We start from the raw sequence: 288,358 nt of genomic DNA on the forward strand, positions 1-288,358 counted from the left end.
TTGGTACATGTGATTATAAGAGTGATGGGTGGGGGTGGAGTAATGTCCATGGCAGAGTCCAGTTCTCAGTCTCACAGGTGCATTGTCCTTTTGCCTGTGGAAGGATGGAGCAGAGGCAGTTCATGGTTGGACAGGGTGGCAATGTGGGACAGTGGGAAGAGTTCAGTGGGTATGTCCTGCTGGCGGGGGTCTTGACATCCTACTCTGTCTTTTTTTTGGATCTCAGGCTCCTCTTACGGGGTGGTTGTTCTTCAGCAGGAGGTGGGGTTCTGGTGGCCTGTCGTGGTGTTGGGGCCTCCTGTCCACTTGCGCCGGCGGAGGTGGTAGGCTGTTCCTGGTCCGGGCTAGTGACAGGGGCCCTGTGTGGTGCCACATGGTCCCGCAACACGTCTTCTATCCTGTTGAGGGCCAGGACGATGGTCCCCATTGCGGTCCCGATGATTCTCAGCTCCTCCCTGAACCCCATGTTGCGTTCCTCCTGCTGTGCCTGGATCTCCGTGAACCTGGCCAGTACCGTCGCCATCGTCTCTTGGGAGTGGTGGTAGGCCCCCATGATGGTGGTGAGGGCCTCTTGGAGAGTGGGTTCCCTGGGCCTCTCCTCCCCCCCCTGTCGCACAGCAGCCCTCCGAGCTGCCCGGTTTCCCCCGGCCTCTGTCTCCTGGACGGTGTGCCCGATCCCACTGCCCCCAGGTCCCTGTTGTTGTTGGGGTGTTGGGTTAGCCTGGGTGCCCTGTAGTGGCAGACACACCGCTGATTGACGTGTCCTAGAGACAGAGGCATGGGCCCGCTGGGTGGGAGCTGTGCTGGTGTTGGCAGAGGGGGTCAGGTCTGGTGTGGCCTGTGGCTGCCTGAGGGAAACCGACTGCCCAGAGGTCCCCGATGGTCCGGGCTGGTCATCAGGTTCAGTGTCGACAGAGCTGCTGTCCTCACTGTGGGCCTGTTCCGGGGGTGGGATGGACATTTCTGGACCCTCCTGGCTGGTGTGTTGGCGTTCGGGTCCTGCATGGGGTAAGAGAGTTTGGTTATTGTTTCTGTGTGTGCAATGGCGTGCGTGTTATGGGTGCCCTCGTCCCCCAGTGCAGGCATTCCCTTGAGGGAGGTGTTGTGAGGGTAGTTAGTGGGGGGGGGGGTAAGTGCAGTGGTCATGCTTGGGTGATGGGTGTCCATGGATTGTGTTGGCATGCAGGAGTTGGTGTTGGGATGGGTGGGTTGTGCTGGTGAGACATTGTCAGGGAGGATGTGTGCTGGGGGTTTGGGGGTGAGGGTGGGGGTGTGGGTTGGCATGCTGGTGGGGTGGGGGGGATATAGTAGTTGAGATTGGACTTACCAGAGTCCATTCCTCCGGCTACTCCTGCGAGGCCCTGAGGATGCAGGATGTTGAAGACCTCTTGCTCCCATGATGTAAATTCGGGAGGGGTGGGTGGGGGTCCGCCGCCAGTCTTCTGGACCGCGATGTTGTGCCTGGAGACCATCGATCGGACCTTCCCCCGTAGGTCGTTCCATCGTTTGCGGATGTCCTCCCTATTCCTGGGATGCTGTAACACCGCGTTGACCCTGTCCACGATCCGCTGCCATAGCTCCGCCTTCCTAGCTATACTGGTGTGCTGCACCTGTGAGCCGAAGAGCTGGGGTTCCACTCTTAGGATTTCCTCCACCATCACCCGGAGTTCTTGGTCCGAAAAGCGTGGGTGCCTTTGGGGTGCCATGGGGTGGTGTGGGTGAGGTGTGGGGTGGTGTATGTGATGATGAGTATGTTGGTGTGTGGTGCTTTGTGCTACTATGTGGTGTGTGTGATGGTGTAGTGTGCCTCAGTGTGTATTGCTATGGATTGTCTGCTGTGTCTCTCTCTCCTTCTCTCAGTAATTGTGGTCGTAGGGGTTTGTGGGTGATGTGGGGGTGTGTTTTATAGTTGATTCATTGTGTGGGAGTGGGTTGTGTATGTGTATCTGGTGTGTGTATTTGTAATTGTCCAATGTGCCTGTGTTTTGGTGCTGTGTGTGTATTTTGACCGCGGCGGTGTGTACCGCCAATGGAATACCGCGTTGGAAAGCCCGCCGCGTTGATTCGTGGGTCGAAATGGCATGGGCGTATTTCTGTTGGCGTGACGGTGGAGGTTTGGTCATCTCCAGTTTATCGCTGCCCGCTGATGTGGCGGCCTGCAGTGGAGGTCGGATTTTTGGAGGTTTGGCCGTTGTGGGTCAGAATGACCGTGGCGGCTTTCCGCGGCCGCGGCGGTGTTATGGCGGTCTTCTGACCGGCGGTAAGCGCCTTTTACCGCCGAGGTCAGAATGACCCCCTTAGTGTCATATGCACAATATCATAAGAAAACACAATACACAGTTATACTAAAAATAAAGGTACTTTATTTTTATGACAATATGCCAAAGTATCTTAGAGTGTACCCTCAGTGAGAGGATAGGAAATATACACAAGATATATATACACAATAGCAAAAATATGCAGTATAGTCTTAGAAAACAGTGCAAACAATGTATAGTTACAATAGGATGCAATGGGGAAACATGGGGATAGGGGCAACACAAACCATATACTCCAAAAGTGGAATGCGAACCACGAATGGACCCCAAACCTATGTGACCTTGTAGAGGGTCGCTGGGACTATTAGAAAATAGTGAGAGTTAGAAAAATAACCCTCCCCAAGACCCTGAAAAGTGAGTGCAAAGTGCACTAAAGTTCCCCTAAGGACAAAGAAGTCGTGTTAGAGGAATAATGCAGGAAAGACACAAACCAACAATGCAACAACTGTGGATTTCCAATCTAGGGTACCTGTGGAACAAGGGGACCAAGTCCAAAAGTCACGAGCAAGTCGGAGATGGGCAGATGCCCAGGAAATGCCAGCTGCGGGTGCAAAGAAGCTTCTACTGGACAGAAGAAGCTGTGGTTTCTGCAGGAACGAAAAGGGCTAGAGACTTCCCCTTTGGTGGACGGATCCCTCTCGCCGTGGAGAGTCGTGCAGAAGTTTTTTCCCACTGAAAGAACGCCAGCAAGCCTTGCTAGCTGCAAATCGTGCGGTTAGCGTTTTTGGACGCTGCTGTGGCCCTGGAGGGACCAGGAGATCGCAAATTAGACCAGGAGAGAGAGGGGACGTCGAGCAAGACAAGGAGCCCTCTCAGCAGCAGGTAGCACCCAGAGAAGTGCCAGAAACAGGCACTACGAGGATGCGTGAAACGGTGCTCACCCGAAGTCGCACAAAGGAGTCCCACGTCGCCGGAGACCAACTTAGAAAGTCGTGCAATGCAGGTTAGAGTGCCGTGGACCCAGGCTTGGCTGTGCACAAAGGATTTCCGCCGGAAGTGCACAGGGGCCGGAGTAGCTGCAAAAGTCGCGGTTCCCAGCAATGCAGCCCAGCGAGGTGAGGCAAGGACTTACCTCCACCAAACTTGGACTGAAGAGTCACTGGACTGTGGGGGTCACTTGGACAGAGTCACTGGATTCGAGGGACCTCGCTCGTCGTGCTGAGAGGAGACCCAAGGGACCGGTAATGCAGCTTTTTGGTGCCTGCGGTTGCAGGGGGAAGATTCCGTCGACCCACGGGAGATTTCTTCTGAGCTTCTGGTGCAGAGAGGAGGCAGACTACCCCCACAGCATGCACAAGCAGGAAAACAGTCGAGAAGGCGGCAGGATCAGCGTTACAGAGTTGCAGTAGTCGTCTTTGCTACTATGTTGCAGGTTTGCAGGCTTCCAGCGCGGTCAGCAGTCGATTCCTTGGCAGAAGGTGAAGAGAGAGATGCAGAGGAACTCGGATGAGCTCTTGCATTCGTTATCTAAAGTTTCCCCAGAGACAGAGACCCTAAATAGCCAGAAAAGAGGGTTTGGCTACCTAGGAGAGAGGATAGGCTACTAACACCTGAAGGAGCCTATCAGAAGGAGTCTCTGACGTCACCTGGTGGCACTGGCCACTCAGAGCAGTCCAGTGTGCCAGCAGCACCTCTGTTTCCAAGATGGCAGAGGTCTGGAGCACACTGGAGGAGCTCTGGACACCTCCCAGGGGAGGTGCAGGTCAGGGGAGTGGTCACTCCCCTTTCCTTTGTCCAGTTTCGCGCCAGAGCAGGGCTAAGGGGTCCCCTAAACCGGTGTAGACTGGCTTATGCAGAATTGGGCACATCTGTGCCCAACAAAGCATTTCCAGAGGCTGGGGGAGGCTACTCCTCCCCTGCCGTCACACCATTTTCCAAAGGGAGAGGGTGTAACACCCTCTCTCAGAGGAAGTCCTTTGTTCTGCCATCCTGGGCCAGGCCTGGCTGGACCCCAGGAGGGCAGATGCCTGTCTGAGGGGTTGGCAGCAGCAGCAGCTGCAGTGAAACCCCAGGAAGGGCAGTTTGGCAGTACCAGGGTCTGTGCTACAGACCACTGGGATCATGGGATTGTGCCAACTATGCCAGGATGGTATAGAGGGGGCAATTCCATGATCATAGACATGTTACATGGCCATATTCGGAGTTACCATTGTGAAGCTACATATAGGTAGTGACCTATATGTAGTGCACGCGTGTAATGGTGTCCCCGCACTCACAAAGTTCAGGGAATTGGCTCTGAACAATGTGGGGGCACCTTGGCTAGTGCCAGGGTGCCCTCACACTAAGTAACTTTGCACCTAACCTTTACCAGGTAAAGGTTAGACATATAGGTGACTTATAAGTTACTTAAGTGCAGTGTAAAATGGCTGTGAAATAACGTGGACGTTATTTCACTCAGGCTGCAGTGGCAGGCCTGTGTAAGGATTGTCAAAGCTCCCTATGGGTGGCAAAAGAAATGCTGCAGCCCATAGGGATCTCCTGGAACCCCAATACCCTGGGTACCTCAGTACCATATACTAGGGAATTATAAGGGTGTTCCAGTAAGCCAATGTAAATTGGTAAAAATGGTCACTAGCCTGTTAGTGACAATTTGGAAAGAAATGAGAGAGCATTACCACTGAGGTTCTGGTTTGCAGAGCCTCAGTGAGACAGTTAGGCACTACACAGGGAACACACACATATAGGCCACACACTTATGAGCACTGGGGTCCTGACTAGCAGGGTCCCAGTGACACATAACAAACATACTGAAAACATAGGGTTTTCACTATGAGCACTGGGCCCTGGCTGGCAGGATCCCAGTGAGACAGTGAAAACACCCTGACATACACTCACAAACAGGCCAAAAGTGGGGGTAAAAAGGCTAGAAAGAGGCTACTTTCTCACACAACCCCCCCCCCCAAACGAAGGACAATAAGGCTAACCTTGGCCAGTTGAGACTTTATTGTCTAAGTGGTGATAAGTAGAGAGTAGCTCTGCAATAGACGGGTTACTCCCTTTATCATCCACTATATGGTTACTTCCCTGTGGGGATGTAAACCACCCTGTTTGAAGTTTTTTAGCTAAGCAACAATGTAAAGATGTATTTTCAGAGTTTCTATCAATAAGTTTTAGTTTAGAGCAGTGGGAATTGTCCACTGAACCTATTTGTAGTGATGGAAATGCCAGACAGGGATGCTGTCTCAGGAAAGCCATAGCTGGGCAAAAACTTTGTCCATATGGCTGGAAGAGAGAACAGGGATGCTGTTTCTCTTGAGTTGGAGCAGGGCAGGGATGCTGTCCTATGAGCTCCACACTAGGGCAGGGATGCTGTCCTAAGTGTTGTGAGGCAGTGCAGGGTTTCTGCACTAAAGTTTCTCTGGGAGGGTTGGAGGGATACTCCATGTTAACTAAAATGGTGCTCTTTTTCTCACCAATGTTAGTTATCCCACAGAGAGGTACTTCTACCTCAGGGACTACAGTTTTGCCAACTGATGATTCCCTTGGAACAGGTGCCACCCCAGGAGAGGTTTCTCCCACCACAGGAATGGTATCCTGAATGGTAGGGTGGTTAGGGGATACTGTGATACCCTTTTTACCTGTTGTTGGAGAGGGATCCTGAGTTTTCAGGCCTTCTCTCCTTTGCTTTTTCATTTCAGTAGAAATGAGAGGGAACAATTCCTCTGGGATGCCCAGCATGGCTGCATGGGCATAAAACTCTACATCAGCCCAACCTGAGGCCTCTAGGTCATTACCTAAGAGACAGTCTACAGGTAAGCTAGGTGATACCACCACCTGCTTAGGGCCAGTAACTCCACCCCAACTAAACTGAATTATAGCTAAGGGAAGAAACTTAGTGGAGTTATGGACATCAATAATCTTATACTGTTGTCCAATGATGTGTTGATCAGGGTGCACTAGGTTTTCAGTCACCAAAGTGATACTGGCACCTGTGTCCCTGTAGGCCAAGGCCTCAACACCATTTATTGAAACTGTCTGCCTGTACTTATCCATTGTAAGGGGACAAGCAGCCAGTGTGGCAAGGCCAATGCCACTAGGTGTGACAGAAACTGTCTTGGGACTGACTACCCCAGTTTCTATGATGGACCCATAAGTGAACCCAACTACACCCTTTGCTTGACTGTTGCCAGCAGTCCCACCACTAGTACCACTACTGCTAGGGGCACTAGAGCTTGATGTATTAGTGGTGGTAGGCTCAGGGGGTTTACCTGGACAGGACTTATCCCCTGGCCTATGGCCTCTGTTTTTACACACAAAGCACCAAGGCTTTTTAATGTGTGTGGGTTGAGAAGAAGAGGAAGAATTTGTTTTATCCCCACCCTCTGAAGAGTGTTTAAGATTTGAAGTGGGATCTTTGGTTTTACCCTTATCCCCATGCTTATCTTGAGATTTTTCACCATCTTTCTTCTTATTGCCATCTTTGTCACCCCCTGTATGAACTTTTCTGTTCACCCTTGTTCTGACCCATTTGTCTGCCTTCTTTCCCAATTCTTGGGGAGAGGTCAGATCAGAGTCTACCAGGTACTGGTGCAACAAATCAGACACACAATTATTAAGAATATGCTCTCTCAGGATCAAGTTATACAGGCTGTCATAATCAGTAACTTTACTGCCATGTAACCACCCCTCCAAGGCCTTCACTGAATGGTCAATGAAATCAACCCAGTCTTGTGAAGACTCCTTTTTGGTCTCTCTGAACTTTATCCTGTATTGTTCAGTGGTTAAGCCATAACCATCCAGGAGTGCATTCTTAAGAACTTGGAAATTATTAGCATCATTTTCTTTCACAGTAAGGAGCCTATCCCTACCTTTTCCACTAAATGATAGCCATAGGATAGCAGCCCACTGCCTTTGAGGGACATCCTGTACAACACAGGCCCTCTCAAGTGCAGCAAACCACTTGTTAATGTCATCCCCCTCCTTATAAGGGGGAACTATCTTGTGCAGATTCCTGGAATCATGCTCTTTTGCAGGATGACTATGGGGAATACTGCTGCTGCCACCATGGGTTTCTAAACCCAGTTTCTGTCTCTCCTTCTCTACTTCTAAAGTCTGTCTATCCAAATCCAGCTGTTGCTTCTTGAGCTTCAGTCTGGTTTGTTCCACTCTCAATCTATTGAGCTCCCTTTCTAACAATCTGTCATCAGGGTGGGTGGGAGGGACATGCCTTGAAACAGAAGTATGGTGAGAATGGACAGAAGGAGACCTGTCCCTTACAGAAGCCACCCTAACAGCTTGGCTAACAGAAACATCACTACCAGTATGGTGAGAATAAATGCTTTTGCTATGATGTGAGACAACACTATTTATATGGTGTGGCTCATCATCATTACCAACTATGCTAGACTGTCTAGTAATGGGCAGGCTAGGAAGTTTCTTTCCTGAATCTTTTCCTGGGGGAGTCCCTGGATCAGATTGAGAACCATTAGCTACTTTTTCAACAGATGGGGCACTTCTAGCCTTATCCTGTTCTCTAAGCATGTTAAGTAACAGTTCCAAGGAAGGATTCTTCCCTACACTCAAACCTCTCTCTATGCAGAGACTCCTTGCTCCTTTCCAGCTAAGGTGATCATATGCAAGTTTGGACAGATCAACATTTTGGCCTGTGCCAGACATTTTTTAGAGAGAGTTAAAGTGATAGTAAAAGATAAAAAGTTTGTCAGAGCTTTTAGAAAGACAGAGAAAAAAAACTTTTTAAACTTTTTAGAACTTTTTAGAAAGTTAGGAGTACTTTTCAGCACTTAGAAAAGAGTGAAAAGAGGAAATGCAAAACTTTTTGGCTATGTGTATATACACTGACCTCGTTTTGTATATTTTTCTCTTATGAAAAGTACAATGACAAGAGTGGTAAGTAGTCTCAAAGCACTTATCCCACCGCTGCACAACCAATGTAGGAGGCTGGACTGGCTTGTAGTGAGTACCAAGGGGTACTTGCACCTTGAACCAGGCCCAGTTATCCCTTATTAGTGTATAGGGTGTCTAGCAGCTTAGGCTGATAGATAATGGTAGCTTAGCAGAGCAGCTTAGGCTGAACTAGGAGACGTGTGAAGCTACTACAGTACCACTTAGTGTCATATGCACAATATCATAAGAAAACACAATACACAGTTATACTAAAAATAAAGGTACTTTATTTTTATGACAATATGCCAAAGTATCATAGAGTGTACCCTCAGTGAGAGGATAGGAAATATACACAAGATATATATACACAATAGCAAAAATATGCAGTATAGTCTTAGAAAACAGTGCAAACAATGTATAGTTACAATAGGATGCAATGGGGAAACATAGGGATAGGGGCAACACAAACCATATACTCCAAAAGTGGAATGCGAACCACGAATGGACCCCAAACCTATGTGACCTTGTAGAGGGTCGCTAGGACTATTAGAAAATAGTGAGAGTTAGAAAAATAACCCTCCCCAAGACCCTGAAAAGTGAGTGCAAAGTGCACTAAAGTTCCCCTAAGGACAAAGAAGTCGTGTTAGAGGAATAATGCAGGAAAGACACAAACCAACAATGCAACAACTGTGGATTTCCAATCTAGGGTACCTGTGGAACAAGGGGACCAAGTCCAAAAGTCACAAGCAAGTCGGAGATGGGCAGATGCCCAGGAAATGCCAGCTGCGGGTGCAAAGAAGCTTCTACTGGACAGAAGAAGCTGCGGTTTCTGCAGGAACGAAAAGGGCTAGAGACTTCCCCTTTAGTGGACGGATCCCACTCGCCGTGGAGAGTCGTGCAGAAGTTTGTTCCCGCTGAAAGAACGCCAACAAGCCTTGCTAGCTGCAAATCGTGCGGTTAGCGTTTTTGGATGCTGCTGTGGCCCTGGAGGGACCAGGAGGTCGCAAATTGGGCCAGGAGAGAGAGGGGACGTCGAGCAAGACAAGGAGCCCTCTCAGCAGCAGGTAGCACCCGGAGAAGTGCCAGAAACAGGCACTACGAGGATGCGTGAAACGGTGCTCACCCGAAGTCGCACAAAGGAGTCCCACGTCGCCGGAGACCAACTTAGAAAGTCGTGCAATGCAGGTTAGAGTGCCGTGGACCCAGGCTTGGCTGTGCACAAAGGATTTCCGCCGGAAGTGCACAGGGGCCGGAGTAGCTGCAAAAGTCGCGGTTCCCAGCAATGCAGCCCAGCGAGGTGAGGCAAGGACTTACCTCCACCAAACTTGGACTGAAGAGTCACTGGACTGTGGGGGTCACTTGGACAGAGTCACTGGATTCGAGGGACCTCGCTCGTCGTGCTGAGAGGAGACCCAAGGGACCGGTAATGCAGCTTTTTGGTGCCTGCGGTTGCAGGGGGAAGATTCCGTCGACCCACGGGAGATTTCTTCTGAGCTTCTGGTGCAGAGAGGAGGCAGACTACCCCCACAGCATGCACAAGCAGGAAAACAGTCGAGAAGGCGGCAGGATCAGCGTTACAGAGTTGCAGTAGTCGTCTTTGCTACTATGTTGCAGGTTTGCAGGCTTCCAGCGCGGTCAGCAGTCGATTCCTTGGCAGAAGGTGAAGAGAGAGATGCAGAGGAACTCGGATGAGCTCTTGCATTCGTTATCTAAAGTTTCCCCAGAGACAGAGACCCTAAATAGCCAGAAAAGAGGGTTTGGCTACCTAGGAGAGAGGATAGGCTACTAACACCTGAAGGAGCCTATCAGAAGGAGTCTCTGACGTCACCTGGTGGCACTGGCCACTCAGAGCAGTCCAGTGTGCCAGCAGCACCTCTGTTTCCAAGATGGCAGAGGTCTGGAGCACACTGGAGGAGCTCTGGACACCTCCCAGGGGAGGTGCAGGTCAGGGGAGTGGTCACTCCCCTTTCCTTTGTCCAGTTTCGCGCCAGAGCAGGGCTAAGGGGTCCCCTGAACCGGTGTAGACTGGCTTATGCAGAATTGGGCACATCTGTGCCCAACAAAGCATTTCCAGAGGCTGGGGGAGGCTACTCCTCCCCTGCCTTCACACCATTTTCCAAAGGGAGAGGGTGTAACACCCTCTCTCAGAGGAAGTCCTTTGTTCTGCCATCCTGGGCCAGGCCTGGCTGGACCCCAGGAGGGCAGATGCCTGTCTGAGGGGTTGGCAGCAGCAGCAGCTGCAGTGAAACCCCAGGAAGGGCAGTTTGGCAGTACCAGGGTCTGTGCTACAGACCACTGGGATCATGGGATTGTGCCAACTATGCCAGGATGGTATAGAGGGGGCAATTCCATGATCATAGACATGTTACATGGCCATATTCGGAGTTACCATTGTGAAGCTACATATAGGTAGTGACCTATATGTAGTGCACGCGTGTAATGGTGTCCCCGCACTCACAAAGTTCAGGGAATTGGCTCTGAACAATGTGGGGGCACCTTGGCTAGTGCCAGGGTGCCCTCACACTAAGTAACTTTGCACCTAACCTTTACCAGGTAAAGGTTAGACATATAGGTGACTTATAAGTTACTTAAGTGCAGTGTAAAATGGCTGTGAAATAACGTGGACGTTATTTCACTCAGGCTGCAGTGGCAGGCCTGTGTAAGGATTGTCAAAGCTCCCTATGGGTGGCAAAAGAAATGCTGCAGCCCATAGGGATCTCCTGGAACCCCAATACCCTGGGTACCTCAGTACCATATACTAGGGAATTATAAGGGTGTTCCAGTAAGCCAATGTAAATTGGTAAAAATGGTCACTAGCCTGTTAGTGACAATTTGGAAAGAAATGAGAGAGCATAACCACTGAGGTTCTGGTTAGCAGAGCCTCAGTGAGACAGTTAGGCACTACACAGGGAACACACACATATAGGCCACAAACTTATGAGCACTGGGGTCCTGACTAGCAGGGTCCCAGTGACACATAACAAACATACTGAAAACATAGGGTTTTCACTATGAGCACTGGGCCCTGGCTGGCAGGATCCCAGTGAGACAGTGAAAACACCCTGACATACACTCACAAACAGGCCAAAAGTGGGGGTAACAAGGCTAGAAAGAGGCTACTTTCTCACAGTGTTGCCCTTGCAGTCCCCTCCCTATGGTATGTTATGTGACTATACAACTTTTAACAATATACAACTGTAATAGGTGAGCGTGTGTACTTGCGGTTGCTGTTGTCAGCAAAGATTCCGTAGTCTTCCTGCGAGCAGGAGCAATGGGATGATGTCCAGTTCTGGTTCCATGGGGGCTCCGGACAAGTGTGGCTTCCTGGAGGTGAGTGTCTCCTTTTATACAGTTCGTTCCTGCCTGGGTTTCTGTGGTGGTCCGACCAAGGGGTGTGCAACCTCTCAACATGTCTCTGCCGGCCTGCTGGTACCTTCATTTGTCCGTGGCGGTCTGACCGCTCTGGTGGTGTCGGCAGTGCTTTGGCTGTATTCCATTAGCATCACCACTAAAGTCATAATTTGGTGGTCTTCTCTGTCAGACTGTTGGCGGTTTGACTGTCAGCACCAACATGGCATTCCTTGGGCCGCCAAACTCGTAATACAGCCCTAAATCTGTGTTCTGGGTTTTATTGGTAAATATAGTGTAGTACAGCGTTTTTTAAAATAATTGTTATAATATTTTTTAAGTACACTGCACTGCACTATATTTACCCTTAAAACCCATTACACGGAGGAAGTGTGGTCTAAGCAATATCTTGCCCTTTCAAAATTATCATTATTAGACCTGGCATCCTTGATGTGGTCTCCCCTCTTTTTTTGCCTCTGCTTCCCATGTTTTGACTGTGTGCTGGACTTTGTTTTTGCTGTTTTTGGTACTCTGGGCACTTTACCACTGCTGACCAGTGCTAAAGTGCAAGTGCTCCCTGTGTAGATTGCAAGTGTAGTTGGCTTTTCCATGATTGGCCTATTTGATTTACTAGTAAGTCCCTTGTAAAGCACACTAGAGGTGCCCAGGGCCTGTAATTACATGCTACTAGTGGGCCTCCAGCACTGGTTGTGCCACCCACAGTGTGGCACAACCAGTGCTGGAGGCCTGTGCAGTGTCTGTGTGTGCAGTTGTAAACTGCCAATTCGACTTGGCAAATGTACCCACTTGCCAGGCCCAACCCCTTCCTTTTTATACATGTAAGGCACCTCCAAGGTAGGCCCTAGGTAGCCCCATGGGAAGGGTGCAGTGTGTCCTAAAGGTAGAAATGTGCTGGCATGTTTTACATGTCCTACCAGTGAAATACTGCCAAATTCTGTTTTCAATGTTGCAAGGCCTATCTCTCTCATAGGTTAACATGGGGGCTGCCTTTAAATAACTTTTAAGTGCAGTTTCCCTTACTAACTAAATAAATAACTTTTGAGTGCATAGATAAGGAGTTTGTTGTCTCTGAACTCACAATTTAAAAATACAACTTTTGGTAAAGTTGTTTTTTAAATTGTCAGTTTGAAAATGCCTCTTTTAGAAAGTAGGCATGTTTTTGCTTAAACCATTCTGTGACTCTGCCTGCTTGTGTATTCCCTGTTTGGGCAGGCTGACACTTGGGCTGTTTGTGAATCTCGACTAGACAGTGACACAAAGGGAGCTGGGGTGTAGCCTGCATATTTTGATGGGCCATCCGGGCTCGAGTGGTCACTTACACCTGAATGGACTGTGCCTGCCCTCACACAATGCAGTCTCCGAACCCTGGTGTGAATCTGGAGCCAGTCCTGGGCAAGGCAGCATCTTGTCAACAACAAAGACTTTCCTTTGAAGTTTGCTTACTTCAAAGGCAGAAAGGGGTATAAGTAGGGAACCCCAAACCCTAGATTTCTAAATTAATTCTGGAACCAAGAGGAACCTCTGCCAAGGAGAAGAGCTGGAGGAGGAGTACTGCCCCTTTGCCTGTGACTGTGCTTTGTTGGGTTAGCCTGCAGTTGTTGCTTCTGCCTGAAAGAAGACAAAGACTGGACTTTGTGGTATATTCCTGCTTGTGAAGTGTCTCCAAGATCTTGGACTCAGCTTGCCTCCTGTTTTGAAGTCTCAGGTCCATCAAAGACTTCCTCTGCTAGCATCTGGACTCCCTGATGAGACTCCTACCCTGCTACGTGGTGCCCTATCCAGTTCCTGAGCCCTTGAAAGGTGAAGCTGGTGCAACAAAGGCTGAAATCCACGCACAGGAGCCGTGCGGACAAACCTTTGACACACCACCTGCAATGCGGCTGTAAAAATGACACGCCGCCCGTCTTGCGTCTGAAATCGGTGTACCACCTGCTTTGAGACTTGGAAATCGACGCATCACCTGCATCACGGCTGGAGAAACAATGCAAACACCCTCTTGCAGCTGCTGAAAATGACGCAAACCCCACGCAGCATGTTTTTCCCTCACTGTGCGGCTGGAGTTCTCAAGCATCATCGTTGGGCATCAACATCAACCTGAATCTGCGTGAACTCAAGGTGCTCCATCCCTAAATCAATGTATCGTTCTCTTGCTGAAGAGAAAAACAACGCTTCGCTGGCTTTTTTAAAGCACGCTCGCCTGTGCGGCTTTATTTTTTACGCAAACCACGTACTTTGTGTAATAACAACATTTCCCTATTTTCTATGGAGTAAGAATCTATTATTTTAAAAATTCATAACTTTACTTGTGTATGTTGGATTTTTGTCGTTTTGGTCTTGTTGGATTTAGATACATATTGTCTATTTTTCCAAACTGGTGTGTTGTCCATTATGTCGTGTGTTTTCACTGTATTACTGTGTGTTTTGTACAAATACTTTATACATTGCCTTTGGGAGAAGCCTGACTGCTTGTGTCAGGCTACCAAGGGGGTGAGCAGGGGTTATCAAAATGTGTATCTCATTTACCCTGACTAGAGTGAGGGTCCCTGCTTGGACAGAGTGCCAACTGACTGCTAAACAAAGACTCCATTTCTAACAACCATGTTCAGTGTGCATTCTGGGTTTTAAGGGAAAATATAATGTAGTACAGTCTCTTTTAAAATGTTTACTTATTTTTTCTTAATGTTTGTAAGTACATGCATATATTTCCCTTTAAACCCAGAACACAGACAAAGCGTAAAATTAAATAAATTTTAAAAATAAGCAAAAATCAGTAATATAGTATCAATTCAATGCAAAAGTATCTTTATTCGCTCCTTAGATACATTTCATAAAAGAGCAAGTTACAGTTCATTATAAGTGCACACAAACTTAATCATAATAACATGAATATTACTAAAGTGAATTAAAAACAACAATTCATCAATTAATATAAATTATTAAAAGGATATCAATCAACCCAAAATGCCAAAACAAAAGACAAAAAAGCATAGCTATGATATTAAATATCAGATACCACATAAGATTAGCTCAAGGTTGGTTCTCGTGTAAAGTGCATTTAGTAAACCATAAACAATGAACAGCTTCCTGAGCTCTTACCCCTTCAATCGATTCCCTATAACGTAGGGACATTTTTAGGAAGCGGCATGCACTGAAGAAAATATCAGGGCTATTTAACAACAGTAAAAATAATAATGCCTCTACTTTTTCCAAATTCCAATGACTAAAATAAATTGAAAGAGCACTATGATCCCCCACATTTCAAGGACAGAACTACTAACGCACCACTGCAGAAGGTTCCTAGAAACAAAGATGTAATCAATAACTGATACTTGCCCCTCCATAGGTTGGTATACTGGAGCTCTCACCCCAGATATGATTGATCACATCTACAAGATCATAGGTGGCAACGTAATTCATCAACTCCTTCTGTGAATGAGCTTAACAATGCAGGCTAAGCCACGCTTGCCGTTTCCCCACATGCCTGGCAATACTTGCCTAAACAAGGAGTCTCCCATTCTCTGCCTTAACCATATGTATACAGTGCTTAATTTGTACTTGTTGTTTCCGGTGCTGAGCACCAGCAGTTATTTTTGAGGACTGGCTCTTATTCTTCAGTCTCAGGCATTTACTCTGAGCAAAAGACACATATGGGAAAGACGGAGGAAGAGAAAACCGAAAAAGCGTCACAATGGACGAAAGCAGAAAGCTGCAAAAGTGATCTGAAAGGGCAGGGAGCAGCTGATAGAGCGGAACGTGGTAACAATTTACCTGCGTTCGGATGCTCTGTAGGTCGATGAATCTTTTGACTATGTGGGAACTCTCTGTACTCTTATATCGATCAGTCGCATCAAATCAATAATCAATAACGAACATAAGCAACACCTTGAACAACATAACACTTAACAATTAATCCAGAATACATTTCGGCGAACCCTGACCTTTCAGCCAGGAATAACCACACCAGTTTATTGCAAAGTTAGTGAATTTATTTCCCTATATTAACAAAGCTAGCACGATATAGATGTGTCTCAACACCAAATGATAAACATAAATGAACATTAATAGCTGTCCATATCGTCGGAACAAGTGTAATCTATGTAGCATTTGAATCACAAGGCATTCGATAGTGGCAATGCAAAGCACTAATACGATAATCTGTAATGGGCTAATTGCGTACATTTAGTCAGCATAACAAGATCTCAAATTGCATCGTGCGACATATGGAATCCTCGTCTAACCTCAAATTAGCATCAGCATGTGGGACTTCATGCAAAAACAATTTAGCAACATTAATTTAGAAAACTCCTAACTAGGGCTCTTATCAAAATCAGCAGTTGGTTACCTAAAAGAAACACAATGCAATTTTACAATTTCCTTTCATAATTACCAATTCCAATCAGCAATCAATGAAGTCTTCGTCTCACAGGTACCGTTTCTCGATCAGCATGGGACGGGACAAAGGGGCAGGGGTGAACGGGGCAAATGCCTCACGGCGGCAAGTTAAGGCTACTACTTCATGCAAAGGGACAAATCAAAGTTAAAGTCTCTAGGGCAAGAATCATTAAAGTCTCTTTCTCTCGACTAGAGAAAGCATCAAAATCTCTCAAAATGGCGTCGCAGCAAAATGGGTCATAGTAGCTATGAAGTCAAAATGGCGGGATGTCCGAAGCTAGAGAGAGCTTCCCTCTCGTGCACCTGGTTTTTATAGACAACAGTTCAAGTCCTGTAGGGTCTCCATTGGTGGGTTCATAGGTTAGCTTCAAATTGACCAATCAAAAACGACAGTTCTCAAGCTTTTACTTAAGCATACATTATCCTTGGAGATGGGTACGCAAGTTGCAACATTGTCTCTCGATTAGCTTACTCTCAGAGCCTCCATTGTCCGCACCTGCAAGCCGACCTTGAATTAAGGAGAAAATATGCCATGCTGGCACCAACTTTAAGATAAGCATGTGAACAGTTTCTGTGGAAAAATACAGCTCCAAGCAAAAATACACGTTTAATAGCACAGTGGAAAAATACGAACATCTAAACCGTGAGACCAGGCAACTAGGCCAAAGCCTCCGCTAAAGTAATGCTAAGCTAAGACATTTCAAATAAGCAAATCGTAGCACACGTTTATGATTACGTCGGATTAGTGCAATTCTAATTCACCACGTTATATAAAGCACGCGTATAAATGATGGCAAACTACTCTGAGGGCACATTTTGTCCCCGTACAATCTTCATTAATTCGGTTAATGTCACACACGATTATGTCAGCACTACGTTTATGCGTTAATAAATCAAAACCTTCATTTTCTGCTTCATCAATCCCTCCTCTGATGACTACTTGTCATCACACAAATTTAGCCCACAAATTTTATCCCATTAAAATTCTGTCAGCTCCCTTTTCCTTTTAGTTCCCCTAGTTTGCGCTTGGTATTCTTCTGCCATTCTTTTCATTATTTTCTCCTCCTTTCTTCTTTTAATTCTTTCCATAATCATTATTATTCCCCTTTTTATTCCCCAAATTCCAAATACACAAATTATTACTATTAATATTCCTTCTATTATTTTCAATAATATTCCATTCCAAATTCCCCCAATCCAATGTCCCACTGAAGCAAGTCCCTTTCCAACCTTTTCCCACACTCCTGGTTCTTTCAGTTCTTTCAAATCTGCACTTTCTTTTGTTAGATTAGCAAGCATAGTTTTAATTTTCACACTATTATCAGGTATATAGGTGCAGCAGTGACGTGCACCAATCATTTTGCAAACGCCTCCATCCTTTGCTAAAAGAATGTCTAAAGCAAGCCTATTTTGAAGAGTCATAGCTCTTTCCGCTGCAAGTTCAGCATCCATCAGGATTATAGCACCTGAAAACTTTGTCAACATGTTATCCACTATAGTAGACAACTTTCTTATTTTGATGGAATTCAACACAACTCCCAATGAAGGAATCATGGCTCCAAATATATCGCCTACCACAGCAGCTGCGGTCTCTCTTTTCTGGATACGATGGGATCCAGGTGTCTTTTCAATCATCGATATGTCATCCAGTTGATAAACCTTTGGAAACACTATACCCAAATAACATCTTCCCCACCATCCCTTTGGAAGACGATAATAGGCATTATGCCCACAAATGTAATACACCCCTGGAATGACAGGGTCAAGTCCGTCCATCATGAATGTCCATTTGGCCTTAAAAATAAACGTATGTTTGCATTCACTCGCTCCTACAAAAATATTGTCATAGTAAGATTCACCTCGATATATACAAAATTTCCCTACGTGCCAAGCATCTAAAGCAATTTTCCCTTGTGTCTTTATAGCAGCAAAGTCATAGTTATCTACTGAAGTCCTCTTATGCAGTTCTTTTTCTAATTTCGCCTTCATTTGAGCCCTTCTATCATCTGTGCGATCTAAAAAGCTTATTTCTACAGCAGAGACGGAGCAAGTAAGGTTCTCCCTATGAGCATGAGCCGTTTCAAAAGGTTGCATTGGCTCGAAAAAATCCCTCATAATTTTGTAATCCCAATATTTTGCAGTCTCGCTTAGCTGCGCTATTATAGGAACATAAGCAAAGGTAACATCATAATTTGAGAAAAAATACTGTATGTTAGCTTGACCATAAAACCTAGACATTACTATACTACATGTAATCCCGTATGTAAGAGGCATGTGGTGATAAGTCACCCCTTCCTTTACTGATGTCGGTATCTGGGTACACACATAACAATCTTTCGCATCCATAGTCTCAACATACTCTGTTAGTAAGCGATAGAAAACGTTATACGAAAGCTCTTTCTTATCATGCAAGAGCCTCTCATCCATTGCTAGTCTTTTCAATGGTGTTAGTTCAGTGACAGTAACAGGAACAATAGTAGAAGCAGCAATAATTTCCTTCTCACCCTTCCCATGCATTCCAAATACAATTGCCATTATTATTAGTACACATGTTAGTACCAAGCGTATACAAACGTATTTACAATACTTCTTTCTATTATTCTGCATAGCGTACCCAGGCATGATCTGTATAGAATCAGAAAGCTAGAAGCACTTATAAATGAAACTACTTAGCAATTCAGTTACAAAGCTTGAACGAGCACAATGTTCACACCGTCTTCTTCAAAAGGCCAGTCACTTATCGGTTAGCAGCATTTGTCTCAATTCGGTTTAGCAATGTCTCAGCTGGTTGTTTGTCTCACGTTAGATTGCAGCAAGCAATGCCATTCACTACCTTTTCAATCAACAGAGTCTATGAAACTTTTCTTTTCTATTGGTATCTCTTCTTCTTCTTCGTTCTCGATACTTAGAGATACAAACTCATCAGTCCAATCATCATTTACCGCATATGCCCATTCAGGACCGGAATACCTCTTGTTTGGTATCCTTTTCCTCTTCAATTTTGCTTCTCTCTTTGATTCTGCTTTGCTGGCACTCTCCTCCTTCGCCAAGTCCTTTTCCGCACGTGACGATTGTTCCACGACAGTCACTTCCTTTCTTTTCTCTTTTACTTTCGGCCTTCCTCCTTCGTTCAAACCTTCTTTACCCTTTTCTTTTATCGGTGAGATACTTAGTCTTCTTTTTGCACCATGTCCGTTTGATGGACCTGCGATCCTTTCTGTAGATGTTTGAGCTCTTTCGTTCTGCTCTTCTTTGTCCCCACCTTCAGGGGAATCAGTCACGTTTTCCTTCTCTTCTTCTGTATCGTCTGTTTCTGGGAAAGCCCCCTTCTGCTCAGGCTCTCCTGCCTTCTCACTCTCTTTGAGCCCTTCGTCACCGTTACTTTCTTCAGGCTCTGTATCACTTTCAGCTGCTTCAGGTTCCTTGTCACCTTCAGCTGCTTCAGGCTCTTTGTCACCTGCAGCTTCGTCGTCGCTGTCTGAACTTTCTCCTTGGTCTTCCCCAAGTGAGTCGGACTCTTCGTTCTCCAATAATATCTCTTTTTCTCCTGCTGTTGCTTGTTCGCTTTCAGTTCGCTTTTGTTCTGTCCCAGCACTTGGTACCGTTTTATCAGGCACTGGTAGTTTCAGCGCTTCAACTTCCTCATCTGTGGGACACAGCACCTTCTTTGTATGACTGGCGTGAATCCAGTTGGGAACCCCAGCGCACTTCACAGCGGTAGTTGTCGTCAGGATCACTTGGAAAGGGCCTTTCCAACGGGGTTCCAGACACGACTTCCTCACGTGCTTCTTTATCACGACCCAGTCACCTGCTTTCAGGGCGTGTCCTGGACCTTGGATCGGTGGCAAGGTGGTCGCTTCCACCTGGTGAGAGAAAGAGCGAACCACGTCAGCCAGACCTTTGCAGTAGTCTAACACCATATCATCTGTAATATTCAAAAGCATGTTTGCGGGAACTGCAGGAAGTCTCATAGCCCTGCCCATGAGAATTTCGTGCGGAGACAATCCAGTTTTTCTATCCGGAGTGTTTCTCATTGACATTAGTACTAAGGGCAATGCGTCAGGCCATTTCAAATTTGTTGATGCACATATTTTTGCCATTCTCGATTTCAGCGTACCATTCATCTGCTCCACCAGTCCTGATGCTTCAGGGCGATAGCTACAGTGCAGCTTTTGCTCAATGTTCAGTGCTTCGCAAAGTAACTTCATCACCTCGTTGTTGAAGTGACTTCCCCTATCTGATTCTAAAGAGATCGGGAATCCGAAACGTGGTATTAACTCCCTCAACAATAGCTTGGCAACTGTAAGGCTGTCGTTTCTACGTGTGGGGTATGCCTCGATCCAGTGACTAAAAATGCACACAATCACCAACACATATCTTAAACCTCCATGTACAGGCATCTCAATGAAGTCCATCTGCATACGGCTAAAAGGACCGCTTGCCCTACCAATGTGACTCGCGTTCACAACTGTTCCCTTCCCTGGGTTCATCTGCTGGCAAGTGACACATCGATGGCAAACTGCTTCTGCAGCTTGACGAAATCGGGGGTTAAACCAATCTGTTTTGAACAATCTTATCATGGCATCTCTCCCTAGGTGAGCTTGCCCATGATAGAACCGCGCAAGCTGTGATAAGAGACTATGGTGGTCATTCTGACCTCGGCGGTAAAAGGCGCCTACCGCCGGTCAGAAATCCTCCATAATCCCGCCGCGGTCGCGGAAACCCGCCACGGTCATTCTGACCCGCAGAAGGCAAACCTCCGAAAATCCGACCGCCACAACAGACCGCCAGACCAGCGGTCGGCGGAAAGGTGGAGGTGACCAAACCTCCACCGCCACGCCAACAGAAATACGCCCATGCCATTACGACCCACGAATCCACGCGGCGGTCATTCAAACGCGGTATTCCATTGGCGGGACACACCGGCGCGGTCAGAATACACACAAACGAACAAAACTCACCCACATTGGACGATTTGAATCCCACACACCTGATACACATACACACACCACTCCCACACACACAATACAATATAAAACACCCACCCACATCACCCACAAACCCCTACGCTTAAAAATTCGTAAAGAAGACAAGAGCGAGACACCAGCATCCAAAACATAACAGCCACAGCCACTCAACACCATCACCCACACACTATCCACACACAAAACAACACACACCACCACACTCAACTCACTTAAATACACATACTCCACCCCACACATCATACACACCACCCCATGGCACCCCAAAGACAACCCCGCTTCACAGACGAAGAACTCAGGGTTATGGTGGAGGAAATCGTTCGGGTAGAGCCCCAGCTGTTCGGCACACAGATACAATACACCAGCATTGCCCGGAGGACGGAGCTATGGCAGAGGATTGTCGACAGGGTGAACGCAGTGGGACAGCACCCCAGAAATCGGGAAGACATCAGGAAGCGATGGAACGACCTACGGGGGAAGGTGCGTTCCATGGTATCCAGGCACAACATCGCCGTGCAGAAGACTGGCGGAGGACCCCCACCTCAACCCCCACAATTCACATCATGGGAGGAGGAAGTCTTGAACATCCTGCATCCTGACGGCCTCGCAGGAGTCGGCGGAGGAATGGATACTGGTAAGTTGAAGCTTCAATACTGCTTCCCCCCCACCTGCATGCCAAATCAGACCCCAACCCTCACCCCCATCCTCGAACCTCACCCCCACCCCCATCCTCACCCCCACCCTCACCCCCACCACCATCCTCACCCCCACCACCATCCTCACCGCCACCACCATCCTCACCCCCACCCCCAGCACACCTATTCCCCACCAATGTCTCACCATCACAACCCACACATCCCAAAACCTAGGCCTGCATGCGTCCACTAAGCATGGACACCCATCACCAAAGCATGCCCAATGCATATACACATCCCCCCCACAAGCCACCCTCACCAAAGCCCCCACACACGAATGCCAGCACTTGGGGACACGGGAACCCACAGATACACCCATATGCCACACATTGAAACTATAACCATACCTCTATACCCCTGCAGGACCCGACCGTCAACACACCGCGGCGGAGGGGCCAGAATTATCCACACCCCCCACCCAAGAGGCCGTCAGCGATGACAGCAGCTCTGTCGATCTGGACACCGATGACCAGCCCGGACCATCGGGGACCTCTGGACAGTCGGTTCCCCTCACACAGGCACAGGCCACTATAGACCCTAACCCCTCTGGGAACACCAGCACAGCTCCCACCCAGCGGGCCCATGCCTCTGTCTCCAGGGCGCGTCAATCTGCGGTGTGTCTACCACTACAGGGCACCCAGGATAACCCACCACCCCAACAACAACAGGGACCTGGGGGCAGTGGTAGTGGGCACACCGGCCAGGGGGCAGAGGCCCAGGGAAACAGGGCAACTCGGCGGGCAGCTGTGCGACAGGGGGGGGAGGAGAGGCCCAGGGAACCCACTCTCCACGAGGTCCTCACCACCATCATGGGAGCATACAACCGCTCCCAGGAGACGATGGCGACGGTACTGGCCCGGTTCCAGGAGATCCAGGTGCTGCAGGAGGAACACTATCGGGGGTACAGGGAGGACATCAGAGCCATCAACACCACCCTGGTTACCATGGTAGGGCTGCTGCAGGACCTCGTAAACAGCAGGGCGGACACTGAACAACACCCAAGGGCCCCTGCCACTAGCCTGGACCAAGAACAGCCATCCACCTCCGCCGGCGCTAGTGGACAGGAGGCCCCCGCACAGCAGCAGCCCACCAGACCCCCACCTCCTGCAGGAGAAGAACCACCCCGCAAGAGGGCCCTGAGATCTCGCAAGACAGAGTAGGATGTCAAGACCCCCGCCAGCAATGGATACCACCTGATGTCATCCCACTGTCCCACATTGTCACCCTGTTCATCCTCGAACTGCCCATGCTCCATCTCTCCACAGGCCTCTGGACAATGCACCTGTGTGACTGTTACTCTGGACTCTGCCATGGACATTCCTTCACCATAGCCCCCACCCACTTGAAACCACCCATCCCATTTTGAGCACTTCAATAAACACCTATTTTGCACCAAAATATCAGGAGTCTGGCTGTGATTTCAATAGATTGTAATTGACATGACAGTGCAAATATGTCCTTGTACATGGTGAAGTCAACAAACAGCTGCCACAAAGCTGTAGTCCATGGGGAAACGAAGCACAGGACTCGTAGTGGGGACCCCAGATCTGAAATAGGGAGGGAAAAGCCAAAACTCAGTCATCATACACTGGGGCAAATAGACAGGCAGCAGAGATGCTGCAGAGTAGTTAACATTTACTAAATTATCTTTGAAATGTTACCTGTGTCCTATTGGAAGTACTGTTCAATGATTCTGTCCCTGTTGTCTGTTTCAGCCCCGTCGTCTTCCTCCTCGTCACTCTCCTCAGGTTCCACCGCTGCCACAACACCACCGTCTCGACCATCCTCCTGCAGGAAAGGCACCTGGCGGCGCAAAGCCAGGTTGTGAAGCATGCAGCAGGCCACGATGATGTGACACACCTTCTTAGGTGAGTACATTAGGGATCCACCGGTCATATGCAGGCAGCGAAACCTGGCCTTTAGGAGGCCAAAGGTGCGTTCGATCACCCTCCTAGTACGCCCATGGGCCTCATTGTACCGTTCCTCTGCCCTGGTCCGGGGATTCCTTACTGGGGTCAGTAGCCACGACAGGTTGGGGTACCCAGAGTCCCCCACTAGCCATACACGGTGTCTCTGTAGCTGTTCCATCACGTAAGGGATGCTGCTATTCCTGAGGATGTAGGCGTCATGCACTGACCCTGGGAATTTGGCATTTACATGCGAGATGTACTGGTCAGCCAAACACACCACCTGGATGTTCATTGAATGGTAACTTTTTCTGTTCCTGTACACCTGCTCCCTGTCTCTTGGGGGAACCAAAGCCACATGGGTCCCATCAATGGCACCAATTACGTTGGGAATATGTCCAAGGGTGTAGAAATCACCCTTCACTGTAGCCAATTCGCCCACCTCAGGGAAAATGATGTAGTTCCTCACGGATTTCATCAGGGCAGACAACACTCTGGATAACACCTTCGAAAACATGGGCTGAGACATCCCGGAAGCAATTCCCACGGTTGTCTGAAATGACCCACTTGCCAAGAAATGTAGTACTGACATGACCTGCACCAGAGGGGGAATCCCTGTGGGTTGGCGGATGGGGGACATCAGGTCGGGCTCCAGCTGGGCACACAGTTCATGGATAGTGGCACGGTTAAGACGGTAGGTCAGGATAATGTGGCGTTCTTCCATTGTCGACAGGTCCACCAGCGGTCGGTACACGGGAGGATTCATCCGTCTCCTCGCCCAACCCAGCGGACGGTGCCTAGGAAGGACAACATGGAGCACACAGTCAGGCAACCCACAGGTACGTACTCACAGCTAGCACAGTATACGATTCTCTATGCAGTGAATGGCGTGTCTGAGTGGCTATGCAAGGCCTAGGCCTGCGTGACGCAGTTGAAATTGAGCCATGTGGGCCCTGGAAATGGCGGCTGCCTGACGTGTGAAGTGTGACAATGGGATGTGAGGTCAATGCGCTCGCGTGGCACACCGCGGCGGGCGGCGGGCGAAGACCGCGGCGCGAAGCCGCATTGGTTAACATTGAAGCCTATGGGTTTCAGGAGCCAATGGCGAAGGGCGCCGGCGGTGGCAGGACGCACCGCCGCGGTACGCACCGCCGCGGACGTGACCGCCATTTTCTATCTACTTATCCACTTGCGACTTGAACTTTCACAGGAGAGGACCTATACTGCAAGTGTTGCTGTGACCTCGGTCTGGAAGGGACAATGGCTGCTGCGACTGGGGAAAGGGCCCCTGCCTTCACTGGAGAGGAGTTGGAGAAACTTGTGGATGGGGTCCTCCCCCAGTATGCGCTACTCTACGGTCCTCCAGACCAACAAGTGAGTTTAATTCAATATGGATTTGGGGCCACTGGCTGGCTTGGGGGCCTGGCGGGGATGGGGGGCATGTTGGGGCTGGCGGGGGGCCTGGCGGGGGGCCTGGCGGGGATGGGGGGCATGTTGGGCCTGGCGGGGGGCCTGGCGGGGATGGGGGGCATGTTGGGCATGGCGGGGGGCCTGGCGGGGGGCCTGGCGGGGATGGGGGGCATGTTGGGGCTGGCGGGGGGCCTGGCGGGGATGGGGGGCATGTTGGGGCTGGCGGGGGGCCTGGCGGGGATGGGGGGCATGTTGGGCATGGCGGGGGGCCTGGCGGGGGGCCTGGCGGGGATGGGGGGCATGTTGGGCATGGCGGGGGGCCTGGCGGGGGGCCTGGCGGGGATGGGGGGCATGTTGGGCCTGGCGGGGGGCCTGGCGGGGATGGGGGGCATGTTGGGCATGGCGGGGGGCCTGGCGGGGGGCCTGGTGGGGATGGGGGGCATGTTGGGGCTGGCGGGGGGCCTGGCGGGGATGGGGGGCATGTTGGGGCTGGTGGGGGGCCTGGCGGGGATGGGGGGCATGTTGGGCATGGCGGGGGGCCTGGCGGGGGGCCTGGCGGGGATGGGGGGCATGTTGGGCATGGCGGGGGGCCTGGCGGGGGGCCTGGCGGGGATGGGGGGCATGTTGGGCATGGCGGGGGGCCTGGCGGGGATGGGGGGCATGTTGGCCATGGCGGGGGGCCTGGCGGGGGGCCTGGCGGGGATGGGGGGCGTTGGGCCACTGGAAAGGAAAATGCTGAGTAACTTGAACGTGGTATTTCTCCCTCCATGTACGTGTCACATAGGTCCGCGCCCATGAGAAGATCGGGATTTGGCGTGCCATCGCCAAGGAAGTCCGGGCCCTGGGGGTCCACCATCGACGGGGCACCCACTGCCGCAAGAGGTGGGAGGACATCCGCCGCGGGACCAAGAAGACCGCCGAGTCTCTGCTGGGGATGGCCTCCCAACGTAGGCGGGGTGCCTGCCGTCAACTGAGCCCCCTGATGTTCCGGATCCTGGCGGTGGCCTACCCTGATTTGGATGGGCGCGTGAGGGCAGCACAGCAGACACAAGGGGGTGAGTACAAGCATTATCTACTCTGTTGTCGCGCAGTGGAGGTGTCTGGGTGGGGGAGGAGGGCTGGGGGTCCCCCTAGGCCAGGGCGATATCTGTAGGCTGGGCACCCCCGTAAGCCCCTGTGTCCCCAGCCACCACCCTCAGTAGTTTGTCAGTACAGCCATCCCTGGGCCGTGTCATCCATGGGTGCAGTTGTCAACTCTAGGCGTGTAGGGCATGTTCCACGGAATGCGTAGCGTACCCCAAGTGCGCAACTTAGTGCAGGGGGCATCTGTGTCTGTCATGTCCGCTAACTGTACCGGAGATCCATGTACTCAATATCCCTTTATTTCTCTCTCCCCCCCCCTTTTTGTTTGTCTTTCTGTGCTTGTGTGCATCAGCATCATCAGGCGGAGGAGAAGTGGCATCGGGGCAGGAGGGAGCTGCATCTCACATGGCCCAGGAGGGCCATGCCACAGAGTCAGACTGGACCAGTGAGACGGAGGGCGAGGGGAGCTCCACGACGGGGACGACTGGAGCCTGCAGCGACACGGACACGTCCTCGGAAGGGGGCTCCCTTGCGGGGGTGGCACCATCCGTGCCCCCCGCCATTACAGGTACAGCCGCCACCCAGCGCACCATCTCCGCCCTCCCAGCAGCCCCTCCGCGTTCGCCCCGTGCCCGCTCTGCCAGGAAGCCGGGCATCTCCTTCGCCCCAGGCACCTCAGGCCCTGCCCCTGTTACCCCCGCTGCCCTCAGTGAGGAGGTCATTGACCTCCTCCGAACGCTCATTGTTGGGCAGACTACCCTTTTGAATGCCATCCAGGCGGTGGAGAGGGAGGTTCATCGCAGCAATGCGTACCTGGAGGGCATTCATTCGGGTCAGGCTGCCCATCAGCGATCGTTCCAGGCTCTGGCCTCAGCACTGACGGCAGCCATTGTCCCTGTCTCCTGCCTGCCTCTACTAACTCCCTCCTCCCAGTCTCCTGTTCCTCTGCCTGTCCCACCCACACCATCAGACCAGCCTGCACACACCTCAACACCCAAGAGAAGCTCATCCAAACATAAGCACCACAGATCACGCAGACATTCACACACGCAACATTCCGATGCAGACATGCCAACAGTCACTACCACCTCTGTGACCCCCACCTCCTCGTCTCCCTCCTCCCTCCCTGTGACGTCTACACTCACACCTCCATTCACCTCACCATCAGCCAGTGTTTCCATCACCAGCACACCCTCCACTCCAGTCCGCACACGTGCAGTCACCACCCCCACTGCCATTTACACGTCCCCTGTGTCCTCTCCCACTGTGTCTGTCACCCCCTCTTCCACACCACACAAACGCAGCCACCCACCCACCCAACAGCCATCCACCTCACAACAGCCTATCCCTCCTGCACCTGCACCCAAAGACAGCAAACGTGACTCACCTACAACCACATCCTCTCCCTCCACTCCCATTCCCACTGTACCTACCACTCTCCATTGTCCCAAGAAGCTCTTCCTCGCCACTACTAACTTCTTTCCTGACCCTGAGCCCCCCCCTCCTTCTCGTCGGGGTAAGAAGAGCACCTCAGCCACCACCAGCCCTGCAGCCCCCTTGACAAGGGTGCAGGGGTATTGGAGCCCGCCAGCCCGCATGTCTGGATCTTCGCCCAGCAGCAAGGGGACAGCCAGCCCACCCCCTGGGAAGAGGAGCAGAAGGCGGAAGGGGCGCCGCAGGAGCCCGCCTTCTACATCCCCCCCGGACACCACCCAGAGACAGTCACCAGCCACAGCTCCAAAGGGAGGAAAGGGCCACAGGCCGACGACTAAGGAGGGCAAGGGCAGCAAGTTGGAGAGGTCAGGCAGCAGGCCTGCTGCCCAGGAGGAGCCCACAACCCCCATAGCCGCTGCCCCGGGAGGAACCGGCACAGCTGCCCCGGGAGAGCCCACCAGCCCCATAGCCGCTGCCCAGGGAGGACCCAGCCCAGCTGGCCAGGAGGGCCCCACCACCCACAGCCCAGGTGGGCAGTGAAGGAGCACCATCCCCGCTGCCCAGGAGGGCACCACCAGGCATTTAGCAGTTGGCCATAGACCGTCCGCCGTCTCAAGAACCGCTGAACTGGGCCCTTCAAGGCAAGAACCGCTGAACTGGGCCCCGCCGTCTCAAGAACCGCTGAACTGGGCCCTTCAAGGCAAGAACCGCTGAACTGGGCCCTTCAAGGCAAGAACCGCTGAACTGGGCCCCGCCGTCTCAAGAACCGCTGAACTGGGCCCTTCAAGGCAAGAACCGCTGAACTGGGCCCTTCAAGGCAAGAACCGCTGAACTGGGCCCTTCAAGGCAAGAACCGCTGAACTGGGCCCCGCCGTCTCAAGAACCGCTGAACTGGGCCCTTCAAGGCAAGAACCGCTGAACTGGGCCCTTCAAGGCAAGAACCGCTGAACTGGGCCCCGCCGTCTCAAGAACCGCTGAACTGGGCCCCGCCGTCTCAAGAACCGCTGAACTGGGCCCTTCAAGGCAAGAACCGCTGAACTGGGCCCTTCAAGGCAAGAACCGCTGAACTGGGCCCTTCAAGGCAAGAACCGCTGAACTGGGCCCGCCGTCTCAAGAACCGCTGAACTGGGCCCCGCCGTCTCAAGAACCGCTGAACTGGGCCCTTCAAGGCAAGAACCGCTGAACTGGGCCCTTCAAGGCAAGAACCGCTGAACTGGGCCCCGCCGTCTCATGAACCGCTGAACTGGGCCCCGCCGTCTCAAGAACCGCTGAACTGGGCCCTTCAAGGCAAGAACCGCTGAACTGGGCCCTTCAAGGCAAGAACCGCTGAACTGGGCCCCGCCGTCTCATGAACCGCTGAACTGGGCCCTTCAGGGCAAGAACCGCTGGCCCTTTGGCAGACGTGGCAGGGCAGGATCTATCTCGGGCAGGGCTGCAGGATGTCCTCTGGCCAACTTGCCTCCTCCAGTGGCAGTGGGGTCTGTTATGGACTGTATGGACTGTGGCTTTGCTCTCCCCAGGATGGCCCAGTGGGCAGGCCACCCACTGTATGGACTGTATGGACTGTGGCTTTGCTCTCCCCAGGATGGCCCAGTGGGCAGGCCACCCACTGTATGGACTGTATGGACTGTGGCTTTGCTCTCCCCAGGATGGCCCAGTGGGCAGGCCACCCACTGTATGGACTGTATGGACTGTGGCTTTGCTCTCCCCAGGATGGCCCAGTGGGCAGGCCACCCACTGTATGGACTGTATGGACTGTGGCTTTGCTCTCCCCAGGATGGCCCAGTGGGCAGGCCACCCACTGTATGGACTGTTTGGACTGTGGCTTTGCTCTCCCCAGGATGGCCCAGTGGGCAGGCCACCCACTGTATGGACTGTTTGGACTGTGGCTTTGCTCTCCCCAGGATGGCCCAGTGGGCAGGCCACCCACTGTATGGACTGTATGGACTGTGGCTTTGCTCTCCCCAGGATGGCCCAGTGGGCAGGCCACCCACTGTATGGACTGTTTGGACTGTGGCTTTGCTCTCCCCAGGATGGCCCAGTGGGCAGGCCACCCACTGTATGGACTGTTTGGACTGTGGCTTTGCTCTCCCCAGGATGGCCCAGTGGGCAGGCCACCCACTGTATGGACTGTATGGACTGTGGCTTTGCTCTCCCCAGGATGGCCCAGTGGTCATGGAGTCCCCTCGTGGATCTGGCGTCGTGTACTCAAGTGGCTGAGGTGCCCCCCCTTCCCTTCCCCCTGAGGTGCCTGTCCTATTTTCTTTCTGATGCCCCTGCAGTGTTCTCTCCGTGGAGTTCTTGTCGTGGGACTGGGCCTTGCCCCTTTGCACAGGACCCCTGTGATCCACGGACAGTGGTTGGACTACATTTAGTAGCTGTATATATTTTGTACATAGTGTATTTATTTATTGGGATTAATGGCGTACATATTTCAATATATCTGCCCGTTTATGATCTCTTCTTTTGGTCTTTGCATTATTTCGGAGGGGGGTGGTTTGTGGGTTGTGACAGTGATCTGTGGGAATGCATTGATGTGTGTGTTGTAGTGGGTGTGGGTGGGTGGGTGTGTGCCGGTAATCTTTTCTCTCCCCTGTGTCGTAGGTGCAGTACTCACCGATGTCTTCCGCGCCGCCGGGCGTGCTCCTGGTATATGAGGAGGAATAGGAGTGCGGGGATGACCTGTAACTCTGGCTCCATACTGCCGGAATCTCGCGTGGAGTGCGTAGAGGTGAGCGTTTTCCCGTTCGTAGTCTGTTTCCGCCGTGTTCTTATCGGCGGTGCTCCCGCCCCGGAAAAGGTGGCAGATTGGTGGGTCGTAATAGGGTGGGCGGTACTTTGTCTGCCGCCGGGCTGTTGGCGGGAACCGCCGCGCTGTTTGTTTGTACCGCTGTGGCGGTCGGAGTGTTAAGTTGGCGGGCTGTGTTGGCGGTTCCCGCCAGGGTCAGAATTGCATATTTTAGACCGCCGGCCTGTTGGCGGCTTGGCCGCCGCTTTATCACCGACCGCCAGGGTCAGAATGAGGGCCTATTTGGCAAAACAAATTTTCCCTCATGTGAAACCCATAGCTCGTCTTGTCTCTTTATACATTATGATTTAATCCAGGAATCTCTTTCATCCTCCCTGACATTATTCTGTAGTGCTTTTAGTTCTTCTATTGTATCTACGACCTTCAAGGCAAATGCTTCAGCTGGTTCGAGTTCTGGTTCACTTATTGTATTCCAATCATCCCTTAACAATATACAGTTCAAGGCACAAAATCTTGCGACTTGATCTGCATAGGCGTTTCCCAGATACACATAGGCCCTCATTCTGATTCTGGCGGGCGGCGGAGGCCGCCCGCCAGAATTCCGCCATCCAAAATACCGCGCCGCGGTCAAAAGACCGCGGCGGGTATTTCAAGTTTTCCCCTGGGCTGGCGGGCGGCCGCCAAAAGACCGCCCGCCAGCCCAGGGGAAAACGACCTTCCCACGAGGATGCCGGCTCGTAATAGAGCCGGCGGAGTGGGAAGGTGCGACGGGTGCATTTGCACCCGTCGCGTATTTCACTGTCTGCCAAGCAGACAGTGAAATACTTGTAGGGGCCCTCTTACGGGGGCCCCTGCAGTGCCCATGCCATTGGCATGGGCACTGCAGGGGCCCCCAGGGGCCCCGAGACTCCCCCTCCCGCCATCCGGTTCCCGGCGGGAGAACCGCCAGGAACTGGATGGCGGGAGGGGGAGTCGGAATCCCCAAGCCGGCGCAGCAAGCTGCGCCGGCTTGGAGGATTCCTGGGGGCAGCGGGAAACCGGCGGGAGACCGCCGGTTTCCCTTTACTGACCGCGGCTAAGCCGCCGCGGTCAGAATGCCCCGCGGGGCACCGCCGGCCTGTCGGCGGTGCCTCCGCGTCCCGCGGCCCTGGCGGTTCTATACCGCCAGGGTCGTAATGAGGGCCATAGTCCTGTCCTTTCGTGTGAGCACTGCACTTTACCACTGCAACTTCAGCTGGCACTTGAATGGCATGTAACAACTCCCTTATTCTCTCCCCATTTTTCACTGGGGATCCTGAAGAAGTCAGGAAACCTCTCTGTGACCACAGTTGTCCAAAGTCATGCACAATCCCAAACCCGTATTGGCTATCAGTGTAAATGGTGACTTTCATCAATGCAGACAGTTGACATGCTCTAGTAAGGGCTACAAGTTCTGCTACTTGTGCAGAATAGACTCCTTGGAGCCATCCCGCTTCCAAGACCCCTGTCACAGTACATACAGCATATCCTGCTTTCAAAATTCCCACCCCATCTCTTAGACATGAACCATCAACAAAAAGAATTTGGTCATTTTCATCAAGTTTTGTATCTTTGATATCCGGTCGGGGTTTTGTGCAAAATTCAGTCACCTGAAGGCAGTCATGCTCGACGTCTTCAGCGTTCTCAATTTCAGCATGTTCTCCAGGAAGCAAGGTAGCTGGGTTCAACGTGGTGCACCTTTTCAGCTGCACATTCGGTGAGCCCAGAATAGTCGTTTCATACCTTGTGAGTCTTGCTCCAGTCATGTGCTGCGTTCGGGAGCGGGTCAAAAGTATCTCAACTGAGTGAGGGACCATGACTGTTACTGGGTGTCCCATCACTATTCCTTCACTCTGAGTGAGGCTGATACCAACTGCTGCTACGGTGCGCAAACACCCTGGGAGTGCTGCTACAACCGGATCCAGAGTAGCTGAAAAATACGCTACTGGTCTGTTTACGCCACCATGGGCTTGAGTCAAGACAGACAAAGAACATGCATCACGTTCATGACAAAACAATGTGAAAGGCTTCGTGTAATCAGGCATACCTAAAGCTGGAGCCCTGCACATGCACTCCTTTAATTCAACAAAAGCATCCATCTCATCCCCTTTTAGTTCGATCTGATCCAGGGCATCCTTCTGGGTCAATTTCAGCAAAGGCTTCGCTAGAGACGAGAAGTTGGGAATCCACTGGCGACAGTATCCCACCATTCCCAAAAACTTCCTCACCTCCTTCCTTGTCTTTGGTGAACTCATTTGAAGTACACTGGTAATTCTTTCCTTCATTATTTTCCGTGACCCTTTCTCTATCTGGTGACCCAAGTATTTCACTTTCTTCTGACAGAACTGCAGTTTGGAAGGAGACACCTTGTGTCCATTCCCTCCCAAATGGTTCAACAGAGCAATGGTATCAGCTGTGCAGCCACTTTCTGTTTTTGATGCAACCAGTAAGTCATCAATGTACTGTACTAGGGTTGACTCGAATGGCAATTCTAACTCTTCCAAGTCTTTCTTTAGGACTTGATTGAATATCGACGGTGACTCAGAGAACCCTTGAGGAATTCGACACCAACTGTATACTCTGTCTAGGAATTTGAAACAAAAGAGGAATTGGCTGTCCTCATGAAGAGGCACAGAAAAGAATGCTTGTGACAATTCGATGACTGAGAACCACTCAGCTTCGCAAGGGATCTGAAACATTATCACAGCCGGATTCGGTACGACAGGGCAGCACTTGATTATGATGTCATTTATTTTTCTCAAATCTTGTACAAGTCGGACTTTCCCACTTGGCTTCATTAGTCCCATTATCGGTGAATTACATGGGCTGCTCAATACTTCTTTCAGTACTCCCTGCTTCACGAATTCGTCGATAAGTTGGGCAACTTTCATGAGGGTATCTTGTGGCATGTGGTATTGTGGGGTCTGGGGAAATCTTGCATTGGGCTTTACCATCACTTTTACTGGTTCTACTCCTTTCATCAATCCCACCTCTTTACCTGTCATGTCCCACACTTCCTTTCCGACTGTTTCCCGTAATTCTGCTGGGATATCTTCTTCAGTTATCATTGGTAAAAGACAAATCAGAGGATACTCTTCGTCAACTGTTTCTATCTCATCACCCTCTACACTGTCCTCTTCTTCCCCATCACTGCTCGTCTGTATTGTTATTCCCTCGTTCGAGCACATTTTCGAACAACCCAATTTGCACAATAGGTCTCTTCCTAACAGTGCTATCGGGCTTGAGTCACATACTACAAACTGATGTACCCCTTGATAGTTACCGATGTTGACTGGTATCGGATCTGTTATGGGGTTCGTCAGATGTCTGTTTGCTACCCCCACCACTTGAACTGTCCTCCCTGAGAGTGGCAAATTTGGTACTTCACTGCTCTTAACAGTTGAACGTGTGGCCCCCGTGTCAACCAAGAATGAGACGCGATGACCCATTACTCTTCCCTCTACGTACGGACCCCTTTGATCAACTTCTAGAGATGCCGCAAGCACACAATCTCCTTCCTCTTCTGAGCTTTCACTCTCCCATACATTGTTTATTCCACTCTCACTGTGTAATGGGAACTGTTGTACTGTGCCGTTTGTGCTCATTACCTGACCCGTTACCTGTGGAGGAACCATCATTTGCTGCTGACTCATTGGTGCCAAAGGTATTTGCATTTGCTGATTAGGTACCATAGGTAACTGCTGTTGCATCGGCTGCATTTGCGTCATCTGCACACGGGGCATCTGCATCTGCTGCGGCTGCATAGGTTGTAATCCCTGCAATTGATTTATAGTCTGAAAGTTTGGGTTTGAACCTCTCATTTTCGGTCCTCTCATTGTCTGAAATGCATTGACATCATTGTTTTGCTGACCAACACCTACACCTGCACCTACACCTTCCTGCACCACCATTGGGCACTCGCGTTTCCAATGACCTACGTTTCCGCACGCGTGACACGGCATCACTTTCTTCATTGCCTGCACACCTGTCACAACAGTGTTCAAATCCGGACCATTATTCACAAAACCTCCTCTGCCTCTGCCTCTGCCTCTGCCCTGTGGCTGAAACGCCATGTTTCCTTGCAACTGCGGCTGCTGTTGCTGAAACACCATGCCTCCCTGCAACTGCGGCTGCTGTTGCGGTACCTGCTGTTGGAACCCTTGCATCCCTGGCAACCCTTGCAGTCCTTGCAGACCTTGTAAGCCTGTCTGAGCCGCCTTAAGCTGCATCATCATCACCTTCTCTTTCAGCTTTTTCTGTTTCACCTCAATTTCGTCGCTACAGTATTTCGCATAAGTCAAGACTTCATCAATCGGTTTCGACTGCCAGCAGATCAAATGTGATTTTATCATCTGACTTATCTCTGGTCTCAGCCCTTCCACAAATCTGAACACAAAATGAAGCATATCTTTCGCCTCTATTGCTTCGGTGCCACTGTAATTCTTGAACGCCTTCAACAACCTCTCATAGTAACTATGAATCGATTCTTTAGCCTCTTGGGCAGTTCGATCAATTTTCTGCCAATCCACATTTTTCGCGGCAACCTTCGTCTTCAAATGCTCAATCACCTTATAGTACAGACACATCACCATAGGTGATGGTGCACCCGTCTCTCTGTCTCTCTCTGGTTCACTTGTCGGCCAACCTACAGCTCTTTTGCAATCCTCCCACAAATCTGCCGGAACCACAATCTCGAATAGAGTGTTCAGGTCTTCCCAGAGACATTTTGCAAGCTTTACAAACCTATCAGTCTGTTGATACCATTCGATCGGCTTCTCCCTCAGTTTGGGAAAATCATTCGTAAAAGACTGAATATCGCTCCTGTGCCATGGTACATGTACTAATTTTCCCCCTGCTGTCTCCCTCATGGGTAACATGGTTACGGTCTCGCTGCTCTGCGGTCTTTTCTCATTATGCTCTGTAACACTGTCCCTCCTCTTATCCTTCCTCTTTACCCATCTGCTTTCCCACTTGTCTAAACACCTCCACACTTGGGCGCTCTGCAACAATTCTCTAAGGTGTGCCTTCATGCCTGCTGATCTCATGTGTTCAAAATCTGTGGTCCCAAAATCCAGCCTATAGCTCCTGCTCAAGTGTTTCGTCTTGCCTATGTCAATCCCGTTCCTGTCTGCTACTTCCTGCAAACTTCTATGTACCTTGTTTACTTCTTTTGTGATCTTTGGACATAGATACCTCAACTCCTCTTCCGTGTAGGATTCTAACCTATTCACACCCATATTCCCTTCCACCAATTCTTGTGCTTCCATGTTCAGCCTCATCCTGCTCAAGTATTCGTCTCCTTTCCCACTGTCTGAACTTTGTGTGGAATTTAAACTGTTCAACCATTGTGTCAGCTGTTGCGCATTTACCCCCATCAGTGTAGCATTCACATCGACTGCCATGGATGGTTGCGGCAACTTTTCAGTGTGCGATGTTAATGGTATTATCAATGGGGGGCTCGACCTCACCAGTGTTGATTGAGCGCATACGGGACTAAACTCCATCAAGGACCCAGACCCAGTTGGCTGAGCCACTATCGGGGTTATCCCTGGAGTATTTTCTATGCACCTTCTTTCTGTCCCATTCTGCAGCATTGGTCCCTGACTGCTCATACCTAAGTTAGGCTGACTATACAAAGGTACCACTGGACCTACAGTAATGGGTAGTGATATCGCATCTGGATTTTGTCCATTTCCCATATTCTGAGGCATGTTCATCCCCATATTATGGGCCATCATTGCCGGCATGCCCATCTGACTCCCCATCATTTGAGCATGAACATTTCCTCCCTGCATCTGCTTTTGAGGCATCATAAACTGAGTTGATTCAGCTTGTGCCATTGTTGGATTGTAACCATTCTGTACGCCCCTTACGGTTGGATCTAGAATCATTCCTCCACTATTATCACTGTTGTAGTACCCTGGCATCTGCGGCTGATAATTTTCTGCTGGTTTCAACACGGGCACATCTGGATACATTCTCCTGACCTGCGGTATCTGTGGGGTGAGCAGTAAGCTCGGGTCCTTAGATCCCGATGGTGCTCCTGGATTCTGCGTTTCACTGTTCTGTACCGATGCCGGAGGGGCAGGACTGGTACTTGGACCTTGTCCATTCTCTGCATAAGGTGGTGGACGGTCGTTCAACAACTCCATTATCAATTCCTCATCCTCTAACTCCTCTTCTTTTCTCAACTTTTCCTCGTCCTCTCTGTCCTTGGAACACTTCCTGTCTGTCTTACAGGTAGCTTTCTTACCTGTCTCCTCTTCATCCTTAGTAATTGCGGGGAACAATTTTATTCCCTGCAATACATCTGACCTCCACACCTTCTGCGCATTATCCCACCTAGCATCCGCTAGTGTCTTTTCTACCTTCCTCATCCTTGTTTCAAACTTGTTTTTCTGTTGCTGCCTAGCCATGAGTTCCCATATTGCTAGGGCCTCAAACTGTGCTTGCCTTGGAGGTACTTTCATGTCATACATCGTAAATCTCAAATTCTCTAGGACCCTTATATTGAATGTCCCATGTATCGGGAATGCTACGCTCCCATGTTTCTCCGTCCACTTGTGCCATTGCTTTAGCCAAAGACACGGAGCTACCCCTTTTTCCTCCATTACAATGTAAGCTGGTGTACCCTCGGGCGGCGTCTCCTCTCCTACGCTCGCTTTAACGTATGACTCTCCTTTCATCGCGCTCCTGAATGCTTTAAGGAATTTCATTTTCTCGTCTTTTAATTCACAAAGTTTATAATCAATAGGTCACTTTTATTCCACAAAATTTGTAATCAATAGGTGACTTTAATTCCCGGAATACTCTTCACCTGCCTTTCCCCTTCCAATCGAGTCCCACGGACTGCGTCCAATCCGTGCGCGACCCTTCTCTCCAACCAACCTATCCCAGCGCGGCTCTTAGTGACGTCACACTCACACACACTGCGGCTGACAAAGCCTCGCGGCTAGTCCTCCTTCACTCAGCTCCTCTCGTAACAACTTTTTGCATGTATCGCGAGCTACCAAAAAACCCAAAACAGATCTGTCGGTTTACTACAGGAAGGGTAACATAATCGCTTCAGGACCTTAGGGACCTTTCACTAACCTCGGCCACTATTCGATCTCTTTCACCAGCCTCGGCCGCTATTCCGTCTTTCTCAGTCCCCACATTCGCAAGCAAATCTGACCCGCAGACCTACTCTCAACTTGTCAATGATCTGTTCTAGTGCACTTAGAATCTCGTCAAAGCCCGAAGTCGAAGTTCCTATCACTCCCTAACACACGTACCCACTCGTTGACCACGCCCGATCAACCTACTAAACCGCCCAGACCACAACATGGATCAACATACTCCGGAGTCTCTTGACCTCGCAGGGCCCGTCTCAACAACAACAACCACGTGGACCTTTTTATGCACAAAGCGCCAGACGCACATGAAGTTCGACGACTTCCCTACTCTCACACTCGGAGCCGCACCTCCGCTATCCTTAAAAGAAAAACCCTCGCAACCTTTTCACACACTCTGCGGCAATAAGCTGTGCAAGCGCAAAACCCTAACTTCACTCATACCATCACTAGTACCGCCAACGCTGTTTCCACATCTCCTTTCTCTCCATTCGCAAGCTCCGAGATCCCGGGAAAGTCGCGGTGGACCTAGCCCATCATTATCTTGTCAATTATTTTCATCCAAGAAAAATCTAATTCAACTTCTCGAATGAGGCCTCAAAAATGCGTAACCGTTAATTCAACACCATGTACTCTACTGATACAGGGTCCCAAAAGACAAAACCGTCCTCTGCTACCATCTACTGATAGAGCGGAACGTGGTAACAATTTACCTGCGTTCGGATGCTCTGTAGGTCGATGAATCTTTTGACTATGTGGGAACTCTCTGTACTCTTATATCGATCAGTCGCATCAAATCAATAATCAATAACGAACATAAGCAACACCTTGAACAACATAACACTTAACAATTAATCCAGAATACATTTCGGCGAACCCTGACCTTTCAGCCAGGAATAACCACACCAGTTTATTGCAAAGTTAGTGAATTTATTTCCCTATATTAACAAAGCTAGCACGATATAGATGTGTCTCAACACCAAATGATAAACATAAATGAACATTAATAGCTGTCCATATCGTCGGAACAAGTGTAATCTATGTAGCATTTGAATCACAAGGCATTCGATAGTGGCAATGCAAAGCACTAATACGATAATCTGTAATGGGCTAATTGCGTACATTTAGTCAGCATAACAAGATATCAAATTGCATCGTGCGACATATGGAATCCTCGTCTAACCTCAAATTAGCATCAGCATGTGGGACTTCATGCAAAAACAATTTAGCAACATTAATTTAGAAAACTCCTAACTAGGGCTCTTATCAAAATCAGCAGTTGGTTACCTAAAAGAAACACAATGCAATTTTACAATTTCCTTTCATAATTACCAATTCCAATCAGCAATCAATGAAGTCTTCGTCTCACAGGTACCGTTTCTCGATCAGCATGGGACGGGACAAAGGGGCAGGGGTGAACGGGGCAATTGCCTCACGGCGGCAAGTTAAGGCTACTACTTCATGCAAAGGGACAAATCAAAGTTAAAGTCTCTAGGGCAAGAATCATTAAAGTCTCTTTCTCTCGACTAGAGAAAGCATCAAAATCTCTCAAAATGGCGTCGTAGCAAAATGGGTCATAGTAGCTACGAAGTCAAAATGGCGGGATGTCCGAAGCTAGAGAGAGCTTCCCTCTCGTGCACCTGGTTTTTATAGACAACAGTTCAAGTCCTGTAGGGTCTCCATTGGTGGGTTCATAGGTTAGCTTCAAATTGACCAATCAAAAACGACAGTTCTCAAGCTTTTACTTAAGCATACATTATCCTTGGAGATGGGTAGGCAAGTTGCAACATTGTCTCTCGATTAGCTTACTCTCAGAGCCTCCATTGTCCGCACCTGCAAGCCGACCTTGAATTAAGGAGAAAATATGCCATGCTGGCACCAACTGTAAGATAAGCATGTGAACAGTTTCTGTGGAAAAATACAGCTCCAAGCAAAAATACACGTTTAATAGCACAGTGGAAAAATACGAACATCTAAACCGTGAGACCAGGCAACTAGGCCAAAGCCTCCGCTAAAGTAATGCTAAGCTAAGACATTTCAAATAAGCAAATCGTAGCACACGTTTATGATTACGTCGGATTAGTGCAATTCTAATTCACCACGTTATATAAAGCACGCGTATAAATGATGGCAAACTACTCTGAGGGCACATTTTGTCCCCGTACAATCTTCATTAATTCGGTTAATGTCACACACGATTATGTCAGCACTACGTTTATGCGTTAATAAATCAAAACCTTCATTTTCTGCTTCATCACAGCTTTGAATGGATTGAAGAGGCCAGAGATGGCTTCAGGATTACGCTGACTCAGTATTCCCACATTTAATTGCAGCAGCCGCGTGTTTAGGAGGAGGGCTTTGGGCAGCAGAACGTTTTTATTTACAAACTAAGCACTGCGTATATAGCATTTCCATGCATATGAGTGTTTCAGGCAGAGAACAGTGTGCGGTCTAGCTGTCCAGATGGGAGGAGAATAACAGAAGAGGAAGAATTTGGAGAGGTAAGTGTGGCAGGGGCCTGGTTTTGGGGGGGGGGTAGCTTTTAGGTGTGGAGGTGATTTTTTAGTGCTCAGGGCAGGTGAGGGGGTCGGAGTAGTTTTTTTTAAAGAGGGATACATATTTTTAGGGCTCAGATAGTGGGACTCATGGTAGTTTTGAGGGCTGGGTTTTAGGGCTCGGGGTGGCGGGAAAGGGACAGCATTTAGTAATGGATATCAGTTTTAGGGATTAGGATGGGGGCTGGGATCGGGTCGTTTTTATGAAGGGGTAGAGTTTTAGGCCTCAGTGCAAGGGGAGGGGAAGAGGTAGCTTTAATGGCAGGGCAGGTCGGTTGTAGGGCACAGGGCAGGAGGTTGGGATAGTTTCAAGGGCAGGGCGGGGTCAGTTTTAGGGCTCAGGGTGGAGGGGTCAGGGTAGTTTTATGGGCAGGATGGAGTCAGTTTAAGGGCTCAGGGTGTGGGGATGGGGCAGTTTTAAGGGCTGGGTGGGGTGGATTGTAGGATTGGTGTTTCGGGTGCTAGGGGAAGGATGGGGGACAGTGGGGTGTAATTTACCAAGCATATTCTTTTACCAAACATGCTTTTGCAACAAAATTCTTTGTAAAGACATTTGCGGTTCAAGCATGCATGGTTGTGTCATACAACCGCTCCCTCCCCCCGACATCCAGTAGGACAGTTTCCTCTACAGAGTCCACTACCCCTAAAACTGCAGGTGGGAGCCCTGGTTTAGCATTAAAACTGCTGCACGACAAGAACCGGCATAGGGATGAGGCACAGGACCCCAGTGGTTTCAGACTCGTAATAAAGCAGAACAACTCCTCAAAAAGAGGTCAAAAAGAGCTAACAAAATCATTCTTATAAAAATGTATCAGATGGGAACAGAAAGAACTACTGTTGTCTGGAAAGCAGAGTTAGTTGTGTTAAAAACAGACATCTGCGCTAGGACTGAGTTTAACACATACAACGAGCCCACCCCTTGCTCTTCCCTGAGAACAGGCTATAGCTGGACAAGAGTAACAGGCAAAACCCCTGCATGTGAGCAGTGTAATAGTCCATGTTTCCTGCAAAATGACAAAATCAAGTTTGTCAATGAAAGCCAGCCAATTCAAATGTACCATTTTGTCTTTTAAACCTGCCACATTTCTGCTAAGAATTGAGGAAGAATGACCAGGCATAGCCAGCCCTACATCATGTCTATTTACCAAAGCTGCCACCCCATTTTCAGTTAGTGGAGTGCCCTGGGGGATAGGGCAGTCAGTCCACTTGTGACAATACTTCATATAGGTTCCCAACAGGTATGTTAAAACAAACATTAGACAGACACTTGGGCTCCACTGAAACTGGAACGCGCAGTGGCTAGACAAATCCCAATGAGACTTCATTCAGGCCATCACTTCTACCCAGAGGCTGTAAAAATTAGGGGTGTACTGAAGCAGAGTGTGGTTTTAAGAAAAGACAAAGGGGGTCCGGGAATATAGGGTTCATTTGACCAGTGCTACTTGTGTTCCAGCCCAATGCAGTCCATACCACTACAGTATATTTCCCCTTAAATATAAAGTAGTAATGTTTTTAATATTTGTTACATATTTAATGTGTTTTTACATTTGTTGAGTAGCATGGTAAAGTCTTAGTAGTTCTGCAGCACTCTGTGAACTTAAAAAAAATTAATGAACATGTAAAAATTTAAAAAACATATTGTAGACTATGCCCCTCATTACAAGCCTGGCGGTAAAGGCCGCCGACCGCCGTGCTGACGGCTGCCAACATACCGTGCCCATGGTTGTATTCCGCTACAGGTATTATTATTCACACTGAGAAATCCACCACTATACAGACACCCACACAAGTCCGCCAGACCAAAGGTCAGTGATAAACTGGTGGTACCAAAACCCACACCGTTACGCCAACCAGAATACGCCCACCGTATCAGGACCCACGAATCACCTCAGCGGTCTTTCAACCGCGGTAAACCATTGGTGGTACACACCGCCGCGCTCAAAATACACACACACTAACAAAACTCCACCACATTGGACAGTTCAAACTACACACACCTGACACAGATACACACACCACGCCCACACAACCAATCCATTATAAAACACACACCCACAATACCCACAACCCTTTACGACTCAAACATTTTGGAAAGTGAGAGAGAGAGAAGCCAGGAGTACCCACTCAATCAGACCCACAAAACACACCCACACACCATCCATGTCCCTCACACCACACACCCCAACACAGCAACACACACACCTGCCCACATATCACTCACACCACATCAATGGCATCCCAAAGAAACCCCAGGTTTTCAGAGGAGAAGCTGAGGGTCATTGTGGGGGAAATCTTCTGGGTAGGGCCACGGCTATTCGGATCACAGGTGCAGCAGGCGTCCATTGCTATGAAGATGGAGCTATGGCAGGGAATCGTGGACAGGGTCAACGCCGTGGGACAGCACCCCAGAACAGGGGATGACATCAGGAAGAGGTGGAATGACCTACGGGGGAAGGTGTGTTCCGTGGTTCAAGACACCAGGTAGCAGTACAGAGGACTGGCGGTGGACCCCCACCTCCTCCCCCACAACTAACAACATGGGAGGAGCAAGTCTTGGCGATCATGCATCCTGAGGGCCTCGCAGGAGTAGCAGGAGGACTGGACTCTGGTAAGTCAAATCTTTACTACTATATCCCCCACCCTCCCTGCATGCCATCACAAACAACAACCCCTACCCTCACCCCATCACTCCACCACCTCACATATACCCCACCATCACAACCCACCCATCACAATACCAAGCCCTGCATGCAACACCAATGCATGGACACGCATTACAGACCTGTATGGACACCCATCACCACATCATCCACACTAGTGACAGTCACTTAGCCAAGCCAAGCACAACTCACACAAGCCAAAGCTGCCTTGGGAATAACAACCATAGTGGGGAACATACCCATGCACAAGATGGCACACCCAGAAAAAATAACACTGCATTTGCATCCCCACAGGACCCCTACTCTACGTCACCGGAGAGGAGTTGCCACCAACATCCAGCCCCCCCAGAAGAGGCCCACAGTGATGATAGCAGCTCTGCACGCCTGGATCAGGATGACCAACCTGGCCCATCAGGGACCTCCGGACAGTCAGTTACCCTGCCACAGTCCCAACCCACCACAGAGCCTTCCCCTCAAGAAACACCAGCACAGCACCCACCCAGTGGGCCCATGCCACTGTCCCCAGGACACGTCAATCAGCAGTGTGTCCACCACTACAGAGACCCCAGGCAACCCCACAACCCCAGGACGATCAGGGACCTGGGGTTTGTGGCAGTGGGCACACGGTTCAGGGGACAGAGGCACAGGACAACAGGGAAGCTGGGAGGACTGCTGCACGACAGGGGGAGGACAGGCCCAGGGAACCAACTCTCCAGGAGGCACTCACCAACATCCTGGGAGCATACCACCATTCCCAGGAGACCATGGGCCAGATACTGTACAAGATGCAGGAGACCCAGCGGCTGCAGGACCTGGGGATCAGGGATGACATAAAAAACATCTACACCATCCTGGTCACCATTGCAGTGGTGCTGGCTGACATTGGCAACACCATGAGGGAGGCAGTGGCACACCAATGGGCCCCTGACACTAGCCACACCGAAGAACAGCCCTCTACCTCCACCGGTGCTAGTGGACGGGAGGCCCCGCCACAGGACCAACAGGCCACCAGCACCTCACCCCCTGCAGAAGGCAAACTACCCCGCAACAGGTCCCTGTGATCCAGGCAGAAGCCAGAGAACATTGCCAAGACCCCCGCCAGGAAATAAGACTCTCGATTGTCACCCTTCTGTCCCACTCTGCAACTCTGTCCACCTTGAACTGACATTGCTCCACTTCTTATGCCCCCTTGGACAATGCACCTGTGATATCAGGAGACTGGACTCTACCCTGGACTTTCCTCCACCATCACCCCAGCCCATTGCACATTCCCCTCTACTTATGAGCACTTAAATAAACACTCTTGGAACAAATACAAATCTGGAGTCTGGAAAATGATTCAAATATGTATTAGTACAACATTATCAAAACATAGCAAGTCATATGTACAGTTACATTTTCATTGGAATGACCTTTAGTGGGCAGCAGTAAACACACCAAGAGCCAGAGTGGGCCACAGAAATCTGAAAATAGAGATGCCAAAGGGTACAGTGAGTGGCCATAGACATAGGGAAATTAGGCTGCCATGTACAATGTCCAACAGAAAACTGAAATGTAAAGTGAAGTTACAGTGTCTTACCTGTGTGTCACTGGAAGTACTGCTGTATTATAGTACTTCTGTTGTCCACATCTTCTTCCTCTGCCTCCTCTTCCTCACTTTCCACAAGCATCACCGCTGCCACAAGACCATCTCCAGGCTCGTCCCCCAGCAGAAAAGGCACCTGGCGTCTCAAGGCCAGGTTGTGCAACATGCAACATGCAACATGCAACATGCAACGATAATCTTCCACACCTTCTTGGGTGAGTAGTACAGGGATCCACCTGTCAGATGGAGGCACCTGAACCTGGCCTTCAGGAGGCTGAAGGTTCTTTCACTTATCTGCCTTGTTTGCCCATGTGCCTCATTGTAACATTCCTCTGCTCTTGTCCTGGCATTCCTCACTGGGGTCAGTAGCCATGAGAGGTTGGGGTAACCAGAGTCACCTGAAAATATCAAGGGACAACTGTTAGACACACACTCACCCTTAGGGACAACCCCATACCCAGACACCTACTTATACTGGGTGGTAACCTTGGGCTCACCTATTAGCCACACCGGTGCCTCTGGAGTTGGCCCATCACATAAGGGATGCTGCTATTCCTCAAGATAAAGGCGTGCTGCACAGAGCCAGGATACTTGGCATTCACATGGGAGATGTACTGGTCCGCCAAACACACATCTGCACATTCATAGAGTGATAGATTTTTCTATTCCTGAAAACTTGTTCATTTCTCAGGGGTGGTCAAATGCCACATGTGTACCATCAATGGCACCAATGATGTTGGGGATATATCCCAGGGCATAAAAGTCAGCTTTCACTGTGGCCAAATCCTCCACCTGGGGGACTATGATGAAGCTGCGCATGTGTTTCAGCAGGGCTGACAACACTAGTCAGCATGTTGGAGAACATTGGCTGAGACATCTGTGATGCCATGGCCACTGTAGTTTGGAAGGAACCACTTGACAGGAAATGGAGCACTGACAGAACCTGCACTAAAGGGGGGATACCTGTGGGCCGGCGGATAGCTGACATCAGGTCTGGCTCCAATTGGGCACACAGTTTTTGGATTGTGGCCCGATCAGGTCTGTACGTTATGATAATGTATCTGTCCTTCATTGTCGCAAGGTCCACCAGGGGTCTGTACACCGGAGGATGTCACCATCTCATATTCATCCTCAGCGGTTGAAGCCTATGGAAGAAAACGGTGATCAGTGGGTCATATTCACACATCTAAAGCACTAATGATGCATTTTTTTCCTTTTCAGAACCAGTATGTGAATCCGCAAATCAGTTGATGTGCCAATGTCTTCTGTGACGCAGTTAGGTGCCATGCCTTGTGCCTCCCTGAAATGGCAGCTGCCTGACCTGTGAGGAAGGACAAGTGGAAATTAGGTAATTCCGCTGGCGTTGTGCGCTGTTGCGGTAGGCGGTCGAAAACCGCCACGCAGCTTCGCATTGGTTATCATTGGGCCCTATGGGTTCCAGGAGCCAATGGTGATGTACGCCGGCGGTGACAGTATGCACCGCCGCGGACGTGACCACCATTTTCTATCTGCTCACTCACTTGATACCTGACCTTCAACAGGAGAGGACCTACACTGAAAGTGCTGCTGTGACCTGTGTCTGGAAACGACAATGGCTCATGTGTCTGGTGAAAGAGCCCCTGCCTTCACTGTGGAGGAGAAACTGGTGGATGGGGTCCTACCCCAGTACACGTTCCTCTATGGTCCTCCAGACAAACAGGTGAGTACACTGTGAGCATGATGCATGGGCCATGAATGTAGGGATTGCTGTGTGTGTAAGCCACATGTAGGGGGGGCAGAGGATTCCTGGCCAAAGTGCTGCATGTATGGTGGTCAATGTATGTGCATCAGGGGATGGGAGGGATCTGGTGGGCCATGAATGTGATGGTCTGGACGGTTGACTAATTCCCTTTTCTGCTGCCTTTCCCATGCAAGTCAGCACCCACCAGAAAAAGGGTATTTGGCGTGCCATCGCCAAGGATGTGTGGACCCTGGGGGTCTTTGACAGGCGGAGCACCCACTGCCGCAAATGGTGGGAGGACCTGCGCCACTCGGCAAAGAAGACGGCGGAGGCCCAGATGGGGCTGGCCTCCCGAGGAAGGGGTGCCCGTCGCACCATGACCCCCCTGATGTTCCGCATCCTGGCGGTGGCCTATCCGGAGCTGGATGGGCGCTTGAAGGCATCACAGCAGCCACAAGGGGGTGAGCACAGATTCTGAATCCTGACTTTGCGCGCATTAAGGGTTACCTGGGTAGGGAATGTTGCTGTGGGTGCCCCTAGGCCAGGGCGAAGAAGGCAGGGTAGGTCCCTTGTTGGGAAGGCTCTGGAGCACTCCTACCCCAATGGTGTTAGTGGGCATCTACTACTGGGCAGGGTCCTGTGGGTTTCAGGTGTGCAGCCGATTGGTGATAGGCATTGTACCCCATGGGCTGGTGACTATCTTAGGGCTGCTCCCTGTTTGTTGTGTACGCCAACGGTGGTGGTGTTGCTGGCATTGACCAAGTGTATTTCCAGTCTCCCCCCCTTTTTTGTTTTGTCACCCTGTCCTTGTGTGCATTAGCATCATCTGGCGGAGGAGCAGAGGCACCAGCGATGGAGAGAGCTGCATCCCACATGGGCCTGGAAGCCGAATCCACCAACGGCGAGGGCACCAGTGGGACGGAGGGCGAGGGGAGCACCATGACAGGGACAGGAGGGGATACCACAGACAGCAACTCCTCCTCCGGTGGATGCTCCCTGGTGGAGGTGGACACCTCTGTGCCCACCCCAACAACAGGTACAGCCGCCAGCACCGCCCTCCCAGCGGCCCCTCAGCGTGTTTCCCGTGCCCGCTCACCCAGGAGGGTGGGCATCTCCTTCACCCCAGGCACCTTAGGCCCTGCCTCAGTCAGCCCTGCTGCCCTGAGTGAGGAGGCTATTGACTTCCTGAGATCACTAACTGTTGGGCAGTCAACCATTATGAGTGCCATCCAGGGTGTCGAGAGGCATTTGCAACAAACAAATGCATTCCTGGAGGGCATTCACTCTGGCCTCCTCCCTGATGGCAGCCCTTGTCCCTTGTCCCCAACAGAGAGCATTCCAAGCTCTGCCAACTCACTGATGTCAGCCATTGTCCCTGTCTCTAGCCTCCCCCTCCAACATCCTCTACCCAGTCCTAATCCCCTCAACCCCAGCCTATCCAAAGCACACCTTCAGACCAGCATTCACCCAAATCACCACACAAAAGTGGCTCAGGCAAACACAAGCACCACACTTCATCTCACAGGCACTCACACAAGCACCATCCCATGCAGACACACCAACATCCACTGCCTCCACTGTGTCCCCCTCCTCCTCGTCATCCACCTCCCTCCCAGTAATGCCCCACTCACACCTGCATGCACTGCATCCTCATCCACTACCTCCATCACCAGCACGCCCCTCACAACACACCCCTCACTGGCAGTCACCACCCCCACATCCATGCACACATCCCCTTTGTCCTCTCCCAGTGTGTCTGTGACCCCTCCTCCCAAAGTACCCAAACGCAAGCACCCACCCAACAGCCATCCATCTCACAACAGCATCCAGCCTATGCACCGGCACCCAAACACAGCAGACAGACACCTCCTACAACCACTCCCTCTTTCTCCACTCCCAAACCCTCTTCCCGCCCCAGTGCCTCTAAGAAGCTTTTCCTGGCAAACATTGACCTCTTCCCTACCCCTACCCCCCATCCGTCCCCTCGGGCCAGGGTGTCCAGAACCCAGCCCAGCACCTCAGCCATCAAGTCGACGTCCGCTGTGGTTCCTGCAGCTAACAGAGGCTCAAAGTGGGCACCCATCAGCCCAGCCAGTGTGCCACCAACACCTGCCAAGGACCAAACCATTCCGCCACCTGCCAAGGTGAAGAGGGGGACAGCATGCAGCAAGGGGAAGGAGCACCAACCACCCAGCAAGGCCACCTCAAAGACTCCAGCTGCCAGACCCAAGGTGACACCACCATCTGTCAAGGTGAGGGAGGGGCAGAAAACACCAAGCAAGGCACTTCAGCCATCGGAGGCTGCTGGTGAAGTCCTGGTGGCTACCAGCACAACCACTAGCACTGCCACCTGCACCGCGGCCACCACAGTCCAGCAGCCCAGCCGCTAGCATCGCCACAAGCACCGCCACCTGCACCGCCGCCAGCACCACTACTGTCAGCAGCAACAGTCCAAGTGAGCAGCCGTCCGAGGCTGCAGGAGAAGGGCTGGGGCCTCCACCCACCACTGGCAGCACTGGCACCAGCACTACTGCCAGCACCGCCACCTGCACCGCAGCTAGTAACGCTGCAGGCACCGCCGCAAGCACCGCCACCTGAACTGCCACCTGCACCGCTACCAGCAGCAGCAGCCCCAGTGAGCAGCCATCCGAGACTGCAGGAGAAGGGCTGGAGCCTCCCACCACCACTGGCAGCATCCCCACCAGTACCGGCACTACAACCAGTTTGCAGCCTAGCCACCACAGGATGGAGTCTAGCTCTGCCTCCATGGATTATCATGAAACCTGGTCCCTGCACATCTCGTGCCTCAGACACCCAGGTGAGGGACTGTGAACTGCCACACCCCCAAGTGTTGCATCACTGGACACAAGGCCCCCTCCAGAACCAGTGGAGAAAGGCATCCACTCACCCAATCCTTGGCAGGATAAAGCACACTGGGCACCAAGCCCCCTCCAGAACCAGTGGAGAAAAGCATCCACTCACCCAATCCTTGGCAGGATGAAGCACACTGGGCACCAAGCCCCCTCCAGAACCAGTGGAGAAAGGCATCCACTCACCCAATCCTTGGCAGGATGAAACACACTGGGCACAAAGCCCACTCCAGAACCAGTGGGGAAAGGAACCCACTAGAGGGACTGTGGCTTTGCACTCCTCAGGACCAAGGAGTGGGCAAACAACCCACTTAAGAGACTGTGGCCTTGCACTCCCCAAGACCAAGCAGTGGGCATGGAGCCCCCTCCAGGAGCAGTGGTGTTATTGCCTCTTCCAGCTGAGGTGCCCCCCCCGCCTCATCCCCCTGAGGTGCCTGTGTGTTTTCGACCTGATGCCCCTGCAGTGTTCTCTCCGTATTGAGGTAAGTGTGGGCTTGGCTCATGATTTTTGGCCCAGTGGCCCACGGACATTTTGAATGGACAATGTACCACCTATACATATTGTATATTTTTGTAAATACTGTTTTTCTATTTATTATGTATATCTGCCTATTTCTAAAATATCACTGACTTAACTCTATTCCTTTTGTCCTTGCGTTCTCCCAGGGGGTTACGGGGTGTAAATGTAATGTTGATGAATGTGTTTGTGTGTATGGTGTTGTGGGTGAGGGTGGGGGGAGGGGTGTTGCGTGTTGCGTGTGTGTGTCACTCTCTTTTTCCTTTCCCCCCTCCCCTGTGTAATAGATGCAGTACTCACCGTGGTCGCCGCCACCTTTCGTATTCCTGGTAGATGAGGAGGTAGACCAGAATGGGCAGGACCTGCAGCTCAGGCTCCATGGCGTCCTGGTTCTTCGTTTGTGTCGAGTGGTTTCCCTTCCAAGTCCTGTGTCCGCTGTGCTTTTGATGCCGTTGGTACCGCCCCGGGAAAGCTGGCAGATTGGCGGGTTGTGATGGAGTAGGCGGTACATTGTCTTCTGCCTGTCTGTTGGCGGTTACCACTGCGTGTTTGTTGCTACCTCCTGTGCGGTAGGAGTGTTAAAGTATCTGTCTATGTTGGCGGTGTCCGCTGTGGTCGTGATCCCAATTTTTTTACCACCGGCCTGTTGGCGGTATTACCGCCGCTTTAACACTGACCGCCAGGGTTGTAATGAGGGCCTATATTTTTAAAGTATAGGCCCTCATTATAACCCTGGTGGTCGGTGATAAAGCGATGGTAAAAAAATTGGGATCACGACCACGGTGGAAACCGCCAACACAGACAGCCACTTTAATACTCCGACCGCCACGGCAGTAGCAACAAACACTGCAGCAGTAACTGCCAACAGACAGGTGGAAGACAGTGTACCTCCCACAGTAATATGAGAGGCCAATCCGCCAGCTTTTCCGGGGAGGTACCAACGCCATCAAAAGCACGGCGGAAATAGTACACAGAAGGGAAACAACTCAACTCTGGACAATCAGGGAAGAACCACGACGCCACGGAGCCTGAGCTGCACATTTTTCCAATGCTGGTTTACCTCCTCAGACACCAGGAACACGAACGGTGGCGAAGACGACCAGGGTGAATACTTCACCTAGCACACAAGGGAGGGGGGGAGAAACAGAGAGTGACACACCCAACACCCGCACACCCACCCCCAACCCCAACACCATACACACAACCAGATGCAACAACATTACATATACACCCCGTAACCCTCTGGAAGAACACAAGGACAAAAGGAATTGATTAAATTGAGTGTAATAGTACAATATTAGATAAATATGTCCTTTAAGCAATAAACAGTATGTACAATATATACAAATGGAGGGACAATGCCCACTCCAAAATGTCCGTGGCCCACAGGGCATTAACACATAGGCCAAGGCCACAATTGACTCCTCTCTCAATATGGAGAGAACACTGCAGGGGCATCAGGTCAAAAACACACAGGGGGACGGGGAGTGGGGCTTTAGAAATGGGGTCTTTGGTTGACAGTCAGGTTACCCCCTGTTCAAGCAAGGACCCTCACTCTAGTCGGGGTAAAAGAGAATCACCCTCAGCTAACCCCTGCTTACCCCCTTGGTAGCTTGGAAGAGCAGTAGGCTTAACTTCAGAGAGCTAGGTGTAAAGTATTTGTACCAACACACACGGTAACAATGAAAACACTACAAAACGACACAACACAGGTTTAGAAAAACAGGAAATATTTAGCTAAAGAAAACAAGACCAAAATGACAAAAATCCACAATACACAAGTCCAGTTATCAATAAAAATGCAAAAAGAGTCTTTAAGTAGTTTTAAACACACACTAACACTGTTAGCGTGAAAATGTACCTTGGGTGCGTAAAAAAAAAACCAGCGCAGGCGAGTGTGCATCAAAAAGGGCTTGCGATGTGGCGATTCCACTCACGAGCGGGACCTTGTGTCGTTTCTCCGTTCGTCGGTTTGGGCTCATCCTTTCTTCTATATGCAGGAAAGCGATGCGACAATTCGGTCAGCACTCTCGGGTCCGGGCAGGCCGTGCGTTGTTTTTACACACCCAGCGGGGCTTGAGTCGGAAATCCAGCTGCACGATGATCCGAAAACCATGCAGCGCGGGTTGCGATCTTCCAGCCTCCGTCAGCGATGCTGCGCGTTGTGTCTCCTGCTCCGTGCATCGATTCTTCCGTGGCTTTTCCGGCGAGCGTCAATTCTTAGCCGCGGAGATGGCGCTGCGTTGTTTCTTCCACCGCAGATCATAATTGCGTTGATCTTTTCCCCGCATGGCAGTCTGTGCATGGATTTCCTTTTCTTTAGGCTGCCAGCTTCTCCTTTCAGGGTCCCAGGAACTGGATGGGCACCACAGGGCGGATTAGGAGTCTCTTCAGAGACTCCAGGTGCTGGCAGAGAGAAGTCTTTGCTGTCCCTGAGACTTCAAACAACAGGAGGCAAGCTCTAAAACAAGCCCCTGGAGAGCTCTTCTGAAGATGGAAGGCACACAAAGTACAGTCTTTGCCCTCTTACTCTGGCAGAAGCAGCAACTGCAGGATAGCTCCACAACGCACAGTCACAGGCAGGGCAGCTCTTCTTCCTCAGCTCTTCACCTCTTCTCCAGGCAGAGGTTCCTCTTGTTTCCAGAGGTTTTTCTAAAGTCTGTGGTTTTGTGTGCCCTTCTTATACCCAATTTATCCTTTGAAGTAGGCCTACTTCAAAGTAAAGTATCTTTTGAATGTGAAATCCTGCCTTGCCCGGGCCAGGCCCCAGACACTCACTAGGGGGTTGGAGACTGCATTGTGTGAGGACCTGCACAGCCCTTTCAGGTGTAAGTGACCAGTCCTCCCCTCCCTCCTAGCAGAGATGGCTCATCAGAATATGCAGGCTATACCCCAGCTCCCTTTGTGTCACTGTCTAGTGCGAGGTGCAACCAGCCCAACTGTCAAAGTGACCCAGACAGGGAATCCACAAACAGGCAGAGTCACAGAAATGGTATAAGCAAAAAAATTTCTAAAAGTGGCATTTCCAAAACACACAATCTCAAAATCAAATTTACTGAAAGATTTATTTTGAAATTGTGAGCTCAGAGACCCCAAACTCCACATGTCCATCCGCTCCCAAAGGGAATCTACACTTTAATCAGATTTAAAGGTAGCACCCATGTTAACCTATGAGAGGGGCATGCCTTGCAACTGTGAAAAACAAATTGAGCAATATTTCACTGTCAGGACATATAAAACACATTACTATATGTCCTACCTTAACCATACATTGCACCCTGCCCTTAGGGCTACCTAGGACCTACCTTAGGGATGTTTGACATGCAAGAAAAGGGAAGGTTTAGGCCTGGCAAGTGAGTACACTTGCCAAGTCGAATTTACAGTTATAACTGCACACACAAACACTGCAGTGGCAGGTCTGAGACATGATTACAGAGCTACCAATGTGGGTGGCGCAAACAGTGCCGCAGGCCCACTAGTAGCATTTGATTTACAGGCCCTGGCACCTCTAGTACGCTTTACTAGGGACTTACTAGTAAATCAAATATGCCAATCATGGATAAACCAATTACATACAATTTCCACAGAGAGCATATGCACTTGAGCACTGGTTAGCAGTGGTAAAGTGCTCAGAGTTCAAAAGCCAACAGCAACAGGTCAGAAAAAATAGGAGGCAGGAGGCAAAAAGATTGTGGATGATCCTGCCAAAGCAAAAAAGTCCAACACGGGGCATCTGAGCCGGAAGATGGTACAACGCCACTGCTCCTGGAGGGGAATACATGCCCACTGCTTGGTCCTGGGGAGTGCAAAGCCACCTGTCTCTCAAGTGGGTGGTTTGCCCACTGCTTGGTCCTGGGGAGTGTAAAGCCACAGTCTCTCAAGTGGGTGGTTTGCCTGCTGCTTGGTCCTGGGGAGTGCAAAGCCACAGTCTCCCAAGTGTGTGGTTTGCCCACTGCTTGGTCCTGGGGAGTGAAAGGCCACAGTCTCTCAAGTGGGTAGTTTGCCCACTGCTTGGTCCTGGAGAGTGCAATGCCACAGCTCCCTAGTGGATGCCTTCTTCCACTGGTTCTGGAGTGGGCTCTGTGTCCAGTGTGCTTCATCCTGGCCAGGAGGGGGTGAGTGGATGCCTTCTTATACTGGTTCTGGAGGGGGCTTTGCACCCAGTGTGCTTCATCCTGGCAAGGAGGGTGTGAGTGGATGCCTTCTTCCACTGGTTCTGGATGGGGCTTTGTGCTCAGTGTGCTTCATCCTGGCAAGGAGGGTGTGAGTGGATGCCTTCTTCCACTGGTGTTCTGGAGGGGGATTTGTGCCCAGTGTGCTTCATCTTGGATGGTGCAAGGTCACAGTCTCTCACCTGGGTGTCACACCTACAGGTGTTTTACAGGGACCAGGACGCACTGCAGCCCATTTAGTCATGACTACACACTGTTTGCCGGCGGTGACGGCTGCTCAAGGTATGGCAGTTGCGGTGCAGGTGGTGATACTGCCAGTGGTGGGTGGAGGCTCCAGCCATTCTCTTGCAGCCTCGGACGGCTGCCCACTGGGGCTGCTGCTGCCGGCAGTGGTGCTGCTGGCTGTGCAGGTGGCGGTGCTGGCTGAGGTGCAGGTGGCGGTGCTGGCCGCGTGCAGTTGGTGGTGCTGTCAGTGGTGGGGGGAGGCTCCAGCCCTTCTCCTGCAGCCTCGGACGTCAGCCCACTGGGGCTGTTGCTGCTGGCAGTGGTGCTGCTGGCGGTGCAGGTGGCGTTGCTGGCTGCGATGCAGGTGGTGGTGCTGTCAGTGGTGGGGGGAGGCTCCAGCCCTTCCCCTGTAGCCTCGGACAGCTGCCCACTGGGACTGCTACTGCTGGCAGTGGTGGTGCAGGGGGCGGTGCTGGCTGCGGCGCAGGTGGCGGTGCTGTCAGTGGTGGGGGGAGGCTCCAGCCCTTCCCCTGCAGCCTCGGATGGCTGAAGTGCCATGGCTGGAGTTGTTTGCCCCTTCCTGCCCTTGGCAGATGGAGGTGCCTCCTTGCTTTTGCCAGCTGGTATTCCCTTCTTGCCCTTGCTGGCTGGTGGTGCCTCCTTCCCCTTGCTGGCTGGTGTCCCCTTCTTGCCCTTGCTAGGTGGCGGCCCCTTCTTGCCCTTGGAAGGTGGTGCAGGCACACTGGCTGTGCTGACAGGTGCCTCCTTGGAGCATCTCACACCTGCAGTAGCTGCAGAAACTACAGTGTCCATGGAATGGGTGGCTGAGGTGCTGGGCTGGGTTCTAGCCACCCTGGCCCGAGGTGAAGGACGGGGGGAGTGGTAGGGAATAGGTCAAGGGTGGCGGGGAAAAGCTTCTAAGAGACACTGGGGCAGGAAGAAGGTTAAGGTTTGGGAGTGGAGGAAGAGGGAGTGGTTGTAGGAGGTGTCTGTCTGCTGTCTGCAGTTGCATGGCCTGGATGCTGTTGTGAGGTGGATGGCTGTTGGGTGTCTGAGTGCTTGTGTTTGTATACTTTGGGATGAAGGGTCACAGACACAGTGGGAGAGGACACAGGGGATGTGTGCATGGATGTGGGGGTGGTGACTGCGAGTGAGGGGCGTGTAGTGATAGGTGTGCTGGTGATGGAGGTAGTGGATGAGGATGTAGTGCATGCAGGTGTGAGTGGAGACGCTACTGGGAGGGAGGTGGACGAGGAGGTGGACACAATGGGGTCAGTAGATGTTCGTGTGTCTGCATCTGGATGGTGCTTGTGTGAGTGCCTGTGGGATGAAGTGTGGTGCTAGTGTTTGCCTGAGCCACTTCTGTGTGTTGATTTGGGTGAATGCAGGTCTGAAGGTGTGCTTGGGATAGGCTGGGGTTGAGGGGATTGGGGCTGGCTAGAGGAAGTTGGAGGGGGAAGGCTGGAGACAGGGACAATGGCTGACATCAGTGAGTTGGCAGAGCTTGGAATGCTCTCTGTTGGGCCGCCACGCCAGAGTGAATGTCCTCCAGGTATGAATTTGTTTGTTTCACATGGCCTGCTAGACCCTGGATGCCATTCAGTATGGTTGACTGCCCAACAGAGAGGCATCTCTGGGTCAATAGCCTCCTCACTGAGGGCAGCAGGGCTGACTGGGGCAGGGCCTGAGGTGCCTGGGGCAAAGGCGATTCCCACCCTCCTGGGTGAGCGGGCATGGGAAACACGCTGAGGGACTGCTGGGAGGGTGGTGCTGGTACGGGTGGCAGCTGTACCTGTAGTAGGGGTGGCCACAGAGGTGTCCGCATCCACCAGGGAGCTTCCATTGGAGGAGGAGTTGCTGTTGGTACTGTCCCCTCCTGTCTCCGTCGTGGTGCTCCGCTCACCCTCTGTCCCACTGGTGCCTTCACCGTCGGTGGTCTTGAAACCAGGCCTATGCGGGATGCAGCTCCCTCCGTCGCCAGTGCCTCTGCTCCTCCGCCAGATGATGCTGATGCACACAAGGACAGGGTGACAAAACAAAAAAGTGGGGGGGGGAGAGACAGAGGATACACTTGGGCAATGCCAGCAACAACACTACCGTTGGCGTACACAACTCACAGGAAACAGCCCAATGCATAGGCCATGCACTACGAGTTACAATGCCAGTCACCCGGCCATGGTTTACAATGCCTAATGCCATTAGCTGCACACCTGAAACCCACAGGACCCTGCCAAGTAGTAGATGCCTTATAGCTCAAATTAAGAATGGAGCACACCTAAACAAGTGAAAGGGATTACAATTTCTAGTACAATACATGGAATCCATAATACTGTTGAGAAATTTGATAAATAGTCGTACTGTGATTTAAGAGAAAAATAGACCTACGCTGTAAGACAATGGTGTATGATGTATCCGAGACTGTACTGTTACAATACTTTTAATACCAAGCATATCTATAAAATGTGCATGTGTACAACAAAAGATTTGTGAAAGACCAACAAGAAATATTTATAATAAAGCCAAGTCAAGAATAAGCAAGAACACCACACATTTGTCCCAAGACCTATGACTTAGTCACAGCCTCGTATTTTGTGTTTTGGCAATGTCCAAGCCTCATGTTGCAATAAGTTCATCAGTAGCCGAGTAATATCCAATTCATTGGTTTGTTGCACTGAAAGTTCTTGTCATCCAATGTGGAAGATCAACATGTAATTTAATAATCCATTTCAGACCGATGTAGAAAATAAATTTGTAGATCAACAATCCAATTCAGCCATAATCCAATTCAGCCGACACGTGTTTCGTCCCAAGCGGGACTTTATCAAGGCTGATAAAACAAATCATATCATTTCTTAATATCACTTGTTTTTCCATAAATACTTTGACCAATCTACCATCTTGCACCAAAAAGTGAATTTTAAAATCCAATGTGATACCACACACCAACTACGTGTGAACACATCTAAGCACCTAAAAGTGTGATAAGAAAAGGACCTCTACATCAAAACACCAGTCAACATGCCAACACAATTCTATGTATTCAAAATAGTATCAGACTTACACAATATATCTAAAAAAGTAGCTTTTGTATTAATTGAAATGCCAGAAAGAAAACAATAATTATCAGGTAGAAAGAGGGAAGAAAGAAGTGCATGCTATGTTCATGCAAGTTAATGTTAGTTGTTGCACCAAGTAAATCAGCAACACGATATCCTGTCACCATATGTTTAAGTGAAAGGAAATATCTATTCTGACCATGAGTAAGTGGCTCTAATAAAGAGCTGAGTAGTGTAAAATGAAAATTTAGATGTTTATATCCTGTACCTTATTTTTCTGTATTCTTTGTAAATAGAATGTCCTGTTTCAGATTGGGTGAATCAATTTAGATGCAACAGCACTGTAGAGCTACAAAAGGACAAGGTCAGTAAACCATGTCAAATGAAGATAGCAACAAAGGTGTCCCGAAGTCAGTAAGCCCAAGAGTATCACTAACCTGTAGTTGTTTATACAATAAAATCCAAATGTACAGTTCACAGGTATGGGTGATTTATGCACTGCGTAACCTGTAATAAGTTGTACAAACAGAAAACTTAACGGATGTTCATCACGCAAAGTCTTGTAGCAAGTAATGGAAAAGAACCAGAAAACGCTACTGCCAAAGTAATACTCAGCATCCAAACAATTTAAGATTGTTAAGTACATGTGTATGCTAATTGCTATACAGTGCATACACGCAATAAGTCCTCACACACAGAACCCTTAATGCCGTCTCCTACCTAGTTTGTAGTCCGTTCGGACTGTGTCGAAAGTCCTTCCGTGTATGTAACGCGAACCGGAATGTCTCCTGACTGCGTCTTTAGTAGTAGTTAGAAACTGAAATAGGACTACCCGCGGCCGCCATCTTAGAGTGTGCAACGAGTATTTCGTTAGCACACACGGCCCATTACAGGGAAATGCAAATGTCTAGTATCGACCTAAAGGTTACGGGGACTCCAAAAGGCAATATTAGATTATTATGCGACTACGAGGATTTTGACGCACTTGTCACATTATGTCTCTCAATGTAGATAATGGCTATTTGCAGTGCTGTTAGTCTATATTGTGAAGTGAATTAGAAGTATCAATGGTTAGTGGAGATTATAGAGTGTCATGCAAACCATATTTTAACCATATTAGGATACATCTTGGTTTTTCACAGTTCATATGCATAACGGAGTAAGAGTCACGACATATGTAGTTAGAAAACATGAGAGGCATACATAAGTACATGTTATTAATCTGGCCATGTAGCTTCATAGGAAATGGTACATTTCATGATCCACGTTCATACCTAATAGTATGCTCTTTAGCCTGATTATCCATCTAACTTCATTTTTTCTGAGTTCTAACTCCCGATTGCCTCCTCTGGGATGTGCTCGTGTTTGACTAATACCCATGTACTTAAAAACAGGAGTCTCCATAAGGGAGTGTTCCTTAGTCACATGGCGTACTATTGGAGAGGCTGTATCATTATTCCTCAAAGCCCGTACATGTTCCTGAATCCTCTCCTTGAGAGGTCGAATAGTACTCCCTACATATATCTTCATGCATTCACATACCAAGACATACACAACATATCTTGTATTGCAATTTATAAAATCTTGGATCTTGTATGATTTACTACCGTTGAAATTAAAGGTATGTGTCTTGTGTAGAGCAAGGTGACATATGTTACATCTGCTACAATTGAAAAAACCTTTAGGTTTTCCAGGTAGCCAAGTTGATGATTTCTCCTTAAAAGGTGGTAGAAAGCTCTTACATATCAGATCCCTGATTGTGATGCCTTTTTTGTGAATCATGTGGGGCTTCCTAGATAGAATATGTTTTAAGGTGTTATCGGTGTGAAGAACATTCCAGTGTTTAAGCAGGATTCTATATATATCCTGGCTATTTTGGCTGAACGAGGTACAGAACGATGTTGTCTTTTCTGATTTAACATCCTTTATTTTCCTATTTCTCAACAGCACTGATCTAGGTAGCTTGTTGAGTTTGGTTCTTGCACTATTCAAAGTAGTATTGGAATAGCCTCTCTGGGTAAATCTGGTGACTAATCTGTTTAGTTCTAATTCACAGAGTCTGTCATTGCTGCAATTTCTCTTCACCCGAACCATTTCTCCAAAAGGAATAGCTTTGATCTGTGTAGTAGGATGGGCACTCCTGGCATGTAGCAATGCATTGCAGGCAGTCGATTTGCGATGTAAATTAGTATGTACACAGTTGTTCTCTATAAATATTTCTAAGTCAAGAAAGTTGATTCGATCTCTGCTGTATTCATATGTCATGTTGATGTTAAAATCATTGTTGTTGATATACAGAACAAATTCGACCAACTGTGACTCATCACCTGTCCAGATCATGAGTACATCATCAATGTACCTTCCCCAGAAAAATATGTGTTCAGTTAGATTGGGAGGGCCATTCAACCACAGATGTGTTTTCTCAAACAGTCCCATGTACAAATTTGCATAAGATGGTGAGAAGCGTGAGCCCATCGCCACACCTTGTGCTTGTTTGTACCATTTTCCTTCATGAATGAAGACGTTGTTATCAAGTATAAACCGAATCATTTCCACTAACATGTTGGTGTGTTCCAATAAGAGTAGTAGATGCCCACTAACATAATTGGGGTTGGAGTTCATCTGAGCTTGCCCATCATGGAACCTACCCTGCCATGTTCTCCCTGGCGCAGGGGCACCCACAGCCCACATCCCCCACCCAGGTAACACCTTAACGCACACAAAGTCATGATTCTGAATCTGTATTTACCCCCTTGTGGCTGCTGTGATGCCTTCAAGCGCCCATTCAACTCCAGATAGGCCACTGCCAGGATGCGGAACATCAGGGGGGGTCAGGGTGCGATGGGCACCCCTTTCTTGTTGGGAGTCCAGCCCCAGCTGGGACTCCGCCATCTTTCTTGCCCAGTGGCGCATGTCCTCCCACCATTGGCGGCAGTGGGCGCACTGCCTGTCAAAGTCCCCCAGGGTCCGCACCTCCTCGGCGATGGAACACCAAATACCCTTTTCTGATGGGCGCTGACCTGCAGAAAAACATACAGCAGAAAAGGTATAATTCATACTGTCCGGACTGTCATACTCATGGCCCAACATATCCCTCCCATCCCCTTACGCACATACATTGACCACCATACATGCAGAACTCTGCCCAGGACCCCTCAGCCCCCCCTACACGAGGCTTACACACACAGTACATTTATGCCCCACGCGTCATGCTCACAGTGTACTCACCTGTTGGTCTGGAGGACCATAAAGTAAACGGTACTGGGGTAGGACCCCATCCACCAGTCTCTCCAACTCCTCCGAAGTGAAGGCAGGGGCCCTTTCCCCAGACACTTGAGCCATGGTCGCTTCCAAACACAGGTCACAACAGCACTTGCAGTGTAGGTCCTCTCCTGTTGAAGGTCAGGTAGCAATGAGTGAACAGATAGAAAATGGCGATCACGTCTGCGGCGGTGCATACCGTCACCGCCGGCGTACATCACCATTGGCTCCTGGAACCCGTAGGCCCCAATGATGACCAATGCAGTGTTGCATGGCGGTCATTGACCGCCGGCCGCAACGGCGCACAACGCCAGCGGAATTACCTCATTTCCACTTGTCCCTCCTCACAGGTCAGGAGGGTGCCATTTCAGTGGGGCACAACCCATGGCACCTAACTGTGTCACAGCAGACACATGCACATCAACTGACTTACAAGTTCACATACTGTTTCTGTAAAACACAAATAGCACATTAATCTGAGTATATGTTTGAATATGACCTTCTGTTCACTGTTATTTACCCTAGAGTTCAACCGCTGAGGGTGAATAGGAGATGGAGACATTCCCCCGTGTACAGACCCCTGGTGGACCTGGCCACAATGCAGGACAGGCACATTATCCTAACCTACAGACTTGATAGGGACACAGTCCAAGAGCTGTGTCCCCAATTGGAGCCAGACCTGATTTCAGCTATCCGCCACCCCACAGGTATCCCCCCTCTAGTGCAGGTCCTGTCAGTGCTCCATTTCTTGGCAAGTGGTTCCTTCCAAGCGACAGTGGCCATGGCATCAGGGATGTCACAGCCTATGTTCTCAAACGTGCTGACTGGAGTGTTGAAACACATGCGCATCTACATCGTATTCCCCAAGGTGGATGATTTGGCCACAGTGAAGGCTGACTTCTATGCAATGGGACATATCCACAACATCATTGGTGCCACTGATGGTACACATATTGCCTTTGTCCGACCCTGGAGAAATGAACAGGTGTTCAGAAATCGAAAGAGCTTTCACTCTCTGAATGTGCAGATGGTGTGCCTGGCGGACCAGTACATCTCCCATGTCGATGCAAAGTATCCTGGCTCTGTGCATGATGCCTTAATCTTGAGGAATAGCAGCATCCCATATGTGATGTCTCAACTCCAGAGGCACAGGGTGTGGCTAATAGGTGAGCCCATGGTCCCTACCCAGTTGATGTAGGTATATCGGTGTGGGGTTGGCCCTAAGGGTGAGTGTGTGGCTAACAGGTATCCCTCGATATTTACAGGTGACTCTGGTTACCCCAACCTCTCATGGTTACTGACCCCAGTGAGGAATGCCAGGACAAGGGCAGAGGAACGTTACAACGAAGCACATGGGTGAATAAGGGGGATCATTGAGTGCACCTTTGGCCTCCTGAAGGCCAGATTCCGGTGCCTCCATCTGACAGGTGGATCCCTGTACTACTCACCCAAGAAGGTCTGCCAGATCATCGTTGCATATTGCATGTTGCACAACCTGGCTTTGAGACACCAGATGCCTTTTCTTCAGGAGGATGAGCCTGGAAATAGCTGTGTGGCAGCGATGGAGCTTGTGGACAGTGACGAAGAGGAGGCAGAGGAAGAGAAAGAGGATGTGGACAACAGAACTACTATAATTCAACAGTACTTCCAGTGACCCACAGGTAAGACACTGTAACTTCACCTTCCATTGCAGTTTTGTGTTGGACATTATACATGGCAGCCTGATTTTCCTATTTCTATGGCCACTTACTGTACCCTTTGGCATCTCTATTTTCAGATATCTGTGCCCCACTCTGGCTCCTAGTGTGTTTACTGCTGTCCACTACAGGTCATACCTATGTAAATATAACTGTACATTTGAATTGCAATGTTTAACTGATACATATTTAATCAATTGACAGACTCCATACTTGTATTAGTTCCAAGGGTATTTATTTCTGTGATAATAAGTGTAGGGGGTATTGCAATGGGCTGGGTTGAAGGTGGAGGAATGTCCAGTATAGAGTCCAGTCTATCGGTATCACAGATGCATTGTCCAAGGAGGCATAGGGAGTGGGGCAATGGCAGTTGAAGGTGGACAGGGTGACAGAGCGGGACACAAGGGTGACATTCAGGGGAGTCTTTTTTCCTGGCGGGGTCTTGGCAATGTTCTCTGGCTTCTGCCTGGATCTCAGGGACCTTTTGCATGGTGGTTCTCCTTCTGCAGGGGGAGGGGTGCTGGTGGCCTGTTTTTCCTGTGGCAGGGCCTCCTGTCCACTAGCGTCTGCGGAGGACAGGGCTGTTCTTCTGTGTGGCTAGTGTCAGGGGCCCGTTGGTGTGCCACTGCCTCCCTCATAGTGTTGGCCATGCCTGCCAGCACGCCTGCAATGGTGACCAGGGTGGTGTGGATGTCTCTCAGGTCCTCCCTGATCCCCAGGTCCTGTCCCTCCTGCAGCCGCTGGGTCTCCTGCAGCTTGGCCAGTATCTGGCCCATCATCTCCTGGGAATGGTGGTATGCTCCCAGGATGTTGGTGAGTGCCTTGTGGAAAGTCGGTTCCCTTGGCCTGTCCTCTACCTGTTGCACAGCAGTCCTCCCAGCTTCCCTGTTGTCCTGTGTCTCTGTCACCTGAACTGTGTGCCCACTCACCCCAGGTCCCTGACCGTCCTGTGTTTGTGGGGTTGCCTGGGGTCCCGGTAGTGGTGGACACACTGATCATTGACATGTCCTGGGCACAGAGGTATGAGCCCGCTGGGTGGGTGCTGTGCTGGTGTTTCCTGAGGGGGAGGCTCTGTGGTGGTTTGGGACTGGTGGTGGCTGGGTCACCGACTGCCCGGAGGTCCCTGATGGGCCAGGTTGGTCATCCTGATCCAGGTGTGCAGAGCTGCTGTCATCTGTGTGGGCCTCTTCTGTGGGGTATTGGATGTTGCTGGCACCTCCTCTCCGGTGACGTTATGTGGGGGTCCCGTAGGGATGTAAATCAGCATGTGACATCTGGTGCATCGGTATGTTCCCCTCTATGGTTGTTATTACCAAGGCAGCTTTGGCTTGTGTGAGTTGTGATTTGGTTGGCTAAGTGATTGTCACTAGTGTGCATGCTGTGGTGATGGGTGTCCATGCAGGTCTGTGATGGGGGTCCATGCATTGGTGTAGCATGCAGGGCTTGGTATTGGATGAGTGGCTTGTGATGGTGGGGTGTATGTGAGGTGGTGGAGTGATGGGGGTGAGGGTAGGGGTAGGAGTTTGTGATGGCATGCAGGGAGGGGGGTATAAAGTAGTAAAGAATTGACTTACCAGAGTCCAGTCCTCCTGCTACTCCTGCCAGGCCCTCAGGATGCATGATCACCAAGACTTGCTCCTCCCATGTTGTTAATTGTGAGGGAGGAGGTGGGGGTACACCGCCATTCCTCTGTACAGCTATCTGGTGTCTTGCAACCACAGTACACACCTTCCATCGTAGGTCGTTCCACATCTTCCTAATGTCATCCCTTGTTCTGGGGTGCTGTCCCACGGCGTTGACCCTGTCCACGAATCTCTGCCATAGCTCCATCTTCCTAGCAATGGACGTCTGCTGCACCTGTGATCCGAATAGCTGTGGCTCTACCCAGATGATTTCCTCCACCATGATCTTTAGCTCCTCCTCTGAGAACCTGGGGTGTCTTTGTGGTGCCATGGGTGTAGTGTGAGTGGTGTGTGTGAGGGGGTATGTGGGGTGACGTGTTGGGGATTGTGCTGTGAGGTGCCTGGATGGTGTATGGGTGATAGTGTTTTGTGGCTCTGATTCAGTGGGTGCTCCTGGCTTGTCTCTCTCTCTCTCGGTTGTCATTTTTTTTTGTCATAAAGGGTTGTGGGTGTGTTGGTGTGGTGTGTGTATGCGTGTCAGTTGTGTGTAGTTTGAATTGTCCAATGTGGTATTGTTTTGTTACTGTGTGTGTATTTTGAGCGCGGCGGTCTGTACCGCCAATGTTTTACTGCGGTTGAATGTCAGCCGCAGTGATTCGTGGGTCATGATGCTATGGGCTTATTTCTGTTGGCGTAATGGTGTGGGTTTTGGTACCGCCATTTTATCACTGACCTTTGGGCTGGCGGACTTGGGTGTGTGTCTGTATAGTGGCAGATTTCTAAGTGTGGGTCATAATGCGCGTAGCGGTGTACTGCCGCGGTTGCGGTATGTTGGAGGCAGTCAGCTTGGCGGTAAGCGGCACATACTGCCAATGTCATAATGAGGGCCATAGTGCAGTACAGTGTTTTTTTCATTTATTTACATATTTATTTTCTTACGTTTTTTGGAGTACCACAGTATTTCCTAGGCAGTACTGCAGTACTCTGTAAAGATTTTTTTTATATTTAGAAAAATATAAATAATTTTTACTACCTATTACCACTCTAGTAAAGTGGTAATAGGAGGAAAAAATATAAATCCTACTACTTATTTATATATAAGGCCTAGCCTAGAACACAGCCTTTGAGCCTCATTACGAGTCTGGCAGTCAGAACACCCGACCACCAGACTCGCAGTGAGGATACCACTGCGGTTGTGACCATCTCCCCCCACAGCCCGATTATGAGTTTTCCACTGGGCTGGCTGGCAGAAACCTCCGGTCAGCCCAGTGGATAACATGCAGCAGCACTGGACTTGCCTTCACATGGAGCCAAATCCAATGCCATCACACAGGGGGGCTGACCAGCACCCTCAGACAGTGCACATTCCAACTATGCTGGGCAAGGGAACCCCTGTACTGCCCATGAGATGGTTTTGAGCAGTACAGGGGCTCCCCTCTGGCCTCCACACTGGCTTTCCGCCAGCCTTTTCACAGCAGTCAGACCGCAATGAAAAGGCTGGTGGAAAGTGGGCTTGCAATCAGCCAGGCGGTGCTGACTTCAGCGCCTCCTTGGCTGATTACAATCCCGACCGCCATCCCCCGTGAGGATCTTGGATCCTGGCAGAGACGGCCATTGTTTGGGGGGTCCACCCGCCAACCTTGTAATGTGGCGGTCAGACCGCCACAGCTAGTCTGGTGGTCTTGTGACTACCAGACTCATAATTATGCCTTAAATTTGGTAAAAACAACATGACCGCCTTTTACTTTTGTAAAGGCAGCCATTAGCCAATCTTATGCTGCCTTGTTGTCTGCGTGCACCATGATGTACTGTGAAATTACAGCAGTATGACGTGGCCCAATACATCACTAAGCTTTGGAGCATTATAAGTCCAAAACTATTGAATGGATTTTCATGAAACAGCAAAAAGGATCTATATCATACCATAATCTATATTCCTGATGAAATTCACTGATCCGTTTTGCCACTATGTGTGTCTAAAGTGTCTATGGAAAATACATTAGTTAAAAAACTCATTTTGGGATACCCTTGACTAATAACCACAAAACCTTGCATCACCCGCCAATGTACAAAAATAAATATGTCTTCAAAGTTGCGTGGAGATTCGTCCAAGAGGGGCAAAGTTGTTAGCAACCAAAAATCCAAGAAATTCCTATCTCTGGAATCCTAACTATAACTACAGAGTGGCTGATTCAACTCTGTCATATACAGAAGTTGATATATATTCAATGAACAAACAAGATGTTTAGGATATATTATAGTTAAGAAAACTTTATTTCTCCTTTATATACAAACTCGACTTTAACTTCACAAACATAAGAAATTCTAAAGTTATTGTTATAACTTAAATTTATAATTTATGCACCACTTTCAAATTACTATGTTGTGCACCTCCAGACCTACTGTTGTCAGTTCAGTTGCCACACTACGTTAACTGTAAGTCACCATGCACTGTGTTCCCACAAATGATGTTATTTGACATGTCATAAGTGTTGTTATGAAAGGTATGTTTTTTTTTTTTTTAACAGATTTTATTGGTATTTGGTTCAAAGACATTCAATTTCTACAATTGGCACAGTATCTATACTCATATAACTTTTGTCACAGGACATAGGGCCTCATTATGACCCTGTCGGCCGGCGGTAAGCTGGCGGTAACACCGACAACAGTCTGGCGGTCTTCCGCCAGCTATTATGACCATGGCGCAATAGCCACAGCCATACCGCCGGCCCCTCCACTATACCGCCAGGCTTTTGCCTGGCGGTCATAATCCCCAGGGGAGCGGTGCGAGCACCGCTGCCCTGGGGATTATGAGTCCCCGACCGCCAGTCTGGCCATGGCAGTTAAAACCACCATGGAAAGGCTGGCGGTAAGGGGGACTTGGGGCGTACTTGGCATGAGCAGTGCAAGGGCCCCCAGGCATAGCCCCATCGTGCATTTTACTGCTACTGCACCCGCTGCACATCAGCATTGCCGCCGGCTCTATTTCGAGTCGGCAGCAATGTTGATGTGACTTTTCCGCTGGGACTTTTCCGGTGGGGCCCCAGGGTGAAGCAATCGTACAGGTACCCTATGTGCTCTCTTGAAAGCCAAGATTCGCGATAGGCCCTCTGGTGCAACCTCAGTGCTTATCCAGTTCTCTAGGTATACAGTCAAGTCTTTAAGTTAAACTTTCTCAGGCAGGCCCACTATGCGGATATTGTTTCTTCTTGATCTGTTTTTGGCATTCTCTGAACAGCCAATAGGGTTCCTACTTGCTTCACTAGGGTGGACACACGGTCTCCCGTCGCTGATACTGCCGGTTTGAGCTCCTCCATGTTTCGTTCTGTCGTTGCAACTCTTTCTGCCAGTCGTCTTTGGTCCTCTCGCAGTAAGCGCAAGTCCATAGCCAGTGTATCTATTTTAGACTCCAGAATTTCCCTGGAAGTTGTGATGGCTTGTAGTATGTCCCCCAAAGAGGGGTCCCCCGCCAGGGTGTCAAGAGATGCCGACTGCGCAGCGCTTGTATGTGATGAGGTAGGGTAGTCAGGTTGCCCGCTGGCGTCCCCAGCCATGTCCTTTTTCCTATTGGTTTTACCCATTTTTTGGCGAATCGCTGCTGTTTCTCCGCAGTGCTGGTTTATTATGAGCCTGAGTCCAGCATGCAAGGCCTGTCCGCCTCTCCCCAGGCCCAGCCGGTTCCTCCCCGCAATGCCTCTGCCGCAGCCGTCGTTGGCAGGAGAGGGTTCCCTCAGAACGTGCCATTCTCTGCGCTCTCACCTCTCTCGGGTGTGGAGGGCAGGGCCAGCAATTCCTTCGCAGCGGCCCGCTGCTGTCCTTGTGCAGTTGGGCTGCGCTCTGTTGATGTGGGGGAGGGGTGCCACCTGCCTCACTCCACCGTTGTCTCCTCGAGGCAGGGGCCGCAGGCCTGGGAGCCCCGATCTATGGGATCCCCTCTTCAATCCTGGTTCAGGGCCGTTACTGGGGCTGGAGGGAGGCGGGGCCAGCAACAAAGTCCTCCTGGGCCTGGTGCACACGCTAGGCCGCGGGGTCACCCCTGCAGACTCTATCCGCTTGCCTCGCCGGAGTCTCTCTCTCGTCTGCCGGTCTCAGCGGCCCACAGGGACCGCACGCGCTCCTCGCCCGGCCGCTCCCGTTTCGCCCGGCCGCTCCCGTCTCGCGCGCCATTTTGCGAGCAAGCGGCCCTGTTTGCTTTTTCTCTGTGGGCTGTCTCTGGGCCCCGCCGCCACTGCCTTGTGTTATTTTTCTAGGGGCCTACCCCCTCCTGGACCTTGGGGGGGTTATGGCCACCCAGACTCCGGGGCTGTGTCAGCAGGATTGATGCAGACGGGGGGGTCCTGGGCCTGAGCTCCTCATTTTCGCTGATCACTCCATGGTCTCCATGCCTCGCCCCCTCCAGCTATATGAAAGGTATGATTTCACATGGTATAAGTCGTGTGATATGGAAGGGTATAACAAGACCTGCCCAAAGAACAGGTACTGTGGCTAATCCTCATAGTACATAGTCAAATGCTGTTCATGGTAGGGGTTTGGGCACCCACTGCATCAGACCCAGCAGCCAAATGCCTTCGTGTAGGCCGTAGGACATGTACAGTGGGTTATGGTCTACAATTGAAGGTTGGGTGCATGGCCAACCCACTGCTGCACATGACTCATGGCTGAAAGCTGTGCACGGTGGAGGTTAGGCACAAATCCTGATGAGTGACCAGGTCAGGCAGTCAACCTCCTGTGAATGGCCAAAGGACCTGCACAGCAAGTGGTTTGGTGTCAGTACAGAGCTAGATGCAGATTCTGGCCTGCAGCGAAGTCATGTGGTCAAAACCCACCTGAGAAAGGCCATGCAATGCAGGGCATTTTGGGGCTTTGGGGTGCTGGATGCGTGCAGGGGGATTCGCAAAGGCTCTGGAGTTGGGCCGTCCAACCTCCAGTCTTTAAATTAGGCTGTAAATCTCTCACCAGCAATGATCTTTCCTCACTTATGTCTCAAAGCAACAATAATTCAAACATGCAAGCCACTTGTTTTCTGCTATGCCACAGAAAAAAACAATCTATCAAGAGTGCTAATCCACACTTGAATTCTTATTAATCAAAAATCTATCCAGAATCTAGGGGTTTATTTATTTCTTGGTGGACAACCCACTGTTCTGCCATGGGGAAGGAATATATTACTCCATCCCCACAGAGGAGAGACTTAATTCATAAATGACTGCCTAGCAGGTGCTCATTTATAAAAACATTGCCAGGAACCTCCCTCCCAGCAGTTCCTGGAAATGCATATTACTCTGTCCTACGGGGCTGTGTTAGCAGGATGCAGCCCTGCAGCACAGAGTATTTGTTTTACTTATGAAAAGAAAATATAATATAAAATATAATGCTCCCCGAACTGGGGGAAGCATTGTGATGGTTTTACCTGGAAGTAAGAAACAGTAAAAAACAAACATATATCTGCCCATCTAAATTGGGCAGGTGGACATGTAGCTACTGCGGAGACAGAGTAGTCTCGGCCATGTCCAAACTGAAGGTCTGTCCGCATTTAAATTGGGCAGCCAGACCTTCATGTTGGTGGTATGCAACAGAGTTTGGATGGTGCAATATGCAATGGTTCTGTGTATATGGAGTATACATACCCTCAATAAATCACTCCCTTAATCTTACCTTCACCCAGGTGCTGTGGTTCCAATTCAGATTTGAATGCTCATTTGATGTTGTTCTAAATATACACAATGCAAAAGGAAGGCAGGTTACTTTGGTAAGACAAAACACATCTCCACTCCAAAGGCCACAATTGCTCCTTGTCTTCTGCTTCATTGGTGTCTTCGAGGGTTTTTAAAATCCTAGTGTACATCACTGCTAGTCTTCCTTGTACCAACACTGAAAACGTGTCCACTTCGCACCAGATGTGTGAAGTGGTTTCATTGCCTTTAGTAGATTATGCTCCAAAAATAGAAATGTAAATAATAATAATGAAAAAATTAATTATTAGTAAGGATGGATGGTAGTCCTCCTCAGGTAATACTAGCACTATCATTGTTAGGTCCAGTAAAGGTTTCTGCAATATCACACTTAAACTCAAACGCAAACTCCAAAGAATCCAGAATGCAGCTGCAAGCCTCGTCCTTGGCCTCCCCCGCCACAAACGAATCTCACCACACCTCAAATCCCTTCACTGGCTCCGCATAGACAAGAGAATCACATTCAAGATCCTCATCCACGCACACAAATCCCTCCACAACACCGGCCCGACGTACCTCAATGAAAGGGTAAACTTCCACACTCCCACACGGAACCTCCGATCAGCCGACCTCGCCCTAGCCACAGTGCCCCGCATCCAGCACACCACCACAGGAGGCAGGTCTTTCTCCTACCTCGCCCCCAAAACATGGAACTCCCTCCCCACCGACCTTCGCAAAACCAAAGACCTACTGGTCTTCGGAAAGAACCTCAAGACTTGGCTGTTCGACCAGTGACCCTCCCTAGCCCCCTTCCCTCAGTTTCCCCCCCCCCCCTGCACCTTGAGACCCTTACAGGTGAGTAGCACGCTCTACAAATTTCTTTGATTGATTGATTGATTGATTGAAACCTGAGTTCAACCCCTACAAGCTATAGCACAGAGCTGACAGGCTTAAGTTAGGAAAATGCATAAACGATTTGGATGTTCCAAAATAGTTAAAAAGTAAAAAAAAAAACACAATAAATATCCCACTTTAGTAAATAAAAATAGAGAATATTTGAATGAACAAATTGAGTTACAAATGACAAAAAACAAAATAGTGGCAACTTGAGATAAAAAATAAATGAATTAAGTGTTGGTCCCAAAAAGTGCAAAGCCGAGGTCAACTGATCATGCTAGACTGGGATAAAGTCAAAGTTAAGGGTGACCACAATAAAGCAGAGGTCAGATACGAGGCCCAGACAGGTCCAAGTAGAAGAGTTACCTTCGGACTTAGAAAGTTCTTGAAGAAACAATGGTCATCGATGAGTTGTAAAAGGGGCAAGCTGGATCCAAGGCAGGGATCATCGATGACAGGTTGCTGAAGAGGGGGTCCTGGTTTGGTCAGTGATGAAGGCAGGAAAGGTCTGAGTGGGCAAAGACCGAAGTCTGTGCCCAGGAAGATCTCAACATTGATGAACTGTGGCTCAACAATGCTCTTGGTGAAGCCCTCCATGTTCGGACTAAGAATCTTTTGTGGAAGTCAGATTGCCTTCAGCTGAACAAACCAGCAGGGTGAGTTCTATCGGTGATTCGTCATTGATGACTTTGGCTCGATGGCACTCCTGGTCTCCCACCGGTTCTTCAGATAAAAATTAGGCAAAAAGTAGCAGACAATAAGGCCTAACCATATTAGATATGAACCTAAATATTTGCTTCATGGTGGGCATTAATATCAACAGTTGGAAGTTTGAAGCAGCCACAGGCCCCCTTCTGCTACTGAACAACCGTATAAATTGAAGACTTGCAGAGAAGCATTACACAATACCGCAAATGGAGGGCTTGCTGGAACAGTTACTATCAGCCCATGTCCCCATCTGATGGATAGTAACAGAGCATTTGAACTTAAACCTGGCTAATCAGGGAGTAAAGGCTAGATCCTTGAACAAAGCAGATGCCAAATTGAGAATCCTGCATCAAGTCTTGCCCTTTACAGACCTACCAAAACCAGACCATTCATTCCTTAGTTTTCTAGAGGGCATAGGCCTCTGTGTTCTCAATAGCGACCAAACCCTTGATGCACCAATGGCATGCACTCATAATGCAAGCAAAAGCCTTGATTACACTTTTGCACTCATAATGCACTCATAATGCAAGCAAGAGCCTTGATAACACTTTTGCAGCCCTGGCCTTGTTTGACAAGATTAGCTCCTTTGAAATAATCCCCAGATGCAAAAGTGAATATCATCTGCAAAAAGAGTACTTCAAAACCAGTAGAGCTCTCACAAGCCCATACTACACTTCAGCTTGAAAGCCTATACGCACTTAAGACGGTGTGTGCTATGGAACTATACATTGCTGGTTCGATATAAGGAATGGCTCACCACAGGCACCATGCTTTGGATGGAGGGAAACCCCACCAAATCTGGGAAATGATCTAAGCAGAGCTCAAATAATAATTCAGAGTCCAAACACCCTCTCAATACTTCATAAAAGCCTCAAATTAAGAATTGGTATACAAAAACATTGAGAAATGGGAAGGACATTTTGGACACGTAAGTCAAGGCCTTTAATTGCTTAAAAGACCTAATAGTAAAAGTAAAGAAAATGTGATTTGGATACAACTCCACAAGGCATGCACTAGCAAACACCACTGTGTCTTTTGAAGCGTGATCAAGTGATACCAAAATTCACCTCAAGAATTGAAGGAAACTTTTGGAGCTATGGTCATGGATATCGTGCATCCAATCCTTGTACTGTAGGGACACACGTGACTCTCAGTTAACTCCTCCTTATTCATCCTGGTCACCCTTGGAGTACCAGGAAAAAGCCATAGCGTACTGTATGTGCAAAAGCAGGGGTGATGTTGTTGCCCCTAGCCGAAATGGCCAGACAACATCTACTTTTAAACAAAACACAACCCACGGGACAGCAGCATTTTTTTAAACTGTTTTATCATTGCTTGATAACATATTCAGTTCCTGCTCCCTGGTGTTACTCTGTGCTGCACCCAATTTATAAAAAGGGTTTTTATGCAAACATGGAGAGCTACTGAATGACTAATTGCTGGACGCACAGACTAAGGCAGTCATTTCCGGCATGGCGGTCCAGACCGCCATATAATAAATGTGGCAGCACCGCCACTTTTTAAACTCCGCCACCACCAGGCTTCTGCCACCAGGCAGCCTGGCGGTGGCGGAGTATCAAATCCGACAGGGCAGCGCTGCAAGCAGCACAGCCCGCTGGATAATGAGGCAGGTACTACCAGCCTTTTCCTTGCGGTTTACACTGCCAGGAAAAGCCTTGTGGAATGGGTGACTCATGCCCCCTGGGGGCTCCTCCATGCACAGCCCCGTTGCGCATTTCACTGCCCGATTTACGGGCAGTGAAATGCGTGACGGGTGATGCTGCACCCGCCGCACTGCTACATTGCTGCCGGCTCCATTTGGAGCAAACACTATTTCCGCCCGCTAGCCCAGCTGAATGTTCTTTATGTGGCCGGCGGGGGATTCTGCACGCTGGCGGTCTTCTGTTGACCTTCAGCGTCGAACTCGGCGGCTTTTCCCACCGAGTTCGTAATGAGGACCTAAATATTTTGCACGGTCCCTCCTGGAAGATTTAGAATTGTGGGCAGCCAAAAAGCTAATTCAGTTTAATCAGACTGTGTGACTGTGTAACCATGGTGTGACACAGGAGACAATCTGGTAGAACTTCAAATGAAAGTAAGAAGATTAATCAGCAAAAAGCCAGTTGCTCTGCACTTGTTTTCTCGATTTCTCAAAGGCTTTGGACCATGCGGATAGGATCTTACTTTGTAAAAATCTCCAATTGTGCAATTCAGCTCATGTACACAAACACATGAGTTCAAATCAAGCTTGGGGAAAATTAGCTGTTGTCTTCCAAAATGTAAAGAAACTGAGAACTGAAGTAAGAATGTATCCTAGCCCCCTTATTTTTAACTTTTCTTGGCAGAACTTACAACTTGACTAAACTAAGCAGATTCACATTCCCCAGAATTAGCTCAACAAGCGATTATAACCTTGCAATATGCAATGTAGTGCTACAGAACCAAACTGGTATTGGTCTGCAGAGGTTACTTGACATCCTTGGAAGATACTGTAAGGAAAATGAAATTTCCATCAATCTGGAAGACAAATACTCTCATTTTCAAAAAGCACCTTATCAAAAGGGCTCACAGCCCTTGTGCGGTGCCATTGTTAACCCCTCGGGTGCCTTGGACATAACGGTTACGTCCTGCACCCAGCCCTCAGGGGGAAGCGCTAGCACTCCCCCCGAAGGCATCCCTCCCACCCACACCCCCAGGGCAGGGCTGAAGGGAAATCACTTCCCCTGCTACTCCCGCCCCCCACCCCAATCTAATGACGTCAGTAAGCGATTGCGCGCTGACATCTTTAGAGGCCGCCCAATGCGCTGGAAGCCATTTGATTCCAGCGCATCGAGGGAGGAAGAGGTGAGTTTGTCTTCCGGCCAGGGGAAGGGGGGGATTGCTTCAAAAGAGGCATCGGCGGAAAGAAAAGGGTTTTCCTCAGGGGAAAGGAAAGGGTTTTCCTTTCTCTCAATGCCTCTTTTAGCATTCCTGCTGCCCGATCGTGATGCAATCAGGCAGCAGGAATGCCCACTAGGCACCCGGGATTTTGTTTGTGTGCGTATGTGCTTTTTGTGTGGGGCGGCCCCTTGTGCAAGGGCTGCTTTTATGCCATTTCTGCCCCTCCCCGTGGGGGCAGATCGGCTCATAATTTTTAAGGCAGTCTTTCCCCTGGCCACAACGGCGCCAGGGACGTTATGCATTTTTTTTGTGGGTGGCGGCCCCTTGGGCAAGGGTCGTCCCCCCAAGGGGAAAAAACACTGTTGGACAGTTCTGCCCCCTTGGGGGCAGATCAGCCTATTTTTTTTTAGGCCCATCTGCCCCCAAGGGTGACAGATTCCACTAGGCACCAGGGATTATCTTTGTGTGTGTATGTGTGTGTGTATTTTTTGTGTGGGGGGCGGCACCTTGGGCAAGAGTTGCCTCCCTAAAGGGGTCATAGTGTTTTAAGCCCTTTCTGCTCCCCTTGGGGACATATTGGCTCATTATTATTAAGCCGATCTGCCCCTGGGTGGGGCAGAAGCCACAATGACACCATGGATGTTTTGCGCTTTGTTTTTTTCAATAGGGGGTGGCCCCTTGGGCAGGGGTTGCCCCCCAAAGGGGGAAAAGCACTGTTGGGCACTTCTGCCCCCAGAGACCACTAAACACCAGGGAACATTTCTAAATGTTTGGTGGCGGGGTGTGGTTTTGGCAGTGGTTGACCTGCAGTTTGCATATTTGCATGTTTTAGGTAAGTAAATTTACTCCAAAGGAGTATTGTTGCCATGCATGAATGCCATTTTGTAGGTGGTGTACTAAATGCAGGATTGTGTGTGAAATTGTCCTTAGATTTGTGCACAATGATATTTGTGTTATCTTATGTCTAATTTGCTTTTCTTTTTTCTTTTTAGTGGGATATCATTGTTGATTGCTGTGTAGTTGCTGGTGAGTCTAGCTTTTTCAGGCAAGTCAGTGGTATAGTTTTTGAGTACATAACTCTTTGTGATAAAGACACATTTTATTACTTATTTTAGACAGTGGTGGGTATTGTTGTCACATTTGTCAAGTTACACTTCTTAGAAAGGATCATGGCTAGCCGCAGAGTTACTGCTCAGCAGGTTGTTGGCATGCTTTTTGAGTCATCATCTGCCCACGATTATGAGACGAACTCTGCATCTGAGGCAGAAGAGGAAGAGAGAGAGATTCTGGCAGTGAGTTTTCTGTCCAGGAGGAGTCTTCTGATGAGGAAGCCACTCTCAGTGCAGATAAGGGCCTGTTTAGAGGAGGACACTGATATGCCAATGGTTCATCAGCCAGTGGCTGAAAGGCTTCCCATTGGAAGACCTGACACCTGGGTTGCCCCAGACATTGAGCAGCCACAGTTGCCTGCCTTTACTTGTCTACCAGGGTGTAGAGTAAATATGGAAATCTTTTTGCCTGTCAATTTCTTTGAGTTGTTTATGGACGATGTATTTTTGGAAGAGATTGTTGAGCCGACTAATTTGTATGCGGAGCAGTATTTGAGGGACAATGCTGCCAGACTTAGACCTCAGTCTAGAGCTACCCATTGGATTCCCACAAATTTGGAAGAGATGAAAAAGTTCTTGGGTATGACTTTTTTGATGGGGTTGATAAGGAGGCCGTCACTGGCTTCTTATTGGTCTACTAGTCCCTTGATGGCAATGGCTATATTTCCTGCAACCATGATTCATAATCGGTATTTGCTTCTTCTTTGGATGCTGCATTTTGTTGACAATGCTTTAGCCTTGCCACGAGATCACCCTGATTGTGACCATCTTTTTAAGATTAGGCTTGTCCTTGATCATTTTGTAGATCGTTTTTCAGAGGTCTATGTTCCAGGCAAGGAAATAAGTGTGGACGAGTCTTTGGTCCTGTTCAAGGGTCGTTTGGTTTTTAGGCAGTACATTCCAAGCAAGAGGACACGGTATGGAATTAAATTGTGTACGCTGTCTGAAAGTAGTACAGGATATGTTTATAATTTCCGGGTGTACATTGGTAGGGATTCCAGTATTAACCCCCCTGGTTGTCTGCCCACTTTTGGAGTTAGTGAGAAATTTGTGTGGGAACTTGGTCGACAACAGTTTAACAAAGGTCACCATTTGTATGTAGCTAACTTCTACACTGGAGTTCAGTTGTTCAAGGAGTTGTTCAGAGTGGACACTGTTGCTTGTGGCACAATCCGCTCTAACTGGAAAGGCTATCCAATGGAGCTTGTCTATGAAAAACTTGAGAGGGGACAGTGCAGTGCCTTGCGGAATGATTAGCTGCTGGTGCTGAAATTTGTAGACAGGAGGGATGTGTACATGCTAACTACCATCCATGATGAGAGTACTTCACCTGTGACTTTTTGGGGTCAAGTTGCTGCAGTGCGCAAACCTGTGTGCATTTTAGATTACAATAAGCACATGGGTGGTGTTGATAGAGTAGATCAGAGGTTGGGACCCTACACTGTTGTTCGTAAGTCTTACGTGTTGTATAAAAAGTTGGCTATTCATTTGTTTAATCTAGCAGCTTTTAATGCTTTTATTGTGTTTAAGGATTGTTCTCCTGAGTCAAGGATGACATTTGGTAAATTTCAGGAGTCAGTGATAGAGAGCCTTGTTATGGTGGATCATGCAAGAGTTCCTAGAGTAGCAGTTGTGGAGCATGTGGCTAGATTGAAAGATCGCCACTTCCCTGATCATATTCCTCCCACTCCCAAAAAAAAGACTGTGCCGAAGAGGTATCCAGAGGGAAAGCCGGATGTACTACTCGGACTGTCCTTCAAAGCCTGGGCTGTGTGTGGTAGGCTATTTCAGGAGTTACCAAACACAGAAGAATTACTGGGAACTAAGGTGAGCTTAAACTGACGTTTTATATTTTCATATGTTCAGTTTCACTGTTGGCATTACTGTCATGTATTCAGTTAGAGCTTTTGTGTTTGTAGTTTTGTACTTATTTATAATTAGTGGTTTGTTGTTTAAAAACAAAAAATAGTGATGGCGGTGTAAATGGAGTGGCACTTGGCTGCGGTGTGTATGGAGTGGTGCTTGGCTGATGGTGTGTGTGGAGTGGCGCTTGGCTGGTGGTGCGCGTGGAGTGGTGCTTGTCTGGCGGTCTGCGTTTAGTAGTGCTTGTCTGGCGGTGTGTGGGGTTGTGCTTGGCTGGCAGTGTGCATGGGGTGGTGCTTGGCTGGTGGTGTGTGTGCGGTGCTGCTTGGCTGGCAGTGTGCATGGAGTGGCGCTTGGCTGGCGGTGCCAGACTAACGGCAGACCACACACTCCCATCAGCTGGTGTGATTGCTGTATCAGGCATGTGGGCGTATAAAAGTGATGGGCCCCTGAGTAGCGCTATCTGTGTTTGGGGGGGCCTAAGTTTTTGGTCCTGGGTGCAGCCTTCATCTAGGGAAACCTACAAAACCCAGCCATTTTTAAAAACTAGACACCCTAAGGGGTCCAGGGAGGTGTGGCTTGCGTGGATCCCCCAACATTTTCTTACCCAGACTCCTCTGCAAACCTCAAAATTTGCTCAAAAAACAATTTTCCTCACTTTTCTTTGTAGGATAACCGCTCAGGCACAAATTTCCTACCACCCAGCATTCCCCTCAGTCTCCCAAGTAAAATGATACCTCACTTGTGTGGGTCCCCAAAGCAGAGTCAACCTAAAGATGTATCAAAGAAAAATATGTGCTGATCAACTCACTGTGCTATCCCCTCAATCTCTACAGGTTTTTGGCCGTTTTCTGTTGCAGGCACCTGTGCCACCCACACAAGTGAGGTATCATTTTTATCAGGAGACTTGGGGTAATGCTGGGTAGGAGGAAATTTGTGGCTCCTATCATATTCCAGAACTTTCTGTCACCGAAATGTGAGGAAAAAGTGTTTTTTTGCCAAATGTTGAGGTTTGCAAAGGATTCTGGGTAACCACACCGCCAGACCAATTAGGTGTTTCCCGCTAGGCTGACGGGCAGAGGCTGAGGTTTTTGCTCATCAGCTTAGTGGAAAAGAGGCAGCAGCATTGTATCCGGCTCAAAATCAAGCCCGCTGCAATGCTGTTGCCTGCAGGGTGCACCAGCACCCTCGCAACAGCAGACAGTGAACATTGCAAGGGTGCTGGACAGGTGGGCCCCTGCCCCCCTGTGGCCTCCTACACCTGTTCTCCGCCAGCATTTTCATGGCAGTTTCACCACGAAAAGGCTGGCGGAGAACAAAGTCATAATCCGCAGGGCAGTGCTGCATGCAGCGTTGCCCTGGCGGATTATGACCTCCACCTGCCGTCAACCCGTCTCAATCACTGATTCTGCCAGAGATGGCGGAACTCTGGGAGTCTAACTGCCAAGGTCTTAATGTGACATCGAACTGCCACAGCAGCGGCGGTCCTGACGACCATGAGGCCCAAAGTGTGTATTGGCCATGACCTGTGAAATATACTTCCAGGACAAGGCAAACTCCATTATTCCCTATATGTAAAGTTTTAGCTGAGCTTTTGAAACTTTGTTTATGTTATGCAGTGTGTCACATTGTGGAACTCGACTACAAAATGTTATTGCCGGCTTCAGAATGCTAAGGGGCAGACCTCCACAGTTTTGGAAAGCATGAAATTAATTAATAACAAGGTGGCTATGGGCAATGTTAGTCTTACCCCCAACTTTGTGCCTGCCTCCCTTAATTTTCTGACCTCATTATTGCTTACTTTAGGACTATGCCACTGCCAACCAGTGCTAAAGTGCTAGTGCTAGTTCTCTCTCCCTTAAAACATCATAACATTGGCTCATACTCAAGCAGCACATTTAATTTTCCCTAGTAAAGTGTGCTACATGTGCCAAGGGCCTGTAAATTAAATGCCACTTGTGGGCCTGCAGCACTGATTGTGCCACCCACTTACGTAGCCCCTTAACCATGTCTCATGCTTTCCATTGCAGAGTCTGTCTGTGTGTGGTTTAAACTGTCATTTCGACCTCGCAAGTAAAATTTCTTACCAGGCCTAAACCTTCCTATTTCATACATATAACCCACCTCTAAGGTAGGCCCTCTGTGGCCCACAGGGCAGGGTGCCATACATTTAAAAGGCAGGACATGTACTTTTTACGTTTATATGCCCTGATAGTGAAAAACTCCCAAATTTGTTTCTTCGCTACTGCAAGACCTATCTCTCCTATAGGATAACATTGGGATTACCTTATTACATCTCATGAGTGTAATTCCCAATCTGGAAGAGATAGGTTTGTCAAGTTTGGTGTCTTCGAACTCACAATTTAAAATAACAACTTATGGTGAAGTCGGATTTTAAATTGCAGTTCTGAAAATGCTATATTTAGAAAGTTGGTATTTTTTTACTTTTAGCCATTTGGTACTTACTGCCTGTCCCCAAGACATGCCTAAGGTGGGGTGACAGCTGGGCGTGCCCATTCCCTATAGCCAGCCACACACTGATAAGCCATCAACATCCTGATGAGTCATCTTAGGCAGGATGGGTGGGAGGGGATGACACTTACACCTGAACGGGCAGTATCCTGCCATACACAAAGAGCTGCATACCTCTCTGTAATAAATCTGGAGCCAGGGCAGGAAAGGAGAGCCTCAGTGCACTTCAAAGACCCATCTATGAAATCTTCCCACTTCAAAGGCACACCTTTGTATAAGTACCGGACCTCTGACACCACCAATTCAGTACAATTCAGGACATGTGGATAATCTGACAGGAAGAAAGACTGCTGTGTTGCTACCAGGACTGCCACTCTGCTGAGCTGCTACTCTGCTGGACTTCTGTTTTGCTGAGATGACCTGCCGCCTGAGGCCCTTTTGACAGGGAGTGAGAGAGACTGGACCTCCATTCCACAACCAAAGTGCCACAAAGGGCTTGTTGCCTCGCCTCCTGCTCTGAAGTCTCAGGGACATCAAAGACTTCCCTTCCATCCACAAACAGCACCTGGACTTTACTTGCTGTAAGTCTGGCTCTGCCAAGCCCAGGGCCATTGGAAGTGAGTATAAAGTGCTGCATCTGGCAGCATCTGCGCATCGCCATCCCTGCACCGCTCAGAACTGACGCATCGTCAGCTGCTAGATCAAAATGAACACATCACTGCCGCAGGACTGGCTCACCACACTCAAAACCACTACATCTCCCCGGAACCACTGCTTCAGAACCAACGCATTGCCGCCACTCTATGGAGAAGATCGATGCATCGTCCCTCCAGCGTGGACTGACCAGGTGCATCGCATTTGGAACCGTTACACCTGGAACTGGCGCATCTCACTCGGACCAGATGCATTGCCATCAGTGCGTGGAGAATTCTGAGGCAACACCCCAAATGAATGAGGATTAATGATGCATCTCATGTTGCGACAAGGATTAAGGTACTGTTGCTTAGTAGGACCTGCATAGGTTAACATTAACAACTCATATCTCGACTTTGTGCTATTGGATTTTTGCTGCTTTGGTCTTGTTTTGTTCTTTAAATTAAGATCTATATTTTAACCTAGTGTGGAATCTTTTTGTGTGGTGTTTTCATGGTTTTACCCTTTCAAGTGTTGCACCAATACTTTACGCATTGCCTCCTAGGTTAAGCCTAATTGCTCTGTGCCATGCTATCAGAGGGTGGGGACAGGTTATCTTTTAGTGTGTATCTGACTTACCCTGACTAGGATTGTGGTTCCTGCTTGAAAAGGGTACATACCTCTGCCAACCAGAAACTCAATTTCTTACTAGAAATATGTGTGCTTATCAGTGATCTTATGGTAGCTAGACTAGGGTTTCCGAGATGAGGTAAAACAATATTATGGCCCAAAGATCACAGAATACCGATACATAAGCCTTAAGGGCAGACATTCCTTATTGTTGCAAGTTAGTGTCCAAGTAAATGAGGGGTATTGTGTAGAATGATCTGCAAAACTAATAATGTGACATTGGCAGAGGCGATTCCTGTTTAAGTTTACAAGGGAGACAACAAATATAGTTGGCTAACTGTCAAGGAAGGGAATCAGTCGGAGTAAGAGACAGTGAAGTGGGAGTCAGAGCTTTGTTAGAGAAGGAGCATCAGGAGTTAGTCTGCTGAGGTGAGGTGCAGGAGGATTCTGCGAAATGTAGATGCGACTGCAAATTCAAAAGTGGTAGCTGAGAAGCAGAGTAAACAAATCTCTAACTTTACTCAGAAACACTAAGTAGAAAAAAGTTATATCATACTTATTTGTTTCATTTAGAAATATTGCTTGTAATGTAGGTAGGGAGTGTTCGTTTGACAGAATCCCAAATTTACCTTCTGAGAATAGAATAAAAAAAAAAGAGTACACACACATAACGAAAGACAATGGGCTATATTTACAACCTGAATCTTGTAGTACATTAAGTAATACTACAATAGCATTACTTAAGTGCCACAAGATGCTATTCCCAAACCTACAAATATAAATCCCCACCTCGACTTCTCCTGTCGTTTCTAGGGGTGGAACCTCATACATGCACATTTACTACTTATAAGTAAGTGTGGGAGAGACAGGGAGACTGGCTGGAAAAAGGGACGTACTTACTACTCCATGAAAGGGGTTCAGGGAGGACTAAAAACTGGTTTAAAGAAGACTGGGGAGAGGTTTAGAGGGGACGTGCACCCATCCACAAAAGGGTAAGTCATTGTTATTCACAAGCTAACCTTCTAAATTGAGCACATTAAAAAATGGGACCCACAACAGTAGTAAAATAATCCAGCTCAGAGCTGGAATAGGCACAGCACAACAAATGACAACCGCCAATACTGCACCACCCTCCCTTTGAAAATAATGGTGGTATGGACTTACAATGAAGCCCCTTTGAGAATATTGTCAAACTAAATTAAATGCTTAAAAATATAAATACATAATTAATGGTAACAAATACTGATTATGTATTTTAACATTTTTTGTCTTGAATTTATAAATTATTGTGACATTAGTTTTATCGAAATATAATTAAAAAACTAATTATATAAATCACTTTTAATAATTATTAATGCATAATGAGATATGTTTTACGTTAGATGTGAAATTCTTTTTAATGTAAAAAATGTTTTTATTTTTTTTTATTTAATATGTTTAAATAAATTAAATACAATTCGAAATTAGGTTAATTATGATGTATCATGTTTATATTTTGTTCTACATTCAAACAAAATGTATACAATTAAGTTACATTAATATTTTAAATACAATATGTTTACTTCTTTTTTCTTAGTTAAATAAGTTTTGTTTACTTTTCTGTAAACTTTACCACAGGATGACTTCACAGATGAGGTGACTTACACTTATGATTCGATTTATTTGTGTAATTTACTCTTACTCTTTTGAGCACATTTACTACTTTTGGCTATGCACAAAATCCAAGTGTAAAGTTACTGAAACTATGTAACTGACGTCTCCAACACTTCAAAGTGGGGCTGGAGTCTAACTTGCAAGTGAAAGTTACTGCTTAAAACAGTAATAAGTCTAGCACCACAACTCTGACAGAAAATAGTGGAGGTAAAAACTAAAAATAAAACTGCACAGCAAATAATACTAAATAACATTTCATTTTTTAAAAGCTTTAAAATATAAACTGATGTAATTTAATGTTGAAAATAATTGATAAAAGTGCGGCATATTTTTTATGCGATTCAGAAATAATGTAGTAACTTTTTGGATCTAAACATTAATGTAAGAATACATGTTAATAAAATACCGTTTAATTACTTTTAATGAATTATGTACTTCATTTTTAGGGGCAAGCTCAAAGTTCTCCGGCCCCTGCTGTAATCTCTGTTTGGGCTTCTAACCATGCCCATGTCATGTCAATCACTTTCATTGGTTCGTGGGCTTGCCTTTTAAAATCCGCCTGCTCTTGTTAGTGAAAGGCAGGCATACGTCATGCCTTTTCAGGTGTTTAACTCTCCTCGAGCGCACCGACCAACTACTCAATACATGCGAGGCTCGATGTTTTCGTTTGGTTTCTGGACTACTTTTTCTCTATATTTCGCAGCGCAATCTCGCTGGGCAGTAGTTGAGCGTTTTGCATGACATTGATCCTGTTACATTGGTAATTGCACTTTTGCAGGTTACGTAGATAATTGCACTTTTGCCGGTTATATGGGTAATTGCACTTTTGCCGATAGGTTTCACTGCAGGCAAACTTTTTTTTCCCTTTGTGTGTTTGCTGATGGCGGCCGTCAGCTGACTTATGTGATACTTTTACTTTTCAGTTTATATGGCAAGAAAACTCCGCTTAGTTACGTGAAACTGTTTTACTTTTAATTTTCAATTTATGTGGAAAAAAAAGTCTGGTTAGGAGTTTACAATGCTAACAGCTCTAACTGGAGCAAAAGCGAGACCCATTGCATTGAAAATGCTTGTTAATAATTACCAATGCATTATCAAAAAAGTAAATTATTTTACTTTAGGTGGCAATTTTGTTTTTAATTTACATTTCTGAAAAATAATTGTAATTTCATTCACTATATTTACATTCATTACAATAGTTCTGTAAATTTTGGTAATTTGGTTACAAACGCAAACTAAATATATAAATATGTCAATATTTATTACAAAAATATTCACATAAAAAAATTCTGAGTAAATAATCTTTTTAAATTGTCTCTATACTTTAACATGTGGAGGTCTCCAGCCTTAGAATTACTCTCCGATATTGACTCTGTCAGGCACTCCACAACTCTTAGTCTAGATTTGTTGATGTAGAAATAGCACATACATGCTCTCACACATATTTGGTAACACACATTATTTTTACAGGTAACACATCAAATAAAGGTAGGACACCACTTGGTGGCAATGGGAAATTACTGTTATAGGACCGAAAAAATATTTCTATTTTGAATGCAGTTCTTAAAATCCCGAATTTAGTCTTCGCCACCAGAGCCCTTCCGGTATGGAAAGTTACTGTCAGACCAGTTTCAAAACTTTGTTTTAGAAGTCCTGCAGTCTGTCACCGTAATTCTTGCAATTAACAACACCCCTTCTTAGAACTGGATTTGATGACATCATTGCATTGTGTTTTGTGTTCTTTCCCTAGGGCAATTTAGTTCTCCTTGCATAATTGGGAAATAACCAAACAGGAAATATGTTGGCTATATAACCCTCAGCACCTAACCACTAGCACAGAATCTTTCAGAAGGTACAAGTCATCTCTCCACAAACTCGCCCATCAGAAGGTGAGTAATAATGTTTGTGAAAAGTTGTTTGTGAAATACTGATGAGTATTTTTTTTGAGGAGTAAGCATGTACTGAATATATGGCGGAAATTATGCGTAATGCTTCTAAGCACTAAGCGTATTTTAGAAAATGGATGGCCCCAAATAATGTTCAAATTTAAAAAGAAGCAATATCATATTCCTTTATTTTTTAATAAAGTTACATTTAGTAAGGTTAATTTTGGGTTCACTAATTTCTTTGCTTCATTCCCCATGTTTGCGACAGACGATATTCGGTACCTTTAATTATTTTTCATTTGAAGCTATACTTAACAATTTCATAATTAAATACATCAGCAACACGAATATGGACATGTTCCAGAAGGATCCACTCTCTATGACTCAAAAACATAAATCAGCCCTTATTTATGAATGCAAGAACGTAGAAGCTTTACATAAATGCATGGATGTGATGCTTAATTGATATAATCATTAATTCACTTTCACCTGGGAGAAGCTAGAAATCTCCCTTGAATTACAGTCGAAATACTTTTTTAGGAAACTCCACTCCTGTATTCTGATTGATATATGTTTGAAGTATCTTCTATTCGAAACACATACAATGTTAGGTCAAAAGTACCACATTTGCCATGGGCAAGAGCACTTGTTCAAAGAATCATCTATTTGCAAGCTTCAGAAAGCCTCTTTCACCGCTAAAGAAAGCAGTTTCAACACTACAGAGAAGCGTGGGATTACATGAGCACTACCAAGTGTAAATATAAAACTAAGCCTGGGTGGAATTTTTAATTCCGCCAGCGGAATCAGAGGAATTTGGTGATTCCGCATTGCCTTTGTGATGCAGAATTACTGATAAATTCCGCCTTTCCTCCGGCAGACTTAATCAGCACTAGTTGGTTTCTAAACAGGGCCAGAAGGGGGGGAAAGTCCCTCTATGTTTTAAAACCACTGCAGATTAAACTGCAGTGCCTAGAATGTGGAATCAAAAGAGATATACTGCTGAACTGTGATAGACACTTTGGTGTTACATAAGCAACCTTGCAGTTCCAGTAACACTGAATGCAAGCGGAGATCCTGTGCTGGTTCACTCACTGAAGGGAAGTCCCTCCTTTACATGATAGCAATCCTCATGCAAATGAAAAAACATGCACTTCTTCAGGACAATACCACACCATATGACATGACTCCAGTAAAGAGAAAATAGTTTGGGTTGTGTATAGTTTGTCACACTACCGATGACTTTGGGGTCAAATTGAAGACTGCACCTTCCAACACTGTGCCCCAAGGATACACTGGCTCTGATGCATGGAGTTCTGTTCGCAATCCAGAAGGTACAAATTGCACACCAATTTGTTTGCAAACAAGGCTTTGTTTTGTGATTCTACTGATGTAGCAATCAGTAGCACTGAACAATCTAAATTGATAGGACGTCGAAAAAACCTCCAGCCTTTTGAATATTAATAAGAAAAGATTCCCCTCTCTTCTCTGTCTGGAAACAATGTTTTTAAACATTATTTTTGGTTATAAAAGTAGATGCTCCTTTCAAGAAAACAGTTATTCCAGACAGGAAAGTCGTCTGGTGAAGCGTGCAGTGGCCCCATTCACCACTGTCTCCCCCCCCTGAGCCCAAACATGATTTCCAAATGAGAAGTTGTCACACAGGGACAGCCTTCCCTTTAGAACAACTTCTCATTGTACATCAGTTACCACCCCAACTTGGAGACTGGTAAGATCAATTGTTTGCGATCTCAATTGTGCTCATCAACCACTGTTGCATACTGTTGTTACTCACAAATGAGAGGGAGATGCCTCTTTGATGTCAGCTCCTATTTCAGATTCAAAAGTCGTTTGATTTGGAAAACCTTTTCCAACTCACAAAATATATGTTACAAAAAAGGTATTTTGTAGTTTCAAGACCTGTGACATTGACTATCACAGGTTTTCTAGCTACAAAATAAGCTTTTTACATCTGACCCTTGTACAAGTCAGACTGAAAGCCTCCATCACAGATATAAACTCTTGTACCTGTATATATAGTACCCTCATCTGCACTGGCAATATTCCAGTTATTCAAGAGGCAAGAAGGTCCTGACTAGTTTCAGTGAGGTCAAGGATTGACACTCAGGGCCTTAAGACCGTCAGCCATGCTGTGGCGGTCCGACCGCCACATTAAGACCCTGGCGGTCAGACTGCCAGGGTTCCGCCATCTCCGCCAGGATCGGTGATCCCGACAGGTTGATGGCAGGTGGAGGTCATAATCCGCCAGGGCAGTGAAGCATGCAGCGCTGCCGTGTGGATTACGACCTCATTCTCTGCCAGCGTTTTCATGGTGGTTTCACTGCCATGAAAAGGCTGGCGGAGAACAGTGCAGGGGTCCACGGGGGGCCCATGCACTTGGCTTGGGCACTTGGCAACTGCCCATACACTTGGCATGGGCAGTCCAGAGGTCCACCTGCTCAGCACCCTCGCAATGTTCATTGTCTCCTGTGCAGACAGTGAACATTGCAAGGGTGCTGCTGCACCCTGCAGGCGACAGCATTGCCGCCGGCTCGATTTTGAGCTGAAGACAATGTGCTGCGTGTTTCCCGCTAGCCTGATGGGTGTAAACTGAGGTTTGCGCCTGTCAGCCTATCGGGAAACACCGAGTAGGTCCGGCACGGTGGTCGCCACTATGGTGGGGGCCACCCAGTTGGGAGTTTGGCGGACCGGCTTTCCTGTGCGCCAAATTCAAAAGGAGGCCATCAATCTTCCATGACTCTATACAAAGCCAGAATGCATTGGAAACTCTCCATCCCACTGTCAGAGGGTGGCATGGGAGGCCACCGTACCCTATTGGCATTCTCAGAAGCAGCATGCTCACTTAAACAGCATGCATATGTGAGCCACAACTAGGGTATCTTTTATGACATAAGGTGGATGGTAAGGAATTTGCACCTTGTGGAGGTCTATGGCATTGTTAGCTATTCTATTTCCAATAATGATGGAAGCATGCACAATAATGACCCAACAGAACAAACATTAAAAATGTAACCTTGATGATATTCAAATAATGAAGAAACTGTAACTTTCCCTTTCAGGAATGGATACGCTGCTGCTAATGGTGATTCTGACATTGGGACTGCATTACTCTGCTGTGAGGGTAAGACACTTAAATAATATTTAAGTTACAACAAGAGGAAAGTAAGCATTTCGGAACACATCTTTCACATTGGCGACTGTCACCAATTAAAAGTGGTGGAGTGGGGGAGGGGCCAGGGGAGTAAAAATAAAAGAAAATCTTACATGCCACTCCGGTCCTTGTGCTGGCTGCCTCAATGCTTCTCGTCCTCCTCGCAATCACTGGGCACAAAGCACAGGCTCCCAATCCAGATGCTGGTCTCATGCTATACCAAGTATGAGCGCGGCACCAGGATTGGCCTGAGCCTGCTGTTCTGATGGTCACTCAGACACAGGGCGCCTGTGCAATTTCTTCACCTTACTGTGCATTACAACTGGGTTGAAGAAATGTAAGTGCGCAGTTCGGTTTTGCCATCCTAAGACGGCCGGCAAAAACCGACATGCGCATCTTACAGTGCCCACCACTCCTCCTCCCTATGGCCTGGCCCAACCCTGTCCTAGATTCCATGGCTGTCAGAGAGACAGTGACAAATAAAATTATAACAAAATTGTTTTCTTATCATTTTATTTGTCACTGCCTGACTGTGAGCGGGGGGGTGAGGCTCCTTCGCTATTACCGAGAAGGCGCCCCTAATCTTTCATTGATCTAATCACAAAGCTACAACTATGCAGAGTCATGTGCAATTTAGGAATATGTAAATAATGGCTATTTCGGGGATGACCCCATAAAACAATAAAGCATATATACAATAGTAAATAACTTGCAATCAAAATACACCACAAAAATAAATGCAAGGAACAGAAATACAGAGCTTAATTATCACACAATTATAAAATACATATTGTCATGACCCCTGACTCATCACTACTTTCATCATTGATTTTCTTTCACAGGCACCATGGAGAGAAGAGTAAACGGGCCATACCAAACACAATTGGGCCACTCGTACAGATATGAGTAGCAGTAAAGCAACTCTAGGGCTAGCAAATGGCTTACAGCATCAAACCACTTTTTCCCTTTGCTCCATGTAGGCAGGACAGAAAAAAGAAAGTGAGGTTCTGTTTCCCTTTCTAGAAGACACAAGGAGGATAAGTCAGTAGATGATCGACAGCTGGAAGTTGTCAATTTACTAGTAAAACCCTTCACTGGTAGGTTTACCTCCCTAGTTCTTGTAAACAGTTTTTAGCGGCAAAATGGGTAACGTTGTATATAAAAGGCTCACATTATGGTTTGCTTTTAAATTCAAGAAAGCGGTCAAAAGAACTTCCTGACTTGGATGAGCGGCACCAGCACTCCTTCACTTAAAACCAATAACTTCCTTTGAGATATTTCTCTAGTTCCTTCGTGATTTATCTCGGACTAACCCGCATCTTCTTCAACCCCAAACTAAATAATACACTTTTCACACTTTGGAACGATGGGCTAACCCAAGCAGCAAGAGAGCATGGCATAGTCAGTCCTGCTCCCGTGATCAGTTATGTTGAAAGTATGTGCCCCTTCATATCTAATCTCTTCCGCCAATTGCATGCTGTAAGGCCCTGAGCTGAGCTTGCATTGCTGTGGTGTACCAGATTTTACTTGATGGTAGTTCCAGCATGGGTATACCCCACCTCCCATCTTCCAGCTCCGGTAAAGATTATGAGGCTTCAACTGATTGACAGGTTGTGTTAAAATCCCATCCTATTGTTATAGGGCATTGATAAGTATTAGTTTCTAGGCAGGTCTCCAACTTCTGCAATGTTTCTCACTCTCGTTGTTTCTGGGTGCTTCAATTGAAAATATTGTACAACCTCATTATATGCCATTTAGGGGCAATTAGTGTTAGGCCTACAAAATATATTTAGTTAGTTGGCAGCTGCCTGATTTTGAAGGGCAATTAAATACTGACCCAAATCACTGACAACTTGGAGAGGCAGCCCACTCCTTTGCGAATAGCCTCAATATTAAAATTTATATAGCCTGATCTATGAGTTGGTAAGTTCAACCATGTGTCTTAAAAACAAACATATGACAAATTGGTCAACAAAAATACCACGGTCTGGATCAGGAAGTTTAGTGTTCATACCAGTGACATTCTAAGACAGGATGTTCATACTGGGCCAACTCTACATTTTCAGTGAGCGGAACCATCATTGTATAAGGAATATCAAAGCAGTTTCACCCAAAAATACTACCTGACGATAGTGCCGAGTAACCTTCTCTATTGCTAATGTCAGGTATGATGTTAGGAAAGGGTCTTGCCACTAGTCTAGAAGCCCCATTTTATCATCCTGAGTCTGTGAGGTTTTGGAAACCTCTTGTCAATCTATTTGATTAGTACCTCGATCAGAGTCACTGCCAGAATCTTCCTGATGAGAATCACTGCCTTTCTCGTGAGATTTTTGTGCTATTAGAAATTATGGGCCTAATTCAGACTTTGGCGGGCGGCCGAGGCCGCCCGCCAAAGTCCCGCTGACAAATGACCGTCCCGCGGTCAAAAGACCGCGGCGGCCATTCTTACATTTCCGCTGGGCCGGCGGGTGCTCTCCAAAAGAGCGCCCGCCGGCCCAGCGGAAATGCCCCTGCAACGAGGATTCCGGCTCCGAATGGAGCCGGCGGAGTTGCAGGGGTGCGACGGGTGCAGTGGCACCCGTCGTGATTTTCACTGTCTGCTCAGCAGACAGTGAAAATCATGGTGGGGCCCTGTTAGGGGGCCCCTGCACTGCCCATGCCTGTGGCATGGGCAGTGCAGGGGCCCCCAGGGGCCCCACGACACCCGTTACCGCCAGCCTATTCCTGGTGGTGAAAACCGCCAGAAACAGGCTGGCGGTAAGGGGGTCGGAATCCCCATGGCGTCGCTGCAAGCAGCGCCGCCATGGAGGATTCCCTGGGCCAGGGGAAAACCGGCGGGAAACCGCCGGTTCCCCTTTTCTGACCGCGGCGTTACCGCCGCGGTCAGAATGGCCCAGGAAGCACCGCCAGCCTGTTGGCGGTGCTTCCTCTGCCCTCTGCCCTGGCGGTGTTACACCGCCAGGGTTAGAATGAGGGCCTATGTGTTATACATATATTGCATGGAAGTACTAGGTTTGGGCAACATGTGGAGATCTAAGGCCAGAAGTGCAATTTAATATAATCAAAGTCATGTGAAATAGGCAAGTAACACCTAGACGTTACAATGTCAAAAAAAATTATGGAATATCAGTGGCAGGAGTTCCTAATCCAAAACATCACCTTGTTAGTCAATAAATCAGTGTTTTTTCTTGTCAGATGAGAACTTTTAGACACTTTCATCATGTGCAGAACCCTGTCTTTTGATGAGGGGGATCCTTGATGTAATGATGATAGGGCCATTTCAAACGGACTGCTCAAGGCAAATTCTGCTGCGGTCTTCCTGGTTGTGATTATTTATTTGATGAAACTTTGGGCGGGTGGTAATCAACCAAGTTTCTAGCCAAATATCAGAGATCTTTAAGTTCTGTGAAGAATCAACACATCCACAAGAACACCACATACTTCACTGGTCAGTTCTGAAATATGGTACTCACTGTCTAGACAAAGTCTACAAAAGTCAGGCTAGTACCTTCAACAAATCAGAGCTATCTCAAATGGACCAGTTATTCCACCATCCATTAGTGAAATCATCTTAACGCTCACTATGCTGATTAGGGATTAAGGGCCATATGTACGAACACTTTTTCCCATAGACACATAATGGGTAAAAACCTTTGCTACATCTGGCCCTAAGTCCTCAACGTGACAGGGAAACTGAAAGCTTTGTACTTTACATCTGAATCGTGTTCTACATCCTCACTCAAGAATCATCTGCAGACACTCTGTGAAAACACTGCAATTATCACAAACTGACATCCCCTTTCTCAAAAAGTCTGTTCAATATATACATCCTGGTAAGGGATGGCCTAAGTTGATCATCTATTATCTTTAGCCCTGTAAAGTGGCCTCTGGTCTAAACCACAGATACAAATAGATAAACAATTGTGCAATAAATCCAAACGATTTGTGTGTGTGGTTCAGCTACAGGAGATAGTAAAGTTCCACCTAGGCATCACAATCATCTTTGAGTTCAGAAACGTAGCCCAGTCTGTCCATTCTACATGTGACCCCACATATCATAGCTAACAACATCATTCGGCATTAGATACTTGAAATAAGGCTGAAGTAGGCACTGGTGATGTGTTTAGAAGAACCTTGAAGGCTCTCTTGTGACATTTTTGTACTGCAAAGTAAGATGAGCTTTTTTTCATGTGTACGTTGTCGCTTTCCAAAGGGTGCAATGCCTGTAAGTCTCAGATACCCTCGAATATGCAGTTTCCCACTACCTTCAAGTGGGCTCTGTGTGTACCCACTGCACCCTTTCAGAATGCAATGATGTTTTGGGCCTCTTTGTTTCTGCCTTTTTGTTGTCTTGTTTTAATAGGCATTCTTCGAACCTCCTTAAAAATCTGCTCCACTTGGGAGTTGCGCACACAGACACAGTGGCATGCTTGTGTCAGTGCCTACTTGTGTTCTGCACACTTAGACCTCTGTGATTGGTTACAGTCGGCATATACATAAAGAGTATTCTAGCTGATCCTGGAAACTTTCAAGACATACCAGATTCATTTCCTGGAACTATATTATATTTAATACTATAACTGGGCTTCTTTTTGAGGATCCGGGCCATTAGGGTTTGTTTACTGCAGGTCTGACCTCTTCAGTTCCTTGAACCCTAACCACTAACCCTGTGAAGTCTTCGGTAGCAGCCTGAAGGGACATCTTGGAGTATCCTGTAAGAAGTACTATCTTCATTTCTGCAGCTTTAATATCCTGACCTCTTTATATGAAACCTGTTTCAGATACAACCTTCCTCTACCTGAATATTGTACGCCCATCTCGTTTTCTAGCATCCCTGAACGTACCTTACCCGGGCTGCTCAATCATCTTACCGCTGCCATTTTATAAATTCGTTTCTCAGGGTTGATGTGGTGGCTGGCATTTCTTGCATTACAACTGACTGTGGACAAACCATAGACCTCTTCTTCACAGACACAATCAACACTCAGCAACGTGTGTCCATTTGGAAAACAAGCCTGAAATAAATCAACAGAAACATTTTATTGTATAGGCAGATGGATGGGCAAACAGTATTAATGACACCAAATTAAATAGATGGGAAAAGAAACCATGTTGAGAAGACTATTGGAAAGACTTCGATGAACCAATTAATACTCCCTCTATACCTAGCAATCTAACCCAATGAAACCAGCCCACACCTCTCCTTCCTCATGTTAAACCATAGAATCTGTTTACAGCAACCATACACTAAAGTGATAACACCAAGACCACGTTAAAACACTCATGCTACTGGTGACTGCACAATTAAGATAGGCTTCACAGTTGCACTTGTACTACTTAATGCACCAAGTCACCTTTCACTTTTAAAAGGGCCCACAAAACATAGCCAGATATCGAAATAAATAAAAAGGTACCAACATAAATAAATCCATAGGCATCGTTCACATGAGGGAGTATGTCACATTATAAATCAGCATGCAAACCACCTCTGTGTTATGTAGAAGCTCAGAACTTGCAAAAAAGTAAGGGATTGCACTGACAGAGTGGACACCCCTAAGCCCACCATTGTCTTGTTTTCATTGGGCCAGATTTTGAGCCTGATGTCTTCCACTGCGTTAAAGGGGCCAACCGGTGGGGGATGTCACAATACATCTATAAAGCTCAAGCCAGCATCCTCAAACAAAGAGACTCTTTGGAATGCCTATTGCTGGTGATTGTCAGAGATGTAGGACTAGGTAAAGAGAACTGTATTTTTTCTGTACACCTTATGTGGTTGATGTAACCTCACCTTAGAGCACTACACTATATGTATAATGTTCTGACTGCGCTTGATGAAATATTGACACTTATTTTGCTTTTCAGAGCCTGGATTCTAGACTGGTAACTGATAATGCTGACGTTCAAAAGTTGATTTGCGACACACACAATAAATTTAGGCGAATCGTCGACCCACCTGCTAGCGACATGCAAAAAATGGTGAGATACATTTTACATTTGTTTTATGATTTCTAAAATTAGGGATGCAATTTTAATTTCATGAATGTAACGGAAAATATATTTGCCTTTAGTATTCCTAACCTTATGTCAAAGACAATTCAGAATGGCTCCATTGCACATTTCTCTAGGAGTCAGTTGTATCTATGTTGTGTGTGGTAGACGTGCATGCCTATTCATCTCCTGTGCTAGGTATACAAAACCTGTTCCTAGGTATCCCACATCCTGCAAAAGATCGTTTTAGAGGTGGGTAATGGAAAATCGTTTGATTTGGTGGAAGTGCTAAATTCTCTGCCTGAAGAATCTCCTCTAGTGAGAAATCCACAACGATACGTTAAATATGAAAAGCCTTTCTCCTATCATATTCTCCACCAGATGACACTCTTCCCTTACCACCGAATCAAACTCAGGCTCTTCTTATCTAACTAAAGTGATTCCCGCAAATTTCACTCATTTTGGTAGATGAGGCACACTTCAGCTGCCCCTCTGGTGATACGCCCAATTCCTGTCATCAAATGGCCCGAAACACTTGCTTTACTTACTCTTGCAGTGTGGCCCTTAAAAAACATACATTGAAGGGCCTCAGTTTATCTCTGGACAGCAATCTCTTTCAGTCTGCATCTTTTTGAAGCTTTCCCATGAAGAAAGTCATTACTAGGCAGCTTTCATTGTTTCTGTATACATCAACCCTTGAGATGAGGACAGAAAATGCAGAGCCCAATGAATGGCTAGTGAAATTAGAGTAATTTCTCTACTTTTTTGAGCTGAGCAAAATGGTAGTAAATTGCAGGACAGAGACATATGCTCCATCGCTGTCACTCTAAGGACCACTCGTCTGATTTCACAGGACGAAGGAAGTGGAGATCTTCTTCTGCCACTTCTCTTTGAGGTTAACACTCAGTATCAGAGGAGATGACCAATACTGGTGACTAGCCGTGGGTGAAAATGTTGGTTGGGGAGAGAGAGAAAGAGAAGGGGGGCGGGTGTGCTTCTGATATACTTTGGCGCTCCTGTGAAAAGGTGGGCAGGGAGGTGTTCATCTTTCTGAACATGATCCCTGAAGTTCTAGTGGTAAGGCACACTTCTTCGGTCTCGATAAGTACTCTGCAACAAAAACACAATCTTTTCAGACAACCACGCATGGATGCTTTACAATCAGCCTGAGCTGTGAGTCATTAATGAAACATACTGTAAGAAACTGGGTTATTAGTTGAAAAGGGTGGAACCCCACTGTTGGACCTGACAGTCTTAGGGCAGTCTTCCCCCCAAGTGTTTGCCTACCACCTCCACTTTTCCGACCTTGTTTCTGCTTGCTTTAGGACTCTGTGCACTTTACCACTGCTAACCAATGCTAAAGTGCTTGTGCTCTCTCCCCTAACCATGGTAATTTTGGCATATCCACAATTGGCATATTTAGTTTACTTATAAGTTCCTAGTACAGTGCTTTACATATGCACAGGGCCTGTAAATTAAATGCTACTTGTGGACCTGCAGCACTGATGGTGTCGCCCACTTAAGTAGCCCCATAACCATGACTCAGACCTGTCATTACAGAGCTTGTAAGTACAGTTTAAACCACCATATCGACCTGGCAAAAACACTGTTGCTAGGCCCAAACCTTCCCTTTTTATGCATGTCACCCCTAAGGTAGGCCTTAGACAACCCAGAGGACAGGGTGCAATGTATTGAAAAGGCAGGGCACATCGTTTTAAATTTAACATGTCCTGGTGGTGAAAAAATCCCAAAGTTATTTTTCACTACAGCAAGGCCTATCTCTCCTATAGGATAACATTGGGATTACATTATTACATCCTATAAGTATAATTCACCAGCTGGAAGAGATACGTTTTTCAAGTTTGGTGTCTCTGGAATCACAATCTACTTATGGTGAAGTCAGATTTGTAATTGTAATTAAGAAAATGGCACTTTTAGAAAGTTGGCATTGTCTTACTTTAGCCATTAAGTGTCTGTCTCTGATCACTTGTCTGGGGTGGGTGACAGCTGGACTTTGTGTATTCCCTCTAAACAGTCACACACAATGGGAGCTTAGATGTGACTCGATGGGGCATCACGTTAGGATGGGAAGGAGGAGCTGGAACCAGCCTCACGTACACCTCAATAGGCTGTGTCCTATACCCACACAAAGGGCTGCATATCCCCCGGAAGTGAGTATGGAACCAGGGCAGGAATGGCAGAACCACCGTGCACTTCAAAGGCTTTCCTTGAAGTCAACCACACTTCAAAGGCCGAAATGGGTATAAGTACTGGTCCTCTGACACCACCACTTCATCACACTTCTGGACCTGTGAATACTTTGCCAGGAAGATGGACTGCTGTACTGCTGAAGGACTTCCACTCTGCTGCTGCTTTGCTGGACTCCTACTATGCTGTGCTGCCCTGCTGCCTGTCGGACCCCTGCCTGAGTGAGAAGGACTAGACCTGTACCACTTGAAACCAGAGCGACTCAAGGGGCTAGCTGGCTGGCCTCCTGATCTGAAGTCTCGAGGACATAAAAGACTTCCAACCACCCTGCTTCTGCACCTGAACTCTGCCATCTGAGAGTCTACCCTGCCAAGTTGTAGCACCCCTGTCCTAGACCCTTGAAAGTGGACATAAGTTGCTTTCTCAGTGGAACTGATGCATCCTCTGCTAAGCGACACATCCTGAGCACAGCTGAAGCATCACCTCAGCTGAGCGGTGCATCTTTGAGCAGAACCAACGCATCACCATTGTTTCGTGGATTGGACTCACTGCAACAAACTCACATTGCCACTACATCCTGCATTCGTAACCACCACTTCACAGTGCTTTTCTTGGTGCAACCTCCTTGCATCTCCTGTCGATAGCAGCCTCCACAATGACGCCGAAACCCCCCAACACAGCTTCATGTTCATCAGAGCCTTGGTTCAACGGGTCTAACTGGGTCTCTGCATCTGGCCTGTTCTCCATAGAGGACGGCCTGAGCTTTTGACTTTGTCCTGGTCTGGGACGACCAGATATCCCCAATAGTGCTGCTTGGCTTTATTTTTACATAAAACTCTGAAATTCAGTATCTCCATTTCTACTTATTGGATTTTTGTAGTTTTGGCCTTGTTTTATTTATTACATTCAGATCTATTTTACTAACCAGGTGTGGGATCTTTTGTGTAGTATTCTCACTGTTTTACTGGTTGAAGTGTTGCACAAATACTTTACACCTGACTGCTCTGTGCCAAGCCACCACAGGGTGAGTACAGGTAATTGTAGATTTTGCTTGTGCCTTACTATGACTAGGATTGTGTTTGCTGCTTGACCAGGGCTTACACCTGAATCAACCAACAACTTAATAACTAACACCTGGCAAAAAGGTTTATTTTGCCAGGTTAAAATGGCAGTTTTTTTAGGCGTGTCCAAGATGGCGGAGCGCTAGGATGGATCCGTTAGCGCTCCGCCGCCTCAACCCACAGAAGTGCCTTGCGTCCCACCTGGGGGAGGCCTGGAGGCTCCCCCTGAGTCGCAGAGCACCCTCGAGGGATTATCTCCGCTCGGCAGCGGCTTGGAGCGGGGTTTTGCGGCTTGCGGGGGAGTGCAGAGCTCGGCTCTGGAGCTGGGGCGTGGTCGCGGTGCGGCCTGAGCGGCAGCCTGGGCCGCGAGACGGGCTCTCCCCCGGCAGCCCTCTGGAGTTTGGCGCCGGGAGAGCAGGGGGCCCAGGGGCTCTCCTTGGGCCCCTGAATGGCTGGATTGCGCCACTGGCATTGGCCCCCAGACGCCTTGGCGGCCTGGAGGAGAGGGGCGCCCCAACCTGTGCCTCTGGCCTGAGGGACCCGAGCCGGTGTTCTTTGCTGTGGAGTAGCTGATTGTGGCCTAGCAGAGCGCGGGGCCCCCAATGGAGGCTGGGGGCCGGTTGCTGGCCCTATATTACTGTATGCTATCAGTTGACTCTTAAACAAGTGCGGGTCCGCACCCACGGTGGAAGCGGCATCAGTGGCGGATTTCCGTGAGTGGTGGCTCCTAGCTGCTGGACCCAGGTGCGGTCCCTGACGGGGAGGCAGTTGCTGAGCGGCATCGGACGGAGACTCTGGTGGCCCTGTGGGACTGAGCTGGCGAGTCTTGACCAGGTCTGTGCGATATGGCGATGGCAAAATCAAAACGAGAGCGCTCAGTGAGGGACATGCTTGCGGGAACACGCCTGACATCGGGGACTGCGTTGGAGGATGTGCCTGGGACAAGGGCCCTGGAGAGCCGGGCGGAGATGGACTCAGAGGAGAGCTCTCCTGTAATGAAGGGCTTTTTGACCTCCTTGTTTGACTCGCTCCGGGGCGATATTCAAGAGCTGCATAGGGACATCTCACAGGAGGTGAGGGAGCTGCGAGGAGAGGTTTCCTCCTTGGGTGAACGTGTATCGCAGCTAGAAGATAGTGCGATCCCTCGTGGGGAAGAGGTGGCAGGACTGCAGCAGGAGGTAGTCCGCCTCCGTGAGCAGCAGGACCTCCTGCAGATGGCGGTTGAGGATTTGGAAAACCGCTCGATGCGACAAAATATTTGTATTAGAGGGGCCCCGGTTGGCGCAGAAAAGGAGGACATTGGAGGCTACGTGGTGGACTTGTTCCGCTCCTTGCTGGGCCCGGAAGAGACACAGGAGGTGGTCCTGGATTGGGTCCATCGGGTTGGGTGTGCTGGGGGCCCTGGAGACCGCCCCCCAGACGTCCTAGCTTGTCTCCATAACCTTGTTCTTAAAGAAAAGATTCTACAGCGGGCCCGCAATCTTCAGCACGTAGCCTTTCGAGGGCATGATCTACAGCTATTCCACGATCTATCTGTGCGGACCCTGCAGAGGCGGAGAGAATTCAGACAGATCACGGATTATTTGAGAGCACATAATGTCTTGTATTCCTGAGGTCATCTGTTCCGCTTGGTCTTCCACTGGGAGGAGCAGCTTCGGCAGGTGAAATCCGTCCTGGAGGCCAGCCGTGTCCTGGGCCTGGAGGATATAGGCAGAGAGGCTTGCGAGGGGGCGGCCCTATCGTCAGGGGTCCTCCTCGTTGGTGGAGAAAAGAGAAGAGAAGGAAGCTGCAGCGCCCGATGGCCTCGGAGCTGAGATCGGAGAGAGAATCCGCTTTGGACAATGTGGCCGCCAGAACTTCAGCTTAGGATGATGCTCGGGGGTGCCCGGGTTTGCTTTTGGCCACGCTGCTAACAGCATGCTGATCGTCGAAGAGGGTCAGGGCGGCGGGGGTGATGGACCTGGTTCCTTGGCATGGTTGGATATATTGCAACATGGAGACTTTACCTCACGAAGTTCGATGACCGAGGACTACTGTGTTCTAGGCACCTGTTGTGCTTGTTAGTTGTTTGTTGTTGGGTTTCCCTGCAATATTGGCTCTCTGTAGAGGCACTCCTGGACCTGGGTGTTTTAAGTGGTCCAGATCTCTATGCTGGGGAAGGTCCCCTAGTGTGATTCTGCTCTTTTGCTTGCTCCCCTCCACATAGGTTATGACCATTAAATGTATAAGCTTAAATGTTAGGGGGCTCAATAACCCCACTAAGAGGCTAGCCAGCCTGTCTGCCTTAGAGAGATCCGGGATTCATATATGTGTCCTGCAGGAGACGCATCTACGACAGGCTTTGACTCCGCTGCTCCAATCCCCGGATGGAGCCGTACTACTGGGGGGCGACTTTAATCTGGTGATGGACGGGGATCTGGACCGTTCGGGCCATCGGTATGGGCAGACGGGGTCTTTGTCGGATGCTGGTCAGCAGTGGCTGAGCGAGTGTGTCCTGGTGGATGTGTGGAGGAGTGCGTACCCCTTGTTGAGGGACTATTCCTTTTACTCATCAGCAACTAAAACATATGCTAGGTTGGACCTTTTTCTGGCAACTCAGGAGCTTCTCCCCGGGTTAGAAACTCAGCAATTGAGCCACGCGCCCTGTCGGATCATGCCCCAGTTTCAGTTGAGATTCACATGGATATGGAACGGTTGGGTACACCGGGGTGGCGATTCAGGGACTCGATGCTCCAGAACGGTGCAACATTAGAGGCGATCCGAAGGGCAATAACTGATTACCTTAGGTTTAATAATGATGGGACCATGAGCATTGCAACATTGTGGGAGGCACTGAAGGCGGTCTTGAGGGGCGAGGTGATGTCGCTTTCTTCTAGGGACAATAAGGCAAGGAGACGACTCAGGGAGAATCTAGAGCAGCGAGTGAGGGTATTGAAGCGTTCACATAAGCATACTGGTGCTCCTAGAATATGGCGAGAGCTCGAGAAAATGAGGAAGCAGCTGAGGAGGTTGGACTGGGACAGGGCAGAGTATGCAGTAGTCTGCCTTAAACAAAAGTATCATTTAGGAAGTAACAAGGAAGTAACAAGTGCGGGAGGCTACTGGCGCATAGGTTGAGAGCTCAGCGGGCAGCGTCAATGAAAAAAATGGTCCGCTCCCCCTTGGGAGCAGAAGCGCATACGAACGACCAAATAGCAGAGGCTTTTGCGGAATTTTATCGAGGCCTAGATAGGGCTGAGGAGCCTGGCGCCTCAACTCCAGAATCCTTCTTAGAGGGTATAGCCATTACTCCCTTGACTGTAAAAGAGGCAACCTCGTTAGACCAACCTATAAGGGCAGAGGAGGTTATATCTGCAATTGCAAGGCGGCAGACTGGAAAGTCCCCTGGCCCGCTGGTTTTTCTGCACTTTTTTATAAAACCTTCTGTGTGGAACTTGTACCCGTCCTATTACGACTCTTTAATTCCTTTCGTCAAACGGGCACCCTCACGCCTAGCATATTGGATGCCACTATCGTGGTTATCCCGAAACCGGGGAAGGACCCCGAGGAGTGCGCCTCGGACAGGCCGATCTCCCTCCTGAATATTGATGCCAAACTATTTACTGGCATCTTGGCACACCGTCTCAATTATTATATGCCGGGGCTGTCGGATCCTGACCAGGCGGGGTTTATACTGCACAGGCAGTGTAGCGACAATACCAAGAGACTGCTCCATCTATTGGATAAAACAGAACGCTCTCGTAGGGAAGTGCTCTTCCTGTCTATCGATGCTGAAAAGGCGTTCAATAGGGTTTACTGGCCGTACCTGTTCAAAGTGCTTGAGCGCTTCGGACTGGGTCCGGGCTTTATGGCATGGATTCGCTGCATTTATCAGGTGCCCCGGGCGGCGGTGCGAGTTAATTGGACGCTCTCTTTACCCTTTGCGGTCCAGAGGGGGACTAGGCAGGGCTGTCCGCTCTCGACCCTCTTGTTCGCGCTCTTTATGGAGCTTATGGCGCAGAGGCTCCGGGACGACCCTCAGATTATGGGTGTGAGGTTTGGGGGGGACGAGCATCTAATAGCGTTATACGTGGACGATGCCATCCTTACCCTGGCAGAGCCTATGACCTCATTGCCAGCGCTAATGGATGTCTTAGAGGAATTTGGGTGGGTCTCGGGGTTCCGAATGAACATGTTAAAATCGCAGGCTATGGGCAAGTTTATCAGTGCTGAGCATGAACGGGAACTGAGGGCCCGATTCCATTTCATATGGTCTTCCACGGAGCGTCCGTACCTGGGGATAGAGCTAGGCTCCAAAGCTGCCCGCACGGCGTCGTTGAACTACGCGAAACTGACCCGGGAGGTGCAGCGCGACTTAGAGACATGGGGGAGGCTTAAATTGTCCTGGCTGGGCAGGGTGTCGGCAGTTAAGATGACCATCTTACCACATATATTGTATTTGTTTCAAGCGCTTCCGCTGAAGCCTCCATCGCGAACGATAGCGACCCTCCAAACGGCGGTTCTAAGATTCATATGGGAAGGGAAGGCGGTGCGATTACCGCGACAGGTGCTGTATCATCCTAAGCGGCAGGGTGGGTTGGCGGTCCCTTGCCTCCTTCGGTACTTCCAAGCTTCACAAATGTGTTTCCTCCTGGAATGGAGCCGTCCGTCTTCTCAGAAGCATTGGTGTTTCATGGATCAGGCAGTGGCTGGCTCTCACATATGGAAGGAACCCTGGCTTAGGCGTCGCCACAGGGCGCGGGGGTTGTTACATATCCCCGGTCACGGAGGTTTCGATGAGGGTATGGGACCGGGTGGCTGGCAGACGGGGCTTGACGACCTTCCCGTCCCCAATGACTCCCTTGGGTGCGAATCCTGATTTTGGTCCGGGACTACAGCCTGAAGCTTTGCATCGATGGTATGAGGGAGGCTGAAAAAGGGTGGGATACTTATTCGACGAGCAGGGGGTTATCCCCTTTGACCAGCTTAAGGAGACATATGGTCTAACCAAGGCGGATAGGATGATGTACTATCAAATTCGACATTGGGCCCTGCTCCCAGCCAATAGAGCATTCATTGACAGGCCGTTAACACCGTTTGAAAAATGGATTCTCCCGAAAAAGGGCGATAAGCGAGTGATTTCTGAACTCTATGCCCTCTTGCGAGGGGAGGCCCGCTTGCCCAAGACTAAGGGTCAATTGAGATGGGAGAAGGAGCTGGGGAGAGAGTTATCGGATGATGAGTGGAAGAGTGTTTTTTATAGAGCGCACCACACAGCTTATAACGCAGTAGGTACAGAGACAGCCTATAAAGTGGCCACCTCCTGGTATTACACCCCAACAAGGATCCATGCTTGGGATCACGCTAAATCTAGTCTTTGTTGGAGGGGGTGCGGGGGGAGGGTCGCTTGTGCATTTATTATGGCACTGTCCCAAACTACACCGGTACTGGACGTATATATTGGACACTGACATGACTGGACTGTTGACATGGCTTTTGACACTCAGATCCCCAGATTCCCTGCATACATCTTGCTGGGCCTTCCCAACCCTCTCACTTTTCCCCTGAGATCATGGAAGGGACGGCAAATGGCTTTAGCTTTAAATGCCGCAATACAATTGTTGCTATCCGTGTGGGGGTCTGAACAGATTCCGACAACGATTTCATAGCTACACAAGTTCTGGTTCATCCTCGCTATGGAAAAGCTCACACTGGCTTCGCAGCATCGGAGCGGGGACTTTAAAGAACTCTGGCAACCATACTTGCGTATGCTATCCGGGGAGTTTTCTGAATTGACATGCCCAACCTATTTGAGGGTTCTGAATTTGACTTGATTGCAGAGAGCGAACTTTTTAGGGGAGGTTCACATAGGACCAGGACAATATTGTAAAGGACCCTGAGATTGTTTGATTTTTGCACTAATAGCCAGTCGTGGGGAAAAATAGTTGTATGTTGTATTTAATATTTATAAATAGTTTTTTTTTTCTTATTGTTTCGCATGAAGTAAGCGAACTATGAGCCTATTGGCACACTGAGATGTGGTTTATATGCAATGTTTTATAATTGAAAATCAATAAACAGATTTGATCCATAAAATGGCAGTTTTAAACTGCACTCCAGGCTGCAGTGACATGGAAAAGTGTGAGTGCATAGTTTTACAAATTTAAATCCACGTTTTGAGAATACCAAACATTGGATTTTCAGTTCTAAATCCTGCTATTTCTGTTTCTGAGTTAAATTTAGGTGTGCAAATGGCTTTGTAAATTACCCCCACTGTTTGCATAGTCCAAATGTGAGAAAACCAGTCCTGTCAGCAAGACAAGAACTCCTTGGATGAGAAATGAGAAGTAGCAGGTGGAAAGCATCATTGAGGTTTTTGAGTCTACTGCTTTATGATAGGCTAACTTTGGCACAATGGGCAATAAAATAGCAGTCTCTGGAGCAGCAGAGTCTTTTCCTTGCATGCTTTGATAAGATTTAACGAACACTTCGGAACTTCATGAAGGAACACAGCATACATTTTCAGTCTTGACTACATTACACAGAAGACGTGGCACAGAAAAATGTAAGAATACAACAGGAACTCTTGCATGTGAAAATCGAGACCTTCTCAAAACTTTGTGAATGAAAAACAAGTATTGGCAAACCAATAGGTCTGACTAGCATTTTCAGGTGCAATCCAGACTTGTTGACTTGCCAATGCCTGTTAGAAATGCATTTGCTTTGCCAAATTAGCAAAGAAAGCATCTACTGTGAAGGTATTACATTTTAATTTCCAATCTTTATCTCAATAAACAACCGTGTTGCCACAACTTTATGTAAGATTATGGTGCTTTTGCAGTATCTGTGCTGCTGGCCATTTAAATGCACTCATTACAAAACACTCACTAATTACCTACTCACAGCAGCACATCCAAGCCCTTCATGCTAAATTGCCAATGCTCAACATTTATGCATTCACTCATTCTCTCACAAACTCACCCAGTACGATCGCTCACAGCAACGCACTCTTGCACACACTGAATGTTTCACTATGCACCCACTCACAGCGGCTCACCCAAGAACCTTATCATGCAGTCACTCACATGAACACACATGCATTTACTCACTGTCCACACACTCATACCAGCTCACACACGAGCTTCACTCATTCACTCACATCACTACACTTGTCGGAAATGGCCTTTCTGCAGGGTCACCCCCAAACTTTCTGCCTTCCTCCTTCTCTTTTTCTGACCTCATTTTTGCTGGCTTTAGGACTCTTCACACTTTACCACTGCTAATCAGTGTTAAAGTGCATATGCTCTCTCCTTAAAACATGGTGACATTGGCTCGTACCCAATTGGCTTATTTAATTTACTTGTAAGTCCCTAGTCAAGTGCACTACATGTGCCCAGGGCCTGTAAATTAAATGCTACTAGTGGAATGCAGCATTGGTTGTGCCACCCACATCAGGAGCCCCCTAACCATGCCTCAGGCCTGCCTCTGCAGTGCCTGTGTGTGTAGTTCCACTGCCACTTAGACTTGGCATTTAAAAGTACTTGCCAAGCCTTAAACTCCCCTTTTTCTACATATAAGTCACCCCTAAGGTAGGCCCTAGGTAGCCCATAAGGCAGGGTGCTATGTAGGTAAAAGGCAGGATATGAACATGTGTGCTCTATATGTTGTGGTAGTGTAAAACTCCTAACTTCATTTACACTGCTGTGAGGCCTGCTCCTTTTATAGGATAGCATTAGGGCTACCCTCATACACTGTTTGAGTGGTAGATCCTGACGTGAAAGGAGTAGCCAGGTCATATTTAGTATGGCCAGAATGGTGATACAAAATCCCGCTTAATGGTGAAGTTGGATTTTATATTACTATTTTAGAAATGCTACTTTTAGAAAGTGAGCATTTCTCTACACTTAAATCCTTCTGTGCCTTACAATCCACGTCTGGCTAGGTTTAGTTGACAGCTCCCTTGTGCATTCACTCAGGCAACCCCAAACACAGGATGCTCAGTCACACTTGCACACATCTGTATATTGAATCGGTCTTCCTGGGCTGGGAGGGTGGAGGGCCAAACATTCACATGTCAAAGGACAGTAGCCTGCCCTCACACAAAGGACTGCCACACTCCCTACTGGAACCCTGGCAGACAGGATGGAACTGAAAGGGGACCTTGTGCACTTCTAAGCCACTCGTTGAAGTCTCCCCCACTTCAAAGGCACATTTGCTTATTTAAGCAGGGTCTCTGACCCTACCAACTTAGACACTTCTGGACAAGATATCACTGGAGAAGAAACCCTGAACAAGAACCTGCAACCTGCCAAGAAGAACTGCCTGGCTGCCCAAAGGACTCACCTGACTGCTTTTCTGAGAAGGACTGCTGCCTTGCTGTTGCCCTACTGCCTTGCTGCTCTCTGGCTGTGCTGAGAAGTGCTCTCCAAGGGCTTGGATAGAGCTTGCCTCGTGTTTCCTGAAGTTTCAGAACCAAAAAGACTTCATTCCTGCAAGAGAACTCCCTGTGAGGTGAAAATTGACACACAGCCTCCAGGAAACGACGCACAGCCTGCATCGCGGTGAGAAAATCACTGCACGTTGAACCGGAACAGTGCAGCCCGACTTCGCAAGGAGATAATCGATGCAGCGCTAGTGTAGCGACCTGAAACTTCCATTGTATCGATGCAGCCCGGCTTCCTGAGAAGAATCTCACGCAACGCCCAGCCGATCGATGTAGCCCCTGCAACTTCATCCTGCAAGTGCTAGATTTCAATGCATCGTCCCCGGGGTGTCCGAAAATCCCGCAACCTGAAGAGGATCCCAGTCTACGCGCCGGAAATAGACGCAAAGCCTGCTCTGCGTGAAAACTCAACGATGCATCGTCTGTGTGAGCCGGAAAAATCAACGCACACCTCCACGTTTTCCACGCATCTGCTGCTCTGCGGTCCCTTGTGGAGAATTTGAACACAAACCAGATACTTTGTGCTTGCAAGAGACACTTGTTGCTTTTTAAGAGACTAAAGACACATTCCATAATTTTTACAGTGATATTTCCACATATACTTATTGCAACTTAATCGTTTTGACCTGCATCTTATCAGATAAATGTTATATATTTCTCTAAACATTGCCTGGTGTATTTTTGTGGAGTTCTACTGTGTTATTGCATGATTTATTGCACAGATACTTTACACATTGCCTTCTAAGTTAAGCCTGACTGCTCAGTGCCAAGCTACCAGAGGGTGGGCACAGAATAATTTGGATTGTGTGTTATTTACCCTGACTAGGGTGAGGGTCCTTGCTTGGACCGCGGGTAACCTGACTGCCAACCAAAGACCCCATTTCTAACAACACTCATGCACACAGCTGCCAGGTTTTCAATGTGCTGATGCGTGGTATTTCCATGTTTGCAGAGTGGCTAGGTTTAACGTTTCTTTGCTTTCTAAGTGACTTCGTAAGTGATACCTTATTCTAGTAATAATCGTCCACAGTGTAGCCTCTTTGTCAACACAACTCCTGTAAGCTTTCTTTTCCAGGTGGATGCTGAGTTCCCTTGCTCCAGCCTCCTTTAACACTTTCCTCCCATCAGAACCACCCTAGGTTTCTATCAAGCTCTACTTCCTTAATTGAGGTGCAGCTGTCACCATCTTATAAAAAGCGGCCATTTTTTTTACTTGTGGGCAACTAGCGGTGCCATATTAGGGCAGTGTGTGCTCTAGTTGTTTCCAGGCCACATGAATAAACTGAGGCATTGTTGTGAATAAATCTTACAACAATTTGTAGTAAATCACTTTCTTGCCTGGAGCCTGTGGGAAACGCGACTTGAGCAACTGCTTCCCCGTTCATTTTCTGCCCCGCGTTCCACACCGCGCATAGCAACGGTGGAACGCGTTCAATTATAAACACAACATATCCCAACCAATCCAACATACAAAAAGAAAACATCTTGCAATAACTTATTTCACTACTTAACTAACTCAAGAAAACCTTCTCCCCAAACACAAAATCCTTAAGCCAACCATGTGGTTTCCTCACTTTTCCTCCTTCCAAAACTTCACCAACAGCACCATCAACCTCCTCAATCCTTGCACGACACTCAACATCCTCGTTCACTTCAGCACTATTTTAATTTCCACCAATCTCCTTAAATAGCCCTTCATTACTTAATGTATCACCTTCTTCCCCTTCCAACCATCTAAAATCTGACATAGAGGGTTTATGCCTCCTAGCTTCCCTGCACACCTTGGCCACACGTTTAAGATTCCATACTTTTCCATTGCTCCTCTGGCTCATAAAATTGACCATGTCCTTTTATAACCTTACCCGGTTTCTTAACACAAACCCAATTACCAATCGTAATGTCAACTGGTTTAGTCCCATGCTGCTCATCATAACGTTTTTTCATAACAGCATGTTTTTCCTTCATTCTATTCTGAACTGATTCTAATGACCATTGCACAACATTACGTTGATGCAACCAATTTAGACTGTGCTTGGTCCTAGGTTCTCGCCCTCTCATTATCACACAAGGCTACAATTCTGTTACCTCATTCTTCATCACTCTGTATGCCCATACTGCCTTGTGTAACTGTACTTCCCAATTCATACCACTAGCAAAGGCAGATTGGACAACTCCCTTAATCACCCTGTTGAATCTTTTGACCATGTCATTGCAACTAGGATTGTAAAGAGAAGTAGTTTTATGTTGCACACCAATTCTTTTGAAGTATTCTTTCGATGCTTTGGACAAGAATTGAACACCATTGTCACTTACCACCACCTTAAGTAAACCTTCATACAAAAAAACCTTATTTAAAAATTTGAAAACACATTTCTTGTCTACGTTCTCTACAATTTCTAAAACAGGCCATCTTGAAAACAAATCCATCAAAACTATTACATATTTTTGTTCATCACCAAACGGTCCAGCAAAGTCAATTGCCACACATTCCCATGGTTGCTTCGGCAAAAAATGTTCAATCATTGGCGGTCTAAATGTTTGTAACGTCTTGTTGGCATTTGAACACTTGGGACAATTCCTCACTAACCTTTCGACCTCAACATCCACATTTGGCCACCAAAATAAACTCCTTACCACACCCTTTGTTTTTACAATGGCAAAATGTCCTTCGTGACATCGATCCACAATTACTTCCCTCAAACTCTTGGGAGGAACAGTCCTCTCACCCCTCATAATTGTACCATTCTCCATAGACAACTGCGATCTCACTTCCCAAAAAAGGCCCAACCTCTTCCTGCAATTTGCTTTTATCAGGCCATTATCCTTGCAAGAAATTTCTAACATCGATCAGTACTGAATCCTTATCGTATTCAGACATCCGTTCTTCTCTGCACACATCATGACTACCATCTGCATCTACAAAGGCTACTTGAAAATTATGCCAACATTCATCCACACACTCTTCCAATTTAGTAGGCATTCTAGATAGAAAGTCCGCTCCTAGATTTTCCTTGGCAGGTAAATATAACAGTTTATATATGTAATCCTGAATCCTTATTGACAATCTGGCAATCCTTGCTGAAGCATTCACAGTTCCTTCCATTGTCAACAATTTCACCAATGGCTTGTGATCACAGAAAATTGTCACTCTGAAATGATCCAGAGCCCACGCACATGCCAATGCTTCCCTCTCAATTGTGGTATACTTTTCCTCAGTTGGTGATAAAGCTCTAGAAGCAAAATAAATTATAAATTATTTTCCATTCTTATTCTTCTGGCTTAACACTGCACCCAACCCTTTACCACTGGCATCCGTTGTGATACAGTTATCCAAATTAGGATCAAAACATTGCAAGCTTTGAACTTTATCAATTTCTGAAGTGATGCGGTTGAATTCTTCCTGGCATTACTTAGACCATTCAAACTTAACTTTGTTTTTCAACAGCTGTCTCATATGAAAACTTTTGTCAGCAAATCGTGGAATAAATTTAGCACAGTATTCAGCTAATCCTAAAAAAGATCTGACATCATCTTTAGAACTTGGAGGCAGAGCATCTTTGATAGCATTCACAAGAGACTCTTTTGGTCTGACACCTTGGGCTCCTATGTCATGACCCAAATAAGTGATGCTGTTCCGTGCAAATTTGCATTTTGAGAATTCCACTGTTAAACCACTTTTCTCCAATATGTTTATCACCTCCTTCAATCTTGAATCATGTTCTATTTTGTTCTTCCCATAAATTAGAATGTCATCCTGGAAAACTTACCACCAGTTTTATTTCCAAATAACTGAAACATAAGTCTTTGGAACACTGCGGCAGCAGATGCTAACCCAAATGGCATCCTGCTAATTTGGAAACACCCAAAAGGTGTAATTAACGCTATGTACTTTTTGGAGTCAGAAGTCAGGGAAATCTGATGATACGCAGCAGATAAATCTATGGTGGAGAATATTTTTGCATCCTTTGGAGAGAGAACCATTTCATTAATCCTAGGTAAGGGAAAACGATCAATAACAATATTATTGTTCAAATGGCGCAAGTCCACACATAGACAAAACTTTCCATTACTTCGTCTGGCAACAACTAATGGGAAATCCATTCCGACGCTTCAATTGGTTGTATTACTCCTAACGCCACCAATTTTTCCATCTCGTTTTGATACTTCATCTCTAATTATGATAGGAACGTTCCCAACCTTGTGTACCTTCGGAACCGCATTAGCTTTCAACATTATACGGTGTTCAAAACCCTCTAAATTACCCAAGGTCATGTCAAACACAGAAGGAAATTTACATAACATTTCCTTTGCAAAGCCCAGTTCTTCATCCACCACTTTCACTTGTTCTTCACTGTTTGGATCAAGAACCATGTGCAATTTACCTTGATCAATCCAGCCAAGAACTGGTGGTCCTTTCTTACTTATGTACAACTTAGCTCGAGTAGATCTATTTTTAAATCTAAAGGTTATCCATCTATAACCTAACATATCGATTTTTTCTCCAATATACCCTTGCAGTTGTATATCAGATTCACATAACTCCTCACCAATTTTCCATACAAATTGATCTTTCCATACCTCTTCATTCACAATGGTATATGGTGAACCAGATTCAGCAAACATTTTGATTATGACTCTACCAATGCTTAGTTGACACTCCAGCATATTTGTTTTTTTTTGGCTCCCCATTGACATTCAGAATCAAATTCGTTGAAGAGTCTATAACACTCTCCTCCTCTTTATCTTCCCGCTCAGAATGTTCCAAAACAAACTTCACATTACTATATATTTTCCAGTAAACCTTTGCAAAATGACCAATTAAACCACAATTTCCACATTTTTTGGGGATGGCTGGACAAGTCTTCCTATACGCTAGGTGATCCTTACTACCACACCTGTAACATCTATTTTTTTCTTTAGGAAAAGATTTTGCTTGGGCATTGAAAGACTTACTTGCAGGTTTGGAGTTCATTTTACAAACTACCTCAGTCTCTTTATCCTTTGACAGTAACTCTTTGGCACATCTACCTGACATCTCTGCTTTATGCACAATATTTATAACATCCACAAGTGATGAATAACCAATCACCCATAAACGTTCTTGAATACTCTGATTATGAACATGCATAACTAATTGGTCCCTAATTAACTTGGTTTCAAACTTGCAATCAATTGCTTATTTTTTAAGTTCAGCTACATAACTATCCACCGATTCATTCTCATGTTGTTTACGTTGAAAAAATGTATACGTAGCAATGCCCATACAAACTTCCGGTGCAAAATAAGTGTCAAGATCTTTCAATGCCGCCTCAAAAACATTCTGATCCCCTACTACTGGAGCCTTTAACATTTGGTTATACACTCTTAACCCATAAGGACCTAAAGAATGTAGTAAAATACTTTTCTTTTGCTCTGTTGACATGTTGCCAGAATCATGCACTGCAGCAATGTAATTTATAAAGTACTCCTTCCATTCTATCCACTTAATAGTTGGTTCAGTACCTGTTGCATGTGGTGGAGAAATGCTGAAATTCTGTGTTGCCATTACTAGATAACTACTCCAAACTTATATTGAAAAAAAAAATGCCAATGCTCAAAGGGACACAATAGTTATGAAGAGTAAACACCCACACAAATGAGTGCAACTAATTATCCATGGTTTCTATTGCCTTTTAAAGAGGAATATCTCAAAACACAAAGATGGCTGTCAAATACAGGTTACGTTGGTCCCAATGGCAATGTGGGTTTGTGGCATAACGTGAGTTAACCAGAAACGTTTGTTTCTCAAGGAAGTTGGAGTATTTAAATCCATTGCGCGTGGACCCCGCAACAGTAAGGACACTTCCTCTCCTTTTCCCTTGCCTTACTGTTATCCTTGATTGCCGATGAAGCACTCCGTTTTCCTGCCAATCCAACAGCCGTCGAACGGAACAGGCAGTAATTGTGTGCCACCACATCTCTGAAACACACACACAGCACGCGTAGTTTCTTGGCTCCAGTAACTTGTCGCCAAATTCTTGTGAATAAATCTTACAACAATTTGTAGTAAATCACTTTATTGCCTGGAGCCTGCGGGAAACGAGACTTGACCAACTGCTTCCTTGTTAATTTTCCGCCCTGCGTTCCACACTGCGCATAGCAACGGTGGAACGTGTTCAATTATAAACACAACAGGCATGTTGCGCAGACACCCTGCTGGTGCACCCCAGGCACACCCAAGGCAAGCCAGTCTCCACCGGTCAGCATACTGGAAGTGGCAAGCCATGCTGCCCGTGGTGTACTAGAACGTAATCCACCTAAATGCTATAGCAGAGACCTTTTCTAGAGTCTCACCTCCGCGAATAAAAATCTGATGTTCAACTGACTCTATTCCCACATTATAGTAATTATTCTTGCCCCAGTGTGACTTCCAGTTAATCTCTTCACCACTGAACTGTTCCCCCATTAAGATAAACAAGAAAGGCAAGGTTCACTTTTCTGCAGACCTGATTAATGTCCACTCGTTACAGAAATATGTAGTAAACAGTTTTGACCTTTTGAGTGAGGATACTCTGGATCCATTATGTTCTACAGAGACTTGGCTCTCCTACACCTCCAAGCCGTCCATTGCTATAGCCATTCCTAATGACTTTAAAATATATAAGAAAGATAGCCACACCAATAAGAAAGGAGGGCTGTCCTTAAGGATGACTTATCCTTGATTGCCGATGAACATCTGTCATGTTGTGACTTCTGACCAACAGCACTCCGTTTTCCTGCCAATCCAACAGCCGTCGAATGGAGCAGGCAGTAATTGTGTGCCACCACATCTCTGACACACACACAGCACGTGTAGTTTCTTGGCTCCAGGCACTCATCGCCAAATTGTTGTGAATAACTCTTACAGCAATTTGTAGTAAATCACTTTATTGCCTGGAGCCTGCGGTAAACATGAGTTCACCAACTGCTTCCCTGTTAATTTTCCACCCTGCGTTCCACACCACGCATAGCAACGGTGGAACACGTTCAATTATAAACACAACAGGCATGCTGCGCAGACGCCCCGCTGGTGCACCACAGGCACACCAAAGGTAAGCCAGTCTCCACCGGTCAGCATACTGGAAGTGGCAAGCCATGCTGCCCGTGGTGTACTACAACATAATCCACCTAAATGCTATAGCAGAGACCTTTTCTAGAGTCTCACCTCCGCGAATAAAAATCTGATGTTCAACTGACTCTATTCCCACATTATAGTAATTATTCTTGCCCCAGTGTTACTTCCAGTTAATCTCTTCACCACTGAACTTTTCCCCCATTAAGATAAACAAGAAAGGCAAGGTTCACTTAACTGCAGACCTGATAAATGTCCACTCGTTGCAGAAATATGGAGTAAACATTTTTGACCTTTTGAGTGAGGATACTCCGGATCCATTATTTTCTACAGACACTTGGCTCTCCTACACCTCCAAGCCCTCCATTGCTATTCCTAATGGCTTTAAAATATATAAGAAAGATAGCCACACCAGTAAGCAAGGAGGGCTGTCCTTAAGGATGACTTAGACTGCCAGACTTTTGTGATCGAGGGCGTGGTAGGTGCAGAAGAAATGGGCTTTTGCGTCACTCTGTCGCATCAGCAATTTGTGGCTGGAGGGTTAATTTACAGACCACCAGGGCCAGTCAGTCCATTTCTGAAATCCTTAGGCAATGCGGTGGCACATTTAGCACTGAAATACATGCATTTTGTACTCTTGGGGACCTTAATCTTCACATGGATAAGGTGGGTGACAGTGAGGAAACGGAATTAAGAGAAACTATGGCATCTTTAGATCTTATTCGACATATATTTAATCCAATTCACCAAGCTGGTCATGTGTTGAACCAGGTGTTTTCTAAAAATGTACAATTGTGGTTGTACCTTTCGGAAGCGAATCCATGTTGGATGTTATGGTCCTATGATACTCACTGACGAACAGGGCCTGTTGTTGTTAAGGTCATAACCCTGGCTAACCATGTTTACTGTTTTTCTATTCATATGCTCACAATGCAGCATGATGCAAGGCTTGCCAAAAAACAGCATTGTGGTGTACCTTTGCTCGCTAGGGAAAGCAATGTATATTAAGACATCTACATTTCCTGTGTACGTGTTGTTTATCAAAGTGGAAAATCCCAAAGCCTCCATCACCACCACATAGTGCCTGTGGGCCTCTATATTGTAATCAATGTATCTGTTTGCTCATTGGATTGTATATTCAGCTGTTATGAAGCTATTACTTGAATTTAGCTGTATTGTTGGAGAAATTGGTCAGGTTGCGAATGATAATTGGACAATTTATGAAACGCCTAGTAACACCTTTATGGTTTTCATACATAAAAGATTGTGTTGCAGTTCTGCAATTTGGACTCTTGAAATGGACTCTACCAGTCATAGTCTCTGTGTCATGTTAAAATACATTTTTCTTTTTACCTTTCCTGATGCGGTCCTGTCTTTGACTTTCCCTGAATTTTGAAGCTTCTACAACAACTTACTTTGATTCAATTTTCCATGGCAGAGCCTAAAAAAACACACCCTCTGTCAGCAAGATCTCCATGCATATCGAGAGCATTCCACAAAAGTCAGCCTGCGGAATATGTATGCTTCCTGGAAGGTACTACACCTTCTATTTCAGATCAGGTCGAGATTGATGTTATGCTGCTCGGTAACTGAATTAGAGACTCTACTGATAAACTGGTGCTGCTTTTTCTATGATGATTGAGTAGAATTAATCCCTCCAGTCCTTTGTTTTCTGATAGCCTTAAGGTAGAGAATAAAAGGTGTAAAGCCTGTAGAGCCAGTAGAGGAAAGAATATGATGTTAATGATAAGGCAATTTACAAGTCGGCTCTTAAAAATTATCATGTTGAAATTAAAACTGCTAAGCAATAGTACTTAGAGGCTAAGATTTCAAGAGAAGGAAACATAGGCAGAGACATTTTTACAATGTTTAAAAATGTCATGTCTCTGGCAGCTTATGCTAGGTCACACCATCCCTTAGTTGACTAGTGTCAACCTACTTCCATACTAAGATATTGACATTCAAGCCAGTCTCTGTCCTCCGGCTCTCAGCCTGATGAAGATATACTGAACATTATGTGGGCCAGTACGGTCTCCTCAACCAATGTGACTCTCTCCAACTTTGACCCTATTTCGCTGGAGAGATAATAGCCTTAAGTAACCTCAAATTAGGCTCTTCATCTGACCCGTGCCCACCTAACTTGTTAGTTTCAGGGGCCTTCATAATTAACCCTCTGGCGAACAAGGTGCTTAGTACATCTCTAATGACAGGTACAGTACCAAGCCCTTGGAAACAAGCCAGAATATTGCCTCTGTTTAAGAAACAATCTGCGACCCTGGCACACAGTCTAATTACAGGCCTATTTCAATATACTATCCAAAATATTGGGGAAGCACAAGAATCAGAAGCTCTTTTTATATTTGGAATCCAATAACCCGCTCCATCTTAGCCAGTCCGGCTTTAGACCCCTCTTCAGTACTGAGACAGTGCTTATGGAGGTAGCTGAATTCATCAAAGGCATTTTAGATGCTGGGGGAAGAGCTGTGCTGATCATGTTAGACCTATCAGCAGCCTTTGATACGGTCCTCCACTTCTGGAGCGCCCTCAGTCCATTGGTATAATGAGTCAAGCTTTGGATTTGCTTGCCTCCTTTTTAAAAGGCAGAAGTCAACCAGTTTGGTTCACGCCCAGCATTATTTAATACATTTCTCACTCCTCTTGTTCAGATAGCAGAAGCGCTGGGGGGCAAAAGTGTATCCTACACTGACAATACTCAGCTGTTCTTCTCACGTGGCAAGGGGGAAGAAATTTCATGGATGTTGAATAAAACCTGCCGGACTGCAGACTTCCATTGGATGGCCGCACACCAGCTCTAGTGCAATGCTGATAAAACAGAAATTCTTTTTTTTGGCAATACTTCTTCAGAAACCTGGTACTGAAACAAAGATGCTCTCCTTCACGCTCTTAGGGAGTTATTGTCAAGAACCTAGGTAACGAATCAGATGATAGTCTGTCCTTTAAGCCACAAATCAAGTCAGTGGTAGGTACTTGCTTTGGTATACTGCGCTCCCTAAAACTTTACTACACTACCCATCTTTAACTGCAAAAAAAACAGTTATTCAGGCCCTGATAACCTGGAGGTTGGACAACATTATTACGTTCTATTTTTATCTCCCGGAACAACTGCTGGATAGGCTACAGGTGGTCCAAAATGCAGCAGCTCATATTCTTCTGAATCAGACAGTTAGAGAACATATCTCCTTTCAGCTGCACACTCTTCACTGGTTCCCTATCTGGAAAAGAATCATGTTCATGGCACTAGTGCTAGTTGACGCGCCTCTTTACCAGATCGGTGCAATCTACCTCCGAACAAGGTTAGGTTTCTATGCTCCATCAAGAAACCTGAGGTCTCCCCACAGTCTGAAGTTACTGTTCAGGGATCTATGAAACAAGGTAGAGTGTCTGCCACGCTCCCTCCACACCCAAGTAAGTTCTTGTCGGACCAATGTGCCTTGTAAGGCTGATCCACTTTTGTTCTTTCAGCCTATTTGGTTTATTGGCTCTGCTCTTCAATGCAGTTGGTTGAGGGCCCCTAAAAAGTATTAAGGTAGGGCCCATAGCCAAGACACAGTGTTAAGAAGGGGGGGTAGCCAATAATCAGTGTCAAGGGAGGGCCCATAACCAATTTTACCTACACCCTTACCCAGTCTATTTTTCACTGTTAACACACACAAACATGGCAGCAACCTGAGCTCTGGCAAATACCAGGTCAGGAGGAGAAAAGATCTCCGTGAAAGACACCCATTTTTTGGGAGCCCGCTAGATATTCTAGCATCCATCCAGCAAGGAGCTAGCTCACTGATAAAGCATGCCACCTAGGTAGATGAGGGCTATTGCAATCTTTACATAGGATTCTCCATTGTAAAATCATAATATAAAAACCTAATCAACCATCATGCAATACACAGAGTGGCTTTAAGCATTCCTTGTGTGGTCAGTACCTTCATGAATGGCTTCTGAATATCATCTGAGCAAAATATAAACTCAGAACACCATAGAAAGTGACTTAAACATCATATCCCAAAGTACATGACAACATTTCTCTAAAAATACATGACAGTAAAACTCCTTAATTCAAATTAATAAAAATGAAGCAAAAGAAAAGGTGAGTTCCTTTCCATCAGTACCTTTTGGGATAACACAGCTACCAATCCCTTCCTACTTGCATCAGTAGTTGTTAAAATTGACTTGCAGTGGGATACACGCCTTGTTGCACTGGTTCATTTTTTTTCATCTGCAACACCGGTCTTAACTCAAATATTCTTGGAAACGTTTCTTATGAACTTGGAGTAAAATTCAGTTAAACCAGAAAAGGATTTTTATATTATCCTCGCATGTAGGTTAAGGTGCATTGCTTCGACCAACTCTTTCTTAGGCAAAATTCTTGAGCCATTGACTTCATATCTTGCCACTGACTTCATGTTCTAAATAACCAACAGTTTTTACCATAGGTTTTCACCTTGCTGAATTCTACAGTCATAGTCTTGCTTTCCAACACAACTTTAATCATTCTCTCATCATGTTCAGCTCTCTAATTTCCCATGATCACTATATCAGACTGAAAATATAGGATGCCTTTACATTTCCAAAAATGTTGATACAGTAGGCTAACGCAAAAATCATGTGGATAAACTGGAAAGACCCAAAAACAATAATGAAAGCTGTTAATTTCTTACTGTCTTGTTGGAAAAGTTCCTGGTGATAAGCAGAGTCTACATTGATCAAGAAGAACCATTCCACCCCTGTAGTCATGGCCAAAAGTTAACTAATCTTAGGCAAGGGAAGTTTATCCACCTGAATATTTCTGTTCAGGTTTTTGAGATACACACACCCTGATCACTAGCCCATCAAGCCATGGGCAAGTGAGAGATCCATTTGGCAGCCTCCACTGCTTCAATAATACCTTGTTTCTTTTCTGCAGCTTGTCCAGTTCACCTTCTACTTGGTTTCTAATACCCAGTGGAAATTTACCCCTTTTTTAAGACACTGGACCAACACCCTCCTTAAGTATAATTTTATGGGAAACTCCCTCCAAACATCACATTTCACCATGAAGTATATGAGGAAATTCCTTTGAAATGCTTCTTTCAAGGTACAAATTTTGCCAGAGCTCAAAACATCCTCAGTACTATTGGGGTCTAGTGTGATACATAAAATATATTGATCAAGCCCTTCTAAGACTGAAGGTTCTTTCTCTACAACACATAGCTCATCAATGCCCTCTCTATTAGTGGTTTGCCTGAGTCAACCCTCACTCCACAGGGCCATTGGAGGAGTTTAATCACAGCGAAGGCAGAGTCTCTGCCATGATTAAACTTTAGGCCCGCTTGCTTTTAACTGTGGCTGGTGGACCACAATCTTGGTGGTATGCATACTCTGCCACTTTTACCTCAGATTATACATAAGGCCAAGGTATGAATTGGACCCTCATTCTTTTTATGAAACTCAAAGTTCTGCAGCTGTATCTAACAAAGTTGCCTTGAGATCATATATCATTGCTGTGGGGTCCCACTGATGCTCTGGAAATCTTGGAAGTCCAAACATTTTCTAAGTACAAACATTTCAGGGTTTCTGGAGCAGCTCTTATGGGTCAATTCTCAAGCTTTTGTGACCCTATGGACAGCCCCTAATTGTCGGGAATCACTCCATGTAAGGCCCAGTTGTTAGGGGTCAACTGGTCACTCAAGTAAAAAGAGACTTGCAGCTTGTGTCCCTTGGCCACAGAGGAGATTATGGGTGAACAGAACCCCTGCTTAGTCTTTTCATAATCATACTAACCGAGGTCTGACCCAAATAAAACGCATAAAATACCTATTCCATACTCCATACATAGGGATGAGAAATGTTTTGCCGTTTATATATGGACCGTCACCCATTTGCTAACCATGTGGCATGCTTCATCATCAGGTCTGCACCTGGTATGGTGCTAAACACTGGGCGGGCTCAACCCTACTCTTAGAGGGAGTATTTTGGATGAAAACTACTGAGCCACAACAGGTTTTTTCTGTCTGTACTCTTGTGATATGTTTCATCAGTAGTTGCCCCTGTTCACGTAAGATCCTCAGGTATAAAAAAGTGAGGCTGTAGTTGCAGCAAAGGGCAACGTTTTCATAGCCCGAGGAGAACTGTGAAAAAACTGTTCAATAAAGCCAGACTGACACCAGTCAGACTTAGTCATTTATTCAAACATCTGTCTGCAAAAGCACTTTACAGTTTTAGGCTCTCAACCTAATGAGAGATGATCAAATAAGCGCTCAGTGCTTCACAGAGAAGAAATCTCTTACCAACACTGGATTGCAAACACACATACTGCATCCTTAGAAAGTAATGTCCTGCAGTTATTACAGACAGCAGAACCACAATGCTGGCATCAATGAATTCATTTTTTATAGATAATCTCATTAACATAGATCCTAAATACAGTTAAGCATTGGAACGTAATGTAACTTATGGGTATTAGTGGTAAGTATCAGTGTCAGCCGGCAGCTTTAGGAGGGAGGGGGTGGGTGGGAATCACACACATACACACACACACACTCATTCTTTAACAGAGACACGCACGCACATCCATTAATAACACTCATAACATTCAAACATGCATGCAGGCACCAAACATTCCTTTTAAAAGTTCACACTCACTCATTCTTTCACACACACACACATATGCATGCACATCCATTAACAACACTCATACCATTCAAACATGCACCCACGCACCAAACATTCATTTTAAAAGATCACACACACTCATTCTTTCACACACACATGCATGCACATCCATTAAGAACACTCATAACATTCAAACGTGCATGCACCAAACATTCTTTTAAAACATCACACACACACACACACTTACCTTCAGCCTCGAGGTCCAAGGAGGGTTGGGACTGCTGCCTTCCCTCATTGGCTGGTCAGCCAATGAGGGAAGGCAGCTGTCCCAGCCTTGTCACAGAGTGGGATGGGGTCAGTGAGACTTCTGACCCCACCCCACTATGTGACGAGGTGTCACTGATTGACAACCTGAAGGGCCCAGATCGAAGTCAATGGGTGACGCTTTCCTCGTCACCCAGGGGAGGGCCCATGGGAGCTGTGACCTCCTCAGCCCAGCAAAGTTCAGCTCAGGCAGCCACTAATCTGCGCAAATCGCATATGTCTCACTCCTGGCTGTCTGAGCTGAAAATGAAGAGTGTCTGTCAGGCTGACCTTTGTTCAGCCTGACAGACACTCTTCATGAGGAGCAAAAGGTGGGGGGGCGTGGCCCCTCCGCCCTAAAGGACGGGCCGCGCCTGGTAAGTATTTTCAGCCCGATTCACAAAAGTAGACTTAGATGTTTGGTCTAAACTTCGACCAAACGTCTAAGTTTACGACTTTAGGTATTCACAAAGGGCATTTGCAAGTTCTATCTTTAGTTCTGTACTAGGAGTGGATCTTACCTTTCTGAATTGGGCACTTTGTTTATAAGACATCATATGCAGAGACATAAGTAAATATTAGCCAGAGGAGCACGGTTAGACTATACGCTACTGTTAATATTGGAATATATGTTTCTCACCGTACATCCAAAAGAATGGACTTAGATTTGAAACAAATGTAGATATTACTCCCCATATTTCTGGAATGAAAGGTTATGTCTTGAAACCAGACCCTTCTCCAATGTATTGGAAAGGACAGGCACTGTACTTTGCACCAGCCAATATATGGGGCCAGGTGCTCATATTGGGGTATGGTAAATCAAAATTCTATGCAACATGCTCTGCAAACCCAGCTAATTCTACAAAGCATTATGAAGTATTATTTGAATATTAATTAGGCCAAAATGTTGCCACTACTCCTGCAGAGTACATAGGGGGGCATTATAAATAATGGAAGCCCCCTTTTAACGCCTGTTCTGAGCAGGCAGTAAAAGTGCCGTAAAATATGGAGCAAGGAACTCTCACAGATTTCCTTGCACCATTTTTTTAGCCCCCCTAATGGGTGAATGCCCCCTTCCCATACATTATGCCTGGCACAGGCGTAATGTAGCACAAAGGTTTACAGAGTGGCGCAATGCATGCATTGTGCCACTCTGTAAATACTGTGCAGGGATTTCGGCCTTTTTGGGCCACATTAGTGTCAAAAGTAATGACACTAATGTGGCGCAAGGTGGCACTAGTGGGCTATAAACATGCCCCATAGACTGTGACAGCTGTATATATTAATAATACAGCTCACTTATAGCACATAGTCCACTCCTATCCTTTTAGCCTCAGGATATTGCATGATGTGAAATTAGACCTTACAACTGTCCTAATGCCATTAGTGATTGACTCTTCCAGTGCAAGCTTTTTCTTTAGCATTCTGGTTGTTTTAGCCCTAAATTTAGTTTCAAATAAATTCTGTACAAATACAAGAATCTGAAGAAACAACCTGGACTGGAATAGCTACAGATCACGTCGGAATCCGGAGGATCCGTGTCACAAGATTACTGTAAATTCAGTTCGCCCCTATTCTGAACAAGCAGGGCCGGTATCAGCTAGAGGCAGGAGCCAAAGTTTGAAAGACTGCGGGAAGGAGATGTGCTCTAATTCAGGGACTAGTTTACAGGAGGCAGATTACATGGATCTGCTCTGCCCAAGGGGCCAGCATGTGGAGTTAGATGTGAAGGCATCTGCCTTCATTCAGGGGTCAACCTGCAGGATGCAAATGCGCAGGGGCCTGCCTTCATTCAGGGGTCAACCTGCATGAGGCATATGCGCAGGGACCTGCCTTCATTCAGGGGTCAGCCACAGCAGGAGGCAGATGAGCAGGGACCTGCCTTCACTCAGGGGGCAGCCTGCAGGAGGCAGATGCGCACGGACATGCCTTCATTCAGGGGTCAGCCTGCAGGAGGCAGTTGTGCAGGGACCTGTCATCATTCAGGGGTCAGCGTGCAGAAGGTAGATGTGCAGGGACCTACTCCAATGGAGGGGCCAGCATGCGGGAGACAGACATGTAGGGACCTGCCTTCACACAGGGGCGAGCCTGCAAAAGGGAGATGTGCAGCTCACAGGCAGGGGTGTGGTCAATTTGTAACAGCCAGGTGCAATGGTAGTGTATCTCATGCGTGTTCCAACCACAACCAAGAGACAGATACACAGGGCCCTACCCTCTAGCATTTTTCAGGAGATGCTATCAAGCAGAAACATCCTACAGGCAGATATGCAGTAGATGGTTCACAGCGAGGGCCAACTCGAAGGCAGGGGTGCACGGATCTCTATTCCTGATGCACATGCTTAAAGAAGGCTTGGGTTGGCCTCAAGTCCTCTTTACCACGAGAGAAAAAGAAAGGTCTATGCCAGTTAGCTACCAAGTCAAGTTTCATAATTTGATATACCATCAACAGGTCGTAGGTTCCTATGAAAAGGCACATTGAGTTCTTGAGATTCTAATTTCACTTTTGTCTAATTTTAATGTCCTTTGTATAGTACAAAGCCTACTATTAGTAGCTCTATGGCTTCTGTTAGATCACTGTGCTTAAGGTTTCCATCATGCCGCATGTAAAGTAAATTTACCTAAAAAACACATATGATGAATTAAGGTGTTCATACCTGGCATAAACATGGAAAGGAAGTTGGCAACTCAGCCCCAGCCTCAACTCAGCCCCTTATTTGGGTGGCTAGGGGGTGGATGATGTAGACTTAGTTTACGTACTGATTGAGCCTCTGTAACTTCTTGTGAACCATAGGAAATGTTACTGTTGCCTCCCAACCTTCTGTCACCCAAAGTGTATCTCCTGATTTATTCCTAAAGAAGTGTTTCTCCAGAAGTGGAAAGGCCAGTTTGCTGTTGCCCAGAAGCTCACTTACTGTAGCAATTTTTTACTCTCTGAATCTCCGTCTTTGAAATTCACTCCTGGACTAGGGTGTTGCTCTCTATCCCATGTAGATGTAACCAGTAGTAGTGTGAATGCAGAGAACACTAGATGGCTGCGTAAGCTCAGTGGTGAGACACTGGTGTGCTGTTTCCCATATGAGATGTTTCCTGGTGTCCCTGTACACAAAGAACATAAACACATCATTATAATTCCTTACCTTTGAAATCTACAGTCCAGGAATTCTATCTTTCCACTCAAACAAGAACATATGCCGGCTTATCGACTGGCAAGATCATTTGAGGCATGGTGCCCATGAGGGTGTGTCTTAAACTCCGCACAAGGAGAAAACAATTGGGGGTCCCTATCAAAGACATAAGACCACCTTAGACTTTTCAGAATAGTGTATATTATCCAACACACACATGCACTATTAGAGGAAAGCAGCCATACTGGTCCTTAGCAGCCTTCCATGAGTGCATCTACATAGGTGACACACAGGCTATGTTTCCCTTTCTTACTTTTTTTGTTTTTGTTCCGCAATTCTTTATTGAAAATTGTAAACAAGAAAACAGAGATTTGCATGACATTTGACATTGCACAAAAGCATAATAAAGGAGCACAACAAAGGAGCAGAAGAACAATCCTCCCCCAAGAGCAATATGCCCAGATCGTGAACAGCAGTCTGAACCTCAGCAAGAATCTGCAGTGTCATAATGTCATAAGAACTGAGCGGTATAAGCAAACATATATGGGAGCATGGGTATGGTCCCCAGCTTTGTCATCTGTAGGGAAATCCAGGTAACAGTAGGTGACAATGCCAACCATAGGTGGTGGCACAGAGTTGGGCTCAATGCCAAAACTCATAGGGACAGTATGCCCAAGGGATCGCCTGTTTGCTCACCGGACGGGAGAGATGGTGGGCATCAATAACAGTTCCAGGTCCCAGTGCACATGTGTAACGCAGTGAGGAGCAGCAGTACAATGAAGGGAGGGTGGAGGTGTCAGAGGAGTAATATTAAACACTGGGGACTGATATACTATGGTAGAGAAAGAGGGGATGGTCATGCATGCAGGAGGGATAGGAAGAAATAGAGAGAAGGGGGAGAGCGTAAGTAGGAAAGGCAAGGAGAGGTACAGAGAGAAGGGGTGGGGAGAAAGAGAGTGGGAGGGAGAAGAAGAGAAAGGGAGGTAGGACAGAAGATCCAGAAACAAGGAGGAATAGAGAGAAATAGGATGTGGATGAGAAGGCGAGAGAGAGAGAAGCAGGAAGAGAGAGAAAGAAAGGGAGAGCAAGTGAGTACGACCGGCAGAAGAAGGGAGTAAGGGAGAGGCAAGGTGGAGAGGGGAAGGGGGGGAGGAGGACATAGAAGAAGGAGTGGGAGGTTTAATTATTTGCTAGTCGGAGAAAGGGGGCCCATGTTTGCAGGAATATCTCGTTCTTGTCCTGTAGGATGTAAATGATACGTTCATGGGCAGCTGTTTGGAACATTGCCGACAGCCATTCATCGTGGGAGGGGGGCATTGCTGCATGCCAGTGTCAAAGAATACAAAGTTTAGCCACAGTCAGCGCTCTATGCAAGAGGCGGAGTTGTATACGGAACATGCCTTGGATATCCCTAGTGTTGTGCAAAAGAAGCAGAGTTTTTGGTAAAGACAGAGGCAAGTGTAGGATCTCTCTCTATGTGACCCCAACTGCCTCCCAATATGGTTGTATATTCGGATTGTCACATAATATATGTAGTAAATCACAAAGCAGGAGGGGGCATCGCCAGCAAGTCACGTGGGGCAATAGTCCAGCTGCTCTAAGCTTCTGGGGCGTCCAGTACCAGTTGTGTATAGTCTTGAAAAGGCAAAATGTCATTCTTGCCTCTCGAGCCTCCCGCTCCCGTGCCTCCAATAGGTCAATCCATTCTTCCATATCGTAATCTACCTGCAATTGGGTTTGCCATCGGGCCCTAAGGGAGGTGAGAAGGGGCAGAGAGAATATATGTTGATTTTAGGAGATTTTGTAGCCCTGACGTCACTCCCCAAGAGGAACCCCAGATTCCTAAATACTCAAGCACCGGTAAATGTTGTAGGGTCCACGGGCGGGTCCCCAATCGGCTCCGGAGACAGTGTGAGAGTTGTCGGTATTGCGAAGAGCATTGGTCAGGGAGCCCAAATTCAGCTTGCAATGCCAGGAACAATTTCAGCATCCCATTATCTAAGAGTTGATCAATGGATAGGATGCCCTTAGTCCGCCAGACCTCCCAGTCAACCACTTTCCCCCCATTAAGAAACAGGCATTGCCCCAGAGCGGCGCATGCGTGTGAATCTGCAGATCCACTCCCAGAAGGAAGTGAGCCCGAAGCCAAGAGTCCAGCAAGGTCTGTATAACTGGATGAGCAGGGTGTGGCTGGGGAGCTCTAGAACCACGAAGCAGATCCAGTCCCGGTGGCATAATCAAGAGTACTTGTTCTGCCTTGCCCACAGGGGTGGGTCTGATACATCCGGAAGCATGAAGGCCAACTGCGAAAGGTGTAGTGCCAGCACATAGTGTTCTACGGAAGGTAATCCCAGTACCCTCCATTCCCACCGCTCAATGAGTTTATCTTTGGAAAGCCGTGGTCTGAGAGATCCCCACACAAATTTACGTACGCAGGCATCAACCTTTCTGAGCATTGACAGAGGTACTAATAGTGGTAACATCCCTAGCACATAAGTGTACCGTGGCAGTGTGACCATGCATACAGCTTGTACTCTCCCCTATAGGGAGAGCCCCAATTGAGACCATTTGTCAAAATCACGCTTGGTATGGTCTAGCAGAGGTTCCAAATTATCCTATACCATGTGGGCTAGGCCCCTATTGATGAGGATCCCCAGATATTTAAGGTGTGATTGTTTTTAGGAAACACGGAGGGTCATGAGAGCTGCTCTTGTGGTTACTGGGGATAGGGGTAGAGCTTCACTCTTGTCCCAGTTTATTTTATATCCTGATAGTGCTTCAAATTCTGCCAGGATATCTTGCAGTGCTGGGAGGGAATGTGAGAGATCCGTAAGTGTGAGCAATATGTCATCGGCATACAAGTAAATCGTGGAGTGGCCTCCTGGGGTAGGGATGCCAGCTATGATGGGTGACCATTGGATAGTAGCTGTTGGGGGCTCAACTGCCAATAGGAATAGCAGCGGCAACAGCGGGCAACCCTGCTGGGTTCCCCATTTGATGGAAAACATGTCAGAGAGGAATCCCTCACAAATGACCTGTGCCGTGGGTGGGGTGTAGAGCCATCAGACTTTGGCAATGAACCCATCGCCCAGACCAAAGCGTTTCAGAGTCTCAAAAAGATACCAACATTCGATCCGGTCAAAGGCCTTCTTAGCGTCAAGCGAGAGAGCCACAGTCTCCTCTCTGGAGTTTCTGGTGGCCCCGAGTGCATGTGCTAGGGTGCGAATGTGGTTCCTGGAGGAGCGTCCGGGTACAAAACCCACCTGGGTGTGATGGATAAGAGACGGAATTACTTTTTTGAGGCGAGATGCCAGGATGCTAGCCAGTATCTTAACATCCCTGTTAAGGAGGGAAATGGGACGATAGCTGTCACATAGTGAGGGGTCCTTCCCTGGTTTCGGGAGGACCACTATGGACGCCCTGTTAGAGATAGGATGTAAAGATCCTGTATTTTCCACATCCCGGAAGGCTTCATAGAGGGAGTCCACCATATCTGCTCCAGTCCATTTGTAATATTCTGCTGGGAACTGGTCCTCACCCGGGGTTTGTGGTAGGGTAGGGTGGATATAGCATGTAGAATCTCCTCTTTGCTGATCTTGCCTCCTAGTAGCCCTCGGCCCTCCTCAGCAAAACTGGGAATCCGGGTATCCTAAAAAAATGCAGCCAGTCTGTCATGATCCTCTCCTGTTTTGGGGGTATAGAGAGCCCGATAAAAACATCTGAATGTATCAGCTATATCCTGTGGATGGGTGAAGAGCGTCCCGTCAACATCCCGAATGGCAGGGATGTCGAGCACTGCATCCCGCTGATGGAGCTGGTCCATTAGTAACTGGCCTGCCTTTTCGCCCTGCTCATAGCGTCTGCACTTCATCCTTTTCAGGGCGTACTCTACATGGGATGTATATAAAGCATTGAGCTCCATCTTTGTTTTCTCAAGACGGCAGCGCATGGCGGGGGAGGGAGTCACCGTATAGTCGCAGGTATATGTTGCTATTAGTCCTTCTAGTTCTCGTTGGCGAGAGCGTCTCTGGACATTAGCAAGGGCTGTGTCTCTCATAAGTTGTCCTCTGATTGTTGCTTTTGCCGCTGCCCAGAAGACTTGAGGAGAAGAGATAGAACCTTTATTGTCAGTTATATAGGCAGAGACGTGGACACATAGTTGATCTTTGCCTTGCAGCGTATTATAGCGTGATGTCGTTAGACACAATGGTTTACTACTGGAAGAAGCCAGGCCCAAGTCTAGCACCAAACTAACGGAGGCATGGTCGGATATCGCTGCTTTCAGTATCCGGATGTCACTGACCATGGGGACCAGTGTATGAGAGACGAGAAAGTAGTCCAATCGGGACTGTGTCCCGTGAACTGGCGATATAAAAGTGTACTCCCGATCAAACGGATGCATAAGGCACCAATAATCTACTAGTCCGTGGCCCGATATTAGGTTTCCCCACAGTGCTATATCTGTGTTGTTGCCAATGTCCAAGCTGCCTGTTCTATTGAGGATCGGGTCTCTGGCCAGGTTCCAATCTCCACCCAAGAGGAATTGGGAGGCTCTGATCTCTGTCAAAAGGTGGTTTAAGCGTAAAAAGAAGGAATGTTTGGAGCCCGTAGGGGTGTACACGGACCCAATGCAAAGTGTGCAACCTCCAAGTTTGAGTTTGATAAGAATATATCGACCATCCGGGCCTGACCATGATTGGAGCATCTTAAACTGTAAGGAACGGCGAAGAAGAATTGCGACCCCATATTTTCGTAAAGAGCCAGAGCCTCCTGATATGGACGGCAGGCTACCGCTATAAAGCACTGTGCCCAACCAGTCGCAGCGCAGTTTTTCGGATTCCAAGGACGATAGATGTGTTTCTTGCAAGAGGGCAATATCTGTGTGTTTGGATCGTAAATAGGAGAGGACCTTCTTTCTTTTGATATAATGCATGAGACCATGAACATTCCATGATACTGTCGTCAATGGCAGAATGGCCCCCATGGCAGGGACCATCATAAGGGTCTGCGAGAGTAAAAAAGGGTACTTCTGGGTCTAGAAAACACGGGAGGATGACTTGGACTTCCTATGCTGGAGTAAGTGGTAAAGAGAAAAACAGACTGGGTGGTGAGGAAAGGCAGGGAAAGGATCTGCGGTCGTACTCAAAAGAGAGAAACCAGTCACGGAGGAGAAAAAGGAGAAGGAAGAGAGAGGAAAAAGAAGAGAAGTGGAGATAGTGAAAAGAAAGGGACAGAGATGAGAGATGAGAGAGGGAGAATAGATATAAGGGTCACAGAGAGTGAGGGAGAAATAATCTAAGTGCGCTATGTGGGTAAGGGCAGCACCCTGTGTGGGCCAAACTCGGTTAAACCGCAGGTCTAAGCCTGTGAGACCTGTGACTGGGCGAGCATAAGGGGGGCAGGCAAGGAGCTGACGGGAAGAAAAGAGAACCAGAATGTAGGGGAAGCCGGGAGTCAGGGAGGGGGGAGAAATGGGAGAAGTGAAGGACCGAGCAATATGAACTTCTTGACCATTGTGGCGATATGGGCCGTGCTCCCTCGCTGCCAGTAGTAATTGGTAGACCTGTTTGTGTCATAGGAAGCACGCTATGATGAGACAGGGTCTCTCGGCATTGTTCTTGTGGAGGGGGCCTATCCTGTGGGTTTGCTGAAACTCCAGTGTAGGAGAAAAAGTAAGGCCCATGAGGGTAGGAAGGAAGTCCTTAAGGAAAGCCCTCAGATCCGCACCCTCTTCTTTCTCTGGCAGGCCAAAAAAGCAGACATTGTACCTTCTATTCCTGTCCTCCAGATCTGTGAGTTTTTGTCTAAGGAATTGTAGTTCTGAGTCCCCATCCGGCAGGATTACCAACTCACTTTCGATGGTTGTCAGGCGATGATCCAAGTCGGTGCTGGAAGCCGGCTATATCTGTACGGATCAATTTAGAGTCTGCAAAGAGATCCGTAATCTTGACGTCCCTGTCTTCCAGGCGATGGCCTACTGCAGAGATTTCCTGCAAAATGCGCTCCATGGCAGGGTCCGAACGTGAATCTACTAGGGTGTCTGCCGGGCTGGGGTCAGGCGTAGCGGCAGTTGAAGACATTAGCTGTGAGTGTGAGACAGCTTCCGAAAAGAGTAGCTGTTGTGTATGTGTATGTTTACCGGATGATTTCCCAGAGGTCATATCTGCGGGGGGCATCAAAAGTCCCAGGGGACCAGAAGAGCCTAGAGTCAGAGGCCCAGCATCAAAGTATCAGCAACGTCAGTGGGAGCCCGGGCTCAAAGGATCCCAGCTATTTTGGATCTGTAGTGGGTAGCCGCGTCGTCAAGCGGTTCTTGTCCCGCCGTGAAGAGTGAGTGTAGTAGGGCTCACCAGTACTGAAGATCATGTAAATAATGATGGTCGCGGTAGCATCAGGCATGGATCTGGGAGACTAGGCCATTAGGCCTTAGGCCAATGGTAGAAAGGTGCCAGAGAAGAACAGTTGTCTCTGAAGTCCTTGGCTACTATTAGAGGCCAGTTCCATCTCTTGAAGATGGAAGAGAGAAGCGGAGTACAAGGGAGTAGTACCCTAATGCACTGCCATTTAGAGGTGGTTAGGCCAGAATTCTGTCAGGGCTGGTAGGAGAAGAGAAAGTTTTGTGCTCATGGTACGGAGGGAGAAGAAATATCCCATGTGAAATGCGTCCCTGGTAGCCAAGGACTAGGTGGCGCCACATCGAGGCGGTCAGTGCAGCGTCTTGTAGAAGTGTTGCAGTCTGCTGGGGAGGAGGAGAAGATACTAGCATGCCCCAGAATGTTGACTAGGCCCACTGGTCGGCAATCTCCTCTAGGATGCCCACTCCAGGCAGAGGTGGCGGCTTGTGGGTGAAGACGTGAGGGAGGCGTGGATATGAGTCAACAAGCCGGCTCTAGTGCTGTCCACACCTCCTCCAGTCCAGCAGACCCCTTTAGGTGGGAATTAAATGGAATAATAAGAAAGAGGGGGAGCAAAATGTGTGGGCTGTACTGGTTTATAGCAATGCGTCAAGCATACAAGGCACCCCTCTGGCAATGTGTTCACTGGTGCCTGTAGTCGCTGTCCAGAAAGCTGTGTCTGTCTGGCAGGTGCATGGGGCCACAGAGAATCCCAGAAGTCTGGGTGCCTTAAGGATGTTAGGGATACTGGAATGCGGTCCCTTAGCTGCTCCCAAAGTGCTGGCTGCTGGCTCTCCTGGCACTGCACAAAGCGCGGCGATCGCGCGTAAGGCCTCTCTCCAGCAGGCCTCTAGTGTTGGGTGCTGTGGTTGTCCCAAATTGAAAATTGAGCCCACGGGTGCCTGCGCTGGTGAGGCCGCGGGCTACTCTGCGATGCTGCAGAGCTGTGGATGTGACTGAGTCCCTCGGTCCCCTCTGAGGATGATCTCCATTGCCTGGGGGGAGAGAGGGTGTGAGGCTCCCTCAGTGGCCCACCAGTCCTACCCCCAGGCACTCACCAGGCCGCTGGAGCTCGATGAGTCAGCGGCAAACGTCCTTGATAGCAGGCCACGCCCCCCACGAAATTGAGCCTTCTGCTATTCACGTCTGGTAGGCCGTGGGCCGCGCCGTCTCGCTACGGAGATATCAGGCTATGAGAGGCCCCCGGTCCCAGCCTCCAGTAAGTTCTGTCATTCGGGGGGGAAAGAAGGAAGGATGAGAGGTTCCCCCTGTGGCCCGTCAGCCCTGCCACTGCCCCCAAACTCTCACCAAGCTATGGAGCTCGGGAGTCAGGCAGCCATATCCACTCGTAGCCAGACCACGCCCCTTCATTTCCTACTTTTGATCACAAGAGTCCCTGATGTGACTCATCACCTTGTAACAGTGGAATCACATGAGGATTCTCCTGGCTGAAGAAGCATAAAGATCAGTGTTGTGTAGATCACTACAGGGTCGATGGATCATTGTGAGAATGCCCTGTCCACTCTTAGAACTTACTAGAGTAAGACACAATTAATGGACTGCCATGACGCCCTCTTTGGAACCATTACCACTCTGCCTCTATTTGTATGGTGCATTACTAAATGCAGACAGAGGTCGGGGACTGTCTAGGGGCCGACACACACTGACAGCGTTGGTGGTTTCGATAGTAAACTATGTATGTTGCTGTCTTACTTTTCCATTCTGGCATGTGATCCAGGTTTGTCTGTGCCATCAAAACTTCTGTAGATCAGCTCACTCCATATAGCCATCTTGCAATAGCTCATTATGGGCCTTGTGTTTTACTAGGATCACCCCAGCCCTGGAGGGTTCCCAGGATAAAATACACCAGGCTGACTAAAAAAGCAGCAACTTCCCAGGAAGGTTCCTATCTATCAGGCACACTGTAACAGATTTACACGCACATTTCTCAGCCTACCTGGAAAATCACACGCCGCTTCGTTCACCTCAAGTCTCTGTTGTAAGAAGTGATAAGTTGATCAAAATTCTTCATCTTGGTTTATATGTTTTGATCTGTAGATTAAAATGGTCCTTCTGTCGTGTCTTGCGGGTTGCTTCTTAGCCTGAGTTTACACATTTTAGTGATGCTCACTGGTACAGAACCTACTACCTAAATCATCAGAAAATCATGGCGAAACAGACCACAAGAGCGCAACAGACCACAAAGGCTACAAAGATGCTGTCACATCACACCACCAGCTCATCAGATCGATTAGGAAATCGGCCATTCAGGAGACTCAACGCGCACAACGTCAAGGAGCTTTTCACAATAGTCAAAGAATTCACAAAACCTGACACGGACACCACAGACATCCCTCCCTCCCGAAACCTTTGTGACTGTCTTGCCACCTTCTTCCACCAGAAAATTCAGGAAATCTACTAAGGATTAGCAAGTAAAGTACTGCCCCCCCCCACCCAACAGCACCACCACAGATGCTTATCACCAACCGATTGTGGAACACTGGACCCTCCTCAACCTGTAGGACACTTTCAAGCTCGTGAATACCACCCAATCTGGGGCACCCTCAGACCCATGCCCCTACCACATCTTTAATCAAGCCAGTGCCATCATCGCTTTCGAGCTATGCCGCAACATCAACAGCTCCATCAAAACCACCACTTTCCCGGATGCCTGGAAACACACAGAGATAAAGCCCCTCCTTAAGAAACCTTCCGCAGACCCAACGGAGCTAAAAAACTACAGACCTATCTTACTGCTCCCTTTTCCAACCAAGGTAACCGAAAAAGCGTTCAACGCACAGCTCACCGAGTTAATCGGAGCCAACTGCATTCTTGACCCCTCCCAATCCGGATTCAGGAGCAACCACAGCACCAAAATCGTACTCCTAGCAGCCACAGATGACATCTGCACCCTACTGGACTGCGGTGAAACAGCTACCCTCATCGTCTTTGACCTCTCCGCCGCCTTTGACACCGTCTCCCACACCACCCTGTGCACCAGACTACACAACGCCGGCATCCCCGGCATAGCCCTGGAATGAATTAGCTTCTTCTTCACAGACCAGACCCAGAGAGTCAGGCTACCACCTTTCACTTTGAAGCAGATGGAAACCAGATGCGGAGTTCCCCTGGGCGCCTCACTCAGCCCATCCTCTTCAACATCTACATGACCCCACTCGCTAAGATCGACAGACACCACAGGCTCAACATCATCTCATGACGACACACAACTCATTCTCTCCCTCACCATCGAACCATCAACAGCCAAAAAGCATTTTCACAACAGGATGAAGGCAGTCGCTGACTGCATGAGGGACAGCTGCCTCAAACTCAACTCGGACAAGACAGAGATCCTCATCCTGGGGCCCACCACCTCTGTCTGTGACAACTACTTGTGGCCCAGTAGCCTCGGAACTGCCCCACCTCCGACCGACCACGCCCATAACCTCTGCATCATTCTCGACACATCACTATCCATGGCCCATCAAGTCAACGCTGTCTCGTCATCATGCTTCCACACCCTTTGCCTGCTCTGGAAGATCTTCAAGTGGATCCCCATCGACACAAGGAGAACAGTCACCCAGGCACTCGTCAGCAGTAAACTCGACTACGGCAACGCACTCAATGCTTGAATTAACAAAAAACTCCAAAGAATACAGAACAATGTGGCCACACTGATCTTGGACACCCCTGCCACAGCCACATCTCCAACCACCTGAGAGACCTCCACTGGCTCCCCATTAACTAATACATCACCTTCAAACTCCTGACCCACGCATAGAAGGCCCTCCACAATGTCCGACCTGCCTACCTCAACCACCACCTCTCCTTCTACACCACCTCCAGGCAACTCTGCTCAGCACAACTGGCCCTCGCTACCATCCCCAGGATCTGGAAGAACACGGCTGGAGGAAGATTCTTCTCCTACCTTGCCCTGCAGACCTGGAACATGATGTTGCTCTACCTCAGGCAGTCCCCATCGCTGGCTCAGTTCAGGAAGGACCTCAAGACCTGGCTCTTCAACTGACCCGCATCTCCCAGCTTGCGCCTTGAGACCCCATGGGTGATAAGCCATGCTTTATAAATGTTGAATGATTGATTGATGGCAATTTATGCCTAGGTTACACGATTACAATCTATTCTAACCCTGATCAACTTAAGGGACAGAGCTAATTTGTGCTGAGTACTGCTAATTACCAGTGAACACTTACTGTTCCTTTTCTTTAAAGTATACCAATCCAGGTTTAAATGACTTTACAGGTGTATTATAAACATATTATTAAATGAATGCAGATGGACCAGTTGTCAGTGCTTAATATGAGCTGGTGGTTGCAAGTGGCACCCACCAGCATTCATTTTTGGGGACTAACACTTACATTTCTCCATCAGACTGTGACCCAGTGCAAGAAAAAAGAAAAATATAAGAGGAGAAAAAAGAAGGAAGAAAAAGACGGAAAGAAAAGTGACAAACAGTTAAAGCAGGAACCTTTGAGAGTGAAATAAAGAGGCAGGGAGTGATTGGTGGTGGACTAAAGAGGCATGAAGTGAAATCAAGACTACGCAGCCTTGATATCTGGCACACCCACATGCAATAGTGCCGGCCAAAGGCTTTTCAGCAAAGTTTTAGGCCCCAGCAGTTATCCTTTTGCAAATTAGGCACTGCAAGTAGTGTACACTAGTGCACGATGCATTTGTTCTTTGTATATTGCTTACATTTACAGCACAAATGTAAATGATGGACTCCAACAAGCAGTGCTTTATTTGTAAATAAAAACTTGCCGGACCCAAAGCCCCCCTCTTAAACACACCGCTGCTGCAATTAAATTTCGGAACACGGAATACTGAGGCGGCGTAATCCTGAAGCCATCTCGGGCCTCTTCAATCCATATAAAGCCACTCCCTGCACTTCAGCTCACTCTTGCAGCTTTCTGCTTCCTCCCTTTCTGACGCTTTTTCGTTTTCCCCTTCCCCCCATCTTTCCAATAGGTGCCTTTTGCTCGCAGCAAAGGTTTGAGGCAGAAGAATAAGCCCCGGCCCTCAAAAATAAGCACCGGAAACAACAAGCACAAATTAAGCACTGCCAACAAGAGGATTCAGGAATTAATCAATGAACATTCCTAGTGTTTTTATCTAATTGCGGGTAGATATGTGTTTGTTCTCAAGGTTACTAGATTGCTGGAGGACCAATGTTTGTTAATTTCATAACAGGCACACTGTATTCCTCTCTGGTAATTAGCAGGCAGCCAGAATGATATCCTAAAGTGTCATTCTGTATTCAATTGAATGGTAATTGTATATAAGGACGATGGCACAATGCTGTGCTATGCTTCTTCCTCTCGTTTGCGTGCTTGCTTAACTCAGTTTGGAGCCAGTGTGTTGATTTTACCCAAACATGATTATGTACTTTCAATTGCATTGTTTCTGAAATCAACTTACTCCTTTGCCAGTCAGGAATTAAAATAACATCTACTCCTATCTGTGTTGCAAAATATAGATGGTCACAGAATCAAACGTATTATTCTAGTGACTAATAGTGGGGTCCTACTAATTGAATTTATAAAAGCATTTTTAAGTTTAAAATGCACATTAGGTGATGTTAAGATTAACGGCACCTTTTACCCTATTATTTAGAGTTCTCCGATCGCCTAGGAAGTACACAATTTGGCGCCAGAAATGCTAGTTTCAAAATTTTATGTTGACTGCGTTTTGAATAGACATTTCATAATTTACCACTGAAGTAAAGTGTTTTTCTAAATACATATATGCAATGCCAGTATGTTATGATTAAAGTATATTCTGCATTGTCATAACATTATCCAAAATTGTAATTCTTCTTTCATGACGATCTTATTTTGGCAGTCATATTCTAGTCCCTTTTCTGTGTCTGCGATCTGTCCCAGAACTGGGCCTTGGAAATCTCCTCACCTTGGCTGTATGGTGTGATTGACATGAGGTGTGCCAGAATTCAGTCGTAAAAATGTGCACTGTGGATAAAGCAAAATGGGGCAGAATAAAGATCCCTGTATCATATCTCCACTTCTTTGGTTACATAGAACCAGCTTTCAAAATCCATCACTACCATTGTAATCTAGATTTGAGATTTACAACTAATCCTTTACATGTTAATCATTTATAAAATATGTGGCATTTACTTTCAATGCTCCTACTGGAAATATCTAATTTTACAGGCAAGTGACAAAATATTGTTTTATCTTCTTCTGCAGGTGTGGAGCACGGAAGCCGCAGCGACTGCTAAAAAAGTTGCTGCAAAATGCATTTACCAGCACAGTTCTGTACAAGAGAGGACAATTAGCAGTAAGTCTAAAAATTATAACATCATATACAGCATATTCCCATTTATTGTATTTAACATTTTAACAGACCTCTGCAAACCAGAGTAGCTGCTTCGAAGTGCTTTGCAAAAATACTGTCATAATGTTTTAGAATATGGCTGCAGAGGAGGCAAGGCGTCACCCCCTACACCTCCCCTCCCCCTGCCAGTAGCAGCAGCTGCAAAACCGTTCTACGTTTATTATGGTTTTGTTGTAAAAGGGGCGGGACCATGGGGCCTGACAGGGACCTAGAGGGAGTGCTCAGGACTCCCCTCAGTGTGCATGTATGTTTGGCTGGCCATCTCGGGCCGGCCAACCACATGAGCACTATTCTCTAACTCGGCACTTGGTTGCCGGGTTGTAAACAGCAGGCAGAGACTTCCACTCTGCCTCTGAGCGCCCAGCCAGGGCGCTCCATCCAATCCTAATGCTGCTTTCATGGTGCTGGCAGCATAAAGCACCGTTAGGATTGGCCGCAGGACAAGCTGGAAGCCTGTGCCTGCAAGTACTGGCAGCCAGAGCAGCGGCTCAGTACAGTGTGGCACGGCAATAAATGTAAGTTTAAAAAAATTATTATATTTGTTTTTTCGCTTCCCCCTAACCCCCACCACGCGCCCCCGTCCCATTTCCCTCCCGCAAGCCGCAACTAGAGAAGGGGAAAAAGGGAAAACATATTGTTAAACATGTTCCCATGGAGTGCTGTTACATTTTAGAGAATTCTCAAGTGTTAGGCCTTGGCTGTAGACCAGGGGTGGCTCCTCCGCTCTGGCGGAGGAGCGTCGTCCTCCCTACCCCCATAAGCAGCAGCAGCTGCAAAACTTTTACAACAAAACCACAATAAACAACATTTATTATGGTTTTGTTGTAAAAGGGCCAGGGCCATGGGGCGTGACAGGGACCTAGGGGGAGTGCACAGCACTCCCCTCAGTGCGCATGTATGTTTGACTGGCCGTCTCGGGCAGGCCAAATACACATGCGCACTAGGCTCTGTCCAACCCGGCACTGTGAGCCTGTGCCTGTAAGCACTGGCAGCCAGAGGAGCAGATCGGAACTGCACGGTAAGAAAGGTACTTTTTAAAGAATTATTATGTTTTTTGTTTTTGTTTCCCCACTCACCTGCCATGCTCTGTGCCGCCCTGCCCTGCCCCTATTCCCTCCAGCGAACCGCAACTGCTGTAGACATATTTCCTTCGCATTGGGTGGGGTGACTTAATGTGCGTGGTTCCAGCGGTTAGACTGGTATTTTGTGATTATTGAAATCGTGCAACTATTTAGGGGAATGTTTCCTAGATCACGTAGTGGGCCTGAAATCTTTTTTGCTTGAAATAGGACACCGATTAATTTTTCTCTTTTTTTTAACAAGACATTTTAATTGCCCCTAAACTTGTCAATATCTGGCAGGGATTTTAGAGACATATCTCATTTCCTATGAGTAGATTCCAGGAGTCAGAACATATTTCTCACTGAGCGCATGAGTAAACTGTTCTCTTGGAAATTTATGACTAATTTGCTTCTAAGGTCCTTAATGCAAGTTGGGTGGAATCGGGTGGGTAATTTATCACATCTGATAAATCCCATTAGCCCCCAAAGAAGTACACCTCGTCATAGTACTAATTTGTGAAGCCATCCTGTCTCAAGACAGAATCGCTTCACCAAGTTGTCTTTTTTATATGTGTAACCCTCCGCTCAATTCCTAATTCCTGTTTCTGTCGCAAGTATGGACTCTTTGCTTCATCACTGGAAAGAACATAACGACACAAGAAGGAGAAGGGGGACTTGGGGACAGCCGACCCCCGGGGCAGATTGGAAGAGTGGTGCAGGCTATGAGCTGCCATTTTTTACTTGGCTATTTTTGCAGGCCAAGATAGCACAAACTATAAATAGTGTCCCATTGGGCTCCCTGTCACCATTTTGTGTTCAGTTAACATGGTAACTGGTGACAAGGAGCACTTGGGTGTTTTTTTTTCTTGGTGTGAAGTCTGCAGTATTTGGCACATTAGTGTTACTTACATTATTGTGGTTTTGATTTGAGAATGATGGCTGCAGAGGACGTGAAGGTAGCCGAAGCAATGAAGCTTGTATAGGAAGCCAGGTGTCTTGACCTTGTGGCCCGTGGTGAGGCTGCAGTAAGAGTGGCCTGCCTGGTTTGTTAGGTGTCAGTGCGCTTGGCCACCATGGTGGTCACCTGCTCGCCACCACGCAAGTGGCATTGTCATTGGCAATATGATGGGCTGCTCCGTGTGAAGGAGAGAGGCCCATCGGGGACTAGGCAGCAGAGGAGCGACCTCTGTAGGAGGGGGCTGGGCGGATCTGACAGAGCATACTCTGATGGTGGTGGGGGAAAGGTGGGGGAGGGGCGTGGCGGGGAGGCAGGTGAGGCAGCTGTAGCCGGTTTTGGTGCCAGCAGTTCAGCTATGCTTCCTGTTCAGGTGCTTCAGATAGGGAGGGATGCTATTTTGGCGTCTGACTTGTGTTGTGAGCTGTACAAACTCTTTCAACTCGCTGGCGTGCCAGCGCTCATGGTAGCACTTGTGTGCACATAAGAAAGGCACGTGCGTAGTTTATCACCCATTTTTATCATCTCGGGAGATGGTTATTAGTTGCTGGGCAACCTATTTAAATAAGGGTCACTGCCTCTAGTGCAGCTTCAGTCATACAATGGAGCCTGTGGTGAGCACTTTGGCATCTGGTCCGTAGGCAAAGGAGAAGGTTCTGACGGTGTCGAGGTCAGACCTTCAATCAATGATTGATGATGCTGTGGCTTTCCCGTTCTCTCAGCCTTTCGCCAAAAAACAGAAAACAATAGCTAACGATTTGAAGGACCCAGAGAGTGGTTCTAAGGGCAGATATACTTGAGGAGTGAATTTTAAGTAGTTGTTGAAGCACGTTAAGGAAATGTTGGGATTCCAGCCCAAAGAGGTGCCACAGGAGGAATTTCCCTCTCAGTATACAACTCCTCCTTCTGATGATCTGCCCATACATGAAGTGATTGAGTCAATGTAGTGATTGAGTCAATGTTCTCCAAAGAATGGAAAGAGATAGATAAATCAAACTTTCCATGTTTCTTTTTCAAATGTTATCCTCTGGAGGCATATGAAGAAAAGTACCCACATGTTCTCAAACTAAATACCATTTTAGCCAGTATGACATCTGCTACATCTCTGGCGTCGGAAGAGAATTCTTTGTCCTACTGAATAGATAGGACGATTGAGGGTTCTTTGAAACGTTCATATGCAGCAGCAACGTTTGCAATTCATGCAGCAGCATATATAGGTTATTCCTCTCAGACTCTTTTGAAAGACTTTCAGCTCTTCTTTGATTGCCTTCAAGGGCAGAAAGACTCCCACCAAGATTTTAGCAAATATGGAACTGCTGGCTCAGTTTCTTTCGAACATTTCATTTGAGTTCCTTAGGTCTTCTACTTCAGCGGGGGCATTCTATTGCTGCTCGGTCTCTGTTGTGGTTCAAGGTGTGGACGTTGGAACAGGTTCAAAAGTCTCAAGTTCTACAAATTCCCTACATAGGACATAAACTCTTTTTCGTCACAATTGAATGTGCTGGTAAAGAAGGCTGTTGAGAGAAAAAGTTGCTTCAGCCTTTCAAACCTTTTAAGAATAAGGGTTCATTTGTGAACAAGATTTTTCAATAGGCATTCCACAATTAACAGCTATTTTGACGCTGGGCTTGCGATTAAGGAGCCATGGAAGCGGGAAAAGCACAACCACAGAAGCCTAAGGGACATTATCAGCCTCAACCAAAACAATGACAATTACTCACAGATGGTGGGAGGAAGAATATGCCTCTTTCAGATTGTTGGCAGTGAATTTGTGTCACACAAATGGGTGCTGACTGTGTTGGATCATGGTTACTAGTTAGAACTCCAGTCTCTTCCACCTGATCCTTTCTGTGCACAAACCCCAAAGCCCAAGAATCCAGTTAAAAGACAAGGTGTGCTTCAAGGGGTCCAGTCTCTCTGGCAGAAGGGAGCAACATTATATAATGATTTTATTGTTTGCTCTTTCTGGTGCCAAAGGTGGATATAAGTGTCCGTCTGGTATTCTATTTGAAATTCCTCAACAAATATATGAAACAGATAACGTACAAGATGGTTACTTTACAGACGATCATTCCTCTGGTTTCTGCAGGGGACCTCATCATTACATAGGAATTCCTATGTTTCAGTTCACATTCACTCACAGAGGTTCCTTCGCTTCATTTCAAGATCATTTCCAGTTCAAGGTGTTGCCTTTTGGCATCTCCGCAAGCATTCACAAAAGCACTTGCACCAGTGGTTGCGCATTTGTGTTTGCTTGGGGTACAAGTCTTTCCCTACTTGGATCATTGACTAATTGTGGCATCCTCCCTTTCCAAGGCAGGAGAAGATGTGTACCAAGTGTGCAACCTTCTCAAATCTCTAGGATTTCTCCTGAATGAAGACAAGTCACAACTGCTTTCTACCCATCAGAAAAGAACAACTGGAGCTCTCTTTGATACAGTGAAGGTGAGAGTTTTTCTGTCAGATGACTGAACGTTGACTTTTCAATAAATCTTTAGTCTCATTTGACTCAAGCTCATCAATCGTTAAGGTTTAAGGGACTGACTGTCAGGGAGACCAGATCCTCTGGGCCTGCGCATGTTCCCAACATGTCCACCACTAGACAGCTCCAAAACTCCAATAGATATACTTGAGAGAGTCCAAGTGGGGGAAAAGGGGATTAGGTAGGGAACAGCTGGGAAGGAGACCTGTAGGAAGCAAGAGGTTAAACAACACAATGTCAAGATGTGATCACATTGATTTCAATAGATTATGGTTCCAAGAATTCTTATACTGTAATCATGGATAACTTAGGACATGACTATAACTAGGCCTCAAGAAATCTAGGTACCTGGAAAAATCAAGAATGGGTTAATTCTGTTTCATTTGAGCTTTTCAGGAAATATCGTATACTGTCTTGAATACAAGAACCTTCTTCAAAATAGTTTCAGGATAAACATTGCATTTTTACAGGAGGACAAAGGCTATCTGAACATTGCATGAAAAAACAACAGGAAATGTACTAGGAGCTTAATTAGCACAAAGAATGCCGCACTTTAAATTAAGCGTTTCGAGAAAACCAAAAGCTCAGGATAAATGTGTGCACCTCAACAAACACTGCACACCAAAGTATTCAATGCCATGAAAAGATGGCACGCACAGCCAATCTGAAAATCAAGAGTTCACTGCCAGAAAAGAATCGCGCACCTAGCTGATGATTCGAAGTTTCACAATGCTAATGTCATGAAATGATCGCGCACACTGCCAATCTGATGGTCAAGAGTTTTTATGTCAGGAAATGAATCATGCACCTTTCTGATTCGAAATACACAATGCAAATATCATGAAATGATCGCGCACACTGTTGCCGATCTGAATGTCAAAATTAAATGGCAGGAAACGAATCGCGCACCTTGCCGATTCGAAATACACAATGCAAATATCATGAAATTATCACGCACACTGTTGCCGATCTGAATGTCAAAGTTAAATGTCAGGAAATGAATCGTGCACCTTGCTGATTCGAAATACACAATGCAAATATCATGAAATGATTGCACGCACCTTGCTGATTCAAACAAGAATATATTAATGTCATGAAAACACAATCATGTACACAAGGAGTTTCACAACTAGGCCCAAAAACTCGAATGTCTTTGAAAACGGGGTTCAGGGGCCCAGCCTGACCTCCGCCTCACAGCCCTGCTAAAGGATCGTCAATATAATGAGGGCAGGCCTGGAAATATCATTGTAGTCCTCTGGGACCAGAGCTCAGGAAGTTGCTGCTGCTCTGCACCGGGACCTCTGAATAGTGAGCACGTGGAGCTGGGCTGACTCCCTTATATAGAGTCAAGCCCAGCCCACAAAACACACCCAGTCATAGGGCAGGGAAAGCTTCTAGAAGATCCTAGAAAGGGACCACACCCTGACACACTCGGTAAGCCTGCAGCAATACCTTGCAAATGAACAGTTATTACAAACATCATTAATAGTGGTTTTCAAGGTTAAACTCTGCACTGCAAAAGGTGAACAAACTGCATATAAACATAATGCATGAATTATGCCTTTGCATAAAGACTGGGTTTTTGCATTTTTGTCGCCCGTAGAGCTCGCACTGTCCTGATTTTGACAGTGATGTTGGCTTGTACAAGTGCCATGGACCGTCTCCATCCAAATCCGCTGGTGCAACATGTTCTAGCTCATTGGTCCTTGGCCTCTTTGAATTACAGTCTTCTCATCCCCAGTTAATTCTGATGATGGATGATGGATGCAAGTGACTGGGGTTAGAGTGCAACCTTAGGGGAGTGAAAATGCTCAGCACAAGTGGTCTCTGTCAGAGGCTTGCAAATTCTTTCAATTTGGGAGAGATAGCAGTAATAGGGACGGCTCTTCCCAGCTTTGGTACCATGGTGATGGGTCATGTAGTTCTTGTAAGCATGGACAATCAGGTGATGAAGTCTTACAGAAACTGACAAGGCTGACAAGATTATTTTCTGAGCAGAAGTCCACTTGATACCATTCGGAGCAATGTATATTTCAGGCATGGTCAATCTGCAGGCAGACAGCATGAGCAGGAACATGCCCTTGTCAGTGGATTTCCATCTCAGTTAGCAGGCATTTGAGAGTGAGGAAGAAGTAATGGCGAGTTTCCTCTCTAGATCTTTCTGCATTCCCATTGAATGCCCTACTGCCAGGGTTTTGCAAAGAGAAGGAGTGTGCACGAGTATGTGGGGTGAATGCCTTAGCAGTTCCATGGCCTGAGGGTGTACTGTATGCCTTTCCTTCAATTTCCCTCCTTCCAAACGTGCTTCAAAGGATTTGGAGAGAGGAGGTAACAGAGATTCTGGTGGCACTTTTTTGTCAAAGGAGGCCATGTTTTCCATTGTTGACTTTTCTAGCAGCTAAACATCTCCTTCAGTTACCCTTCTCCCCCAGCCCTCTGCAGTTCCCAGAATTCTTTCTCAAACAGATCACCCAGTTGTGACTGACAGCTTGGAAATTGAAAGGGTGGGTTGAAACAGCTAGGATGTTCACAAGGGGCTTCCTGTGATATTCAATTGGTAAAAAAGGATTCTACAATTAAAGCCTATTCTAAAAATTGGAGAAATATTTGTGTGTGGTGTTCAAAGAACTCCTGTGATCCAGTCTCTGGTGACCTATTTCACATTTTTGATTTTTTGAGGGAGGGCTTCTCTAAAGGGTCAGCACCTCTACTTTAGGTTCCCAGTGGGCAGTCATTAGATCATGTAGGGAGCCTAGGGGTGATATCTCTCCTATACCTCCTTAAGCAAAAAGCTACTGAAGAGTTTTGGGATAAAGAAGTTGCTGGCCTCTTGTTTGAATCCCTACTGGGGCTTATCAGTGGTTCTGGAGGGCTTGCAGAAAAGGCCGTTTGAAACTTTGGCTCAGGTGAGCTTAGCCTGGCTTTCCTCTAAAGTGGTATTTCTGGTTGCCTTAGGAGAATTGTCTTCTTTGATTGTTACCTATCTGAAGTCTTTTCTGGATAGGGTTGTCATGAGGAGAGAGTTTCACTCTAAAGTTCAATCCACTTTTTATTACTGTCAGCAGATAATTCTCCCAGGTTTCCTGGCTTCGGCTAACATGTCATCCTCCCTGGATGTCCAGAGAGCTCTTTTGGTGCACTTGGTGTGGAAAAAACCTTTTCAGGTCTCCGAATCTGTACTTGTTTCTCATGGGGCGGCCTGTAGAGGTAAAAAGGTATCGAACGCTACTATCAGTAGATGGGTCAGTCAGGCAATTGCTCAGATCTATTCTTCTATGGAGTGGAATTTGCTTGGGTTTGTAATTGCAAGGTCTACCAGAGTAGTGGCTGCTTCTTGGACTGAGCAGGTGAGTTTTTCCTACAGGAGATCTGCAGAGCAGCTACATGGGCCAGTTCCTGTCACATTCCAAGTTGCATTTGCTCTCACGAAATTTAGACGATTTTGGTAAATCAGTATTGAAAAGAGCAATGAAGTAATTCTTGAAAAATATATTTCTGGTTGAGAAGCATATATATGCGTCTGTGTCATAGTTTCCTGCACATGAGTTCACCCTCTCATGCTAGAACTATGACGAGGAGGATTTCCGTGGGGGTAATGAACTCGTTGTTTGCAGCGAGATATTTATCAAGTGTGGTAAAATCCTGCTATTCCTAGTCTGAACTTGAAAATGAGGCCTCATGTACAGAAAGGGTATTTAACACTTTGATTCCTGCATATTTTGCCTTTTTAAGGGCCTGATTTATTTTGATCGCTTGAGGGGTCGACATTTAGGGCCTGATTCTAACTTTGGAGGACGGTGTTAAACCGTCCCAAAAGTGGCGGATATACCACCTACCGTATTACGAGTTCCATAGGATATAATGGACTCGTAATACGGTAGGTGGTATATCCGCCACTTTTGGGACGGTTTAACACCGTCCTCCAAAGTTAGAATCAGGCCCTTAGCCTCAACTTCTAATAAGGGCATCATGTTAGAGAAAGATGCACCTTCAGGAAAAGCTTTAAGAATCCAGAACAGAAGTCTCCATGCGAGGGGATGAAATGACTTTAAAATCCTCGCCTGTCCTGTGTACCTGACTAAATACAGAGGGACATTGTTATTATGCTGCTATGCACTCTCGACCTATGCCAGGCCTTGAAAGCATTCTTTTTCTTTCTATGGACGTTTTTTGTATTTAATTTGCGTGATCGTCACAGTAGTCACTGGCCCTCATTCTGACCTTGGCGGTCTTTTCGCAAGACCGCTGAAGACCGCCGACCGCGGCGGTGTGCCGCTGTGCGCATTCTGACCGCTGGGAGCGTTCCGCCGGAAAAACGCCAGCAGCCACACTGGCGGTCGGCGGGAAAGTGGAGACTGGTCAACCTCCACCGCCACGCCAGCAGAACACCGCCCACAGAATTACGACCCACATTTCTGTGTGGCGGTCTTCTGTTGGCGGTCTTCTGTTGGCGGTCACGTCCCTATGGCTCCCGTCGCCTCCCGGAGGACCAACGCACAAGGTAAGTTGATCGTCCGTGAGGGGAGGGGGTGGGGGGGTGTTGTGTGATGTGTGCGTGCATGGGGTGTGCGTGTGAGTGTGTAGAGGGGGTGTGTGAGTGCGTGTATGCGGGCGGGGGGTGCTGCTGTGTCTATGGGTAATGTGTGCTGTTCGGCAGGTGCGCATGTCGGCATGTATGTGTGCGGGTATGTGTCCCCGTTGTGTATGTGTGTGTAGGGGGTGTGTATATGTGCATGTTGGGGGTGTGTGCATGTCGGGGTACATGTATGTGCATGTCGGGGTGGGGGTGGGGAGGGGGTTCGTACCACCTCTGGGGGGTGGCAGGGGGGTGGAGGGTGTGGGGGGAGGACTCGGTGGGTAGTGGGGGGTGGGGGAGACCCCTATCAGTGCCAGGGAAGGAATTCCCTGGCCCCGATAGTGCTTACCGCCATGGTTCGCACGGCGGTTCCCGCCCGCAAGAAACCGCGGCGGTAGGCAGGGTCATAATACCCTTGGCGGTCTTGGGACGACCGCCGGGCCGGAGTGCGCAAACTCCAGCCCCGCGGTCATGACCGCCGTGGCGGTCGGAGTGGAGAAGTAGCGGTCGGTCGCGGCGGGGACCGCCGCGGTCAGAATGCCATTTTTAATACCGCCGGTCTGTTCGCGGTCCGACCGCCGTCTCTCCGCCGACCGCCAGGGTCAGAATGAGGGCCACTGTCTTGAGATAACTGACTCATTGTTCGAACAGGCACATATGGGAAGATGAACCGGGCGAAATCTATTTATTGTTTCATTAAGGAAGATTTGTCTTCCCTGATATAAACACAATTTGGGAAGCTGTAGAGTGTAAACTGATAAATATGCGTTTGCAGCATTTTCAAATCGCACATATCTTAAGTATTTAATAACCAGAGAAAACAAAATAGTCATTGCTTATAGCTAAGTACTTACCACTGTTTCTTGAAGTACAAACCAGGACCACACCAAGAGTGAACACTAAGGCAATTAATGGTTTGGGGACGACAGTGCTTATTTAAATGTCATTACTAATTAACTTTGTATTCGTGTATAATTTATACATACAAATACTTTCTGCAGAGAACAAATACATCTTTTTGAAAGTCTTCATAAAATACCTCACAATAAAAAAAAATTAAAATTGGAGCCAAAGTGCTTTCATGCAGGGGGATGCAAAACTGATTTATTGAAAAGAGAAGTTGTTAAGGATGGGATGCTGTAGTTTTAAGGTGTATGTTTCCTTTGCTGTAATCACACAAACACACACACACACACATACACTCACACACACACAGATAACACCCACAAATTGCTTCCATACCAACACTTGTACCATCAGAAAACGCTGCACATATGGGCACATGCATATGCAGGTGGATATTGGCTGGAATGATGACTGTTTGGTTGATTATGAGGTCGAATAGATAGTTGGATGGCTGTGGGAGTATGAATGATGTCTGGATGAGTAGATGGATGGATGTGGTTGCATTGCTGAATGGATGCATGAGCAGATGGTTGTATTAGTGCCTGTGTGTTAGTGTACGTGCCTGGATGATGGTGGACGATAAACGCATAGAGGTACAATGTCTTATAAGTTTACAACGGATAACCATTACAGTACTGTTCAAATATGTAGGCATCATTTGTAAAGTAAAACTGCATCTTTTTGCACCAAATGTACCCAACCACCTAAAGAAAGTGATTTTCCAGTTTCTGCCATCCAGAGCTCCATGATCTTATTTTTACCTTGAGAGCAACCATCTTCTTGTTTGGGCTTTCTCTCATCTCACAGCACAACGACAGCACTGATAACAGTAATGGATGATCGTAGAATGCTGATGGACAATAGGAATTTGCCCGCCTTTGTTTTCATTAACCTGTCCGTAACATTCCACACAGTTTTACATACCCTCTTGATCCAGAGACTCTTTCAGCTTATAGTTTGTACAAATGCCTTAGACAGATTAGATACCTTCTCTTTCACAAAGCGGAATTGTTTTTCATACCCCCTTCCAAATCTAGCATGCTTCCTGTGACCTGTGGAGTCCCCCAGGATCATCCTTGAGCCCTACACTTTTAAAAGTATATGTTGGAATTTGCCCTTTTGCAGGGTCATCCCCAATCTTTTTGCCTCCTTCCTCCTATTTTTTCTGACCTGTTTTTGTTGGCTGTGGCACTCTGAGCACTTTACCACTTCTAACGAGTGCTAAAGTGCATATGCTCTCTGTGTAAATTGTATTGTTGATTGGTTTATCCATGATTAGCATATTTGATTTTCTAGTAAGTCCCTAGGAAAGTGCACTACTGGTGCCCAGGGCCTGTAAATCAAATGCTACTAGTGGGCCTGCAGCACTGGTTGTGCCACCGACATTAGTAGCCCTGTTATCATGTCTCAGACCTGCCACTGCAGTGTCTGTGTGTGCAGTTTTCAACTGCCAGTTCGACTTGGCAAGTATAACCACTTGCCAGGCCTAAACCTTCACCTTTCTCACATGTAAGACACCCCTAAGGTAGGCCCTAGGTAGCCCCATGGGCAGGGTGCAGTGTATGTTTAAGGTAAGACGTTTACTAATGTGTTTTATATGTCCTAACAGTGAAATACTGCTAAATTCGTTTTTCACTGTTGCAAGGCCTATACCTCTCATAGGTTAAAATGGGGGCTGCCTGTAAATATGATTAAAGTGTAGTTTCCCTTTGGGAGCGGATAGTCATTTTGAGTTTGGGGTCTCTGAGCTCACAATTAAAAAATACATATTTTAGTAAAGTTGATTTTAAGATTGTGTGTTTGAAAATGCCACTTTTAGAAAGTGAGCATTTTCTTGCTCCTGGCCCTCACACAATGCAGTCTCCAACCCCCTGGTGTGTGTCTGGGGCCTGGCCTGGGCAAGGGAGGATTTTACAAACAAGAGAGACTTTCCTTTGAAGTAACCTACTTCAAAGGGCAAAATGGGTATAAGAAGGGCATCCAAAACCACAGACTTTAGAACACTTCTGGAAACCGAGAGGAACCTCTGCCTGGAGAAGAGCTGAAGAGCTGAGGAAGAAGAGCTGCCCTGCCTGTGACTGTGCTTTGTGGAGCTATCCTGCAGTTGCTGCTTTTGCCTGTGCTAGAGGACAAAGACTGGACTTTGTATTGCCTTCCTTCTTGTGAAGAACTCTCCAAGGGCTTGATTTAGAGCTTGCCTCCTGTTGTTTGAAGTCTCAGGGACAGCAAAAACTTCTCTCTACCAGCACCTGGAGCCTCTGCTGAGACTCCTACTCTGCCAAATGATGCCCATCCAGTTCCTGGGACCCTGAAAGGAGAAGCTGGCAGCCCAAGAGTGAGAAATCCAAGCACCGACCGCTGGGCGGTGAAAAGATCGACGCAACTCCGATCTGCGGCTGAAAAATCGACACGCCGCCGGCTTTGCAGCTGAAAATTGACGTTCGCATGCAACGCGACCGGAAGATCAATGCCCGCTGCTGGAGAAACGACGCACAGCATCGCTGATGAAGGCTGCTGAGATTGCAACCCATGCAGAATGGTTTTCGGATCATCGTGTGCAGGATTTCTGATGCAAACATCGCTGGGCGTACAAAAATTATGCAATGCCTGCCCGGACCCGAGAGTGCAGTTCGAATCGATGCATCACTCTCCTGCGTAGAGAAGAAACGACGCACGCTGACTTGACTGAAGGAGAAACAACGCAAGGTCTCGCTCGTGAGTGATATTGACGCATCGCAAGCCCTTTTTGACGCACACTCACCCGTGCAGGGTTATTTTTGACGCACCCAGGTACATTTTCACGCTAACAGAGTTAGCGTTGTGTTTAAAACTACATGAAGACTCTTTTTGGTTTTTAATTGATAACTTGACTTGTGTATTGTGGATTATTGTCGTTTTGGTCTTGTTTTGTTTCGATAAATATTCTCTATTTTTCTAAATCTGTGTTGTGTCATTTTGTAGTGTTTTCATTAAGTTACTGTGTGTGTTGGTACAAATACTTTACACCTAGCACTCTGAAGTTAAACCTACTGCTTGTGCCAAGCTACTAAGGGGGTGAGTGGGCGTTAGCTGAGGGTGATTCTCTTTTACCCTGACTAGAGTGAGGGTCCTTGCTTGGACAGGGGGTAACCTAACTGCCAACCAAAGACCCAATTTCTAACAGTATACATCTCACCTTTTGTGTCTGTGGTCTGAAGTTTCAGCTTTAATCTTGTTTCTTATGCTAACAACATGAAGATCATCATATCTATATCTAACAACTTGGATCACATACACAAATGTTCTGTTCTTGAGTGAATGACATTGCCCACTGGATGAGTGGCACATGTTTCAAGTCCAATAGTAAGAAGACTGAGGTACCACTCTTCAATAAACAGGCATTTGCCTTGTGTGGCTGATGAAATCTATTGCCTCTCAGCAATTTCTTTGCAAACCACTTTCTAGGAAACACCACCTAAAAAAAATCACTACTTAAGCCTTTTGTGTAACTACAAATGTTATCTCCACCTATGTAGTCACAATGTTATTTATCAGTATTGCATATCTCATATGTTCTGGCAACACATTACAGGTCAACAGGAAACCCACCCCTACTTTCTCTCTTATCCTTTCATGACAGCTGACAACTGAGGAGTATTAGTCATTAAGTGCTAATCGCTTGCATTGAATGTCACACGTCCTCATGACATGTATATCATGATGCATACCTGGCTATCAAAGCCCTTGGAGTTGTTGTTAAGATGCCCCTTATGTGCTTTCCTTACAATTACTTCTCTAAATACACCAGGTGAAAAAACCTTGTTTCCTCTACAATTCCACTTTAACTGAGTCCTGTTCTCCTCTGACAGTTCCTGCGCAACTTTCCGATAACCTGGCAGTATTTGATAGAAATTTCCTCCCGCTGCCAACTACTGAGCACCATGCTTCTGACTTAATTTAACTCCTCATCTTTGCTCACAACCTCACACCAGTCTTCCAATTTCTTGCATAAACAAAAGTGATGTTTATCTTTACAATTAGGCATTCCAAATCTTCCTTTCTCCTCCGCTTCCTTCTGCACCACTGACCAGCATCCTGCATTGACATTTCTCCCATGGAATATACCCATCTTGGAAATGGTATTTCAACATTTTTCATGCCATTTGGGACAATCATGCTGTGGACTTGTATGTATGTATATGGAATTGCTATAGCGCAAACCTAGCCAAAAGGTAGCGGAGTGCCCTACATGGACAAATCAATCTATCAATTAATCCAAGGATTTGTACAGTGCTTCTAATCACCTCGAGGGTATTGAGGAGATTGACAAAGAGAAGCATAAAGTCAATATGTAATAGGAAAGAAAGATGGGTTTTGAATGGCCAATGCATTGCAATGCAGTGTTTTTCAAAGAGGTGAGTCTACATCTCTTTCCTAAATGGGAGCAGTTTTTAAGAGGCCCTGATAAGGGGTAGGCAACATTTTTAATTCCGCCAGCAGAACTGGAGGAATTTAGTAATACCAAATTACTTTTGTAATGCAGATTTACTAATAAATTACGCTGCTCCGCTCTGCCGGCAGACTTCATCAGCACTGGACTAGTACTTACTTATTGCATGCCTAGGTCATGAGACCAATAGTAGATATTTTCATATCAAAGAAACAAGAAACCATTCAACCCATTACACTTTAGCTGCCAGTCACCCAATCAGGCAACTTATAGATATGTTTTTGGAGGCACCTCCTATTTTTTTTATCTGTATCCAATTTCTGACAACATGCAATGCTTTCAGCCAATCCAAGACTGCGCTGTTCTCCTGGAGGGGACAAACAAACTCCAGAGACTGTGCCTAGAAGCGTCATTCGTGCTTGCGTGTGCATCTGAATGAGGTTCGCCGTGGCCTGGTGGGCGATAGGCTTGTGGAGGGAAAGACGCATGAGTAGGGCAGTCATCACCCCGCTTTGAGCTTCTTGATGCTCACGGAGTCATGGTCAGTGTTTCCCCAGTTTCTGCTACTATGGTCAGGTTGCCTGATAAGCAAAGCAGCGCTGGGATTTTCCTTCCTTCATCTGCTGGAGTGACCTTGTGTGCCATTGCACACTGTATTCTTTTGTTTTTCAGTTTTCAATAAGGTGTGAAGCCAGAAAACAGTAACAGTGCCATTTCTGTTCTTAGGTAGCTAGACGAAGAGCATATGACAAGATGGGGATACAGAGGTTGGTGGTTATGCTGTGCCAATAGCATTGTTTTGCTTTATTTGAGAGTTTTGTTGCTGAAGGTTGTTGCTAGAGCATGTGTGCTGCAATACGTTAAAGTACATGGAAACGTCCCTAAGATTATGGAGTTGTGAGAGCGACATTGCATTACCACTCTGAACATGCTTGTACATTGAGGTTCACTGATGGCACTAGCGGGGTAGGACTTGCACCACTTTTTAAATATCCCCCTGGTGAGGCATGTATGCAAAATCTTGATGGCACCTACTCTTGCAACAAGGGCAGCTCCTCCACGGCATGCACAAATTAATTACAAACGTGAGTGAAACTCCATGGAATCTCGCTGAGTTTTTATGTAACTCTGCAGAATTCCGCAGAGAAAAACTCCACAGGTTCAGCCCACCCCTAGTCGTGATGATTACTGGGATGTTCCAGATCCTGGATGTACTGATGGAAAAGACCTGCTGTTTTGTTTTTTCTTTCTTAAGCCTCTTAATCTGCAGTCTGATAGTGCCCTGGCAGTGAGAGTGTGAGAACCACCAGAGATGGTGAGCTTGTCTGCAAGATAAGCAGGGTTGCTGGTCATTATAGCTTTGTAAACTATGCAGCTGGTTTTGAAGATCGTGCTGACCAGCAGGGGAAATCAATGGAATTTTATCAGTATGGGAGCGATCGTATTTCTTCAGGCCCTGAATGAGACTTGCTGTAGCATTAAGGATGTTCCTAATCGGTGTCAGTATGGAGTCTGCGAGGCTATTGGGTAGAGTATTATCACTATCCAGATGCAAGAGTACGAGGGATTGGACAGCAGTTACTTTCAGGAAGAAACAGTTTGACTTTAGAAGAGAGAGACATTCTCAGGTCACGTTTCTTTGCTAACTGTGATTATGGGTTCTCACTCTAAGTAACTTTCCCTACAAATGCACCTGAAACAACACAAGTGGGTCAACATCTCATTTACAATTACATATTACATGGTCTCTATTTCCCTTATTGTCCTAGATGCAAAACCAGTGGTCTGGCCCATCTGTGCATCTCTCACTGTTAACAGGGCACCTAACCAATGTGTGCTTGTGTTCAGTGTAGCACATAGGTTTATATACAAACAGGGGCACAAACACTTCAGATATCCTTAACTTGTCTTGAAACAGCGTTTCATAATACACAATCTATTTACTAGCATTCTCCTTGACTATGGACATTTGAATTTTCCTTCCCAGAGTTAAACTGATCTTGCCTGGTGTCTGAAACTTTGTTGTCTTCAATACGTTTTCCATTAAGACCTAGAATACTTTAAAAATATGATATTAAATCAATTCTGCTCCATTTGTTCGCAACCGCAATACGAAGCATGAGCAACTGTAGGAAAGTGACTTCTTTCTAGCATGGTTACCCCCACTTTTGGCCTGTTTGACAGTGTCTTCTAGTATCCTGCTAATATGGACCCCAGTAGATATGCTCTCTCCCTTAAATTATGGTTACTGCATACTGGTAATCCAGTATTCCAGCCAAAATTGGCATACTGGTGCTAACGCGTCAGAACCTTGATAATTTATCTTACAATGAGACACGTTTTAGGCCAATGAATCTTTTGACCACGTTTGGGGACTTCCCAGAATGAGATATCTGTTTAGCATTGCAATCAATAGATCAATAACCTCATCAATATTCACAATAACTAATCAATCAAACTAATCAATAACATTTAATAAGAATAAACACACCCTGACCCTTCTGCCATGAATAACCACACAAATCTAGTAAGATTTAGGATATTTATTCCCTATTAGTTACACTCTAGTATCATATTTAGTAGTCGCAATATCAATAAGCACATCAATACCACTATAACTTGGCAACTCGAGTAAGACTTTATCAAAGCATAGGTCATGAACATTAGAACAAAACACAACGTTAACATGAGTCAACTTTAGCAGAGTATCATTAGTACATTACTCAACAAAGCAAGAATTCAGTAATTTGTCTATTTGCATCCGATCTTAGTGAACTCCTTAACTAACCTCAAATTAGCATCAGCATGTTGGGCTTCATGCAAAACAATTTGGCAACACGAATTTGGAAAACATCTAACTATGGTCTCTATCAAAAGAGCAGTTGGTACCTAGAAAGAAAGGGCAAACAGACAATTACAATTTATCATCAGATAGTTACCCATCCGAATGAGTCAGCATGCAGGACCAGTCTTCCTCCTCAGGACATCAGTCGATTCGCTATCAGCCAGGATAGAACAGGTAAGCCTCAGTAGGGCATAGTAAGAAAAGGCTCTTCCCTCATAAGGAGGAGAAGTGCATAACGGACAAGGAATAAACTGAGGATGGTTTAAGGTATAAGACAAAGGGGGTCATTCTGACTCCCGCCGGCCGCGGTAACCGCAGGGCCGGCGGGAGCCGCCGAATGACCGCACCGTGGTCAAATGACCACGGCGGCCTTTCTGGCTTTCCCGCCAGAAGGCCGCCCGCCAGCCCAGCGGGAAAGCGCCTTCAACGAGGAAGCCGGCTCCGAATGGAGCCGGCAGGGTTGAAGGCGTGCGACGGGTGCAGTGGCACCCGTTGCGATTTTCAGTGTCTGCTTGGCAGACACTGATAATCTTTGTGGGGCCCTGTTAGGGGGGCCCTGCAGTGCCCATCCCAGGGGCCCCACGACACCCGTTACCGCCAGCCTCTTCCTGGCGGTGAACACCGCCAGGAACAGGCTGGCGGTAAGGGGGTCGGAATCCCCATGGCGGCGCTGCCTGCAGCGCCGCCATGGAGGATTCTGCAGGCCAGGGGAAAACCGGCGGGAAACCGCCGGTTTACCTTTTCTGACCGCGGCTTTACCGCCGCTGTCAGAATTGGCCTGGATGCACCGCCAGCCTGTTGGCGGTGCATCCGCGGTCCCCGGCCCTGGCGGTCCATGACCGCCAGGGTCGGAATGACCCCCAAAGTCTCTCAGAATGGCAGAAGGAGGTTGAAGAATGGCAGAATGGGTCGATTATGGCAGATTTCTCCTTGGGTCACGCCGTTATATCAAAGTTGTCGAACAAGCCTCTAATTTCTCATTGGGCAATATTTGGTGCATCGTTATCTCTGCCCAATAATCCGTCACACACATTACTAGAATTTTCACCTAACACATTTCTCATGCAGTTGATTGGCTTCTGTGATTGACATCTTCAACGGGTGGAATGTCAGGTGGGAAAAGTTACACTTGTCGCTCCAGTCAGTAGTTCCATTGTCTTCTCCTAGTCCAGGCGACCTTGCACCTGTTGCAATTTACACTGTTGCATTCGGCAAGAATGTCTCCTTGAGCAAGTCGGGTCCCATGAGAAAGAATTTACTACGGCTACACACATATCTCTAGCTTATGGAAAAGTACAACTTCGTGGCCTTCAGGAAAACAGCACATTGTTCGTTCGAAAACACAGTTAATATGAGACCAGGCAGCTAGGCCCAGACCCTTTCTAACTAAGGCCTAGTGATTAATTCAGCAAACCCTAATACATAATCCTTAATGCTAACACAAAGTCATACATTAGTACATTGTTAATTCATTATTAGTAAGTTTCATTAGTCATCGTATATATTGGTGGCCACTCCCTGTGGGCACATTTCAAAAGCGTACATTAATTTTCTTCCAGGTTAACATATCTTCTATGCGGCTTCATTTCACAGTATATTGCAAGCTTTTCCTGTTAATATTAATTCTAAAAGTCACACTCCAACAATCCCTCCTCTGATGATTCTTGTCATAACACAAACCTTTCCTTTACAATTTACATCTTAGAATTCTCTCATCTCAATTTTTTCCCTCAATTTTGCCCCTTCTAATTTTGCTCTGAACATTTTCTCCCTTTTCTTTTCTTCCCTCCTCTTATTAATATTCGCCATTTTCAATTTATTTTTTTTACAAATTTTGCATGACAGCCAAAATCTAAATACGCAAGCTAAAACAGTCAATATTCCCTGTATTATTTTTCCCAGTATCCCATGCCACATATTACTAAACCAGCTTCCCACTTTAGCAAGTCCCTTTCCAACCTTTTCCCAAACTCCAGGTTCTTTCAGTTCCTTCAAATCTGTACTATCTCTTGTTAGGTTAGTAAGCATACTTCAAATCTCACTATCATCAGGTATATAGGCACAACAATGTAGCTCATTAAGCATTTTACAAACTCTGCCATTTTTCGCTAAAAGAATGTCTAAAGCAAGCCTGTTTTGAAGAGTCATAGCCCTCTCCGCAGCAAGTTCAGTATCCATCAGTATAGCCCCTGTGTCAGCATGTTATCCACAATAGTAGACAACTTTCAAATCTTTATGGAATTCAAAATAACTCTCATTCAAGGAATTATCGCCCCAAATATGTCTCCTACTACACCAGCAGCAGTCTCTCTCCTTTGTCTAGTACGATGTAATTCAGACAATTTCGGAAACTTTTTCAAGTCCACTAATTGATATATCTTTGGGAAAACTATCACCAAATAACATGTCCCATACCATCCCTTTGGAAGACGGTAATAGGCATTAAGTCCACGTATGTAATAGATCCCAGTGATCGCTGGATCCGGTCCATTTAACATGAACGTCCATTTACTCTGAAACAAAAACACATGCTTACACTGACTCGTTCCCACAAATACATTATCATAATATGACTTTGGTTGCGTTATGCAAAGCTTGCCTACGTGTAGTGCATCTAAAGCTAATTTCCCCTGTTCCCTAACTGCACTATAACTCTCACCACTAATAAAAGCTCGATGCTGCAATCCTTTCTCCAATTTTCCCTTCAATGCCCTCCTTCTGTCTTCCGTGTGATCTAGAAAGCTTTTCTCTACAGATGTAAGCAAACATGTCAAATTATTGCGGTGTGCATAAGATGTACTAATTGTTAATGTCGCTTCAAAGAACGTCTTAACTAATTTCATGTTATAGTATTTAGCTACACTATTCAAATCCTCTATGATAGGCACATAAGAAAACACAAGATCATTATTCGAATAAAAGTATTGAATCTCTTCCTGGTTATAGAATCGTGTTAGTAACAAACTACAGCTTATACCATATGTTAGAGGCAAACTATGGTAGGTAACTCCCTCTTGCACTGAAACAGAAATCTGTGTACACACATAACAATCTTTCGCATCCATAGTGTCAACATATTCACTCAGCAAGCGATAGAAAACATTAGCTGATAGTTCCCCTTTCACGTTAGTTCCCTCATGCAAATATCTTGTGTCCTGCTTGAACCTCTCCCAAGCTGTTAGTGTAGCAGCGGTCTCAGGAACTGTAGCATTGTTAGTTTCACTCTTATCCACCAATGGCATTCCCACAATCAGAACTATGATGAATATCACACACACAACACCCAAACCAACACCCAAACATTTACAATGCCTACTTCCCCTATTATCATCTCTAGTGTTAGCCATCATCTGTAAAGAATCAGAAAATGAACTATTATTAGTTCAAACAACAACCAACAGAGGATGGTTAAAGCTTTTTTTTTCTTTTCAGCAAGTTAAAGCAAGTGAAAGTCTTTCTTCAGCAATTATTCACAGCTTTCACGTTCACTCCCAGGATCCTTGACGATTCCGATTAGCAGCTTGTTAAAATCAGTTCTCAAAAGTCAATTCAGGTTAACAGTGTCACATCCGGTAATTTATCAGTCTCTTTTCTCAGTTTTATTTAACTCAAATTTTCACAGTAACACAGTCCCTTGCTATGGCCAGACTCAGGTGCCAAAGTACTGACCTCTGACTTCTCGATCAAAACAGAGCGCCAAGAACTTTTGCTGCCACTCAGCTGATGGTGCATATGCCTATTCAGGACCTGCGTAGCTTCTGTTTGCTACCCTCTTTCTTTTCAACTTGCGGTCACCTTGCAACTCTCCTTCCCTCAGATCTTCTCTTCTTGTTGTATCTACCTCCTCCTCTTTTGCATCTTTGACAACCACTTTTTCCTTAGTCACTTGCAATTCTGGCCACTTATCTCCTTTCAGTGTCTCTCTGGTCTTTGATCTTCCTTGTGGCAGCTCGTCGCCCTCCTCTGACTCTATGGTGTTTTCTCTTGATGGACCTGCAATTTGCTCAGGAGGAGTCTGGACACTCTGATTCTCTTCCGCCTCAACTCCTTCGCCTTCTGGGTCTGTCAGGGGCTCAAATTCTTGTCTGTATCCCTCCGCTTCTGGGAGAACCTCCTTCTGACTCCGTCCTCCTGGCGCCTCAGTTGAGATAGGCTCACCGTCACCCCTCTGGGTCTCTTCTCCTTCGTCTCTTATTGGAGTGACTAAGCCGTCCTCAACGAGCTCTCCTTCTGTCTCAGTTCCCCTTCGATCACTCTCCGGCCCTGAGACTTCCTTTTCTGTTGCTGTTACTCTCAACAATTCAATTTTCTCATCAGTTGGACACGTCACCTTTTTCGTGTGACTGGCATGGATCCAGTTTGGAATTCCCGCACACTTCACAGCAGTAGTGGTCGTTAGTATTACTTGATATGGCCCCTTCCAACGTGGACCCAACTACCACTTCCTCACGTGTTTCTTGATGACAACCCAGTCACCAGCTTTCAGGTTGTGTCATTTATCGGTGTCAGTGTGGTAGCTTCCACCTGGTGAGAGAAAGAGCGGACCACGTCAGCCAGACCCTTGCAGTAGTCCAACACCATATCATCCGTGATATTCACAAGAGCATTTACAGGCACTGCGGGCAGTCTCATAGCTCGGCCCATGAGAATTTCATGAGGAGCCAGTCCTGATTTCTTGTTAGGCGTATTTCGCATTGACATTAGCACCAAAGGCAATGCATCAGGCCATTTCAAATTTGTAGCTGCACCCATTTTTGCCATTCTCAACTTCAAGGTATTATTCATCTGCTCCACTAGTCCTGATGCTTCAGGGCGGTAACTACAATGGAACTTCTGCTCAATATTTAATGCTGCACACAATAGCTTAACCACCTCGTTGTTGAAGTGACTTCCCCTATCTGATTCTAAAGAGATCGGAAACCCGACATGTGGTATCAATTCCCTAAGCAGCAGCTTCGCTACTGTGAGACTGTCATTTCTGCGTGTAGGGTAAGCTTCAATCCAGTGACTAAAGATAAACACAATCACCAACATGTATCTCAGACCTCCACGCACAGGCATTTCGATAAAATCCAATTGCATTCAGCTAAATGGACCTCCTGCTCTCCCAATGTGGCTCAAATTCACCACTGTCCCTTTCCCGGCATTCATCTGCTGACAGATGATGCACCTGTGACAGATCACTTCTGCAGCTTGTCTGAATTTTGGGTTAAGCCAATCAATTTTGAACAACCTGATCATGGCATCTCTCCCAATATGTGCTTGCCCATGGTAAAACCTTGCAAACTGTGAGAGAAGACTATCCGGCAAAACCATTTTCCCTTCATCTGAAACCCACAAATCATCTGGTCCTTGTACACATTGCATCCTAATCCAAGAACGTTTCTCATCTCTGCTGGCACGTCCCTGCAACAATTTCTATTCCTCCAACGTGTCAACCACCCTTAATGCTTAACCTGTGCATGTCTCATTTTATTTTTCAGGTAACAATTCCCACTGATCTTTGAACGATATACAGTTCAATGCACAAAACCTTGCGATTTGATCTGCATATCCATTTCCCATGGAGATAAAGGCGGTCATTCTGACCGCGGCGGGCGGTGGTCGCTGCCCGCCAATCGGTTCCCGCCGAATGACCGCTCCGCGGTCAAAAGACCGCGGCAGCCATTCCGGCTTTCCCGCTGGGCCGGCGGGCGACCGCCAGAAGACCGCCCGCCGGCCCAGCGGGAAAGCCCCTTTAACAATGAAGCCGGCTCCGAATGGAGCCGGCGGAGTTGAAGGGGTGCGTCGGGTGCAGTGGCACCCGTCGCGATTTTCAGTGTCTGCCTTGCAGACACTGAAAATCTTTATGGGGCCCTGCTAGGGGGCCCCTGCACTTCCCATGCCAGTGGCATGGGCAGTGCAGGGGCCCCCAGGGGCCCCACGACACCCGTTCCCGCCATCCTGTTCCTGGTGGTAATTACTGCCAGGAACAGGCTGGCGGGAAGGGGGTCGGAATCCCCATGGCGGCGCTGCAAGCAGCGCCGCCATGGCGGATTCCCTGGGCCAGGGGTAAACCGGCGGGAAACCGCCGGTTGCCCTTTTCTGACCGCTGCTTTACCGCCGCGGTCAGAATGGCCCTGGAAGCACCGCCAGCCTGTTGGCGGTGCTTCCGCAGTCTCCGGGTCGGAATGACCCCCAAAGTGTTGTGATTTCAAATGAGCGCTGCATTTTAACACGGCAATTTCATGAGGTAACTGAATCGCGTGCAACAACTCCTTAATTCTTTCACTATTTTTCACTGGAGAACCAGAAAAGGTCAGGAAACCCCTCTGTGACCATAGTTGGCCAAAATCATGAACAATTCCAAATCCGTATCGGCTATCAGTATAGATGGTTACTCGCAATTCAGCAGCAGCATGGCAAGCTCTGGTAAGAGCAACCAATTCTGCCACTTGAGCAGAATACACTCTCTCAAGCCAAGATGCTTCCAGGATACCAGTGATCGTACACACAGCGTATCCGGCTCTCAGCACTCCTACTGAGTCTCTCAAACATGAACCATCAACAAAGATAATTTTGTCATTTTCTTCCAATTGGGTATCTTTAATATCAGGCCTCGGTTTGGTGCACATTTCTGTTACCTCAAGACAATCATGTTCTACATCATCAGCATCCTCAACTTCTGTATTTTCATTTGGAAGCAAAGTTGCCGGGTTTAGCACTGTACATCTTTTCAACGTTACATTTGGTGACCCCAATATGATTGTTTCATATTTCGTCAGTCTTGCATTTATCATGTGCTGCGTTTTGGTACGGGTTAACAAGATCTCAACTGAGTGTGGGACCACAACTGTTAAAGGATGTCCCATCACTATGCCTTCACATTTTGCGAGGCTTTGACCAACTGCTGCTACTGCACGCAGACAACCTGGTAAGGCTGCTGCAACTGGGTCCAAAGTAGCTGAAAAATATGCTACTGGTGTGTTTACACCTCCATGGACCTGTGTCAGGACAGAAAAAGAACAAGAATCACGTTCATGACAAAACAGGACGAAAGGCTTCGCGTAATTAGGTATACCTAAAGCTGGAGCCCTGCACATACACTCTCTCAACTCGATAAACGATTTCATTTCTTTCTCTGTCAGCGTTAGGACATCTGGCCCATCCTTAACCGTCAGTCTCATCAATGGCTTGGAGATGACTGAGAAATTTGGGATCCACTGGCGACAGTAGCCCACCATTCCTAGAAACATTCTAACGTCTCTCCGCGTCGTTGGTGGATTCATCTGCAATACGGCGGTCACTCTTTCCCTGGATAACTTCCTCGACCCTTTCTCAATTACATGACCTAAGTAGTTCACCTCTTTCTGACAATACTGCAGCTTTATGGGGGACACTTTATGCCTGTTCTTTCCCAAGTGGTTCAGTAGTGCAATGGAATTGTACTTGCAGTCATCTCTCGTTTTGGATGCAATCAACAAATCATCAATGTACTGCACTAGAGTTGATTGAAAAGACAATTCCAATGACTCCTTCTTCAGTATCTGATTGAAGATGGAAGGTGATTCCGAAAACCCTTGAGAAATTCGACACCAACTGTAGACCTTGTCCAAGAATTTGAAACTAAAAAGAAATTGGCTGTCCTCATGAAGAGGCACAAAAAAGAACGCTTGGGACAAATCAACTACTGTGAACCACTCTGCATCGCATAGAACCTGGAACATAATCACAGCTGGATTTGGCACTACTGGGCAACATTTCACCACTATGTCATTAATGTTTCTCAAGTCTTGGACAATTCGAACTTTCCCACAAGGCTTTCTCAGTCCCATTATAGGTGAATTACATGGACTGCTCATCACTTCTTTCAAAACTCCTTGCTTCACAAAGTCCGCAATTATTTGTGTTACCTGTCTAAGGCCATCTTGCGCCATGTGGTACTGCGGTACCTGGGGGAGCACAGCATTCGGCTTCACACTGACCTCAACTGTTTCTACTCCTTTTATCACACCCACTTCCTTTCCTGTCAAATCCCACACTTTCTCTCTGACTGTCCCCTGCAAATCTGTTGGCAGATCAGTCACTGTGAACATTGGGAAGAAGTTAATCAGAGGATAGTCCTCATCTGTTGTCTCCGTTTCAGGATCTGAAATCTGACCGTCATCCCCTTCATCATCCCTGTTTGTCTGCACCTCAATTCCCTCATTGGAACAGGTGATAGAACATCTCGTCTTGCACAGTAAGTCTCTTCCCAGTAGGGACACAGGACTCGAATCGTAAACTATGAACCTGTGCAACCCCTGACAAGTACCAATCTCAACCTGAACCGGATCTGTGATCGGGTTAGTCAAAAGTTGATTCGCCACTCCTACTACCTTGACTGTACGTCCCAAAAGAGGTAGCTTCGGAACCTCTGCACTTCTGACTGTAGAGCGGGTAGCTCCTGTGTCAACCAAGAATGAGACTTTGTGACCCATCACTTTCCCTTGCATGTAAGGTCCCCTCTGATCTACCTTTAAGGATGCTGCAAGCCTACACTCCTCACCATCTGAGCTCTCATCCGACCATTCATTGTTTATTCCATTCTCACCACGCAATGGGAACTGTTGTACTGCGTTATTTTGACTCATTCCTTGACCTGTGACCTGTTGAGGGAGCATCACCTGTTGCTGTCTCAGTGGTGCTAAGAGCAACTGCATTTGCTGTCTAGGTACCAAAGGAACCTGCTGTTGCATTTGCTGCATCTGCACTGGTTGTACACGTGGCATCTGCACTTGTTGCATGGGTTGAAGACCCTGCATCTGAACCATTTTATTCTGAAAGTTCTGATTTGGACCCCTCATTCTTGGTTCTTTAACATTTTGGAATGCATTGACATCATTGCTTTGTTGAACAACACCCTCCTGCACCATCATTGGGCACTCCCGCTTCCAGTGTCCAACGCCCCCGCAAGCATGACAAGGTAACACCTTCTTCATTCCCTGCACATCATTTTGAACCTCAACGGTATTCAAATCTGGACCACGGTTCACAAAACCTCCTCGACCTCTGCCTCTCACTGGCGCCTGAAACATCCCGTTTCCTTGCGGCTGTTGCACCATCTGCTGTAGACCATTTCCCTGCATCCCTGCTTGTGCTGCCTTAATTTGCATCACCATCACTTTCTCCTTTAACTTTCTCTGCTTCAACTCAATCTCATCACTACAGTGTTTCGTATACTGCAACACCTCGTCAATCGGCTTCGCTTTCCAATAGATCAAATGATTCTTAATCATCTGACCAATCTCAGGTCTCAATCCTTCAACAAACCTGAACACAAGGTGATTCATGTCCTTTGCCTCTACTACCTCTGTACCACTGTAGCGCTTGAACGCTTTCAACAATCTCTCATAGTAGGCATGTATAGACTCTTTGACCTCTTGCGCCGTTCGATCAATCTTTTGCCAATCAATATTTTGCAGCAACACCTTCTGCTTCAAGAACTCAATCACCGTATAGTAGTACTTCATCACCTCAGGAGACGGTGCTCCTGTGGCTCTATTCCTTGCTGGTTCCGCGGTTGGCCAATCCACACTCCTCTTGCATTCAAGCCACAAATCAGCAGGAACTATAATCTCAAAGAGAGTATTCAGGTCTTCCCAAAGACACTTCGCAAACTTCACAAACCTATCTGTCTGCTGGTACCACTCTATTGGCTTCTCCCTCAGCCTGGGAAAGTCATTTGTGAATGACAGAATGTCACCTCTTGACCATGGTACATGGACAAGAACCCCTCCTGCAGTCTCTCTCATGGGTAGCATCTTTATTGTACCGGTATCCGCCACTGGTTTCACCTGCTGTAGCTCCGGGCAGTCACTTTTCCTTTTATCTCTTTTCTTTGCCCATCTGCCTTCCCACTTCTCTAAGGCTCCCCAAACTTGTGCACTCTGCAGTATTTCTTTAAGGTGTGCCTTCATCCCAGTAGACCTCATGTGATCAAAATCCTTAGGCACAAAATCTAACCTGTAACTCCTCTTCAGATGTTTAGTATTGTCTAAGTCTATGCCGTATTTATCTGCCAGATTTGCCAACTTCTGGTGCACCTTGCTCACCTCTTTAGTTATCTTTGGGCACAGATACCTCAACTCTGCTTCAGTGTATGACTCTAGCCTGTTCACTCCCATGCTCCCTTCAACTAGTTCATTTGCCTTCATGCCCAACCTCACAAAATTCAGGTACTCTTCCCTCTCGGACCGCTATTCTGTCGCAAGGGTAGTCTGTGGTGAATTTAACTTGTCTAACCATTCATTCAGTTATGGCGCTGTTAAACCTTGCAATGAGATATTTCCAGCCTGCATTATCGGTGTTTGCGGTACATTCGTACTTGAGATCTGCGGAGTTAGCAGTCCCAAACCTGACTGTCTCATGGTATCTGGAGGAACCCCAATCGGACTGAAGTCTAACAAGGACCTAGATCTTTCTATTGTCTGTTCCAATGGAGTCATCCCTTGAGAGCTCCCTATGAACCCTCCTCTTGTCATTTCCTGGGTCATTATTCCCTTATCACATACACTAGGATTCGCCTGAGCATATAATGGTACTGGCGGACCAACTGTGATAGGTAAGGATATGGCGGCTGGTGACTGCCTGCTTCCCAAAACCTGTGGAGCATTAGCTCCCATATTCTGATTCATTATCGGTGCTGTAGCTAACTGCGATCCCGTGACTGAGGTGTAATTCGGGACCATCTGTTGCTGTGCCTGAGGCAGTAAAAGTGGAGTTGGCTCAGTCTGTATTGGCTTTGGTCTCATATATGCCGGATCTGACGGCACCATCAAATTCGTAGAAGTCTCTAATATTGGGACATCCGGGTAGAGCCTCTGAACCGGTGGTGGCTGCAGCTGTGTCTGCAGCTCTGGAGCAGTAGACACGCTGACACTATTCTGTATCGGAACTGGTGTTGCAACAGTGTTCACCTGTACCGTGTTTGTTGTTCCCTGGTTCTGCGTCGAATTTATAGGACTTGCACTAGTACTTGGTCTATTATCATCTAGGGCTTATGGCGGTGGTTGATCATGTAGCAACTGATTAAGGAACTCATCATCATCTGAGTCATCTGCCTCTGCCCAGGACTTCTTAGTCTCCTTTTCTTTGCTAGAACCCTTATCCGTCTTACAAGTGGCTTTCCCTCCTTGGGTTCCACCTTCTTGAGTTATCGCTGGAAACATCCTAACTCCATCTATTATCTCTCTTCTCCAAGCCCTCTGCTCGCTATCCCACCTAGCCTCTGCTAGTGTCTTTTCAGCTTTCCTCATTCTCCTCTCAAATTTCTGTTGCCGTTGTCGTATGGTCATCAATTCCCAAATTGCTAATGCCTCAAACAGTGCTGCCCTTGGAGGTGGCTTTTGTTCATTTTAGACCCTCCGCAAATTTTCCAAAATCATTATATTGAACATTCTGTGCTCTGGAAATGCCAAACACCCTTCTTTCTCTGTCATTTTGCACTATAGCTTTAGCCAAAGACATGGCGCGACTCCCCTCTCCTCCATTGCGGCATAAGCCGGTGTGTCCTCTGGCGGTGTGGGCTTCCCTACACTTGTGGTAATGTACACATCTCCCCTCAAAGCGCTCCTTAGAGCCTTGAAAAACTTAATTTTTACCACTTTTATTTAGTTTACAATCAAATCAGTAAGTGACTTTAATTCCCAGAACTCTCTTCGCCCACCTTTCTCAACCAATTGCCTCTCACAGACGGCTGCCAATCTGTGCTCGACCCTTCTTACTAACTGACCTATCCCAGCACGGTTTCAATGACGTCACACTCATGCACACTGCAGCTGACAAAGGTGGTCATTACAACTCTGGCGGATGGTGTTAAAGCGGCGGTAAGACCGCCAACAGGCTGGTGGTAAAAAATTTGCAATTACGACCGTGGCGGAAACCGCCAACAAAGACAGCCACTTTAACACTCCGACCGCCTCGGCGGTACAAACAAACAGTGCGGCGGTCACCGCCAACAGACAGGCGGGAGACAATGTACCGCCCACACTATTACAACCCACCAATCCGCCACCTTTTCCGGGGCGGATTCACCGTGGATAAAAACACGCCGGAAACAGGAATTCCGAAGGGAAAACGCTCACCTCTACACACTCCAAGAGGAACGAGGACACCATGGACCCGGAACTCCAAATTCTACCTGCGATAGTCTTCCTGCTCCTCTACTAGGAGCACGAACAGCAGCGGCGAAGACCACGGTGAGTACTGCACCTACGACACAGGGGAGGGGGGAGGGTAAAAACAGGAACACACAACAACCCCACCCCCACCCTCACCCACTACAACACACACACTAATTAATACATCACAGTTACACCCCTCAACCCCCCTGGAAGAATGCAAAGACAATAGAAAATGAGTGTAACCATTGTAATATATTAAAATCAAGTAGGCAAAAATATATATATATATATACACCATTTACAAAATATATACCAAGCATAGTAGTCCAGGTAGTGCTCCAATTGAGTCCGTGGAACACTGGGCCCACACGGTATGGGTGAGGCCCACACAAGATCCACGACCATGACGGAGAGAACACTGCAGGGGCTTAAGAGAGCAACTAAACAGGCACCTCAGGGGGAGGGAAAGTGGGGGCACCTCAGCCAGTTGAGTGCACGTTGCCAAATCCACAAGGGTGCCACATGCCCACTGTTCAATCCTGGGGAGTGCAAAGCCACAGTCTCTCAAGTCTCTACAGTGGGTGGCTTGCCCACTGTTCAATCCTGGGGAGTGCAAAGCCACAGTCTTTCAAGTCTCTACAGTAGGTGGCTTGCCCACTGTTCCATCCTGGGGAGGGCAAAGCCACAGACTCTCAAGTCTCTACAGTGGGCGGTTTGCCCACTGTTCCATCCTGGGGAGTGCAAAGCCACAGTCTCTCAAGTCTCTACAGTGGGTGGGTTGCCCACTGTTCCATCCCGGGGAGTGCAATGCCACAGTCTCTCAAGTATATACAGTGGGTGGGTTGCCCACTGTGCCATCCTGGGGAGTGCAAAGCCACAATCTCTAAAGTCTCTACAGTGGGTGGGTTGCCCACTTTCCATCCTGGGGAGTGCAAAGCCACAGTCTCTCAAGTGGATAACAGTCTCCACTGGTTCTGGAGGGGGCATGGTGCCCAGAGTGCTTCATCCTGCTAAGGACAGAGGTAGTGGATGGATCTCTCCACTGATTCTGGAGGGGGCATGGTGCCCAGAGTGCTTCATCCTGCTAAGGACAAAGGTAGTGGATGGATCTCTCCACTGGTTCTGGAGGGGGCATGGTGCCCAGAGTGCTTCACCCTGCTAAGGACAGAGGTAGTGGATGGATCTCTGCACTGGTTCTGGAGGGGGCATGGTGCCCAGAGTGCTTCATTCTGCCCGTGACGGACTCAGTAGCGTCAGTGCCCTTGGCGCTCATGGGCCAGGGGTCCTTGAGGCGGCGGTGCCCTGTTCAGCGGTGCTTGAGACGGTGGTGCCCCGTTCAGCGGTGCTTGAGACGGCGGTGCCCTGTTCAGCGGTGCTTGAGGCGGCGGTGCCCTGGTCAGCGGTGCTTGAGGCGGCAGTGCCCTGTTCTGTGGTGCTTGAGACGGCAGTCTCCATTGCAGGGACTCAGCTGCTGGCAGACCGTCATGGCCCAGCGCTGCTTTTGCTGGCGGTCCGTCATGGCCCAGCAGGGCTTGTGCTGGCAGTCCTTCATGGCCCAACGGGGCTTTTGCTGGCGGTCCTTCATGGCCTAGCGGGGCTTTTGCTGGCGGTCCTTCACGGCCCAGCGGGGCTTTTGCTGGTGGTCCTTCATGGCCCAGCGGGGCTTGTGCTGGTGGTGGCCTCCTGGGCAGCTGGGGTTGTGCTGGCGGTGGCCTCCTGGGCAGCTGGGCTTGTGCTGGCGGTGGCCTCCTGGGCAGCTGGGCTGGTGCTGGCTGTGGTCTCCTGGGCAGCTGGGCTTGTGCTGGCGGTGGCCGACTGGGCAGCTGGGCCGGTGCTGGCAGTGATCTCCTGGGCAGCTGGGCTTGTGCTGGCGGTGGCCTCCTGGGCAGCTTGGCTTGTGCTGGCAGTGGCCTCCTGGGCAGCTGGGCTGGTGCTGGCCTCCTGAGCAGCTGGGCTGGTGCTGGCAGTGGCCTCCTGGGCAGCTGGGCTTGTGCTGGCGGTGGCCTCCTGGGCAGCTGTGCTGGTGCTGGCAGTGGCCTCCTGGGCAGCTGGGCTGGTGCTGGCGGTGGCCTCCTGTGCAGCTGGGCTTGTGCTGGCGGTGGCCTCCTGGGCAGCGGGGATGATGGCGGTCTTCTCCGCCGTGCAGCTCTTCCCAGACTTGCTGGGTTTCTTGTGGCCCTTCCCCACCTTGGAAGGTGTCACCGCTGACTCCACACTTCCACCGGGGCCCCTGGGAGCGGCTTTGGTGGCTGGAGTCTTCCCCCTCTCCCGCCGGGCACTGGCCAACTTCTGATGCTTCACAGGTGGGGGACTGTCTGTGCTGTGGCTCCGTGCCACACTGGCTGCCCTGGTGGCCGGTGAACTCCAGATTCCGGTGACTACAGGCACCACTGGTCCCGGATATGTTGTGGCTGATGTGCTAGTTCGGGACCTATGAGACGGCCGGGGTGGAAGAGGTGTGGGAAAGAGGTCAAGGTTGGACAGGAAAAGTTTTTTTGGCACTGGGACGGGTACCTGGAGGGGGATGGGAGTGGAGGAAGAGGTTGTGGTTGTAGGAGGTGTTCGTTTGCTGACTTTGGGTGAAGGTGCATGCGCTGGAGGCGTGAGGTGGATGGCTGTTGGGTGGGTGTGTGCCTGCGTTTGTGTATCTTCAGTGGGGCGTCACAGACACACTGGGAGAGGACACAGGGGACGTGTGAATGGTAGTGGGGGTGGTGACTGCACGTGATCAGGGTGTGGTGGTGGGTGTGCTGGAGAGGGACGTAGTGGCTGTAGAGGTAGTGCATGCAGGTGTGAGTGTAGATGAGACAGGGAGGGTGGAGGGAGACGAGGAGGAGGGGGACACAGTGGAGGCAGTGGATGTTGGTGTGTCTGCATGTGTGTGATGCTTGCGTGAGTGCCTGTGGGATGTGTGGTGGTTATGTTTGCCTGAGCTTCCCTTGTGTGTTGACGTGTGTGCATGCTGGTCTGTAGGTGTGCTTGGGATAGGCTGAGATTCAGGGGATTGGGTCGGTGGAGAAAGTTGGAGGGGGGAGGCTAAACACAGGGACAATGGCTGCCATCAATGCTGAGGCCAGAGTCTGAAAAGCTCGCTGAAGGGCCACCTGACCAGAATGAATGCCCTCCAGGAATGCATTGGTTTGTTGGAACTGCCTTTCTGCACCCTGGATGGCATTCAAAATGGTAGACTACACAACAGTGAGGGACCTGAGGAGGTCAATGGCCTCCTCACTGAGGGCAGCAGGGGTGACTGGGGCAGGGCCTGAGGTGCCTGGGGCAAAGGTGATGCCCACTCTCCCGGGTGAGCGGGCACAGGGCGAAGGCTGAGGGGCTGCTGGGAGGGCGGTGCTGGAAGGGGGGGGTGGCGGCTGTACCTGTAGATGGGGGTGGCACAGATGTTGCCGCCACCACAAGGGAGCTCCCATCAGAGGACGAGTCCGTGTCACTGGTCTCAGCTCCTGTCCCCGCCGTGGAGCTCCCCTCACCCTCCGTCCCTCTGGTGAAGTCTGATTCCGTAGTGTGGCCCTCCATGGGCATGTGGGATGCAGCCCCCTGGTGTTCCGGTGCCACTGCTCCTCCGCCTGATGATGCTAATGCACACAAGAACAGAGAGACCACAAAAAAGGGGGGGGGGAACAGAAGAAAGACATGTTGAGTGCATGCATTACCGCTACAGTTGGCGGACACGACAGATACAGAAGCCCCCTGCACTACGCCGCGCTCTTGGGCACCACTGTTCAATTCCTGGGAAATGGCCTACAAGGCTATGGACGACATCTGCACACATAGATGACACAGGGCCATGACTAGGTGTAGTTGTCACTCTACAGAGGTGGGATGGGGTGCCACATGGCCTGCCTTACAGAGGGACCTTGCCTACGGAACTCGCCCTGGCCTAGGGAAACCCACAGCCCACCTCCCACACCCATACCCCTCCACTGCGCGCAAAGTCAGCAGAATGCGAGTGTACTCACCCCCTTGTGGCTGCTGTGATGCCTTCAAGCACCCATCCAACTCCGGGTACGCCACCGCCAGGATCCTGAACATCAGGGGGGTCATGGTGCGACGGGCCCCCCTCCCACGTTGGGAGGCCATCCCCAGCTGAGCCTCCGCCGTCTTCTTGCTCCAGTGGCAAATGTCCTCCCATCTTTTCCGGCAGTGGGTGCTCCGTGTGTGGTAGACCCCCTGTGTCCGGACGTCCTTGGCGATGGCACGCCAAATATCTTTTTTCTGGTGGGCGCTGACCTACATGATTTGTACAGGGGGAAGAGAAAGTTATTACCAACTGTACCGTCAAGGTGATTGGCCCCCATCCCTACCCTTGCCATGTGGCACATGCACTCACCGTCGTTTTATGCACGCCGCACTCTCCCCCCTTCCTTCTTACAGCCCCCCCTCTCCACACAGGCATAGCCCATACATCATGCTCCCAGTGTACTTACCTGTTTGTCTGGAGGACCGTAGAGTAGCGTGCACTGGGGGAGGACCCCGTCCACGAGTTTCTCCAACTCCTCCGATGTCAAGGCAGGAGCCCTTTCCCCAGACACTCGAGCTATTGTCTCTTCCAGACTGAGGTCACAGCAGCACTTGCAGTGTAGGTCCTCTCCTGTCGAAGATCAGGTATCGAGTGATTGAACAGATAGAAAATGGCGGTCACGTCCGCAGCGGTGCGTACCGTCACCGCCAGCGTACATCGTCATTGACTCCTGGGACCCATAGAGTCCAATGTTAACCAATGCAGCATTGCGCCGCAGTCTTCGACCGCCTACCGCGACGGTGTACAATGCGAGCGCAGTTACCTCACATCCCATTGTCCCACTTTAGAGGTCAGGCAGCCGCCATTTCAGGGGCCCACATGGCATTTTCAACTGCGTCACACATACCTAGGCCTAGACTCAACACACATACAGGCCACTTTTTGAGTATGAATGGTGTTCTGTGTAAGCTGTGGGTAAGTACCTCTGAGTTGTTTGACTCTGTGCTCGCTGTTGTCCTTCATAGACACCGTCCGCTGGGACATGTGAGGAGATGACGGCATCCTCTGGTGTACCGACCGTTGGTGGACCTGTCGACAATGGAGGAAAGACATGTGATAATCACATACAGGCTTGACCGTGCCACAATCCAGGAACTGTGTACCCAGTTGGAGACAGACTTGATGTCAGCTATCCGTCATCCCACAGGAATCCCCCCTCAAGTGCAGCTGCTGTCAGTGCTCCATTTCCTTGCAAGTGGCTCATTTCAAACAACAGTGGCCATAGCATCAGGGATGTCCCAGCCTATGTTTTCCAACGTGTTGTCCAGAGTGTTGTCTGCCCTGCTGAAACACATGTGGAGCTACATCGTTTTCCCTCAGGTGGAGGATTTGCCTACAGTGAAAGGTGATTTCTATGCCCTGGGACAAATCCCCAACATCATAGGTGCCATTGATGGGACCCATGTGGCTTTGGTACCCCCCCCACAGGAGTGAACAGGTGTACAGAAACCGGAAGAGTTATCATTCGATGAATATACAGATGGTATGTTTGGCAGACCAGTACATCTCCCATGTGAATGCCATGTTACCTGGCTCAGTGCATGACGCTTACATCCTGCGGAATAGCAGCATCCCTTATGTGATGGGTCAGCTCCAGAGGCACCGTGTGTGGCTATTAGGTGAGCACCTGGAAGCTAGTCAGTGGGAATGGTTGTCTGGGTCTGGGGATATCCCTCCAGGTTAGTGTGTGTCTAAAAGTTGTCCCTCACCATTTGCAGGTGACTCTGGTTACCCCAACCCGTCATGGCTACTGACCCCAGTGAGGAATCCCAGGACAAGGGCAGAGGAACGCAACAATGAGGCCCATGGGCGAACTAGGAGGGTGATCGAGCGGACCTTCGGCCTCCTGAAGGCCCACTGTGTGACATCTGCTTTGATTCCTCATGGACTAGAGCTGTGTGACATAGATATGTTGCCTTTACCAATGAAAAAGCTTTTTGCCACAGTTATTGCTAATACAGTATTCCGAAATCACAGACAGACTCCAGATTTATTTGTGATTTTAGGGTGTTTATTTAAGTGCTCAATATTGGAGGGGGTTGTAATATGGTGAGGGGTGATGGCGGAGGAATGTCCATGGCAGAGTCCAGTCTATTAGTCTCACAGGTGCATTGCCCAAATGGGCATAGAAAGTGGAGCTAGGGCAGTTTGAGGATGGACAGGGTGTCAAAGTGGGACTGTAGGATGACTATCAGGGTGGTCTCATTTCTTGGCAGGGGTCTTGGCATCGTTCTCTGTCTTTGTCCTGGATCTCAGGGACCGTTTGCAAGGTAGTTCTCCATCTGCAGGGGGTGGGGTGCTGGTGTGGTGGTCCTGTGGCGGTGCCTCCAGTCCACTAGCGCCGGCACAGGTGGTGGGCAGTTCATCGTCCAGGCTAGTGTCAGAGGCCCCTTGTAGTGCCACAGTGTCCCTCCTGGTGTTGAGTACTTCCTTCAGCACCCCTACGATGGTGCCCAGGGTGGAACTGATGGTTCTGAGTTCCTCCCTGAAGCCCATATACTGTTCCTCCTGCATGCACTGGGTCTCCTGAAACTTGGCCAGTACCGTTGCCATTGTCTCCTGGGAGTGGTGGTAGGCTCCCATGATGGAGGAGAGGGCCTCGTGGAGAGTTGGTTCCCTGGGCCTGTCCGCATCCCTGTCGCTCAGCAGCCCTCCCAGTTCCCCTGTGTTCCTGGGCCACCGTCCCTTGGACTGTGTGCCACTATCACTGCCCCTAGGTCCCTGTTGCTGTTGGGGTGGTGGGTTAGCCTGGGTTCCCTGTAGTGGTGGACACACTGCTGATTGACGTGTCCTGGGGACGGAGGTATGGGCCCGCTGGGTGGATGCTGTGCTAGTGTTTCCAGAGGGGGGAAGCTCTGTAGTGGCCTGTGACTGGGTGTGGGGAACCGACTGTCCCGAGGTCCCCGATGGGCCGGGCTGGTCATCTAGATCCAGTTGGACAGAGCTGCTGTCATCACTGTGGGCCTCTTCTGTTGGTGGTGTGGACATGTGTGGACCCACCTGTCCGGTGACGTTGGGTAGGGGTCCTGCAGGGGTATAAAAGCATGATTATTGCATCTGTGTGTGTCAAGGTGTGCAATGGGTGGGTGATCGTGTACCCCAGTGCTGGCATTTCTGTGTGGGACCGTGTGTGATGATGGTTTAGGGGGGTGTATGGGTATGTGCAGTGGGCATGCTTTAGTGATGGGTGTCCATGCTTTGGTGTTGCATGCAGGGCTTGGTGTTGGGATGGGTGGTTTGTGATAGTGGGACATTTGTGAGGAGTAGGAGTGATGGGGGTGAGTGTGAGGGTGGGGGTATGTGCTGGCATGCAGGTAGGGTGGGGGATGTAATAGTAAAGCTTTGACTTACCAGAGTCCATTCCTCCACCTACTCCTGCGAGGCCCTCAGGATAAAGAATCACCAAGACCTGCTCCTCCCATGTTGTTAGTTGTGGGGGAGGAGGTGGGGGTCCGCCGCCAGTCCGCTGAACTGCCAGGTGGTGTCTGGAGACCACGGAACGCACCTTCCCCCATAGGTCTTTCCACCTCTTCCTGATGTCCTCCCGATTTCTTGGGTGTTGTCCCACTGCATTGACCCTGTCCACTATTCTTCGCCATAGCTCTATCTTCCTTGCAATGGAGGTGTGCTGCAACTGTGATCCGAATAGCTGTGGCTCTACCCGGTGGATTTCCTCCACCATGACCCTGAGCTCCTCCTCCGAGAACCTGGGGTGTCTTTGCTGTGCCATGGGGTTTTGTAGATGATGTTTGGGTTGGTGTGTGGGGTGATAAGTGTGCTGATATGTAGTGGGGTGTTGTGTTAGGTGCGTGGAAGTTATGTGGGTGATGGTGTTGTGTGCCTGTGGATGCTAGTGTTGTTGATGGTGGTGTCTCTCTCTGGCTTTCGTTCGTGATTTGTGGTCGTAAGGGTTTGTAGGTGATGTGGGTGTGTGTTTTACATTGTTTTGAGTGTGTGGGAGTGGTGTGTGTATGTGTATCAGGTGTGTGTATTTCGAATTGTCCAATTTGGCTGTGTTTTGTAGATGTGTGTGTATTTTGAGCGCAACGCTGTGAACCGCCAATGAAATACAGCAGTGGAAAGACCGCCGCGTGGATTCGTGGGTCGTGATAGTAAGGGCGTATTTTTGTTGGCGTGACGGTGGAGGTTTTATCGCCAGTTTATCACTGACCTTTGGTGTGGTGGACTTGTGTGGGGGTCTGAATTTTGGCAGATTCCGAACTGTGGGTCATAATAGCTGTGGCGGAATTCCGGGGCCGCAGCGTTGTGGTGGCGGTCTCCTGCACCGTGGTAAGCGGCTTTTACCGCCAATGTCATAATGAGGGCCAAAGTCTTGCGGCTTGTCTCTCCTCACTCTTAATTCACACCAAAACTAATGCAATATATTGCGAGCACTAACAAAAACTCAAATTTGCCTGTTTACTACAGGAAGGGTAGCACAATCGTTTCAGAACTTTACAGAGATTTTGCTTAGCCTCGGCCGCTCCTCTCTCCTTCTCAGATCCCGCATTCGCAAGCAGAATTTGACCCGCAAATTCTACTCTCAACTTGTCAATGGGTTGCACTTTAGAACTCACCAAATCTCCATCGAAGTGTTCATTCATTTACTTTGACTCAAACTCGACTCGTCAACCACGCCCGATAGACCTATTAAACCGCGCAAATTACAACATAAACCATCAATATACTCCAGAGTCTTAGACCATGCAGGGTCCGTACATCACCAACAACCACGTGGACAACTTTTGAGCACAAAGCGCCACGCTCACATGAAGTTTGCTGACTTCCCTACTCTCATACTGCGGAGTACGCACACTCCTACTAAAACAATTACCTGGCCTAAAATGTTCACAAACCTCACAATTCACCTGTGGTATGCATAAGCTGTGCAAGCGTAAACCCTACGTCACTCACACTATCACTAGAACGCCGAGAACATACCCTACTCACTTCGGCAAGCTCCGAGATTCCGGGAAAGTCATTTAGGACTTAGGGGCACATCATCTCTCCAATTTGCATTATCTCAAAAACAATTTTCAAACAGTGGTCCCTCGTCCTAGGGCCCCAAAGGGCCGTAAACCGTCCTCTGCTACCAGAACTGCTAACGCATCAGAACCTTGATAATTTATCTTACAATGACACACGTTTTAGGTCAATGAATCTTTTGACCACGTTTGGGGACTTCGCAGAACGAGATATCTGTTTAACATTGCAATCAATAGGTCAATAACCTCATCAATATTCACAATAACTAATCAATCAAACTAATCAATAATATTTAATAAGAATAAACACACTCTGACCCTTCTGCCATGAATAACCACACAAATGTAGTAAGATTTAGGATATTTATTCCCTATTAGTTACACTCTAGTATCATATTTATTAGTCGCAATATCAATAAGCACATCAATACCACCATAACTTGGCAACTCAAGTAAGACCTTATCAAAGCATAGGTCATGAACATTAGAACAAAACACGACGTTAACATGAGTCAACTTTAGCAGAGTATCATTAGTACATTACTCAACAAAGCAAGAATTCAGTCATTTGTCTATTTGCATCCGATATTAGTGAACTCCTTAACTAACCTCGAATTAGCATTAGCATGTTGGGCTTCATGCAAAACAATCTGGCAACCCGAATTTGGAAAACATCTAACTATGGTCTCTATCAAAAGAGCAGTTGGTACCTAGAAAGAAAAGGCAAACAGACAATTACAATTTATCATCAGATAGTTATCCATCCGAATGAGTCAGCATGCTGGATCAGTCTTCGTCCTCAGGACATCAGTCGATTCGCCATCAGCCAGGATAGAACAGGTAAGTCTCAGTAGGGCATAGTAAGAAAAGGCTCTTCCCTCATAAGGAGGAGAAGTGCATATCGGACAAGGAATAAAGTGAGGATGGTTTAAGGTATAAGACAAAGGCCCTCATTCTGACCCTGGCGGTTTGAAACCGCCAGGGCAGAGGGCCGCGGAAGCACCGCCAACAGGCTGGCGGTGCTTCATGGGCAATTCTGACCGCAGCGGTAAAGCCGCGGTCAGAAAAGGGCAACCGGCGGTTTCCCGCCGGTTTACCCCTGGCCCAGGGAATCCTGCATGGCAGCGCTGCTTGCAGCGCCGCCATGGGGATTCCGACCCTCTTCCCGCCAGCCTGCATGGGCACCATAATGACAGGGCCCCATAATGATTTTCAGTGTCTGCTTGGCAGACACTGAAAATCGCGACAGGTGCAACTGCACCCCTCGCACCCCTGCAAATCCGCCGGCTCCATTCGGAGCCGGCTTCCTCTTTGCAGGGGCTTTCCCGCTGGGCCGGCGGGCGATCTTCTTGAGATCGCCCGCCGGCCCAGCGGGAAAGTTAGAATCACCGCCGCGGTCATTTGACCGCGGTGCGGTGTTTGGGCGGTTTACGCCCGGCGGGTGGCGCCCGCCGCCCGCCGCCCGCCAGGGTCAGAATGACCCCCAAAGTCTCTCAGAATGGCAGACGGAGGATGAAGAATGGCAGAATGGCTCTATAATGGCTGATTTCTCCTCGGGCCGTTATATCAAAGCTGTCGAACAAGTCTCTAATTTCTCATTGGGCAATATTTGGTGCATCGTTATCTCTGTCCAATAATCCGTCACACATCTTACTAGAATTTTCACTTAACACAGTTCTCATGCAGTTGATTGGCTCCTGAGATTGACTTCTTCAACGGGTGGAATGTCAGGTAAGAAAAGTTACACTTGTCGCTCCAGGCAGTAGTTCCATTGTCTTCTCCTAGTCCAGGCGACCTTGCACCTGTTGCAAATTACACTGTTGCATTCGGCAGGAACGTCTGCTTGAGCAAGTCGGGTCCCATGAGAAACAATTTACTACGGCTACACACATATCTCTAGCTTCTGGAAATGTACAACTTCGTGTCCTTCAGGAAAACAGCACATTGCACGTTAGACAACACAGTTAATATGAGACCAGGCAGCTAGGCCCAGACCCTTGCTAACCAAGGCCTAGTGATTAATTCAGCAAACCCTAATACATAATCCTTAATGCTAACACAAAGTCATACATTAGCACATTGTTAATTCGTTATTAGTCAGTTTCATTAGTCATCGTATACATTGGTGGCCACTCCCCGTGGGCACATTTCAAATGCGTACATTCATTTTCTTCTAGGTTAACATATCTTCTATGCGGCTTCATTACACAGTATATTGCAAGCTTTTCATGTTAATATTAATTCTAAAAGTCACACTCCAACAATGGTGCCCCCTTATAAGTCCCTAGTATATGGTACTTAGGTACCCAGGGCATTAGGGGTCCAGGGGATCCCTATGGGTTTCAGCATTTGTTTTGCCACCCATAGGGAGCCCATGAAAAGCTTCTGCAGGACTGCCATTGCAGCCTGCGTGAAAAGGTGCATGCACCCTTTCTCTGCCATTTGCACTGCACTAAGGGCCAGATGTAGCAAACACTTTGCGAGTCGCAAACGGCGAAAATTGCCGTTTGCGAGTCGCAAATGCGTGTTTGCTATGTAGAAATGCATTTTGCGAGTCGGAACTGACTCGCAAAATGCATTTGCGAGTCGCAAATAGGAAGGGGTGTTCCCTTCCTATTTGCGAGTCGCAGTGGTATGTACGCGGTCGCAAATGGAGTCGCAGTTACCATCCACTTGAAGTGGATGGTAACCCACTCACAAACGGGCCTTCCCCTTTGTGACTGGACCCAAAAATATTTTTTCAGAGCAGGCAGTGGTCCAAGGGACCACTACCTGCCCTGAAAAAATGCGAAACAAAAGGTTTCTTTTTTTTTTCTAAGTGCAGCTCATTTTTCTTTAAGGAAAAAAGAGGCTACACTTGGAAAAAAAAAACTGCTTTATTTAAAAGCAGTCACGGACATGGAGGTCTGCTGTTCCCAGCAGGCCTCCATCCCCGTGAGTGCCCAGAGTCGCTATGGGGGCGCAAATTGCGACCCACCTCATTAATATTAATGAGGTGGGTCTTTGCAACCCCATAGCGACTCGCAGAAGGTGTCTGAGACACCTTTCCGCATCCCAAATTGCGACTTGCAATTTGCGAGTCGCAGGGACTCGCAAATTGCAAGTCGCAATTTGGGAGTTTCCTACATCTGGCCCCAGGTCACTTGTAAGTCACTGCTGTTGCAGGTCTTCCAACCATGAAGGCAGGATGCAAAGTACCTGTGTTCAAAGGCACCCCTGCACTAGCAGAGGTGCCCCCACGACCTCCAGGACTATTTTCCCGGACTTCATGAGTGCAGGGACACCATTTAACACGTGCACGGGACATAGTCCATCTTCACAATTGCAACTCCAAATATGGCCATGTTTGGTATCAAACATGTTGGAATCATACCCCAAGGCTTTTGCAAGCATTGGTTGTATGATTCTATGCCTCTTGGGGATCCTTAGAGGACCCCCTGTATCGCCATTTCAGCCTTCTGAGATTTTCCAGGCAACCCCAGCTGCTGCCACCTCACAGACAGGTTTCTGCTCTCCTATTGCTTGAGCAGCTCAAGCACAGGAAGGCAGAACAAAGGTGTTACTTTGGGAGAGGGATATTACACCCTCTCTCCTTGGAAATAGGTGTTCCAGGCATGAGAGGGGTAGCCTCCCATAGCCTCTGGAAATGCTTTGAAGGGCACAGATGGTTAGCTCCTCGCATAATCCAGTCTACACCGGTTCAGGGACCCACAGTCCCTGCTCTGGCGTGAAACTGGACAAAGGAAAGGGGAGTGACCACTCCCCTGTCCATCACCACCCCAGGGGTGGTGCTCAGAGCTCCACCAGAGGGTCCCTGGGTTTTGCCATCTTGGATTCCAAGGTGGCAGGGAACTCTGGGATCATCTGAGTGGCCAGTGCCAGCAGGTGAAGTCAGAGCCCTCTCCCGATAGGTGCTTACCTGTGTAGCTGACCAATCCCCCTTTCAGGGCTATTTAGGGTCTCTCTCCTAGGTGGTTCTTCAGATTGGGATTGCAAGACTCCAGCAGGAATCCTCTGCATCCTTTATTACACCTTCTTGCCGAAGAAACTGCATTTTGACCCTCCAGGAACTCTACAACTGCAACAAAGAAGCAAAGAAGACTTCAGCAACATTGTACCTTCAGCTCTTGCCAGCAACTGCAACTGTTTCCCAGTCGTGCATCCTCAGAGAAAAGCCAGTCTTCAGCCTGCACCAAAAGAATGAAGTAATCTTCCTTGAAGTGAAGGAGTCACTTCCCTACTTCAGCAGGCACCCCTCTGCAGTGATGACCGGCGGCTTGGGTCCCCTCTCGTGACAAAGTGCGTGGATCCAGCATCATGGGTGGTGGACTGAAGTGGTCCCAACGGTCCTGGCGTCCAACTGTCTAACTTCGGTGGAGGTAAGATCTTGCCTCCCCACGCAAGACAGTACCCCTGTGCACCACATGTTTTGAAGTTCCCAGGCTTGTTTGCATCTTTCCACAAACTTCTTCATGCGCCATGCCGCTCTGGCCCCCAGCACTCCTTCTTGTGATGCACAGTCTGCTGCGTGGTTCTCCAGTGGCGTGTAATCCCTTTGTGTAGTGCTGCGTGGGCCTTCTTTTGCACATTCTTTGTCACCATGCTGTGGGACTTCTGTGCACGCTGCCTGGTCTTCTCAGGGCTCTCTGAATTGCTGAGAGTCCCCTGTGTCTCCCCCTCCTTGGTAGAGTCCACCTGTCAGAGTCACCAGATCCTTGGGGTCTGCGCAATTCCCAACATGTCCACCACAAGACAGCTCCAATACTCTGATTAGAATGTCACAGAGTCTAAGAGAGTCCAAGTGGGGAAAAGGGGATTAGGTAGGGAACAGCTGGGAAGGAGACCTGTAGGAAGCAAAAGGTTAAACAACACAACATCAGAATAAAATCACATTGACTTTCACTAGATTATGGTTCTTAGTATTGTCTTGCTGTTACCATGGATACTCTAAGGAGAGACTTTAACTAGACCTCAAGAACTCTGGATACCTGGAATAAATCAAGGATGATTAATGCAATGTTTCATAAAAGCTTTTCATAACATGTCACATAGGAAGCACCGCCAACAGGCTGGCGGTGCTTCCTGGGCCATTCTGACCGCGGCGGTAAAGCTGTGGTCAGAAAAGGGCAACCGGCAGTTTCCCGCCGGTTTACCCCTGGCCCAGGGAATCCTCCATGGCGGCGCTGCTTGCAGCGCCGCCATGGGGATTCCGACCCCCTTCCCGCCATCCTGTTCCTGGCGGTTTTTACCGCCAGGAACAGGATGGTGGGAACGGGTGTTGTGGGGCCCCTGGGGGCCCCATAAAGATTTTCAGTGTCTGCTTTGCAGACACTGAAAATCGCGACGGGTGCCACTGCACCCGTCGCACCCCTTCAACTCCGCCTTCTCCATTCGGAGCCGGCTTCATTGTGGAAGGGGGTTTCCCGCTGGGCCGGCGGGCGGTTTTCTGGCAGTCGCCCGCCGGCCCAGCAGGAAAGCCAGAATGGCCGCCGCGGTCTTTTGACCGCGGTGCGGTCATTCGGCGGTTCCCGCCAGGTGGGCGGCTTCCCGCCATCCTGTTCCTGGCGGTTTTTACCGCCAGGAACAGGATGGTGGGAACGGGTGTCGTGGGGCCCCTGGGGGCCCCATAAAGATTTTCAGTGTCTGCTTTGCAGACACTGAAAATCGCGACGGGTGCCACTGCACCCGTCGCACCCCTTCAACTCCGCCTTCTCCATTCGGAGCCGGCTTCATTGTGGAAGGGGGTTTCCCGCTGGGCCGGCGGGTGGTTTTCTGGCAGTCGCCCGCCGGCCCAGCGGGAAAGCCAGAATGGCCGGCGCGGTCTTTTGACCGCGGTGCGGTCATTCGGCGGTTCCCGCCAGGCGGGCGGCTCCCGCCGCCCGCCGGGGTCAGAATGACCCCCATAATGTCTAGAAATACAAGAACCTTCTAGAATACTGCTTCAGAACAAACACTGCCTCTTTAACAAGAGGACTAAAGGGTGTCTGAAAACCATCCCTGGAAAACAATTGGAATTATACTAGGAACTTAATATGCACAAAGAACGTCACATTTAGGATTTGTCTTCTTCACAAAATAAATATGTGCACATTAAGGGGGTTATTACAACTTTGGAGGAGGTGTTAATCCGTCCTAAAGGTGACGGTAAAGTGACGGATATATCACCAGCCGTATTACGAGTCCATTATATCCTATGGAACTCGTAATACGGCTGGTGGTATATCCGTCACTTTTGGGACGGATTAACACCTCCTCCAAAGTTGTAATAACCCCCTAAATAACATTACACTTCAGAGTTTTATGTATGGCCATGAAATGATTGAACACACTGTTTCCGATCTGGGAATCAAGTTTTACATGAGGGAAATGAATTGTGCACTCTGCCGATTCCAACAGGAATATGTAAATGTCTTGAAATGATCACGCAAGCCTTTGCCGATTTGAACACCAAGTCTAACATGTGGGAAATGAAGCACGCACACTGTCAATTCCAACAGGAATATGTAAATGTCTTGAAATGATCGCGCAAGCCTTTGCCGATCTGAACACCAAGTCTAACATGTGGGAAATGAAGCGCGAATACTCGTCAATTCCAACCAGAATATGTAAATGCCATTAAATGATCGCGCAAGCCTTTGCCGATCCGAACACCAAGGTTGTCATGCAGGAAATGAATCGCGCACACAGCCGATTCCCACAGGAATATGTAAATGCCATAAAATGATCGCGCAAGCCTTTGCCGATCTGAACACCAATGTTGTCATGCAAGAAATGAATCGCGCACACAGCCGATTCTAACCAGAATATGTAAATGCCATGAAATGATCGCACAAGCCTTTGCCAATCCGAACACCAAGGTTGTCATGCAGGAATTAATCGTGCACACAGCTGATTCCAACAGGAATATGTAAATGCCATGAAAAGATTGCGCAAGCCTTTGCCGATCTGAACACCAAGGTTGTCATGCAAGAAATGAATCGCGCACACAGCCGATTCTAACCACAACATGTAAATGTCTTGAAATGATCACGCAAGCCTTTGCCGATTTGAACACCAAGTCTAACATGTGGGAAATGAAGCACGCACACTGTCAATTCCAACAGGAATATGTAAATGTCTTGAAATGATCGCGCAAGCCTTTGCCGATCTGAACACCAAGTCTAACATGTGGGAAATGAAGCGCGAATACTCGTCAATTCCAACCAGAATATGTAAATGCCATTAAATGATCGCGCAAGCCTTTGCCGATCCGAACACCAAGGTTGTCATGCAGGAAATGAATCGCGCACACAGCCGATTCCCACAGGAATATGTAAATGCCATAAAATGATCGCGCAAGCCTTTGCCGATCTGAACACCAATGTTGTCATGCAAGAAATGAATCGCGCACACAGCCGATTCTAACCAGAATATGTAAATGCCATGAAATGATCGCACAAGCCTTTGCCAATCCGAACACCAAGGTTGTCATGCAGGAATTAATCGTGCACACAGCTGATTCAAACAGGAATATGTAAATGCCATGAAAAGATTGCGCAAGCCTTTGCCGATCTGAACACCAAGGTTGTCATGCAAGAAATGAATCGCGCACACAGCCGATTCTAACCACAACATGTAAATGCCATGAAATGATCGCGCAAGCCTTTGGCGATCCGAACACCAAAGTTGTCATGCAGGAAATGAATCGCGCACACAGCCGATTCTAACAAGAGCATGCAAATGCCATGAAACAACTGCGCAAACCTTTGCCGATCCGAACACCAAGATTAACATCTAAGCAATGCTTTGCGTACTCTGAAAGTTTCAAGAATAGGCCCAAAAATTCAAGAGTCTTTTTAGAGCGGGTCGGGGTCCCAGCTCGACCACCGTCTTACCACCCTGCTCTAGGTTCACCAAGATAATGCCGTGCAGGCATGGAACTTCAAGGTAGGCCTCCGGAACAGGAGCTCAGGAAATTGCTGCTGCGCTGTACGGGACCTCTGAATAGTGAGCACGTGGAGCAAGCACAGGCCTCCTGTGCCCCTTGGAGCGCTGAGGGAACCCACTCCATCCAATTAATGAGAACGGCTCCAGGATTGGTTAGGGGACATGGTTGTGCCCGTGCTGGAGGAAAGAACACTGGGACCGGAGGGAGGACATGCAGCATGGTAAGTGACTTTTATTTCCTTTTTTTAAATGTATTTTATATGTGTGACTGTATGTATCCCGTTAATCTCCGACATCCTTTAAATTTTCACTGTAAAGTTAAACATTTTAACTTTAAACTGATAATGTAATGCATGTTGGCATAAATATAGTTGTTGGAAATGGGGTGTCTAGTTGGCAGAGGTATACACCTTTGTCCAAGGCGGGACCACAATCCTAGTCAGGGTAAGTCACACACAATCCAAATTATCCTGTGCCCACCCTCGAGTAGCTTGGCACTGAGAAGTCAGGCTTAGCTTAGAAGGCAATGTGTAAAGTGTTTGTGTAATAAATCTTACAGTAACAAAGTGAAAACACCACAAAATACACCAACAGGTTTAGAAAAATATAGGATGTTTATCTGGTTAACTTAAGGTCAAAAGGATACAGATCCATTAAACACAAGTTGAGATATCACCTTTGCACATTTAAAAAGAGTCTTAAATCTTAAAAATCAACATTTTTCTCTTGATTACACAAAGTACCTGGTTTGAGTCAAAAATAACATGGGCAAAGACTCACTCTAGAAGTCGGGCTGCATCTTTACGGTTCGGCTGTGGGGCGATTTCTATTTCGCAAAAACGGCTGTGCGTCATTTTGGCAGGCTGTGCATAGATTTTCAGCACACAAGGAGTTTCCAGAAGAGATGAAGGGGGTCATTCTGACCCCGGCGGGCGGCGGGAGCCGCCCGCCTGGCGGGAACCGCCGAATGACCGCACCGCGGTCAAAAGACCGCGGCCGCCATTCTGGCTTTCCCGCTGGGCCGGCGGGCGACCGCCAGAAGGCCGCCCGCCGGCCCAGCGGGAAACCCCCTGCAACAATGAAGCCGGCTCCGAATGGAGCCGGCGGAGTCGTAGGGGTGCGACGGGTGCAGTGGCACCCGTCGCGATTTTCAGTGTCTGCAAAGCAGACACTGAAAATCTTTATGGGGCCCTGTTAGGGGGTCCTGCACTGCCCATGCCAGTGGCATGGGCAGTGCAGGGGCCCCCAGGGGCGCCACGACACCCGTTCCCGCCATCCTGTTCCTGCCGGTAAAAACCGCCAGGAACAGGATGGCGGGAAGGGGGTCGGAATCCCCATGGCGGCGCTGCAAGCATCGCCGCCATGGAGGATTCCCTGGGCCAGGGGTAAACCGGCGGGAAAACGCCGGTTCCCCTTTTCTGACCGCGGCTTTACCGCCGCGGTCAGAATGGCCCAGGAAGCACCGCCAGCCTGTTGGTGGTGCTTCCGCGGTCCCCGGCCCTGGCGGTCATGGACCGCCAGGGTCGGAATGACCCCCGAAGTCTTTTTGGCCCAAAGACTTCAGAAAACAGGAGGCTGGCTCAATCCAAGCCCTTAAAGAGCACTTCTCAGCAAAGTCAGAGAGCAGCAGGGCAGCAGGGAAACAACAGAGCAGCAGTCCTTCTCAGCAAAGCAGTCCAGATGAGTAATTTGGGCAGCCAGGTAGTTCCTCTTGACAGGTTGCAGGTTCAGGTAAAGAAGTGTCTGAGCTGGTGGGGTCAGGGACCCAGTTTATATATTCAAAACTGCCTTTGAAGTGAGGGAGACTTCAAAGAGTGGTTTTAAAGTGCAAAAGTTCCCCTTTCAGTACAGGTCTGTCTGCCAGGGTCCCAGTAGGGGATTTGGCAGGCCATTGTGTGGGGTCAGGCCACTGGCCTTTGTAATGTAAGTGTCAGGCCCTCCACCCTTCCAGTCCAGGAAGACCCAATCAATATGCAGATGAGTACAGGTGTGACTGAGTTTCCTGTGTTTGTGGTTGTCTGTGTGAAATTCACAAGGGAGCTGTCAACCAGCCCAGCCCAGGACTGGGCTGATGATTGGAGGCAGGCTGTAAGATACAGATGGTTTGTAAGTGCAGAGAAGCACTCACTTTCTAAAAGTGTCATTTCTAAAATAGTAGTATAAGATCCAACCTCACCTATAAGCAGGTTTTCTTTTACCATTCTGGGCATACTACGTATGACCTGGTTACCCCTTTCTGATCATTCTCTAACCACTCAAACAGTATAAGTGGGCAGCCTTAATACTAGTCTGTGAAAGGAGCAGGCCTCACAGTAGTGGAAAATAAATGTATATTTTTCCACTACCAGGACATATAAAAACACATGTCCTGACTTTTACCTACATAGCACAGTGCGCTATGGTTTACCTAGGGGCTACCTTAGGGGTGACTTATATGTAGAAAAGTGGGAGTTTAAGTCTTGGAAAGTACTTTTAAAGTGAGACTGCACACAGGCCTTGCAAAGGCTGGCCTGAGACATGGTTAAGGGTGCTCCTTAGGTGGGTGGCACAATCAGTGCTGCAGGCCCTCTAGTAGCATTCAATTTACAGTCCCTGGGCATATATAGTGCACTTTACTAGGGACTTACAAGGAAATCAAATATGCCAATTGGGAATGAACCAATGTTCCCATGTTTAAGGGAGCATATGCACTTTAGCACTGGTTAGCAGTGGTGAAGTGCACAGAGTCCTAAAACTAGCCCAAAGAGGGTCAGAAAAGTGGAGGGAGGCTGGCAAAAAGTTGAGGGATGCCCACTCTAAGAATGTCAGGTCTAACACTGAGGCACCTTTATTCTAAAACCATCTTGGACATTTTTAATATATGTACAGCCACTTTTAACCCCTATAGCTCACAATGCTTAATTTGTAAACAATTGTGTGCCAGTGCCTAAAGCTTTCCTTTGCAACATGTGGCTGTTACAGTTCAATGTGAATACTTAGGCATCATTATTCTAAAGCCATCTCAGTCCACTTTTAACCCCTTTAGAGCAGTGATTAATTTGTAAATAATCACATGCAGGTGCCTAAAGCTTCCCTTTGCAATGCGCAGCTGTTGCAGTTCAAAGTGCATACCGAGGCACCATTATTCTAAAGCCATCTCGGGCATTTTTAATACATGTACAGCCACTTTTAAGCCCTTTAGCGGAACGCTTAATTTGTAAATAATCACGCGCCAGTGCCTAAAGCTTTCCTTTGCAACGCACAGCATTTGCAGTTTAATGTGACTACTACAGCACCATTATTATAAAACCATCTCCAGCATTTTTAATACAGGGAGTGCAGAATTATTAGGCAAATGAGTATTTTGACCACATCATCCTCTTTATGCATGTTGTCTTACTCCAAGCTGTATAGGCTCGAAAGCCTACTACCAATTAAGCATATTAGGTGATGTGCATCTCTGTAATGAGAAGGGGTGTGGTCTAATGACATCAACACCCTATATCAGGTGTGCATAATTATTAGGCAACTTCCTTTCCTTTGGCAAAATGGGTCAAAAGAAGGACTTGACAGGCTCCGAAAAGTCAAAAATAGTGAGATATCTTGCAGAGGGATGCAGCACTCTTAAAATTGCAAAACCTCTGAAGCGTGATCATCGAACAATCAAGCGTTTCATTCAAAATAGTCAACAGGGTCGCAAGAAGCGTGTGGAAAAACCAAGGCGCAAAATAACTGCCCATGAACTGAGAAAAGTCAAGCGTGCAGCTGCCACGATGCCACTTGCCACCAGTTTGGCCATATTTCAGAGCTGCAACATCACTGGAGTGCCCAAAAGCACAAGGTGTGCAATACTCAGAGACATGGCCAAGGTAAGAAAGGCTGAAAGACGGCCACCACTGAACAAGACACACAAGCTGAAACGTCAAGACTGGGCCAATAAATATCTCAAGACTGATTTTTCAAAGGTTTTATGGACTGATGAAATGAGAGTGAGTCTTGATGGGCCAGATGGATGGGCCCGTGGCTGGATTGGTAAAGGGCAGAGAGCTCCAGTCCGACTCAGACGCCAGCAAGGTGGAGGTGGAGTACTGGTTTGGGCTGGTATCATCAAAGATGAGCTTGTGGGGCCTTTTCGGGTTGAGGATGGAGTCAAGCTCAACTCCCAGTCCTACTGCCAGTTCCTGGAAGACACCTTCTTCAAGCAGTGGTACAGGAAGAAGTCTGCATCCTTCAAGAAAAACATGATTTTCATGCAGGACAATGCTCCATCACACGCGTCCAAGTACTCCACAGCGTGGCTGGCAAGAAAGGGTATAAAAGAAGGAAATCTAATGACATGGCCTCCTTGTTCACCTGATCTGAACCCCATTGAGAACCTGTGGTCCATCATCAAATGTGAGATTTACAAGGAGGGAAAACAGTACACCTCTCTGAACAGTGTCTGGGAGGCTGTGGTTGCTGCTGCACGCAATGTTGATGGTGAACAGATCAAAACACTGACAGAATCCATGGATGGCAGGCTTTTGAGTGTCCTTGCAAAGAAAGGTGGCTATATTGGTCACTGATTTCTTTTTGTTTTGTTTTTGAATGTCAGAAATGTATATTTGTGAATGTTGAGATGTTATATTGGTTTCACTGGTAATAATAAATAATTGAAATGGGTATATATTTTTTTTGTTAAGTTGCCTAATAATTATGCACAGTAATAGTCACCTGCACACACAGATATCCCCCTAACATAGCTAAAACTAAAAACAAACTAAAAACTACTTCCAAAAATATTCAGCTTTGATATTAATGAGTTTTTTGGGTTCATTGAGAACATGGTTGTTGTTCAATAATAAAATTAATCCTCAAAAATACAACTTGCCTAATAATTCTGCACTCCCTGTATATGTGCAGCCATGTTTAAGCCTTTTATCTCACTTTTGCAGTGCTTAATTTGTAATCATGTGCCGGTGCCTAAAGCTTTCCTTTGCAAAGTGTGGCTTTTGCAGTTCAATGTGAATACTGAGGCACCATTGTTTTAAAGCCACCTTGGGCATTTTTAATATATGTGCAGCCACTTTTAACACCTTTAGCTTGCAGTGCTTAGTTTGTAAACATCCAAGTGCTGGTGCCTAAGGCTTTCCTGTGCAACTCGTGGTTGCTACAGTTCAATGTGAATACCGAGGCAGCATTATTCTAAAGCTATCTCTACATTTGTAATATATGTACAGCCACTTTTAACCCCTGTAGCGCAGTGCTGATTTGTAAATAATCACATGCCGGTGCCTAAAGCGTTCCTTTGTGCGGCTGTTGCAGTTCAATGTAAATACAAAGGCACCATTACTCCAAAGCCATCTCAGGCATTTTTATTATGTGTACAGCCACTTTTAAGCCTTTGGACGGAGTGCTTAATTTGTAAATAATCACATGCTGGTGTCTAAAGCTTTCCTTTCCTTTACAATGCGTAGCTTTTGCAGTTCAATGTGACTACTGAGGCACCATATTCTAAAGCCACCTCGTGCATTTTTAATATATGTACAGCCACTTTTAACCCCTTTAGCTCGCAGTGTTTATTGTGTAAACAACCAAGTGCTGGTGCCTAAATCTCTCTTGTGCAACTTGCTGTTGCTACAGTTCAATGTGAATACTGAGGAAGTGTTGTTCCTAAGCCATCTGAGGTATTTTTAATATATGTCAGCCACTTTTAACGCCTTTAGCTCGGTGCTTAATTTGTAAATAATCACGTGCCGGTGCCTAAAGCTTCCCTTTGCAACGCGCGTCTGTTGCAGTTCAATGCGAATACTAATACTAAGGGATCAGTATTCTAAAGCCATCTCAGGCATTTTTAATATATGTACACCCACTATTAACCCCTTTAGCTCAATCTTGCAGTGCCTAATTTAAAAATAATCATGTGCAGGTGCCTAAAGCTTTCCTGTACAACACTGCTGCTGCAGTTCAATGTGAATATTGAAGCAGCATTATTCTAAACCCATCTCAGGCATTTTTAATATATGTACAGCCACATCTCACCCCTTTAGCGCAGTGCTTAATTTGTAAATAATCACGTGGCAGTGCCTAAAGCTTTCCTTTCCAATGCGCGGCTGTTGCAGTTAATTTTGAATATTAAGGCACTATGATTCTAAAGCCATCCCAGCCATTTTTAATATATGTACAGCCACTTTTATACCCTTTAGCTCGCAGTGCTTAATTTGTAAACAATCATGTACCGGTGCCTAAAGCTTTCCTTTGCAAAGCGCAGCTGCTGCAGTTCAATGTGAATACTGAGAAAGCATTATTCTGAAGCCATCTCAGGAATTTTTAATATATGTACAACCACTTTTAACCCCTTTAAAGCAGTGCTTAATTTGTAAAAAATCAAGTGGCGCTGCCTAAAGCTTTCCTTTCCAATGCGCTGCTGTTGCAGTTCAATGTGAGTAGTGAGGCACCATGATTCTAAAGCCATCTCAGCCATTTTTCATATATATGTACAGCCACTTTAACCCCTTTAGATCACTCTTGCAGTGCTTAATTTGTAAATAATCACATGCCGGTGGCTAAAGCTTTTCTTTGCAATGCACGTCTGTTACAGCTCAATGTGGATACTAACGCACCATTATTCTAAAGCCATCTTGGGCATTTTTATATATGTAAAGCCACTTTTAACACCTTTAGCTCATTCAAAGCTTAAATTTGTAAATAATCAAGTGCAGGTGCCTAAAGCTTTCCTTTCCAACACGCAGCTGTTACAGTTCACTGTGAATACTGAGGCACCATTATTATAAAGCCATCTCAGGCATTTTTAATATATGTACAATCACGTTTAACCTCGTTAGCTTGCAGTGCTTAATTCATAGTTGCAGTCTAATGACAAAAGTTTATTTCTGAAAAAGGTTTTTATTGGGTTTATATGACAATTAATCTCTCCTTATTGCAATTATGACCACGATTCAGGCCAACTTAACATCCTTATTACACTCTGACTGTTTGAACACTCTTGATATGTTTGGGCGACCCTTTTAGTTTACTTCTATTGTTACTATTCTGTGGGTGTTTTGTGTCTTTTTTGGTGAGCATTGTGTTTGCCAGTTAGCAACTCTGATGGTGGGGTGGTGAAAGTGGTATTCTTTTTGAATAAGCATGGCAGATTTAAATTAGGATGCAAAATGGCAACTGTTTCATCTTTTGCTTGACTGCACCAGAACTAAAAATTAAAGAAACCATACAGAAAGGAAATCGCGATGCACAGAGAACAGGAACATTTAGGAATAGGGTTGAAGCTTTGTGATGTAGGAATCTCAAACCCAAAGATTCCTGTTTCAGGCATATGTGGCCATCCCTCTCCTTTTCTCTAAGACGGCAGCATTGTACCTTCATTGAACAAAGCATTGTTTACAAAACATTTAGATTAGTTCATGAGTGGAAATGTACACTGGTGGTGGTAGGGGTCGACCTTGCGTGTTTTTAATGCACATCGCCTTGTTTTCAGAGTCCACCTGTGGCGAGAACCTCGCTATGGCAACCAGGATGTTTTTGACGTGGGATGCCTGTATTCAGCTGTGGTTCGACGAGTACAAGGATTTCAAGTACGGCACTGGTGCAATACGAACCGGGGCGCAGGTTCTACATTACACCCAGGTATACAAACATTCCCAGCTTTACTTATTTCTCTTATGGACTAACATTGACCTGTTCTTTATTCAAAAATAAATGTAAGCTAAATTGTCTGAAAATAAAAGGCCTAAGAACACAGCTAATAATAGCACTAAGGCCCTCATCCGCCGCCCGCCAATATTGTCCCGCCAGCAGGCTGCCAATGCGGCCTGAAATCCGCCGGCCGTGATTTGACATCCCCGCTGGGCTGAGGGGCGGAAACAGAGTTTCCGCCTGCCGGCCTAGCAGGGGGTACGGCAATAACATTGCAGCCGGCTCCTAATGGAGCCGGCGGCAATGTGGCGTGCAGCGGGTGCAGCAGCACTCGTCGCACAATCCACTGCCCATAATTCGGGCAGTGGATTGCACAATGGGGCTTTCCATGTGGTCCCTGCACTGCCCATGCCAAGTGCATGGGCAGTGCAGGGGCCCCCAGGGGCCCCTTGAGTCACCCATTCCGCCAGCCATTCCATGGCGGTATTTACCGCCATGGAACGGCTGGCGGATGGGGACTCGTAATCCCCAGGGCAGGGCTTAGTGCAGAGCTGCCCTGGCGGATTACAACTGCCGGGACCGCCATGGCAGTAGCCTGGCGGTCCCCGCGGTATGACCGTGGCGAGACCGCCACAGTCATAATGCGGGCTTTAGTACCGCCAGCCTGTTGGCAGTACTACCGCCACTTTTGTCCTGCCGGTCAAAGACCGCCAGGGTTGTAATGAGGGCCTATATTCTTTATTTCTTTAAAAGCACACAATAATACATTATAAAAACAGATATATTAGGGTTTGAGGAGCAAAGTTTCAGAACTTGTGTAGAACTTTGGTTGTGTCAGTGCATGTTATTCTGTGACAATACACCATTGACGGAGTGACGTTTCCGGTTCATTAAATGCTAAATCGAGAACCATTCCAAGCTATTCTATGGAAAATGTGCATTTGTAAACAGTCCAATAAAAAGGGTACAAAAGACTTGGCGTGTCAGAGTTAATATTCATTTTGAATAGATGCTTGCATGTCAAATCAGAGATTGGTTAATTTAATACATGATGAACACTGACATACAGCACCAGATTGTCAAATCTGTAGTCACCTGTATGAAGCAGCCTGCTTTGATTATAACGACTACACTGCGACATCTAGTATAGCCCTATAGTCAGCTGTAGCAGGCTATAATGGCCTTCTCGAGCGTGAAAGGCCCCAGCCGAGGGCAAGGGCCTCTAACAAGGGAGCGGGCCTTTAATTGCCAGTATAACCCACCTACAAAGAGTTAGAAGGCTATTGGAACATTCCGCCACTAGAGGGCAGAGTGTTCTAATAAATAAAACAAAGGCCTCATGGAGCACGAGGGGATTCAAACCCTCTTGGGTTCATGAGGCCTTTGTTCACAGCAACAGATGGGAATGAAAACATTGGAGAGTTGGAGCTACCGGCCATTAGAAGCCTGGAGCATAATATTGTCTTCAGTGGAGCTCCCAACACTCCAATGTTCCAATTAGAACAAGCATACTCATCACCTAGAAGCAAATGTGTACCCATCACCCAGCCACCACGTTACTACCAGGTGCTAGTCAGAGCTTCAAGGAGCTATTCCTAATGACAGTCAACTCACTGCATATTAAATACTAAGCTGAATGCCAGGAAAACCATTAAATATGTGAATAAACATTAAAATACTAGATACATATTTATTGTGGATATCCTGGTTCGGGAGGGGGCAGAAGGGTCATTATTCCCTAGGCCTGTGCTTCAGGGCCTGCACTCGTACTGCAAAGTGTATTTATAGATTTTAACCCATAGTTGCCCTAGATATTAATGACAGACTGACTAACACAGATAATACCACTAGATGGCGCCAGAAGCTGCATGTGCTGTCACTGTCCCAGTAGGACATTTTTAAGTCAGGCGTTTGAAAAGACCTTTTGATTTTACTAAAACGATATGAATAATATACATTCAGCCCCTTTTCAGCCAGTCCTCTTCATCCATTGGTCTGCTGTTATGTCATTTACTTTTTTCTTCTATCTGTTAAAGCGTACAGCGTTGGGTAATGGGTTAGCGCAATTCAGCCACTGACTAACTTCTCTGTGAGTGACGGCATTCTTTAACAGGGAGCACATCTGCACACAAAGTAGCACCATTCCATGCCAGAGACGACTATGGCAATAAGTGCTATTTGAGACAAAATATATTTTTACCTTTTGCTGTTTTTTTAAAATGGTGAGGGCCCGGCAGCTTCCCCAACACTAAAGTTTGTAAAAACTATGACAAAACAAAACAAGTATTGTCAAAGCCAAAAGGCAGGCACCCAACACCAGACTTGCTGGCTCTGTCAATACTTGTTTTATTTTAGGTCCAGTGTTAGACAAGACCTTTGATTTTAATAAAACTATATGTATAATAATATGCTTACCTAAATGGGATTTCATCCAATCCACTTTGTCCACTGGTCTGTTACTGTGTCATTTACATTTTGCTTCTGCCCATTACAGCTAAGGGGCAATGGTCCACCACGCTTCAGTGACTGGCTAGCTTTACTGTGAGTGATGATATTCTGCCATTCAAAAGGAGCACATCTACACACAAAGTAGTTAGCTTACGTCCAAAGAACTACTGTGCAAAAAAAAAAAGAAAAAGCCAAACAAGCATTGACAAAATCAAAAGGCTAGCACTCAGTGCCAGACCTATTGACTTTGCCAATGCTTGTTTTATTTTAGGTCTAATGTTAGCCAAGACATTTTAATTTTACTCCAATTATGTGAGTAATATGCTTTCTTAGAGGGGCTTTCATCCAGTCCTCTTCTTTGTTGTGTCATTTACATTTTTCTTTCCCCACTGCATCATACGGCATAAAGCAATGGTTCAGCCCACGTCATCCATTGGCTAGCTTAACTTAGTGATGGTATTTTGACCTTTCACAAGGAGCACATCCACACACAAAGTATTTGTTCTAAGTCCAGGGACTACTATGGCAATGAGTGCTTTTTAAAACTGAAAAATAGTCTTGCTTCTAGCCATTTTTTTTTAGCTTGATCGAGATTTGCCAACTTAACAATACGGTTTTGCAAAATACATGACGAAACTAAGCAAGCATTGACAAAGATGAAAATGGCCAATGCCAGGCATATTGGCTTTGCAAATACTTGGTTAGTGAGAACTGGCATTAGCCAAGAACATTTGAATTTAGTAAAATCATATATATTCTGCACTTACATACAGAGACTTTAGGTTAGCCCCCTTCATCCATTGGTCTGTTGTGCCCTTCACAATTTTCTTCTGCCCACTATGGCGTGCAGCATGAAGCCAAGGGTCATCTACTTCTATTGGCTAACTTCACAATGAATTAAAGTATTGTGTTCCTTCCCAACTAGCACATTCAAACACAAAGTAGTTCTCTTAAGAGCCTGGGGTTATTATGGAAAAGTGTACTTTGGGAGGGCAACAATATTTTAGCTTTTTGATTCTTTTTGCTTTTATATTGGTTAGGGCCTGGCAGTTCCTCAAAAATAAAGTGTATCAAAAAGCAAAAATCCAAAAGGCTGGCAGCCCACACCAAACCTATTGGGTTTGCCAATGCTTGTTTCAAAGTTTGAATCCGGTCCTCATCTTATGAAGGGGCCCACTCAGATTGTTTACCTGGTCCAAGCAGTAGTTTCCCGCAGACAAACCTTCCCACCATGAAAGCTTGTGACAGATGCACAACAAGTTACACCATGATCAATGTCATTAATTAACCTTTTTCTTTAGCAGAGATTTGCGAGACACACAGATCCTCTATGCCATATTGTTATATTCATAGAAAGATTGTGGAAAAGCCAGGCACCCTCTGGTGTGCTTTCAGGCTCAGCTTTCCACAACTAACTGGCAGATGGACACCTAAACAGCTTGGTAAAAAGCATAAATCTTCGGTAGGCAGAGTGCACTCGGAAAGATAAACTCAGTTAAGTTTAAGAATGCTTTATTGTAAAGATTTAACAAGAAGGCACAATATATTGTAACAAGGCTAATATTTAGAACGGAATTACAATGAAGTGGTACACAATATAATATAAATTAGTAGCAGGTGAATCTTTCTTCCTAGTCTATGTAGCAATAAAGAAAAGCAAATAGAAAGGTACCTTAACAATATCGCATTATATCTGTGTAGTCAATCTTTTCATATTGAAGACAGCAATTTTGTATTTCAACCACCATGATCAGTTCTTTAAGCTTCATTGAATTGTCAACTGGTTGTACTATGATCTATTGCAGTGGTTCCCAACCTGTGGTCCGGGGACCCCTGGGGGTCCGCGAAGCCTTCTCAGGGGGTCCGCGAGAGCCTAGAAAATTAAAAAATATTAACAAATATTGACAAATTAGGTTCCCAGCTTCCAGTAATGACTCAGGCGGGGGTCCCCGGACTGCCATGAAGATTCAGTGGGGGTCCCTAGGTTCCATTAATGTTAAAGTGGGGGTCCACAGAAATCAAAAGGTTGGGAACCGCTGATCTATTGTATTACGTTTGATACTTGCTAATAATAGACACGGGTAAGGTTGTTTTTACTTATCTATTTTGTTAATTAATTTATTCTACTAATTCTCTATTCTTCTTTTAAATTTCTTCTTTTTCCTTTTACGGTCTTCTCTTCATCTTCGTCTGATTCTTTTCTACCTTTATATTTCTTCTTTTCTAAATCAACAAAATTTTAAAGAAAACAAAAAGATAAACTCAGTTAAGATGCATTTAAAACTGAAGAGTTAATCACGTGTGATCAGCATGGCCTACAAAAATACAGGGGGTCATTCCGACCCTGGCGGTCATAGACCGCCAGGGCCGGGGACCGCGGATGCACCGCCAACAGGCTGGCGGTGCATCCAGGCCAATTCTGACCGCGGCGGTAAAGCCGCGGTCAGAAAAGGGAAACCGGTGGTTTCCCGTCGGTTTTCCCCTGGCCTGAGGAATCCTCCATGGCGGCGCTGCAGGCACCGCCGCCATGGGGATTCCGACCCCCTTCCCGCCAGCCTGGTTCTGGCGGTTTTGACCGCCAGAACCTTGCTGGCGGGAACGGGTGTCGTGGGGCCCCTGGGGGCCCCTGCAGTGCCTATGCCAATGGCATGGGCACTGCAGGGGCCCCCTAACAGGGCCCCACAAAGATTTTCAGTGTCTGCATAGCAGACACTGAAAATCGCGACGGGTGCAACTGCACCCGTCGCACCCTTTCCACTCTGCCGGCTCCATTCGGAGCCGGCATCCTCGTGGAAGGGGGTTTCCCGCTGGGCGGGCGGGCGGCCTTCTAGCGGTCGCCCGCCGGCCCAGCGGGAAACTCAGAATTACCGCGGCGGTCTTTTGACCGCGCTGCGGTATTCTGTCGGGGGAACTTTGGCGGGCGGCCTACGCCGCCCGCCGAAGTCAGAATGACCCCCACAGTCTTTTAAATGTAAATTTAAAAGTGCATGTCCTCAGTTTCACAGAGTAATAGTGTTATAATGAGGCGTGCTGATGCTCTCCCATAAAAAGTATTGCACCCTTGCTGAGAAGGGCTGGAACTATGGGGGTTATTACAACTTTGGAGGAGGTGTTAATCCGTCCCAAAAGTGACGGTAAAGTGACGGATATACCACCGGCCGTATTACGAGTTCCATAGGATATAATGGAAGAACTACTTCTTTATGCATTTTTTATTAAATCTCCAAGCCGAGACCTTGACCTTCTTTAATCTAAACTTTGCTATAGATACTAAAATCCATCCTCTGGCTAATCTGGTTGTTTAATTGAATTAGACACGTTTGGGAAGTTATAGGAGATGGACATAGAAAATAGACTGGATTTGAGGGATGGGTGACATCCAGGGGGCCCATAGGCCAAGGAGATGTGTGTCCTGGACCCCAGCATGTAATGTGCAATTTGTTAGTGCATACACCTCCAATACACCTCCAATCTAATGAGATGCACAAAATCACCTCATTTTCAATTTGCACAATTAATTTATTTAGGGCGCACTGTAGTTGTATGAATAAAACCTGGGTGGCCAGGTGTTTCAGGTTTCAGTTAGTGTGAGCTGTATCACGGACACAGAAAGTAAAGGAAAAGCATCTTACCAGATTTTATTCAGGAGTAAGCAGTGTGGGATAGTTGTATCCAGAAGGAAACAGTAATTGTTCAACATGTGAAAGTCTCCATGTAGGGCACCATTTCTGTGGCAAGGGTGTGCACCTGAGCAGTTCCTTATGTTGCGATTTAGTTCCATCCATTCAGTACACTCCATTTTTTTTTTTGGATCACCCAGTTTTGGACTTTTTACTGTGGGTGAGTCTCACTACAGGTGTCTCACCCATGGTAGTCACATGGCAAATGGCAAATGGACTGTGCATGTTTACTGCCATTGTCGGCTTTTAAAGATAAGGCTGCTGCAATGCAGCTAGGGTAAGGGGCACTAGGCTGTTGCACATGAACCCATGTGCACACACGTGTGTACACGTGTGCAGGCTGCGTGTGGGAGACTACTGTTGTGGGTAGCCTGGTAACTGTGCCCAGGTAGCCTCATGCAAAGAGGACTCTGCAGGATTAGGTATTGACCTGCGATAGGACTTATAATTTTAGTGTACACTGATGAAGAAAGTCACTGTTATTTACTGTTTTGTCTGTAGTGCCACTTTAATTATACATATTGAGTGAAAACTGCCTTAGAGCACAGTTTTGCTTACTTTTGGCCTACAAAGTCCAGCGACATATCAAAATGGGGTGGAAAATTGTGAGAAAACCACATATGTGAGCTCTAAGAGAATATCTGTACAACCCATGGGTAATCCAGGATTGTCATATTTCTCTAGCTCAGCACAGGATCAGAACCCAGAATTGTTGTCACCATGCTGTGCCAAGTTAGTTACATTTCTTTCCATCAGCTGGAACAAAGGCCTCCCCACACTAAAGGGATAATTAACAATGCTTCCCTTAGTTCCTGAGCAGAAAGGAGTGGGGCTAAAAAACGAACTATGGGCCAGATGTAGCAAACTTCCAAATTGCGACTTGCAATTTGCGAGTCCCAGCGACTCGCAAATTGCAACTCGCAATTTGGAATGCAGTACGGTGTCTCAGACACCGACTGCGACTCGCTATGGGGTCGCAATGACCCACCTCATGAATATTCGGCCCCATAGCGAGTATAGGCACTCGCAAACATGGAGGCCTGCTGTCGTCAGCAGACCTCCATGTTCGTGACTGCTTTCAATAAAGCATTTTTTTTTTTTTTAAGTGTAGCCCGTTTTCCTTAAAGGAAAACGAGCTGCAATTAAAAAAAAAAAAAAACCTTTAGTTTCGGTATTTTTTCAGGGCAGGGAGTGGTCCCTTGGACCACTCCCTGCCCTGAAAAAATATTTTTGGGTCCATTCACAAAGTGGAAGGGGTCCCATGGGGACCCCTTCCAATTTGCGAGTGGGTTACCATCCACTTGAAGTGGATGGTAACTGCGACTCCATTTGCGACCGCGTACGCGGTCGCAAATGGAATTGCATCCCACTGCGAGTCGCAAATAGGAAGGGAACACCCCTTCCTATTTGCGAGTCGGAAATGCATTTTGCGAGTCGGTTCCGACTCGCAAAATGCATTTCTGCATAGGAAACTCCGGTTTGCGACTCGCAAACGGTAATTTTTGCCGTTTGCGAGTCGCAAACTGTTTCCTACATCTGGCCCTATATTTCTTAATTACTTGCCACACTACAGAAGGGCAGCCCAGGCCCACTGATCGAAGGAGGACGCCTAGACGACTGGAGCCAACACAGAAGGGAGCTATTCTTTGAACGTTTGGTGGGAAAGGCCGTGGTAGTGTTGTCAGCAAGTTCGGAGCGGAGACTCTAGGAGCAGATGTGACCAGTGACTCCTAGATTATGCCATTTTGAATTGTCCCAGCATGTTGTGCAGGAGGGTCGGAACAGGGGTGGAGAGGTGATGTAACACCTGTTATAAATTGAGTTTCTGGTTGACAGGGGTATTCACCCTGTCTAGGCAGGAACCACAGTCCTAGTCAGGGTAAGTCAGACACACACTAAAAGTTAACCTGTGTTCACCCTATGGTAGCTTGGCACAGAACAGTCAGGCTTAACTTAAGAGGCAATGTGTAAAGTATTTGTGCAACAGTAAAACAGTGAAAACACTACACAAGAAGACACCACACCTGGTTGGAAGAATAGAGCTTACTTCTATGAGTCAAACAAGACCAAAATGAGAAACAAATTAATAAGTAGAAGTCAAGATACTAATTTTACACAATAAAGTGCAATTAAAGCATAAAGTGCCAACTGGGGATATCTGATCACACTAGACCATGATGGAGCATGGGTTGGATACAGTCCCAGGTAAGTCCCGCTGAAACTTTACCTTTTCAAGTAGAGACAAGAGTCCCCCTCGCAGGGAAGAAGTTTTCCTAGTTCAAGGAGAGCGTCACAGTTGGTAGTCACGAGTGCAAGGAGTCAGCTGGGCATCACAGAAGGGTTGACTGGAGCCTCGCGATTGCTAGCGGTGATGCTGGCTGTGCGAAAAGACAAACTTGCAGCAGCTTGTGCATATTCTACGTGGGAGCAGTGCGGTTCCTGTGCAAGGGGGCACTTTTGCAGTCACGAGGAGCCAAAAAGCTTTATTTCAGGAGCCACAAAATCACTTTTAAGGTCCCAGGACTGGAGAGGCGCCCCTTGAGGGTCAGAAGCTGGTTGGAGATGGGTCGAGTAGCTGTAGTTGGAATGTTGGAAGTCTTTTGTGTCCCTGGCAATTCAGAAAACAGGTGGCAAGCCAGCAAGCCCTTGGAGCCACTTTGTTTCTGGGATAGAGAGATGCAGGTCCAGTCCTTTTCACTCTCAGGCAGGAGGGCAGCAGACAGTAGGTCCGTTCAGCAAAGCAGGAGTCTGCAGAGTAACAGCTCAGCAGAGTGGCAGTGCTTGTAGTGGCACAGCAGCCCTTCTTCCTGGCACAGTATCCATAGGTCCAGAAGTGTACTTAGTTGGTGGTGTTAGAGGTCCTGTACTTATAACCAGTTGTGTCTTTGAAGTAGGGGTGTGAGACAACAGGGCTGATTGCAGAGGCCCCCTGACTTTTTGCCCCCATTTTCACTTTTTGCTGGTGTTTTCCTGACTCTAATGGTGCCCTGGGTACTGATAACCAGTCCCAGGGCCTGTGCGCTGTATAAAATGAGTATGCAAATTCGGCTAATTATAATTGGCTAAGTCAACCTATGTATTAGTCCCTAGTATATGGTGGGGCATGTAGGTTTAGGGACCCCAACATAGGTGGTGCCCCTAATAGGTGCACTTCTGAGGTGCCCAGTGTCATTTTAAAGGCAGGTCTGCCTTGCTGGAAAATTCGACTTTGGGATTAAAAGTAGTTCTAAAGACTTAAACTACCTTATTTTTCTATCTAAGTCACCCCTAAGAGGGTCCCTGTGTGCCCCTACGGCTAGGTGTTATGTAACTATAAGCAGGGACCTTATAAAAATAGTTTTATAAGCCCCGGTTAGGTAAAACAGCCAAATTAGTTTTTCCCTCATTGTAGTGAATGGCCTCCATATGCTGGAATGGGGAGATTTTATTTTAATTTCTAAAGTCCCCTTAAGTATCAGATATGTTAAGTGTGGTATCAAATACATTTGTATAATAAATCCCACAACTTCCAGTTGACTGCCTTGCTGGATCCCTGACCTGCACCTGGACACTGCGCTCTGGAGGACTGCACCAGCTGCACACTTGGGCCTCACCACAAGAAGGACTTTTCCTGGATTCAACTGGTTCAAGGAGGGACTCCTTGTTTGCTGCAGGTGAAAAATTGCTATCCAGAGTATTTGCCGTTTCGCATGTAAGTGTCATCCCCTGCCACCCATCCTGCTCAGGATGGCACGTCAGGAAGTTGATGGCTTATCAGTCACATCTAAGTTCCCTTTGTGTGTGGCTTGCCAGAGTAAATGCGCATGCCCAGCTGTCAGCCCACAACAGATGTGCATTGGAGAGAGGCAGTAGGCACAAAATGACTAAAGTGAGAAAATGCCAGATTTCTAAAAATTGCATTTTCAGAACTGCAATTTAAACTCTGACATCACCATAAGTTGTGATTTTAAATTGTAAGTTCAGAGACACCAAACTTGACAAACATCTCTTCCCGATTGGGAATTACACTTATAAGATAGTAAGGTAATCCAAATGTTACCCTAGGACAGAGATAGGCCTTGCAGTAGTGAAAAACGAGTTTGGGAGTTTTTCACTACCAGGGCATGTAAAACTTAAAAGTACACGTACTTCCTTTAGAATGCGTTGCACCCTGCCCTGTGGGTCATGTAGCGCCTACCCTAGGAGTGACTTATATGTATTAAAAGGGAAGTTTTAGGCCTGTTAAGAGGTTTATTTTGCCAGGTTGACATGGCAGTGTAAAACTGCACACACAGGCTTTGCAATGGAAGGCCTGAGAAATGGCAAGAGGGTTTCTTAAGAGGGTGGCACAATCAGTGCTGCAGGCCCACTAGTAGCATTTAATTTACAGGCATTGGGCACCAGCAGTGCACTTTACCAGGGACTTATAAGTAAATTAAATAACCCATTATCATCATGGTTTTCCTAAAACCAACAAAAACGGGGTCAGAAAATGAAGGGAGGCAGGCAAAAAGTTGCGGGAAAACCATAAGGCTGTCATGTCTAACCGCACCCTAGGACTGCCAGGGGTGCCTGGCTTCTAGAACTTCCTGCCCCCACTTAATTAAGTCAAAAGTCTTGCACAGGGGGAGAATCTTTCTTGGTTGGAGTTTTTGTGCTCTTCGCTGCTGGACCCTGGAGCAGTTGGGGAAAAGATCTGTCCTTCTTTGCCCAAGAACAAAGACCAGGAGGGCAGCTGATGCAGGGAGCCAGTGGAACCAGCTCCCTGCAAGGTACATCACTTCGTAGGCAAAGATGCCTGCTAGAGATTGTCACCAGGAGTAAAACCTGTCCAAGATCATCCAAATCAGCCCAATGGGACCTAAGTTATGGCCTTTCATAGATTAGCAACCTTTTCCAAGATTCAGAGCACATGGGGCTCCTCCACACCAACATTCACTTACCCCTGGCCTGTTCCAGCACCTGAGGGTCTGTGCAAAGAATAACAATGTATTTGCACCTAGGAAGGTTTGTGCATGGGTCCCCCTCACAGGCTCATTCCAACCCTCAGGGGCCCCATCTCACCAGGAGTTGATGCAGGGAGTGGGAGTCAAGCCCCAGGGCTGGGACTCTGGCCCCTGTAAGAGGAGAAGTGCAAAGGGAGTGCCTCTGCACTCTGAATAGTGGTGGGTCTGCCCCGCTCCCTGTGTCCATGTCTTTGGGGAGCAGGTGGCCACCACTGATGAAGAAATCCCTGCCTGCAGGGGAGGATAGAGCTGCTGGGTCCCGCGCCAACAGTAGGGAGGCTGCCGCATGGGAAACGGTGAGGAAGCCAGGGATGAACAATCTGGGCTGCCCCCAACATTGGGAGCAGATGGAGTGCTCAGTGGAACCTGGCATCCCCCAATACCCAAAACAAAAAACAAAAGAAAAGATTACGTGACTTTCCTAGCACAGCGGGACAGCAGCTCATAAAATATTCACTGCTCCTAGATGGACACCCTATAATGCCCTATGGATCCTGCCCATTTGAATATTTTTCTTGCCTTGTGGTGGAGACAGGTGGACAGAGGCACCATCAACAAAATTAAAAAAGTATTGTGACCTCCTCAAGTAATCAAGGAAAAACTAGCCCTACGTTGTTGACATCAAGGAATCCTTGAACCTCTGGAATTTTTCATATATTTTTTTTAAAAATACTCCCAACGCTAAACCTTTTGTTCTTCATCTGCAACTGCATTTCCTTGTGGTCTGGAAGTGTATAAGCAAGATATAGACCCATGAAGTCAGCGCCTTCAACGGGGTGGTTTTATAGTTGTGTTTTATGTATCCTGGAAGTAGTTCCATTGAGAGGCTGATTTTGTATTTGCATTTTGTGTGACTTGAAAGTATATATATAAAAAACACACAAACCCATATTATGTTGATTTTAAAATGTTTTATTAAAATAATAATGCTGACAGTGATTACTGGTCAAGGTTGAAATGCTTTATTGGTATCAACAAGTGCATTTCCACCTGGTCATTATTGAAGTACAAAAATTATGATGTTTTTGACATGATGTTTTTTGTTTGGAAATATGATGACTCTGTAGGGGTGCAAATATGATTTCACCGTCATCTAATGTATTTTTAATCTGACTTATGTAAATATTTGTGAATTAATGTGTAGTATTTAGTAGGGTGTGTGAAATAAATGTACCTTTCCTTTTTCTAAAGAAAAAAAGCACTGACTGGACAATCATTTACTGATTCTTACTACTGTGTGTCAGCGAATGATGATTACTAGCCCACATCACCTCTGCTGAGTAAACCTTGGACTGTTTTGCTGCACTACATTGAGAGAATCAAGTGCTACAACAGGGTGCTTGGTTCCCAGTAAGGGGAACTTTGTGGACCTATTATTACTTGCACAGGCCTCACATCCTGCACAACTAATAGCCCAATTTCCTACACCCTACCATTGTCTGGATTGAGGACTAGCCATTGCATTGTACAAATCATCATTTGGAATAACCTCAAGTCAATGTGGATGAGAATCATCACCGTCCCGCTAATAGCTACACCGCCTTCACACATTACAGAGACCTAGGCCCTCATTTAGACTTCGAGAAACGGAATAGCCTCTACGCCGAAGTTCCGACGGGAAGGTTGCCGCCAATGTGGCTGCCTCCCCACCAGGGCCATTACGAGTTTTCCTCTAGGTCAGTGGGCAGAAACTCAGTTTCTGCCAGCTTGCCCTGCTGGAAACGGCCTACAGCATTGTCTCTGGCTCGTAATGGAGCCTGCGGCAATGCTGTAGTGCGTAGGGTGCAGCAGCACCCATTGCAAGGTTCACTGTCTGCAAAGCAGACAGTGAATTTTGTGATGGGGCTGGCCAAGGGGGCCTCTGCACTGCTCATGCCAAGTGCATGGGCAGTGCAGGGCCCCCCCTGGGGCATCCTGCACCCCATCTCCACCAGTCGTTTCATGGTGGTGCTACCGCCATGCAACCACTGCCAGAGAAGGGAGTCGTAAACCTCAGGGCAGTGCTCCTTGCAGCGCTGCCCTGGTAGATTAGGACTGCCGGCACCGCCACAACATCCTGTGGAGGAAAAGTGGCGGTGATGGTGGTCCGACAGTGGCGCTACCACTGTGGTCGTAATGTGGCGGTCGGACCACTGCATTGATGGCAGTCCAACTGCCACCGCAACCTGTGGGCTCTAGTGTCCTTGAATGCTTGAGGCCTCCCTGGAGTTCATTATATCTCTCCAAGAGGTTTCAGATAATCACGTTTTTCTGCTTGTATCCTCTTCCTTACGTTCTCTCACAGGATTTTTTAAGTCTTCATCAAATCACTCTTTCTATTCAACAGTAAACTCAACTCCCTCCCAAAACTGTCTAGTGCTCCAGAATGTTAATGGTCACCATCCTGTGGATTTCCTCAGCCAACAAAGAAGCCTGGAAAGTGTGCAGAGGACAACAAAACTAAGATCATTCCCATTGTTCCACCACCCATTGCACTGAGCTATGGTCATGCAGAATAAGGGTGATTAGAACCATGCAAACCTGTCCACAAATCTCATTCATCTGATGGTGACATTGTGGAAACCTACCTTGTGCCCCCAAATTCATGCACATACACATTTTGGTATTTTTCTAATGATTTAAAATTGAACATGCTTTAATCTTCTACGAATCATATGTGGTAACATTAGTATCATAAAAAGCAATACCTCAAAATTTGAAAATAAATGAAGACTGAAAACTAAATGCACCCCAAACAGTGTTCATCACGCATGCCTAACCTATTGGGTTATTACCTGTAACTTTAAATATGTAACTTATTAGCACATATAAACATTCTTTTCACTTAAAAAATAATCCCTCAAGACTCATGTAGATTGAGACTTTTATTCCTGGTTCCTGGTCTAACTCATAAGTCATGCATCAAGTCCACAGGTAACATTTTCAAACATAGGAAAAGTATGCTCACACATATCATGCAGACTTGTCTGAAACTTAGCTTCACCCAAATCTATTCGACATCTTCACACTTCAGAAACTATTTAATAAAAATTGTTGATCTATATTTATAACACAAGGCAAATAGGCTAGTGTATAACCTTTGCTACATTAGACAATATTTATGGACATAGCGGCTGCAGTTAATGAGGGACTGAGGTCAATCATTTCTTCTTGGTGCTATACTTCATTGAGCATCAAGTTGTGTCCTGCTTGTACACCTGCATATCGTGTTTGTGTGAGAAAACTTTCCACAAAAAGACTCATGCACCATAATATCTTCATACCTAGAATGGCTTTATCTAGGATTTGTTTCAGGTCATTAGTCTCATTATTTGACACTCAGTTCATGTGCTGTGTCTCATGGTCTGTGCCAAGTGTAACAATAGAAAAAATATAGAGAAACCGTGCTCGTACACAACAGGACATCTTCAAGTCCCTCAGACATACCTGCAACAGTGCTCTCTCGGAACGCTGCTGTTAAACTCTTAAAGAGATGTCTGGCATCCCCAGGTATCCACACCTTGAGCATGGGGACCTGTGGAGCACCATCTTGAGGACAGGTGTCATGCGGTGCAATGAGTAGATCGCAGGGGAGTGCTTGCCGTAAGAAGGGATGTGCTTGGGGTCAGCCTGGTGTAATAATGTTTTAAGTGTGTGACTCAGGGTCTGGCTTAGAACTTGGTGGACAAGTTAATCTGTCACAAAGGTAATGGATATCTCGTGTGCTGAAATCTAAGTCCCATAGGATAGAATTGGTATTAGATTTTAGCGGACAGGATATCCATCACCGTTGTGACAGAGTAACCTGTCCACCGAGTTCTAAATCAGGCCTTTAGTTGGTCTGTGAAGAGTCTCCAGAAATACTGTGCTTTATACACCCTAGAGCAGTGGTTCTTAACCTATGGTCCAGGGACCCCCGGGGGTCCAGGAAACATGCTATGATGGTCCATGACTGCTTAGAAAATTAAATAATATGAACAGATTATCAAAGTCTATATACATAGAGAAGCAAAATGTAAACTTTGAAATTTGAAAGCATTCAGTAAATTTGAAATAATTTGTAATTGGAAGCTAAAAATTTAAAAGTTAGTATTCTCAGATTAATTTGTGGGAGCAGTGCAAGTGCAACAAACAGAACATAGTATGGATGATGGGTAGCCTCAACTGAATTCACAAAAGTTCCAACCTTCCCATTAAAATTAAAATGTTTATTTTTTAATATATGCTTCTGAATTAAAGAAAATATTTCATTATTTGTGTATTTGTTCGGTGAATGCTTGTTTTTGTTTTGCAGTTCAAATAATCAGGGACAGGTCCCTGGCTTCCAGTAATGACTAATTTGCTGTTACCGGATTCCAATCATGATTCGGCTGGGGTCCCCGGGTTGTAATAATGATTAAGTGGGGGTCCACAGAAGTCAAAAGGTTAAGAACCACTGTCATAGAGCAGTGTTTTCTCTTTGGGTGCCCATGCAGATACAGGCCAGGCTTAGGTGTACTTTGAGAGTTGGGCACATGGATAGTGGTCTGAAGGAAGGGTGGTAGTCTCCTGATGTTGCTTGGTTTCCCGCCACTCCCATAGAGTGGAGGGGTTTAGGTTTGGATGACTTCCAGAATGGAATAGATAGTGGACAAAATGTGAAGGCCACTATTTTTGTGGGTGGGTAAGGATACCTGGGCAAGTTTGTGGCTGGATACTTGTCTTGTGGATCCACCTTCATACTAAGTTAGTGTTTCAGTGGCCCAGATTGGTAATCCTGGCAGGACAATACAGGGCACAAGGCATGGTAGAGAGCTTAAATAGCAGAAAGTAATAGAAAAGAAAAAAAAGTGGAACCGGGGTAGATTATACCTGCAAGCACAGATAAGAACCTGGACACTGAGTAGACTGTGTGGGAGCACACACTTGGAAACTGCCACCATACCACACGTGATAAACCTGCTTTATTGTCCCATGCTGTGATCATCTGCATGCCACCACAAAGGAGTGATCCATCGTCTACTGGTAGTGCTTGAGATGCTAAGCAAGAGCACCAGCTCCTAGTAACACTGCAGAGAATGCTTCTGAAATGGATGAATACATGAAGCCATATTGTGCCACAATTCAATAAGTACCACTCGTGTCAACGACTGCCACTCTAAAAAGAGCCTTGACCCACAGAAATTCTGGAAGCCTCTGAATTCAGTGCCATTTTAGTGCACACTTGTGGCCTCTAAGAGTCTAAGGGCCTGATTACGAGTACGGTGGTCTAACCGCCAAGTCCTCATGGATCTGGCAGCAGTAGGGAAAGCCGTGGTCAATCAGAGGGGTGCCAATGCCAGCACCAGCGTGCTGATCATGACCTGCCTTTTCGTTGAGGTTTTCACGGCAAGGACCCCACCATGAAAAGCTTAGTGGAAAGGCAGGGAAGGGGCACCAAACAGAGCCCCAGGGCAATTTTGCCCATTGGGCAGGGTGGCTGGAGGCACATGTTGTGCTCCCCATGCCTACACTGTTGATGCACACTGATTACCATGCACAACATTGTGCATGGCAACAGTGTGCCCGAGGTGCATCTGACACACCACCAGTCCGGCTGTAGTGGTGTAATGCAGCGGTGGGAATGGCACCAGTAGGGCGCATTTCTCCTGACCGCCGCCGAACTCATAATCAAGGCCCAGGTGTCTTGCATACCCCCATTAAGGTGTAGAAATTCATCTAGTTATGTGTCATGCCATTACTCCACAAGGAAGGTACTGCTCTATCCCCCATTCAGAAGCAAAAGAACCACTAAGTCCAAGTTGAGATTGATGCTCTATGCTCAAGACAAGTCAGGAATTGTGGAAATGGCTGCAGGCTAAGCTCATCAGCACTAACATATTAGAAGGATACTGAAAGCTGACTGCCATCATCAAAGACAGATCATAGACACTGCCAAGGTGTGAAGTGTTCTCTCGGCTGTCTGTGTTACTGATTAAGAGAACAAACTATTCCAAAAACTGCACATAGTGACTGTAAGCTCTAGTGAGTGCCAGGGCCAGTCAGGACATGGAGAATGCAGTGAGCTTCTATGACATTTAGGGCACAGGATGTAAAGTGGTGAAATTTCTTGGTGGAAACAGAGGTGAGTACAGATGAGCAAAACAGTGTGGCAGGAGGCTGCGCTGGACGCACATTTACCTATTTGTTGAACAATGCGAGCTTTGCAAAATGCGAGCCCATAGTTTGAAAAAGTCTTTGGGAGAATTCATGGGAAAAAAATGCAAATTAATCTACTTTACTTTTCCACTGGAATAATTTATTGTAGGGGCTGCTGTAAGGGTCTTATCAGTATCAGGGTGATGATGAAATATACCATGACTTTCTTAAGGCCTCCTTTTTCACAACCAAGATATAAATATAAGGTGACTGGGAAAAGAGAGCCAATTATATGAATTTCAATATATTAAAAAGAAGAACTGTGTTTTCGATGTCTTCTGGTTTTTAGTAACTAACCCAAACAAGAGTCTTTATTGACTCTGACTGCTCTAATGTTGACCCAAATACATTTATGGTTTTACTGCCTCAGTGTCAATTGCCTCACCCTGCAGAACAGCAGTAGGATGATTCAGTGGAACATCATGACAGTCAGAGCACTAGGGCCTGATTTAGGTCTTTGTGGAGAGAAATACTTCCTCATAAATCTGGCGGATATCCCGTCTGCCGTATTACGATCCCATTATCTCCTATGGCGGTTTTAATACGGCAGATTGGATATCTGTCACATTTGTGATGGAGTATTTCCTCTGCCAAAACCTAAATCAGGCCCTTAAGCCTGTATTCGTATAAACAATCTACCAATGGAGAGTTGAAATTGAATGATAAGTACTACGAACACAGAGATAAGTACCACGAACACAGACTAGTCCTACAAATCCAAAGACTACATGGTGATATGATGTGACAAATGAGAAATTAACTTAAAGTAGACATAATTGTTCAAAAACAATAACTAATGCAATGGTGTGATGAATGGTAAATTGACTACATTTTGCGATAAGTCGAAAAAAATGATGCACCGGTTAGAGGAAAATTTAACTGAGGTTTGTATATCCGTTCAGTAGAGAAAACTCAGGAATGATAACCTGAATTGCTTTTTTGTACATTTGTTACAATGCTGCTTCTGATAAAGTGGTAGTGAATGTAATGCATATTTCTAGCTTTAAAACTTTTGTAAAAGATATCAGGACCTGTATTTGAGGCATATAATTTGTTTAATAATAATAATTATTCTTTCAATGTAAAGGTCGTCTGGAGTAAATCGGGCTTTATTGGATGCGCAGCACAGCAATGTTCTGATTTTGTCCTGTTTGTTTGCCATTATGCTCCTCAGTAAGTACTGTTTTTTTGTTTAACTTAAATCGATGTATTCATGGAAATTGTGATACATTGATCTTAATACTATGCTCAATTTTATGATTCTCTGATTACCCTATTCTATTAGCCTGAGAGCTAAGGTTCAAGCTTATTTTTTTAATTTTTGCTGATGCACCATTTTATATTTGGCATTCTTTGTACATCAAATGTGTCACCTCTATGTTATGTACATAACGAGAACCTGATATTTTTTGCAAATTGACTTACCCAACCATTTCTGCAGTTGTCATTTTGAAGGATTTTTATTGATTTATATGCATTTCCACCAGAAGAGTGGAAAATAAAAGCACATCATAGACCAAGAACTGTGTTATCAGAAAAACAAATGTTACCAAAATGTAATCATATTCTTTATAAAATCAACTGTATAGCTTAAACGAAAAACCCAAACAATTTAGCTAATGGTGAGTGTGTGGGTAGCTATTGAATAAATATATTTAAATAGCTAATCATTAATGACTACCCCATTATTGTCACATGTATTAAATGTATTATTGTATAAATTGAGCATTTAAAAAAAAACAATGAACTGCTCAGCATCAAGCATATAAGCCATTAACGAAGTTGTGCAATTTACTACCTATAACTAAGGAAATAATGCTTGATTCATCAAGATATACCCCTACCATTGTGAAACTTAGATTCTTTCCCCTGCTTTTTTCCCTGAATATTTGTTCAACTCATTATAGATGGCATACATATATGTTGCCAGGAATCTATTATTTGTAGTGGGAGGTGATCATAGAAGGAAATCACACAAATTCATGTTTTCTTTCATTAAGAATACATTTTCTTTCACAGCTGAAAGACTGGAATGTTTTAACCATCGTTGGCATATCTTACAAACACTATTTGTAGTGACTGTTTTGTTTGTGTGTTAGAACATTGATCGGAATTATTAGATTTAGGTCCAGGAGTGTAGGAAAGAAAATGACGCATGAAAGTGTCTGAATCTTATAGCCATAAGCTAAACCTTCACTAGTGAACAGAGTACAGTTATAAGTTTCTTTTTGGATCATTTCAGTTACAACTGAGCTCGACATATTCATTTGCAAGTGCAAATTATTGAACAGTGTCAAATTGACTTTTGGTAGAGAAGGTTTCTTTAGGTCTTTCATAGTACCAAATCCCAGACAGGTAGTCTGATGGACAGTTTTGTTCAGAACAATATTTTCTTTAGTTATTATGCATGCTTAAATAAAAGGCCTCTTTGCCTTAACTTCGCCCACATTTGGTTCCCAAAATACTTTTCTCATCAATATTTGCTTTCCAATACATGTATCCCTGGACAGCCAGATTTTGACTAAACTCAGTGGAGTAAAGTAGCTTGTTAGTTGGGATTAAGTTTTTCTGGAGCTGTTGTGGCTTCTGTGGAAAATAGAAAGCTGAAGGATGTGATCTGTCATTACTCTGAAAATGAAGGCATTTCTTCAAGAGATTAGGGTGACTATGAGGAAATGGAGCCTCACAAGGTTCCCATTGTGTGTAGTTCTATATTTCCCTTGGGTAACTAGTTCTATGTATTGAATAGCTTGCATAGTGATAATAACAATATATTTCTTTGTAATTTGCTAATTTCAAATAAGGCTCTTCATTTGTTCACAGTAGCACATGCCTGAAAATCAAGCATCAATGTTTTGTCAGTCTCTGTATCCTAGTCATCTGAAATTTAACCAGGAATACAATATCATTTACTGAAACTTTTATCACATATTGTCATTACAATGTCTCAGTGGAGCCCATTACCTGGCATGGGACCTTTTCCGATACTATGCCCACGGGCTTAGAATAAGCTGTGATGTTTGCAGAGTTGAGATCTCTTCGAGCTCTGTGGGATGAAGAATGCACCTGTAGTTCATGAAACACAGTCGGTAACATTGTTCTTGTAAGGATGAAGTGTCCATTCAGTAGCAATAGAACATAGATCATTGTTGATAGCCACGTGATGACAAGAAAAGTTCTCAAAGCGGTCCAAGCAAAGAACGAATCAAATACCTGCCATGAAACCTCTGAAAGGCACGAAACAATCTCTGGCATGGAGAGACTGTAGATCATGATAAAATGTCCTTTGTACAAAGTTCGGAGTCATTCTCAAAAAGTGATCATCTCGGGTGAAATCGTGTCAGGTGGTAGTTCATAATATACCATGGAGACGTAGTGTGCTCAAATATCTCCGTCTGGGAAACTCCTGCTACTTTCTTCTTTTTTTACTTTAGTTTTAGAGTCCAGCCATTTCTCACCCCTCTTTATGCTGACGTCAGTCTCACGTCCTGTTTCACTTTTCCTACTATACTCCTCCACTTTTGGGTACTTGGGTGGACTCCCTCTTTCAGCTTGTTTACTGTCAGTGTCCTGAAAAGAACATGGGGAGCAGCTATCAGAACAGAATACTGACACTGTTCAGGTTTTTACATTTTTACTAGATTTCTTAAGTTGTACCCACCCCTACTAGATTCCCTAGAAGTGGTTGGTCCAGTTTTTTTTCTCTTTTTCCCTCTGTTTCTTCTTCCCTTCTGTGGCAGATTTCTTTTTAACAAAATGTTAACTATTGGTTTTGGGTTTTAGATTAGGCTTAACAGCTTTCATACTCAAGGTATCATGACCCACAGAGGTCTAAACATTCTCAATTATTTTCAGTAGTTCCCATTCATGATTTTGAACCAGAACCACTTCCAGCCTCTGGCATATGGCCCGAACCGAAGCGTCTCCATTACAGTTGCTTAGGATAATAGAAGAAATTGTAGAAAAGTTCCTCAATAACTTCATTCCGAAGTCCAGAGCTGGTGCAGCTCTGTGTCTCAATCTATACCTGTTTCGGTATGTCATGGAGAACTTCCAATGAAGGTGTACCATTTGTGCTGGTGTAATGCATGCAAATATGCTTTCCTAGTTGTTATTTTCTCTAAGGGTGGTACCATCCCAAGAAGAAGACACCTAGTCAGTATTCTATGTTTGTGATGTGGTGTACAGATACACTGCTTCCAAGTGGTTGGTCTGACAAGCAACCCAGAAGGCCATTTAGTCACACTTCGTGGGTGCTTTTCCCATGATAGTGTTAATAGTTGAAAGGTTCTACTTTTTGGTGTCCCAGATGGTATGCTGTTGAGAATGGGCCTTGAACCAGACAAAGGAGGCATAGTGAAAATTCTGTTGTCTTTTACCACAATGACTGTATCAGGTGGCCTGTAAGATGGTTTAAAAGTTTGCCTTTTTGTAAAATGTTCATAAACTAGTCCCTCACTTTTGGGAACCCAAACGTCAGCAGAAGTTATTACCTTTTCTTCACAGGTGGCGGTGTCAAAGTGTTTCATGCTAGACAGCTTGTTTCTGACCTCTGCATACTCTGCAAAATATCTTACACACAAAAGGGCGAGGGGTGCAGAATGCTAAACATTTATCCTCTTCTTTTTTAATGGGGAAAATGTTAACAGCAGAGATCAAAAAGAAGGAAAAATGGATGTATGCACAGTTGGCTCCATTGAACCTTAGAGTAATTGAATGCCATGTACAATTAAGCACAGCTGGAATAGGACCTCAGGAAATATTGTACTTGAAATTCCCAGTAATTTGCCTGGAAACCTCAACATACCAGTTTTCCAGGTGTGCTACTGGGAGTGTTTGTGAATACAATAAGCTATTACTCTGGATCTGTACGAAAGCATACATTTATGGGCACAGATTTGCTGCTTTTAGGCTGAATTGCCTCCACACTGTCTCCTTAAACTAATGAGAGAACTCTAATTTTAAGGACTTCCTTTAACAGAAGTCAGGTCTACTAGAGAAATTCTGGAACCAGTAACTCCAACTCAGGTTCTATATCATGTAAGCTTTTGTCCCTGGCAGTTCTTTCCACCCTCTCTCACTTTATGAGTTTGATGAATGCAACTCAAGTAGTGCATGCTTAGGAGAATACCTCCTCCAGAAATAGCCTACTACTGGCACCCCAATCCGTAGGATCCTAGGCAATTCTGTGGACCTATTTTGATGATGTGTCAGTCCTAGTCATCAATTTCAGACACATAGGGGCCCATTCAAAATGGTATTTTGGAGTATATGAAGTAGTACTTCTGTAGTACTCTTTTATGTTCTCAATACTTCTAAAATTAGAATAAAATGGGAGTATCCCTGGCATAGTTATAAAAGGTTGGACAAATAGAACAAATAATGCTCTCTTCAAACATTTATTTACTTGGGTGCTTTAGAGCCGATTCACAAAGGCATGTAACAGTGCGTGAAAGAGTACTTCTGTGTTACTACTCCCCTTATTCATAATTTCTTGAGTGAATCGGCCTCATTTTAATTAGAACTTGGTTACTTCAAGAAACTGATTTTCTTAAGTAAGTGTGACATACGTCTGGGGATTCAGAAGTCACAATTGCATTCTTAGACATTCACACATACTCACAGAAAAGGCCTTGTGGTGTGGGCCAGAAAGGTGAATCAAATGGTCTGCATTTGGCTGGTGTGAAGACAAGGAAGTAGCCTCTACTACATCTGCACAACAGCTCCTAAAACTCACTCTCAGGGCAATTATCGTACCCAATTTCAGTGGTCCCACAACACTGCTCTAGCTGCTCTGCAAACAGCGATTCAATCATGTCATAAATGCATACTGTGGGTGGCCTACTACACCTCAAAAATAATTGTTGAAAACTTCACTATTTCTTTCTTGTCGTGTACTTAAATTTGAGAGTGTGCTCCTTGCATGGCGTTTGCAATACTGCTGTTTTGCTCCCTTGCTGTCTGTAATCTCTAATCATGCTAATATTTCTATGCAGCAATATAAAAAACTATGTTAAAATATCCAGTAAAAAAATATTTGTTTTCATAATATTGCAGGGGAAACATTGGCCAGGTTATCACTAAACCATACGAGCAAGGCACCCCATGTGGCAAATGTCCACAACATTGTGATGACAAACTTTGTAGTGAGTATATTTCAATTACATTTTCAGCTTTCCAGATCTGAACATTCAATAAAGTTTTGAAATATGTCTGCACTAAGGAAGGAATACAAGCAAACGTTAACTGGGTGGATTAACTCATTATTTACCATTTCCTTTTGGGACCTATTGTATTTTTTATGCGCATTTTCTTTTGAAGTGGTTCTGTTCCATTCTAGAACAATTCCAATGTCTGCCGAAATTATTTCTGTCTCTTAAAGTATATTTGTACCAAATGGCAGAGTCTCCGGAGTCTACATTGCCCTTTCTGAATGGCATATTGGCCAGTCTTGAAGGAAATGGTCTTAGGAGGCCCAAATCAATTTCTCCGTTGTATTCTGTGATCTGTATGCGTTCCCTTTTACTTTGATTTGTAGACCTGAGTGATCCGTTGGTAATTCCTAATCTGTTTTTCAGCCAGTCAGTGATTACACCATGAGACTATTGAGTTACTGCATTTGTCTAGTTTAGGGCCTTATTTGGGGGCAGATTTATGAAAAGTGGAGCTGCACCTACTGCAGCACCACTTTTCTTGTGCCCGTTAGTGCCCCCCCAATGCCACCATATGTGGGCCATATTTAAAGTACAGTGCACCATGGCAGTAGTTAGGGAACTAGTGTCAGAATTTTTGATGTTCGTTCGGAGCTTTGCACGAATAGTGTCAAAAATTGTGATCCTAATCCTCCAACGCCCATTGAGGCCCATTGTAAACAAAGGTGTGCATCCTTTTAACACCTACTATGAGCAGGTGTTAAAAGTGCAGAAAAAAATGACGCAAAGAAATCTTCTAGATTTTTTTCGGCCCCCCTAACGGAGAAACATCCACTTTGCATACATTATGCCTAGCATAGGCATAATGTAGCGCAAAGGGTTACAAAGTGGCGCAATGCATGCATTGCGCCACTTTGTAAATTTGGTGTAGCGATTTAGGGCTTGTTGGCCATTATTAGTGTAAAAAAAAAATGACACTAATGTGCCACAAGGAGGTGCTAGGGGCTCTTAAATCTGCCCCTTAGAGTTTAGCAGATAAGGGACTGCCACCAAAATGGACCTCACTGCAGTCCTAATGCAACAGATGGGACATCCACCATTTATTGGTAGATCTCCCAAATCTGCCCAACTCTAATGCCACCCCTTAGGCTGTTTCCTGTTATCTTTTCATATTCTATGTCCATTTAACATCAAGATCAGACTGGAGCAAATAATATGAAAACAGAAATCCTTCCTTCCCTTTTTGTTTTCCTTTTCCTTTTTGTTAGTTAGAAATTGGGTATTTGGTTTGCAGTCAGGTTACCCCCTGTCCAAGCAAGGACCCTCACTCTAGTCAGGGTAAGTCACACCCAATCCAAATTATCCGGTGCCCCCCCCTCTGGTAGCTTGGCACTGAGCAGTCAGGCTTAACTTAGAAGGCAATGTGTAAAGTATTTGTGCAACAAATCATGCAAAAACTCAGTATAACACCACAAAAATACACCACACAGTGTTTAGAAAATAAATATATGTAATATTTATCTGGTTAAATGCAGGTCAAAACGATCAAGATTTGATAAGTATACGTTGAGATATCACTTTAGAAAATTATAAAAAGAGTTGTTAGTCTGTAAAAAGCAACAAGTGTCTCTTGCAAGCACAAAGTACCTGGTTTGCATTCAAATTCTCCGCAAGGGACCGCAGAGGAGGACATGCGTAGAAAACGGGGAGGTGTGCGTCGGTTTCTCCGGGCTCACACAGATGATGCGTCAATAATTTTCCACATGGAAGGCTTTGCATTGATTTCCGGTGTGCTGGCTTGGACCCTCTTCGGGTTGCCGGTATTCGGAGGTCCGAGGGACAATGCAGAGAAATCCTGGGCATGCAGGATGAAGTCACAGGAGCTGCGTCAATCCAGTGGGCAATGTGGGGAAATTTCTGTTGCACGGCAGGCGCTGCATCGATTCTTCTCGCAGGAAGTCAGGTTGCATCGTTCCAGCACAGCTATGTGTCGATCCAGTGGCCTGTGCGGCGAAGTTCCGGTGGCAACACTGGCACTGCGCCAACCTCCTCTCGGGGAGCCAGGCTGCATCGTTCCGGTTCGGCGTGAGGTGATTTTCTCACTGCGATGCAGGCTGTGCGTCATTTCTGGCAGGCTGTGCGTCAAATTTTCACCTCACAAGGATTTCTTTGCAGGATGAAGTCTTTTAGGTCCTGAGACTTCAAGGAATAGGAGGCAAGCTCTATCCAGGCCCTTGGAGACCACTTCTCAGCAGAGCCAGATGGCAGCAAAACAGAAGGGCAACAGCAGGGCAGCAGTCCTTTGCAGAAAAGCAGTCAGGTGAGTCTTTTGGGCAGCCAGGCAGTTCCTCTTGGCAGGTTGCAGGTTATGGTTCACAGTTTCTTCACCAGTGGCATCTTGTCCAGAAGTGGGGGAGACTTCAAAAAGTGGCTTAGAAGTGCACTGGGTGCCCTTTCAGTTCCATCGTGTCTGCAAGGGTCCCAGTAGGGGATTTGGCAGTCCATTGCGTGAGGGCAGGCCACTGTCCTTTCAAATGTAAGTGTCAGACCCTCCACTCTCCCAGCCCCATAAGACCTATTCAGTATGCAGATGTGTGCAGGCGTGACTGAGCATCCTGTGTTTGGGGTTGTCTGAGTGAAATGCACAAGGGAGCTGTCAAGTAACCCAGCCAGATGTGGACTGTAAGGCACTGAAGGATTTAAGTGCAGAGAAATGCTCACTTTCTAAAAGTGGCATTTGTAAAATAGTAATATTAAAACCAACTTCACCAGTGAGCAGGACATTGTTTTACCATTCTGGCCATGCTAAATTTGACCTTCTTACTCCTTTCAGATCCGAATCTACCACTCAAACAGTATATGAGGGTAGGCCTAATGTTAACCTATGAAAGGAGCAGGCCTCACAGCAGTGTAAAACGAACTTAGGAGTTCTACACTACCAGCACATATAAACTACACAGGTATATGTCCTGCCTTTTACCTACATAGCACCCTGTCCTATGGGTTACTTAGGGCCTACCCTAGGGTTGACTTATATGTAGAAAAAGGGGAGTTTAAGGCTTGGCAAGTAGTTTTAAACGCCAAGTCGAAGTGGCAGTGTAACTGCACACACAGGCCTTGCACTGGCAGGCCTGAGGCATGCTTAAGGGGCTACCTATGTGGGTGGCATAATCAGTGCTGCAGGCCCACTAGTAGCATTTAATCTACAGGCCCTGGGCACATGTAGTGCACTTTACTGGGGACTTACAAGTAGATTAAACAAGCCAATTGGGTATGAACCAATGTCACCATGTTTTAAGGGAGAGAGCATATGCACTTTACACTGGTTAGCAGTGGTACAGAGTGCAGAGTCCTAAAACCAGCAAAAACTATGTCCAGAAAGTGGAGGGAGGCAGGCAAAAAGTTAGGGGTGACCACCCTAAGGCTGTCAGGTCTAACATGTGCACCCCAGCTGAAAGTGGGGAGAGCTACTCAACCTCCTGGGAGCTCTCATCGCTAAGGCGGAAATATCTGGAGAGACCATCAGCGTTGGCGTGGTCAATCCCCGGGCGATGCTCCACCGAAAAGTCCATCCCCTGTAGGGAAATGGACCACCTCAAGAGTTTAGGTTTCTCCCCCCTCATCTGCATGAGCCATCTGAGGGCCCTGTGGTCTGTCTGAACCCGGAAGTGAGTCCCAAACAGGCATTGTCTCACCTTCTTCAGTGCCCAGACCACAGCAAATGCTTCTCTCTCAATAGCACTCCTCCTCTGTTCCCGTAGTAATAGCGTTCTCCTAATAAAGATCACCGGTTGGTCTAGGTCCTCCTGATTTATCTGTACTAGAACCACCCCTATGCCATGCTCTGAAGCGTCTGTCTGCACAATAAGCTCCTTGGAGTAGTCAGGTGCCTTGAGCACGGGGGCCGTGCACAAGGCTTCCTTCTGGAAGTCAAAGGCTTTCTCACAAGTCTCTGTCCAATTCACCCATCTAGGTTGTTTCTTGGATGTCAGTTCTGTTAAGTGGGCTACTACAGTGCCATATCCCTTAACGAATCTGTGGTAATATCCTGTGAGGCCTAAGAAGCCTCTCACCTCTGTTTGGGTTCTAGGTGGTTGCCAGGTCTTGATAGTTTCAATCTTGGTCTAGAGAGGCTGCACCTTGCCACCACCTACTAGGTGTCCCAGGTACACCACAGAACCCTGCCCAATCTGGCACTTACTGGCCTTGATGGTCAGGCCTGCCTGTTGCAGGGCCTAAAGCACTTCCTTAAGGTGGAGCATGTGTTCCTCCCAGCTGGGACTATAGACAGCAATGTCGTCTAGGTAGGCTGCGCAAAAGGCATCCTTGCCAGCTAGGACCCCGTTAACCAACCGTTGGAAGGTAGCGGGGGCATTTTTCAATCCAAAGGGCATTACTCTGAACTGGGAATGGCCCTCAGGAGTAAAATGGATCTGTCTTGAGCCCCTTTAGTCAAGGCGATCTGCCAGTACCCTGAAGTGAGGTCAAAGGTACTAACAAACTTGGCAGCGTCAAGCCTGTCTACGAGCTCATCAGCTCTGGGGATGGGGTGAGCATCTGTCTTCGTGAAAGAGTTGAGACCCCAGTAGTCCACGCAGAACCTACGTTCTGGCTTGGCACCGGGGGCAGCAGCCTTGGGAACCAACACCACTGGGCTGGACCAGGGACTGCTGGACTTCTCTATCACCCCAAGAGCCAGCATCTTGGAACCTTCATCCTTGATGCTGAACCTCACTTTGTCTGACACCCTGTAAATGTTATTCTTTACAGGTGGACTGTCTCCTGTATCAATGTCATGGACACACAAGTGTGCGAGTTAAGGAGTGAGGGAGAACAGGGAAGAGAACTGCTCCAACAACTCGTTGCAGTCTCCTCTCTGATCTGAAGTCAGGGAGTCAGAGAGAATAACCCCCTCCACTGACCCATCACCTTCCTTGGCAGAGAGGAGGTCGGGGAGAGGCTCACTCTCCTCTTCCATGCCCTCATCTGTCACAAGAAGCATACTGATGTCAGACCTCTCAAAATGAGGCTTCAGCCTGTTGTGGTGGAGAATCCTTAGGGGGTTTCTAGGGGTCTTGAGGTCCACTAGGTAAGTGACCTCCCCCTTTCGCTCCTTGACTTCGAATGGGCCGGTCCAGTGGTCCTGGAGAGCTATAGGCTCTACTGGCTCCATCACCCATACCTTCTCTCCAGGTGAAAATTCTACCAGAGTGGCCTTCTGGTCATACCACTCCTTCATCACCTCTTGACAGGCCTCAAGGTTGCTCTTGGCCTGTTTCCAGAAACGCTTTGACTGGTTGCAGAGGGCCAGCATATAACTGACCACTTCCTGGGGAGGTTTCTTGGGAGCTTTCTCCCATCCCTCGTTCACTATGCTAAGTGGTCTCCTGACAGGGTAACCATAGAGAAGTTCAAAGGGGCGGACCCCCACCCCTTTCTGGGGCACCTCCCTGTAAGCAAAGAGAAGGCATGGCAAGAAGACATCCCACTTACGCCTCATGGCCTCAGGTAGGCCAGTGATCATGCCATTCAGGGTCTTGTTGAATTTCTTAACAAGCCCATTGGTTTGAGGATGAGAAGGGGTGGTAAACTGGTAGGTTACCCCACACTCCTCCCACATGGACTTCATGTATGCTGACATGAAGTTGGTGCCTCTGTCAGACACCACCTCCTTTGGGAACCGCACATGGGTAAATATCCCCATCAGAGCTCTGGTCACCACCGATGCAGTCACTGTCCTTAGAGGGATTGCCTCTGGACAGAGGGTGGCATGGTCCACCCAAACCAGGATAAACCTGTTGGCTAGGGCTGTTTTGGGGTCCAAGGGACCAATGACGTTGATGCCCACCCTTTTGAAGGGGGTGCCAACAACGGGGAGTGGGATCGGGCGTCCTTAAGCCTTTTCCCTGTCTTCCCACTAGCCTAGCAAGTTGGGCAGGACCTACAGAATGCATCTAAGGCTTCTCTCATTTGAGGCCCTTAGAAGTGGGTGACAAGCCTGGCAAAGGTCTTGTCTTGCTCAAATGTCCTGCCAGGGGGATGTCATGCGCCAGGCCCAGTAGGGAGGCCCTGTAACACTGGGGGACAGTACCTTAGGCTAACTGTAGAGGAGATCATTCTCCCAATATATGTGGTGATCACCAGAGGCTTCACCTGCTGCTTGGGCTGAGGCCTGCTGCCTCAGACCCTCAAAAGTGGGACATCCTTCTGTGCTTTGCAGAATTCCTCCCTGGTTGGCCCACCTTCTACTTGCCAGCCAGCAAGCTCAGGCATGTTACCCAGATCGGCAATATCCTCCCCAGTTGGCTCAGAAGCCTCCTCTTCTGGGACCCTGTCAACCACCGTGGGAATATCTGAGGCCGGTTTTCCGTGCCCCTTGCCCTTCCTCCGTGCAGCTGTCTGGGCCATTGTCCAGGCTCCAGATGCCCTTGTCTCCCTTCCCAGGCAGCCATGGACCTTGGGTCATGCAGACCCATTCAGGCAAACCTAACATCCCCAGGTGGGATCTGAGCTCTACCTCCTTCCAGGCAGTGTGCTCAAGATCATTGCCTAATAGACAATCTACAGGCATGGCTGGACTCACAGCTACTTTTAGAGTACCAGAGACCACTACTCCATCAAAGGGAACCACAGCTACCGGTAGGTGGCTCTCGCGATTGTCAGCGACTATAAACTGGTGGAATGAATTAGGGATGACTTGCTCTGCTGACATCAGCTGACCCCTGACAGTAGTCATTCTGGCTCCTATGTCACGCAGACTCTCCACCCTTTGCCAATCAATGGTGATCCACTGCCTATACTTTGAAGTATTGGCAAGCATGTGGGCTTTTGGCACCATTTCCTTATCTCCCAGGGACACTAGTGATACCTCTATCTGTTCCCCCAAGCTAACAGAGACCATCGCCCCCTTGAGCTCTACACTAGCCAACCCAGGTGTCTGCCCTCCAGTGGTGGGCTGTGCCCGCTTGGGACACTGGGAGTCACCCTTAGAGTGTCCAAACTTGAAGCACTCTAAGCATTTGGGGAAGAACTTCCCTTTTTTCTTGTCCAGGAATCCTGGCCTCTTCTCAGACTCAGGCTGGGACTGGGTACCACCAACGCACTGGGAATAGTTTTGGGGGGCTTTTGAGAACTCCTTGTTTTTAAGTTTTTCTCCCCCCTCTTTCTTCTGATAGGAACCCCGACCACCTTTGTGGGTGTCTCCCCAAGATACCTTCTTGGACACTCTGATGCTTGCCCAGAGGTCTGCCTCCTCAGCAAACTTCCTAGGATCAGTCACCTTACCGTCTACTAAGTGCTGGCGCAACTCTGTAAAACAAATACTGAGCATTTGCTCTCTCAGAATCAAATGATATAACCCTGTGTAATCATTTACTTTGCTGCCCGCACCCATACATTCAGTGCCTTACTAGAAAAATCAAAAAAGTCTACCCAAGTTTGCGTGGAGAGTTTGGTGCTGTTCCTGAACCTCTGACGGTATTTCTCAGGCATCAACGCAAACTTGGCAAGTAAAGCGGTTTTCATGGGGGCATATACATTTTGATCTTTTGGATCCGGTGTAAGAAGTGTGTCCCTCCCCACTACTGGTACATACCACCACAAGGCCGCCCCCCATTGTTCTTCAGAGACCCCGTGAGCCCTTAGTGCAACTTCATAAGCAGCCAACCACTTATCAATGTCATCTCCCACCACATAACTTGCCACCTCCATTTTGGGTATACGAACCTTCCTTTCCGCAGTTGGTCCTGCATGTATGCTGCCACCATCACTGCTGGACTCAGACTCCCTCGCCTTGATATCCAGCTCTTTGAAACTCAGTTCATGAGCCAACAAAAGTTTATTTTCAGCCAATGCTTTCTCAGCTGCAATTTGTTTGGCTTCTCTCTCTGACCTCCTCTCCTTCTGTTGAGCTTCAATTTTTAACCTTGCCATTTGTGGTTGAAATTCCCTTTCTTCCCTCCTTTCCTCTGAGGTCAGGCCATGACTAGAGACACTGCTCCCTGGTTTTGCAGGGGGCACAATTTCAGGGGTGACATCCCCCACTACTGTCAAAAAATCATCTGAGAGTCCATCCTCTGGATCCTCCTCCTCAACATTTTCATCTGAATGGGCTTCTGCTCAGGCCCTCAGGGCCTTTTGGTATTCCTCCCTTCTGGAGGCACCCTGGGTAGGAACTCCCATCCCCTTACATAACCCCTTCAGCTGTTTAACAGTGTATGTCTCCAGCATGGCTAGGTCAAAATCTTCAGCTCCTGCTTGAGACCCAGCCAGAGACATATTGAATGAGGATTTAGTTAAAAATGTCAGGCAGAAAACGAAATTGCAGAAAAAGATTTTAAAAAAGTTGACCTTCAACTGTGGGTGGGTAGTGTACACTTAGCTATTGTCTGTCACTGCACAAATACAAGTCCTATCCTCACCGCTGATCACCAATGTTAGAAATGGGGTCTTTGGTTTGCAGTCAGGTTACCCCCTGCCCAAGCAAGGAACCTCACTCTAGTCAGGGTAAGTCACACACAATCCAAATTATCCTGTGCCCACTCTCTGGTAGCTTGGCACTGAGCAAGGCTTAACTTAGAAGGCAATGTGTAAAGTATTTGTTCAATAAATCATGCAATAACACAGTAGAACACCACAAACATACACCACACAGTGTTTAGAAAAATATATATAATTTATCTGGTTAAATGCAGGTCAAAACTATCAAGGGTTGATAAGTATACGTTGAGATATCACTTTAGAAAATGATAATAAAGAGTCTTCAACAAGTGTATCTTGCAAGCACAAAGTACCTGGTTTGCGTTCAAATTCTCCGCAAGGAACAGCAGAGGAGGAGAAGCGTGGAAATTGGGGAGGTGTGCGTCGGTTTCTTCAGGCTCACACAGATGATGCGTCGATAATTGTCCATGCAGGGAAGGCTTTGTGTCGATTTCCGGCATGCTGGCTTGGATCCTCTTTGGTTTACGGGTTATTCGGACGCCCATGGGGACGATGCAGAGAAATCCTGGGCGTGCAGGATGAAGTCACGGGAGCTGCGTCGATCTGTTGGGTGATTGTAGGAAAATGCCTCTCTTGGCATGGTTACCTCCTAACTTTTTGCCCTTTGGTGATACTAGTTATGATTGAAAGTGTGCTGGGACCCTGCTAACCAGGCCCCAGCACCAGTGTTCTTTCCCTAAACTGTGCCTTTGTCTTCACAATTGGCACAGCCCTGGCACACAGATAATTCCCTTTTAAATGGTACCCCTGGTACCAAGGGCACTGTGGCCAGGGAAGGTCTCTAAGGGCTGCAGCATGTATTATGCCACCCTGGGGACCCATCACTCAGCACATGCACACTGCCTCACAGCTTGTGTGTGCTGGTGGGGAGAAAAAGTCAAAGTCAACATGGCACTCCTCTCAGAGTGCCATGCCCACAACCCACTGCCTGTGGCATAGGTTAGTCACCCCTCTATCAGGCCTTAGAGGCCTAAGGCAGGGTGCACTATACCACAGGTGAGGGCATAGCTGCATGAGCACTACGCCCCTACAGTGTCTAAGCAAATTCTTAGACATTGTAAGTGCAGGGTAGCCATAAAGAGTATATGGTCTGGGAGTTTGTCAAACACGAACTCCACAGTTCCATAGTGGCTACACTGAATACTGGGAAGTTTGGTATCAAACTTCTCAGCACAATAAATCCACACTGATGCCAGTGTGGGATTTATTGAGAAATTTACACAGAGGGCATCTTAGAGATACCCACTGTATACCATCCCAACTACTAGTGCTAGGTGTAGGAGGCTGGCCTGGCTTATAGTGGGCACCTTGTGGTACTTACACCTTGTGCCTGGTCCAGTTATCCCTTATTAGTAGATTAGTAGTGTTCTAGCAGCTTAGGCTGATAGAGGTAGCTATAGCAGAGCAGCTTAGGCTGAACTAGGAGACATGCAAAGCTCCTACTATACCACTTGTATCATATAGCACTATATCATAAGAAACACAATACTCAGAGTTACCAAAAATAAAGGTACTTTATTTTAGTGACAATATGCCAAAAGTATCTCAGAGGAGGTAAGTAAAATACACAAAATATACACACAAACCAAAATCAGGTAAGTAAACAGTTAGAAAAGTAGTACAAACACTGTAGAACACAATAGAATGCAATAGGAGTCAATAGGCCTAGGGGCAACACAAACCATACACTCCAAAAGTAGAATGCGAATCACAAATGGACCCCAGGCCTAGTGTAGTGTGTAGAGGGTCGCTGAGAGTGTAAGAAAACACTAGGGGTGTCCAAGATACCCCACCCCAAGACCCTGAAAAGTAGGAGTAAAGTTATCCTACTACCCCAGAAAGACAGTAAAGTCAACATGGGGGATTCTGCAAAGGCAACAACTGACTGCAAAGCACTGAAGACGGATTCCTGGACCTGAGGACCTGCAAAGGAAGGGGACCAAGTCCAAGAGTCACGCAAGTGTCCAGGGGGGGCAGGAGCCCACTAAACCCCGGGTGAAGGTGCAAAAGGGCTGCCTCTGAGTGGAAGAAGCCAAAGATTCTGCAACAACAGAAGGTGCCAGGAACTTCTCCTTTGGTCAGAAGATTTCCACGGTGTACTGGAGGATGCAGAGATGCTTCTACGCAGAAAGACTGCAAACAAGCCTTGCTAGCTGCAAGAGTCACGGTTGAAGGTTTTGGGTGCTGCCAGGGCCCAGGAAGGACCAGGAGGTCGCCCCTTGGAGGAGGAGACAGACGGGGCGCTCAGCAATACGGAGAGCCCATGCAGAAGCAGGCAGCACCCTCAGAAGCACCTGAACAGGCATTCAGAAGATCTGAGCACGAGGGTTTACTCAGCACAACAAAAGAGGGTCCCACGAAGTCAGAGTCCAACTCAGCGAGTTGGGCAATGGAGGACAGAGTGCTGGGGACCTGGGCTAGGCTGTGCACAAAGGAAGTCTTGCAAAAGTGCACAGAATCCCGAGCAGCTGCAGATCACGCAACACACAGGATTACTGTCTGGCGTGGGGGAGCAAGGACTTACCTCCACCAAATTTGGACAGAAGGGCCACTGGACTGTCGGCGACACTTGGATCCAGCTTCTGTGTTCCAGGGACCATGCTCGTCAAGATGAGAGGGGACCCAGAGGGCCGGTGATGCAGAAATTTGGTGCCTGCATTGGCAGGGGGAAGATTCCGTCGACCCATAGGAGATTTCTTCTTGGCTTCCAGTGCAGGGTGAAGGCAGACTCAAAGAACCTGCACAGCGACGCATCCAGCGGGACCAGTGACCAGCGACCTCTGAGAACTCTGAGGACTGACCTGCACCCAAAGGACCATCAAAGTCCTGTGGACAGCTGCTCTGTCCAAACAGCAACAAAGAAACCATCTTCAAAGGAACTCCAGCCTCACTCCAGAAGCGTAAGTCCCCAACACCTGTAGGTCGAGGAGCCGTTAGCAATAGTGCGTCCCGGTTACAATGTTTGGCCTGCTTGTAAGCTGTATTGACCACGTGAACTGGGTAGTGACGGTCACTCAATTTATTAGAAAGAACCTTGGCTTGAGTATTAAATGTATGTATGCTACTGCAATTCCGAAGTAGTCGAAGGAACTGGCAGATTATCTCGTAATGCTCTAGGATGATGGCTTTCATACAGTAATAGGCTGTTGCGATCAGTGGTTTTGTGATAAGTAATAGTCACGAGTTTGCCATCATCAATGCCAATCAATAGATCAAAAAATGGGATCTTGATAGTGGACACCGAGGATGTAAACCTCAAAAAGGGATCTAAACTGTTAACCCATGCCCTAAATACATCGATCTCAGAAAGTGCACCCTGCCAGATGATCAAAATGTCGTCTATATACCATCGCCACAATTTAATGTTATCATGAAAAGGGTTGGTGTGGGGCAAAACGAATCGCTTTTCAAAATCGTACATGTATAGGCAGGCCAAACTGGGGGCAAAGGTGCTCCCCATCGACGTGCCACGTATCTGGTGGAAAAGTAGATCTTCAAATTGAAAAATGTTCTCTGTCATGGCTTGGGTGGCACAGTGCATTATAAAATGGACAGGAGTAGCTGATTCCCAATTAGTAGACAAAAGAGCAGATTCGACTACGTGGCTTCTTGTGGTATGTTCGTGTACAGAGCTTCCACATCAAGAATGATGAGGGCATATACATAAACAGTTAAGATGATAGTCTCTATCAAGTTAAGGACATCTTTGGTGTCCTTCAGGTAGGTGGCTGACTCTCGTACAATAGGTTGTAAAAATGGTCGCCGGTCTGACAAGGAGCAATTCCGATAATGAAGCATGACACCCATTAGGGTGTGTGAGGATTCTTGCTCCTAGAATTAGGACTTCTCCATCTTTCTTTCTTTTTGGAACAGTGTATTTTGATGTGTGATGTATAGTATTTAATAAGGGAGGTCATACACTGGACCATTATTCCTCCATATCCCTCCGTTTGTTGATCTGATCAAAAAATGCTTAACACTACCCTCTGATACGCCTACTGCTCGACCACACTACCACAAAATAGAGCATTAGTGTATTATCTAATTTTTTCACTATCAACCTCTAAGGGGAACCCTTGGACTCTGTGCACACTATCGCTCACTTTGAGATAGTATATACGGAGCCAACTTCCTACAGCGATGCAGGGAAATTTCTGTCGCACGGCAGGCACTGCGACAACTCTTCTCACAGGAAGTCGGGCTGCGTCATTCCAGCTCGGCTATGCGTCGATCAAGTGGGCTGTGCGTCGAAGTTCCAGTTGCAACGCTGGTGCTGCGTCGATCTCCTCTCAGGGAGCCGGGCTGCGTCGTTCCGGTTCTGTATTTGGTGATTTTCTCACCGCGATGCAGGCTGTGCATCGTTTCTGGCAGGCTGTGCATCAAATTTGCGCCACACAAGGAGTTCTTTGCAGGATGGACTCTTTTTGGTCCTGAGAATTCAAGGAACAGGAGGCAAGCTCTATCCAAACCCTTGGAGAGCACTTCTCAGCAGAGCCAGGGGGCAACAAGGCAGCAGGGCAATAGCAGGGCAGCAGTCCTTTGCAGAAAAACAGTCAGGTGAGTCCTTTGGGCAGCCAGGCAGTTCCTCTTGGCAGGTTGCAGGTTCTGGTTCAGAGTTTCTTCACCAGTGGTATCTTGTCCAGAAGTGTCTGAGTTGGTAGGGCCAGAGACCCTGTTTAAATACCCAAATGTGCCTTTGAATTGGGGGAGACTTTAGAGAGTGGCTTAGAAGCGCACCACGTCCCCTTGTAATTACATCCTGTCTGCCAGGGTCCCAGTAGGGGGTTTAGCAGTCCATTGTCTGAGGGCAGGCCACTGCCCTTTCAAATGTAAGTGTCAGGCCCTCCACCATCCAAGCCCAGAAAGACCCATTCAGTATGCAGATGTGTGCAGGTGTGACTGAGCATTCTGTGTTTGGGGTTGTTTGAGTGAAATGCACAAGGGAGCTGTCAAGTAACCCAGCCAGACGTGGATTGTAAGGCACAGAAGGATTTAAGTGCAGAGAAATGCTCACTTTCTAAAAGGGCCATTATTAAAAATAGTAATATTAATTCCAACTTCCCCAGTCAGCAGGATTTTGTATTACCATTCTGGTCATACTAAATATGACCTTGTTACTCCTTTAAGATCCGAATCTACCACGCAAACAGTATATGAGGATAGCCCTAATGTTAGCCTATGAAATGAGCAGGCCTCACAGCAATGTAAAACGAATGTAGGAGTTCTTCACTACCAGGACATACAAACTACACAGGTATATGTCCTGCTTTTTACCTACATAGCACTCTGCCCTATGGGTTACTTTGGGCCTACCTTAGGGTGACTTATATGTAGAAAAGGGGGATTTTAAGGCTTGGCAAGTAGTTTTAAACGCCAAGTCGAAGTGGCAGTGAAACTGCACACACAGGCCTTGCACTGGCAGGTCTGAGGCATGGTTAAGGGGCTACCTATGTGGGTGGCACAATCAGTGCTGCAGGCCCACTAGTAGCATTTAATCTACAGGCCCTGGGCACATGTAGTGCACTTTACTGGGGACTTACAAGTAGATTAAATAAGCCATTGGGGTATGAACCAATGTCACCATGTTTTAAGGGAGAGAGCGTATGCACTTTAGCACTGGTTAGCAGTGGTAAAGTGCGCAGAGTCCTAAAACCAGCAAAACAGTCTCCAAAAAGTGGAGGGAGGCAGGCAAAAAGTTAGGGGTGACCACCCTAAGGCTGTCAAGTTTAACACTTTTCCTTTCCTTTTCCTTTTCTTCCCCTTCCCCCTTCCCGGTCCCATTCCCCTTCTTCTTCCTTTCCTTCGGATTCAACTCATTGTTTCCAGTCATCAATAGCCGCCAATACTTTAAATCTACATATTTATTTGCACTCCCACTCTAGTTTTTTTTCTGTTGCAACAGCAAAAGGTCTCTGAGAAAGTCCCCTACCCCCTTTTCTAGTCTCCTCTTTCATTTTATTTAGCTTTAAATGAAATCAACACTATTGTCATCTCATTGTCTGACTCATTTGGAACACTGCTTTATTTAATAGCCCTCTTGTTTTCAATGAGCTTTTGGTACAGAAATTAAACTGCTGCCAAAACAGTGAGTTATGGGACAATTTAGAGACTGGTAGATGGTGGGTGTCCACCAATAAAAGATGACTGCCCCTTTCGGGGACAAAAATCCTCCACCCCACCCCCCACACACACACCTTTAAAGTTGTGGAAGCTACTGGGTTTCCACTGGCTCCACTGACTAATCCTCATAACATGATGACCCATCCAAACCTGGGCCTCCGGGTTACAGTGACAATTGCCCTGCTTTATTTGAGACAAGGTAGCAATCACTGTTGTTTCTGCTAAGGGTGTTCATGCAAAACATGGTGCATCCGTGCAGGGGAAACAATCAATGGCCAGCAAGTACAGAGATAAAATTCCCTGCACCCAGGGAACCTCTATTTTTTGCTTTTCAGAAATAAACCTCCTATTTGAGGATTTGTTCTTGTTAATGAAAAATAAAATCAAAGTGAGAAAATGGTAGGTGGGGCTATCTACATACAGTAGGTGGTCCTCCTATAGAGTTTAAATGACCTCGCAGGCTGGTGAGCTAACGGGCTGCCCACCAGGGTTAGGCCACCCTGGCATTTCCAAATTTGACTTGTGCAAGATGTGCAGTTGCTCCTCATTAGCCACATGGGACTATCCAGTGTTCCTAGAAGAACCAGGGAAACTTTGGTCCTCATTTAGAACTCAACGGACAGGTTACTCCATCACAACGGTGACTGACATCCCGGTAGCCAAAATCTAAATCCCATTATATTTTATATTTTTAGGTTTAGATTTTGGCAGATGGGATATCCGTCACAGAAATGACAGAGTAACCCATCCACCAAGTTCTAGATCAGGCCCTATGTTGTCTCCAAGAGCAACAGGGACACCTGGAAAATAGAGTTTGGAGTTTTAGGTCCAGATTTACAAATGTGCTATGCAATGCAGGGCAGTACCCAATGTTTCTGTGCCGCATTCAGTGACAGAGGCAAAGCAGGAAAGCGTCATATCTACAGAGATATGGCTCTCTCCTCCCCTCTCCCTGGTGCCAGTGCAGAATTTTGCTGCCTAGAGACATGCACACACCTTTGAGCCATAGTGCAAGGGTGTGTGTGTGTGTGTCTGTGTGCATGAGTCGAGCATAGATTTTGCCCTAGAAGGGTACCCTTCCAGTGCAAAATAATACTGGAAGGGTACCCTTCCGGTAAAAAATAATGACTAGAAAAATTTTAAAACTTTTTCCACTTTGTATGTGTGCTGTACAGTGCAGTACACATGCAAAGTTGGAAAAGAAGGGAGAAATTAAACTAGCAGTGTTATTTTTTGGTGCAAACTCTGTCTACTAATGTTAGTTGATAGGGGTTTGCATAAAAAACCACGGGTGGTAGCACGGGATCACCCATGTACCACACATGGAACATCCCTTGATGCAGAGTACTGCAAAGTAGTGCTTTGCACTGGTTTGCGTTACTTTTCCTTAAAAACGAACTTAAAAACTAGTGCAAATTCCAATATACATTGGTTTATAAATTCCTAAAAACATTTACCGTTGGGTTTGCATTGAAAAAGTGATGGAAACCCGACGCAAAGCCTTTGTACAGTTAGGGCATGTTTGGCAAGCTGCATATCCCTTGAGACATTTTTCAAATTACTTTACACAGGTGAACATCGCTAGGAAAGTGCAAGGGAAGTGGCGAGGGGAATTCTAATAAATTATGATGGGCACCCACTCTGTCCGATTGTAGTGATTATTCAAAAATATTAGTCAAAACATTTCTGACATCTTCCATTTCTCGTCCAAGATCTCTTGCAGCAAGAAGCAAGATACCTTCATTGGTGGCCCTATTCGTGGATCCATAATAATGTACCTTCACAGTGACCATGTCCATTACACGCCAAGGCATACTTAGAGCCCTCTCTATGATAGGCCAGCTAAACGAATCCCTGAGATATGGATCTGATAAAAGGGGTTGAAGATGTTTGTGAATATTAAGAAATGTATGACCTTTTGGGGATTCACCGTCCAATGCCACATCCAGAGCCACTCTGTGAGAATACCAGTTATCCGGGACCCTCCATCCCCGCTGAGGACAGCTGAAAATAGACCCACACAGAGCATAACACAAAGATGCGCAGATCCTGATTCTAACAATAGAGACTTCTTGGTGGAAGCAATTCACAATGTTGTGAACCTCAAGTTTAACCGGCTTTTGCAAAAGCGTTTAAGAATTTGCTCAATTAATCCAATCATATAGATCCTAAGGTCCATATTTATTCTTTTTTTGAGTCGCATTTGCGTCAGTTTCTGACGCAAATGCGGCGCAAAAAAGTTTAAATATGGACCTAAGTTTATTTAAAAGAACTGGCGCACATTTATCAGCTTCTTGTGCTCTGTGACCTAATGCAAAATTATGTCACCATCATCTCCTGCAGAATGTGGTGAGGATCACCTAGATTTGTCACATGTCATAGATATTCAGAAGCCTAAGGCTGAAATGTGGACGATGTGTGTGGGAGGGGGAGGGGGCTCTTATGATGCAGTGATATGTATTACACCTCTGCCTATGATGCAAAAATACATATATTACATTGTATCGTCTATGAAATAATTTTTCTTCCCACGTTTCTCTTGTTGACAACTGTGTGGTCTTTTTTTTTTTTTTTTCAGCCAATCGTTGCGAATACCTTGACGGCAATGATCAGTGCCCTTCTTATAAAGACTATTGTTCCCAATCTGGCGTATCATCCGTATGCCAAGCGACATGCACATGTGGCTAACACTGTGTGAACCGAAGACGTACATGGGGAGGAGTAAAATAAGTCACAACACTACTGTTCATATTTGGCATCATGTACTAAATTCACTAGGCTACTATCAGAACTTCTGTGATCTCTATCACATCTTTGTGGTGCACTGCCGAGTGTTATGCTGGTTGTTACCAAATACTGGAGTGCACTCCAGGTGACGACCTGTGATGAGAGAGGAGGCATTTAATGGCCAATATAGCCCGAGCAAAAGCGATATAGCACCGTGACAATGTTGCACCCACTGAGGGTAGAATGTTTTAAACTGAACAAAAAGGGACATAGTATAAACATTAAAATGTCAGAGGAGTAGAATGCCTCCAACACCCATTAATCATCCTCTACTACTTTATTGACTTGCAAAGTCACCGTCATTCAAGTTTTCTAATAGGATTATTCTAACCCTAAAATATTTTGGCCCAGATTTAATAGGGCCTAGCGCCATTCCAGCGCCACATTAGTGTAATTTATTTGTATGCTAATATGGCGTTGGAAGGCCAAAACCAAGGGGTTACATTTACTTTGTAACCCCTTGCACCACATTATGCCTGCGCCAGGCATAATGTATGAAAGGGGGCGTTCAAGAATTAAGGGGGCGGTAAAAATGGTACAAAGAATCTAAGAGATTTCTTGGCGTCATTTTTATCTGCCTTTTTAATGTTTGCTAAGAGCAGGCGTTAAAGGGAGGCTCCCATTGTTTTCAATGGGCTTCTGGGTGCTTTGAAGGATTAGCGTCAACATTTTTTACGCTAATCCTGCAAAGTGCCAGAATAGCGACAAAAATTATGACTCTAGTACCCCTGACTACCGCCATGTTAAATATGGCGCACACATGGTGGCGTTAGGGGGGTGCTAAGGGGTGCAAGAAAAGTGGCGCTGCACTACGTGCAGCGCCACTTTTTATAAGTCTGTCCCTTGGTGCTGTAACTACATTCAACCTTATACTATCTCTCAGTTTCCAGCACACTTAACAGTATGGGTGAGTTTCTTGGCAGCTTCTCAAGTGAAAGGTCTTTGAGAACATTGGACTATTCAGACCTCCATTGTAGAGATGGAAGCGACTCAGGCCTAATTATGGGTGGTATAGCCCTTCTGCTCAAATATTTCAAAGCTTGTGTTCCTGTTTTCACTTTTTTTAATTCAGAAAAGTCTGTCCTCAGTGGGTGAGATGTTCTAATGGCATAAGGCTACTCCTGTCTTGGGCTACAATGGTAGTAAAACGCCCTCTCCTTCATTATAACATGGCATATTGCATCACATGGTGATTTTGTTTAGGCCGCGAATGTGTGTTGAGTGTTTGCTGATGGATAGGTTTAGAGCCTGACCAAATGCCTGCCCAGTACATAATCCATGCAGAACACGGCAACTAAGCCTCACTGCACAATGTCATCAATGTTGTTTTCATTTCATCAGTGATGTGAATAATGATGTCACTTTGCGTGTCACCAGTGTTGTAATATGTGGCGCCATAAGCAGTGCGTGATGGGGTGCAAATTATAGTTAGTATGCGTAACCTGTAAGTGGTGTATGTAAATTGTTTGGGTTTTTTAATGTTAGCTCATGTCTCAGTCCAGCACATAACTATAACTGCACTTTAATCTAACTATAATGTCACTTCACTTTAACCTTCCGTGAATATATATATGTGTATATGTCATATGAAAAACTTTAGTTACGAAAATGATTCACGCTACTGAGACTGAGGCCCATATGTATGGGAAAATGATGGAGCGTGACGCTGCATCAAATTGACAGCGCCGCGATCCGTCATTTTCACAAAGTAGGGTTGTGCCCCATTTAAATAAGTACGGCACACCCATGTGTTGTCCTCTGCACTGGTGTTAAATTGATCTGCCAGCGCCAACGCAGGCATCCTTGCACCATTGTGCAAGGATGTCTGCGTTGAAGAGTGTGATTGTCTATTTGCGGGAAGGTGTCTCTTCCCGCACATAAACAATCGCTAATGGCACTCTGCAACTTCAGAAGTGACAAAGCATAATTTTCAAATGATTGTTTATGTGCAGGAAGGGACGCCTTACCACACATAAACAATAATTTCTGGCATTTTGCTCTTTCTACGCCTGCTGCAGAATGCAGCACGCATAGAACAAGCAAAAAACAATGAGGAATAAAAGTATTCCTGCTCGTTGTGCCTTGCTAGCCCCACCACTGGGGGTGGCGTTAGATTTTGGCCCTGCCTCCGGTTTACGAAATCTTGTAAATCTGAGGCAGCCTCAAAATGAAATGGGTGTTGCTGTGGCACGCGCACAGCAACACTCAATGCACGCCCCTCTGATGCAGATAACTGGGTCGGAGGGGGCCATATTTACAAGGAGGTGTAAAGCCATAAAAAGTGGCATTACACCTCCTTGTAAATATGGAGCAGAGGTTAGCGCCACTGGAGCGTCACATAAAGTGATGCTCCAGTGGCGCTAGAGGTTCATAAATATGCACTCAAATGTCCAAATCAGAGTTTTGGCTGACAACAGTTATGCGAGCTGTTGTAGACTGAATGTTATTGTATGTTTAGCAATATACTAAATATTATTTTATTTCTCTTGGCCTGTTATCAGAGAAAGAGCTACATTCCAGAATATTTAGAGTTTATAAAATTGGTATTAATTGCCATATCGGTTGTGATTTCTTAAACTGAAACATATTTTCATTATTCTTTTTAAATAAATATGTGTTTCTCAACTGATTCAGTCGGCAAGTGGTTTTCTTTATATGGTAACAGAACGGGCCTACCGAGGCTTGTGACATTGTAATTTTTAATTTTTATAGAAACAAGAATGATATGCTATGATGATAAAAAGCATTAGTGCTTACAAACTTAATTCATATCCTTTTGACAGCATGCCACAGTCTGTGGATACGGGTGATGAGCCTCCATCATTTTTTAAAGATAGGACACCGTGGTGCCAATAGTACCCAATCTAACGCCACATATTTAATCAGTCTTATAAGAGACAAAGGCCAAGCTACCTATACTGGGCTTTGAACATGAGACTTGCAGATCACACAAATACTTCAGCATAGTGCTTTATGTTATGTCATGTTATGTTATGTTATGTTGTGTTGTGTTATGTGTATTAGTAAAGTGCACTATCACCCACGAGGTTACTTAGTGCAGAGAACGTGTGGGTGTCTAGCCCCTCCTATGGTAGGTTGGTTAATTGAAAAGACAAGTCTTCAGCTTCTTATGGACATCAATAAGAAAGGAGAAGGCTCTGATTTGGGTAGGGTGGTAGTTCCATGCTTTAGGAGCGATGTAAGAGAATGCTTGTCCTCCTGATGTAGATCTGTGAATGCGTGGGAGGTTGGGGAATAGGAGTCCTGCAGAGTGGAGATGTCAGGATGGTTGGTGGAAGGAGATGCAACTGTTCAGGTAGGTGGGGTCTGAGTTGTGGAGTGCCTTAAATAAGTGTGTGAGGAGTTTGAATTGAGCACATTTGTCTATTGGAAGCAAGTGTAGTTCACTGAAGTGGGATACAATTTAAGTTCTGTGTGAGAGGTTGAGGATGAGTTCAGCTGCAGAGTTATGAATGGTATGTCTTCTTCTAGTGAGTTTGATTATAGATCCCGGAGTAGAGGGTGTTTCCATAATCCACTTGTGACTTGGACTAGAGGGACAGTTTTTCATTTGTTACTTGGGAGCCATTTAAAGATCTTCATCAGCATCTTCAGGGTGTGGAAGCAGGATGCAGTAACGGTGTTGACTTGTGCAGTCATGTCCAATTTATTGTCAATTAATCTTCCAAGGTTCCTGGCATGGGTTGTGGGGTGGGTTTTGGTCTTAGTTTGGCTGGTCACCAGTTAGAGTCCCATGGTGAGGTGCTATTGCCAAAGATCACTATGTCTGTCTTGTCTGTGGTGAGCGTGAGACAGTTGGCTTTCATCCAGTTAGCAACTTCGTCATACAGGTGGTGAACTTGTTTCTTGCGTTGGGGTCTTGTCCGAGAGGGAGAGTATGAGTTGCATGCCATCTGCACAGGAGAGGACGTTGAAGTCATGTGCGTGGATGACATTGGGCAAATGGATCATGTATTCGTTGGAGAGGTTTGGGGCTGAGCGATGAAAATTGAGGGACTCTGCCAATGAGCTTTTGGCCTTCCGAGGAGTAAGGTGCCAGGCTGACAGCTTGTGTTCTATCCATTAAGAAGGAACAGATCCAGTGGAGAGCAGGTCTTGGATGCCAATTTGGTGCAAGTACCTGATTAGGATGGGGTGTGAGACCATGTCAAATGCTGCAGAGAGGTCCAGGAGAATGAGGGCTGCCATGTCTCCTTGGTCAGAGATCATGTGAATGTTGTCTATTGTGGCAATGAGTGCTGTTTCTGTAGTGTGGTTGGGCATGAATCCAGAATAGATGTAATTGAGGAGCTGGATGCTGCTAAGGTGGTCGGTGAGGTGTTGATTGATCAGTTCTTCTAATACCTTTGCTGGAAATGATTGGAGGGGTATGAGTTTGTAGTTGGAAAGCATGCCTGGGGCAGTGGGTGGTTTCATGGGCAGGACATGACAGTGGCAGGTTTTCAAGTATCCAAGAATGTTGCTGAGTCAATGGAGGCATTGAGGATTGAAGTTAGTGCTTCACTGATTGGTAGGAGTCCTTTTGGGAAGGCGTGGTGGGGCCAAGGGACAGATGGAGCCCCAAGTGGATGGTGTTAATGGAAGCAGTGATTTTTCCAGAGGTGAGGTCAGGGTTTGTTCACCAGTCTTGATGGAAAGTTGAGTTGCAACAGTAACAAGGTCCAGTTGAGGTTGAAGTTGGTATATATGGAGGTGAATTTGTTACTGAAGAATTCCGAGAGCTCGTTGCAAAGGTCTTGTGAGGGATGTTGTTGTTGGAGTTGGCAGGAAATGTGCTGATCGTGGCAAGATTTCCTTGTTGCTGTTGGTGCTAGCATTGATGCAATCTGAAATAGGTGTGTACTTGCTCTTCCATATTTGTTGATGGTAGCAGCTTAGGGCTGACTTGTTTTTATACACTGTGGGCTTTATGAATACACCTGCAAGGATTCAATGCTAAAATCTAAAACAAAAATGCATAATGTAAAAGATGTCCCTGAAAAATTCCTATGGTAGTAAGTAGTGTCAAAGCTCTTACAATGAGTAATATTACACTGTAAAAGACTTGAAAATATGCCTATTCCCATTAAATAGGGATATGAAGGTTTGACATCATCACACGTCCTATTTCATTACTTCCTGTAAAGACATCATGAACTTTGCAGTCTCCTCACTTACGTTTTTAGAACCTTTGCCAACATTTACATTGTTTGAAAGTATAATGTCAGAACTCAAGGAGAGATTATGTAAGAAATTGGGTTATTGATGGAGGGAGGTGAAACCCTTTTCAAGCAGTAACCACAGTTCTTTTCAGGGTGAAGTCATAAGCCAAACCTAAATTAACCTGTGTTCATCCCTCGGGTAGAGTACTTTTTAATGAATAAAACAAGACTAAAATGATGAAATTCCCATTAGTAGAACTGGAGATATTGCATTTTAAAGTTTTTGGTGAAAATAGCACTAAATGACATAAAGCGCAAACCTTCACTAGGGTATGCGATGTGGAGTCCTGCATCATCGTTTAGGGTACTATCGCCGATCGATGCAAAGGTCTGCACCAAGGATGCACTGTGCATCGGTGGTTCAGACTGCGATGCAGGCTATGGCAGCATTGAGGGTTTTTGTGAGGCGTCCAATCCACGCAGCAGTGGAGATGTGTTGGTTCTGCTCGTGGTTGCACTGAACAGAAGATTCTGGTTCCACTGAATCCACAGAGGCTGCCAAAGCACCTTAAGCCCTCTTCCAAGGGTCTAAAATTAGGGTGGCACCACCTAGCAGGGTAGACTCACAGATGGCAGAGTCCAGGTTCAGGTGCAAGGTTGTTGGAAGCCTGTTATGTCTCTGAGGCTTCAGAGCAGGGGGGCAGCCAACTAGCTCTTGGAGTCACTCTGGGTTCAAGAGATGCCGGACCAGTCCTTCTCACCCAGTTAGAGGGCATCAGGTAGCAGGTCAACACAGCAGGGCGACAATCCTTTCAGAGCAGCAGTCCAGCAGACTGACAGTCCTTGTAGCAGCACAGCAGTCTTTTTCCCTGGCAGAGTATCCACAGTTCCAGAACTGTACTGAAGAGTTGGTGTCAGAGGTCCCTTTTTATACCCTTGTGCCCTGGTTCTAGAAGGTGGGGGAAGCTTCTAGACAGTGTCTTTGAAGTGCATGGAATCTCTATCTCCTCTGCTCTGGCTCTAAGTTGGCTGCAGTGACAATGCCAGGTCATAAGGCCCTTTTTTTTGGGAGGCAGAGCACAGCCTATTCAGTTTCATGTGGGGCTGTGCTCAGCTCCGCCCCCCATCCTGCTAGTAGATGGCCCATTGAGGCACACATAATCCTTCCATTGTGTGATTGTCTGGGAGGCACTCACAAATCCTGTCAGTTATATTCAGTCAAGGGACACAAGAAAGGCTACAGGCACAGAAGGGCAAAGGGCAGGAAAATGCCAACTTTCTAAAAGTGTAATTTGCAAAATTGTAATGAAAACTCTGTATTAACCATTAAGGACGGTTCATCATTACAGTTCCATAAACATCAAACATGACATAGCCACCTGCTCCCAAATGGAAATTACAGCTTATTAAATGTAATAAAGAATTCACAATATATTATCCTATGGGAGGGGTAGGTCTCACAGTAGTGAAAAACAAATTTAGGAGTTTTTTACTACCAGGACATGTAAACCTTAAAAGTACATGACCAACCTTTTAATTACACAGTATAGGGTTATACTTTAATGGTGACTTATATGTAATAAAAGGGGAGTTTAAGGCTTAGCAAGAGGGTTAATGTGCATTGGCAGGTATGGGACATGTTTTAAGATGCTACTTAAGTGGGTTACACAACAAGTGCTGCAGGCCCACTGGCAGCATTTGCATGCCCTCCGTATACGGTATACCAATCTACAAGGGACTTACAAGTAAATGTCCCAGTTGGGTATAAACCAATCTAACATGTTTCAGGGAGAAAGCGAAAGCATGTTAGCACTGGTTAGCAGTGGTAAAGTGCAAAGTCGTAAGGCCAAAACAACTAATTAATCTAAAACATAGGAGGGGAAATTACCCTTCAGAAAGGACCAGTTCCAGCAGATTACATACATAAAGCACACAATAAATAATTAGGACTTCCAGAAGCCATATAAATTTGTGAACCTTGTGTGCTTTGGTGTTAGTGAACTAAGGGAATAGCTTGTCTAAAGTATGTTATAATATGTGTCTTTGCCACCATACTCACATTATCCCAAAACTACAGTTAAATAGTATTTTTGGAAAAAGCTGCATTCAATCTGTGTTTATGTCACTTTGACAGTGTTGAACAGATAACTAATAATCTGCAGGTCAGCAAAATGTTGTGCCTGTGTGCACCAATAACTGTGCTGCACTAATGTAATGGATATGGCGAAAGAAATACTCCCAATGATTTAAGTTACTGATATTTTGGTTCTAACATCTCTACTAGATTCGATCCTATGTATAGTATATCCCTGGGACACAGAAATCTGCGTTGGCACACACTCCTGCCCCATATTTGGAATTAATGAAGAATGACTAATTATTATTTAATAAAAGTATAACTTTTTCCTTCCATCCCACTAACATTTTGGTTCTAACTTTTTACATTACTAAAACCTATTATGTAAATATAATTTTTCAAGTTATTCATTGGGATATGGTGATGTCAGTTGAGATCTTTTTAGTTCTGGACAGAGACCACAAACTCCAATAAACCAGCCTCATTTTGCATTCCTTTCTCCCTATATAGGAATGAGCGAGGCTTTTGAGGTCTCGGCTAAGAGAGCTTTATCTTTCTGTAAGCAGACCTATTGTTTCCAATATCTAGAGTAGGCTTTGCGTCAACCCCTTACTCACGACTGGATGGTTTTGTTGTCTAGCTCCCTTTCCTTGTCCTGATTCAATGGCTTTCCCTCATATTTCTTTTTTATCCCACTTAGTAGTATTTCAGTATCAAAGTGATCTGCCTAGATGAGTTATATCCTCCACTGAATAACTGAGGGAACACATTTTATGATCTGGTTTGACAGCACAGCTATCTCGAGACAATCATGTGAGTGTCACTAGAGGGCCTTTGCCTCTGCCTACATGGTGGGAACATCCCCTAAAGGTGAAAGAAGGATCATTTATGTAACATTAATTTTAATTGTAGGTCTTATCATCCACCCCTTGGCTTTCCCATGTGAAAAACATATCTTCCCTGTCTTAAAAGTGACATCCTAGGAACCATGGCCACTTATCAAGCCCACCCAGCATTATTTTTAGAGCATTTTCCTTCCTCTAGGTACATCCTTCTTGTTCATTCTCTACCCTAACGCCCACCCTCTAGAGCAGGTGTCTGCAACCAATTGACCTACCAGTAGCTCCAAAACACCTTCAGAGTAGCTTGTAGCCTTGAGTTAATTTTTAAATAAACACAGAGCCACATTTTCCTTTTCAAGTCAAGGGAAGACTGTTTATTTTACATTTTTATCATCAGACTGAAGATAGCAGGGCCTAATAATGAGCAGTGCTCAGTCCGATTTATGATGCAAACTGGGGCACAGAGGTGAAAAACTTAGGCACTGAGGTATTCAACTCTTCATCATAAGTCCTTGTCAATTCAATATTGGAGCATGCAAACAAATTATATTTCTGAATGCTTTTAAATGGGGGAACATTAAACTTTAAAGTTACCTTGTTGAATAAGTTAACCTTTTCCTTCAATGTTGCCTTTACAAATAGCAGACCTCTTGCTTCCAGTGGTAGTAGACACTATGGCCCTCATTCTGACCTTGGCGGGCGGCGGAGGCCGCCCGCCAAAGTCCCGCCGTCAGGTTACCGTTCCGCGGTCGAAAGACCGCGGCGGTAATTCTGACTTTCCTGCTGGGCTGGCGGGCGGTCGCCTTCAGACCGCCAGCCAGCCCAGCGGGAAAGAGGCTTCCACGATGAAGCCGGCTCGGAATCGAGCCGGCGGAGTGGAAGCTGTGCGACGGGTGCAGTTGCACCCGTCGCGTATTTCACTGTCTGCGCAGCAGACAGTGAAATACATGTAGGGGCCCTCTTACGGGGGCCCCTGCAATGCCCATGCCAGTGGCATGGGCACTGCAGGGGCCCCCAGGGGCCCCGCGACCCCCCCCTACCGCCATCCGGATCTCGGCGGTCCGACCGCCGGGATCTGGATGGCGGTAGGGGGGGTCGGAATCCCCGCGGCGGTGCAGCAAGCTGCGCCGCCGCGGAGGATTCAATGGGGCCGCGGTACACTGGCGGGACCCCGCCAGTGGTGCCGGTCCGACCGCGGCTTTACCGCCGCGGTCGGAATCCCCATTGGAGCACCGCCGGCCTGTCGGCGGTGCTCCCGCGGTCCTCCGCCCTGGCGGTCAAAGACCGCCAGGGTCAGAATGAGGGCCTATGTCATATTTATAGCTGAAAATATACTTTTTTTGAATGGGAGAAATTTTAAATAAGAAAAATATTTGTATGAAACATTGTCTTAAGGTTTTTCTCCACTTTCAATTAATCATATTACATCCTAATGTTTTATGAGGCATTTTTCTTAACTTTAAATTCCTCATTTAAACAAATGGCTGTATTTGTAACAGATATGGCACTGTCTTTCCATACCACAGGGAGCAAGATGCTTGGGGCCTTATTTATACTTTTTGGTGCAAAACTGCACTAACGCAGTTTTGCACCAAAAAGTTTTGCACCGGCTTGCACCATTTTTTAGCACCAGCCGGGCACCATATTTATGGAATGGTGCAAGCCGGTGCAAAGGGTAAGCAAAAAGTATAATTAAGGGCCAATATTTTTTAAGTTTGCGCAACTTTTGCATCAAAAAATGATGTTAATGCAGTGCAAAAAAAGTATAAATCAGGGCCTTGGTGCTAGACAGGTCTAGCACCAAAGTATAAATATGGAGTTCGTTTTGCAGCGAATTAGAGTAAAAAAAATGACACTAATTTGATGCAAACAGAGTATAAATATGCTGCAGAGCATAAATATGCCCCTAAATATGGCTTTAAGGCCATAGGGTCATTTTATGCATGGGAACGCCTACCTTGAATCTCATTAAGGCAAGGTAGGTCTCCACTTCCAGAAAATGACTTTAACTCTATAAATTTGGCGCTAGATGGGTCTAGCACCAAAGTATAAATATGGAGTTAGTTTTGCACGGAATTAGAGTTAAAAAAAATGACGCTAATTCGGTGCAAACAGAGTATAAATATGCCCCTGGGTGTTTGTAAATATGACATTTGGAAAGAGGAGAACATTTCAATGATGAGCTATGTGGAATCCATGTAAATAACAAGCTAACACGTCGGTTGAATTTTCTCCCATTTTACAGTGTCAACTTTACACAAAGCAGGCATCTTGCCCCAGGTAGCTTGTAGACACAAGTACAGCCATACAGATATATCCCATTCATACGCACACATATTCACACATCCCTAAGACCACACACTCACTGACACACATGGCAGCCCTGTCATAATGCCTCTAGCCAAAGTATTTTTTTCAGAACATAGAATCTGTCTCTATGGACATTAGGCTTAAAGTCAATAAAGCTGGGTGTGGGGGTGTCTGTTAACAATGTGCAAGATGCTTAGCCTTCAGTAGCTCACAGTGGCTGTAACTGATCAGAAGTAGCTCTCACTACAGAAAAGGTTGGAGACCCCTGCTCTAGATAAATGCCTTATTTTAAAGGTCTGAAATGTAAAGCTGTGAAACTAATGAATATCCTCAGCCTCCCAGAGTCTCTAACACAGCCGGAGACTGAACTGAAGCATCCTGGGAAAAAATAGAGTTAGGGATGAAAGAAAGAATAAACTGTTTTCTGGTACAGTGACAGATGTCTCTCTTGCACAGTGCAGGACTTTGGGATTCAGGTGTAAACACTGAGGGGCATATTTACAAGCATGCATGCATGCCCCTGCCGCCACCTAATGAGACCATGGTTCCATCATATTTACAATACAGTGCACCATGGCAGTCGTTAGGCCAATAACATCAAGATTTTTGATGCAATTGTTGTACTTTGCTGCACTAACATCAGAAACGTTGATGCTATTGCAGCAAAGCACAGGGCAGCCCATTGATTTCAATGGGTGCGTCATTTTAACACCTGCTCTGAGCAGGTGTTGAAAAAATGACATAAAAAATAATCTTGGACATTTTACTACTCCATTTTTTCAGGCCTCCTAACAGGGCGATGCCCCCCTTGCATACATTAGGCCTGGCACATGCATGATGTTGTGCAAGGGGTTACAAAGTGGCACAATGCATGCTTTGTGCCACTTTGTAAATATGGCGCAGGGAAAAGGCCACCTTTCACCGCCTTAGTGTCTAAAAAAAGATGCTAAGGCGGCGCAAGGAGCATGTAAATATGCACATAGGGGCATATTTATGGGGTTTTAGTGTAGGGCAGCGCAGCTAGTCATCTTGCTGCGCTGCCCAATGCCAAAGTGAAAGGACAAGAATGCACTATACTTATGCAATATGGTGCATTCCTATCCTTTACCTTTGCCCTGGTGCCATTTCAGCAGTCTAGCACCAATGCAGGCATCCTGCACCATGATGCAAGGGTGCCTATGTTGCATGAAGGATTGTTTTTGTGCAGGAAGGTGGACCTTCCTGCACAAAAAACAATCCAGGAGTTTTACTCTTTCTACGTGCTGCAGAATGTAAATATTTCTCCTCGTTACACCTCACCTCGAGAGGCGTAAGGTTTTGACACTTCCCCAGGTTTACGAGATTGTCTAAATCAGAGGCATCGTCAAAATCCATGAAAACCCACCGCAACGCCCATGGATTCAGTGCCGGATTACCAAAAAGGCAAAGTAGGCATGGGCCTATGGGCCCCACTCCTTCTAGGGGCCCAGCGACAACAGATCAAAATAATATTGATTTTATCTTGAAAGAAAATTACAATCAAGCTGTCTTAAATCATACCCAAAAGATAGAAAAAAGAATCAACTCATAGAAACAAAAACTTTACATTAAAGACTCTATAGAGAAAATACTGTATTAATGTAATGTACCCATTAACAACTTTAAGTACATAAACCTTAGACTATCTCCCTCCTCAACTTTACAAAGGAGCTGAAGACATGGCTTTTTGGAGAACCACCTCACTGATAGAAGCTACAAGACCCCCATCCCCCAGCGCCTTCAGACCCTTACGGGCGAGTAGCTGTGCTATACAAGAAATGTTTGATTGATTGTTTGATTGATTAGACATCAAATTCACATAACAGTTTGTCTCTTAAAAGCTCATCTTCTGTCAGCTGTCAGTTTGTAAAAAAAAGTTGGAGCAAACTATGTATGTCTAATGTTTAGTTTTGTGTAATAAAATTGGTTTATTAAAATTGTTTGTCGGTAATATTAAAAATGTATTAGGAGATAATTTGCAAGGGGGGGCCTGAACGTTCGACTGCCAGGGGCCTCCACAGGGATGAATACGGCACTGCATGGATTGCCTCCCTGGCACAGGGTAAGGCAATATAGCTATTTGTGCTGCCTTGCTTTACTCCGTATCTATGAGGTCATGCAAAGCCACGCAAATTGGTTTTGCATTTCCTCATAGATATGATTACGCAGTCTGCATAGCCAGAATGTGAAAAAAAGTGACGCTTTGGCAGTGCACAGGGATCAGAAATATGCCCCTAAATGAGGTACAACAGATAAGTACCAATCTTTTTAGGTGGAACAATAATTAAGCAATTTTAATACAGAATATCAGTCCGTGAAGTTAGTGAGTATCCGATGGACGCTAGGAATACCAGGAGTCTTTCTAGCATACATGGAAAAATGGTAAACCATCAAAAAGTGCAAGAGATTGTGAACACTGAAAAAGAAGTCAAGGCTCAAACTAACAATAAAATGGTGTAAGGTAAAAGGAGCTTGGGAAAAGGTTACAGAGTAAATGCAAAAGGGAGAACATAAAAGTGCAGGGGACAGAGAGTGGGTGTGATCTATAGCCTCACCAGAACAGTATGCATCTATGCAAAATGTTGCTAGCAAGGAAAACATGATGAGACGGCCTTTCATTCTGCAGTTATCCAAAATACCACAAAATGTATCAACCAGCCCCAAATTGTCATCCAAACATGTTGAAGTTAGCAGTCTAGATTCTGAAGGGTTTTGTAACTTTCTGTTTCCTTTTCTTCCAAACTCTTATGTCTCTCCATTTAAAGATGGCTCACTACTATTTGTAATGTTACATGAGCTGGTCTGTGTGGGTATCACAACCTTTGACTCCTAACTAAATAGTTTAAGGACCTCAGTAGTGTCCAACACGACTGAGTACTCACCATTATCTTACTCTGCCTATACATCAATAGACTTCCCTCTTACCTCTTGGTTAACCCTTCTTATGGTGCAACAGTTGCATCCCTTAGGAACATTTCTTTCTTACTTCATAGGTTTGTGGGTTTCTGGATGAAAAAAAGGTTTACAATACAATAAGGTAAGTAAAAGACATTGCACTGAATACAACTGCTAGAATAAGTGTTGCTTGAAAGTTTTCAGAAATGGACTGCCATGAGATGCAACAAAGTGCTTGAAGTCAGTGGCATAGCCAAATAATGAGGAGCTCGATGTTCTTTTGCTATTGACTATGAGTGATTAAATTATTTTCTCTACAGTTTGGCTCAGGAGCTATATGTACCAACCTTAAGGTATAGTACACAATGGCCTTACCTATCTGTGGCGCTGAACTTTTTGGCCTTGTAAATGCAGCTAATTAGTCCTTCAGAATACCTTCCAAAATGGCTATGTGGACTTTTCTCTTCTACTCACTTACTCCCTGTGGACCTGGATTTAGGGCATGACATATTCATGTTTAAATCTGAACTCAAACCTCTGTTATACTCATTTACATTATGGTCATCACCTGTTGCTAGTTCCTACAGGAATTACTGTGTTGATATTAAAATATTCCAGTTTGAGAAACCTACTTTGTTTTCTGATGCCCTCTCACTTGTCTATGGGCCTGATTTTGTATTTGGAGGATGGGTCACTCCAGTGCAAATGTGATGGATATCCCTTTCACCATATAACAAGTGCTATGGAATGGAATGCACTTGTAATACAGCAGATGTGACATGAGTTACGTTTGTGATGGAGTAACCCATCTCCTGGACTCCAAATCAGGCCCTAAGTCTAATATATGATACGATGCCTTTTGATTGCTGGTAAATACTACAACTCTTTTAAAAGAAGAATACTGATGGTGGAATTGATACCAAGAGCTTTGCAATTAGGAACATTAGGATTTTGAAGAATTTGTTTCTGGTCATTTAAGCCAATTGGCATTCTAAGCCTTATTTGAATTGACAGTGTGCACCCTGAATTCAACACAAAATATCTATGGTACACAATATTGAGGACAAAATATTGACAATAAAATATTGACAGTTAAGTAAATCTAGATTTTCCAAATCCACATAAATGTACCTTGGTGATCTAGATCTTCAAGTTATATCAATGTGGAGTTAAGAACCGTAAACCTATACTTCACTATACTTCACAATATGAACTTAGCTTTCAATATTTTGTCCCTTGATTGTCTGTCCTCAATACTCTTGTACCATGATATTTTGGTGGTCGATATTTAGTAGTACAACCGAATTGACTTTGATCATTGAGAGCAGGCACCTTATTTTACAGATTTAGCCAAGAAATCCTGCCAGCCTTGTCATTAAGCTTGAAATTGGGAACCTCCTCTGGGCAAAGGCCCAATCAGACCTCCACTGATTCCAGCTGGATATTCTTGAGGCAGAAGTACATTTCTTCCACTCTTGCCTATTTTGAGTATTGTAAAAAGTGACTACTACCGCCTTATGGAGCTTCTGAGATTAAATTCTACAACGCAAAGCTCATATTTCAGGTTTTAAGCTTTGCTACGTCACTCAATCAATCAATAAGGGTTCTTGTAAAGTGCGGCTAATCATCCATCAGGGTGTGAAGGTGCTGGGGGGTAGTGGGAGTTCATTCGAAGAGCCAGGTCTTGAGGTCCTTCTTGAACTGAGGTAGTGAGGATGATTGCCTCCCAATTCTTGCATACAGAAACCCATTTAAGACTGCTGAATCATGGTCTGCTGAAAACAAGGCAGCTTGAGCTCAGCCCAAACGCTTTGTCCTTAATTCTTGGAAGGGGAGATTATAGGGCGTGACAGGCCTTTACATTAAATTTTTGACAGTTTTACATAGCACATACACAAAACAAAGGAGCATATTTGTCGAGATTTGGCGTAGGGCAGTGCAGCAAGTCATCTTGCTGTGCTGCCCTATGCCAAAGTAAAAGGGCATACATGCACTGTATTAATGCAACACAGTGCATTTCTGTCCTTTTCCTTTGTGCTGGTGCCGTTTTGGCAGGCTAGCCCCAAAGCAGGCACACTTGCACCAGGGATTGTTCAGGATCGTTTTTATACAGAAGGGGGTACCGTCGTGCACAAAAACAATCCTGAGAGGCGTTTTATAAAATAAAAATATTTATCCTTATTACGCATCACCTCAGGAGGCGTAACGTGTTGGCGCTTCCCCTGGTTTACATGATTTTTAAAATCTGGGGCGGCGTCAAAATCCATGGGTGTTGCATGGAAAAACCCACAGCAGAGCACATGGAATGCCTCCCTGGTGCAGAGTAAGGCAATGCAGTAACTTGCGCTGCCTTGTTTTACTCTATATCTTTTTTTTAACAAAGTTTATTGGGGTTTGGGATATCACAAAGACATTACATCAGATAATTCTTGATAGTGAGCTATGTTACATCTTGCAGGACACAGAGGTTGCATGCAACTGCATCTGGAGCCAGGATATAGTTATAGAAAAAGCAGTTAACCTCTCATTCGCTATTGATCGGTATAGGAGAAAAGGAAAATCATATGGCGCAGCAATTATATATCACAACTGTATCCCATGTAAGCCGCCTCCCCATCCACCCCAGCACACTCTTGGCGCAGACAGAAAGAAGAATAATCCATGGTCCCTTTTTATTTCCAAAAAACCACAATGGAACATATAAACTTACCCCACCATCCTCTTGTTGGTCTGCTTACATGTTGGGTCTTTCCCAGATATAATAAGGAGGTCCTTTGGACAATATTTATACTCCACAGTACCAAAGCCCAAGAGTCCCAATTTATTTTCTGTCCTGCACAGCCACCTCACAGTGCGAATATCCAGTCACTGGTGGCCGGAGAGTCCTGCACCTCCTGTAAGTCAGATAGCATAGTCACCCAGGTTCGCAGGTCCTCTTCTAATCTATCATCTCTACGAACATGGCACATCCCCACTTCTTCTGCACTTGCCTGTTCCACCACATTTTTTAGCCATGCCACATGTGTGGAGGGCGTTGGCTGTAGCCATGCAGCGGCTATTGCTAGCGCAGGTGTCTTAATAAAAAAATTATTAATGAGTGTTTATGTATTTTGAATAATACGTTTGTGTAGAAAATATAATAACGTAGAAAAGTAATACACACATTTGAAAATGTGATTACGAAGAATGGCCACCAATGTTAACGAAATGTACTAATCAATTATTAAATAGTATGACATGTTGAATAAATGTTAGACTAATGCAGTAATATGTCATATTAAGGGTTATGCAGTGAGCTTTAGCTTTATTAATTGTAGGCCTTAACTTAGTGAGTGTTTTGGCCTACTTGCCAGGCCTCATGTAAAAGCTGTATTTCTTAACGTTTAATAAAATAGCTGACCAAGAAAGCTAAACTGTGAATTCCTATTGTACTGTTTAAATGTGCTCATATTGGAAGCTTCTCGTGTGAACCAACTGCTTGGAGATGATGTTCTTGCTAATGCAACATTTTATGTGTATTGTGTGTGAGACTGACTTTCCCACTACAAGAACAATGAAGATACTGAATAGAGTAGAAGCTGCAACAATATTGTTACCTGACTAACCGGATGATGAGGACATTGCAAGACGAACCAATCAACAATATGTGAATGGAGTAATATTAGAATTCATAGATTTGGGATTTTAGTTTTATTGGTCAGAGTGCGATCATACAACTAACTGACCAGTAGGGATTTGGGGGGGTAGTTTGGGTAACTTTGACTTAATGACACTGCACGGAGGGAAGAGGTTAATTTTTTCTGACAGAAGACAGCTTACTGCCCATTTTTCCTGACCAAGAGGTTACTATTTTCGTATGCGTCTTGACAAGAGACGTGCTTAACTTTAATGCTTAAAGACTTTGCCTTTCCTGAATTCTGATGCTGACTCCTGATGCTTTGCTGATCGACTGATGTCCTGAGGACGAAGACTGATTCTGCTTTGCTGATCCATACTGAGGATAGCTATCACCTAAATTGTGATTATTATGCATATTTGCTTTTTCTTTCTAGATACCAACTGCATTGTTTTGATAGAGCTGTAGTTAGATGTTTTTCTAAATTTGTGTTACTAAATTGTTTTGCATGAAGCCCAACATGCTGATGCTAATCTGATGTTAGTTAAGGATTCTCACTACTGAATTATGATAACAGGGACTAATGCTTGCTGAATTTCTCTGCTAAACTTCATGTATATAATTACATTGACACAGTTGACGTTGCTATTGATTTGCACCATAACCTTAGAATGTGTTGTTGTTCAAGCTCTGATTAAATTAAGTTTCTTCTGTCACTTTGCACAGTCAGTATTGTTTCTGTATGTGTTTCATTTGATATTGCGATTAATTTACATGACCTTAGCATTGTTAATATAGGCAAATAAACATCCTGAACTTTTACAAAAGGTGTGGTTATTCATGACTGAAAGGTCATGGTGGGTGACAATTACTGACCCCATTGATTATTGATGTTATTGAATGCTAATGATTATTGATCATTGTGTATCGGTTATTGATTATGTATTGGCGCTATGGTAAGAACAAGAAAAGGTTCATCGACCTATTTGCATCCCCTTGTAAGTTTACTTATTAAGGTCAGATGCGCTAACAGTGTCTAGGCTGCTAACTAGAGTGTTGCAGTTCTTGGAGGTAATCAAGTAGCAGGTAAGGATTTGTCTAGACTGCTAAATAGATTTCTTAGAGGTGATAGCTGGATTATGAGTTTATTAGCAACGGTGCCACTGCTAAAGGAGATTTTCAGCCAGAATCCTTAGCACTTGAAACTAAGTGTTGTTACGTTAGATTGTTAGTTTAATATGCTATTTATGGAGCCATTATTTTGGGTTTATTTATTGGGGAGTTCTTGTTTTAATGTATTGTTATTGAGGGCGGTAATATTTATGAAAGCCTTGATGAGATCGCTATAGGACATATGGAAGAAGAGCCAAGAGATGTTCTTGAAATGTGTCTCATGATGTTGGAGCAACATTTTGGACCACACATTAATGTGGTAATGAACAGACATACTTTTTTTCAAGAGTTCAAGCAAAAGCTGAAAGGGTGGGCTTCTACATAGCCACCCTGATGTACTTGGCACAAACTTGTGAGTTTGGTAAGTTGTCAGATTCCCTTGTAAGGGATCAGTTAGTGCGTTCCACCAATGACAGGAGAGTGCAGAAGAAACTTTTGTCTAAGAATCCAAAGTTAAAGGAAGCAATAGACATTGTTGAAGGGATGGAGCACACCTCAGGCTGGGTCAAAGAGATGCGGAACACTCTTCTCACCACAGTTGAGAAGATCAATGGTGCAAGTTCAGAGAAGAAAGTCAATGAAGACAAGAAAATGAAATCTATTTATAAATCAGTAAGGATGAAAGGGGGGATCCAAAAGAAATACTATTGGATGAAAGGAGCTGCTTAGGAAAAGGATTCTGAATGTTTATGTTTCAAATGTGGAACCTCTAGCCATTTGTTCAATAGTCCAAATTGATTTGAATACAATGAGTTTTGAAGGAACTGTGGTAAGAAGTGGCATTACGCTTGTGTATGTAAAAACAATAGGATGCAGCAAATGTGTGAAACACAAAAAGTGGAACAAAAAATTGTTATACAGGTGACTGATACAGAACAGAATGTCAACAAGAGAGATCACAATGTTGATCAAGGACAAATTAAAATGCCAGAGTGTGAAGTGACCATTGGGGGACAAATTTGGTGGTGCTAGCAGATTCATGGTCTCCTTTTACTCTTATAGGAGATAAGAATTGGAAAAGATAATATAAAACTGTTGCCTCCAGATATTAACTTGGAGGGTTATGGAGGGTATGTATTCATTTACTTGGATATACGGTCATGAATATAAATTTTAAAGGATGAGAGACAGTTGGAAATATATATCTGACCAAGCGGGGACAGTCCTTTAGGTTGGTGACATCAAAGAGATCTAGGTATTATACTCAACTCTAATTTGAAAGAAAAGGTTCCCGTGGTCAGCATGGAAGAGGAGTGTTCTGAAATTATTATGGAATTCCAAGATATTTTTGGGGATGAGCTGGGTCTTTTAAAAGGTTTCCAACAAAAAATTATCTTGAATGACCAGGCTAAACCTGTGCTGCCCAAAATGAGGAGAGTGCCGAACTTAATGTTGAAACCACTACAGGAAGAGTTTGATAAACTTTTGTCTCTGAAGGTAATTGAGGAGATTGAATCTTCAGAATGGCTGGCTCTAGTTGTCCTGTTCCCCAAGGACAATGGAGTGAACAGCAAAATTGTCAATTTAGCGCATGAAGAACATCTGGGCAGGGTTATGTCCAAATCCAGAGTGTGGGAACGTTACTGGTGGCCTGGTTTAGACAGACAGGTGCACGGGGTAGTAAAAAACTGTCTTCATTGTGCTGGCAGTGACAACACCAAATCTACTAGGACCGTCCCGCTATCCCCCATTGAAATTCCATCTGAACCCTGGAACAAACGTGCTCAGACAACGGTGGAGAATGGACTTTCCTTTAGGGTCGTGCTCCGAGAAAAACTCTGGGCACATTGCAACACTTCTAATTTAATTATTATCTCCTTTTCAGTATTTGAAGACTGGCAGGTAGTAAGTTGAATCCATCCTCGCTAGATTTCAAGAAACTTGTATGCAAAGATGATCCTCAAATCACCAAAATGCACCAACAAAGGTACAAATTACAATTTGATAATAGACATACATTGAAGACATTGCAGAGAAGTGGAAGATGGGAGATATGGCCTTCATAAAGAACCCTGTATGGTCACCAAATGGCAGATATAGATTTCTGAGTCCAAAACACATAATCCAAGTGAAGACAAATGTGGTGATTGTGGAGGATGGAGGCATATGGAGTATATCTCAATTGGCAAGTGCACCTGTAAACAAGTGCAGGTGAAGGGGTGTGTTGAAGGTAGTACGGGTGCAAATGACGAAGGGTATGGAGGAGTTTCTGCACACTGAAGGATAACAAGTAAAGGGGTGGTTGTAAAGGAAAATTAGGGTTTCTGCCAAAGTGAAGCTTGCCGCAGTAAGAGTTTCAGGAAGAACCCTAGACACTTGAAAAATTATGTATAGCATGTTCAAACATAACGATTTCTTCTTCAACAAATGTTATACTTTATACCTTGTATTTTGTATGGAGTTTTTCCACATTTCTGCTATTAAATTTAGAGATCTTTGAATTGTGATGTCTAACTCTTTAAAATTACTCTTATTGTTTTTCTTGTATTACTCATAGGATATTATATTTCTTCTTTCATTAGAGTTACATTTTTTTTCACTTTTAGTCGTGTTTTAACATTTCCTTTTCCAGAGTAATGTTATAAGTGCATTTTAATTTTATTTCATTATTCAGTGCAGATGGGTTCTTGTATGTTATTTAAGAGGGGCATGTGTTTTGATATACTTTATAGTGGAACCCTAGTGTTCCCATGCTGCATGTGATGCTGGGGTCCAACAGGGTTACAGTAGAATGTTGGAGCATGAGTTGTGAACAGGCTGTTGAAAGGACTGGAGGTTGAGCCATGATGTGAGCAGATTGTTGGTGGAAAAAAAAAGAAAACTTCAACTCCAAACAGCGCCTGGAGAACTTCTTAACAAGTCATCCCTTGGACAGAAAAGAAAAGACATATGGTGGACATCAGATTTAAAAAAAATAAAAAAAGCACACTCTTTTCCTTCACCCTAGGCACTAAAGCATACCTTTTTAATGGTGGATGTGCACATTGTGAGCAAGTGAAGTGCTGCCTTTCACATGGAGAAATCCATTGGCTGAAGTGGGCTGACCCACTGTCCTATTTTGTGGTGGGCAGAAGCAAGTATGAATGACAATTTAATGGAACAAATGATGAACACCATTGACCAAGTGCCCCTCTAAGTATGTTATGCACTACTATTTTTTTTAAAGAAAATAATAGGCTGATGTGTCACACAAAACTGCCTTTAAGGCCAGACCTAAAATGAAGAGATCCTTCCTGCTTCTAGAAAAGGTACTGTAGCCTTGGGAGACGCTTTGGGAACAATTATGCTCAAATAGCTTGAATCTCTGGTTTCTGAACTTAATTACAAAATTGGAACTTGTTCCCTGACCTGTACCACATGGACATTTGTAACTGCATCTGTTGGGAAGCCTTTCTACCAGACAGATGCTGTCCATCACAGCTGTTACCGAATGGCTTAAGTAACTGAAAAACAAGAGGGAGCTACTGCCCACAGATAACTAAAACAAAGAGGACTGGGTTCAGATGAACTAGTTTTGATGAACTACAAATTAATAAGAGTTTGCAAAATCACTTGTACCTTTTTATTATCTTTTTTCAATTAAAGTGGTCATACTGACAGAAGTCTCACTGTGCATGTGCTCTGCTTCTATAGACATAAGGAAACATTGGTTGCAACCAATAGGTCTAACTTATCAATAATGCTAAGTAAGGCTGTTAAGTATGAAAAGGAGGTACAGTGTTCTTCCATCTGGGAGTATCTAATTTTGCACATTAGTCATCAAGAGTTGAATGTTCACAATTGGGACATGTATGTAATAATAGTATGTCCCTACAGTAGACAATTATCACATTTGTTTTTTAACTGAATAGTTAAATTTGCATTTCTGTTTGTAAATGTCTGATGAAAATATTTATTTTCAGAAATGATGGTAGGAAAATAGTAGAGGCATGCCTAAAAGTTCCTTTTTACTTTTTGTCAAGTATCCAGTTTAGCGGTGAAATTGCATTTTTCAAATCTAGATGCAAATGTAATGTTTAATGCTAGCTTAGGTAAAAAAGGAAGATATGTTAGGTATGGCAGTATTGTGTGTTTCGTAGGTAAGTAGGAATAGTCAATAAATATGGTAGATAGGTAAGGTATGATATGTTGAGTAGGTGTGGTAGGTTGGGTATGGAAGATTAGGTAGGATAGGTAGGTAAGGCAGTGCAGATTAGGTAGTGTGGATATGGTAGGTAGGTTTGGCAGGAAGAGTGGGATGCTATGGGAGATACAGTAGGTAGAAGGGGTGGGTGAAATGTTTCAAAACTTCAAACTGTAGTGTAGCCATTTTTATGTAGCTTTTGCGCGTTTGCTTCAGGCAGTAGGCCTTTGTGCACTTTGCCCTAGATGCATTTTATTCATTTGCTTAATGCATCTGGCCTCTGTGCACTTTGCTCTAGATGCATTTTACTCAGCCTCGTATTGATATTTTTCAATAGCCAGTTCCACGGTCTTGTTTTATTTTCTTATATCATACTGTTTAGCCTACTTCAGCACTGGAGTTCTCAAATAATACATTTTTGCTCACTCTGTGCTTCAGTCAAGGATACAGTCTGGTACATTGCCGATAGACGTGGTAGGAGTTTAGTCTTTGGTTTGATAGACGATACACATTCTTACGTAGGGACGTTTTGTTAGCACATCGACATATTAGTTATAAAAACACTTCCTAGTCCTAATACACGTAAGAGGGAGATTCCGACCAGGGAAACACAACTAGGCGCTGACTGCCCTGTTGCAGATGCTGACCCAGATCACAGGCCTTTGCTCAGGTATGAGGGTTGATGTCTTCCCAGGGAATCTGAAAGGCAAGCTTAGAGCTTAACATGCTGTGCTCGAAATAGAACTTACTTAGAGAGAACGTCATCTATTAACACTATGATAGCTTTATTCTTATGTTTCACTCTCCTCGTGACTATTTCAATCCTACTATGTTGTATGGTTCTGGTTATTGCGGCTCACGCCTTATTATCTAAAATGCTGTCGTTTTATTAAACCAATCTATAAAACTTACACTGCCTTTGTCATTTGTATATGAGATCATACTGCATATGAGAGAGCTGGTTGGGATCTGAGCGACCACGACTTCCCTGAGAAGTTCTAAAGATGTCATGCGCTCGGCTGCCTAATCATCCCTTCCCCTTGGGAGAGATGAGGCACTGCTAGTTAGCTGGAGCAAAACCAGATTTGACGGTGACAGGAGCCCTTCTTAGTGGGTCAGACTTAGTCCCCCACACCAGGAACGACTCTGCTACCTAGAAATCCAGTAGTCTCATTTAGGATAATGAGAGCCAACGCAACAAAACCTACATCCATTTTGTTCCAGCAGCAGGAGGTGTTGCTTTTAGGCGCATGATGAGGGACTGGGCAATGTGTCCACCTTAATGATAGTTGCATCAAGGTGAATACTTTGCATAGATTCCAGACAGTGCTCTTGGAAGCAACTTCCCCAGCAGGGAAGCTAGTGTGCAGCAGCTGTCTGCAAGGTTTTCCCTTTCACTCTACAAGGCATGGACTACACACAGGTACCCCTTGTGAGGAACTTGCTTTGATGCCCTCTCAGAGGTTGGACACGTAATTAACTTAACTCAATGAGATCAACATTAGGGTAATTAAATTGCCCCATTATAGGACTGCACAAGAAATCCTTGTTCTCTGAATTCCTTACTGCATGGAGCAAGGAATTGTTGTGCTGTGGGGCATGTTGCCTACATTTCTTCTTTTTTTTGTTCAGGGCAGGCAAATGCAAATAACACTGAAACTGTCAGAATTGTTGGAGGTTTTGTATCCAATCAATGGTAAGGTAGGATTGGTTAGATATGGTAGGTAAATGCGGTAGATTGGTATGTTAGGTATGCTAGGAAGGTGTGGTATGTAGTTAGATATGGTAATTATAGTATGTTCGATATGGTTAGATCAGTGTTTAATTTGTAAATAAATAACTCTCAGGACCCTCATCAGGAGACCACTGCAGCTTGCACAACCCACTCTGTGTTAAGCATGAAGCGTGTGGTATGTTTGTTAAGTAAGCAAGAATGGCCATTAAATATGGTAAATATGGTAGCTAGGGTGGAAAAGCAGGATACCAGATATAGAGAAAAATCAGGTCACTGGGGGACAGGGGAAAATTTCCTTTGTGGACATTCCGTGAAATGACCAGAAAATCATGTGAAATGATTTGTTACTGTTTGAAATGCATGAAACACTGACTTTGGCATTTTGCACTGGCCGGATCATGATTTTTCCAGATTGCAAGTGACAAGTAAAACAACAACAACATAAATTCTGTGACAATGTTAAACAAAAGTTGAAGATCATGAAACTACAATACATGCATCTATACTCAGCAAAGCTTAAGGTGATGCGTGACTCTAGATCCTTCTTTTCTTAAGAGTTCTGAGGACACATACGACTGAGCACAAAACTCTGGAATGCAACCTGGTCCCACATTTGTATGCAATAGATCATTAGGTCAGCAGTGGCTGCCGCAGATATCAAGGGGAGGTCAATTGGGGGCGGGTGACCCAGCACCAGAAAAATAAAACAATATTCAAATATCGTTTTATTTTTTCGCTGCTGGCTCTTAGCCAGTGGGGCGACGCTCCTACGCCATTGCGGAGGTGCCGCCCCTGTTGTAGGCTGGACTGGATAATGGAGAGCAACTTGGCAAGCCTCTGAGGTGTAGAAAGTCATGCAATGATGTGTTCTGACTAAGTGAATGCTGCCCTTCCCAGAAACTAAAGGGGACTGTCAAAGGACAGACTGCAACCCAGGGACAGTCCTAGGCAGTGATCATTGTCACCATAGGTATCTGAGTTGATAGGTAGGAATTGGTGCAGAATCTACTGGGTGACTGATTATTCGGCTCTTACTTTTTTAACATGCCTGCACCACCATATCTTGCTTATTGTTCTCTTGCAAGGACCACAATTGGGAGGGAATTGTCAAACTTACACCATTTTTAGGGGTAGAGGGACAGATGTTCTTTGAAATGTGGGGAGACAGACAGTTTGGGAGGGAGTTTATTACCACTGTTTTTCTGCATGTAAACTAAATTTTCACACAGTGCTTTCTTTGATCCATGATCATGCTTAGCCTTTCAGGGACGACATGCATCATTCATAGACAAGGCACGTGAAGATCACTAACCATGGCCACTTATGGCTGAGCCAGGTGCATATAATATCTGCCAGTTCACTTATCTGCTTCATTGTTCGTCATACATGAATTCACAATCATGACATGGAATGTCAATGGCCTTAATGACTGCATCAAAAGAGTTGTGGTACTCAAATACGAGAAATGCCACACACCGACCATTCTCATGCTACAAGAAACCCACCTCCTAGGCAACAATTGCTAATTCCTGGCCTGATTTGGCTATGATGGAGTACACTGTCCAGGGCATACTAGAGTACCTAGGAGATGGCAATCCCCATGCACAAAAATGTGCCTCTCTCTGTCCCTCATACCAAATTCTATCCCCTTAGAAGATATGTGGCCATTAAAGGCTCCTTTTAAGGCTGCCATTTTAGCATACTAAGGGGCATATTTACAAGAAACTGGCACATCAGTGCTGACGCACCAGTTTTCTTGCTGCGCCACTGCCCCACCTAACAACACCATGGGTGCGCTGTATTTACAATATGGCGCACCATGGCAGTTGGTAGGACAATAGTGTCAGAATTGTATACGTTATTGTGACGTTTAGCTGCACTAGCATCATAAATGTTGATGCTAGTGCAGCAAAGTGCAAGGAGGGCCATTTGTTTCTATTGGTGTGTCATTTTAACACCTGATTTGTAGATTTCACTGTGCCATTTTTGCAGGCCTCCTAGCACCTGAACACCCCCTTGCATACATTATGCCTGGTGCAGGCATAATGTGGCAATAGAGGGTGCAAAGTGGTGCAATGCGCGCATTGCGCCACTTTGTAAATTTGGTGCAGCAAAAAAGCCTTCCTAACGCCACATTAGCTTTAAAAAAATGACGCTAATGTGATGCAGTAAGGAGCTAGGGGCTTGTTAATATGCCCCTGCGTGCCTACTTCCCTCTGTTTGGCATCTTCATATGTTAGAAATGGGGTCTCTGGTTGGCAGTCAGTTTGCACTCCGTCCAAGCAGGGACTCTGACTCTAGTCAGGGTAAAGGAGATACACCCCTAGGATAACCCCTGCTCATCCACTTGGTAGCTTGGCACAAGCAGTCAGGCTTATCTCAGAGGCAATGTGTAAAGTATTTGTACAATCACACACAGTAACACAGTGATAACACCACAAAAACAAAGCAAAATTAGGAATTTTTAAGGATTAAACTTCAATGTAGTGCTTAGAAACACAAATGCTTCAATTAGGTGATATTACGGCATTGTGACCGAGTCGTTCCCTACAATTCGACACCAATGGCGCTGGTCATGGAGTTGCACGGACCACAGGTACAGTACCTTGTGAAAATGAGGAAACAAGCTGATGCACAGAGTTGAGGATCAAGGCCTCGCTGGATCCGGTGCAGCGTCGGTTCCAATGCTGCAGAGTGAAGGAGCGGAGGGCGGGGTCGATATCTGGTGGTCACGACGTGATGCAGTGACCTCACGGGTTCGCAGTCACGCCACAAGACTGCAGGCACCGCAGTGGAGTCGAGTGTCAAGGACGTTGGTGACACAGCACTTCAGAACTCACTGAGTCGTAGACTATGGCGAGGCGGCATCGGGCCTGCGGGTTTGGGGTCTTGGCACTCCAGCGGGGACCACGGCTTCAGTTGCAGGCGGAGTCACGTGATCCGGCAGCGGCATCAGTCCGGGCGTCATGCAAAGTCGGTGCACTTGGTTCTTCTTGACTTTTCACCAACTTCTCCTTTCAAGGTCCCAGGGACTGGATTAGGCACCACTTGGCAGGACAGGAGTCTCAGCAACAGAGTCCAGGTACTGATAGAGGAATTCTTTGTTGGCCCTGAGACTTCATAACAGAGGCAAGCTCAGTCCAAGCCCTTGGAGAATCTTTTCAATCAGGATGCACAGCAAAGTCCAGTCTTTGCCCTCGCTAAGGCAGAAGCAGCAACTGCAGGTCAACCCAGCAAAGCACACACAGCAAAGGGACAGTACTCCTCCTGTAGCTCTTAGCTCTTCTCCTTGTCAGAGGTTCCTCTTGATCCAGAAGTGTTCTAAAAGTCTGGGGTTTGGGGTCCACTACTTATACCCCCTTCTGCCTTTAAAGTAGGCAAACATCAAAGGAAAGTCTCTGTTGCTGACAAGCTCCTGCCTTGCCCAGGCCTGGCCCCAGATACACAGCAGGGGGTTGGAGACTGCACTGTGTGAGGGCAGGCACAGCCCATTCAGCTCCTCTCTCCCCACTCTAGCCCAGGAGACTCCTCCGGATATGCAGGCTACTCGGAGCTCTCTTTGGGGCATATTTATACTCTGTTTGCGCCCAATGTGCGTCAAAATGTTTGACGCACAATCTGCGCAAACCCTGCCCCATATTTATACTTTGACGTCCGACCCAGCGGGTGTCAAAATACCACCATGTGCGTCATTTTCTGGAAGGGGGAACCAGCCTTGCGTTAATTATATGCAAGGTAGGCGTTCCCTTCCAAAAAATGACTTTAAGGCCTGTGCCCCTTATGTATACTCTGGCGTCATTTTGACGCACAGGAGGGGGTGGGCCTTAAAAAACGGCGCACAACCTGATGTGCGCTGTTGTTTAACGCCTGGGTCAGGGTAGGCGTTAAGGGGCATATTTATACTCTGTTTGCGGCGAATGGGCGTAAAAAAGTTTGACGCACAATCGGCGCAAACCCTGCCCCATATTTATACTTTGACGTCCGATCCCGAGGGCATCAAAATACCACCATGTGCGTCATTTTCTGGAAGGGGGAACCAGCCTTGAGTAATTATATGCAAGGTAGGCGTTCCCTTCCAAAAAATGACTTTAAGACCTGTGCCCCTTATTTATACTCTGGCGTCATTTTGACGCACAGGAGGGGGTGGGCCTTAAAAAACGGTGCACAGCCTGATGTGCGCCGTTTTTTAATGCCTGGGTCAGGGCAGGCGTTAAGGGACCTGTGGGCTCGGAAGGATCCCAGAGGTGCCCTCATCTGCCCCCAGGGACACCCCCTGCCACCCTTGCCCACCCCAAGAGGACACCCAAGGATGGAGGGACCCATCCCAGGGAAGTAAGGGTAAGTTCGGGTAAGTATTTTTTTCCGTTTTTTTTTGTGGCATAGGCGGGCCTGATTTGGGCCCCCCTACATGCCACTATGCCCAACAACCATGCCCAGGGGACATAAGTCCCCTGGGCATGGCCATTGGGCAAGGGGGCATGACTCCTGTCTTTGCTAAGACAGGAGTCATGTCAATGGAGGTTGGGCGTCAAAGAAAATGGCGCAAATCCGGTTGGCGCAGTTGTTCGTCAAAAAGTATAAATATGGGCCTAAGGGACCTGTGGGCTCGGAAGGAGCCCAGAGGTGCCCTCCCCTGCCCCCAGGGACACCCCCTGCCACCTTTGCCCACCCTAGGAGGACACCCAAGGATGGAGGGACCCATCCCAGGGAAGTAAAGGTAAGTTCGGGTAAGTATTTTTTTCAGATTTTTTTTGTGGCATAGGGGGGCCTGATTTGGGCCCCCCTACATGCCACTATGCCCAATGACCATGCACAGGGGGCATAAGGCCCCCTAGGCATGGCCATTGGGCAAGGGGGCATGACTCCTGTCTTTGCTAAGACAGGAGTCATGTCAATGGAGGTTGGGCGTAAAAAAAAATGGCGCAAATCCGGTTTGAGGCCTGAATTTTGCCTCAGACCTGACTTGCACCATTTTTTGACGCACAACCCCCATTTTCCCATACGCCGGCGCTGCCTGGTGTGAGTCATTTTTTTTTACGCACACCAGTCCGCAGCGCCGGCTAACGTCATTCCATTAATAAGGCGCCCGCATGGCGCGTTGGAAGGGCGTTAGCCGGCTGTAAAATTTTTGACGTACAACTGCGTTGGCGCAGTTGTGCGTCAAAAAGTATAAATATGGGCCTAAGGGACCTGTGGGCTCGGAAGGAGCCCAGAGGTGCCCTCCCCTGCCCCCAGGGACACCCCCTGCCACCTTTGCCCACCCCAGGAGGACACCCAAGGATGGAGGGACCCATCCCAGGGAAGTAAAGGTAAGTTCGGGTAAGTATTTTTTTCAGATTTTGTTTGTGGCATAGGGGGGCCTGATTTGGGCCCACCTACATGCCATTATGCCCAATGACCATGCACAGGGGACATAAGGCCCCCTAGGCATGGCCATTGGGCAAGGGGGCATGACTCCTGTCTTTGCTAAGACAGGAGTCATGTCAATGGAGGTTGGGCGTAAAAAAAAAAGGCGCAAATCCGGTTTGAGGCCTGAATTTTGCCTTAGACCTGACTTGCACCATTTTTTGACGCACAACCCCCATTTTCCCATATGCCGGCGCTGCCTGGTGTGAGTCATTTTTTTTTACGCACACCAGTCCGCAGCGCCGGCTAACGTCATTCCATTAATAAGGCGCCCGCATGGCGCGTTGGAAGGGCGTTAGCCGGCGGTAAAATTTTTGACGTACAACTGCGTTGGCGCAGTTGTGCGTCAAAAAGTATAAATATGGGCCTAAGGGACCTGTGGGCTCGGAAGGAGCCCAGAGGTGCCCTCCCCTGCCCCCAGGGACACCCCCTGCCACCTTTGCCCACCCCAGGAGGACACCCAAGGATGGAGGGACCCATCCCAGGGAAGTAAAGGTAAGTTCGGGTAAGTATTTTTTTCAGATTTTGTTTGTGGCATAGGGGGGCCTGATTTGGGCCCACCTACATGCCATTATGCCCAATGACCATGCACAGGGGACATAAGGCCCCCTAGGCATGGCCATTGGGCAAGGGGGCATGACTCCTGTCTTTGCTAAGACAGGAGTCATGTCAATGGAGGTTGGGCGTAAAAAAAAAAGGCGCAAATCCGGTTTGAGGCCTGAATTTTGCCTTAGACCTGACGTGCACCATTTTTTGACGCACAACCCCCATTTTCCCATATGCCGGCGCTGCCTGGTGTGAGTCATTTTTTTTTACGCACACCAGTCCGCAGCGCCGGCTAACGTCATTCCATTAATAAGGCGCCCGCATGGCGCGTTGGAATGGCGTTAGCCGGCGGTAACATTTTTGACGCACAACTGCGTTGGCGCAGTTGTGCGTCAAAAAGTATAAATATGGGCCTTTGTGTCACTGTCTAGAGGGAATTCACACCAACCCAACTGTCAGTCTGACCCAGATGTAGAATGCACAAGTAGGCAGAGGCACAGAATGGTTTAAGCAAGAAAATGTCCACTTTTTAAAAATGGCATTTTCAAACTGACAATCTAAAAACCAACTTTACTTAATGATGCATTTTTAAATTGTGAGTTAAGAGACCCCAAATTCCAGATCTCAATCTTCTCCCAATGGGAAACTACACTTAAAAGATATTTAAAGGGAGTCTCCATGTTAACCTATGAGAGGGATAGGCCTTGCAACAGTGACAACCAAATTTGGCACTATTTCACTGTTAGGACATGAAAAACACATCACTACCTGTCCTACCTTTAACATACACTGCACCCTGCCCATGGTGCTACCTGGGGCCCACCTTAGGGGTGCCTTACATGTATAAAAAGGGAAGGCTTTGGCCTGGCAAGTGGGTGCACTTGCCATGTTGAATTGGCAGTTTAACTGCACACACAGACACTGCAGTAGCAGATTTGAACCATGTTTACAGAGCTACTCATGTGGGTGACACAATCTGTGCTGCAGGCCCACTAGTAGCATTTGATTTACAGCCATGGGCACCTCTAGTGCACTTTACTAGGGACTTACTAGTAAATCAAATGTACCAATCATGGAAAAGCCATTTACACATAAAATTTACACAGGGAGCGCTTGAACTTTAGCACTGGTCAGGAGTGGTAAAGTGCTCAGAGTCGTATAGCCTACAAAAACTGGTCAGAAAAAATAGGAGGAAAGAGGCAAAAAGTTTGGGGATGATCCTGCAAAATGGGCCATGCCCAACACTATGGCCCTCATTATGACCCTGACAGTCCGAAGACCTCCAGGGCCATGGTGGCGGTCTCACCCCGATGGGCTGGCAGTGAAGACCGCCATATTAGGACCGTGGCGGTGTTGCCTGAGCACATCCCCACTTCATCCGCCAAGGTGGTCGGACCGCTGGGTCAGAGATCTGCTCCTCCCACCTGGCGGTCCATTGAAGACCGTCAGCGGTATTTGGACTTTTCTTTCCGCCATGGTTTCCTTGGCAGTAGCACTAACATGAAAACCTTGGCGGAAAGGATACTAGCAACAGGAAATTTATTTCCTGTCTCTGGCAGACGACACCCTCACCCCTCTTCCATCAGAATGCCCCCCTTCCCTTACAATCTCCCCCGCTCCCTGAATGCAGCCCCCACCCTCCACCCCTCATAGATGACACCACCCACCCCACCACCCCGATCACCGTACTGACCCCCCGCATACACGCACACAAACACACACACACTGCCACACACTAACACACATGCACTCACTTGCACACATGCACCAACACGCACACCCTGACCTTCACACACTCACAACACCCATACACTCACAAGCACGCACACACCCACAACACCCCGCCACCCCCACATCCACACACACATACATGCACACAGGCACTAAACCTCCCCTCACACACACATCACCATCAGCACATTCACACACAGGCATACATGCATGCACAAACAGCCCCTTTCCCTTCCCCCGACACGTATACACACACTCACCCACATCCATTCACATACCCCAACTCCCTCCCCTTGCGGAGGACACTTACCTCGTCCGACTAGGTGCTCCCCCGGGAGAGGACAGGACCAGGCACTCCCACCACTGGCCCGCACTGCCATCAGGACACCACGAGGACGTCTTACAGGTCGTAATACAGCTGGCACAGTCCTTTCGGTGGAGCAGGGACAGCGGTGGAACCGCCTCTCCACTGCCGACCGCCAGTATGACTGCTGGCGGCTTTCCACCCAAAGAATGGCAGAAAGCCACCAGCAGTTGTAATATGGCCAGCACTGGTGGTCTAGTGGCGGCCGTGGCTTTGGCGGTCTTGTCAAAAGACCACCAAAGTCATAATGAAGGCCAATATGTATTCCATTGTATCAGCCTTGGCCATCTCATTGGTCAGGCTATAATTATCTTTCTGAATTCTTATGAGTTTTCTCTTGATTGTATGTCAGTTGGGGAAAAGCTCTGGGCCCTTCTGTATCTTGGGAACTTGTGCTGTTCTTGTCACTAAACACGTACGAAAGTACTTGGATTCGACTGGATTCTGTCTTCTACACTACAAATGAGCTGAGTAAACCCTTTTTTAGTATCCTCTTTTCCCAGGACATCAAGGTACTGTGACTTTTAATTCTTCTTAAAGGCAGGGCCCAGGGCTCATTGCTTTTCCCTTTGAGGATTTGTGCTTTCTTTAGCTCATTGGTGGAATATTAAGCCTATTCTTTTAAAGACTGTTTATTTGCAGGGATTCAGCTGCACTTGCTGTTTATTGATGTTGTATTTCTGTGCCTCTTCAGAGCTATTTCAGGTACATTATGCCCCATGCTGCATTCTAAAGGAGAGGGAGCGATCTTAATAATATTTTGTTCCTAAACAGCATGTTAAAGGCAGAGTGATAATCCTGCATGTGCACAGAGACTTTGGGGCAGATTTATAAAAAGTGGCGCTGCACCTTGTGCAGCGCCACTTTTCTTGCACCCCTTAGCGCCCCCCAACACCTCCATGGTAGCACTGCATTTAAAATACTGAGCATCATGGCAGTAGTTAGGGTGACTAATGTCATCATTTTTTACGTTAGTCCGGTGCTTTGCAGGATTAGCATAAAAAATTATGACGCTAATCCTGCAAAGCACACAGAGGCCCATTGTAATCAGTGATGCACTTAGCAGGCTTTTAAAAAATGCTGATAAAAATGGCGCAAAGGAATCTCATTGATTCCTTTGCCCCACTGTTATGCCACCACCCCGGCACCGGAATGCCCCTTCTGCATACATTATGCCTGGCACAAGGGTTACAAAGTGCAAGGGATTACAAAGTGGCGCAATGCAAGCAATGCGCCGCTTTGTAAATATGGTGTGGTGTTTTTGCCTTTCCAACGCCACATTAGTGGGAAAAAAGGACGCTAATGTGGCATTGGAATGGAGCTAGGCCACCATAAATCTGGGCCTTTATGTACAATTGCAACCATAACTGTCAGCGGCACATTACAATCTGCACGAGAATTGCACACGCGCACAGAGGATTCTTTTGAAACTGCAGCTGCAATTGAGAGAGGCCTACGCATGCTTCTGTTCCACAACATTTGCAAAGTATTGTCCTTACGTTAGTACTGCCCATATGAGCTTTGATATCACGGTCTCAATGCAGAGGAGCGCTCATGTGGAGTCACTTCAACATATTCAAAATCGGCGGGGTATTTCAACTGAGGCTGCCACTGCGATTCACTTGCCTTTCTCCTCTCTGGATCGGCTGCCTTGAGGTCACCGGAGTCTGTGGAGTAATTAAAAGTGAGTAGGAGGCTTTGTTGGAAAAGTCCAGCAAAACAGACATAGAACTAAAGCATCCTCATTTCAAAGGAACTTTGTCTATCACTGCCTCCTTCTGGCTACCTACTGGTCCTTCACAGTGACTAGCACACCATTTTGAGGTGATTCAAAAGTGTTTTCCACTCTACTTCTTCATCAGTGATTAGCACACTAATTCTTCAGAAGTTTTTTTGTTAAATTGGACAAAATGATTTTTTGTTTTTACACTAGTCTTTATGTTTTGCAGGTATTTACAAAAGCACAGTTCTGTTGTTTTACATAAATGTATAAACATGCAAGCAATCACTCCATCAGCTCCATGTTTACAGACACATTTTGTTCAGATGATCCAGTGCATACTTAGGGACCATTGATGGGGTGAAATTTAACCCAGACTGAAAACGTAATTTATGATATTACTATTTAGGTATTGAAGATCAAAATATATTTAATTGTTTATCAGAGTAGGTGTGCAATGTTGATGAGGAATATGATGAGTTTGGGGTGGTTGTGAAACAGTTGTAAATTCATTTTGAAGAAAAGAAAATTTAGTAGTACAACGTCACAAATTTTTTCACTCGTGTCCAGGCTCCTAATGAATCTATTGATACTTATATTACAGTAGTAAATGTGCTTGCAGAGGCCTGTAAATTTGAAGGTTTTACATCACAACTCATTAGGGATCAGATTGTCTCTAGATGCAACTAAAAAATCCCAGCAAAGGTTATTGGCCTGCAAATACCCTACACTTGATGAAGCGATAAATATTGCAAAGAGTCTTAAATCATCACTTGAGGATTAAAAATAACTAGAAGAAAATAAATCTACAAATTGTGTAGTTAAAGTTATTCAAGATAATCCACACAATACGTACACATAGCATACATCCTCCAATTAACAACTGAGTTCTCAGCAGATTAATGTTGGATCTAACAGAGTCAAAACACTTACTCAGGGCGTGAACAAACCTATTTGCTCTCAAAGTGGTTCGTTATTGCATTTGTCAAATTTTAAGAACTGTCCGGCTGTACTTCAAGAATGTTGAAAATGTAAAAAGGTTGGACATTTTGGGAAACTGTTTAGAGGAGTGAATAAAACAGTAAGAATAAGAAGTATTTCTATGGATGATGAAGGTGACGTGCAACAAAGTGGAAGAGTATGTACTCTCTGTAGACTGTTTTGAAATTGGAAGTGTGCATAGAAATAAGTACAGTGAACTGAGGACTCCTTTATTAATTGTGGGTATATTAATTCCTTTTTGAGGTTGATTCTGGAGCAAGAATCTAAATCAAATCTATTGATAAATACAAGGAATGTCGATCTGACAAAGGTCTATCACTTCCTGAAATTATTATAACAGCAGTTTAGGGCAGCAAAATTGATTTTGAGGGTTACTTGTGACAAATCTAACATTCAAAACCAAAACTATTGAAGGTAAAGTGTATGTAGCTCATTAAGGAATTAATGTAATACTTTGGTGGTATCAGGCAGATTTTAATCTACTGATTAGATGTGGCCACCAACATCCAGTTCATATAATCAATTTGGTAGTAGATACTGACTGGAAAAAACAAAGAAGCTTTTCAATACAAAGTAGGAAAAATAACAAAAAGTGCACAGAATTAAAGTCAAAGAGGAGATTACATCTGTGAAGCATAAACTACAATATGTACCTCTTAGTGTAAGGGGTGAGCTCTCCAATATCTTAAAGAGAATGCAAACTGATTGAATAATAATCGAGCCTGTTGATGCTACTTTGTGGCTTACTTCAATTGTTTTAGTGAAAAAGAAATCTGGAGAGTTAAGGTTATGCATTCATTTGAGGTCTGATGGTACATTCCAGTTTTGCCCGAGGCAATCTGGAAAAATTGGGTTGTTGGTTGACTGGGGTGCGAACCCTGGTCAAGCAACGGCCACAATCCCTCGCAGGGTGAACCACAAAATGTCACTAAATTAACCTGCGCTTGACCCTGGGTAGCTAGGCACAAAAAGCAGTCAGGTTAAACGTAAATGCAATGTCTTAAGTATTTATGCAGTACACAAACAGCAGCACAGTGAAAACATGGCACAATCAAAATCCCAAACTGTAAGGAGGCTGGCCTGGCTTGTAGTGGGTACCAAGGGGTACTTACACTCTGTACCAGGTCCAGTTATCCCTTATTAGTGTAGAAGAGGTGTTTCTAGCAGCTTAGGCTGATAGAAGGTAGCTATAGCAGAGCAGCTTAGGCTAAACTAGGAGACATGCAAAGCTCCTACTATACCACTGGTGTCATATGCACAATATCATAAGAAAACACAATACACAGATATACTAAAAATAAAGGTACTTTATTTTTATGACAATATGCCAAAAGTATCTCAGTGAGTACCCTCAGTATGAGGATGCCAAATATACACAAGATATATGTACACAATACCAAAAATATGCAGTAATAGCAAAAGGAAGTAATGCAAGCAGTGTAAAGTTACAATAGATTGCAATAGGAGCACATAGGTATAGGGGCAACACAAACCATATACTACAAAAGTGGAATGCGAACCACGAATGGACCCCAAACCTATGTGAGCTTGCAGAGGGTCGCTGGGACTGTAAGAAAACAGTGAGGGTTAGAAAAATAGCCCACTCCAAGACCCTGTAAGGTAGGTGTAAAGTGCACCTACTACCCCCGGAGAGCACAGAAGTCGTGATAGGGGGATTCTGCAAGGAAGACCAACACCAGCAAAGCAACAACAGTGGATTTCCCGACCTGAGTACCTGTAAGACAAGGGGACCAAGTCCAAGAGTCGCAACAGTGTTGAGAGTGGGCAGATGCCCAGGAAATGCCAGCTGAGGATGCAAGGAAGTTGCCACCGGATGGAAGAAGCTTTTTGTTCTGCAAGAACGAAGAGGACTAGGAACTTCCCCTTTGGAGGATGGATGTCACACGTCGTGAAGAAGCTTTCAGAGGTGTTCCCACGCAGAAAGACCACAAACAAGCCTTGCTAGCTGCAAGGGTTGCAGTTAGGGTTTTTGGATGCTGCTGTGGCCCAGGAGGGACCAGGATGTCGCCACTTGGATGAGGAGACAGAGGGGGTGCCCAGCAAGTCAGGGAGCCTTCACAGAAGCAGGCAGCACCCGCGGAAGTACCGGATCAGGCACTTAGAAGAGGAGTGAACAGGAGTCCACCCGAAGTCAGAAAAGGGAGTCCCACAATGCCGGAGGACAACTCAGAAGGTTGTGTACTGCAGGTTAGAGTGTTGGGGACCCAGGCTTGGCTGTGCACAAAGGAAATCCTGGAAGAGTGCACAGGAGCCGGAGCAGCTGCAAATCACGTGGTACCCAGCAATGCAGTCTAGCGACCCACAGGAGATTTCTTCAAAGCTCCTGGTGCAAGAAGGAGGCAGGCTACCCCCAGAGCATGCACCAACAGAAAACAGGCGAGAAAGCAGGCAGGATGAAGCGATACAAGGTTGCAGTAGTCGTCTTTGCTACTTTGTTGCGGTTTTGCAGGCGTCCTGAGCAGTCAGCGGTCGATCCTTTGGCAGAAGGTGAAGAGGGAGATGCAGAAGAACTCTGGTAAGCTCTTGCATTTGGTATCTGACAAATTCCCCAAAGCAGAGACCCTAAATAGCCAGAAAAGGAGGTTTGGCTACCTAGGAAGGAGGATAGGCTAGTAAGAAAGGTAAGAGCCTATCAGAAGGAGTCTCTGACGTCACCTGATGGCACTGGCCACTCAGAGCAGTCCAGTGTGCCAGCAACACCTCTGTTTCCAAGATGGCAGAGGTCTGGGGCACACTGGAGGAGCTCTGGGCACCTCCCCTGGGAGGTGCAGGTCAGGGGAGTGGTCACTCCCCTTTCCTTTGTCCAATTTTGCACCAGAGCAGGGCTGGGGGATGCTACTCCTCCCCAGTGTAGACTGGCTAATGCAGAGATGGGCACCATCTGTGCCCATCAAAGCATTTCCAGAGGCTGGGGGAGGCTACTCCTCCCCAGCCCTGACACCTCTTTCCAAAGGGAGAGGGTGTAACACCCTCTCTCTGAGGAAGTCCTTTTTTCTGCCTTCCTGGGCCATGCCTGGCTGGTCCCCAAGAGGGCAGAAACCTGTCTGAGGGGATGCCAGCAGCAGCAGCTGCAGTGAAAACCCGGGAAAGGCAGTTTGGCAGTTCCCGGGTTCTGTGCTAGAGACCCAAGGGATCATGGAATTGTCCCCCCAATGCCAGATTGCATTGGGGTGACAATTCCATGATCCTAGACATATTAAATGGCCATGTTTGGAGTTACCATTGTGACGCTGTACATAGGTAGAGACCTATGTACAGTGCAATCATGTAATGGTGTCCCCGCACTCACAAAGTACGGGGAATTTGCCCTGAACGAGGTGGAGGCACCTTGGCTAGTGCCAGGGTGCCCTCACACTAAGTAACTTTGCACCCAACCTTCACCAGGTGAAGGTTAGGCATATAGGTGACTTATAAGTTACTTAAGTGCAGTGGTAAATGGCTGTGAAATAACGTAGACGTTATTTCACTCAGGCTGCACTGGCAGGCCTGTGTAAGAATTGTCAGATCTCCCTATGGGTGGCAAAAGAAATGCTGCAGCCCATAGGGATCTCCTGGAACCCCAATACCCTGGGTACCTCAGTACCATATACTAGGGAATAATAAGGGTGTTCCAGTATGCCAATGTGAATTGGCAAAATTGGTCACTAGCCTGTTAGTGACAATTTGTAAAGCAGAGAGAGCATAACCACTGAGGTTCTGGTTAGCAGAGCCTCAGTGAGACAGTTAGGCATCACACAGGGAACACAATCATATTGTCATGACCACACAAACTTGCCAAGTCAAATCAAAGAAGTGCATGAGAAAAGCTAAGAAATATCCTCAGTGGAGACAGCAAAGCCCAAACTGGAAGAAGGTTTGCAGAGTAATCTTGCGCTTATTTCAAAGGAAGAATCAAGAAGAGAAGATCCAAGATGGCCGCTGTGAGTCCTGAAGGTTAGTTACAGTTCTAGTCTTGCAATCGGTTGGTTGCTAGGTTACGAGCTCTCCAGCTGGAAGCCTTGCACTTCAACTGAGGTCTGACAGGAATCAGCTGTGTGGAGAGAGAGCGCGCTTCAGAACAGAAACTCCTGTGAGGTAAAATTACATTTGAAGATTATATTACAGAAAACGGATAAATATTGTCAAGGTTTATTCGAAGAGTTTGATAGCAGACCGTTCCCGTGGAAGTCGGCAAGGCTACAGAGCTAATGTATGAATTAACCTTATGTTTACAAGGTTCTTGTTTAAGATATTAAAGTCAAAGAAAAAATTTTTTTTAAAAGAGCAAGTATCTACAAATGTCAAGGTTATAAACGAAGGCCAAGTTTAAAGGAGAAACGAACTGTTAACAAATAAGCATTTACAAATTCAATGGTAATAAACCAAAATAGAGCTTAAAAGAGAAACAAACTTAAATAAACAAGCATTTACAACTACAAGTTATCAACAGATGTCGAAGTAAGGAAGGAGAAACTAACTGTAATAAACAAGCATTTACAAATACAAGTTATCAACAAATGTCGAAGTAAGAAAGGAGAAACAAACTTTAATAAACAAGCATTTACAAATACAAGTATTGACAGAAGTCACAATAAGACAGGAGAAATTAAATAACATCAGCTGATTTGAAGAACGCATTATCACCAACTATATATATATATATATATATAGCAACATAAAACCAATCTCTAACAAAGGTTGAGAAGTTCTTCCAGAATCAGTAATAAGCATTTTTTTAAGAAGAGCTATCATTTATAGAGAGAAGCAAGGCTACAGAGAACTCAGGGTGAGTGAAGAAATAATAGAATTAAAGAGAATTAAGTGTTGAGAGTAGAAAGTTAAAAACTGATGTTGTATGTCCCTAGTAATTGCGACTGTGACTCATGCAGGTGCAGTATCCAATCTTAGATGTGAAGAGGCAGACTGAGTACTGGCGTTCATCATCTCTGTGGCAGTCTCTCTACCATCCCATTCCCCTTTCCCCCTCCGGGGTACTCAGCACGAAGGATTTATATTTGTTGTGAGTAGCTCGGGTCGGGACTGAGGAGTTATCTTCTGCTTCTGAGGAAATCGAATTGAAGTATCCTGACAGATTGAAGTGCCATCACCCTAATTTTAGGGAAAAAACAGATTTCCTCCTGAGCAGAATGGCAGAAGGAATTGATATAAAAGCATTAGCCACCGTTTTGGAAGGGTTACAGAAACAATTAAATAACACCATAGAAGAAACAGTCCAAATAAAACAGCGAATAAATGAGTTAGGGAACACCGCTAAATCAAATGAATCTGTGTTTTCACAAATCCCTAGCCCTTCACAGTCTGCAGGTATATCCACTCAAGTAATTCATGCAGTTTCCCCTATTATTCCTTTGGCTCAACCCGAGCGCTTCGGTGGGGAGCCAAATAAGGCGCAGATTTTTCTGACCCAATGCTCATTGCTGTTTTTATGTAGACCAGTCATTTTTTCCAAAGACCAGTCCAAAGTGGCATTTATATTGTATTATCTGACAGGAGATGCGGCCGCATGGTCCATGCCAATAATTTCCAGAAATGATACTGTTTTATATAATTTCCAAAATTTCAAGGAAGAGTTCTTAAGAATATTTGTTCGGCGAACTGCAGCTCAAGCCACTGACAATGAACTACTGGAAATCAGGCAAGGTAATAAAGATCTAGTAGCCTTTCTGGCTCATTTCAATAAACTCATTGTAGAGACTGCCTGGCCGGAGTCAAAAAGAGCCGCCATATTTTATCGTGGACTGAGAGATGAATTGAAAGAAGCCTTAGCACAAGTTCCAAATAGACCCACCGAAATTTCGGAGTTAATTGATCTTGTGTTACAGATTGACCACCGGTTAACTGAACGAAGAGCAGAAAAGAGAAGAGGGTATCGACCATTTCCCCTGAGAATTGATTGTGTAAGAAATGATCATACGAGAGCCGGAGAAGGGATAACGATAGAAGAACCAATGCAAATTGGTTCCATCCGAGGTCCTATATCTAAGGAAGAAAAAGAGAAAAGAAGAGTGAATCAACTATGTTTATATTGCGGTGCATCTGGGCATTTTGTTAAAAACTGTCCCAAGAAACCCAAAGCTCTTCAGTCGGGAAAAGGCCAGCTTCATCAGTAGAGGGAGTTGCCCTGATGAAAGCAGAACCCAAGACAACTCCTTTAGATCAACGAGTGGCGAATACCTTACAAACCACAGCGCCACATTTGGTACAAACAGTATCAGTTAAGACCCTTGAGAAGGAAATTCAAGGGATCTCAGTTATGATAGACTCTGGAGCTACGGGCAACTTCTGTGATATCAAATACGCTCGTAAAATGGGTATTCGATTTATCAAGAAATCTACTTTGGAAGTAGTAAGAGCTGTGGATGGAACCAATCTTTCTTCAGGACCCATTTCCCATGAGACCGAACCAATTCAGATGCAAGGTTTTGGTGGACATCAGGAGCAGATAATCTTTAATTTGATAGATGCTCCACAATTACAACTCATTTTGGGTCTGCCCTAGCTTACAGAACATAATCCACAAATTGATTGGAGCAAAAGAACGATCAAGATGAATTCCTCTTACTGCAAAGAGAATTGCTTTCATGATGAGTGGAAGTGTCCACCAAGTCCCAAGCGGCCTGTTTATCATCACACTCTTCAGTGATCTGTGCACTAAAGACAGCAGAAATCCCAAAAGAATATGAGGATTTAGTCGCCATTTTTGATGAAAAGGAGGCTGAGAAATTGCCACCACATCGACCCTACGACTGCAAAATTGAACTGGAGCCAGGTGCGATATTGCCATGTAGCAAAATATACGCATTGACCGAAGCAGAGAATCAACATTTAAAGGAGTATTTGGATCAATATCTTGCTAATGGTTTTATTCGTCCTTCTGAATCTCCAGTGTCATCCCCACTATTTTTCATACCAAAGAAGGATGGGAGTCTTCGAACTTGCATTGATTATCGAGCCCTCAATCAGGTTACCATCAAGAATCGATACCCACTGCCTTTAGTGTCAGTTTTATTAGATCAAGTAAAGAATGCTAGAATCTACACCAAATTGGACCTGCGAGGAGCATATCATTTGATTCGAGTGGCTTCAGGGGATGAATGGAAAACCGCTTTTCGGACTCGATACAGATTATTTGAATATCAAGTGATGCCTTAAGGGTTATGCAATGCTCCCGCTGCCTTCCAGCATTTCGTTAATGATATATTACGAGAATTCCTCGACCGGATTGCCGTGGTTTATATAGATGACATTTTAATCTTTTCCTACAATCTACAGGAGCACATTTCCCATGTTCGATCCATCCTCACAAGGTTGCAAGAAAACCATCTCTATGTAAAATTGGAGAAGTGTGCATTTCATGTGGAACGAGTTGAGTTCTTAGGATTCATTTTGTCACCAGAGGAGTTAGTATGGATCCTGCCAAGATAAAGACAGTGCAACATTGGCCTTCTCCTTGCAATGTCAAAGAGATCCAGAGTTTCTTGGGGTTCGCTAATTTTTATCAAAGATTCATATCCAATTTGTCTCAAACAGTTACACCCATTACTCGATTGTTGAAGAAAGGAGTGAAGTTTGAGTGGACAAAAGAAGCTGAAAATGCTTTTAATTTTTTGAAGAATTCCTTCGTCTCAGCTCCAATCTTGCTCCACCCCAATCCAGATAAGCCATATTATGTGGAGGCTGATGCTTCAGATGTTGCCATAGGAGGTATCCTTTCCCAGCGTCATAAAGATACAGGTCAATTACATCCAGTGGCCTATTTCTCTCGAAAATTAACACCACCAGAGATAAATTATTCAATTGCGGATAAGGAGCTATTGGCAGTCAAAGAAACTTTTTGTGAGTGGAGGCATTACATTTTGGGAGCTAAGCATAAAGTGACCGTTTACATGGACCACCGAAATTTACAGTTTTTAAAATCAGCTCGAACTCTAACAGCTAGACAACTGCGTTGGTCCCTATATTTTGCAGACTTTGATTTTGTTATCACTTTCAGACCAGGAAAAGTAAATGGGAAGGCAGATGCTCTATCTCGAATTGATACCGGTGCAGTTAAAGAGCCTCCAGAAAAAGAATTGATTATTCCACAAGAGAAGTTCATATCTGCCATATTGTATGAAAATTTTACCAAAGAAATTCATGAAAACTTAACATTCGAAGGAATGCTGAAGTGGTCCAAAGAAGGCCAAGGAAGAGAAAGCAAAAAAGGGTTGCCATACTTTAAAGGTGCACTGTATGTTCCGACTGTGGAGCTGCAAGAAAAAATTCTTCAGGCTTATCATGACGATCAATTGGCTGGACACAAAGGAATTCAAAAGACTCAAAATCTAATACAACGAGAATTTTGGTGGCCAAAAATGAAAACTCAGATAAGACAATATGGGCCTCATTCCAACCCTAGCGGTCTATGACCGCCAGGGTGGAGGGACGCGGAAGCACCGCCAACAGGCTGGCGGTGCTTCCCAGCCCATTCTGAGCCACGGTCAGAAAAGGGGATCTGGTGGTTTCCCGCCGGAATACCCCTGGCTGGGCTGAATCTTCCGACCCCCTTCCCGCCATCCTGTTCCTGGCGTTTTTTACCGCCAGGAACAGGATGGCGGGAACGGGTGTCGTGGGGCCCCTGTGGGCCCCTGCACTGCCCATGCCACTGGCATGGGCAGTGCAGGGGCCCCCTAACAGGGCCCCACAAGGATTTTCACTGTCTGCTTTGCAGACAGTGAAAATCGCGACGGGTGCAACTGCACCCGTCGCACCCCTGCAACTCCGCCGGCTCCATTCAGAGCCGGCTTCATTGTTGCAGGGCCTTTCCCGCTGGGCCGGCGGGCGATCTTTTGGCGGTCGCCCTCCGGCCCAGCTGGAAAGTCGAAATTACCCCTGCGGTCTTTTGACCGCGGAGCGCTCTTTCAACGGGGTAACTTTGGCGGGCGGCGTCTGCTGCCCGCCAAAGTCAGAATGACCCCCTATGTGTCAACTTGTGACAAATGTCAAAGAGGGAAATCAAATAGAACAGCTTCACAAGGTCTGTTAAGACCTTTGCCCACTGCACCCAATGCCTGGCATACTGTTACTATGGATCTTATAGTGAACCTCCCTAGTAGCCAAGGTTTGAACACTATCCTAGTTTTTGTAGACACTTTCACTAAAATGGCGCATTTCATTCCTTTGAAAGAAATCCCTCGAGCCCCACAGGTTGCACAGTTGTTTACACAACACATAGTACGCGCCCATGGTATCCCAAAATTCTAGTTTCAGACAGGGGGTCCCAATTTGTTTCTCGCTTTTGGAAGGCCTTTAGTAAAAGATTAGGAATTGATTCTCGTTACTCTACCAGTTACCATCCTGAAACCGATGGGCAAACAGAGAGAGTGAATCAAGAGTTAGAACAGTATTTAAGACTCAATTTATTTGATAAAGAGAAGGAATGGCCCTAGTTGATGTGGGCAGCTGAATTTGCTTACAATAATGCTGTTCATTCTACCATTGGGTTCACCCCCTTTTATCTGAACCATGGTAGGCATCCTAATGTAATGTTGGGTAAAGAAGATGATTCAGTGCCTGCAGTAGAAGAGATGGTGAGGGATTTGCAGACCACGTTAGTTAGGGCTAGAAAAAACATCATTCAAGCAAAAGACTCATATAAGACTCAGGCTGATAGAAAAAGAAGAGAGAGCCCCATTTATTCGAAAGGAGACAAAGTTTGGTTAGCCACTCGTCATTTAGGCCTCAAAGGAAATCGCAAATTTCAGCCACGATTTATAGGCCCATTCAAAGTTGACAAGATGATCAATCCAGTGGCAGTTAAATTGCAGTTGCCAGCTCATCTAAAGATACATCCTGTTTTCCATGTCTCCTTGTTAAAGAACAGTCCTCCAAATTTACGTCAAAACTCCCCTCCAATTCCTATCCAGATTAGCTCTGCAGAAGAGTATGAGGTCAATCAAATCTTAGATTCCAAAATCCGTAATGGCCAGCTTTATTATCTAATTGATTGGAAAGGTTATGGTTTAACAACTACATTTACAACTACAAGTTATCGACAGATGTCGAAGTAAGGAAGGAGAAACTAACTGTAATAAACAAGCATTTACAAATACAAGTTATCAACAAATGTCGAAGTAAGAAAGGAGAAACGAACTTTAATAAACAAGCATTTACAAATACAAATATTGAGAGAAGTCACAATAAGACAGGAGAAATTAAATAACATCAGCTGATTTGAAGAACGCATTATCACCAACTATATATATATATATGTATATATATATATATATAGCAACATAAAACCAATCTCTAACAAAGGTTGAGAAGTTCTTCCAGAATCAGTAATAAGCATTTTTTTAAGAAGAGCTATCATTTATAGAGAGAAGCAAGGCTACAGAGAACTCAGGGTGAGTGAAGAAATAATAGAATTAAAGAGAATTAAGGGGGTCATTCCGAAAAGATCGCCCGCCGGCCCAGCAGGAAAGCCCCTACAAAGAGGAAGCCGGCTCCGAATGGAGCCGGCGGATTTGCAGGGGTGCGACGGGTGCAGTAGCACCCGTCGCGATTTTCACTGTCTGCTAAGCAGACAGTGAAAATCTTTGTGGGGCCCTGTTAGGGGGCCCCTGCACTGCCCATGCCAGTGGCATGGGCAGTGCAGGGGCCCCACGACACCCGTTCCCGCCATCCTGTTCCTGGCGGGTTTTACCGCCAGGAACAGGATGGCGGGAAGGGGGTCGGAATCCCCATGGCGGCGCTGCAAGCAGCGCCGCCATGGAGGATTCCCTGGGCCAGGGGTAATCCGGTGGGAAACCGATGGATCCCCTTAATAGCCCAGGAAGAAAGTTGGATGTTTCTTTGCAACACTACAGTAAAGTGGGCAGCAAACTGGCTTTGGAAGGAGGATTGCTACTGAGAGGGGAGATATTGATACCTCCAGGATGTTTTGTCAGAGAATTTTGGAAACAGCTGTCAGAGTCACCAGATCCTCTGGGTCTGCGCACGTTCCCAACACGTCCACCACTGAACAGCTCCAAGATTCTGATAGATAAATCACAGAGGCCAAGAGAGTTCAAGAGGGGAAGAGGGGATTAGGAAGGGAACAGCTGGGAAGGAGACCTGTAGTAAGAAAAAGGTTAGAACACACAATATGAAAATGATATCTCCTGAAATCAATACTAGACTATGACTCTAAGCCTAGTCATTCTGAAAACATGAACAATCTAAGAATTAAGCTTAAAATGGCTAAGTTTCAGGATGGCCGGATACCTGTAAGGGAATCAAGATGGATTAAATGAAAACTTTCTTATTCAAGTACTTTCCTCTACATGAGAATCAGAAAAACATCCTGACTACATTTTAAACCAGTCATATAAATCCTTTTTTGAGAATGCATACTAGGACCATACAATATTGCATGTAGAAACTCTGGCCTTCTGTATGGTCCTAAAATGTTTCAACACAAATTGCGCATATTGCAGATTTATATATATATATATAGTAAACACCATAAAAGGATTGTGCATCATGAATAACACAATATGGATTCAGGAAACAAATGACATAACTTGTCAACTCGAATATTACATAATAAATATCTTAGAATAGTGGCATACAATAAAACAACATGAATTAAACTTGAGGAGAGAATCGTGCGTCATGCCAATTCAAGTGTCACCATGTAAAATGCCAAGAAATGGTAGCACGCAATGAATATCAAAGTCAAATCATTATGAAAAGAATCGCACGTCTTGCCGATTCGTAAGTCACCATACAAATGTCAAGAAATGGTAGCGCGCAATGAATAACAAAGTCAAAACCTTCATGAAACAAATCGCGCGTCTTGCCGATTCGTAAACCGCCATATAAATGTCAAGAAATGGTAGCGCGCAAGTAATTTGTTAATCATTAAAGAATTAAAACAAGAATATGAAAATTCTCGATAACGGTGTCGGGACAGTCCAACCACCGTCTTACCGCCTGGAACAATGATCACCAATGAAGGATGAAGGGCAGAAGCCTGGAAGATCCAATAGGCCGCCGGGACAGGAGCTCAGGAAGAAGCTGCTGCTCTGCACCGGGACCTCTGAATAGTGAGCACTGGGAGTTGGGCTGGCTCTCTTTTATAGAGTCTTGGCCCAGCCCACAACCACACCCTGGCATGTTGCAGGGAAAGTCTCTGGAAGGCCCTGGAAAGGGGCCACACCCTAACACACTCTGAAAACCTGCAGCAATACATTGCAAAGGAACAGTATTTTTAAGCATATTAAAAATAAGTTTTCAGGATTGAACTCTGCAATGCAAATGGTTAAACCACAACATATCAGCACAATGCATAAATTACGTTGTTTTGAGAGTGCTTGGTTTTTGCATTCTAGTCGCCAATAGAGCGCGTACTGCTCTGGTGTTGACAACAGCTCTTGTTGGTCATTTAGGGATGACTGCTACAAAACACAGGGTGAGGAATGATTTCTGATGGCCTGCTATTAATGGAGACGTGGAGAATTTGGAGAACATACAATGTTGCTCTAGCGACAAACATTTGGTTACTGGTACCCCTAAAATGAAATCGGCATTGCCCCCTGAAAAAGTTTCACAAAGGATTGCTGTTGATTTGTTAGGATCATTTCATGTATTACCACACAATGTGAAATATTTTGTAGTGATGATTGATCATCTCTCTAGATGGGTAGAAGTACGTGGTGTGGCTGAGCCTAATACTAAGGCCGTCATATGTTTCTTTAATTATGTATTTACCCGAGACGGGGTGGCAACAGAAATTTTGACAGACAATGGGGTGCAGTTATGTCATTGCACGCCTCTCTATCACCCCCCAAGCAAATTGCAAAGTAGAGAGATTTAATAGAATATTAGTAGAGTGTGTGCAGAGTGCCATCAAATCTAAAAAGGATTGTGAAGTGGCTGTGAGAGACCTGGTGTGGGCTTACAGAACCACTCCTCATTCAGTTAGTATAAAAGTTCCATTTGAGCTTATGTGAGGAAGAAAAGTAGAGTCTGCTTTATATCCATTTTGGAGATTGGAAATGAAAGGTCAAAGCTGTGATGTCAGTGAAGCTTTTGGAAAAGCTAAAGAAATTAGCAATAATTTCACTATTGCTAGATTTCAAAGGAGTAAAATTCTCAAAGGATCATCCAAGAAGAGAGTTAAGCTAGCAATAGGCGATCTGGGATGCCTCAAAGATCCCATTCTTCTAAAAAATTAATCAGATAAGTTTAGAGATCCGTTCAGTATCTTTGACATTAGAGGAAATGCAGTTCGTTTTTCAGATGGTCAATGATGGAACATGAGTAGAGTTGCAAAAATTGACAAAACTAATGTAAAGGAATTTGATTCAAATGCTGTAAGTCAGTGGTTCCCAACCTTTTGACTTATGTGGACCCCCACTTCATCATTACTGGGACCCGGGGACCCCCACTGAATAATTATTGGAATCCGGGGACCCCCCACTAAGTCATTACTGAAAGCTGGGGACCTAATCTGTTTATATTATTTACATTTCTAAGCAGTCACGGACCCCCTGAGGAGGCTTTGCGGACCCCCAGGGGTCCCCGGACCACAGGTTGGGAACCACTGCTGTAAGTGACAGTGAGTCTATTGGTAACAGGGAGGGTATGAAACATGATCAATAATCTGTATTAAGGACAAGTACTAGAGCATGCAGATTACCCAGAACATTTCTGGTACAAAAAAAGTGTGAACATTAGAGGCATGTTTATATATAAATATTGTTATCGGTAGTTGGAATACTTACTTTTATGGCAAGTTAATATGCTTGTCTTAAACCTTTCCTTAGTGTTTTGTTTTTGTAGAAAGAATAGAAAGGAGGAAGATGTGTGGTATCTATGGCATCTTCTATTTATATATGTGTTCCATTGTACCAGCCTTGACCATCTCATTGGGCAGGCTACCAGTCTCTTTTAGCATTCCTATGTGTTTTTTCTTGATTGAATGTCAATTGGGGAAAGGCTCTGGGCCCTTGTGTACCTTGGGAACTTGTGTTGTTCTTCTTATCAATAAACACTTATGAAAGTACTTGTATTGGAGTGGACTCTGTTACTTGCACTCTTGAGGTGCTTGGGTTTCCCGAGGTTTTCTCTATGGTAGATGGAGATGTAATGGCATAATTGTAACCCCACATGGATTCCACAGGATCCAGAGGAATCAATCAGACCCTAGAAGAAAGACTACCAGAATAGGCAGAGGGATTTGCTATGTGATGCCAGGCGATTGCGGAGCCCCTGGGTTCATGTATACACCATATGTCTGCAGCTCATAAGATAATGTCATTCATTGACCTTCTGATGCTCCCTGCCACTGACATTCTGCACACAACAGCTGCATACATCCTAACCCATGAAATATCGGACCACACTCAAGTTACAGTTCAGTTGGGAACACCAGAGGGAGGAGGTGTTGCCTTCCTGTCTAGTGCTTTAATGCTTGGAGCCTGGTAGACAGTGTGCACAATTCCTAGCACATGATCTGAAGGCCTACTTGGACCTGGATGGGGACATGGTGGAATCACCTGGCAAATTGTGAGTGGTAGGGAAAGCCACCATAGATGGGGTCCCCAGGTCCTTTTTGAAGGATAGGGAGAGGGTAAAACAGCAGATGCTCACGTTGGAGTCTAATATCCTGACATTGGAATGGGAGGGTCATAGAAAACAGAGTGAATAAATATCATGCTGCCTTGAAGTTGACATAGCCTTGCTTAGATAACTCTGTCTTGATGAGGGACACCAATGTTGGATATTGCGTCTGCTTTCATGGACTATTATCGCTCCCTTCATGTGGGACGAGAGTAACCTCCTTGTTGCTCCCCACTTATCATTGATCTTCCTTTATCAAGAATACATTCCACCAAATGGATGGAACTTGATCAACTGCTCATGTAGACACACAGTTGCCTACATAAATTTTGCACACCCCTAATTTTTGCCACATTTTATAAGGACATCAAACCTCATATATTAATGTTGCTGCCTACATCATAAATCAGTTACAAGTTAAAACAATGGTCAATCCACTGAGTTACTCTTGAATTGACACCTTTATAAGAAAATGTTGTACTGATGTATGCAATTGTTGTTAAGTGTATTATATGATCAAAATTAATGACAATGTATTTTATGTCATTGATTTGAAACATACCCACATATCTATAGTTATCTATAACCATGGATTTCTACAAACCCTTTGCATCACCTAATTATTATCATGAAGTCCCAAATTATTGTCGGAGATGCTGAAATTGATACAACTCTTTTGAAACAGCTTGGTGGCAGTGGCACAACAAGGTATTACAAGGTTGCCATGGACCATAATGCAACTACGAAACTGGCCTTCACTGTCCCTCGTTTAATTGGCAAATAATAGCCATAATTAGATTGTATTAGACTCATCACCTATGGGCCATGTAGCCGTTCCATTTGCTGCACTATTGAAAGCTATATAGGAGATACATGCCTTCTAAAAAACTGGTGATCCCTGCAGCACTGCTCCCTAAAATGTAACCCACAAGTTCCTTTTCATTACCGTTTGCAGGTAAGATGATTCTCAGGTGCCTATTATCGCTGCCTAGCTGGGATCCATCTTCTAAGGTTTTTAAGTGATTCAGATTAGGTGCCTTTCCATGCAACTCTCAGGTCTTTGATGGAGCTCAACGAGATCACTCCTGTTGCAGGTACTAACGGACACTCTCATTCCGTTGCTCCAATTGAGCCCATGGTTGCAGGTAGGTAGGGCCCACTGGCACTCATATGTTTGGGGACTGGGTCCTGTTTCTTATTATCAGAGCTAAGGAAAGAAAGGCAGCAAAGAGAGAAAGAAGGAAGAAGAGAAAGATGAAAATCAATGGTAAAGGGAGAAATAAGGGATGACAAAGAACTTGAAAGAGTGATTTAAGGGCAAGGGGAGTTTATCGCGGTGGATGAAATAGGTATGAGGTGCTATCAGGATTAGACAGCATTAGTATTTACAACCCAGGCATTCAACAGCATCAGCGGGCGTTTTCTGATGAACTGTGGGCCCTCCAGATTTAAGAAGGGATTAACGCCACATTAGTGTCATTTTATTTACAAAAACACTGCGCCAAATTTACAAAGTGGCGCAATGCATGCATTGCCCCACTTTGTGAACCCTTGCGCTATTGATTCTAACGTGCGCCATGGTGCACTGTATCATTAATACAGCACACACATGGTGGCGTTAGGGGGCTCAATGAGGCGCAAGAAAAGTGGAGCTTCATATAATGAAGCACTACTTTTCTTAAATCTAGGCCCTATTCTTTTACAAACTAAGCACTGCTCCATTCCTTCCTAGGGGTTCTCAGTTGCCAGTAAAACTCTGCAACTCACCTCTGATGATACTTATTACTTATGTGATTCATAAGAAAAATGTATTTGTCACAACCCTTTCTTAATAAGAATGTATCTGTGCTAGCAGATCAGTCGCCAATATGTTCAAAGTAGCTTTTAAAAAAGCAGTCATAGACAAGGGAAGTTGTGTATCAATACCTTTCTAAATAGACACTCTGGCCCTGATTCACAAAGAGCCTCCACACTCTGGGCAGAGGCTCCGACGTCGTGGTTGGCTCTCCACACTCATGACAGGCTATCTGCACTGCAGTTTCCCATTGTGGAGGCCCCACCACCACTGCAGAACCTCCGCTCGAGTGCAGGGGGCTTTTTGTGATTCAGGGCCAGAGTGGGTACAACTCTTTCATACATCACACCTAGTGACCCTTTCTACATACTACATATAGGCCTTTGATCAACTGGGAAAGCAAAAATCACTCAAATCAAACTTGCACAACACAATGAGAATCAGTACACCTCCCCTCTCACAGCTCCACTGAGCAAGAGACAGTAACACTGCAAGGCCCCTCACACACATACAAACAGGAATATTAAGCATGCAGATAGTAGTTACTGAAGACACTTGCAGTATTAACTATCACATAACAGGCACAGCAAAGGTGGTAACAGTGCAAGTGTCCTTACTCATGGATTGGTATCACAGAACATTACAGGACAATGCCTCTGCTCCACACACAACAGACAAGTGCAGTTAGGAATATGTGCAGTGCAGTCTACAGGAGTACATTTATCCCACAAAGCGGAGAAAGCAGCTTCGCTTCTATACAGAATACTCACGAACATTGCAAGCTTCCCTTGCAGACAAATCTCCTTTATGCAGAGCAGGCAAAGCACATTGTCATCAGCAGTGCAAGCTTCCTCATCACACAATGACTTTGCCTAAGCTTTGAATACAATAAAACCCGGCATCTAGACCCTCAAAGGATGTCCTTGTGTCTGATTGGTTGATCATTCTGTAAGGCCTCTATGAGGAGAAAATTGAGTTTTTCCAACTACCTAAAGACATATAGGGCCAGAGTTGAGAAAAAAAGAGGCACTGCCCCTAGTGCAGTGCCACTTTTCTTGCGCCCCTTAGCACCCCCCTACCACCACCATGTGTGTGCCATATTTAAAATACAGTGCACTGTGGAGCAGGGTAGGGCGCAATAGCGTCAACATTTTTGACGCTATTGATGTACTGTTCAGGGTTAGCGCCATTTGTACTATGAACAGTACACAAGGCCACATTGTAACCAATGGTGTGCCCCTGCTCTGAGCAGGTGTTAAAAGTAGCCGCAAACAATGATGCAGTGCAATGTCTTAGATTCCACTGCACCATTTTTGCGCTCACCCTACCGGAGGTATGCCCCCTTTGCATACATTATTCATGGCACATGCTACATGTGGCGCAAAGGGTTACAAAGTGGCGCAATGCATGCATTGGGCCACTTTGTAAATGTGGCACGGCAATTTTTGAAGCCTAACGCCACATTAGCATTAAAAAAAAATGGTAATGTGGTACTAGAGCTTCATAAATCTGTGCCATAGCATCTAAAATATCGGCTACCATTACACTGTTCAGGTAAATATATACATTTTTTTTTATAGATTTACTATTCTTCAATCCACATATTCATGCCATGATATAAGGACAGAGTGCAGATGTGGAGTTACAAATAATACGTACTTAAAAATGCTAATTTTACCAATGTATGATAACCTTCGAGATAAAGGGCCTATTTTAGAGTTTGACAGAGGGGTTACACCATCACAACGATGACTGATACCCCGTCCACCAAAATCTAAATCCCATTCTATCCTATGGGATTTAGATTTTGCAGCATGGCACATCAGTCACCATTGTGACGGAGTAACCCCTCCGTAAAACTCTACATTAGGCCCATAGAGTTAGTCCATATTGTGGCTTTGATATTTCTGTAGGTCAGTGGAAAAAACTTCATAATGTGGTTGAGCACTTCCAAGGATAGATATTCCATACATGAAGCCGGTGACAAATAGCAAGAATATTTGCTGCTGCATGAGTGATCTATTGAGTAACCATAATTAAACCAGCATGGATATTGGTTTTCCTGATAATCTTTCAGGTTTCACAGTGGCCAGGTTTACCCTGTCAATCAAAAAGGCAACAGTGATTTCTGTGGCCAAAATTCCCTGACTGTAAATGTCAGTCGATTATATTATTTGAATGCCTCTTCCTTCTATTTTTTACTATGAAGTTTCTGAATACTTTTTCATGTAGACCATATAGAGGTAATTAATTTAGTACCCCACAGATGAGTGACCGACACACTCATAAGTAATGCTAGTTCTCAGTGTGCATTAAGTGTAATTCATATCTAATTGGAGAGTACTGCTGTGGAATCAGCCACTGATGGGCTCCCCTGTTCTCATCAATAGACTGCTGTTGCTGTGAACAAAGAACATTGGAATGTTGATGCTCCAGGCTTTTACCAGCCCGTAAAAGCCCAGAGCACTCCATTGTCTCCAGAGGAGCTCCCAATATTCTAATGTTCTGATAAACTGTTTTGACTATTAAGGCAAAAGAGTTTACAGTGTGAACATTATGGAGCATCAACATTGCCTCATTTGATAGTATCAGATGCCACCTTTTATGATTCTGTCCAATGGAATTCAGAGCTTTCTCCAACTAACTTGCTCAATGGTTCAAATTTTATATGAAGTTTTTCACAAACCTGATATAGTACTTGCAAAGCCAGACAAAGGATTTCAGAGTTTCTCTGTTACCTAGAGCTGGGGCGTTTCTAATGGCATCACCTAAATTTGCATATAGCGACAAACCTTCACCACTAATGTGTCAACCTTATCCCTAAAAAGATTGACTTCTCTCCTTTTAGAGTGAGGTTGTTTTCCTTACGTTTTTGACATATTTCAAAGAGGTGTGTCCTATGCTCAGGCACCTTGGAAGACAAAACAAGAATATCATTCTGAAATCATTTTACCAAGGAATCACAATCTTTGAAAAGATGAAGCATGCTTGTGGACTTACTAATGTAGAGGATGCCAACCCTAATGTCATATGCTTATATTGCTAAAAGTCTTGTGTAGTTAGAAAAGCAGTTAAAGAAAGTGACTCTAGAGTTATAAGGATTTGATGATTGTGGAACAAAGATCCAACATAGATTTTTTTTGCTCCATCAAGCCTGGGAACACTTTTATTAGTGTTGGGGAGTAGATGGCAATGCTCTAATATACTAGTATTTAACACTCTCAAGTATTTACAGTCTTAACTTTGTATCTGTTTTCTTAGCCAATATAATGAGGGCTACCGCTTTTGATGATTCTCTTTCCTCAATAATTTCTTTCTGAATAAGGTTGTCTAATAAAACTATATAAAAATTCATAAAGTACATAATTTTCTATCTGAAGCATTTGGCTTCATTCTTTAGGACTAATAATGTGTGACTCCTTTTACTTTTCCCAAATTGTCTGAAAATACTTCCGGAATGTACCTTTAATTTGTTCAGCCTCTGAGGAACACCTAACAAAAGATACATGTTCTCTTTTTCTACAAATAAGAATGATACATAACTTCTATACATAATTTGAACCCTGCAAATGTACACCTTTAATCACAACAACCTGTAGTTTGGTTTCAGCTGAGAACACCTTGAACTGTAACTCCGCCCTCTGAAAACCCAACATGTTAATTTTGGTACCAGCACTAATGTCAGATAGGCATAAATTATTGATATCTATTAAATCTCCAAATTCCTCAGTAAAATATCCCCTTGTGATAAGCTCCAAGGTGAGCCAGAATCAGCCAATAATGCTAATTTCCTGCCTAGTAAAGAAAAACCATATACTTAAGAGGCGAAACGGCTTCATCATCTTTTGCATGGCTAACTTCCCGAACAGCTAGGATGACATCAGACTCATTTTAACAACATATTCACAAGTCTATTCGGAATTACATTCCTGTTCACCTTAAGCAGTATATGCTACTTTTTCCTTCTTGAATATAGTAAACCTTTTGTAGGTCTGGCAAACCTTGATAAAATGCATTTTTAACACAATTCCAGCATTCTTTTCCAACATTAGGACATCATTTGAAAGAAACTTGTGTAGATCTACTGCACTTGAAAAGCCCTACTTTTCTCTCCCCTCTGCGACTGCACCCAACATTTTTGAAAGAACGGTTACCAATGCTGTAGACTTCTGCACTAATGTTATTGTTCTCAACTTTGTGATCTCTCACAACCTCTACCCATTTCTATGATTGCTCTGTAGCCTTAGCAAGGGTGGCTCCTCCACTAGGGCAGAGGAGCGTTGCCTCGCCGCCAGCGGCAGGAGCTGCAAAAGTTCCATAGAAACAACATAATAAACCCAGTTTATCATGTTGTTTCTCTGAAAGTGGGCAGGGCCACGGCCATGACGTGGATGGAGGGGAGTGCACAGCACTCCCCCTCTGTGCTCAAGTATGTTTGGCCAGCCGTCTCGCGCCTGGCCAAACATACATGTGCAGTGGGCTCTCTCCATCCCAGCCTGAGGAGACGGAGCAGAGCGGATGGAGCAGCGTGGCGCGGGAAAAAGGTAGGTTTTATTTTTATATATATTTTTTTTGGGTTCTCCCCACCTTCCCTGCGACGCGACGCCCCCCCCTTTTCCCTCCTTCGAGCCGCGACTTACCCTTAGTAGTGGCAATGGCGTAATTTAAACTAGGGTCATCCAGAATCCAGAGCTGTTCTTGAACCTTTTTGTTTCTCCCATTAACTATTATGAGATCCCCAATCATTCATCACAAATCGCTCCACAATTGCATTGCATAGATAGTGTCCTTAAACTAGACAAGAACTTACCAAATGTTTCCTCTCCTTGTTTCCTAGTAAAATAATTTATATCGATCTAGTGCTAAACTGTAACAAGGTTTAAAGCAGTCTTCTAATTTTAAAAGTACCTTTTCAAATTAATTCATCTTACCCTGTTCTGCTTTGGCTCCATATGGCTCTAAACATTATTAGGTCCTGTGATCCTAGACAATGCACCAAATATGTTTTCGGCATTCAATTAGCATCCTATTCCCTTCTAGAGCTTGCATATTTTGTCATAAATTCTTCTTTTCATCTGTCCCCTGTTATAGGTGGTTGACCCTTACTTTGGAGAAAATTACGAGCATCGAATTGCATATTTTAGGAGAATATATAGGTTTCCGTAGTAATACAATATTGTAATTTAGGAACAATGAAATTAGTAATATGCTATAATTTTGTAACACTCAAGTAAGTATTGTGACTTGATTAAATCCAGGCCAGTAATGTGTGGAAGACAGAAGAAGTCCAAACAGCATTTATTGTAGGAGCAGTTCAACATGTGCAAATCACTGAAGGAAATTCCTGGTACTGCTAATGTATGTGAGTCGTCCGGAGGTGTATTGAGTAGTTGAGTGTGAGGGTCCAAAACCCATACCTGTACCTGCTTTGTAGTAGGAGAAGGTTCTGGAGGTTTCCATTGCAGAGGTATTTGGAATTTCCCTAGCTCCCTGCCCTGGCCCCAGCTTGTCTGGGGTCACAAAAGATGACTGTGAGTGTGTCCAGGCAGAACTTTTGTGATGGGCAAGTATGGTAGGTGACAGCTCCTCTCCCTCTTCAAGTCAGAACTGGCCCATCCTGCCAACACCCAGATAATGGAGATTCCCCACCTTCGAGTCCAGGGGGATTGTGTGTCCCCCATGGTCAAGTGACAGCAGCAAGGGCAGGGCATGTCCAGTCATGCCCAGTCTAAAACGGAAGCGAAATCATGGGAGAAGGTGCATTTTATGCTTGTTTTCCTTCCAATCTGCCATCTCAGATATGGAGATAGTCCTGCCAGAGTCAGCAGTTCAGTGGCGGTCTTTCGTCTATGGGACTGCCAACATTTAAATCAGGCGGGTGGATCTGATGGTATTTCAACAGCAGCACTGTTACTAGCATGATCTAAATCAGGCCCTCAGACATGTTTAAAGGTTTCTTAAGTGTGCAGCACGATAAGTGCTTCAAGCCCACTAGCAGAATTTAATTTACAGGCCCTGGGTACATGGAATACCCATTTACTAAGGATTTACAAGTGAACTAAATGTGTCAAGTCGGTGTGAGCCAATTTTACCATGTTCAGAGGAGAGAGCACACACATGTTACCACTAGTTAGCAGTGGCAAGTGCACAGAGTCCTAAGGCAAGTAAGAAGATCATATTATTTTAGTCCAAAGATGACTTAGATGGCTCTTTTATGGACTGTCTTTAGGCTGGTATGGTGGAATGAAGAGAATGCACTCAGACAAGGAAGAGAATTAGAAATACATTCTTCTGAATAAGATCGCCATCACTACAACAGCAACCGTCAACATTGGAAAGTGCCTTCTCTACATTCTAAGGTTGTTCCATTCACATGAATGGGGAGGAGGGCAGAATTAAAGCAGACAGGGGAAACTCTAGGAGGGAAAGTGGGGCAAATATACAGGTGCTTGAGGAAGGCTATGTTAACTTGGCAACACATAACTTAAACATGCACAATATATAATGGCAAGTATTACACATCCTTCTTTGTCAAGGGGAAAACAACCTTTCAAGAAAGTAATCTCACTCCGGGTGAAAATTTCACTTGTTCAACATTGATTATAAGCTGATCATTCATTGCTTGGTTCTAAGGAACTGGACCATCATTGCTAGACGTAAATAAATCAGTTTCCAAGGCCAGTGATCTTTCTCTTCCGTGGGTGAAAACATGACAAGAAAGAAGCTTTGTGGGAATGTTGAAATTGCAACTGAAAGTCTCTCCACGAAAGGGAAATGCCACAGGTGAGTTTGAACTAGCACTACATTTTGATAGCCTCTTGAAACTCCAACATTTGACATCTTAACCTTCACTACTTTTATGGGTTTGTAGAATTTAGATCTTTCCACCGATCTGTTAAAGCGTACACTGACATCTCCTTCATTAAACCTAGACTCTTCGGCTTTTTGAGCATTATCATAATGTTTTTTTGATGTTTCCTGGTAATGTTGCTTCTTCTCTGCCACGCTAACAGGAATTTCATGCGTGGCACAACTGGAGTGAGCAGGATAGTTGGATTTTAGACACCAAAGACAAATAATACGTGTTAGGAGTTAGAAAGGGGATTTCCCCATGACAACATTAGTTGAGAATCCTAAAGCCCATAGTCTCTTTCTAGTAGCTGCAACAAAAGGAGCATCTTTAACATATGCTAAATATGCACTATCTTTCGAGAACATGTTGAAACTTTCCAAAAAGACCATTACATTCGGATCATATAGTGCTGTACGTATATTTTTGATTTTGTCAGATACTAGAAACTGAGCCATTTTTGTGAGAAGTGAATGGCAGCCCATTGTCAGTAACGATTTGTTCAGGGTAACCGCCCTGACTGAAAATTTCCAAGAGAAATTCAAGGATTGTGGAAGTTGAGTTGCTGCTGGTGAACATGACCTCGTCATTTAGAATGATAATCAACACTACAGCAAATTTCAAGTTGTCAGTTAATTTCTTATAGGGCCCTCAAATATCATGTCCTACTTTCTCCTATGAGGCATTAGGCCATGGTACAATATGCTTAGGTAGGAAACTGGTTTTACATGACTCATCTGCAGCAGAACATGTAATACAACCTCTGACATATCTTTTTGCTTCAGTGTCCATGTTAGGCTACCAAGCAATTGCAAGATGCCCTCACACACATTGACCTGGCACCAGCTTCCATTACACATTAAAGGACTACAAGGCAGGCAGCAGCAGTTCTAACTACCCACACACTCAGAACAGGTATTGCAAAGGTGGCAGCAGCACTGGTACCAGCACAGCAAGCTTCCTTTACACCAGTGGTTCTCAACCTTTTGACTCCTGTGGACCCCCACTTAGTTATTAATGGAACCCAGGAACCCCCAGTGAATCGCTATTGAATGACTATGAGTCATTACTTGAAATAGGAGACCCCAGCCTAAGCATTTTGGATGATTTGAACCACAAAACAATGCACATAAAATACAGAAACAAGCATTTACAAGTAAACAGTTACACAAAATATGCAATCCTTTATTTAATTCACAA

At 46.3% G+C, this 288,358-nt stretch overlaps 1 protein-coding gene across 1 annotated transcript; it reads left to right on the forward strand.

The window, feature by feature from the left end:
• The first annotated feature begins 83,573 nt into the window (after positions 1 to 83,573).
• LOC138295429 (cysteine-rich venom protein-like) lies at positions 83,574 to 231,808 on the forward strand. The gene is made up of 8 exons (XM_069233726.1): positions 83,574 to 83,662; positions 86,737 to 86,798; positions 92,691 to 92,804; positions 134,254 to 134,344; positions 188,202 to 188,350; positions 206,716 to 206,801; positions 211,686 to 211,774; positions 228,978 to 231,808. Exons 2-8 carry the CDS (start codon positions 86,739 to 86,741, stop codon positions 229,085 to 229,087), a joined length of 699 nt encoding a protein of 232 aa, XP_069089827.1. The 5' UTR covers positions 83,574 to 83,662; positions 86,737 to 86,738; the 3' UTR covers positions 229,088 to 231,808.
• Positions 231,809 to 288,358: the final 56,550 nt, after the last annotated feature.

This window comes from Pleurodeles waltl, chromosome 5 (genome assembly GCF_031143425.1).
Source record: "Pleurodeles waltl isolate 20211129_DDA chromosome 5, aPleWal1.hap1.20221129, whole genome shotgun sequence".
In the NCBI taxonomy this organism is placed as follows: Eukaryota; Metazoa; Chordata; class Amphibia; order Caudata; family Salamandridae; genus Pleurodeles; species Pleurodeles waltl.

Excerpts from the sequence above, each read along its gene's own strand:
- LOC138295429 (XM_069233726.1), top strand. The coding sequence starts at position 86,739 with ATGGATACGCTGCTGCTAATGGTGATTCTGACATTGGGACTGCATTAC. Across the intron at positions 92,805-134,253 it reads CTAGCGACATGCAAAAAATG|GTGTGGAGCACGGAAGCCGC; the intron begins GTGAGATACATT and ends CTTCTTCTGCAG. Across the intron at positions 134,345-188,201 it reads ACAAGAGAGGACAATTAGCA|AGTCCACCTGTGGCGAGAAC; the intron begins GTAAGTCTAAAA and ends CCTTGTTTTCAG.